This window comes from Eptatretus burgeri, chromosome 11 (assembly GCF_056783735.1).
Source record: "Eptatretus burgeri isolate ZD-2024b chromosome 11, Ebu_testis_v1, whole genome shotgun sequence".
Taxonomy (NCBI): domain Eukaryota; kingdom Metazoa; phylum Chordata; class Myxini; order Myxiniformes; family Myxinidae; genus Eptatretus; species Eptatretus burgeri.
This window is the reverse complement of record NC_140971.1, coordinates 26,761,235-27,042,329: the sequence shown is the minus strand read 5'-3', so window position 1 is coordinate 27,042,329 and position 281,095 is coordinate 26,761,235. Positions and strand designations below refer to the sequence as shown.

The 281,095-nt window shown below is 43.3% G+C and overlaps 5 protein-coding genes, 2 long non-coding RNA genes and 1 pseudogene across 11 annotated transcripts in view; 3 read left to right on the top strand and 5 right to left on the bottom strand.

Annotated features, from left to right (window-relative positions):
* The window catches only part of LOC147016720 (uncharacterized), a 15,182-nt gene extending 6,339 nt beyond the window's left edge, over positions 1-8,843 (top strand). Inside the window, exons 2-5 of the long non-coding RNA XR_015049655.1 lie at positions 2,352-2,419; positions 3,120-3,202; positions 7,202-7,327; positions 8,347-8,843. This is a non-coding gene — a long non-coding RNA (uncharacterized LOC147016720). The remainder of the gene's footprint in view (positions 1-2,351; positions 2,420-3,119; positions 3,203-7,201; positions 7,328-8,346) is intronic.
* Positions 8,844-9,700: 857 nt separating this feature from the next.
* On the bottom strand, positions 9,701-33,435 carry FZR1 (fizzy and cell division cycle 20 related 1). The gene is made up of 13 exons (XM_085847896.1): positions 33,274-33,435; positions 31,859-31,966; positions 31,472-31,597; positions 29,167-29,233; positions 28,436-28,563; positions 28,256-28,335; positions 24,828-25,011; positions 24,574-24,742; positions 23,836-24,020; positions 11,174-11,407; positions 10,794-10,898; positions 10,484-10,576; positions 9,701-10,394 (listed from the first exon to the last, which is right to left on the bottom strand). Exons 2-13 carry the CDS (start codon positions 31,931-31,933, stop codon positions 10,353-10,355), a joined length of 1,488 nt encoding a protein of 495 aa, XP_085704022.1. The 5' UTR covers positions 31,934-31,966; positions 33,274-33,435; the 3' UTR covers positions 9,701-10,352.
* Positions 33,436-37,511: 4,076 nt separating this feature from the next.
* On the bottom strand, positions 37,512-54,534 carry LOC147016718 (uncharacterized). Of its 2 annotated transcripts, none has more exons than XM_085847898.1 (8): positions 54,061-54,534; positions 40,897-41,054; positions 40,474-40,780; positions 40,284-40,334; positions 40,056-40,145; positions 39,762-39,945; positions 39,466-39,607; positions 37,512-39,382 (listed from the first exon to the last, which is right to left on the bottom strand). In XM_085847898.1, the coding sequence occupies exons 2-8, from the start codon at positions 41,047-41,049 to the stop codon at positions 39,077-39,079; spliced, it is 1,233 nt and encodes a 410-aa protein (XP_085704024.1). In that variant the 5' UTR covers positions 41,050-41,054; positions 54,061-54,534; the 3' UTR covers positions 37,512-39,076. The 2 variants fall into 2 exon arrangements, with proteins under 2 accessions (XP_085704024.1, XP_085704023.1); XM_085847897.1 differs by lacking the exon at positions 54,061-54,534 and adding an exon at positions 42,145-43,664.
* Positions 54,535-58,171: 3,637 nt separating this feature from the next.
* LOC147016716 (uncharacterized) lies at positions 58,172-151,627 on the top strand. Its single transcript, XM_085847950.1, has 13 exons — positions 58,172-61,139; positions 69,584-69,875; positions 70,143-70,259; positions 79,195-79,746; positions 102,430-103,172; positions 107,228-107,383; positions 118,330-118,621; positions 118,898-119,014; positions 132,942-133,073; positions 137,071-137,204; positions 142,870-142,951; positions 146,818-147,084; positions 150,720-151,627. Exons 1-13 carry the CDS (start codon positions 60,927-60,929, stop codon positions 151,277-151,279), a joined length of 3,657 nt encoding a protein of 1,218 aa, XP_085704076.1. The 5' UTR covers positions 58,172-60,926; the 3' UTR covers positions 151,280-151,627.
* Positions 86,568-92,175, bottom strand: LOC147016717 (uncharacterized). Its single transcript, XR_015049663.1, has 2 exons — positions 91,991-92,175; positions 86,568-89,446 (listed from the first exon to the last, which is right to left on the bottom strand). It is a non-coding gene; the product is annotated as an uncharacterized LOC147016717 (long non-coding RNA).
* Positions 151,628-153,823: 2,196 nt separating the features above from the next.
* LOC147016715 (uncharacterized) lies at positions 153,824-176,994 on the bottom strand. Its single transcript, XM_085847914.1, has 3 exons — positions 176,766-176,994; positions 172,883-173,082; positions 153,824-156,661 (listed from the first exon to the last, which is right to left on the bottom strand). Exons 1-3 carry the CDS (start codon positions 176,992-176,994, stop codon positions 156,401-156,403), a joined length of 690 nt encoding a protein of 229 aa, XP_085704040.1. The 3' UTR covers positions 153,824-156,400.
* A 21,087-nt stretch (positions 176,995-198,081) lies between these two features.
* On the top strand, positions 198,082-247,835 carry LOC147016714 (E3 ubiquitin-protein ligase RNF126-A-like; annotated as a pseudogene). Its single transcript, XR_015049654.1, has 10 exons — positions 198,082-198,393; positions 202,709-202,767; positions 216,042-216,090; positions 227,502-227,625; positions 230,752-230,872; positions 237,579-237,641; positions 238,459-238,528; positions 240,670-240,763; positions 240,847-240,962; positions 247,022-247,835. The product of XR_015049654.1 is annotated as an E3 ubiquitin-protein ligase RNF126-A-like (transcript).
* A 720-nt stretch (positions 247,836-248,555) lies between these two features.
* The window catches only part of LOC147016711 (integrin alpha-1-like), a 254,090-nt gene continuing 221,550 nt past the window's right edge, over positions 248,556-281,095 (bottom strand). For 2 of the 3 annotated variants that reach the window (XM_085847854.1, XM_085847853.1), the window contains 9 exons: positions 280,283-280,359; positions 280,087-280,176; positions 279,782-279,884; positions 279,573-279,686; positions 273,723-273,833; positions 273,505-273,618; positions 271,389-271,484; positions 262,206-262,319; positions 248,556-262,092 (listed from right to left, as the gene is read on the bottom strand). In XM_085847854.1, the coding sequence (XP_085703980.1) occupies positions 262,027-262,092; positions 262,206-262,319; positions 271,389-271,484; positions 273,505-273,618; positions 273,723-273,833; positions 279,573-279,686; positions 279,782-279,884; positions 280,087-280,176; positions 280,283-280,359 (885 nt within the window). In that variant the 3' untranslated portion in view covers positions 248,556-262,026. Of the gene's footprint in view, positions 262,093-262,205; positions 262,320-271,388; positions 271,485-273,504; positions 273,619-273,722; positions 273,834-279,572; positions 279,687-279,781; positions 279,885-280,086; positions 280,177-280,282; positions 280,360-281,095 lie in introns of those variants that run through there. The other variant, XR_015049650.1, reaches the window with a different exon arrangement.

Genomic DNA, 281,095 nt, shown 5'->3' with positions numbered 1-281,095 from the left:
GTATCCTTGCTCTTCGTGTCCTCACCGAACGCAGACGAGAGTTTCGGCAGGGGCTGCTTGCAGCCTTTGTTGATCTCTATAAAGTGTTCGATTCAGTGAATCGGGATGCCCTCTGGAGGATTCTTGGTCTTCGTGGGGTGCCACCAAAACTGATCGATCTGATGTATGAACTCTACTCTGGTACTGAGAGTGCTGTGAAGTGTGGTGGTACCATCTCTGACTTATTTCCAGTTGTTACTGGAGTTCGTCAGGGGTATGTACTGGCCCCCACCCTTTTCAGCACTTGTCTGGACTGGATTTTAGGGAGGATGTCGGAAAGATCAAGCTGCCGTGCATCGTTTGGGAATGTCAAGATCTCGGACCTTGATTTCGCAGATGATGCAGTCATCTTTGCGGCGACTTTAGATATCCTTTTGGGGGTCCTCGAGGTGCTGAATGAGGAGTTGGAGCCGCTGGAATTACGGGTTTCTTGGGTCAAAACAAAGATCCAGGCTTTCAATGACATCTTGGATGCTGCTGTCCTGTCTGTGTCTGTTTGTGGTGAGCATGTTGAGGTCGTGGAGAGATTCACTTACCTTGGCAGTGATATTCATGTCTCTGCTGGCTGTGAGTCAGAGGTCAATAGACGTCTGGGTCGGGCCCGGGGAGTCATGGATTCACTGGATCATGGGGTGTGGCGCTGCCGGTACCTGTGCGGGAGGACGAAAGTCCGAGTGTTCAGGTCCTTGGTGCTTCCAGTCTTGCTCTATGGATGCGAGACTTGGACTCTGACCAAGGATCTGAGACGGAGACTTAATCCCTTTGGTACCAGGTCTCTTCGGAGATTCCTTGGCTATCGCTGGTCAGATTTTGTGTCCAACGAGCGGTTGCTGAGAGAGACTCGGATGAGATTTGTTACCTGCATAGTCCGTGAGCGTCAGTTGCGGCTGTATGGACATGTGGCTCGTTTTCCTGACACTGATCCTACTCACCAGATTCTCTCAGCGAGGGAGTCTCGTGAGTGGAGGAGGCTAATGGACCGACCACGTGCCTCGTGGTTGCAGCAGGTTGACCAGAATCTCAAGGAGATGGGGATGGGCCTGGCATCTGCCTGGGGGATGGCCAGACGGAGGCCCCTGGAGTACCGGCGGAAAGTGGACGCAACGACGCGCTGTTCTGGCACATGCTGACCTGACCTACGCTATATATATACAAGGAAGAATAGCATTTCTTGACCACAACCTAAAATTAATATTCAGTTGATGAGAAAAAAATTAACTACTGTGGTTATACCAACAACTTGAATGTCAATGTAACATTTGTTACATTTCTGTTAATGAAGACAGAACACCCCATCAATAAATTGTGCTGGGTTAGATTATCTTCTTACTGTTGGATTCCAGTAGTGGAGGGGTCAGTCTTTTATTTCCCCTCATTTGCAAGATAAACTGGACACACTTAATGTGGACTATGTATGTAACACAATGGTTACCCATTACTGTGGAAAGGCTCATACTGGGTTGAGGTACAGTGGGGGGGGGGGGGGGGGGGAGGTGGTAAGTAGAGTTGTTGAAAGAATGTGGGGGATTGCAGAAGAGCTCGGGGAGAGGGCCGGATGAGAAGGAGAAAAGGCTCTGTGGTGATGGGTAGAGGTAAAGTGGGTGTGGGCAGAAGGCAATTGATTAATTATGGAAAAGAGAAGGCAGGGGAAGGAGGCAGCTTTGTGGGTGTGAGGAGGGGAAACTTTGAGAAGGGCGAGGGGGGTGATTGTGGAGAGAGAGGTGAGGGGGCGAGTTTTTGAGAAAGGTGAGAGGGAAGCTTGGAGGGGGGACAATGTGATGGTTGCTTTGAGAGGGAGGGGTGAATTGGCACTGAAGTTGGAAAACTAACATGCATTGCAAACTGGTTTTTTATTTTATTTTATTTATTTTAGTTCATAGATGCGATGGAAGACCCGAAAGGGATGTAATAGAGTCGAATTAAGAGAATGGAGAGAAGAAACGCTGAAATCAGTTGGATTTTTTTTTTTAGATGAGGGATGAAGGAAAGGTCGAATTGAGAGCAGTCTGTTGAAATAGAAAAAAAGTAGTGCATTATGATACAGTAATGAGTACCACATGTGTGAAAGAGGAAGATGAAGCATTACAAGAGATCGTTTTGTTGTTGTTATTGTTGTTATTTTTTTGATAAAGATTGCATAAGATTAGGTAAAGGAAAGGTTGAAGAAAAAGTCATGAGGTGAATGGTGAATTTAGATCGGCAAACGCAGGGGGTAGAAACTATTCCAACAGAAACACGTGGTTACGAGAAGATATTTGTGTGTAAATGGAGCGTCATGGCTGTTGATAAATGCTTCTCTTTATTTTTTGCAGATTGCCACGATCTCCCCCACCATGAGTTGCTGCGAACAAACGCTGAGTGCACTTCGCTACGCTGACAGGTTTTGTTTTTCTTCCATCAATATATGTGGCTCTGTTTGGTGGAGGGTGGGTTTCTGGGTTGCAGATTTATGCTGCATTAATTGTTGAAATGCTTGTTTAACACCAAAGGGCTTGCATGATTTATTATTACTTTGGTTTTTATCCCCCGCCGCGTGGCGGAAGGGGGATATTGTTGTCACCCGGGTCATCCGTCCGTCTGGCTGGGCGTCAACATTTATACCTGCGAGTGCGATAACTCATAAACTGTTCGCCATATCGATTTGAAATTTGGGTCACACATGTACCACCTGAAAAGGAAGAACCCTATTGATTTTGGGCGTGGCCGGATCCAAGATGGCCGACTGGAGCGGCCATCTTGAAAAAATTTTTTTGTAATAAATTATAAACCGCTTATCTGATTTCAATTATTTTTGGTTACTACGTTCCTCACCCCTGGGGAACTTTTTTGAGATGATGACCAAATGGTGTCTTGTTTCCAATTCACCTCCCTCATTATCTGGAATATGTATGACCTTTTTCATTCAATGGCGGGGGATTCCCCATCTTTGATGGTATATTTAAAATTGCTATTGGTACTATCTCATTCGTTAGAAGGCTGAGAAAACCTACCTGGTTCATCAGAGAAAGGAGTCACATTGAATATTGATCTCACCACAAACCATTCCATTTGCACCTTGTCTCTCCCAAAAAAATCCTCAGGGTGAAAGAATTGCCAATAGAAGCTGAAGCTGTGTTTGTTACTGCTGGGAATGATGTAACTGCACCAGCTGGAATAACCAACAGTGAGTCATTCCGAAAGGATAACACCACTGAAGAGTTTCTCTGTTCTCAAAATGTTGTATCTGCAGTCGCTGTCACGGAAGAGAACATTTTGGCACAAGTTAATGTCATTGTGTCTGGGCTTTCTTGCTGGGTAAAAGACCTACAGCAACTACTGCAGAAGTCTTAGACTGCCAATTTAGAACTGGTGGACCATCTCCATCTGTTTGAGAAAACTATTGATGATACAAAAATGCTCACTGATCTCTCAAACCAAACACACATATACATCAAAGGTTTGCAGGCAGAGGAAGAGATTAGAAAACAGAGTGGAGCACCGATGCAGTCTCAAGACTGAAATTTAAATGTTTATCTTTGTCTTTAAACCAAGTGCCTCATTGCTTTGTTAGAGTAGTAGTTCAAATTTTAAAATGGATGTTTTCTGCATTTTGAGGTTGTTTCTGTTCTGCCATCTGGTCATTTTTCAAATAAAGTTTTGCAATTGACCACCCATTGTGTGTGTGTGTGTGCGCGTGCGTGTATATATATATATATATATATATGTGTGTGTGTGTCGGGAATCGTACCTTTTTCTATTAGCTTTGCCTTTTTAGAAGCCATTATATATGCTTTTTGCAGGCTTGGTGATAATCAAAGTATACTCTTGGCTGGCTGCTTGAGAAAAGGGACAATTAGAACAGTGTATGCAGAAAATTATTATAATTGTCCTTGAGTAATTTAAAGGAGCATTGTGAGAGCAAGACCGGGAGTGAACCGTTACGTGCTCTTATCTCTACGTTGTTTCACCATTCCTGTAACACAATGAGCCAAATGCTCGCAGCTGGTTAAGCATTAGTCACATTTGCTCTACGGCAAGGATACGGCGGCCGTACCCCCCCCCCCTGAATTGACAGAAACGTGCGGCGGCCACAGAGTTTCTGAGGTGGCATCAGGGTGGCCCTAGGGCGTATGGCTATCTTTTACAGGCCGTAGGGGTCTCCGTGGAATTATAGCGCGGAGTTATAACTATTTTCATTTCGATGTTGGCCGTAGCAATTCAACAAGCCGTAGCCATGATGTAGATGTGTTCCACGTCGACCGTACGTAGGGCGTACAGTTGGCTTGCGTTATTCGTGCGGCTGCCGTAGGCTCTTATCAATGAAAAATGAATTTTGCCAACCCCCAAAAAATTATGGCGGCCGCACTATTTCCACGGTCGCCATAGGGTAGTCCTAAGGCGTCCCTGTGTTCACCATACGGTGGCCTTGCGGTCTGTGTGACTACCTGCGGGCAACGCAGGGTCGACGCACGGTTCCCCTACGCCCGCCGTGCATCCTACGTACAGCCTCCATGGCAGTCTGCGTCGACCGTGCGTCCACCGTGCGCTACCGCTAGAGATCGGAGTATAGGAGCGACACGGACCAGCATCTCCTGGAACATTGCAGGTTCCATACGCAGGAATGCCTTGAAGTCACCCCTGGATTCACGCATCAGCTCCTGCATCAGGTTGTCGTAGTGGCCCAGGGTGACACGCCACAACAGTCAGGGCTTTACCCACATCGTCCTCCTTTTTCACTGCCGCCGGGCCAGCCACTGCTCCTCCAGGAAAAGGACTGCAATCAGGTAATCTCGCTCTCACCCGCCTCAGCTGCATGCGCAGGTAGCCCAACCTCTGCCATTGAAGAACAACCAGCGCCATCTCTATATAACCTGGTCCACAATCTATATGACAGATATGAGATATGATTATACACATGAAAAAGAACTGGTATATATACCCACTCGTTACCGTCCGTCTGGCTGCACGTTCGCCTTCGCCCCCCCCCTGCAGTCGCCTTGCAGGAAGCTTGAGGCTACCTTGCGTCTGCCTTGAAAATTCTATGGCCGCCGCAGGGGCGCCCGAAGGTCACCATGCGACATCAAATCAAAGACCGTACGGCACCCCCACGTTTTCGGTCTCCACAATTTCTAAATACCCCGTGCGGCTACCCGAAAAATAAAAACATATGTGACTGCTACATTGTGTGACCGTGGAAATACTGCGGCTGCCCTATAATTGCTAGTGGCCGTAGATTTTTTAGACCCTACGGCCACCGAGCCAAATGTGACAAGCATTAAGGTCTTGAACAGGGAGTTTGAGGGCCGAGAGCATATGGCTGAGGCTACCTAATCGGACCCGAGAACAACATCAGGCGGGGTTCAGCAATGGCAATGGGAAACACATCTGGAAAACGAGAGGAGGGGAACGAACCCCCTAGGGATACACCTGCTTACCAAATGTTTAAGTTACATGGAATGGAAGCAGTGGAGCAAAATGATTGCTGGGTGAAATGGACGCTTAAGAATGACTGAAGCTTAAGTCACATTTGGCTCGGCGGCCGTAGCGTCTCCAAAATCTACGGCCACTAGCAATTATTGGGCAATCACACAGTCACACAATGTAGTCACACAATGTAGCAGTCACATATGTTTTTATTTTTCAGAGAGCCGCACGGGGTATTTAGAAATTGTCGAGACCGAAAATGTGGGGGTGCCGTACGGTCTTTGATTTGATGTCACACGGTGACCTTAGGGCGTCCCTGCGGCGGCCATAGAATTTTCAAGGCAGACGCAAGGTAGCCTCAAGCTTCCTGCAAGGCGACTGCAGGGGGGGGGGGGCCCGAAGGCGAACGTGCAGCCAGACGGACGGTAACGAGTGGGTATATATACCAGTTCTTTTTCATATGTATAATCATATCTCATATCTGTCATATAGATTGTGGACCAGGTTATATAGAGATGGCGCTGGTTGTTCTTCAATGGCAGAGGTTGGGCTATTTCAAGGTCAGATTTTCAAGGCAGACGCAAGGTAGCCTCAAGGTGCCCGCAAGGCGACCGCAGGGGGGGTGGGGGGGGCCCTAAGGCGAACGTGCGGCCATATATACACCAGTTCGTTTTCATATGTATATCATATCTCATATCTGTCATATAGATGTGGACCAGGTTATATACAGATGGCGCTGGTTGTTCCTATACTCCGTTGTCCCAATGGTGCTGTGCCAAACACCTATACTCCGATCTCTAGCGGTAGCGCACGGTGGACGCACGGTCGATGCAGACTGCCAGGGAGGCCGTACGGAGGACGCACGGCGGGCGTAGGGGAACAGTGCGTCGACCCTGCGTTGCCCGCAGGTAGTCACACAGACGGCAAGGCCACCGTACGGTGAACACAGAGACGCCTTAGGACTACCCTTCGGCGACCGTGGAAATAGTGCAGACGCCGTAATTTTTTGGGGGTTGGCAAAATTCATTTTTCATTGATAAGAGCCTACGGCAGCCGCACGAATAACGCAAGCCCACCGTACGCCCGACGTACATCACATCTACGTCTTGTCGAATTGCTACGGCCAACCTTGAAATGAAAAAAGTTACAACTCCACGCTTTAATTCCACGGCGACCCCTACGGCCTGTAAAAGATAGTCATACGGCGTAGGGCCACCCTGAGGCCACCTCAGAAACTCTGCGGCCGCCGCACGTTTCTGTCAATTCAGGGGGGGGTATGGGCGCCGTATCCTAGTCGTAGAGCAAATGTGACTCATGCATTACCATGGCCAAATAGTGGGTCGTTTGATCTGGTGGTGGTGCAGAATCTGCGGGAAGAGTTGAGGAGACACCATAGCATGGGAGAGGAAGTGAACGAAACTCGGTAACCTGCAAGTATGAGGGTTGTTTGGTGGGTCCATGGGATTTGAGACTAGGAAAAGATTGTTGGTATCGATGAGGGATGACACAAGCTGGTAGTGCACTGCCTGCGTGGTGTGCGATTGAACTGTGGAAGGCAGTTCCACAGATGGGAGAAAAATAATTTTTGTAACAAACTTGGATTTTGGAAATCGAACCGGGAGGCGGTTTATTGGAAGGGCGTGTGTATACCAGTGGAGCTGGGGTGGATTGGCTGGAAGGCTGAGGGAGTGAGATCAGAGTTTGTCTTTAACATCTCGCTGCAAATGCTGACATGAGCTTTGTCCTGATGTTTTGACAGTGGAGTTGGCTGGCAGTCCACTTGTCACGTCCCCTGAAGCATGGAATCCATATTCTGCCTCTGGCACCACTGCTGCCATGTATCGTCCCGTATTCCTCCATGTCAAACCCAAACCTGCAGGGACAGGTCTGTGTTCTACAAAGAGAAGTATCCCCAACCTTTGCCTCAAATTTTGAGATGTTACAGGTATCCAAAAAGCACTGCCTCCTTTTGTTAGGTCATCTCAACCGAGATGGCCTAATAAAGCCGGACCAAATGTCCGTACGTCCGTCTGTCAACAATTTTTCTTTCTGATCTTGATGAAACTTAGTATGTGGGTAGAGGTCGATGAGTGTTGTACAACGATATAACTTTTGTCCGGGTTCAAGGTCAGGGTCAAGGTCACGAGGTCACGAAAGTTATAAAAATCGCCATTTTCAAAACCTATCTAGTCTGCCATTCTACAAGATATTCAGCAACTGTTTATTGATTATGATAGTAAAAAATATTATCTTGTATCTAACCGGACAGATTTTCGAATTTCCGTCCCGTTTGGCTGCCACGTAACCTGGAAGATGGTCAAAAACACCTCCCAGTACAAAAAACTTTTTACTTCCGATCTTGATGAAATTTGGTATGTGGGTAGAGGTTGATGAGTGATACCCAACAACATATTTTTCCTGGATTCAAGGTCAGGGTCAAGGTCACGAAAGTTGTGAAAGTCGCCATTTTCAAAACCTATCTAGTCTGTCATTTTAGGAGATATTTGCCAACTGTTTATTGATTATGATAGTAAAAAATATTATCTTGTATCTAACTGGACAGATTTTTGAATTTCCGTCCCGTTTGGCCGCCACGTAACCTGGAAGATGGTCAAATACACCTCCCGGTACAAAGAAAACTTTTTACTTCCGATCTTGATGAAATTTGGTATGTGGGTAGAGGTCGATGAGTGATATCCAACGACATCTTTTTTCCCGGATTTGAGGTCAGGGTCAAGGTCACGAGGTCACGAAAGTTGTGAAAGTCGCCATTTTCAAAACCTATCTCTTCTGTCATTTTAAGAGATATCTGGCAACGGTTCATCGATTATGATAGTAAAAAACATTATAGAGATGCCCGTCACCCCCACACGGGGGTAATTTTTGTTTTCTCTTTCCCCCCAGTTGGAAGAGCTCACAAGCGGAGAAAGAGTTGAGGGAGAGACGTGGGGCCACTGGTTCCAGACAGTGGTGCACAACTGCCCGAAAGAGATGTTTCACCAGTTCCAGATTGAAATCCTGGCCCTCTCCCAGAGATATCAGCCCACAGATGAGGGGCAAAGGACAAGTCTATAGTGTCCGGCTCCAACCCCAGCTCCACCTGCCATGTACCCGCCCCAGCCTCCCAGTTCTCCTTCCAGGACACGTTCCAGCCCCAGAAAATAAAATTAAAAGGTCCACCATTTTGGTAAGCCCAAGACATCTTTGATTGTGTAATAATCATAATCGTAATGCTCTCCCTACAAGTTTTACGTTCATTGTAAAACAACCTAAGCAGCTGTTAAAGAATCATCAAATATCGAAAAGTTGGCGCCGATATATGTCATGGGCTTTGTGAAGGTGACGATATGTATAGGATTCAGGTGGCTGGGCCAATGCAATCGGAATTATCCGAGCTATATAACCACGATGTATATTATATATGCACATAATCGCAATATATATATATATATATATATATATATATATATATATATATATATATATATATATATATATATATATATATATATATATATATATATATATATATATATATACACACACACATCAATAGCAAAGCCTCTCTAGTTTCCATACAAATTGATCAAGATCACTAGCTGCGGATAGTTTCAAATTTACACATTTTCTTTCACCACATCACTCTCATACGATATTAAAAAAAAAAACATAGCTTGTCAGCAAGAAAGGCCGACTGACTATTAACTAACCTTAACTCCTGCATCAGCAAATTGAACAAGACAGGGCATTTGACAATGCAGATCAACAGCAAGGTATATAGACGACAATAGATCTGAGAATTTAGTCTATAAACTACATCTGCATGCAGACTCAGATTGCAACAGCCTCTGCCATCACTTTGGGAATGGGCAATGCTACCAGGACTGAGCATTTAATGTAAAGCCACACCAGGATACATATATTACCAGTACATCTGATCCTGAAGGATCAATATGAAAGTACATCCACATGCACTGACACACAGACCGATTACAATCCCCTCCCATTGGGAACAGGCAGGGTGAACAAGACTGAGCATTTAACAAAGGAAAGCCTTGGAGCATATAGAGTACAGTAGATCTGAGAATAACTAATCTATATTAAAGTAGATCTACATGGCCCAAGAGTAATAGCTTCTCGTATCTTGATTACAACTGGGCAAAACATGCCAAACAGATCGTTAGTGGTTGCCAAATGATTAATCACCACACACTTACAGATCTATTTAAAATAAAATAAAAACCAAGAGAAAAAGAAATTGTCCAATGATAGTTTTAATGGGAGTGTGTGAAAAATTCCAACCAAAATACAGAATATGTGCCGAACCACAAAGCACACAAAGGAAGTTAGGAATGACCTCAACCAGAATCTATCACTTTGCAAAAACGCCTGCAAGTGGGAACCAAAACTAGCATGATGTCAAAGGATCAGCAATCAATATAATTGCTCTACACCCATGCTGCAAGTACCATGTTGAGGAAGTGCAGCAGTTATGCCATGCTGGTAATCAAAAAGGTTAAACGCATTTGAAAAAACTCCGATAAAAAAAGGTGGTTGAAATGTGGATCAGATCTTAATTCAACAACTGATGGACAAGAAAAATGCTACTTTCTCACATACACAATCATATCCCTCGCATCTTATCTATACACAAAGTCTGGGTCTATTTGACGAATAGACTCCCAGATTTGACCGCGTAAAGACAAAATAAAATAAAATAATCACAAAGTAACTTCGCAAACAAAGGACTTAACATACGAATAAATCTTTACATTCGCAATACTTTACATTTACAGAGTCAGGCAAAATGGGAGCAACAAATGTGTGATGAGGACGGAAGTCTTAAAGAGGTTGATGGATGAATCAGATGAGGAGTCTGGAAACCATGTGCCATTAGAAACACGTGTAAGTCAACGTATCCGGGTGAAGAGGTTGAGGCAGGAATTGGATTCCTAGTCAAGAGAAAAATATTTGTATCAGTGCCAAGTTATACAGGCAAGTCAAGCAGCATATAAGTAGACCAACATATCAGGAAGCTCACTTTGGGAGATCGGGCCTTGCTGAAGACATTCCAAAACCTAAGGGTCTCATCGCCGGCTCCAGTTACTATAGCCTCACCATCGGGGGAAACAGCCTAGAGACAGGGATAATGGGGATGTTGGAGAATCAGTAAGCGAGATGGTCTGTGTATCTTAGTTGCTGTGGCTAATAAGCAAATGAGGCGACGAGACCAGTGGAATAATTGCCATACAAGCCAAAAACTTCAATGTACTGAAAAGGAAATACAGCCATGATAAAAAGAGAATAAGCAATGACTCAATTCCAAAGATGGGTATTGTGGAAGTGCTTACTAGGTAGAGAACACGGTAGGAATGGCCGGTGAGTTTGGCCACCTGCGTGAGTGAGGGGTACTTCCACAGCAGGATCTGGTTTTGCGAGTATCCATGTGTACTGACCTTTAAGGGAGAAAGGAATGAATTAAATGAGCGAAAGTTGATTAGTAATCGAAACTATGTGATGGAGGGTCGTTTTGTAACTTTTTTTTAAATTGAAATTACAAAAAAAAAACAACGAAAATAAAAACAGGCCTGTTAAATACAACTCGGAGTAAACTACAAGTTTGCCAAGACAAGTCAATAAATATAAAAAAACAAAATGACATAAAAGACCACATTCACCAATTGAAACATGTTAAAAAAGGCCCAAACTAAAGCCCCAGCAAGCTCCTCACCAGCTCTGAAGCATGTTTGGACCAGGCCAAGTTGCAGACCTGGGAGCCGGTGTCCACAGCCTGGAGAGGCTGCCCAGTAAGGGTATTCCAGAATCGGATGCAGCGATCGGCTGTACCACCGCCAGATGCCAACAGGCCGTGTTGATGTGGAGACCACGCGATGGCTTTTACTGCAGCCAAATGCTCGGTGTAACTTTGCACAGGTGAAGCACCAGCCCCACTCCACACGAACAACTACAGGAAGAGGATTGCCAGTAGAGAAAAACAAACAATACAAATTTAATTTGACGAATGGGAAAGTAGAGGCTTAATTTATGAGAAATAACTAACATTGGGAACTATGACAAATCCTATATACAAGGCGTTTTGCTGACGGATTTAAAAGGTATGTTGTAAGTCATAAACATTCTTCCCGATTCACTCGCTAATTTGCCCGACCTCATCTTATATCTGCTTGGAAGTCAGCTAACATCACCTTCGTCAACCATCCTTGCTGCTTTTATATGGTGTAAGCAAAAATAACTTCCCCTTCGCTGAGAAGCTCAATGTTGGATGCTTTGGTTGGAACCTCCACTTAAAATTAGTGAAATGAAACATTTTGAAAATTTCTAATTCTTTTGACTCAGATTTCAACATCACCATAATGCATATTATCAAGTTGTTTAAACTTTCTTTATACAAGATGATTTGTAATACTGGATACCACTGGGTGGCACTCTTTATCCTGCCCCTCCCCGGAGGGAGGGAGCGGGATATTGTAATCGTCCGGTTTGTTTGTCTGTTAGCAACTTTACGACAAAAAGGCTTTTGCAAACACTATCAAATTTAATCCACAGGTGGGAAATGAACCTTGGACGACCCCATTAACTTTTGGGTCCAATTGGATCAAAGGTCAAGGTCACGAAAATATCAAAATCGTTTTTCGCTCATAACTTCGTCAAAAATGATCTGATTTACTTCAAACTAAGCTTAGAGTGAACCTTATTCTATTTGTCACTTATGATCCTACCCATTCCTATAGTGAAAAATGCATATTTGTGAAGATCGGTAGGGTCCGAAGTTTTGGGGTTCATGGTCATCGGTCAAAATTACAAATTTTCCATTAAAACTAAAACATGGTTACGAAAATACAACTTTACGGGAAAACGGCTGGCTCAAACACTGTCAAATTGTATCCACATGTGGGTAATGAACCACGGACGACCCCATTAACTTTTGGGTCCAATTAGGTCAAAGGTCAAGGTCAGGTCACAAAAAGGTCAAAATCGTTTTTCGCTCATAACTTCGTCAAAAATGGTTTAATTGACTTTAAACTAAGACTAAAATATTCCTTATAATCAACATTCAGGTTAAGGATGTATCAAATTTAAATTTGATCCCCAAAATAACTTTATGCCTTAAATGGGCGGGATTTGTTGTGCCTGGCACCACTTGTTACATAGAAAGAAATGGGGTCAATATAATAGAATAAATAATCCAAATTAATAAAAAAGAAAAAATAACCCCCCCCCCCACACTTACACCCAACATCCCATCCCCCAGATATACTTCCATGATAAACAGAAATCAGACTTGGGATACCCTTGGGCAACATGCAAAATTTGGTTTGGTTTGAATCGGTAGTTTTTGAAGCATTTATTAATATATAAACAACGAGGACACTCAAGAGAGAGCATACCTCCGTCATGCAATGCCTGTTCTACGAGAACATATCAGGCCTAATACATTTTTGAAATATCATGATATATGGATACCACCAGGTGATCCTATCTCTCAATCGTTTTTGGCCCTACCTCTCAATGGTGAAGAATCACTTGAAAAATGATATAATTCTTGGAGCCAGATCTGGATTCGGATCTTCACCAAAATTGAATCGATTAGTCCTTGTCAAACACCCAACCTGTCAATCAAGTTTCATCCAAATCCATCCTCAACTTTTCAAATCCATGAGATATCATGCAATATCGTTTTTGGCCCCATCTCTCAACAGTGAATAATCAGTTAAAAAAATTTTTTATTGTATCCAATTCTGCATTAAGATCTTCACCAAAATTGAATCAGTTCTTCCTAGTGGCACTCCCAACCTGTCCACCAAGTTTCGTGTAAATCCATCTTCAACCTTTTGAGATATTGTGCTATATATCGTTTTTGGCCTCATCTCCCACCGGTGAAGAAGCACTTGAAAAATTCTCGAATTAAGATCCTAATTCAGATTTTCACCAAAATCGAATCAATTAGTCCTTTTCACACACTCAACCTGACCACAAAGTTTCATCCGAATCTGTCATCAACTTTTTGATATATCACGCAATATCGTTTTACTCGGATCTTCACCAAAGTTGAATCAGTTCTTCCTGGTTGCACTCCCAATCTGTCCACCAAGTTTCATGTGAATCCATACATAACCTTTTGAGATGTTGTGCTTTGTATCGTTTTTGGCCCCTATCTCTCAATGGTGAAGAATCGCTTTAAAAAAATTCTCAGATTCGGATCATCACCAAAATTTAGCGTTGCCGTCCTTGGCCGTCACCTCCACAAAAAAATAAAAGAATTCAAAACGATTAGTTGAAAACTGTGGCCATAAATCGTGTGACAGACAGACACTATAGACCAACATACTTGTCAAAAAAAAGTTTTTTTTTTTGCCAAATAACAAACATACAGGGTGAAAATGTAACCTCCTTCAACCTTCGTTGGCGGAGGTAAAAATACAACTTTAATTTTATCATGTAGACGAGCAAATACAATCCATCGCTTCGCCAACAGGAATATTAAAGGGGGAGGAAGAGGGAGGGGAGGGATAGGACGGAGAGAAGGAGAGAGGGAGCAAAGGGGGGGGGGAGGAGGGATTCCAGCCGATGTGACATCCGGTTTAACATCCATTTGAGCACAAACAGTGATGAATCACCCTGCCTGTGAAACATTGGGATGACAGTTTATAGCTGGGTCGAGATTTGAACTTAGGCTAGACAGCTTAAAGCAAGTGTGTGTACCTCTGGGCTATCCTGCCGTGATGTGGCAATTAATTGCTTTCTTTCAGCTGAAAACATTTTTTACTCATTGTAATCACCTAATTTATTTTGCCCTATTAACTTCTAAAATGTCCCGACAGAGAACAGCCATCGTATTACCATCGAAGCTTGAAGAGCGCTTACCAAGTGCCTTAACCACTCAAGCAAGCACTCCAACGAAACGGTTGAAGAAACTTTTAAAAAGGAAGCATTTTATTTTTAATAAGCGATAAAGGATATAATTAAATAAGGCTGTTAATCATTTTCAAAAGGGGTGTTTAAATTAACCAAAACAACCAATTTTCATTCATGCCTAACTTGAAGTTCCTTAGTATGCATGTAAAGTTTGGGGCTATGAGGTCTCATGGTTTTGTAGTTATGGAGGAGACTGAAGGATGGACTGACTTTCACACACTGACATTTACTAGTTTAGATAAATAAAGAAATACACTATGAGGGCACTCGGCAGAGCGCATACCTCCGCCACGCAATACCTGATCCATCCAATGCATTTTTGAAATATTATGCTATTGTTGTGAATTCACGCCCCGCCGGCGTGCGAACGACCGCTTTTAACCAATAGCGGCCGCTTCGTCCAACGAACGTGCAATTCAGTCGTGACCCTTTCGGAACAACGCCGGGAGCTAGTCACGGGTGGGGGTTTAACCTCACTACAACTCAGTCCGCATTCTACCCGCGCGAAATAGGGTCCGATCGCCGAATGGTCGATTTACCTAAGTACCCGCGCGGATAGCGTACCGAGGAGTTGTACCACGCCACAGGTCGACTCAGGACACAAACCGCTTAAGCGGCTCGTTCCGTGCTACAGGGATAACCGAGCAGAGTTATCGTCGACCTTGACGGTTCAGATTATTTACCGGGCGTTTTAAACCCATTACCAATCCCTTACGTGATGCAAGATGGAGATTCAATAAAAGGAAAAGACGAAGCAAAACGGGGAACAATCGGACAAGCACATTTATTCACAGAAGCACGGAAGGCACGTATATCACAGCAAAACAAAGGAACAAAAGCAATACACGTATACGTTGATGCAAAGAAAAACACAAGCAAAGAACCAACGCAGATCTACAACCGAATAAGGCAATTCACACGGCAACACTTAAAACAGTTCTACTTCTCAAGACTGGCGCCACCCACAGACATTTACACAAAACCCCAAAAGAAAGGGAAGTTGCGACTTCCCTGCGCGCGTCGTCCAGCCCTTGGCGACCGCAACTCCGAGTCCCTCCGGCGTGGTCCACTGGGCTCGTGCCTCGCGCCTGCACGTGTCGTCCGCCCGACAACTCAGACGGGGTTTTGGGGGAATGGGCCAGGTTTTCTCCGCAATCTCGGTGCGGACGGGGGGGAGGGGGGTGGAGTGGGGGGAAATGGCAGGCGCTCCGTCCCACTAGGGGTGTCTCGGGACTGCAGCGGCTCCGATCGACCCTCCGACCAGGAACAATCACCAGGGACCAGGTTCGACGACCCGTGGCAATTCGACGACCTGTGCCAATTTGACGACCTTCACCCGACCACGACCAGACCCGAACGAACGAACAGAACCTCAACCTCTTCCTCCGAACGAACGAACCATAAGCAGGGACTCTCCAACAACTCTCGACAATTCTCATTCAGGGACAAGGGAACAGGGACTCTTCACGCCCACGACTTTTGGAGGGTCGGGCTCCGCCCTTCGCTCCACCCCATGCCCCGCCCCATTCTTGGCTCCTCCTTCCTTCGAGACGCTTCCAGAAAATGCCTCGAAGGGGGGCGTTCCTCTCCCCCGGCCGCGTCACACCGCGCATCCGCCAATCGGGAAAGGACGCGCCACCCCCTCCCCCTTTATCACCAAGCGCGGGGAAAATGGCGGGAAAACCCCACAGGCGTTGTTGGTTTTCTTCTCCACGCGCCGTACGACGAGGGAACGAAGATTCGGGCGGGAGATATTTGCGCGGGAGATCTTGGCGGGAGATATTTAAGCGGGAGTTTTGGGCGGGAGATGCCCCTTCGCACCCTTGTTGCTGCTGCCACTCCGCTCCTTTCACCCGTCCCGCGGAGATCGTGACCACATGGTGCTCGTTGAATGGCGAGTGGTGAAGATGGTGGTAGCGTAGTTGTGGAAGGTGGCGTCGTGGTGTGAATGGCGTGATTGTTGGCGTGATCGTTGAGATGTTGGTTGTGGCGATGTTCGTTGTTGTTCTTGCACCAAAATAACGACAGCAAAAGAAAAACGACTATCTCAAAGAGTCGCAGCCCGAATGAATCACACATATTCCCTCTAAACAACAGGTTTGGGCTAACTACACATTAACTTACCGATATATCTCACCTGAGGACTGTTTATGGTGTATTGCGAATTTCCACAACCGTAACACTACCCCCTCACCTTTTACAGACTCGTCCTGAGTCGTCAAATTCTCGTGTACCATCATGTGTAGTTCTCCCCTAATACATTTTACCTTCGGATCCAGGAGTGCGACATTCAGTGTATTCGTGTCCCCAAAATAAATAACCTGAGGGCTGAGTAACTAACTAACAAACACACTCATCCAGACGACTTAAATAAAATGCCGGCGCAAGACTGAAATGCCGGTGGCGCACTCATATACAATACAATTTAACCTTATAAATTTACACTAACACCATGGCCCAGGATCTATGGATTCCGCAGGAAAAAGGTAAAAGTCAACCGGCACACGGGCCGCCACTGCAGGCCCGCGTTGTAGCTGCCAACAAGACAGTTCTTGCGGCTTCCCCGACGATCCTGGCACACGTGGTAATGAACAAAGGGGGGAGGGCAAATCAAAACAGAACGGGGGCTGGTGAACGTGGGCAGTAGGCATGGCATGGCAAAGGTGGACAGGCAAACAAAGCCGGCAGAACAAGGCCGCTGCAGGCAAACACAGCCGGCAGACCATCGACCGGCACAGGTCTTGAAGAAACAGCTGCAGACGATCCGGCCGGTACAGGCCTCGCAGCAAAACAGCCAGCCGATGAAGTTGGCCGGCCTCCCGCCGTGCAGTGCAGGTTGGTGGAGGGAGTGTGGTGGTGTTGGCCACTCAGAAGGCGGGCATGGACCTACCTACGGTCTCCCTCCCACCTATCGCCTTTGCCTGTCACTGTCCATACCCACTCCCTTAGTTTGTAAAACCCAATTTAGCCACAACGTATTTTTTTGTTTTTATTTTTATTTTATTTCCCCCACTATAAATCGTCCCTAACCCCCTTAATCGTCCTTGTTCGGCTAACCTATCCTGTCATCTAGTCGACTCCCCAACCCCAACATTCCCTTCCCGGAGGGGAATGAGGGAGGGCTAGCGTCCTGCGTCGAGGCCCAACTCAAGCCTCAGGATGGCCTCCCCAGACTTCAGCGATCTTAACCCAAAGTGGGTCCAGCGGCCCACTACGAGAGCGAAGGGATGGATGGTGCGGAGGGGTACACTTTCTAATCTACCCTAACCATTATCACTTAAACGACCCCGGGGCTTTCAACAAGCGCCTCTCGCTTAATCTACTGGTTCTATCAACTCAGATTCCCGTCGCCTGTGTTGGTGTTCTCACAATTTCGGGCCATGCCCCCCCAATTTTCCGCCCGTGCCCTCACACGGTTTCGTGGCTGGGACGCGTGGCTCCCTTGGCAGGAACTACCCTCTGCCGATTCTCCAGCTATGGCACCCCCGGGCACTACACTGCCTCCGAGCCTACCAGCTCCCTAAACACTGGGGAGTGCCCTCCCTGGCGACTCCCCTGAAACGCTCACGTGGCAGGCTGGCGCCCTGGGCGCCTTCCCTGGGTGCCCGTGCCCAATGCACCGCCCACGCGGCTAATGGCTCCCCGGGCCCCTGCATCATGTGGGCGCACCCGTGCCCACTACACTATCCTGGCCCCCCATGGGCCCTTGGCCTACCGCAGGCAGACTAGCCTGGTGCCCGGGGTACCCACTCAGTGATACTCACCGTTCGTAGCCACGCTCCCAGCCCGTCAACAGGGCTCCTGCACCCCTCCAAATGGGTATCGAGCCTACTTCCCCACCAACAGCAAAACGACCTCAATTTTGTCACTTTAACGAACCCACTAACTCACTTTACAGTGACCCCGGGGTCCCTTGGGTGGGAATCACTCCTCCCCCCAATCACTCATCGCACCATGGATTCCCCATTTACTCCATACACACAGACCCGCTGGCCTCACTCACTCAACATGTTTCCATTCGTTTCACTCCATCGCTGATCTCTGCCATCCTGCTCACTAAATCCCCAAACTACCTCGTGCTAACACGTCGTCCTTTACACTACAGCACGTTCCATTTAACACTACGTAGCAAAGCTACGTCCCCTCTACACATCCACAGTCTGTCACTGTCCTCCAAAATAATCCCATACTCCATTTTCCCATCCTAAATCTCAACTAAAATCCCTCCAACTAATCCATTCCACGGGCCCCATGAGGACTTACCCCTGCCCCATGAAGCCGGTCGAGCTATGCTAACCCTTCCCCCTAGCTAGTTGTATCCTGTGCCCGGGCAGGGGGGGGTCTTCCACCACTTGCCCAGGGAATCCTGTTTACCCGAAGCGAGGCTTGCTTTTTTTTTTCCTCACGCAGCACCAGCGCGGCAACTCGCAACGTGCGCACCAGCACGGCAATTCACAGCCGCGCACGTTGCCCGTGACGTCATGCAGCTGCTCGCGTCCCTCGTCCCTCTTGGATGGCACCATCCGGCAGGGATTCACCCTCCTGCCGGATTCCAACCATACACGCAGCCATGACGTCACCCTGCGCATTAAAAAAAAACAAAACAAGCCCCGCGTTTTGAGGGGTTCCCCACACGAACACATGCGCTCTGCCTGTCGGAGCTTCACACACACGCTCGCGTGGAGAACCCGTCCGGTCCAAATCCGTAATCCTGCCCAACCTTTGTCCGTCCGCGGGATCGGCAACATCCACCGCTGGCGTTTCCGGACCGGGTTTCACTCCTGCAAGAGCGCACGTGGCGCTCTCGTGCGCAGCACGGCACGAACCTCGCACTCGCCGCTAGGCAAACCCGGCGCGGTCCCCAATCCAACTACGGCCTCTACTCGGCCCGTCCCTCACATGTCGCTGTCGTCGTCTTCATTCGATCCACGCACACCTGAGTGTCATGACGCTCACACATCACGACATGACATTCACCCCGGGAGACGCAGCTGCATGTTCGCACATGCCCACAGTCATCTCGCTTACGTACCGCTCTCTTACACACACTGTCTCTCTCACACGGACCCTCTCACTCGCACCCAACCTTTCACTTGCACAGGGGGTCTCACTCACACCATGCGTGCTGGAAAGCACGCATCTCCGCATACTCGCAAACACATACACCTGCACAACCACACTGGGGATTCGTGTCCCCACAAGGGTTCCCGGGGCCTCTATACCCCCCAAGCTGCACGTGCACCTGTCCACAGCACTCGTCCCCTCGAACTCGCTTGACACGACCGAACCCACCTGGTCGTGATCAGCTTCAAGGGAGAATAGCGTCTCCCTCCGTTCCCGAAGGAGGCTATCCAGATGCTCGCACCGGGTCCCGAAACAGTCCGCCAGCTCCCCCCCCCCCATGGTCCTCCACTACCTCAATGTGTGTGTGCTCGTCCCCAACCCCGTCCTTATCGTGCAGTCTCTTCTCTATTTTTTCTGTTTCTCGCGTCTATACATTTTCTCTCCTTGTTCCTTTCTTCCTGGTTCCTTTTTCCTTCCCATTTGAGTCGTTCTTCCTCTCGGAGCTTTTTGAGCTGTTCGTTCCCTTTCCGGAGTTTTTCGATCTCCGTGGACTCAAATTTTGCTCTCCCCTCGAGCTGGTTAATTTCGAACTCGTATAGTTTTTGTTTTCTCTCCCACTGTTCCTCATGCTTTTCAGCCTCCAATCTCATCGTTTTTCACTTGGCTTAGTTCTTTTTCCTGTTTCGTTCGTTGTTCTTTCATTATCTCTGCGTATTTCAACCTTGCTTTCTTTTTTAATTGTTCTTGTCTTTCTTTTTTTAATTTCTTTCACCCCCTGTCCCTCATTCTCCAATCTCATCGTTTCTTTCAATTGGTTGATTTATTTTTCCTGTTTCAGTCGTTGCTCTCTCATTATCTCTGCGTACTTCAACCTTGCTTTCTTTTTTAATTGTTCTTGTCTTTCTTTTTTAATTTCTTTCACCCCCCTGTCCCTCATTCTCCAACCTCAGTTTCCTTCAATTGGTTCACCTCAAATTCATGTTCTTGTTGTTTTCTATTCCACAGTTCCTCTCGTTCTTCCTTCTCCAATCTCGTTGTCTCCTTCAATCGCCTGATTTCTCCTTCCTGCTTCATTCCTTGTTCTTTGTATTCCCTATTCCACTGTCTTCCTTTTTCCTCATTCTGCAATCTCGTTAGTTCCTTCAATTGGCTGACTTCCTTCTCCTGTTTCATTCATTCTTCCTTCATTACTCTTTCTTGCATCTCATTCTTTAATCTGACCTTTGCTTCCAGCTATTCGATTTGCACAGTGTAGTTCCTTAACGTTTCATTCTCTGCTGTCATTCTTTCTTCTCTCACCATCCTCAACTCGTTTTGTAATTCCATCTCTTTGTTTTGGTATTTCTGTAACTCAGAAACTTTTTTCCATTTTTCCTCTCTCTGTCTGTTCCTCCTTATTTATTTTATCCGTTTTCTCGCTCATCTCATCCCTTTCCTTTCTCAATTGTTCCTGATATTCCTGTCCTTTTTACCTTCTCCTCCAAGCTTTTCCTTTACGAATGCCTTCTTCTACCTCTCGCTCTTGTTGCTTTATTTTCAAATCGTGTTCCTTTTGTTTCTTTTCGAGCTCGGTTTTCCATTCTTCCTCCAATTGTTTCTGAAGCTCGACAATGTCCGCCTGCCTCGCCTGCCATGCCCACGTGGTTTGAAACGGCTGTTGGGAGCGCTCGCCTCGTGTCGCGCCATAAATAGCCGCTCGCTCCGTGCTGCGCTGAGGTGCGATCGCGCCGCCATTATGCGACTCAGTTTGCCGGTAAAGTCCGTGCTCAGAATATGGGGTTGAGCTTCCCCACGGATTGTAATTACAAGTACCATCCCAGGCCATGCATCCTATATTCAAACACATATCTAATACCCCCGGCACCCACTCGCCTTGAAATGCCATCTTATTTCACGTAAGCGGATTAAATTTAAATTGCTCGTAATTTGGAGGGAATGGGGGGGGGGTCGCTCCACTCACCCCTGAACCGATTCCCGTAAATTTAGCTTAGAGGCGGGGTGCATTCGAATCCCACTCCCGGACACCATTGTTGTGAATTCGCGCCCCGCCGGCGTGCGAACGACCGCTTTTAACCAATAGCGGCCGCTTCGCCCACCGAACGTGCAATTCAGTCGTGACCCTTTCGGAACAACGCCGGGAGCTAGTCACGGGTGGGGGTTTAACCTCACCACAACTCAGTCCGCATTTCACCCGCGCGAAATAGAGTCCGATCGCCGAATGGTCGATTTACCTAAGTACCCGCGCAGATAGCGTACCGAGGAGTTGTACCACGCCACAGGTCGACTCCGGACACGAACCGCTTAAGCGGCTCGTTCCGTGCTACAGGGATAACCGAGCGGAGTTATCGTCGACCTTGACGGTTCAGATTATTTACCGGGCGTTTTAAACCCACTACCAATCCCTTACGTGATGCAAGATAGAGATTCAATAAAAGGAAAAGATGAAGCAAAACGGGGAACAATCGGACAAGCACATTTATTCATGGAAGCACGGAAGGCACGTATATTACAGTAAAACAAAGGAACAAAAGCAATACACGTATACGTTTATGCAAAGAAAAACACAAGCAAAGAACTAACGCAGATTTACAACCGAATAAGGTAATTCACACGGCAACACTTAAAACAGTTCTACTTCTCAAGACTGGCGCCACCCACAAACATTTACACAAAACCCCAAAAGAAAAGGAAGTCGCGACTTCCCTGCGCGCGTCGTCCAGCCCTTGGCGACCACAACTCCGAGTCCCTCCGGCGTGGTCCACTGTGCTCGTGCCTCGCGCCTGCACGTGTCGTCCGCCCGAAAGCTCGGACGGGGTTTTGGGGGAATGGGCCGGGTTTTCGCCGCAATCTCGGTGCGGACGGAGGGTGGGGGGGGGGAATGGCAGGCGCTCCATCCCACGAGCAGGGTCTCATGACTGCACCGGCTCCGATCGACCATCCGACCAGGAACAATCACCAGGGACCAGGTTCGACGACCCGTGGCAATTCGACGACCTTCACCCGACCACGACCAGACCCGAACGAACGAACAGAACCTCAACCTCTTCCTCCGAACGAACGAACCATAAGCAGGGACTCTCCAACAACTCTCGACAATTCTCATTCAGGGACAAGGGAACAGGGACTCTTCACGCCCACACCTTTTGTAGGGTCAGACTCCGCCCTTCGCTCCGCCCCGTGCCCTGTTCTTGGCTCCTCCTTCCTTCGAGACGCTTCCAGAAAATGCCTCGAAGGGGGGGGGAGTTCCTCTCCCCTGGCCGCGTCACACCGCGCATCCGCCAATCGGGAGAAGACGCGCCACCCCTTCCCCCTTTCTCACCAAGCGCGGGGAAAAATGGCAGGAAAACCCCACAGGCTTTGTTGGTTTTCTTCTCCACGCGCCGTACGACGAGGGAAGGAAGATTCGGGCGGGAGATATTTGCGCGGGCGTTTTGGGCGGGAGATCTTGGTGGGAGATATTTAAGCGGGAGTTTTGGGCGGGAGATGCCCCTTCGGACCCTTGTTGCCGCTGCCACTCCGCTCCTTTCATCCGTCCCGCAGAGATTGTGACCGCACGGTGCTCGTTGAATGGCGAGAGGTGAAGATGGCGGTAGCGTAGTTGTGGAAGGTGGCATCGTGGAGTGAATGGCGTGATTGTTGCCGTTGTGTAGTGAATGGCGTGATCGTTGAGATGTTGATTGTGGCGATGTTCGTTGTTGTTCTTGCACCAAAATAACGACAGCAAAAGAAAAACGACTATCTCAGAGTCGCAGCCCGAATGAATCACACATATTCCCTCGAAACAACGGGTTTGGGCTAACTACACATGAACTTACCGATATATCTCACCTGAGGACTCTTTATGGTGTATTGCGAATTTCCACAACCGTAACACTATATATCGTTTTTGGCCCCATCTCTCAATGGTGAAGGATCACTTTAAGATTAAATAAATCTCATATCCAGATCCGGAGTCGGAACTTCACCAAAATCAAATCAATTCGTCGTCGTCACACACCCAACGTGTCCACCAAGTTTCGTCCGAATCCGTCCACAACTTTTTGAGATATCGTGCTATATATCGTTTTTGGCCCTATCTCTCAATGGTGAAGAATCACCTAAAAAATTGTTGTCGTCAGATCCGGATCCAGATCTTCAAAATCGAATCAATTCGTCCTTATCACACATCCAACCTGTCTGCAAAATTTCATCTAAGTCCATCCACAACTTTTTGAGATATCCTGCACACAGACAGACAGACAAACAAACAGGGGTGAAAACAATCTTTCACCTTCGGTGGTGGAGGTAATAAACAAAACATGCCAGTTCCAGGAACTGGGCAGGGAACAGTGACAAAACTGCTGGGTAATAGTAGCAAGGATCAAATTGAATATGACCATGTAATACCCTCACCTTATTGTCATTGCCTCCTGATGCCAAATGCTGGTGATCCGGTGACCACTTCAAGCCACACACCTCCTGCCGATGACCTTGCAGCCTTCGCTCAGGCAGCACTGATGGTGAGCGGAGATCCCGCTGAAGGATAAGACGATCACGTGAGCCTGAAGATAGTTGGTCTGCATTCCATGCAAGAGCCCCTATGAGAAAGTAAATGGAGATGAAAGGGACCGTCATAAATAATTTGATTCCTTTTCAATCTGAAAAGTGTGATGGTTTCACCCCTGTCTGTCTGTTGGCAGGCAGTATATCTCAAAAAGTTGTGGATGGATTCAGAAGAAATTTGGTGGACCGGTTGGGTGTGTGACGATGACAAATCTGTTAGTTTGGATACGAGAATTTTATTTATTTATTTTAAAGTGATTATTCGCCCTTGAGATGTGGGGCCAAAAATGATATATCGCACAATTACTCAAAAAGGTATGGGCGGATTCGGACGAAGCTTGTTGGAAAGGTTAGAGGCGTGATAAGGACGAATCAATTCGATTTTGGTGAAGATCCAGATCTAGATTCGGCCTACCAGTGGGATACAAAATGTCACGTGTGATGAAGGTTGCGGTCAAGTTTCATTGAAATCGTGTGTGCAGTTTCAGAAGAAAAAGCAAGTTATGTACTCTATCAAATGGAGTTTGAGTTCCCCCCTGGTGTCACATGGAAGGCAAGATACTTTTAAATGGCGTACAAGTAACATACCGACACGGGCAGTGTGTCCCTCCAAAGTGTTGACCTTCTTCCCAGCAACTGCATCCCAGATCTGCACAAGACCCTTGTGCGTTCCCACAGCAACATGACCACCGCGCTCTGACCAGCTCACAGATGTCACCGAATCACCGTCTACAGAGAGGTCGCACAGCCGTGTGACCTAGGTAGACAAGGAGTAGAGGTTAGGCAGTGCTGTTAATTAAGTTGTGCCCATTCAAGCAGTCCTACCTCAAAAGTTTGTTTACCTGGCTGGTGCAGGCACTCCACAAGTAGACACAGGTGCCGAGACCCACACTAAGGACATTAAGTGAGGACCAGTCAACCAAGTTGAGGTAGAAATCATCCTGAAGCTCTGGTGCATCCAGCACCTTGAATGGGATCTTAGAGATCTTTCGTGTCGGCTTGCGTGGGGAACGCAGAAGCTTCTGGCTACAGAATCACACAACAGTCATTCTAAGTTCAGGAAAAATGACATGGGTATATATCTACATCTTCTAAAATGTATCAGTTTGTCACTATCTGTCCTAACACTGTTCATCTGTGGGATTTCAACTGTCACCATACTAGCTGGCTGGATGTCAATTCTGCAACAACCAGCAACGGCATTGCAGCTTAGGCTTTCTACAATTCTGTGGAGCTGACCTAATCTGTAAACCTCCTAACATGGCTTGTCCTCCATTCTGTACTTGGTAATGGTCTAACTTTCCATCCAATCTCTCCTGTCACTTTGACCATGTTCTTCTCAAACATATCTGCCTCCTGTAAGCAAGCACCCTCTATGATTCAAAACATTCCCCCCCCCCTCCACACACACAAGCCAACTGGTAGGGACTACAGAGCATCTGATGTCGATTCCACCTTGGAAGACTTTCACAAAAGCCTACTTTCTCTGATGCACCGGTGTAAATCGCATCCTGTCTACGACTATGCTTTCCATCGTCTTGGCCCTGGTACACTGATTTCTGAGGGGAGCAGATTGTAGTTAAGTACCTTGTTTTCTCAATATGGAAAACCAACCCAACTGAGAGAAAATTAAACTCCATGAGGCGAGCAACAAGTGTGCATTCATCCAAAGGTATGCCAGAACACATCTCGATGCTGGACTCTCCAACCTGTCTGTCCTCAAAGCCATGGTGGTGCCTTGTCAACTAAGTCTCTGGTGTACGCTCCCTCTCCATCCCCATCCCCTCCCCACGCTCGCCTCAAATGGAATCTCTGCTTGAGATGAGGCAGAACATTTAACTCTGTGTTTGCATCCAAATCTCATACCCAACCCATCCCTACATCTGTGCCAATTTTACTCTACAGTACCCACTAAAAATAGGACAGCAGGTCCTGAAGCTCACCTGGATCAGGAGCAAGAGTCACTCAAACTCCTCACAGACCCCTCAGACCCTGATTTGTTTGAAGAAGTGTCACAGTCGTGTGTGTCGTTTCAGAGGAGAGCACAAATACCTATTTTGGGGGGAGGGGGTCAAACCCCACACAGACTCCGATTTTTTTTTAATGCCGCGACCAAACTTTGGTATATCATCGGTGATGGAGGTTGTGGTCGTTTTGGAATTGTGTTTGTCGTTTGAGTAGAAAGCAAATACTTGTTTTGGGGAGGCAACCCCCAGTATATCCCCTTAGGGCTAAATTATTTTTTAATGCCGTGAACAAACTTTGGTACATCACGGATGATGGAGGTTGTGGTGAAGTTTCATTTAAATTGTGCGTGTAGTTTTTCTTTTGTTTTTTTTTGTATACCTTGTCGAGGCTCGTGTGAGAGCTAACACACAACGCACAGCAAGGGGGGTATGAGACAAGAGGGGAGGGAGTGGGAAGGACAAAACAGTGGGGAACAGAGACATTAGGAGATCTGTGGAAGGGAGAGGGATGGGACGAGGAACATGGGGAATAGAAGATGGACATTACAGGGACTTTCAGGAAGGAAAGCAGGGAATTTGAAGGAGGTGGGCTTGGGTGGATTATCGGGGGTAGAAAAGATCGAGGATTTGGATGGGGGATGATAAGAGGTGGTGGTGAACAGCTGTTTTGAAAGCCTGGAGGGAAGAATGGGAAAGAATAGAGTGAGGGAGTTTATTCCAAAGGTGGGAAAAAGAGGAATGAAAGAGTGAAGGTGAGCAGTGATTCGTGATTTTGGTAGTTTTACCAGAAGGGGGTTGTTGGCGGACCTTGAGCGCCCTGTGGAAATGTGGTGGGGACAAATCACAGAGAGAGCAGGGGGGGGGCGAGGGTGGAGAGGAGACGGTAGAAGACAGAACGACCACCGACCAACCTGCGGTGAATGAGTGAGGGGTCCAAAGACTCAGCCTTATTGTGGGAGATGCCAATGATCTGAAATGCCTTGGTTTCTACAGCGTGAAGCCGAGAAAGGTGGGAGGCAGGAGCACCATTCCAGAGGGGAGAGCAGTACTCCATCAGGCTGCGGACAAAAGCTTTGTAAGTGGTCAGGAGCTCAGGTGGGCCGAGGAAGGACTTTGCACGACGGAGGATTCCCAGTCGGCGACTGGCTTTGGAGGCGAGGTTGGAAATGTGGCTTTCCCAGGAAAGGTCATGGCAGATAGTGAGACCCAGAAGCTTGAAAGAAAGGACTTCTTCCAGAGGATTGTTGAGAAAGTGGATGGGGGGGTTTTCTAAACGGTCCTTTCGCAGAGACATAGTGAGAGTGTGAGATTTGTCCGGATTGAAAGACATGTTCCACGTGTTGGACCAGTTTGTGATTTTATCCAGATGTGCAGTGAGCGAAGAAGCTGCTGCTTGCCGGTCTGAGGGATGACCGATGGTACAGCAGAGGGTGGAGTCACCAGCATAGTTTGGAGAAGAGAGCAAATACCTATTTTGAGGAGTCAAACCTGGACCCACTTTGATCCCCGGTCGACCCCAATAATTTTTTTTATGCCATGAACAAACACGAGTTATGCAACATACCAAATATAATTTTAGCTAAGTTTGGTCACAATCACATCAGCAGTTTCGGAGAAGTTGCAAGTGTTTACGTTTGGACTAATGGAATGATGGCGCCATCCCACAAGCTCCCTGGAACTACGTTCTCGGTGAGCTAAAAACAGACTTTGTGTCCTTCTCACTCGATAAGGGAGAGAAAGTTCTGTCCAGCCTCGACTCTGCTTTGGTGGCAAGCCCAGATGCAATCACTTTCCATGTTCTCAAATTGTCTTTTGCTTTGAGAAGGGTTAACACCCAAAATGTCAGCTTCTCCTTGTTTCCCACGGCAATTAGTACAACTCGATCAACACGGCAAAATCGAGGAATGAAAGAGTGAAGGTGAGCAGTGATTCTCCTATCTCTTCTCCAATCTGTGAAACTGCTTTCCAGAGGCCATTCCATCTCCTGAACTCTTCCCTCCAGGACTTCAATAAAGTGGTGCATCACCAACTTATGTCATTCCCCATCCATACGCACAATCTATATTTCCATGAACCCTTACAAACCCAACCTTCTTACTTTCAGGTTGCAGCATTTCTTTCCCTCTTCTCTTTTCGTATTCAACCATTCCCTTGCTTGTGTCCAACTTTTGCCACTTTGTCATGTGGCTCTTCCACGAGCCTCGATCTCATAACGAAAATAAAAAAAATAAAACAAAATATCAGATAATACTCAATCACCCACAAACTTCGACAAATGAAACAATAATAATAAAAGTAAAAACCTTTTGTTGCTGACTGGTGACAAGGAAAATGGAGAAACATCCTCATCATCTGGACTGCACCGCTTCGCCCGCACAGTGTACTTCATACATATAAAGAACATAGTTAGGAAAGCAGGAGAAATAGAGGAAAGCAGCTGAAAAGGCAACGCAAGCTCAGAGGAGGAAGGGGAATGGACGAACCTGGAAGAGATTTCGCCGAGCAGGAGAAGCTCCCTCTAACCGTCTCTCTTCTCCCTGAGGGTCAGAAACTTTTTCTATTCCAGCTCCCAGCAGTTCATTTCTGAGCAGCGCTGCATATGCCAAACTGTCTGCTCAAAAACACATGAAAACAAATATAAATAAAAACTTATAAAAATGCAAAAAGTTCACATTGCTCCATAAAATGCCACTTTCTCACCAAAATGTCCGTCGTGTCCATCCATAAAATTCTCACCAAAATGTTCTCCATAAAATGTCTCTGTCATGTCCATCTTGTTTAGCCTGTGTACCCCACCCCCTTTTCCTCCCCTCCACAGATCTCATGTCTCTGTTCCACACACTTTTTTCCCTTCTCCCCCCCCTCCTCCTCTTGTCTCCTGCTCCCATTGTTGTATGTTCTGTGTGTTAGCTCTCATATGAGCCTCAACAGTGTATACAAAAAAAAAAAAAAAAAAAAAAAAAAAAAGATCAGCCCATCAATAAAACAACTTTATAAACATCTGCACAATGTCTCAACTTTATGAGGATCATCGAAGACCTTGCACATTTATTGAAGAAAAATAAACGATAACAACACAATGGACAAATGATGAACAGTATACCGTGGGAACCAATATAAAATGCCACATGTTCCAAACATTGCTGTCAAAATGACGCCGCCAATTTATTTGTGACTTAAAGGCAATCAGTCCGATCAAGAAGCACGTCCTCACCTTTCCCGCTTTCTGCACCAGACTCCTTGGCTTTGCGATTTTGATTTGGAGATTTCCCATTCTCTTCCTATCATGGGTGGAAGATTGGAGGGGAAGGGGGAAGTGTGGACAAAATTATATGTTAAAAGTGATACGGAAGACTGTTCAATCCCATTCTTCCCATCAAGGCTTCAAGATGCCCCCCCCCCCATTTCTACTCATGACCTTTTCCACAGTCATTAACCTTCCCCAAGCCCATCCCACCACTCTTCCTTTCCAGGTTGTGGTGTTGCCTCTCCTCTTCATAACCTTTGCATTTGTTCCATTGCTATTTGATCCCCAGTTTTCCCTTCCTGTTCCTTCAGGCCCCTCCTGCATTTGAGGATGTATCCAGCTTGTTCACCCCACGTGTCCTTCCCCCCCTCCCCTTAGTGTCACATTCTCCCCCTCACCTACTCTTCCACCAATACGGGACTTTAGAAATGACATGTGAATGCTGATGAGGTCTTTTGCGTATGCGTTTTCAGTGACTCTCACTTCTGCTCGCCAAGATTTTTTAACCCGTCATTGCCAACATAAAATCTGTGATTCAATCTTTTAATGATAACTTTCAACATTTAGACAAAAGGAGTGGAAACTTAAAAATGTTTAACCAGAGCCACTGCATTCCTGAATGAAAATCAGGCTCACAGAAATACGACAAATATCCATGGATGCGAGGTGTTGAGTTCCTACAATTCGCTGTATGTACAAGTAAGCAGCGACGAACGACCGACCCGCACACACACACACACACACACACACACACACACACACCTCCATTTAGAAATAGATGGAAAAAAAAATCGAATATAACTTCTCTTCTGGGACTTTCCCCCCACCCTACCCCTTGGAATGTAACCAAAGGAAAGGTACATTTATAAAAGCCCTCACAGCCTCCCCCCCCTTCCCCTCAACATGGTAAATTTAATTTTAAACTCACCCTGTGCATTCACAATCCCGATATATGACCTACCCAATGGTATTCAGAAGCACTCAGACCAGATATGGTGTCTCCCCTCCAACTCTTTAGTTGTGCAGAGGCACACCCCAGCTTTCTCTGAGGTCCTATACCAAATATTTTCTGCTTCTTTTAGAAACTTTGTGAGCCACTTTAGGTACCAATCCTTACCGCACACGCACGGTAGCAGTTCACATGCCCCAAGTATCGCTATTTACAGGGATTGCTGCGCATGCACGCTAGGGTGTTTCATATTGCAACTTTTTTGCGCTAGTCAAGTTGGCTACCCGTCGTAGTTTTCCAATATGGATAAAAACCCCAGTCCCGATTTTTTGAATTTTCCTCCCAAAAATGGCCGCCGGCGGCCATTTTTTCCAAAATGGCGGCCTTTTTTCACGTTTTGACAGAGAAAGACTCCTTCACCTGCTAAAATACGTTAATGTTACTTGATATGTGTATGTTTGTAGATGATTATGATTGCTATGTCTGCTAGCAGTCGGGGACGAGACATTAGGCATCCAATATGGCGGAAAAATATGGCGTCCAAGATGGCCGATTTTTGGCCACTGGAAAGTTGTTCCCTCCAATGTGGGTTCTAATATGTCTAGTTATAGGTTTTTGGGTGTGCCGAATTCGTTTTTATGCTCTAAAATGCAGTATATCTGTCACAGAGACATCTGCGGGGGTCATGCTCTCGCGTTAAGAAGTAGTTCTTGCAAGTCTGAAGAAGAATTTTGAATATTCTCACCCTCATTGATATCAGAAAATAACATTTAAATATTCGAAGGTCAAACATGTATTTATTTAACATGTACAGTATATACACGAATTACTAGTATACGAATGCCATGATGAATGTTCTAATATGAATTCATGTATGCGTGCCGATCAGCCTCGATAATCAATAATATTGGCCATGGCATGGCATACATGGCTGTAGCGACATTTCAAATTAAAATTTCCAGAGTTCAAAAACATCAATGTTCACACTTCGCTTGTGGCCATTTTTGGGAGGAAAATTCTAAAAATCGGCGAGTGGGGTTTTTATCCATATTGGAAAGCTACGAAGGGTAGCCAACTTGACTAGCGCAAAAAAAGTTGCAATATGAAACACCCTCATGCACGCCGAGCATTCTGGGGTGGATTATGTCCTTTTGAAAGTCCCATAATGTCCATTTGTCGAGTCCCTCTATCTTGTTGTTGGTGTATTTCCCTGCTATCTACTGTGTTACGTATAGTATAGCTGTTCTGTGTTCCAATTTTTCCACAAGCCTCACCTTTGTACAAAAAAAAAATAGACAGGTATCAGAGGGAGGTGGGGATTACCGTGGATAAGTGGAAGCTGACTCCCCAGTTAGCTCCAGCCCGAGTTGGAATGAAACGATCCCCCAGCTTACTCGGGGACTTAAACGGGGACATCCCCGGGGTTGAAGGTCTCTGCGAGGCTGGAGGCTTGGAGGAGAGGAAGATAAAAGTAAAATAAATAAATATATAAATACAGTTCAAGCTTCCCTAAAATCCACAAAGCTTAAGTCACCAGACAAAAGGCTCTATACAGTGAAATAATTCATCATGTGCACAAAAAAGACGTCGGGGTTGTTCAGAGACATAGCCATATGTACATGGAGAGAGGGAGAGAGAGATGGATGGATAGATAGATAGATAGATAACTCAAAGATAAATGGCGATGAATGTGGAGCAGATTGAACATACCGAAGCAGGAGGACTTTCGCTCAGGTTCTGCAAGTTTATCTGTCGTAAGAGCCGGTGTTCGTACCCTTGATCCATGGTTCCCAAACAAGCAGGAACCACACCAAGGACCTACAAAGAAAAACAATAAATGAATGTTCTTTTATGGACTAGGTCGTGTATGTAATCTATCAATATATAAATGCAAGTTGCCCGATTGTGTGTGCCGGGTGTTGGCCTAATGGTTAGAGTGGTGGGCTTTGAATCCTTGGGTCCCGAGTTCAAATCACGCTCATCCGTTGAATTAATACCAGGTGGGGTTGACTCTGCCCATCATCCTTCCGAGGTCGACAAAATGAGTGCCAACTTGCTGGTATACCGTGTCAGGGTGGTGACCCGTCTAGGATTGTGTCCAATAGCCAAGGGGACTGCTTAGGCAGCACCAACGCTCTGCACAGAGTACGGTCCCAATCTCCTCCTCCGATTGAGTCTTGAACAGGTTAAACATCGCAACCACAGCATGACAGCATGTATCATGGTGGATGACACCTCATTTCAGAGCTGTTTGGTCCAGACAGTGCATGGGGAGGTTTAAAATTATTGATAGACCTATTCACACAATTTCGACTTGTATACACATTTTTGTTGTGCACACAGGTGGTGTATAGGCTCAGAATCGCTGGTTCGCACACCGACTGGAAACCAATATATATATATATATATATATATATATATATATATATATATATATATATATATATATATATATATATATATATATATATATATATATCCACAAACTATTCAGCCAATTAAGTCTACTTACGTCACCGAGAAACCTTTGTCGTCTTAACACTTAGTGACTGTTATGCTGTCAAATGACATTCATAGCAATCTCTCTAACTTTTCCACACTCCTTTGGCAACGAAATCCCTCATAAACAGAAGACTGGGACTCCTTTACGAATGGTGCCACTTTCTTTTCGTGCACACGTGGAGGGGTGCAGAAGAAGAACGCCTCGACTCGGTGACAATGCCTTGTGGTGAGGAGAAACACAAATTTTCACGGGCGGTGTATAGACTCAGAGTCGCTGTTTCGCGCACAACACACAATACGGAGAAAACGTCTCGTTAAACTGGAAATAAATAAAAAAAAACATCAATTTCAGGTTTTAAACCAATTAAAACTTGGATATCTGTCAAAATTTTGCTTTCTTGCAGTTACAGCACAATGGCAGACTCCCCAACTACTGCGAGACACTCGCTTCAGAATCATTACAAACGTCGGGATCGTGACGTCGGAATGACGTCAGACTTGGTTCCAATATCGACACCCCTCCCCTCTCCCCCCACAATCGAAGGATCGATCGTAAACACAAACACTCCACGACACGAGAACGGAAACGGCGTTCAAGACCTGATCGACGCGGCACGACCCACCTCCACGCGCCTGGCGAACAGAAAGCGACGTCAAAAAGCGCAGCGATGATGTTCTCTGTGATAAAACGGCAAGAGCGGAGATCCCGGAGCGCCTTCAACACTCGTCCGACGAGAAGATGGCGGACGGCAGAACCGGCTGGAAGCTGAATCGGAAATGCTCGGGGGCCTCGTGCAAGCCCATTGGCTGGCGAGACACGCACGTGATGTCGCTGCAGTTGCCATAGTTACAACACGAGGAGCCAAATTCAAAACGATTACGCGCTGTCGATGTATTACGTACGAGTGTGAGCTCGCTCGTGTGAGAACAATTTGATTCGATGAGGAAAACACAAGAGGCGAATGATGACGGGGAGGGAGACGGGTGCGTTGCAACTGTGGAAAATGTGGGGAGGGAAGACAAAGATTGGAGGAAGATGAGGTGAGAGGGAAATGAGAGGGGGGAGGGATTCCGCTGTATTTACGTCCCAAATTAATAGGTGGCCTCCAACTTTACTCGCTTTTCTTAAACATAAATAAATTATTACACACGTGTACATGTGTGAGACAAATTAGACCCCTCCCTTCATCCTCCAACCCTCCTCGAACCCCAGAAATGCTTCATTCAAAAAAAAAAAAATATATATATATATATTTATACATATGGAACTTTAGCACAGGAGGAAGTTGTTTGACCCATCAATGATCATGCTTGTGGTACACCAACCCCAGAAACATCACCCATCCGTGCTGTGTGCAATGCAACTGTCTGACTCAGCACTGAAAGGAGCCTCGGACTTAAGGTATGACAAAAAGCATGAACTACATGATTTCAATGACTATATCGAAATGGGATTGCGTTCAGATATGGTACATAAATGGGACTGGGTTCAGATACGTATATATATATATATATATATATATATATATATATATATATATATATATATATATATATATATATATATATATATATATATATATATATATATATATATATAGGACTGGGTTCAGATACGGTACATAAATGGGACTAAGTTTAGATACGGTATATATATATATATATATATATATATATATATATATATATATATATATATATATATATATATATATATATATATATATATATATATATATATATATATAAGAATGGGTTCAGATACGGTACATAAATGGGACTAGGTTCAGATACGGTATATAGGCTGTGGCCTTTGGGTCAGGTCAGTTATGGGAGCAGCATGGTGCTGCATCCACTTTCCTCCAGGAGCCTCCGTCTCGCCATCCCCCAAGTGGATGCCTGGCCCATCCCCATCTCCTTGGTCGGGCCATTGGCCTCCTCCACTCATGAGGCTCCCTCTCTGAGAGAATCTGGTGAGCAGGATCAGCGTCAGGAAAATGAGCCACATGTCCATACAGCCGCAGCTGACGCTCACAGACTATGCAGGTAACAAATCTCATTTGAGTCTCTCAGCAACCGCTCGTTGGACACAAAGTCTGATCGGAGATAGCCAAGGATTCTTTGAAGAGACCTGGTACAAAAATAATTCAGTCTCCATCTCAGATCCCGTCTTGTCTACAGTTTTCATGCTGAGAATTGGCACACAGCTTTTTATTTTGACTTGTAACGCCTATCCTATTCACACCAAGAGGCAAAATACTTCAACATTTACATAGAGAATTGAGGTCCCACCTGGAACCCCAAGGGCTACAATTTCTTTTATTTTTTTACAGCCCAAAGTCTTTCTGTGCACACCCGGAGTACAATGACAAGTTTTCAACCCATATGAAAAAAAAACACATGAAAAACATGTTTTTACTTATTTACCTGAGTCTATGTGTATGTGATTATTCATTCGCTCAACTATTTACTGAAGAAATGCACTTATGACTCATCACTGATAAAATTCGAGTTCATATGCCATTCATAAGGTATAGACAGAGATAAAACAGAGATAAAACATAAGGTTTAAAGCTCAGCTCTCCACCTAATGTCACAAACTGAACCTCAAATGAAAACCATTATAAGGATGTTTTGTATGTTCAAGGTTGAAGAACAATTAAAAAGAAACCTATTTATTGGGAGGGGGTGGGGGTGAGCAGGATATCTGGGGTCTGAGCAATCACTCTTTGCTGTCTCGGCTGTGTATGAATCTCGATCGAGCTATAGACTCACCTTGGTGTTCTGCAGGCAAGGTGAGGCATCAATGTGTGCCATACCTCTGATGGACATTAAACTGGAAGAACAGTTTGCTCGCAGCAGTGTTTAGTGGGTGTTAAAGATACTGGTGTCTGTTACGAAGATTAGGCGAGTTATCATTGGCATCATGAATAGATTCCATATTCCTGCCAAACTGCAGTTAACAAGTGTTTTTCTTGGACATTCTTTGACACCAGGTTAGACCACTTGCTATCTCAGAGTGTGGTTGACATCTGGGCAGAAACTCCTCCACTCAACATTTTCACAGGCCGTTCGCATATCACATGTGAACAGCTATCTTTGGCTACTATGACTGTATGACGAGGGGGCAACGATGACTGTATGACGTTACAATTTGATGATCTCTCAGAAATGTTATCTGAGAAATTGTGAGTGCTCCTGTTTAATAATGTGGTCACTTTCCACTGCCTCAGGGCTGTTTTACTCGGATCCTGGCCAGCTTCCAAATTCCAACTCTAACCAGCAGGGGGCACTGCATCAGCAGCACTGTTATGCCTTCCCCCAGATGGTGTTACCCACCACCATGTGCTGCATACCAAAGAAGAGAAGAAGAGCCGTTTTTAGAAATGTTGAATTTTTTTTTTAGGGATTGGGGGTACAAAAAACGACAACATCCAACAAAATAAATAAATCTATCCTTAATCAGCGATAATTTAGACTTCAAACTTATATTGCGAAGCTTTGGTGGATAGGTGAGAATGATTTCTTTGTGCTGACTGTTTTTTTTTTTTTGTACAATTCATGTCCACTCCATCTAGTGTGTCTACACTTGGATCTTAAATCTATTATTTGGGGGAAAAGATTCTTATCTATACTAATAAATGTCAGTGTGTGTGTGTGTGTGTGTGTGTGTGTGTGTGTGTGTGTGTGTGTGTGTGTGTGTGTGTGTGTGTGTGTCCTCCATGACACCGAGCAGAATGAAACTTTGCAGGCATACTAAGAAAACTACAAGGAAGTGCAAGAGTGAAAATTGGGGGTTTGGGTTAATTATAACACCCTTTTGAAGGTAATTAACGGCCTTATTTAACTATATCCTTCATCAGGCGTATCCTTGGCCACCTCGCTCACTGGGGACTTAAGGCATATCCTGGGTAAGGGGTCTGAAGCTGCCATGTTTTCTGACCTGCTCAACCATGACCTGACTTGGAACAGGCCGCAACGATTTCTTCATGATAAAGTTTTTTTTTCCACTTTCCTCTCTCGTATTATCGAATGCCTGTTCATCACAGCTACAAATCACTGGATACATTGCAATGCTTCTAAACGCCTTGAGATGCCAGCAGTCATGGCTTTATTTCATTTCTGCTGATGCCATAACCTTGATAATTTCTTAAAAGAAGTCGAATTACAAAATTTAAGCTCCAGAATTGAACTTAGCAGCAGTTCCGACTACTAAAAAGGTATATGTGTATAAAATTATGCACCCAGAACGGGAATCGAATCCAGGTCCTCTGGTGAACCGTACCAGTGCTCTGCCATCTGAGTGACCCATTGGCTGAGCAAGTAATTCTTCCACACAGAAATGCCAGTCTCCCCCCCCCCCCCCCGTTGCTTCCAGGACACTCACTGCCAACCACAGGAGCAGCGAGGGCCTGTCAATGAGGGGGTCTTTCCCCCGTGGGGGGGGGGGGAAACAATGTCCACTATTAATCACCACAGGGGGTGTAGGAATACAATTATAAATGAAAAGGAAACAAACATTCTAAGTACATCTGGAAAAATTACGTGGTGAGACCAGGAATCTCTCCTCACACTGCCTTATCTTGCCCTCTCCTCACGCTCCTTTCCCTTGATGTATCTGGATGGTGGTTATGTGCTGACGGACCCTCCCGTCACACTGCCTTCCCTTACCGCACCACTCCTCGCTCCCCTGTTTTTCCTCACTCCCACCCCTCCCCCTCCCCCTCCTTAATATTCCCATCAGCGAAGTGATGGGTTGTATTTGCTCATTATTTGAGAAAACAAGAACACTAAAATCATCATCAAAATTAAGGATCAGTTCACAAACGATATTTTAACAACAGTAAGGCTTTACAATAAACCAGTTGAGAGACTCTTTATAGGGATGAAAATCAACGACGATAAACTACAGGAAAAATAAAATATTCATTACAAATACATGGACACAATGTTGCGTGATATGCTTACAGCAAAGCACGAATCGTTGATCGGGTTTTCTTGAAATAAAATGAACAGATGTCAAATCTTACACAATAGTCCGTATAAACAGTAACAATATTTATTACCTATTTTAGATCATTTCGATGAATATTCAAAAGTGAATTCTACTCATCAAAGCGATCGCTAATCCCATTAAAAAGGTACATATTCCATCCAGGAGGAAATTTAAAAATAATAGAAGAAGAAGTTAACATCACAATTAAATCTCCAGATGATGTCGGCAAGAGAAAAATGCATCAAATTAAACGATTAATCTCCGCTATTCTACCTTTTGGCAGGAAAGGCAACGAGAATCTGAAGGATTAAACATTGATCGACTCTGAACGTGAAAAAACGCAGTCATCAGTACATCCAATGTTGATCCTGTTAATTTTTTTTTTTATCGCATCAGCATCTCAACGAGACAACAATGGAAAATGTATAAAGGTGTGCAGCAGAGCCAGTTTAACATCTTACTTAGAAAATTATAAGGACTGCTCCATCCGAACTGGGCATCACAGCAAGTTATTATCAAAGGCTTAGATTTGGCTTTACTGCAACTACCCCGTCTGCCCTCCCCCCAATCTGTACTACCCCACCCCACCAAAGTGAAAATGCCTAACAACAAACTGTAAGTAAGCAATTTGTTCAATGTTGCAACAAACTATAACTACATCTTCACCACAAACCTGGCAAGAGAAGTATCCTGTAAGGTTCAAGAAACATCATGGGTGGGGACTTCATTTCTTCTGTTGCAGACTTCTAGATTTTTAATGTGGAGATTGGAGGGAGGGAGGGAGGGGGGGGAATCATATCCTTAATGCTGGGCACTCAACTCTTACCATGACCTCAGCAGGTCAGTCATCCAGATGCCAAAATAACACAAACTTGCTTTTCTGGTGAACTTCAACTTCAGTACAAACTAGCGGATGCAACCGAGAGGGGAAATAAAAGCCAACAGCGGTGCGATTGAGTATGGCACAAATGGAGGGATGAAGTATCTGGATGAAAATGAGAGGTCATTTTGGGGAACTTAAAAAAAATCTTAAACACAAAATTGTTGGACTTTGAATCCAAATACGTGCATCCCGATGCTGCTACACTCCTTTATATAAACATTTGAACATACTTAAAAATATGGAGTGAACTATAACAAAGTTTGGAGAAGTACTATTTATAACTAATGACATACTTTGGATAGATTTTAAATTAAAAAAAAATGTATACAGGGGCAAAGAGGAAATCATAATACAGATAAATATGAAGGAGCTCGGACCATGGAGAGGGCAAAACCAATAAATTACCACACCAGGTTGGACACACAGGTCAAGGAGATATATGTCAGGGTAGGGTCTATCCTCAAGAAGGTTGAGAAGGCTCTGTGGTTGGGATGAGAAGGAGGACATAGTTCTCAAGTTGAGCAACAAGGTGTGGTAAATGGGATTGTCACAAGGTGGGATCAGAGGCTGTTGGGATAACAGAAGTGGGATTAGGAGATGTTGGAGCTGGGCTGGGTGAAGGGATTGTGATGGTGATGGTTTGGGTTGGTGCCATGGTCGGGGTAACGGTAGTCAAGTTCACAGATGCAACTGATGGTTGACCTGGTGAGTTTGACGTGGAAGTCGCAGAAGCTCGGTGCGTGCGGCGGTGGCGGTTGAGGTTTGATGATTGCGAGAAGCCTCGACCACACGTTTCACATACAAATGGCCGCTCACCTGTATGAGTGCGCGAGTGGTACAATAGGTGTCCGGCCTGCAGAAAAAAAAACACTGTGTTCAAAGATGTCTGCACATAATGGTATCATAAACAGCTAGATACGAATGGGTTCACCAAACCTGTGAAAATGCTTTGCCGCAGACAGAGCACACGTACGGGCGCTCTCCAGCATGAATACGCCGATGGATGCGGAGTTGACAATTGTGCCGGAAGCTCTGCCCACAGACTTCACAACCAAATGGACGTGCAGTCCCGTCACTCCTGTGCACAGAGCAATGCGGAGGCATCAGTCTAATGTCCATGAATATGCTTAGCTTAACTTTGTCTTCGATTTCTTACAACTCTTGAGACACGACTTCCAGTAAATGCCATTGTATGATTTAAGGCACAGGTAACGGGGAGACAATGGGAAAACCTGTAGTTCTGCCGTAGACGTCCTCCGAATGTGGCTTGCGCCATGGTGGCTGGCTGTACGACAAGTTGTGTGGCTTCTGCAACTTGGGCAACCACAGTAACACCTTGAACTTCACTCGTTTCCCAAGTGGTGGCTGTGGGTTCTGGGGTTGCAACTGCTGTGGTTGCCTGGCGATGTGTCAGCACTGCATTTATCAGGCAGAAGACATGTGGAAGAGACATCCGAAATTACATGGAGGTTTGTGAAACATTCGTTATTAGAGAATGCAAATAAATAATCCAGTTAGCAGTATACCATCACTCGTCTCCATCTTTACATGACAGTAGCTCTGATCGCCATCCGCTTGTTGAGCCTGGAAAGCCACAGCCACCTCATTTTGTGCAGCTGCGGGTGGAGGGGGTAGGGAGCCGGGCGTGTTTGTGTGGAAGAACCAGGGTGAGAGAAAAGTGTTCATGCCTAAGAGACATAAGCAGTACGAACAACTAGATCATTACACCAAGAGTACTGTTTTGCTGCACTTACTTTGTTCCTCAATCCATGCTTCAGTTGGCCCCTCCCTCTTCCCTGAATCATCTGCAGCACAAGGAAGCAGTGTCAGGCCAGTACATTATTTATAAGAGTAAAAAAGAACATTTTAAAACACAAGGAGGAAGATCAAAACGGTGACTAAGTTGAAAGTGATGAGTGGGTTTGAGCAGCAGTGACATCAAACCAGCATTGGAGTTTCCTGGACCAGTGCCAGCTGTCATGGAAGCATCCAGTGAACAGAGTCGCTCAGCCGAGAGCGATAGTTCTTGACTTAATCGACTCATTGTCAGCACCAGCACCTCCACCAATCCTCCCAGCCATGGGCGTGTGGGACTGCCTGGATTACTGATAAGACCGCTAGTCACCCCTCCATCACTTGCACAAAGGGTGACCTGTGCAGTCGGGGAGATGGCTCGCACAAGGCGTCGCAATACAGCATAGAAGGCAAAGGGAAGACGTTGGCGGGCGAGAGTCAAGAGTTCTGCCCGCACCTGGGGACGCCAGAAAACGAGGGAGCAAGGAAAGATGATTCACTGAGTGCTACTTATCTGCTGAGGCATGGGACAACTTCAAGAGTTAAAATCTTTGATGGGAGTATAGACAGCACCTGAGCATCCTCAGAACAGGCGAGCAATGCATCATAGTCATTGATGCCCAACTCTTGTGCCATGGCTTGAGCAAAATTTGCCTGGCCTCCTTGGGCTGCCATCCAGCCCACAAAATCTCCCCGAGGGTCGAGCACCACACAGGCTTCCGCCATCGCCACTGCATAAAGGGAAGGAATTCAGTGAATAGCTGCTATTAAATACACAAGAGTACAATTAAATCACAAGGGTATCGAGCAGAATAAAATCGGATTTTGAAAATGATGTATTTATGAGTGTAGACCAAATTTGACCTGGATGTTTATCAAATGTAGAGTAGTTGTGTGTATATTAGTAGTTTTTGAGGGAATTTGTCTGCATAGTGTTTGTAACCCAGAACAATATGCTCCCTGCTTTAATGCAACAGCTGAAAATGAAGATGGCAGCAAGTAGGATAACAAAAAGGTGGAACAAACAGCAAATGATGATTTCTGGTCAATGAAAACATCAAGCCTGTTGAAATTATACAGAAATTGCAGAATGGCTGCACAGGATGATGAGGCTTGCCAATGAAGGCACCTTCATTTGAAAGAACACCTTGGAGGCTAAAAATAATTGACTAACAAGGTTGTTAAGAATGATGTCCTGCACCAGATTAACAGAAATCCGAAATAATTCAACACCGAGAGCAAATTATAGCTTCCATTGCGATGAGACGGAAATGTGTTTCAAGGTTCTGGAGAACACTTGGAATCACTTTTGTAATATGAATGTGAGAGGAGTTCAAGGTTGACTTGGCTGTTGCAGCTGATTTTTTATATTGCAGAATGTGTCAATATTATTTCAATGTTGAAATTTTGACAAGCAATATTGTTTCCCATGAGCATGTGGGTGTCTCAGGGAGTGACATTGCTGCATGATAATGTTTACCATGACGTTACAAATGTGATCACCACAGCACTCGAGATGGGTTGGGAAGTGAGAATTGATCACCCACACAATCCAGACTTGTGACGTTTATGTTTTCATTGCTTTGGACCGCTTAAAGGACATCTTGGTGGTATTACATTTACGAATATATTATACAATGCAAACCGACTTATTTTTGTATCCATAGTCGAGGCTCATGGAAGAGCAAGTACAAATACAATGAACGGATCAGGACGCAACAAGACAAAAGGAACATTGTGTTGGTGGATTGGGAGGGGGGGATTAACAACGGTAGAGATCATGTTTTTGGATTGGGGATGATCTGAGATGAAGGTGAACACCTGTCATGAAGACCTGGATGGAAGAATGAGATTAAAGAGAATGTGGAAGTTGGTTCTGCAGGTGGGGGAAAAAAAAGAAAAAAAAGAGAAACAAATTAGTGGAGGTGAGCAGTGATCCTGGATTTCCATAGGTTCACCAGAAGGGGGTTGATGTTGGACCGTGAGCCCTGCAGAAACTTGGAGGGGAGGTGTGACAAAGCATGGAAAGAGCAGAGGGTGCAAGACCAGAAAGGAGGTGGTAATAAAAACTGAGAGATCACTGACCTGTCTGTTATAACAAAAGTGACAGGCCCATAGATTCAGCTCCATTGCAAGAATTCCAATAATCTTGAAGGCCTTTGATTCCATGACATCAAGCTGAGCAAGATGTGAGGGAGGGTTGCCAGCCCAGAAGGGAGAGCAGTACTAGATCAAGCTGTGGATGAAAGTGTTGTTGGTGAATGGAAGTTCAGCTATGACAAGGAAGGACTTTGTCGACGGTGGGCGGATGCCCAGTCGACGACCAGCTTTGAAATGTGGTTTTCCCAAGAAAGATCATGACTGATAGTGACACACAGGGGTTTGAATGACTGAACATCCTCAAGAGGATTGGTAAGAAAGTCGATGGGGGCGAGGAGGGGAGTTACCAGACGGTCCTTTCGGAGAGATAGTGCAAGTGTGAGATTTGTCTGGATTGAAAGACATTCCAAGTGTTTGACCAGCTTGTGATTCTGTCAAGGGCTGAGGAGAGGAAAGAGGCTGCAGCCTGCCTGCAAGATGGAGGAGGGATGTCACGGCAGAGGGTGGAGTCATCAGCAAATAGATAAAGAGGATTTTCTAGGGTCAGAGATATAATTTATGAGGATCAGGAATAGGACTAGGCCCAGAACTCTGCCTTGGGGAACTCCAGCCTTTACAGGGAGAGGAGATGAAAGGATTCCATTGAGTGGCACACGTTGGCTTTGAGAGTAGAGGAAGTCAGGAGGCCATGTGTGGAGTTGGCCTTGGATGCCATAGACAGAGTTTGGAGAGTAAGGCAGGATGCCAGACTGTATCAAAAGCACGAGATGTGTCCAGAGAGACGGCCCTGATCTCATGTCTGACATCGAGGGCCTCCATCCATTGTTGGATGGGTAAGAAGCAGCATGTCCATGGTGGAGCAACCTGGTCTGAAACCAAATTGGTGATCTGACATGAGGTTGTTGGAGAAAAGGAAGGATTTCGTATAAACTGTGATGATGGATTCCATGAGCTCGCTGATGATTGGAAGTAAGCTGACTGAGTTCTGTAGTTAAGGAGATAAGTTTTTGCAATTTTTTTTATGGAATGCAGTTGTTGTTTCGTATACAGTCTGTGGCTGCTGAATGCATCATTCTCTGAAAGCGTGGCTGTGCTGCTGATGCAGTGCTCCTGTGAACAGTAAGCTGGTACTTATTTTGCCGACCTCATTAGGATGACAGGCCGAGTCATCCCACCTGGTGTTATTTCAATAACACGACAGGGGCTCAAACGCAACACCCTAAGATCTTAAGCCAGCCACCTTAACCATTAAGCCAACACCCAGCTTATGCAATGCAGTGATGTTGGCTGATTTTCAAGCAGATGGAAGATGACTGAGAGCAAATGACAAGGTGAAAAGTGCAGAGAGAGGATGTGCAAGAGCAGCAGAGGGGGGTTTTAAGGACACATGAGCTGATGCCGTTCAGTCCAGTTGCACAAGATTCAAGGGTTGAAGAAACCTTCTCCACCGTCTCAGGTGCAAAATAATCCAGGAGCAGTTGTGTATGAGACAGGGAAGGACGGGTGAGTGTTTCACCTCACCGAGAACGAGTGTTTGGACACAAGATTTGGAAGCAACCACAAACGTTAAGCATTCAGCTTTCTCACAAGTCGGCTGTGGAGCCATTTGAAGAGAGTGAAGGGATGGAAGGGGAGCATACACCAGACAGACTTGACAAGGCACCACCAGGTTTTGGAAGAGAGAGACGAGTTTGAAAGTTCATTGTTGAGGTTGGATAGATGTTGTTTTCTGGCTCTCCTGAGAGTGGAAACACATTTGTTGCAGACTTTTTTGAAAGCACTGACATTGCCTTTGGTGAGATTTGCCTTTCAGGAAAGAGAAGGCCAGTTGTTTGAGAGCAACTGCCTCATCACAGGATTCAGTGTACTAAGGGTGAAAAGAAGAGTAGGATAATTGAAGACGAGATGAGATTCATGTGTGAGAGAGAGTGAGAGTGAGTTTCTGTGGAAGAATTCCCAGGCTGAGTTAACATCAAGGGCAGTAGATATGGGAGACCAGTCCTGAAGAGAGCCTGGTGTTGGCTCAGTGGTTAGGGTGGCGGCTTGGGATCCTAGGGTCCTGAGTTCAAGCCCCATCAGCTGCTGAATTAAAACACCAGGGGGGTTGACTCAGCCCGTCATCCTTCCGAGGTCGGCGAAATGAGTACCAGTACCAGTGTGTGTACTGGTAGAAGGGCACTGCATCAGCGACACATTCGCGCTTCAAGAAATGATAGCTACCCCGGCAGCTAAGCTGCCATACGACAACCACCACCAGTCCTGAAGAGAGCTGGCTGCTTACAGATCCTGCCAATCTGCTTGAAGGAAATGCCAGACTTGCCGGCATTGAGTCAGCTCTCTGAGAATAGGCAGAGATGTTGACTTTCATAAGCACGTGATCAATTGAACCAATTGGAACAGAGGAAGAGGAGGATACACATTTTTGGGAAAGTTGAAAATAAAAAACCCAGAGTAGCCAAAGAATGTACTTTGAAAGCAGAGTGAAAATTCAGCAGTTGAGATTATACAATGCAATCTCCTAAATTGAATATTTGCAATTCACAGATGAATTGAAATACTGCATTGCAAAGCTTATTCATTCCCACATTACAGACTTGAAATCCATTAAAATAGTTGACAAAATTCAGGTCACGATTCTTGAGTTGGTTGAAACAGCTCAAAAATGGCAGGTTATATATTTCTTAATAGCAAAAAATAATGAAATCGGGAGCGATTGTGGCAGCGGTCTGTCACCAATACATTGTCCAGGTTCAATTTTTTGTCTAATTTTAAAAAATGACAATTTTCCCATAGGTTTTGATTAATTTGAAGGAATGTTTACTTAATCATTTATTTTCTTTCCAAAGAGTGTTGTTTCTGTGTTTCAAGGTGGGACAGAGATAGACAACACAGACAGCATGAGTGGGTATATATATATATATATTGGCTATTTATGCCCACTGTGACTGGTGAGGCCACATTGTATTTGGCCCCAACAAGTGCCATCTGTCACATGAATACATTGTCTTACGTCCACCAATGACAACCAGGAAGCACCATTGATGTTATTCAGCAGTCGGGAATGTATTAAATGGAAATTATTAAATTATCCTGACCTGGATCAATGCCTTGATGACCTCGTCATGACAGCGTCATGCCTGCCAACCCTGAAGGGTATCGAGCCTTTCATGTAAAGCAAAGCCAAAAGCTGCAGATGAAAAGCGAAGCTACCAACCTGGTTTCACCCTTCTTGGGGTGCGTCAGGGCAACATATCACTGTTCCATCCACTTGGTGACTTTTGAAGCCCTTTAGACTTATATACTGGCTATTGATGCCCCACTGACTGTGACTAATGAGGCAAGATTGCATTTGGATTTTCATTAACCTCCACCGTCGAAGATCGGAGGTTACTGTTTTCACCCTTTTCTGTTTTTTTGTTTGTTTGTTTGTGAACAGTATAACGGAAAAACTCCTCGACAGATTTCGACGAAACTGGGGGGGGGGGGTTAGGTATGGTCCAAGGATCATGCCATTAGATTTTGGACTTTGTCCCCCCCCCCCCCCAAAAAAGAAATTGTTGGAGAAAATTTTTTTTGTTTTGTTTTTGCATTTCTACATGTTTTAAGTGATTTCCAATCCCCCCCCCAAAAATAAATTGTTAGAGAAAAAAAATTTTTTTTTTTTTTGCATTTCTACATGTTTTAAGTGATTTCCACCCCCCCCCCCCAAAAAATGGAGAAAAGAACTATAATTATGTCAGCACTGTTGACATCATATTTAATGAATAAGATATAAGGTTCACTTGAGTGACCCAGCAGTATTGGCGGCGGAGGTTTTGCACTTTCCCGAGTGCTCCCCCTCCAGTTAATGTATATCGATATGTGTGTACTGTATAAACAAGCAAAAGTACCCGCCCCATGATGGGAAAAGTTGAAAATTAATCAATCAATTTAAATGATTTCATGGACTTTAAAAAGGTTAATTGTGTTGCACTCTTGGTTTCACTCAGAGCCAAAGCTCTGAGCTACTTCTACCACCAACCACAAAATGGTAGTGCAACATCGGGTGGTGGAGGATCAATTTGTCTAAAAAGAGGGCAGAATATCGCTTGCAAAAGAAAATTTGGCATCAAGATTATTCATGGCTATTTTCCCCATCATTTCAAAAGTGAGTGTTGAGCTTTGCTTGGGAGTGCAGCTTTTTAAACTCAGGACGGGAAATAGCCGCCGTAAGTGGGAGACAGACAAACGCATGGACCGACAACACAAGATATACAAGATATACAAGATTCGCAAGATATACAAGATAAATCAAATTGCAGCTTTAGAATCGAGACAGGCCATTGTGTGCCCTGGTCAAATCAATGGGGGCACAGGACATAAAAACAACAGACCAGTTTCATGATTGGTCAAACACGCACTGAGATGCAAATACTGTACATTGAGATGCATCATAAAGAAAATATCATGGATATAAAACAGACAATAAGTTGCCAAGTTCATAAACTATGGATTTATTTGTTGCTCCTGTTTATTATTTTGACATTCTCTGAATCTAGTGGCACTTACAAGCAACTGGCCAGAATCGATGTGCTCCACTTAATAATTCCATACAAAAAGCGAGACTCGAACCCCCCACCATGATTCAACAAGGCGTTCAGAGCGTTCATACTGTGATACGAGTATATCATTTATAGTTCCATTATAAAACACCAGTGGCGAAGCATGGTCGGGGCTATCACACAGGAAATTTAGGCTATCAATCATCCAGGTAGTTCAGACGATCTATCATCCAGGTAGTTCAGACGATCTATCATCCAGGTAGTTCAGACGATCTATCATCCAGGTAGTTCAGACGATCTATCATCCAGGTAGTTCAGACGATCTATCATCCAGGTAGTTCAGACGATCTATCATCCAGGTAGTTCAGACGATCTATCATCCAGGTAGTTCAGACGATCTATCATCCAGGTAGTTCAGACGATCTATCATCCAGGTAGTTCAGACGATCTATCATCCAAGTAATTCAGACAATCTATCATCCAGGTAGTTCAAACGATCTATCATCCAGTTAAATCAGGCTATCAATCATCCAGGTAATTCAGGCTATCAATCATCCAGGTAATTTAGGCTATCAATCACCAAGGTAATTTAGGCTATCAATCATCCAGGTAATTCAGGCTATCAATCAATCATCCAGGTAATTTAGGCTATCAATCATCCAGGTAATTCAGGCTATCAATCATCCAGGTAATTCAGGCTATCAATCATCCAGGTAATTCAGGCTATCAATCATCCAGGTAATTTAGGCTATCAATCATCCAGCTAATTTAGGCTATTAATCATCCAGGTAATTTAGGCTATTAATCATCCAGGTAATTTAGGCTATCAATCGTCCAGGTAATTCAGACTATCAATCATCCAGGTAATTCAGACTATCAATCATCCAGGTAATTCAGGCTATCAATCATCCAGGTGATTTAGGCTATCAATCATCCAGGTAATTCAGGCTATCAATCATCCAGGTAATTCAGGCTATCAATCATCCAGGTAATTTAGGCTATCAATCATCCAGGTAATTTAGGCTATTAATCATCCAGGTAATTTAGGCTCTCTCAGGTAATTTAGGCTATCAATCATCCAGGTAATTCAGGCTATCAATTGTCCAGGTAATTTAGGCTATCAATCATCGAGGAAATTCAGGCTATCAATCATCCAGGTAATTTAGGCTATCAATCATCCAGGTAATTTAGACTATCAATCATCCAGGTAATTTAGGCTATCAATCATCCAGGTAATTTAGGCTGTCAATCATCCAGGTAATTCAGGCTATCAATCATCCAGGTAATTTAGGCTATCAATGATCCAGGTAATTTAGGCTGTCAATCATCCAGGTAATTCAGGCTATCAATCATCCAGGTAATTCAGGCTCAGCTATCAATCATCCAGGTAATTTAGGCTGTCAATCATCCAGGTAAATCAGGCTATCAATCATCCAGGTAATTCAGGCTATCAATCGTCCAGGTAATTCAGGCTATCAATCATCGAGGAAATTCAGGCTATCAATCATCGAGGAAATTCAGGCTATCAATCATCCAGGTAATTTAGGCTATCAATCATCCAGGTAATTGAGGCTATCAATCATCCAGGTAATTTAGGCTATCAATCGTCCAGGTAATTCAGGATATTAATCATCCAGGTAATTCAGGCTATCAATCATCCAGGTAATTTAGGCTATCAATCATCAGGTAATTCAGGTAATTCAGGCTATCAATCATCCAGGTAATTTAGGCTATCAATCATCCAGGTAATTCAGGCTATCAATTGTCCAGGTAATTTAGGCTATCAATCATCCAGGTAATTCAGGCTATCAATCATCCAGGTAATTTAGGCTATCAATCATCCAGGTAATTTAGGCTATCAATCATCCAGGTAATTTAGGCTATCAATCATCCAGGTAATTTAGGCTATCAATCATCCAGGTAATTCAGACTATCAATCATCCAGGTAATTCAGACTATCAATCATCCAGGTAATTCAGGCTATCAATCATCCAGGTAATTTAGGCTATCAATCATCCAGGTAATTCAGGCTATCAATCATCCAGGTAATTCAGGCTATCAATCATCCAGGTAATTTAGGCTATCAATCATCCAGGTAATTTAGGCTATCAATCATCCAGGTAAATCAGGCTATCAATTATCCAGGTAATTTAGGCTATCAATCATCCAGGTAATTCAGGCTATCAATCGTCCAGGTAATTCAGGCTATCAATCATCGAGGAAATTCAGGCTATCAATCATCCAGGTAATTTAGGCTATCAATCATCCAGGTAATTTAGACTATCAATCATCCAGGTAATTTAGGCTATCAATGATCCAGGTAATTTAGGCTGTCAATCATCCAGGTAATTCAGGCTATCAATCATCCATGTAATTTAGGCTATCAATCATCCAGGTAATTTAGGCTGTCAATCATCCAGGTAATTCAGGCTATCAATCATCCAGGTAATTCAGGCTATCAATCATCCAGGTAATTTAGGCTATCAATTGTCCAGGTAATTCAGGCTATCAATCGTCCAGGTAACTCAAGCTATCAATCATCGAGGAAATTCAGGCTATCAATCATCCAGGTAATTTAGGCTATCAATCATCCAGGTAATTTAGACTATCAATCATCCAGGTAATTTAGGCTATCAATGATCCAGGTAATTTAGGCTGTCAATCATCCAGGTAATTCAGGCTATCAATCATCCAGGTAATTCAGGCTCAGCTATCAATCATCCAGGTAATTTAGGCTGTCAATCATCCAGGTAATTCAGGCTATCAATCATCCAGGTAAATCAGGCTATCAATCATCCAGGTAATTCAGGCTATCAATCATCCAGGTAATTGAGGCTATCAATCATCCAGGTAATTCAGGATATTAATCATCCAGGTAATTCAGGCTATCAATCATCCAGGTAATTCATGATATTAATCATCCAGGTAATTCAGGCTGTCAATCATCCAGGTAATTTAGGCTGTCAATCATCCAGGTATTTCAGGCTATCAATCATCCAGGTAATTCAGACTATCAATCATCCAGGTAATTCAGGCTATCAATCGTCCAGGTAATTCAGGCTATCAATCATCGAGGAAATTCAGGCTATCAATCATCCAGGTAATTTAGGCTATCAATCATCCAGGTAATTTAGGCTATCAATCATCCAGGTAATTTAGGCTATCAATCATCCAGGTAATTTAGGCTATCAATCATCCAGGTAATTTAGGCTATTAATCATCCAGGTAATTTAGGCTCTCTCAGGTAATTCAGGCTATCAATCGTCCAGGTAATTTAGGCTATCAATCATCCAGGTAATTTAGGCTGTCAATCATCCAGGTAAATCAGGCTATCAATTATCCAGGTAATTTAGGCTATCAATCATCCAGGTAATTCAGGCTATCAATCATCCAGGTAATTTAGGCTATCAATCGTCCAGGTAATTTAGGCTATCAATCATCCAAGTAATTCAGGCTATCAATTGTCCAGGTAATTCAGGCTATCAATCGTCCAGGTAATTCAGGCTATCAATCATCGAGGAAATTCAGGCTATCAATCATCCAGGTAATTTAGGCTATCAATCATCCAGGTAATTTAGACTATCAATCATCCAGGTAATTTAGGCTATCAATGATCCAGGTAATTTGGGCTATCAATCATCCAGGTAATTTAGAATATCAATCATCCAGGTAATTCAGGCTCGGCTATCAATCATCCATGTAATTTAGGCTATCAATCATCCAGGTAATTTAGGCTGTCAATCATCCAGGTAAATCAGGCTATCAATCATCCAGGTAATTCAGGCTATCAATCATCCAGGTAATTTAGGCTATCAATCATCCAGGTAATTTAGGCTATCAATCGTCCAGGTAATTTAGGCTATCAATCATCCAGGTAATTCAGGCTATCAATTGTCCAGGTAATTTAGGCTATCAATCATCCAGGTAATTCAGGCTATCAATTGTCCAGGTAATTTAGGCTATCAATCATCCAGGTAATTCAGGCTATCAATCATCCAGGTAATTCAGGCTATCAATCATCCAGGTAATTTAGGCTATCAATCATCCAGGTAATTTAGACTATCAATCATCCAGGTAATTTAGGCTATCAATGATCCAGGTAATTTAGGCTATCAATCATCCAGGTAATTCAGGCTCGGCTATCAATCATCCAGGTAATTTAGACTATCAATCACCCAGGTAATTCAGGCTATGAATCGTCCAGGTAATTTAGGCTATCAATCATCCAGGTAATTTGGACTATCAATCACCCAGGTAATTCAGGCTATGAATCGTCCAGGTAATTTAGGCTATCAATCATCCAGGTAATTCAGGCTATCAATCATCCAGGTAATTCAGGCTATCAATCATCCAGGTAATTCAGGCTATCAATGATCCAGGTAATTTAGGCTATCAATCATCCAGGTAATTTAGACTATCAATCATCCAGGTAATTTAGGCTATCAATGATCCAGGTAATTTAGGCTATCAATCATCCAGGTAATTTAGAATACAATCATCCAGGTAATTCAGGCTCGGCTATCAATCATCCAGGTAATTTAGACTATCAATCACCCAGGTAATTCAGGCTATGAATCGTCCAGGTAATTTAGGCTATCAATCATCCAGGTAATTTGGACTATCAATCACCCAGGTAATTCAGGCTATGAATCGTCCAGGTAATTTAGGCTATCAATCATCCAGGTAATTCAGGCTATCAATCATCCAGGTAATTCAGGCTATCAATCATCCAGGTAATTCAGGCTATCAATCATCCAGGTAATTTAGGCTATCAATCATCCAGGTAATTCAGGCTATCAATCATCCAGGTAATTTAGGCTATCAATCATCCAGGTAATTCAGGCTATCAATCGTCCAGGTAATTCAGGCTATCAATCGTCCAGGTAATTCAGGCTATCAATCATCGAGGAAATTCAGGCTATCAATCATCCAGGTAATTCAGGCCATCAATCATCCAGGTAATTCAGGCTATCAATCATCCAGGTAATTTAGGCTATCAATTGTCCAGGTAATTCAGGCTATCAATCGTCCAGGTAATTCAGGCTATCAATCGTCCAGGTAATTCAGGCTATCAATCATCGAGGAAATTCAGGCTATCAATCATCGAGGAAATTCAGGCTATCAATCATCCAGGTAATTTAGGCTATCAATCATCCAGGTAATTTAGACTATCAATCATCCAGGTAATTTAGGCTATCAATCATCCAGGTAATTTAGGCTATCAATCATCCAGGTAATTTAGACTATCAATCATCCAGGTAATTTAGGCTATCAATCATCCAGGTAATTTAGGCTATCAATCATCCAGGTAATTTAGGCTATTAATCATCCAGGTAATTTAGGCTCTCTCAGGTAATTCAGGCTATCAATCGTCCAGGTAAATCAGGCTATCAATCATCCAGGTAATTTAGGCTATCAATCATCCAGGTAATTCAGGCTATCAATCATCCAGGTAATTTAGGCTATCAATCATCCAGGTAATTCAGGCTATCAATCGTCCAGGTAATTCAGGCTATCAATCATCGAGGAAATTCAGGCTATCAATCATCGAGGAAATTCAGGCTATCAATCATCCAGGTAATTTAGGCTATCAATCATCCAGGTAATTTAGACTATCAATCATCCAGGTAATTTAGGCTATCAATCATCCAGGTAATTTAGGCTATCAATCATCCAGGTAATTTAGGCTATCAATGATCCAGGTAATTTAGGCTGTCAATCATCCAGGTAATTCAGGCTATCAATCATCCAGGTAATTCAGGCTATCAATCATCCAGGTAATTTAGGCTATCAATCATCCAGGTAATTCAGGCTATCAATCATCCAGGTAATTTAGGCTATCAATCATCCAGGTAATTCAGGCTATCAATCATCCAGGTAATTCAGGCTATCAATCGTCCAGGTAATTCAGGCTATCAATCATCGAGGAAATTCAGGCTATCAATCATCGAGGAAATTCAGGCTATCAATCATCCAGGTAATTTAGGCTATCAATCATCCAGGTAATTTAGGCTATCAATCATCCAGGTAATTTAGGCTATCAATGATCCAGGTAATTTAGGCTATCAATCATCCAGGTAATTTAGAATACAATCATCCAGGTAATTCAGGCTCGGCTATCAATCATCCAGGTAATTTAGACTATCAATCACCCAGGTAATTCAGGCTATGAATCGTCCAGGTAATTTAAGCTATCAATCATCCAGGTAATTTAGACTATCAATCACCCAGGTAATTCAGGCTATGAATCGTCCAGGTAATTTAGGCTATCAATCATCCAGGTAATTTAGGCTATCATTTAGTCGTGGTCACCACACACCCAAAGTGGTTTTCACAAAGTTTAATTCTGGGGTTAATGCGTCGTGTCGAGAGACCAACTGAAACCGATGTACTCATCAACTGGACAATGCTGTGCTTATCAACCCACGTCGTGACGATCGCCGAAGCGATAAAACGAAAAAATTTATTACACAATAACGAAGCCGTAATCTGCCGAGAACCCGCTCTTCCCATGAAGATATAGACATCGTGAATAAAGACCCACTGATGAGCGAGAATGGAAGCCAATGTTTATTTTATTTCGTTTGATTGTAACCAGAGATACAGGAAGAAGAGCGCAGATTTTACGAAAATAAAAATGTGTGGAGAGAAAACGCGATCAAGAAAAGAGGAATGATGAAAACTGGACGTAAAATAGAATGAAGTTAGAATGAGGCGATGGATAAAAAGAATGACTATTTGGAACGAGCGAGATCGGCGCCGCATCGTTCGTCGTGCAGCTTCGGGGCTGCTCTTGCCGAATTGAAGCCTTGCCCGTCACAGCAGCCATCGGATGAGTTGCTCACTCAAGGAGAATATCCGAAACTCGATAGAATATATATATATACATATAATCTGGATTCATTTTGCAAAATTTCGAGACAAACAGGCTTTGAGGCCTACACCGACCGAGCCTGGGCCTACACCAGTTTAGCTAGGCCAAGCAATCCCTCGACTGCCGGCACAATCATGCTGCTGCATACCAGTCTCTCTCTAGCTCCGTGTGCTTACTGGATGTCGTGCCGTGCCAGCAGCACGATCTTTGCACGTTACAAACCTTGAACCAATCGAATAATTTTTCCTTCCCGCGCTGAGCGCCACTTGCTCGCTCTGCAGTTGCTCGTCCCGCGCACAGCCGGCGATCCGCGCAACCCGATTCGCTCGGTCTTCTTCCTCTTTTTCCTCTTTCTACCTTATTATTTCGCTTCTCATGACTTTCCTCTTTATTTTTTTACTCTTATTTTTATTCGTTCTTCGTCTTCCTTCAAATTTCTTTCGTTTTACTCATTCGTGTTTCTTTCTACTTATTCCTTCGATTTTAAATGTATCTTTCTTTTTTTATGTTCATTCGCTGTATCCGTTCGAGTAACTTGTGTGGTTATAATGGAAATATTTAATACTTGAACACAACGTTTATCTTGTTATTGTATCCCGCAGATAACGTTTGTTTCAGGAAGCCGTCCTTCGTCCTGGAATACTTACTTTGCTCATCGCATTGTAAACTTTAGTTGTAGCTACTTTACGAACTTTTTTTCCCCGCCCATTAATAAACAGGAAATGTTCTTATCTTTGCGACATCGTAATTTGAAGATGTCAACTACTGAATTTTTTTTTTAATTTCTGTTATTACCAAAAAATATGTACGATAATAACTCGTATGATGACCCTATGTAATTCTGTGCAACGGTTAAGTTAATTGTTCCGAGTGATGATGGTACTTCCGCTTCCGGTTCGGTGTACATTTTACCTGTTCCGGTAACCATCTGTATCGCTCGTTGCCATTGTGTGCGTATGCTCTTCTCGTGGTTATTATTCCACCTCGCTCGGGCCCGATCTATCACAGTTACCATTTAGTTATACTCTGTCTTATACTCTGTAAATGTGACATGGTTACTTGTAACTTTCTTTTTTGTGAAAAAATAGTCGATCTCAGGCCTGGTTGGACTCTTATGGGTAACAAAAGCGGAGTCCGGTTCGTGAGATTTAATCCAGGCAAGCTGAACAGTGAACACACAGTTTCGATTAACAGGCCATGAGACATTTAAACAAACGGTGAAGTTGGTTTGCTCGAAATACATAATACATACGGGGATTTAAGCACTGAACCCGCTTCAACATTTCGTGATGTCCTTCCTTCCATTCATCCATCCATCCATCAGTGTTGATAAAGAAGAAGAACCCACCGTGTTTAATTTTAAATGGTAATAAAGTGTAATTCAAGAGGGTTTTATAGGGTGCTAATGGGTTATAAAACCCAATTTTAATGGGTATTCTGAAAGGTAATTCTAATAGGTTCTAAAAGGTAATTCTATTGGGTTCTAAAAGGTAATTCTATTGGGTTCTAAAAGGTAATTTTATTGGGTTTTAAAAGGTAATTCTCATGGGTTCTAAAAGGTAATTCTATTGGGTTCTTTAAGGTAATTCTAATGGGTTCTTTAAGGTAATTCTAATGGGTTCTAAAAGGTAATTCTATTGGGTTCTAAAAGGTAATTCTATTGGGTTCTAAAAGGTAATTCTCATGGGTTCTAAAAGGTAATTCTCATGGGTTCTAAAAGGTAATTCTCATGGGTTCTAAAAGGTAATTCTATTGGGTTCTAAAAGGTAATTCTATTGAGTTATAAAAGGTAATTCTATTGAGTTATAAAAGGTAATTCTAATGGGTTCTAAAAGGTAATTCTAATGGGTTCTAAAAGGTAATTCTCATGGGTTCTAAAAGGTAATTCTCATGGGTTCTAAAAGGTAATTCTCATGGGTTCTAAAAGGTAATTCTATTGGGTTCTAAAAGGTAATTCTATTGAGTTATAAAAGGTAATTCTATTGAGTTATAAAAGGTAATTCTAATGGGTTCTAAAAGGTAATTCTAATGGGTTCTAAAAGGTAATTCTCATGGGTTCTAAAAGGTAATTCTCATGGGTTCTAAAAGGTAATTCTCATGGGTTCTAAAAGGTAATTCTATTGGGTTCTAAAAGGTAATTCTATTGAGTTATAAAAGGTAATTCTATTGAGTTATAAAAGGTAATTCTAATGGGTTCTAAAAGGTAATTCTAATGGGTTCTAAAAGGTAATTCTAATATTTTCTGAAAGGTAATTCTAATGGGTTCTAAAAGGTAATTCTCATGGGTTCTAAAAGGTAATTCTAATGGGTTCTGAAAGGTAATTCTAATGGGTTCTGAAAGGTAATTTTAATGGGTTCAAAAAGGTAACTCTAATGGGTTCTGAAAGGTAATTTTAATGGGTTCAAAAAGGTAACTCTAATGGGTTCTTAAGGTAATTCTAATGGGTTCTGAAAGGTAATTTTAATGGGTTCAAAAAGGTAATTTTATTGGGTTCTAATGGGTAATTCAAAAGGGTTCTAAAAGGTCATTCTAATGGGTTCAAAAAGGTCATTCTAATGGGTTCAAAAAGGTCATTCTCATGGGTTCAAAAAGGTAATCCTAAAGTGTTCTAAAGGTAATTCTCATGGGTTCTCAAGGTAATTTTATTGGGTTCTCAAGGGTCATTTTAAAGCGTTCTAAAGGGTAGTTCTAAACTAAAGGGTAATTCCAAAGTGTAATTTTAGATGGTTATAAAGGTTAAGTCTGAAGTGTTCTGAAGGGTAATTCTAATGGGTTTCATTCATTTCTAGGCTTTGCCTATTGCATATTAAAAATGCGAAACTGAACCGCTTCCTTCAGACACGGGTGCGTTTTCTTTTTAGCCACGTCTCGCTTGCGAGACATGGCTCGAAGAGACCTCGGCGTTGTTCTTCTTGTGAAGACAAAACCTTTAGAACTAGGCTCTTTTATATAGAGGATCCGGATCTCCTTAAATACTAAACACCTGTACACATCCTCGCATTGAGGATGCCTTTTGAGAGCGTCTATCATGAACTTTTAAATATATTCGGACATTTGCTTTAAAGTTTCGAAAAGTTCACGTTACTATTTAAAGATTATTTCGTAAATACACTATTTTCTCATCATGAACGACGATCGTCCAGGACGGGTCTCGCAATTGTCTCCGTCAAGGCGTCAAGGCACGTGACGAAATATCGGAAGTTGTTGGTTTTTTTTGTTTTTTTTTCTTTTCCTTTTCCTCCTTCTCCTTCTCCTTCTCCTTCTTCTTCTACTTCTTCTTCTTCTTCTTCTTCTTCTTCTTCTTCTTCTTCTTCTTCTTCTTCTTCTTCTTCTTCTTCTTCTTCTTCTTCTTCTTCTTCTTCTTCTTCTTTTTCTTTTCTTCTTCTTCTTCTTCTTCTTTTCCTTCTTCTTCTTCTTCTTTTCCTTCTTCTTCTTCTTTTCCTTCTTCTTCTTCTTCTTTTCCTTCTTCTTCTTCTTCTTTTCCTTCTTCTTCTTCTTCTTTTCCTTCTTCCTCTTCTTCTTCTTCTTCTTCTTCTTCTTCTTCTTCTTCTTCTTCTTCTTCTTTTCCTTCTTCTTCTTCTTCTTTTTTTTCTTCTTCTTCTTCTTTTCCTTCTTCTTCTTCTTCTTTTCCTTCTTCTTCTTCTTCTTCTTCTTCTTCTTCTTCTTTTCCTTCTTCTTCTTTTCCTTCTTCTTCTTTTCCTTCTTCTTCTTTTCCTTCTTCTTCTTTTCCTTCTTCTTCTTTTCCTTCTTCTTCTTTACCTTCTTCTTCTTTTCCTTCTTCTTCTTTTCCTTCTTCTTCTTTTCCTTCTTCTTCTTCTTTTCCTTCTTCTTCTTCTTCTTCTTATCCTTCTTCTTCTTCTTTTCCTTCTTCTTCTTCTTCTTGTTCTGGTGAAGACAAAACCTTTAGGGCATGGCTCATGGACATATTTGTCCTCGTTTTAAAGAACATGTGGACGAAACAGTGGTCACGGAAGTGTGACGTCATGTTTTCCAGCCAATCAGCGCTTCGCTGTGGCCTGGTCGGTCGGCTGAGGCACTTCCATCACAACGTAAATACTGCATTCTGCTATCAAATCAGGGTTTTTTTTAACTACCTCGTCTCGGTTTTGTGTTTGGTTCCAATGAATTAACATTTCCTGATTCGATCGTCTCAGTTTCCGGAGTTCGACGGCGAACCGTGTCATATTGGGTGAAGTACAGTAATGTGCAGCGACGGGTTCACCGAGCAATTTGCCATCAACGAATCGGAGTTCTTCTCGACGCGGCAAATCGTCAATGTCACGATACGTTCAAACAACTAACTCGGTTTGATGTTTCACAAGTATTACAAATAATTTTCCGGATGAATGAATGAAACATCTTTGGCAATATCGTCCCGGTGCTGGGGACGGTAGTGTGCCGATGGAATAGGTTGTTGTTACAGTACAAGACATGCTTTTTGAGAATTTGCATGTAGTCGTAGTGACCACATGTGTTTGATCATGACACCAGCCTTAAGGCCTGCTCTTGTTTTAAAGCCAACATGCGGTTATATGAAATATCCAAAAGGCAGTTACCGCAAAACATTGGATTGTATCAACTGAAAATTGTTTAAAAAAACAAAACAAAACCATCAATCATCTTGTTTACACACGCAGCCTGACTTGAGCTTGTTCTATTGTACAGTCTCTGCCTTAACGTGCCCTCTGAAGGTTGGTGCGGCTTCATAATGACGTCATCAGAGTTTAGTGATTTCTTCCTCGTCAATTAAACTTGGATCTGGATAATTCTTCATCAGTGATGATTTTACCATTGGGCAATCTTGAATCCTTCAATCGATTATATATTGTTGCGTATGTCTGCATTCATATCTACTTTAATTGATGGCAATCATTCTCAGATAGAATGGGTTCCATATATCCCAGCAAGGCTCTGCATTGTTGTGTTTACGTTTGTGCTGTAATATGGAATAGGCAAAGCCAAGAAGCGAACGTAGAATTCTTCTTGCATTCGCTTCTTAAATATATCAAATTAAACAGTCTTTTTACTATGAAAAAATAAATATTACCTTCACAACGACACTACACCGCCGAGAACAGGATCTCATCTAAAAAAAAAAAAATACTACAAGTGAACGTAGTATTCTTCTTACATTCGCTTCTGACTTTACCTACAACTTGTTCACAACTGTATACGCAATTTCCGGTTACTTCGGCCTGGATTCGGGATCAGCGATCAAATAACGTAAATCACGATTAAAAATTATTTTTTGATGATGCAGGAGATATCTTTATTAAAATCAGTGGAGGAAATATACACCATGTCTGATATTATTTGGGTATTTCATGTCTCCGACGATGCCTTTATCTTCCGGCATGCATCATTACCCATGACAAAAACTGGAAACAAAAAAAAAACCAGAAACAAAACAAAAACGGAAGCAAAAAGGGTCATAGGCAACGACACGGATTCACAATTGGCAGGGTATTGTGTTGTTTTTGTTGTTTCCTATTCTCTCATGTGCACGCGTTAAATAATATTCACATGATAGAAATATAACCCAATCGTGTTTATACACTGCACAGCGTTTAAAAACAACCGGAAGCAAAAGGTCATAGCTAACGACACGGATTCCAAATAGCCAGGGGTATTGTGTTGTTGTTGTTGTTTCGTATTCTCTCACGTGCACGCGTTAAGTATGAAGCTCACTGCGTTCGCTATCAACCATTTCTGATAGCTATTGGTTTGCGGGAACCAGCAGTGACCACTATTTTCGTTGTGTGTGTGTGTGTGTGTGTGTGTGTGTGTGTGTGTGTGTGTGTGTGTGTGTGTGTGTGTGTGTGTGTGTGTGTGTGTGTGTGTGTGTGTGTGTGTGTGTGTGTGTGTGTGTGTGTGTGTGTGTGTGTGTGTCTGTTTGTGACTCTCTCCAGAGCATAGCTCTGTGACGTTTGATGCGATCTTAATGAAACTTGGACACAAGCTAGATATCATGGTCTAGTTGTGGCTTTTTGTATGAGGGGCGTCCCACGCCCCTTGTGGGCGGAGCCACGCCCACTTGAACTTTTTATTTATTTTATTTTTTATCGATTTTTTTCTCGCAATTTCATTTCCTAGAAGCTGTGCGTAATGTCCATAAGTACAACATATATAAAAAAAAAATCCGATTTGATTTGGTCAATTTTGATGGAAGAGATAGGTTTTTACGGTAGGGCTTCTTCAATAATGCCTGTCCTCCCCCTCCCCCACGGGTCGAGGGAACCGCTCTAAGGGACTTGCCTCTGGATTGGATGAGGGGCGAACATCCCATCTGGCTGGGCGGGGCTGCCCCTGAGGTGGTCAGCCTCCTAATTGGATGAGGCGTCTCGGGGGGGGGGGGGGGTGTCGAGGTGTCTCAGAGGCCCGCCCCCCAAGAAGCTCTGTAGTAGCTTTCGGCACGCTGGCCTCCCATTGGCTGGGGCGCACATGCTATGCTCGCCCTTCGCTAATTGGCTGGAGGAAACATCCCATGCCCTTCCTCGGAGCAGAGCCTCGATCTGAGGCGATGGAGGCTCTGCCCACGCCTTCAGCCAAAAACACATGGGCAATGGCGACCGGGTTGAGTGAGGGACGGCGCCGTTGTTGTTGTTGTTGTAGTAGTAGATGTATAAAACCTGACTATAAAATAACTCACAGCACACACACAAAATTCCCATTAGACATAGGGGATGAATTTTAACTATAAACACATACTTATTGAAATAACTGAACTGTGGGGACTCCTGTCTGTTTGTGTGCACAAGGCTTCAAAATCCGTAACAACATATCGTTTTTGGCTCTATCTCTCAATGGTGAAGAATCATTTAAAAAATTCTGGTATCCGGCTCCAGATCTTCACCAACATCCAATCATTTTGTCCTTGTCACATGCACTCAACCTGTCCACCAAGTTTTGTCCAAATACTTCAATAACTTTTTGAGATATTGTGCTCTCAGACAAATGGATGAATACGTAACCTCCATCCACCTTTGGTGACGGAGATCAAAAAAATTTAAAAATGAACATATTCGTGTCATTGCCTTTTGAAAAGTGTACAAATGATGAAATAACAGTGGATTGCTTTTGAGGTTTAATGAGAGGATTGTCACAACCTTGGACTAAATTACTGCAATATGTCACTCATTTAGAGGTGATGGCGGAGTGCTGTACGCTGCTCGATCCTCGGGGAGATTTTGCAGGCTGGTTGGCAGCCCAAGGAGGCCAGGCGAGTTTTGCTCAAGCCATGGCACAAGAGCTGGGCATCAGTGACTACGACGCGCTGCTAGCCTGCTCTGAGGATCCTCAGGTGATGGATTTGAGTTTATTTGACTCTGGAATTCCAGTTAATACATGATGCAGCTCTTCACTGGAATATTGTTCGTTTACTTTGTTCTTGTACCCTGCTTCCAATTCATGAATTACTTTTGAGAAACAGGTGTTCAATAAAGAGGTTTAAACAAAGTGAGGAATCTCAAGGAAAGGGACAAATTAATTGGCAGTATTAATGGGTGAAGAATGTTATTACTAGTCATAGGAATCACAATGCAGTGCAGGTAGGAGAAGTTTCAAAATAATACATTCCCAAGTGGGTTTTGGCCAAAATTTCCACTTGACTCTTCAATGTCAGCAGTATGAAACAAACAATTACTGTCGTTATAAATTAACAAAATAATCAAAACAAAACATAACGGATGTACTATAAAGTACAAAAGTATCAAAACAGGAAGGTCCCATTCAGAAAGGTCCATTGGTGTCTCATTTTGGGGATGATGTGTTTGTTTACTCATGCAAATAAACTGCACTTTGAGTCAGTATTCTTGAGAACAGTTTGAGACAAAACAGGGTTGATTGAGATTGATAAGCACATAAAAGGGGTAAGGAAAGGGGAACAGTGAGTGTCCATTGAGGAATAGGACATGATAATTGGTGGATAATGAGGGTGAGATTGCAGTCTTATTAAATAGTTTTTTTTTTCCTCTGCATTTACATCGGGATAGGTCAGGGGAACTTCCAAGAGCTGATGGGTGAGCTATCTCTGGGGTGAGCAAGGGGTTTAGAAGCGATCCAAGTGAGAGTAGAGGAAGTGAAGAAACAGCAAGAAAAAAAAGGAATGATAAAGCTCCAGGGCTGGATAATTATGTGTCCAAGAGTCCAAGAGTTATCTGCTCTGTCTCGAGGAGATGAGGATGGGCCAGGCATCGGCCTGGGGGATGGCCAAACGGAGGCCCCTGGAGTACCGGCGGAAAGTGGATGCAGCGACGCGCTGCTCCGGCACATGCTGCCATACCTGACCTGACCGAAAGAGTATTGAGGGAGGTAACAGAATAGATAAGTGTGGTGTTAGTGGATATCTTTGACAGCTCATGGGAGTTAGTACAGATACCAGGGGATTGGAAAGATAGGGAACCATTTTCATAATTTCAGACGAATTAAAGGAAATCAATAATCATCATGGATTTACTGAAGGAAGATCATGTTTAACAAATTTATTGGAGTTATATGAAGTACTGCGCAGTAGTTTCTGATTTGGTGGATGAGGGAGGTGCAGTGGACACTATATCTAGACTTTAAAATTTACCCCCATGTGGGGGTGATGGTCATCTCTATAATGTTTTTTACTATCATAATCGATGAACCGTTGCCAGATATCTCCTAAAATGACAGACTAGATAGGTTTTGACAATGGCAACTTTCACAACTTCCGTGACCTTGACCCTGACCTCGGATCCGGGGAAAAATATGTCGTTGGGTATCACTCATCGACCTCTACCCACATACCAAATTTCATCAAGATCGGAAGTAAAAAGTTTTCTTTGTACCGGAAGGTGTTTTTGACCATCTTCCAGGTTACGTGGCGGCCAAACGGGACGGAAATTCAAAAATCTGTCCGGTTAGATACAAGATAATATTTTTTACTATCATAATCAATAAACAGTTGCCGAATATATTGTAGAATGGCAGACTAGATAGGTTTTGAAAATGGCGATTTTTATAACTTACGTGACCTCGTGACCTTGACCCTGACCTTGAACCCAGACAAAAGTTATATCGTTGTGCAACACTCATCGACCTCGACCCACATACTAAGTTTCCTCAAGATCGGAAAGAAAAATTGTTGACCGATGGCCAGACGTACGGATGGACGGACATTTGGTCCGGCTTTATTAGGTCATCTCGGTAGAGATTACCTAAAAAGGGATTTGATAAGGTACCACATAGGTTATTCACCAAGGTGAGTGCTTGTGGAGTGGCTGATCAGGTAGTTAATTGGATTGCAAATTGGCTTCGTGATAGGAAGCAATAAGTGGCTGTGAGTGTGAGGATGTCTGCCTGGGAGGATGTAAGTAGTGAGGTACCTCATGGATCAGCACTGGAACCATTATTATGCATAATTTACATAAATGATTTGGATAGTAGGGTTAAAAGTCTGCTTTTGAAATTTGCTGATGACATAAAGCTTGGAGGTAAGGTAGATGGTGAGGGGGGTGATCACATTTGGGAAAGTCTCGATACTTTAATAGATCGGGCAAAATATTGGCAGATGTAATTCAACATAAAGAAATGTAAAGGCCCTGTCACACCTTGACGATTTAGCCAGCATATGCCCAACGTATGAATAATTTGGCTAAAACACCGGCACACGTCGAATACGTTATGGGTAAGTTTGTATACGTTAAGAGCACGCTGGCATACGTCGTAGTACGCCGAGCTGTTAGACAAATTTTCCATGCTTGAAATTTCTCGACGTATGCCAGCGTATGACTCACACGTTCCGCATAACGCTGGCCATGAGTTGTAGGCACATTACGCGATCGTTGACACACGTCGACACACGTCACTTGTAAGTTACTCATAAGTCGAAACACGCCGAGGTAATGTTTAGCGTACCCGAAACTTATTTCTAACCTATGAGTAACGTGTTGTAGGCACGTTACGCGATCGTTGACACACGTCCACACACGTTACTTGTAAGTTACTCATAAGTCGAAACACGCCGAGGTAATGTTTAGCGTACCCGAAACTTATTTCTAACCTATGAGTAACGTGTTGTAGGCACGTTACGCGATCGTTGACACACGTCCACGCACGTTACTTGTAAGTTGCTCATAAGTCGAAAGACGTCAAGGTAATGGTTAGCGTCAGTGTTCCAGACTCCCTGGTTTGTTACCTTCGCATTCTGCGAAAGGTTATGTTTTGGTCGCTGTGTATTTATTTATTTGTGAATATGTGTGTTTGTTTGTTATTCGCATAACTCAGAAAGTATTAAACCGAATTGCATGAAATTTGGTGGGATGATTCGTGATTATCCAAGGACGATTTGATTAGATTTTGGGAGCGATTGGGTCAAAGGTCAAGGTCAAGGTCATGAAAAGGTCAAAAACAAACTTTTGAGCATAACTTCCTTCATAAGACAGCTATCGACATGCAATCAACGCCATGTTGTTCCATGACGAAATACCTTTTGGGTACGTGGTGTCAGATTTGACGTGACGTCATCAGAAGTGCGTCAAAATGACGTCACAAGATGACGTAAATTTTCAATTTTCAACCTCATCAGTTTTGATCATACTGTTTTGTAGGAATTACCTTAAGGACGTCACACACCAAATTTGACGTCGTTCGGACTGACCGTTATGACATCATTGACGTTTGACCATAACGTTTTTCAATTGTGGCTAAAATGTTCTGATATTTTATATTCAAACATCTATGTAATTTGTAAAGGAAATTGTCCCAAATCCAGGCATTATGATCAGTACCAAAATATCTGCTTATTTATGAACAGGTTTTGCAAATTAACTCTATGGTCAAGGTCAAGGTCACACTCAAGGTCAAAATATACTTGTAGGCATAACTTCAGATCTAATAGAGCTATTGAAATGAAACCAACGTTAAAATGTTCCGTGAAATAAGAGCTTTCAGGATGGTAGTCCGCGATTGGTAGTGACGTCATTGGAAGTGCGTCAAAATGACGTCACAAGATGACGTCATTTTTAAACCTTCGATTTTTTTCAGTGTTTATCATTCCATTTTGTTGGACTGTCCTCAATGATGTCTAACACCAAATTTGACGTCCATCGGACTGGTTGTGACGTCATGGGCGTTTTTAAATGACGTTTTTCAAATGTGCCTGGAAAAAGTAGTGGCGGCGAAGGTATGCGCTCTACCGAGTGCATACCTTCGCCTAGTTTTTTTGTTTTTGTTTTTTTCTTCTGTATGACGGTGATGTTGACACTTTGATTTCTAGTGCGGTTATAATATAATATAATTAATAGGCTGCCGCTCAACGATTTAAATCATAACCGCACTAGAATCAGTACAGGTACAGGGATATTGGATATTGGTGGGACTCATAGGTTGTTTGTATGTGGATGAGTGATTGTTTGTCGGGTTAGCGTAGCACAAGCATGATGTGATGCAGCCGGTATGCAGGATTTTCGATGGGGAGGGGGGGGGTGGGTGGGGGCATGCAGTTTCAAAAAGTTGGATCACTGAGATCATAATTGTGCCGCACCATCATGTCTGTTGTGGGATGGGATGCATGCCACATCGCTTTACTGTGGAAAGTGAAAGTGTCGAAAACGTTGCTGAATGGGTTATCATTTTGAGGTGTTTTCAGACATTGTGCCGGTATTACATCAACATGGGAACATATAAAATACGATTTCATTGATTGAAGTCATTGAATACCGATCGAAGTTCGAGTTTAAGTTCAAGTCACCAAGTGACTCGTGACGGTATACCACGTTAGAAATAAAAAGGGAACATAACATGAATACACAGATTTGCATCCATGTATGCTTCTTTTTATAATATGACAAGTTAAGTTCATCATTAAGGTCTATCCTCGAAGCTGTGTTTGTGGTCAATACTCATGGGGTGGAAGGGGGGGGGGGGCAGGGGAAGAAAAGCAGAAACAATGTATTGGTCATGAATTGGATGATCAAAAGCATGATTTTACAATTACATTCTCGAAGGTAAACATAGAACCTGTACAGCATAATGAGAGGATCTGATCAAATTAAAAAATACATCGAGGCAGGCAGTGACCATCTGCTTAGTCTTTCAGCCGTGTTTCAAGTTCCAGCCTCATTGTTTACTTTGTGGCAAACGAATCCATCACCCCTTCCTCATCAAAGTCAAAGTCATAGTGAATGTGCATTCGGGCCAACGCAAACAACCTGTCTTGGGTCATGCTTGCCTTTGGGTAGGTATGTAGCCAGTTTGATTAATTGCGTGATTCATTCTCGTGTTGTGTGCGATTCATTCCCCTGGTATCATCAGATATCATGCATGCCCGCAGCATAAAAATTCGAACCTGATTGGCTTTTACATTAGTGGCACATTAACACAAGAGTTCAGTGAAACACAATAACCAAGGAGACAGGGTCAAGTTATAACAAGGTTACATAGATTGTGCAGGTTATAAGTCAGACGTGATAACGGAAGGCCGACGTTTGCGTTTTGTTTTCTTTGTTGTTTTTTTTATTGGCGAATTCACCTGACTAAAAAGAATGATTCTTAAGACTTGGACCTTTATGATTATGAGTGGGGGTGGGGGATGGGGGTCTTCTGGTATGGGCCTGGGCCAAATGGCCTCTACTTGCACCAAAGTGCTGTTTATATCCTTGTATGTGCAGCATGATCAGTGGGCTTGCATATGTTCTAGGAGCGTGGCTATGCCAATGATGCAGTGCCCCTAGTAGGTTAATGAACCTTAGTTATTAATATTCACAAGATGACCTGCAATCTCACGGTTCTTATTGAAACGACTAAAGATTAATCATCTATTAATATCTTGTCAGCATCATATTTGAAATTTTAAACAGTGAGCAAAATTGAAATTTTAGAAAAATTCATTTTGGGTTTTAAAATGTAGATGAAGAGGTACTAAACAAAGGATTGCTTTTTGTGTTTCACCAATAATTAAAGATGTATAAGTGAAAAATAAAGTTAATTGGTCCTGCCCCTAAAAATACTTTGGTAGGTGGGATGCATTGGTTCTGACGTCATTGCAAGAAACAATTCAGCAGATGACACACATGATGACTCAATACCTTTGTCTGACTTAGAAAATAATTTGATACCGTGTTCTTCGACGAAGATTTATCAGATTCTGGAGACGATGACCATGTTGATGTCGATACTGGGACAATGTATGTACAAACCCAAAATAGAAATCAGATCGTGACTATCACGAAATACCTGGCATGCACAATGAACAGCAAGACACGGGATGAACACTCGGAAATGATGTCGGGTAAAAAATGTACATGTCTGTGATTTTTTTTTTTTAACGTTGTGTTGTGATTCCCGAAACATCACAACATGCTGAGATCGCATGATACATTACCTCATGCAGTTGGGGATGTACAAAACGATACAAAATCACCAAAATCTGCAATCAAAAAGGATTTTGCACGAAAAAAATTACCAAAGCAGTAATTTTCAACACCATTTCCAATTATTTATGCAAACAGTAGTTTCGTAAACCTTTTATGTTTATGGGCAACAGAACATACATTCAACTTGCCTTTTTTGATGCTGCATGTTTTTGTTTTTTTTCTTTCAAGTATCGTTTTAAAGTGAAGCTTGATAGCTTTTGGTAAAATTGTTTTGGAAAGCTTCAGCATTAATATTGTTACGGCCACGGGTACCGAGTGTATTATGAGGGGGTTTAATCCCCGGTTGTCCTCGGAAGAGCCGGACTTGGAGCCACCGCTCACAAGTAACTTTGTGGTACGGTGGGTTGCTTTAGAACCACAAATACCACTCGGTTAACCACGAGTTCCAGTGTCCACCGTCTAATTATGCCGTTTAACTAGAGGTCACGTGGTTTCCTGAACGGGGAGCACGCCCTTGGCAAAGCACCAATCTTATCTTGATTTGATCTTAATTAGGGTGGCCGAGCATTTCACCGCTGGTGCGTGCCGACTATTATTGGTCAATTCATGTGGTAATTACCTCCCAGTCTATCGAGGTTCAGACAATGCTGGCTCAATGGAAGGAAAGGACAAGCACGGACAGGTTGGAACGTCAACGAAGCAATTTATTAATAAGAAAATAAATAAATGAAAAACTTTTTATTTCCGTGTGGTAAAAATTAGGAAATTAAAATCAATCAAAATAATCGCAAGCAAATGAATAATTAATCAGGCACTGATAGAAAAAGAGACAAAGAGTAGATTCTTATCACTATGCCTTACTTAACAATTAAACATGGGACAAGGATACCCAGCAGATCATTCGGGGGGCAGGGGGTGGGGAAAGAGAAATCATCTCGCTCACCAAATAGAAGTCATATGTCAAATAAAAACGTCCTGAAATATGTGAGCATGCCTTGTCCGTTGCCAGTGCCCAGCCTTGCTGTGCACCCACTCGCAAACAGGCGAGACCGCCAATCGACGTCACCCCCAAGAATCAGGCACGCCACGAGCACGTCTCGTGCAGAAGGAGCATTAACGGTCTGAGCGTCACCCACCGCCAGGAGACATCAGGAGCCACAACCGACGGACAGCTGTTTGGAGCTGTGAGGCACTGTGAAGTGCTGTGAGGCGCTCTGAGGTGCTGTGAGCCGCTGTGATGTGCTGAGGCTGTTACCAACTCACTGGTGCCGACTGACTGGAAAAGCCATCTGGTTGGACTCCAACTGAGTGGTAAAGCCGTCTGACTGATACTCACTGACGCCAACTAACTCACAAGCTGACTCCTTGTCGACTGATTCACCAAGAACGGACCTTTCGTCCTCTTTTTATAGGTGGCCCGTCTGGGCGGGCGCAGACTCCAGCCAAATCCACCCCTCCCCATTTGCGAATCGTTGCCGTGACAATCTGCCTTTCCCGCGATCACTCCTGGCCCACACCGCCTTGCCTGTAGTGCTGGACGAACAGCAAAAAGCAGCCATTTGTCAGAATTACCGAGCGAAAACGTGAAGCACTCATAAAACGTCAACAACAATTATCACCTCAATGTTCAGCCCAATATGAAAAAGAGCCAGTTAGCATCTATGGAGCTGCTGAACAGGGTGTCAAACGTCGATGGAAAAAGCGGGTGTCGAGCCCCCGCCGTGTTAACGCTATCTCACGTGCATGAATGCATCTGTCGTAAAGAGAAAAAGGAACTTTCCATAAGAGAGGGAATCTATTCTTTACCATTCTCAATGCATCACATTTAAAATCCCACCAGACATGGGGATGGGTCTATACTGGGCATGCATTCAGGGAAATAACTATCTGAGGACCTGGATGTTTGTATGCATTCATCGGATCGGATTCTGAAATCCGTAACAATATGATACCATTGTCATACAAGGTATAATCAAAGAATGTAAATGCACATCAGAGTTTGTTGAATTGTAGTTCATTGTTCATTACGACTGTGCGTCGAAAATGAACCTTGGTTGGTTGCATTCTTTCACACTAAATATAATCTCTCAAAGTCTCTTCCAGACTGCATAAACCTTTAGTTCTGAGATTTGCTTGAAATGGGAATCGGTTGTAAAGTATACATTGGCAATGGAGTGAATCCAATGAATGGAGTGAATGCAAATATATTTTGCTCATTACTTTCAGGTAGCCATAAAACTCCATCGATGTCAGAAAATTTCATCAAAGTTATTGTTGGATAAAGAGAAAGATTTAAAAGGAGGAAGGGGGAAAAGGCATGAGCTGGGGAAGGAGAGTAGACCATTATCAGGACGTCAATACGTGTTCTCACAAATAAAAGTTGCTTATTTTTGCTCCGTCTTAGGTGCAGCAGGAGCTATTGTCTTTTGCGCGCCAGCACCTCCCCTTTGCCTTCTATGCTGTGTTGCGCCGCCTCGTACGGGGTTTATCTCCTGCATCCCCAAGCACTTTAAGTGTCAGAGAAGGGGGCGAAGCCAGGAGGCCTCTATCCCTGGCCCTTCTCGATGCAATAATGGCCACTCTGCGTGGTCTGAGTGATGAACTCCTGCTCTCAGCACAACGCTTCTCAGACCTTTCTCCAAGCTTCCTGGCCCCTGCTTCTTCATGTCCACCCATAGAAACCCCTTACTTGTCAGGTAAGCTGTGTTAACAATATTTTCCCCTCACCTTCATCAAATTTCAGAAATTCTTCATGTGGTGTTGGAGTCTGTTTTGTGGTAAACATTATGAGAAGATGAATAGATGTGACCTGGTTGACATTTAAATCTGGAATATAATGTGTAGGCTCCTCCTTTAGCCATAGATATTCCAGAAACAAAATATAGATTCACCTTTTCCTAATTAAGCAAAATTGGTTTCACGTCAATCATGTGCTCACTATTGACGTTATCTCTCAATGTCAGATTTGGATGCAGACAGCAGGCTTGAAGGTGAACAGGGAGAGGAAAACCTGCAGATGCCAGCAAATGAAGAATCCCATTGGGATGGAGATGCTGACACGGAGGGTGGACATAGTGCTGGTGTGTTTAATGGATGCAGCCTACCTCCTTGTTTCTTGTACAGTAAATCCTTAAATATCATGGGCTCCGACCAATTATGGGCAACCTATTGTGTTCCGATTTTGTTGTTGCAGTATTTGATTTCGAACTATCGTGTTGTTTTTTTTTAGTTGAGATGATTCATCATTTTCATCCCGTGCATGAACGATTACCTCCCATACCGAGCCTTGTGGTGTTTCTTGTGCACCGTTTTTAATGAGCCCAAATGTAAAGCGATAGACAAAGTTAGTTGTGCCAAAAGGCAGTGAAAGTTTATGGTGTTTGGCGACGATATCGAGTTGTTAGAACGGTTGGCTCGAGGAGAAAATGCGGCATCTGTGCAGTCGGCCATTACGAGTTCAATGATTGTAGGTACAACCTTCCCCATTGTACTCTTACTCATTCCTAAACCTTAATTTTCCTTCAAACCTCATTCCCAAACCTTCATTATCCAACTCCATATTCGAGCTTCATTCCCAAACCCTCAATTTCCGACACCCGGACTCGCATCCCCTTTCTAATGCTTCATTCTCAAACACACATTCATAACCATGGTTCAGGAAACAAACTGAGGTGCCGAAGTAGGTTTTTAGTATTGACAAGATGGGATTATTCTGGAAGAGGATGCCGCACCTCGCAGCTTCCTGTCCCAGCAGTGAAGATCGTGGTTCAAGGTAAGGTGGTTAAGGATTGTGTTCCTCCTCACCATTGTGGAAATGCTGCAGGCGACTTTGTCATAAAGCTAATGTTACTTTTCCAATCGCCTTCCCCACTCCCCTTCCCCACTCCCCTTCCCCTACTCCACACTCACCCATTCCACCCTCCCCCACTCACCGTTCCCCCGCTCACACATTCCCCGTTCCACCCCCCCTCTAATATCATCATCTCGAGCTAAGTGTAGTGGTTTCTATTTATGGCAGAGTCCAGTGTGCAACTATGTAATGTTTATCCTCACCCACCTTGCTGTTTTGTAATAAATTTAAAACGTAAAAGTCTTGTGTTTTTGTTTAATTTACATGTTTATTTCAATGTTAACATGCATTATATATACTAACGGCATGTGCTTACACATTGTGTCAGGATACGAGCTGTGCTGCCCCATTGTATAAGCATACGAGCTGTGCTTCCCCATTGTGTAAGCATACGAACTGTGCTTCCCCATCGTCTCGGGTCATACGAAAGCATACGAACTGTGCTTCCCCATTATCTTGGGTCGCTCACCTGCATTTAATTTTTTTCTCATTTATTTATATTTTCATCTGCAGATGCTTTCCGACAGTTCTGTGATTTCTCCTGGTTTATCGGCTTCAATGTACGTCGGCACACAAAATTACCATGCTTTTCCATTATCGCTGGTCGCTTACCTCCATTTTTTAAAATTCTTTTTTTTTTCATTTATAGATATCCTACGATTCTGAATTTTTTTTTCAATGTACCGGCTTCGATGTCCTTCGGCACAAAAAATTTCAGCTTTCTACGTCACCCGGAAGGTACTGATCTTTAATGTGAGTGAGTGGTTAGGAAGACTTTACATATTAGATACTAGCAAATACAACGGGGATGTGAAGGGGAAGGGGGTGGAGAAAGAGAGAGGAGGCAGAGAGGATAGAGGGAAGGGAGAAGAGGGACGGGAAGTGAGGAGTGAAGAAGGGGAAGCTTGGAAGGGGAGAAGAGCGAGGAAGGGGGTGGAGGTGGGAAGAGCAACGCCTCAAGAAAAGTTGCTACACACTGTGGGAGGGAGGGTTGCGAGAGAAAGGGAGAGAGGTGTGGGAGGAGAGTGCTGCATTTTATTCAGAGGGGAGAGCGAGGAGGAGACAGAGTGTGGAGTGGGGTTGGGTGGAGGTGGAGGAGGAGGAGGAAAATAAAAAGAGATAAGTGAGGCATTAGCAAAGAGAGTGATATGTTATGCTCAATGACCAAACACAAATAAAATTTTAAAAATCTCATGTCAGAATAGCTGCACACACAACGACACAACAGGGTTTGTAAAGTAATCTGCTGGCACATCTGCAAAAACTTTGATATCCCAGTTCCAGAAAATTTGTGGGAACACGAACCAAAAGCAATTACTGAAAACATTGAAGCGCTGCACACGTACGACCTAATGATCCCATCAAGCGTGAACATCAAAAATAAAGTGTTGTGACCAGATATCATACTTAAGTACAAAAAAACAGAAGAAGGTGTTGCCAAGTGAGGTGCTGATACCAGTGATTTTGGACTAAATGATGCAGAAATCAAGAAAATGACCAAATACCAAGACCTCAACTATGAAGTGAAATGATCCTGGAAGCTGAAGAATGCCAAAGTTGTACCAGTGAGAGTTGGAGCTCCAGGAATGCTGACAGAATCTCACAGAGATATTAAAAACCATCCTGGGACTATTATTACAAACGAACTACAGTTTTAAGCTGTCCGGGGCTCAGGGACGATCCTGAAGAGAGCTCTCGGCACAAAACTTTGAGAACAGAAAACTTCACAGCTTGGTCCATGAATCATGACTCTTTACCGAAATGAAGGTGGATACTTTGAGCCCACCTAGGGAGGGCTCCATTCCACTTTCTGAAACCCCGATGTGGAGATATCGACCAACACACACACACACACACACACACACACACACACACACACACACACACACACACACACACACACACACACACACACACACACACACACACACACACACACACACACACACACACACACACACACTTTAAGACCTGGGAGGGCTCCGCTCCACTTTCTGAAACCTGTATATGGAGATATCAATCAATGACCAATAACCAATAACACACACACCAGTGCCATTGTGGTAATACAGTTTATATGCATACACACACGTGCAAATGTGCACACATAAAGTAAATAAAAACGACACACACAAAGATTAACCTTGAAACAGCGTTCTTTGAAAGAAGATTTAAAGTGGGTAATTTGCGAAATTCAATTCAAAATTGTATCAATCCACAGCACACAAAATGTCGATCTATACGCTGTGCCTTCACAGCTAGAATAAACATGGCAAACACCTGGTTGGATGGACCTTATTGTTTTTTTTTTTTTAATATGTATCAATATCGAAGTGAGAGGTGGATTACAAATGGAGATCGCACAAATAAAAGGCAAATATATATATATATATATATATATATATATATATATATATATATATATATATATATATATATACATACATACATACATACATACATACATACATACATACACATATACATACATACATATATATATATATATATATATATATATATATATATATATATATATATATATACATATATATATATACATATATATATATAACCTTTTCTAACTACTGACTGATATTAAAGATCGGTACTGTCTGGGTGACGTTGAAAGCTGAAATTTTGTGTGCCAATGGACATCGAAGCTGGTACACATTTGCAATGGATATCCGTAAATGAAAATCTAAAACAAGGACAAATGTGTCCACGAGCAGCGTCCGAAAGATTTTGTCCGCTAAAAAAAAAATTAATATTAAAAAAAAATAAAAAACAACAACAACTTCTGATATTTTGTCACGTGCCTTGATTAAGCCAATAGCGAAACGCGTCATAATGTCTTTACGTATTTATGGTATATCGTGTATTTACGAAATTACAATACGATAAATGGAATAATCTTTAAATAGTAACGTGAACTTTTCGAAACTTTAAAGCAAATGTCCGAATATATTTCAAAGTTCATGATAGACACTCTCAAAAGGCACCGTCTATGTGAGGATGTGTACATGTGCTCAGTATTTAAGGAGATCTGGATCTTGTATATACAAGAGCCGAGTCCTCGAGATTAAGGTTTTGTCTTCACAAGAAGAAGAAGGAGAAGAAGAAGAAGAAGAAGAACAACAACAACAAGAAGAACAACAACAACAAGAACAACGCCGAGCTCTCTATGAGCAGCGTTCGCTATGCGAGACGCTGCTAAAAATGAAAATAAATGAATGAAAAAAAATCAAATGCAGTTGAGCGACCTGAGACAATGGGGAAGCATCGTCCGTATGCTTACACAATGTGTAAGCACACCCCGCTAGAATATATTTTATATTTTACATGTTTATTTCAATTGTAATGTGATTATTTCTGGCTGCCATTGAGTTTCTTCAATATTTTCTCTAACTGTCTATGGGTTTATGATTCGGGGGGAACCAAACCCCCCTCTTCCCATTGATCCTTGGTTTCCACCATCACTGTTTTAACCATTGCGGCACTTTCCAGGAACCTAACTCCTGAGATATTGGAGGGTTTACTGTGTTGCTCAATCATAAGTCTGTCTGCCCGTGCAGCAGAAGACGGGGTTTTGCAAGTGTGTGCGTGCATGCGTGTCTGGCTCAATTTTTCTTTCTATACATAGTCGAGGCTCGTGGAAGAGCAAGCACACTGAACGGATCAGGATGTTATTGACAAAAACATGCTGAAGTAGAAGGGCACTCGGTGGAGCTCATACCTCTGCCGCACAGTGCTTGATCCAATAGGACATATCAGGCCCAATAAATATATTGTTTTTAGCCCCATCTCTCAATGGTGAAGAATCATTTTAGAAATTAAACATATCTCTTATCCGGATCCAGATTCATATCTTCACCAAAATCGAATAAATTCGTCCTTGTCACACACACAACCTGCCCACCAAATTTCATCCGAATCCGTGCACAACTTTTTGAGATATCCTGCACACAAACAGACAGACACGGGTGAAAACCTAACCTAACCTTCCACCTTCGGTGGTGGAGGAAACAACATGCATGCATGGAGAAGGAAACTCCGAGGAAAAATTGGAAAATTAGGAGGCATTTGGGTGGGGTTAACAAGGGTAGAAAACATATTGGTTTGGGTTCGGGGACAATCTGAGATTATGGTGAACAGCTGTTTTGAAGACCTTGAGAGAAGAATGAGATTGAAGAGGATGTGGAAGTTAATTCCACAGGAGGGAAAAAAACGAGGAACAAATGAGCAGAGGTGAGCAGTGATTCTGCATTTAGATAGTTTCACCAGAAGGGGGTTGATGGTGTACCATGTAAGCACTGCAGAAACCTGGGCTGGGGAAGGGGTAGTGGAGAAGCACGGAAAGAGCAGAAGGTGCAAGTCCAGAAAGGAGGTGGTGGAAGACAGAGATCACCGACCTGTCTGATAAACCCATAGACTCATCTTCAGCGTGGGAGATTCCAATGATCGTGAAGGCCTTGGTTTCTACAGCGTCAAGCTGAGCAAGAACTCATCTTCAGCAAAGCGTCTATGAGGCTGGGGAGCTAGGCCAGAGAGGAGAGCAGTACTCAATCAAGCTGCGGATGAAGGCCTCGTAGGTGGATGGGAGTTCAGGTGTGCTGAAGAAGGACTTTGTGTGATGCAGGATGCCCAGCTGGCAACTGACTTTGGATGCCAACTTTGAAATGTGAGTTACGCAAGAAGGATCATGGCTGATAGTGAGACCCAGGAGTTTGAGTGACTGAACTTCCTCAAGATAATTGTTCAGAAAGTAGATGAGGTGTGGGGGAGAAGGCAGTTTGCCAGATGCTCTTTTTGGAGAGAGAGAGAAAGAGAGAGAAAGAGAGAGAGAGAGAGAGAGAAAGAGAAAGAGAGAGAAGGAGAGAGATAGAGAGAGAAGGAAAGAGAAAGAGAGAGAAAGAGAGAGAAAGAGAGAGAAAGAGAGAGAAAGAGAGAGAAAGAGAGAGAAAGAGAGAGAAAGATAGATAGATAGATAGATAGATAGATAGATATCTGGATTGAAAGACATTCTAAGTGTTTGACCAGCTTGGGGTTTTGTCAAGGTCTGAAGAGAGGGAAGAGGCTGCAACCCACCTGTCTGAACGATGAGGGATGTCACAGCAGAGGGTGGAGTCATCTGCAAATCGATAGAGGATTTTCCTGAGAGTCAGAGAGATCATTGATAAAGATCAGAAATATGACTGGGCCTGGAACACTGCCTTGGGGCACTCCAGCCTTGACAGGGAGAGGAGATGAAAGGATTCTTTTGAGAGCCACACATCAGTTACGAGAGTAAAGGAAGTCAAGTAAGCTATGTGTGGAGTTGGCCTTTGATGCCATAGGCAGACATTTTGGAGAGCAAGGCAGGATGCCATACTGTATCAAAAGCACACAATATGGTTTGAGAGGTGGCCCTGAACTCATGTCTTCACAGAGAGGGCCTCCTTCCATTGTTGGGTGAGGAGAAGCAGCATTTATTTTATTTATTTATTCGTCTTCAGCCTGTGGCTGCTTGGTTGCATCATTTTTTGTGGGCGCATGGCTGCACCACTGATGCAGTGTCCACTGTTACTAGCACGCTGGTACTCATTTCGCCGACCTCAGAAGGATGATGCGTTGAGTCAACCCACTTCGTGTTGATCTTTCAATGGTGAAGAATCACCTTAGAACTTCTTGAATCCAGATCCAGATCCTCAACAAAATCATCAATTCATCCTTGTCACACACCCAACCTGTCCTCCAAGTTTCATCCAAATCCATGTTCAACATTTTGACATATCATGCTTTATATCATTTTTATCCCAATTTGTTTTTAGCCAAGTGTCCTCCTATGGTGAAGAATCACTTGTTATATTAAAAATAAATTATCGGATCCAGATCCAGATCTTGATCACCAAAATCGAATCCATTCATCCTGGTCACACACCCAACCTGTCCACCAAGTTTCGTCCGAATCCATCCTTAACTTTTTGAGATATCGTGCCCATAAACAGACAAACGGGTGAAAACATAACCTCCATCCACCCTTGGTGGCGGAGGTGGTAATAGGGAAGCACTGTCGCTCAAATCTTCGACCCCTCACCCTCCTCTCCTTGTGAATATTATTTGATTGAAATAAGATTAAATTATTGGTAGTTTTGCTTGGTCCCAGTAACTCTATTATGATCAACTGGGAAGGCTTGCTGGAACAAACTGAACTGTTTGAAGAAATGGAAAGGCTTATTTTGCCAACTGTTTTATCAAGGCAAGGTACTCGTACTAAACAACCTGGTCACCTCTATCCTATGGCATAAAGTTCTTGTCTTGTAACCACTTACTGGTGTCTTGCTCAGTTTTGCACTGGCTTTGACCATAAAGACTTAATTTTCTGATGATCTGAGAGTGGCCATGGAATTGTGAATGTTTAAGTGCCATATAATGACTTTCTGTTTGCAAAATATTTGGCTTATTTTGACCTGGAGCTCTTTTGACCATACAATGACCTCTTTTGACTTGGAGGGCTGACAGAATAGTATAGAGATATGTGGTCGAACATGTGACTCCCAGCTCAAAACAATATAACAATTGTCCAGATAACCTGCAAGTGGCATATTCATGGTGTTGTCACAGTCCCATATCGACATTTTGAATTGTAGTCATCAAGAATATGATCTTTCCAAAGAAAAATTACATTTTCTAGAGAGTAGTTTAAGCGGTAAGGCAAAGGTCACTTGCTTTGTGTAGCATTAACAGATAGAACAAGAAAAAGAGCAATCGGAGATTGCAGACCCTCACCAGGACTTCTTTTGAGAACAAGATAAAGAGCAATCAGAGATTGCAGACCCTCACCAGGACTTCTTTTGAGAACAAGAAAAAGAGCAATCAAGAGATTGCAGACCCTCACCAGGACTTCTTTTGAGAACAAGAAAAAGAGAAACCAAGAGATTGCAGACCCTCACCAGGACTTCTTTTGAGAACAAGAAAAAGAGCAATCAGAGATTGCAGACCCTCACCAGGACTTCTTTTGAGAACAAGAAAAAGAGAAACCAAGAGATTGCAGACCCTCACCAGGACTTCTTTTGAGAACAAGAAAAAGAGCAATCAAGAGATTGCAGACCCTCACCAGGACTTCTTTTGAGAACAAGTAAAAGAGCAATCAAGAGATTGCAGACCCTCACCAGGACTTCTTTTGAGAACAAGAAAAAGAGAAACCAAGAGATTGCAGACCCTCACCAGGACTTCTTTTGAGAACAAGAAAAAGAGCAATCAGAGATTGCAGACCCTCACCAGGATTTCTTTTGAGTGGTGTATCTTTTTTTAATAGGTTTTAGGGTAAATCCAATACGGCTGCCAAACCATGTGACCTATGACATATGTGTGACCCTTTTGTTTCTCATGGACAGGCGGTCATACATGTAAATTTTCGCCTCGATCTGTTCAGCCATTTCAGAGATTTTTGAAATAAAAAAACAAACAATATGGCTGCCGAATCACGTGACCGATGACGCCATCAAAAAATTTGTGGACCGTTTTATCCATAGATGAACCTCAAAAAATTTCAAACTGATTGGATGGAGCGTTCTACATATGCAAATTATGACGTCATAACGAAGGCACCTGTGATGTCATAAAATATCCCACTCATTCCCCATGAGGAGTACTTGCTATGTGCCAAGTTTCAATTTTTTTTCCTTGGTATGGTTTGAGATGCAGAGGTCCAAAGTTTTTCCGTTTTCCAACATGGCTGCCACACTACACAATGATATCATAATTATCATTAAAACATTCAACATAAGTAGTTGCACCAATGGTGAAAATTGCCTCAATCCACCAAGCGGTTGCGGAGAAAAACAAAAGGTCTGTGCAAACAAACAAATGTACCCAAATGCAATAGCCTCTCCTTTGGTAAGAGTAAAAATATTACATCATTGGAAAGAGTAAAATAATCCACTGAATTTTGACACCAAATTTTCACCATTTCTTAATTATCAAGGAAATTACAGCATGCTTCTTCAAACAGTCTGAATCAGGTTACATTTTGTGTTTGTTCATTTTTTTTTTTAATCAAACAGATTTTACTGAATTTGGAGGTGGTAAGGTTTGAGATTATGTGGAGGTGAAAATGAACGGTCACACAGCATGATTGGTACTACTAAACTGTGCTGACTGCTTTTATTATGTTTGTTCTACAGAGAACCAGGAAGAGGTCAATCCGGAAGCCTCAACATCTGCTTTGTCAACCACCAACCCAGACACCATTCGGGCTTCATCGCCACTTCCTATGACACCTCTACCACCTCCACATGCATTTGTTGTCCCACTGTCACTGCCAAGCAAACGAAATAAACGGCAACCCAGGAACAAACACCAAGCACGAACACGAGGCACAAAGGCAGCACGCAGTCGAGGTGGTGGCCATGGTCAAAGAGGTGTGGCGGGAAGGGAAAGTGTTGCAAGAGGAGAGAGCCTAGAGGGAAATGAGGGTGGGAAGCAAAGAATGTGTGCTGTGTCGACTGCATGTGAACTGTGTGGTCGACGTTTTACGCTGTCCTCCAACTTGATCCGCCACCGACGCACACACACAGGAGAACGCCCCTACCGCTGTGATCGCTGTGGGAAGCGCTTCTCGCAGTCCTCAAACCTAACGCGCCACATCCGTACGCATGTACGCTGGCAGGGCCTCGTACAGCTTGCCCGTCCACCACTGCTTGGAGTGTCAGACCGGCTTCCTGTGTCTACATTGTGATTTTAGTGTCAGGTAACTAACTATCGCTTCTTTATGAAGAACTACATTTTGTGTTGCAGTTGCATTTGATGATTGATATTTTTTGAAAATGCTCTACCAATAACAAAAAGTATTTTGTGAACAGAAGGTATCTCACAACATACCTGTTCTGTACATCCGTCGTAACATGGGCACCGGTTAATGAAGTTTTTGTAAGATTATCAAGATTTGTATGGTGTTATTGTTGTCATGAAAAACATAATTGTGAGGTAATGAATGATTTTATTTTTAGCCTTGTTTTTTCATGATGTAAATGCACTCATTGGGCTTTGCATAAGTAAAAATAAACCTCTTTTAATAGATTTGTTTCATCTTTCATATAATGCTTTTCTTCTTCCTCTTCTTTTGTGGATGGGGGCAGAATTTAGTAATTATGGTAATTATTTTTTTCATAATATTGTTACGGCCACGGGTACCGAGTGTATTATGAGGGGGGGTTAATCCCCATTTCTCCTTGGAAGAGCCGGACCTGGGGCCACTGCTCGCAATTAACTTTGTGGTACGGTGGGTTGCTTTACAACCATGAATGCCAGCCAATCAGTTAACCACGAGTTCCAGTGTCCACCGTCTCATTTTACATTTAACTAGAGGTCACATGACTTCCTGAACGGGGAGTGCGCCCTTGGTGATGCACCAATCTTATCTTGATTAGATCTTAATGAAGACGGCCAAGCGTTTACCGCTGGTGCATGCTGACAATGACAGGTTAATTTGTTCTGGGAACTAGCTCCCAGTCTATCTAGGTTCGGACAATACTGGATCAATGGAAGGAAAGGACAAGCACGAACAGGTTGGAACGTCAACAAGGAATTTATTAATAAGGAAAAAACAAATAAACTAAATGAAAAAAAACAAATGAAAATAGGGAAATTCAAATCAGTCAAAATAATCAAACAGGCATTGATAGAAAAACAGACAAAGAGCAGATACTTGTCACTATGCCTTACTTAGCAATTAAACACGAGACAAGGGTATCCAGAAGATCAATCAGGGGGGAAAAGAAATCCGGTCTCGCCTTGCCAAGGCAGAAGTCGTCGTGTGTCCAATAAAATGTCCCAAAATGTGTGAGCGTGCCTTGGTCCACTGCCAGTGCCCTGTCTTGCCGTGCACCCACCCGCAAACAAGCTCAAACACCAATCGACGTAACGTCATCACCCCCAGGAACCAGGGACGCCAAGAATCTGGTACGCCAAGAGCAGGTTCCGAACAGAACCAGCAGGAACGGTCCGTCACCCATCAGGAGCTAGCAGGAGTCATAACCAATGGACAGCTGGAAGGCTGTCACCAGCTCACCAACTGTCACCAGCAGTCAGAGCTGTAAGGCTGTCACTAACTCAGCAACCAAACGTCTGTTGCCAGCTCACCAACCAACTGACAGGAAAGCAGTCCTGCAGTCCTTTTTAGAGGCGACCAGTGTGGATAGAGCCTCATGCAGACTTCAGTCAAATCCACCTTGCCGATTGGCGCATCGCTGCACATCACTTCCAATCATCAATGTCGCGATCATTCCTTCCTCGTTCTCCCTGACATGAACAAGAGCCAGCCAGCATCCATGGAGCTGCGAAACGGGGCGTCAATCGTCGATGGGAAAAGGTAGACGTCAACGTCAGTGAAAGAGGTGGGTGTCGAACGTCAATGGAAGAGAGATGGGTGTGGTAAATGATCCATAGCTGTATTTGACCGTCAGACTAACCGTTCAGGAAAAGCCCTTGGTTTGCTTAATCAAATGCCCTGTAAGTCCAAAGTGAAAATAAACCGTTTACCTCTAAGCCAACGTGTCCCGATGGAAAGGGAGTAGAACGAGCCTCCATTGGGTTAACGGCTACATCTCTCGCGTGCATGATCATGTCGTAAAGAGAAAAAGGCCATCCCATAAGAAAGGGAATCTGTTTTATACCCTTCTCCAACACATCAGTTAGAATCCCACCAGACAAGGGGATGCATTTATTTATGGAAATAACTGTCTGAGGACCTAAATGTTTGTATGCATTAGTCGTATCCGATTCTGAAATCCAAACACTTATGGTTCTGCGAAACCGGCACTTCCCCAAGGGAATAGCACACATGTAGCATTTGTTGTAGATTGTTCTTCCCTTATGTGTAGTGGGTTTTTGGGACAATATGCATTGCATGGGCTTTTGGTCGTGTTTTTATTCCTTCCCCATCTTTCATTCTTTCCATAATTTTGCTTTCCCTGTACACAACCATCCTTCATGCCTGCATGCACCCCAAGGACACATAGCAACAGGGGCGAGTCATTTGCATACACGTGCCATTTCCCATTCAAATCGCATGCCATTATCCAACAGACGGAAGGGAGACTTCACGAGACTCGAATCCCAATGTTGCAGCATTTCATACATCACCACAACGCCTTTATAAAAATCATCACACCATCGGACCACAACACAAGCTCGCTTACCTTTGCCATTAACAGCCACAACAAATGACCAATGACCTCCATCATGAATCACCACACAACAAACCCTGACACTACGCCACCACTGTCATTGCTAAACTACCGTCACCACCAACGTTCACCACTTCCCTTTGGACCAGCAGGAGATGGGGGAGCCTGACACCATAGTAGATACTCAGGTCTGGACACTCTGGCATCTACTTTTGGGTGCGAGCATGTGCGAGATTCCATTTGGCATCGTCTGGGTAGCCCTGAAGCTCCGCTCAATTACACCTTCATTGGGTGTCCAGTGTGTTTGTGGCCGGAGAGCACAACCGAATACCCTGGCGCAATGTTTATCTCGGAGTTCAAGCACGTGCGGGAGTTCATGGCGAGCGAGGCCATTTCCATTGCCAAATCCTCGCATGGACAGAGCTAGCCCCATAACAATCGTCCATACACCACTGAGGGCGCTGGAGAACACCCATCGCTACGCCTGATCCGCTCCTAAGCACTGCCCCCATTAGGGAATTATAAAGTTGACTTCGTCAACTTTTGGGAGAAATCTCCAGACCCACCAGTCAGGATGCTACCAAATTTGGTTTAGAACATTTGGACAGGGTTGTGATGTTAAATTAAGGTCAAGCCGATCACATGACCAGAAATGTGTTAAAATGGAGGACTTGCTAAATTTTTGGGAAAATCATGCAAATTCATTAAAAAAAAATCTTCCTCTCCAAACCCACAAGTCAAAATGATAACAAATTTGGGTTACAACATTAGTCCAGAGCCCATATCCAGTGGTACAGGTCCAGTGGTCCTATTTTTATAAGTTATGGTCGAGGCTCGTAAAAAAAAAAAAGCAAGGACACAGAACAGATAAGCACACAACATAAAGGGAACATCAGGAGAAAGGAGAAATGACAACTGCAGGGTGGAGGGAGAAGGTATACAGAAACAGACAAACAAGGGATGCAGGAAGAGATGAGGGTTAAGGGAGAACACAAGGGGTGGACACGATGAATACATGAGCAAAATTTGGGGAGGAGTGTGGGTGGTTTAACGGGTGTAGAAAAGATCATGGCTTTGGATCGGGGATGACCTGAGATGGTGGTGGACATCTGTCTTACAGACCAGAAGAAAAGAATGAGATCAAAGACAGTGTGGAAGGCGGTTCCACTGGCAGGAAAAATAGAGGAATAAATGAGTGGAGGTGAGCAGTGGTTCTGGATTTAGGCAGTTCCACTGGGAGGGTGATGCTCGTGGACTGTGTGTGTCCTGCACATACTTTGGGGGGGGGGCAGAGGGTGGGACAAAGCATGGAGAGGATGTAGGGTGCAAGACCAAAAATGAGGTGGAAGAAGACAGAGACCACCTATGTGTCGGTGATGGCGAAGTGATAGGCCCATAGACTCAGCTTCATCACGAGAGATTCCAATAATCTTGAAGGTTATGGTTTCCATTGCATCAAGCTGAGAAAGCTGTGAGGGAGGGAGCCAGCCCAGAGAGGAGAGCAGTATCCATCGAGCGGCGGATGAAGCCTTTATCGGTGGATAGAAGTTCAGGAGTACCAAGACTTTGTATGACAGCTAATGCCCAGTCGGCGACTAGCTTTTTATGCCAACTTTGAAATGTTGTTTGCCCAAGAATGATCATGCCTGACAGTGAGACCCAGGAGTTGGAATGACTGAACTTCAAGAGGATTTGTAAGACAGTAGGTGGGGGTGGGAGGTTGTCAGACGGTCCTTTTGGAAACAGATAGTGCTGGTATGAGATTTGTCAGGCTTGAAAGACATTCCGAATGTTTGACCAGCTTGTGATTTTGTTAATGAAGAAAGAAAGAAAGAAAGAAAGAGGAGGCTGCAGTCTGATGGAAGAGGGACATCATGACAGAGGGTGGAGTAATCATCACACAGAGGATTTTTCAGAATCAGAGATATAATTTATGAAGATCAGGAATAGGACTGGGCCCAGAACACTGCCTTGGGGCATACCAGCCTTGACAGGGAGAGAGGAGATGAAAGGATTCCACTGAGTGCCACACAATGACTACACGATAATAGGACGTCAGGAAGCAATGTGTGGAGTTGGCCTTGGATGCCATAAGCATAGTTTGGAGAGTAAGGCAGGATGCCAGACTGTATCAAAAGTACGAGATATGTCCAGCGAGACGGCCCTGAACCCATGTCTGACATTGAGGGCATCCATCAGTGATTATGTGCGAGTTGAAGTGGCATGTCCAAGGTGGAGTAACCTGGTCTGAAACCACATTGTTGATCTGAGATGAGGTTGTTGGAGAAAAGGAAGGATTTCATATCAACTGCAATGATGGATTCCATGAGCCTGATGATTGCAAGCAAGCTGAATTCTGTAGTTAAGGGGATCAGTTTTTGCACCTTTTTATGTCATGCAGTTGTTGTATTGTATGCCGTCTATGGATGCTGGTTGCATCACTTTCTGAAAGTGTGGCTGTGTTGCTGATGCAATGCCCCTTTTACCAGTAAGCTGGGACTCATTTTGCTGACCTCATAAGGATGACAGGTTGAGTCGTCCCACCTGGTGTTATTTCAACGGATCACCAGGGGCTTGAACTCAAGACCTTAAGATCTTAAGCCAGCCACCTTAACTGTTAAGCCAACACCCAGCTTATATAATGCAGTGATGTTGGCTGATTTACAAGCAGATGGAAGATGACCTAGAGCAAATGACAGGGTGAAAAAGGCAGAGAGAGGATGTGCAAGAGCAGCAGAGCAGGTGTTTAGAACATGTGAGCTGATGCCGTCTGATCCAGTTGCAGAGTAAGAGTCGAGGGTTGAAAGAACTTTCTCCACCTTCTCAGGTGCAAGAGTGCAGGAGCAGTTGGGTACAACATGGAAGAATGGGTACGAGTGTGGGGTTAAGGATAAGATTTGGAGGCAAACACAAAATTTGAGGCATTCAGCCTTCTCATGAGCAGTCAGCTGTGGTGCCATTTGAAGAGAGGGAAGGGATGGAAGGGGAACATACACCCGAGACAGACTTAACAAGGCACCACTGGGTTGTGGAGGAGGGAGACAATTTTCAAAGTTCATTCTTGAGGTTTGACATGATCTTTTCTAGCTCTCTTGAGACTAGACACACTTGTTGCGGACTTTTTGGAAAGTACTCACATTGCCTTCGGTTAGATTAGCCTTCCAGGAAGAGAAGGCTATTTGTTTCAGAGCAACTGCCTCGCCAGAGTATTCCATTGTACCATGGGTGGGAAGAAGGGTAGGATAATTGAAGACGAGATGGGATTCATCTGTGCAAGGGAGAGAGCAGGTTTCTGTGGAAGAATTCCCAGGCTGAGTTAACATCATGGGCAGTAGATATGGGAGACCAGTCCTGAAGAGAAATGGCTGCTTGCAGACCCTGCCAATCTGCTTGAGGGAAATGTCAGACTCGCCGGCATTGAGTCAGCTCTGAGAATAGGCAGAGATGTTGACTTTCACAAGCACGTGATCAATTGAACCAATTAGAGAAGAGGAAGAGCAGGAGACATTTTCGTGAAAGTTGAAAATAAAAACCAAGCCCACAGAGTAGCTAAAAAGGATGTACTTTGAAGATGGAGTAAAAATGCAGCAGTTGACATTATACGATGCAATCTCCAAAATTGAATACTTGGAATTCACAGATGAATTTAAGCACTGTCGGACCCGCAATTCGCGGATTTGCTATTCGCAGACCCCGCATATTCGCCATTGATAAAATGTGACCTGCTTCTACATTGCGGCCCTGTAGCTGGAGAGGCGACACACATTCACGATTTTTGTCGCCTTTTTGTGGTTTATTCATGGGTGCCGTCACGGTTTTTCATGGGGTTTTTGATTTTCCATTATGAATCACGAACTGCCAGGAACTTATCCCCCTTTTTCACGTTAAAACAATGCCTCACCATTCACGGAATTTTCCAGGAACGTACTGTATCCCCCACAAATAGCGGGGTCTGACGGTATTGTAAAGCTTATTCATAACCACAAATCTGAAAATAATTTACAAAATTCAGGTCACGATTCTGCTCAAATTGTTATTGTACAAATACTTGATCATTGTAATTGGTTATACGTCTGACACCTTGTGGTATCAGGGAAATTGTAGGCATGTTGTTGTATGTGCTTGTAAAGGAATGGCAGGTTAGCTCAGAGGTATAATTCTCATCTTTGTAACAGTATATCATTGACGCGTTTCCTAACGGAATAAGTCTGTGATCCCAGTCTGCGACGCAGGCTAAGGTTATGCAGGACGTTGGATTAAAATGTAGCATTCCTCTTCAGGATTGTTAAGCCAGTTGTGTGCTAGCACATGCTTGTGGAGATTAAAAAAACAAAACTGTGGCAGAAGCATGTGGAAAAAATATCACGATATAAAAGAGGAAGCCTTTTATTCTTGCGCTGGTTGAAAGAGCTCAAAAATGGAAGGTTATGTATTTCACCGTTTGGACATAAACACTGCACGGACACATCCGGGGAAGGGGGGAGAGAGTGAGAGTGAGAGAGAGTGAGAGTGGTGGGGGTAGGGGAGTCGGCAAAGAGAAAATGTTACGCTTCATGAGCAAAACACACACACACACACACACACACACACACACACACACACACACACACACACACACACACACACACACACACACACACACACACACACACACACACACACACACACACACACACACACACACACACACACACACACACACAGCTGATATCGGGAATTTTTCGGTAATCGGCTGATTGGAGTCAGTGTGATTAGAGCCTACAATATGTATTGTATAAAACCCAAAAACCTTGAGTAGCTTTTACCCTTTTGGGGGAATTTCAATGAACAAGTTATAAAAAAAAAAAACAATGTCACATTATTATCGATATTTCAAAATGTGCATAAACATTATTCTTGAAAACAGTTGCCAATCGTCGTGTGATGGGTGGAAAAAATTTTGCTCGGTAATTTAGAAAACATGTTCATGCAGCAAACAGCTCAGAAATCGGGTGTTATCAAATACATTTTGCTTTGAAACACACAAAAAAGAAACCATATAACCTTTCTAAAGCACACCCAAGTCATATAAAATAATCAATAGCTTTAGAAAGAGTCGCAGGTGAGGACAAATGAAAATGTGATCGCTGTTACAATGCTGATGTTAAAACTTAAAACCTCCAGCACCCATCATCATAAGATATGAGATTAAACTTTGCCACCACGGCACCCGGAACCAAACATGCAGGCGTACACACATACCCTCGGAGAGTCCCTTTACAGATCCAAATCTACCCATATTTACCTCTACCTTTTAGCAATTGCCAACTGTACTTCCCAATCGGGACACTAACTGTACCGCTATCGACCGGAGGGTGCTCGGCAAATGGCTTAAGGCAGTGGTTCTTAACCTTTTATGTGCTCGTACCCCTTGAGCTTTCATAATATTTCCCCGTACCCCCTGTCTAAAATGACTCACGGAAATAAATGAAATTATAATAATTGATATGAAATACAATGTAATGAATATAATTCTTTATACAATGCGTTGAATACATACAAATATACTGAATACAAAAATAGCCTTTCAAGTACAACCGTACTTACACAGTACACTGACAATCAGACATATTACTAATGGCTCTTTTGTTGTTATTTTTCATCAATGATCATGCTGAAACGAGGCTCTTTTTTTTTGAGATAGCCACACGCATGTCATCACTTGCATCCAAACGATTCCTGGCCTTGGTTTTGATGTGTGCGAGAGTTGAAAAACCAGTTTCACATAAGTAGGTAGTCGCAAATGGCACAAGGACCTCCAAAGCTCTCTCTGCTAACTGGAGGAATGTGTTGAGTTGTGCACACCAGAAGGTATCTAACTGCATTGAATCAAACTCCATTTTGATTTTATTACTGGCTTTCATCTCAACTAGATCTTCTTTCATTTCATCATTATCATCCATGGAATCTAGGTTGAAAACAAATGGGTCCTGCATCCATCCCTGTGAAACAGAAACCTCTCCATGCTGAAAGTATCCCTGGAAGGACTGACTCAGCACCTGCAAATGTTCTTTCATTTCAGTGACAATGAGTAATAAATTTTCTGCATTAGAAACTTCATCAAGCTTTGGAAAATTTGCATAGTTTCCAGACCCAATGGTATTTATCCAGATTGGAAGTTTATTAGTGAAGGTAGACATCTTTTCCCTGGCTGTGATCATGTTCATCCCTGTACCCTGGATGGAGGTGTTCAACTCGTTGAGGTGGCTGAATATATCTGCCAGGTATGTCAGGGACAAAATGAACTTCTCATTTTCAAAGTACTCTGCTATGCCACTGCCTCGCTGTCTAAGAAACTGCTGGATTTCTTTGTGCAGTTCGAAAACACGAGTAAGCACTCGGCCACGGGATAGCCACCTCACCTCTATTTGGTAAAGAAGGATATTGTGTTCAGCTCCAATTTCGTCACAAAAAACTTTGAAGAGACGGTGATTCAAGGCTTGTCCTCTGATAAAGTATACTGCACTCACAACAATTGACAACACATTTTTCAGTTGTTCTGGTAATGTCTTAGCTGCTAGAGCATGGCGATGCAGCACAGCCACACTTTCAGAAAGGGATGCAACCTCCTTTTTGGGTGACTGTGACGTGAGGCACCTCCTTTTTCACACGGGCAGCAAAGCCTGATTTGTTTCCAAGCATGGCAGGAGCTCCATCGGTGCAAAGTGAACCACACATGTTGAGTCATCCCGTGCTTCAAGAAGAAATCCTTGACGATATTGAACACATCAATTGCTTTTGTGGTTGTTGTCAATGGTTCACAAAACAAGAATTCTTCCACCACTTCTTTCTCCTTCACATACCGCACAAATACTAATAACTAACTACAAAAACTGACGTCTGTTGACTCATCTAACTGAAGACTCACTTTGATAGCACTGGCTTTGATATCGGCAATCACCTGCTGCAAGATGTCTTTACTCATGTCACGAATCCTGGAACAGATAATGTCATTTGACAAGGGTACTTGCCTTCGTTTCTTTTCTGCCTCAGTCCCCAGTACTGTTTTTGCCATTTCTAGTGCACAAGGTTTCACCAATTCTTCAGCAACTGTATGAGGCTTGTTTTTCTTGGCACACAAAAATGCAACTTGGTAAGATGCTTGCAACAATGGCTTCTCAATCGGTACAAATCCCTGCTTTGGTAAGGTACCACCACGATCAAGTCATCCCCTTTTGATCTTCAAGGTATTCAAGGACATGGCTCAGCACTGAAAATAAATGTACACAATTAGTAAACGAAATTTTGAATCAATAGCAAAAGTAGTGACAAAGTCGTACACAAAAAAAACAGTGAAATAATATATTCCAGAGATGCCAACTTTTGGAAATCAGAATTAGGGAGGATTTGCAACCGACACCAAATAATGTGCGCGAAGCGCACATCTCGAGCGCGGAGCGCTCGACCCTTGCGGCGGAGTCCAGGGCCCGCCTTAGGGCCCTGGAAGCTCTGGGGTTCTAGACGCTCTCTAGTGCCCTCTGAGCCCTATTTTGGAGCATTTAACATGTTAAGAATTCCCACTTTTTGAACAAAAAAAGGGGAAAATTGTGCACTTTTTAATGTTACATGTATGTTAATATTAGTAAGTTAGGGGACAATCAAAGATTAACAAAAAGCACAAAAGAAGCAATATTTTTCTTACCTTACTGGCTGGTACTACTGCTGCTTGCTTTTTCCATGGCAGCTTTGCTGAGTGACAGCTGTGTGGCTCTTTTAGCCCTTCTGATTATGTCTTTGCTGTATTCTCTCTGGTAGCAAGGGGTGCTATGAGCTAGTTTTTCAATTAAGAGAGCTTCCAGGGTTTTAACACTCAAATTGGGACGAAATTCAGTATGATTCTTCCGTACAAGACTGAGTGCCCGCTCACATGATGCGTTCGAATGAGGAATGACCAAGATTCCCTTCATCACTTTGCTCAAATTAGGATACTTCTTGGCACCAGTGCAGGGATCTGTGAGCTGTGAAATCCGATGCCACTGCTCATCCACTCTCACTGTCTCAGTAGCAATTGTAGCTATGGAGGCGTCTGCCTGGTAGTGAGCGAATTCACTCTCAAGACTGTCTATGTCACTATCACCGCCACTGAACAGACAGGGGAATTTCTTGATGAAAAACTCCACACAGTCAAACCCCACTTCTTGGTGTAGCTTAACATCCAGCACCTGAGCATGCTTGGCTAATTCATCATCCAGCGGCCAGGTTTTGAAGATGTAATTGCAGGCTTTCACATAATATGAGCGAACTGCACTGAAGAAACCTTGGATGTCTGACTCACTCAGAGTGAAGGTGGATTTCTTGAGACTCCTTTGTTCCCTTATATACAGTTTGGCATCGTTCCCAATCATGAGGTCCTCATCATTCTTCTGATGATTTCTGTCAGAGAAGGGTACATTTACCAGAGCAACCGATGACACCGATGGTTTCAAAAACCGTACGAAGATATCTTTCAGACGACCATTCAATTATCCGTGCAGGAGATGAATACAGGGTTCGTCTCTTTGGAGCAGAAGATTCCCCTTCTCAAAAAGCTTGTTAGCATATCAAAGGAAGAAACAATAGAGTTTTGTTTGTGGAGACAAGAACATCCTGTTGACACGTTTTTCTCTAGATTCCTGCACAGTGTTTGAGGAAGATGCGCTTTTAGTTGTAGAACTCGTAGTACACTTAGCCGCAGGGCGATCACACTTGTGTTTACTGCCAGCAGAAGAGGTCAGACTCGTAGTACCAGATCCAATTTTACGTTTGAGGAGAGAGCTTGAGGTAGGTGCAGCCAAGGAAGAAGACCTCTGATTAGAAGGTTTTGCTGAGCTTCTATCAAGTGATTTGGCAAAAGCAGAACTTAACTTGGGTCCTTCTTTGCCTGTAGATGGGACTATCACAGTCTTTCTCGACTCTGAAGGGATCTGCTTTGTAGATGAACGTGATGAAGGGCCGGTGATGCTACCTGCTCTCAGCATTGGTTTTGGTGCTGTCCCTGCTGTCTTCTTCGCAGCAGATACTGCAGTAGTAGTGGTGAATGCTGCTCCACTAGTGCTTGATCCTGCAGTGCCAGTACTGGCAGTAGATACAGTGCCGTCCTTCTTGCTCGTTGTTAGAGTCTTGGCTACAGTTGGTTGCATTTTTCTTCGTACTTCTTCTTTGAAGAAGAGGCGAAGTGGCTCCCACTGTTCAATCAGCCTGTCTAGGCACTGACCAAGGGACAGCCACCTTGTTGCGACATGCTTCAGAATCTTGTGTGTCGGGGCATCACAGAGTTCTTGCAGTGCTTTCACTCCTTTGACGCGTTTACTACTTTTGTCCAAGTAGTAGTAAATATTGATGAGAAAGTCATCTAATTCAATGGGGAAGGCCTGAGCCGCCTTCTTGGCCGTATTGTGCATCATATGGCAAGGGCATCCCATGATGTAGCACTCTGGATTTTGTTTGTGGATATAAGCAGCGACTCCTTTGTGCTTGCCCACCATGACAGAGGCATTATCAGCACAAAAGGAAACACAATTTCCCCATGGAATTTTCCTGTCACTGAACTCATGATCAAGCAGTTTGAAAATGTTTTCTCCAGTGGAATCTTGTTTGCACACAGGCAAACTTAGCAAACCTTGCTTCACAATCCCAGCACTGTTGTCATAGTACGAAATCAGGACAGGATATAGCTGGGCCTCACCACTGTCATTGCTACCGTCTGTAGCTAGGCTAAATGGAGCTAGTCTAGCAATATCGGCAATAGATGAAGCAGTAACATTTGACAACTCACCAATTATTGCTGAAGTTTTTGTTCTTGCACATCCATACTTTGAAGCAACTTTTGAATCTGGAAACATCTTTTGAAATAGAGGTCCAGCATGATCTGAGACTGATATGGGCAAGTTATGTTCCACAATAAATCCACTAAAGAGAAGTTCCGCTCGGGTAACATCCTCTTCCTCGCTTGTCCATTGTTTGGTGAAATAATTCAGAAGTGTACCGGTACTCGTGCTCGAAGATCTCTCCTTTGCAATGTCTGTGTGTCGTTTGCTTCCAACGTGCTTCCGAATATCATCGCGACCTTCGTGCTCAACTGATAGGACATGGATCCGAGGATTCTTCATCTCTACAATATGTGGAAAACAAAACAAATAAATGCACAGGAAATCACACAAAATACCACTTATAATTCAAACCATTTCACAACCCACAGTGATAAGACGGACCTCCTGGACAGCAGGAGGTATTAACAACACACTTCACATTTACAAATATTATATGTCTTCATATCTGCACCTTCACAATGAAAACCCTTCACAACACATCACAACCCCATCCTACAGCTTCATATTCCAACAAAACCATTCCACTACTACAATTTCATCACAGGACAACACCACAGTGCAGCAACATTATCACTTATCTTCCCATTGTAATACCTCCTTTGCTGCACAATAGCTTATCAGATCATTGCACCATCTTTATCACACTACAACACCACTTTCTTGCAATATATCAAACAAACACCACACTGCAACAGTACGAACCTGTTCCTCCGAAGCCCAAAACATAACTGAGCAATGTCCAACTGTCCAACTGAACGCGTATTATAGGAGTAAAATTGACAACGTATGAAACACGTTAAGTCTCAAACCGTAAGTATAAGCCAAGTAACACTGTCTTGTACAAATATAATTACATCATAGATTTGAGTTAAAAACGGTAAAGAATTAAAATTAAATGCTACCTCAAAAATATAAAAGATATAATATTTGATCATAATATTGTTATGGTTTCAACCCGTGCAGCGTGCGGGCGACTGCTTTTAGGTAATTGCGGCCGCGCGCCCACCGGACGGGCAATCCTAGTAGTTAGCTTTCGGATCAACGCCGAAATCCAGCCACAGGTGTGTTTTTAATCACACCGTAAATCAGCCAACTGTTCTGTCCACGCGCGACAGGGTCCGATCGCCGAATTGTCGATTTACCTAAGTATGCACGCAGACAGAAATTCCGGGGATTTACACCTCAATGGGACCCGTTTGGAAACGAGCCACTTAAGCAGCTCGTTCCGTTTGCGATTTGCCGAGCAGTGTATTATCGCAAGGCCCCGTTGGATCCGATTACTTTATCGTATATTAAAAGCCAGCTAATGTTCCGTACGAAAAAATGGCAGTCAATGACAGGGAAGGACGCAATGAACAGGTGAACATTTAAATAAACCAATGTCACCCGCAGGGTGACCCGTATCTTGCCAAAAGGTGACCACGTGTGACTTCTTTAAGGTTACACTGAGGTGAACAGAGCTGCTATTCACCAGGAGCGACTCCTTGAGGAATATCTGCCTACGAGAGATTCCGATGACAATCGTTCTACAGAGTAACCATGAAAAATATGCTTTTGCCTCATAACGTCGCCAAATGACGTCATAATGTCTCAAGCTTGACATATCTAGAAAGCACTCATCGAGGTGTTCAATTTGAGGTACTACACGATATGGTTCCTAAAACTTGAAAATTTGACCTTGGGGTAAATTATGTTTGACCTGAGGCGCTAACCATGAAGGTCAAGGCCAATCGCCACCAAAAATTAATCAGCTGAGCGCCAGACCATGAACTATATTCCCATGAAGTTTGAAGACGATCCGATCAAAATTACTCAAAAAATAAGGGTTTCGTCGACTCCACTGATTTGCGACAAAGTGACCTTGACCTTTGACCTTGACCTTCAAAATTTTATGCACTGAAAGGGACCTCCTATAGGCCTCTGATATGCAAAGTTACAAAAATTTCCAATGATAACTGTGCTCTGCAGAGTGATTTATACATTATTACAGACCAAACAAACAAAAAAAAAATATGAAGGTCAAGGCCAATCGCCACCAAAAATTAATCAGCTGAGCGCCAGACCATGAACTATATTCCAATGAAGTTTGAAGACGATCCGATCAAAATTACTCAAAAAATAAGGGTTTCGTCGACTCCCCTGATTTGCGCCAAAGTGACCTTGACCTTTGACCTTGACCTACAAAATTTTGTGCACTGAAAGGGACCTCTATAGGCCTCTGATATGCGAAGTTACAAAAATTTCCGATGATAACTGTGCTCTGCAGAATTTTTTATACGTGATTACAGACAAAAAAAAAATAACATACAAGCTGACTAACATATCTTGCAAAACTTCGTTTTGGCAAGATAACAAGGACATTTATTTGTCACACGTATGCAGTCAATGAAGCAATGCAGATATGCAAGCACGTATGCAATGAATGGGGGTAGGGACAAGACACGAGCAAACAAAGACCTACAGCCGTATCTATTGATTATGCACACAATCACTTCAACATAATTCTACTTCGCGGATACGGCGCCACAACTTTCATACAAAGAAAACCCCAGGAAAGGAAAGGGCAAGAACCGGGCCCGTAGGCCTTTAATGTTCCTCGGAGCCGGATGACTGCGAGGCTCTGAGATACCATGCAGGCTACCTTGTCACCCTGGAGACGACTCAATGGGTTCTCCTACGGCGACCCTCGGTGTGTCCACCCGCACCCGACCGGACTCCACCAGCTCCCGTTCTCAGTCAGACTCCGTTCTCTGTCAGCCTGCAGCTTTCCAAACTGCCAACTCGACCTGAACCTGACGTCCCCGTTTTTCTTCTCACTTGAGCGAACGCGTGGTTTTTTTTATCCCCCACCCTTCCCGGCACGTGGGGGGGGGCAACTTCTCTCTGGGGGACACACCCCAACCATCATTTTGGGGCGGGAGTTGAGTTCCAACCGTCATTTCGGGATGGGAGTTGAGTTCCAACCGTCATTTCGGGATGGGAGTTGAGTTCCAACCGTCATTTCGGGGCGGGAGTTGAGTCGAGTTGTTTGAAATAAAAGATAGAACAGAAAGATACTTTTATTTTGAAATAAAAGATAGAACTATTACAGCGCTTCTTCTCTCCATGCTCTGAATTCGCCTTCATTGCATCCAGCAAGAATTGTGTTAAATCGCATCTCTGACCTAAAACTTTTAAAAACCACAGTTTGCCATGGATGCTCGCTTTCCATCAACCATTCTTTTTTTCCAACTTCAGTGCCAACTCACCCTCCTCACCCCTCACTCTCACTCTCAAAGCAACCATCCCACTCTTCTCCCTCCAAGCCCCCCTCTCACCTCTCTCAAAAATCCCCCCCTCACCTTTCTCCCACCTTTCATCCCCCTCACTCTTCCTTCTCAAAGTTGTCCCCCCTCTCATCCACGAACCTGCCTCCCTCCACTGCCCTCTCACCTCCATCTCTTCACTCCACCTCCTCAAATCCTCAACTGCCTTCTTCCTTGTCTCTTGTCGCCCCTCTCCTCCAGCACCCCAGAGCCTTTTCTCCTACTCATTCGGCCCCCTCCCCTCGCTGTTCTGCAATACCCCACACTCCTTCAGCAACCCTCCTTACCTGCCCCCCTCATCTCTTGTCCTACCTTCCCCCTCTCCCTCCACCTCCTGCACCCAAAGCCTCCTCCCCTTCCTCTTCATTAAAAGTGTGGACCTCAAATATCCGGGGCCTTCGCTCAAACCTTTCAGATCCTTCCATGCAGGTTGCCACTGACAAACCAGACATTATCTGCCTAACAGAAACTTTCCTCTCCCAAGACGTGTCTGACTCCCAAGTATCTCTCCCTGGCTACTCCCTCTTACGGTATGACAGACCTGATCCTCGTCCTGGTGGAGGTGTTGCTCTCTTCATCAAAGACTCTATTCCTCACTCTCCATGCACTGCTCTCACTCCCCCACACCCCCAGGAATACCTCTGGCTTCGGCTTCCCCTCCACTCCCACCTCATGTTTATATGTGTACTGTACCGTCCACCGAACAGTGATGACTCCATCTACACCTCACTATCCGAAAACATGGACCATCTTCTATCTTCTCATCCAAACTCTCTCTTCCTCTTATGTGGTGACTTCAATTGTTCATCACGCCAGTTGGCTCGGTGTGGGTACCTCTCTCACCTGCCATGGCACCTCAGCAAAAGCTTTCTGCGACTCATTGGGACTGACTCAATCGGTCAACTTCCCGACCCGGATCTCAACCAATGGTACTCCATCTCTTCTGGATCTGATTTTGACAAATTTCTCTGACAATATCTGCTGCTCTTCCTTCGCTCCAATTGGTTCTTCTGACCACGTCCTTGTCAAAGTGGACATCTCTCTGGCTGTTATCAGAGAACCACCTCACCGCCGTCGAGTCTGGCATTTCACTCAAGCCGACTGGCAAGGTCTCCGAGCAGCCATCAAACTTACAGACTGGTCTCCTATCACTACTTTCTCAAACATCAACTCATCCTGGGAATTCTTTCAAAGAAACTTGCTCTCCCTCATGCACAGATTTATCCCCTCTCGTGTTCAGTTGTCTTACCCTTCCTCCCGCCCTTGGTTTACTGAAGCTTGTGGCGAGGCAGTTGTCCTGAAACAACTTGCCTTTGCCTCATGGAAAGCAAACCCAACTGAGGGCAATCTCAGTTCTTTCCACAAAGCTCGGAACAAGTGTGTATCTACCCTCAGGAGAGCCAGAAAACAACATCTTTCTCATCTCAAGTCTGAACTCTCAAACCTTTCTCCCTCCTCAAAATCCTGGTGGCGTTTAATCAAATCTGTTTCTGGTGTATGTTCCCCCTCCATCCCCTCCCTTACCTCAAATGGCCGCACTGCTGATTCCACACGTGATAAAGCTGAATGTCTAAACTCGATGTTTGCAGCTAAATCTTGTGTCCGAAACCCATCACTATCTCTACCCACTTTACCCAGTCGCACCCAACTGTCCCTGGACTCTGTATCCTTTTCTCCTGACAAGGTGGAGAGCTTGCTTTCAAACCTCGAGTCAGATTCTGCAACCGGTCCAGACGGCATCAGCCCACGTGTCCTCAAAGCCTGCTCTTCTGCTCTTGCTCACCCTCTCTCTGTTCTATTCACCCTCTCATTTGCCCAAGGTCATCTGCCATTTGCTTGGAAATCTGCTAACATCACTGCCCTGCATAAAAAAGGTGCAAAAACAGATCCCTGTAACTACAGACCAATCAGCCTTCTCCCAACCATCAGCAAGGTGATGGAATCCATCATCGCCTCAGATATGAAATCCTTCCTCTTCTCCAATGGATTGATTTCCAATCATCAATTTGGTTTCAGACCAGGTCACTCTACCCTGGATATGCTGCTTCTGCTCTCCCATCAATGGATGGAGGTCCTCAATGCCAGACAGGAAATCCGAGCCGTATCCCTGGACATATCACGTGCTTTTGACACAGTCTGGCACCCTGCCCTATTCACCAAACTCTCTTCCCATGGTATTCAAGGCCATCTCCACTCATGGCTCGCAGACTTCCTCTCCTGTCTCAGTCAACGTGTGGCCCTAAATGGAGTTCTTTCACCCCCTCTTCCTGTGCAGGCTGGAGTTCCTCAAGGTAGCGTTCTGGGCCCTGTTCTTTTTCTGGTTTTCATCAATGATCTCTCGGACTCTCTGGAAAATCCTCTATTTCTCTTTGCCGACGACTCCACCCTCTGCCGTACCATCTGTCATCCCTCAGACCGGCAAGCAGCAGCTTCTTCACTCACTGCAGATCTGGATAAAATCACAAACTGGTCCAACACGTGGAACATGTCTTTCAATCCAGACAAATCTCACACTCTCACTATGTCTCTTCGAAAGGACCGTTTACAAAACCCCCCCATCCACTTTCTCAACAATCCTCTGGAAGAAGTCTTTTCTTTCAAGCTTCTAGGTCTCACTATCTGCCATGACCTTTCCTGGGAAGGTCACATTTCCAACCTCGCCTCAAAAGCCAGTCGCCGACTGGGAATCCTCCGTCGTGCTAAGTCCTTCCTCGGCCCTCTTGAGCTCCTGACCACTTACAAAGCTTTTGTCCGTAGCCTGATGGAGTACTGCTCTCCCCTCTGGGCTGGTGCTCCTGCCTCCCACCTCTCTCGGCTTCACGCTGTCGAAACCAGGGCATTTAAGATCATCGGCATCTCCCGCAATGAAGCTGAGTCTTTGGGCCTCTCACTCAATCACCGCAGGTTGGTCGGTGGTCTTTCTGTCTTCTACTGACTCCTCTCCAGCCTTGCCCCCCCTGCTCTCTCTGCGATTTGTCCCCACCACATTTCCACAGGGCGCTCAAGGTCCGCCAACAACCCCCTTCTGGTAAAACTACCAAAATCACGAATCACTGCTCATCTTCACTCTTTCATTCCTCTTTTTTCCTGCCTTTGGAATAAACTTCCTCACTCTATTCTTTCCCATTCTTCCCTCCATGCTTTCAAAACAGCTGTTCACCACCACCTCTTATCTTCCCCCATCCAAATCCTCGATCTTTTCTACCCCCGATAATCCACCCAAGCCCACTTCCTTCATTTCTCCTGCTTTCCTTCCTGAAAGTCCCTGAAATGTCCATCTTCTCTTCGCCATGTTCCCCGTCCCATCCCCATCCCTTCCACAGTTCACCTCATGTGTCTGTTCCCCACTGTTTTGTCCCTTCCACTCCCGCCCCTCTTGTCTCATGCCTCCTTGATGTGAGTTGTGTTAGCTCTCATACGAGCCTCGACCAAGGTATACAAAAAAAGAAAAACAAAAAAAAAAAAACAGAATAACGCTACCTCAAAGATGCAGAGCCCTTTAGACATCGGTGGGGAAATCTATCTGGACACACACTTATCGACATAACTGATCTTCGGGGAACCTGAATGGTGTTCTGTGAATTTCCACAACCGTAACAATATTTTAAAATTATTCATGAATTGAAACATTTCTTATAAGTTATTTATTATTATTATTATTATTGGAATTTAAGTACTATACAGTATTGAATTTGACACCATATATCGTACCCCCAGCTTTGATGCTTCGTACCCCCGGTTAAGAACCACTGGCTTAAGCACTCAAGCAAGCACTCCCATGAAATGGTTGGTGTGTGTGTGTTCATTGGTATCTACATTTGCGGGTTTCAGAATGTAGAATTGAGTCCTCCCAGGGTGGGCTCAAAGTATCCACCTTTATTTCGGCAAGGGGTCACGATTCATGGATCGAGCTGCGAAGTTTTCTGCTTTGAAAATTTTGTGCCGAGGACTCTCTTCAGGATCGTCACTGAACCTCGGACAGCTTATAACTGTAGTTCGTTTGTAGTAATATTCCCAGGGATGGTTTTTAATATCTCTGTGAGGTTCTTTGTCATCATTCCTGTAGCTCCAATTATTACTGGTACAACTTTGGCATTCTTCAGCTTCCAGGATCTTTTTACTTCATTCTTGAGGTCTTAGCATTTGGTCATTTTCTTGATTTCTCCATTGTTTAGTCCAAAATCACTCGTATTAACACCTCAATTAGCAATGCCTTCTTCTCTCTTTTTTTTTGCGCTAATAAAGTATGATATCTGGACACAATGCTTTGTTTTCTATGTTCACGCTCGATGAGATCATTAGGTCGTACATCAGCGGTACTTCCATGGTTTCAGTCTATGCCTTTGGTTAACGTTCTCACTAATTTTGTAGAACTGGGATATCAAAGTTTTTGCAGATGTGCCTGTGGTTAACATTACAAACTCTGTTGTGTCGTTTGTGCAGCTATTCTGATGAGATTAAAAAAAAAATTGTATTCGGTCATTAAGCATAACATATCACTCTCTTCACTAACACCACCTTCACCCCTCACCTATCTTTTTTTCCTCTCCCCCCCCCCACCACCCCCACTGTCCCCTCCTCACTCCCCCCTCCAAATAAAATCCAGCACTCTCCTCCCACACCTCTGTCGCTCTCTCTCACACCCCTCCCTCCCGCAGTGTATAGCAACATTTCGTGAGGCATTGCTCCCCCCACTTCCTCGCTTTTCTCCCCTTCCTGGCTTCCCCTTCTTCTCCCACTCCTCACTTCCCCTCCCTCCTCTTCCCACCACTCCCTTCCGTTCTCTCTGCCTCCCCTCCCCCCTCTGTCTCCACTCCCCTCCCATTCACACTACCATCAGCAAAGTGAAAGCATCATTCACACTACCGTTGTATTTGCTAGTCGTTAATAAACTGTTGCAGCCTGTTCCAACTCGAGGCATTGAGCAGGTGAAACAAAATGGGGAATTAAGACCACCAGCGAGGTGACTGAAGATGCACCTTGATAAATGATATAATTAAATAAGGCCGTTGATTATCTTCAAAAGGGGTGTTTTAATTAACCCAAACACCATCTTGGAGTTAGTTCCTTTAGTATGCATGTAAAGTTTGGGGCCACCAGGTGTCATGGTTTTGGAGTGATGGAGAACAAACACAGACACATACATACACAAGTATAGATAATGAAGCCATAATCTGCAGAGAACCACTCTTCCCATAAATACAGAGACATGACAGAAGTAAATGGACACCATGATTTTAAAAGAATTTATTTATTGAACATTTGAAGTACATTTGATCCATTTTAAAACATACACTAACTGTATTGGCTGACTTGCCATTTGCAGATTTAAATGCTTTTACTCTTTTAGGCAGAGAACTAACGAGTTCTGAAATTTTCTCTTGTGGGATTTCTGCCCAGGCTTCACGCAAATGGGTTAGAAATTCTGCCCGTGATGTTGGTTTCCTGGACTTTTTACACACAGCGCAATCCGATATGGCCCAGAGGTGTTCAATGGGATTCATGTCAGGAGACCGACTTGGCCATGGAAGTCGCTTCATCCCATTTCTGTCCTGCCATTCTTTGGTCTTTTTTGCAGTGTGGCATGGAGCTCCATCTTCTATGAACAAAGTGTTGTTCTTCATCCTCAAGGATAGAAATGTGTATCGGAGAGTTGATGTTACCAACACACTCCACAAGCTCTGACCGATTGGTGCTCCAGATTGCTCCCCACACCAACACTGAAAAACCACCGTGTTTGACAGTCGGTTCAAAGAAAACTCTTGACTGGGAATTCTCCAGACCCATACGCGTCCACTTTCAGAAAATTGAGCAAATTGGGACTCATCTGAAAAAAATGACAGTTTGACAAAACTCCTAGGGTCTGTTGGCCATCTCGTCAGCCCACTTCTTTCTCCTTTGAATGTTGGCTAGTCTAAAAAGAGGTTTTCTCCTTGCTGCTCTCCCATAGTAGCCCAGTTGATGAAGGTACCACACGGTGGTTGTTGAGCTACTTGGACATCCTCTGCAACATCTGCTGCCTTGCAACGGGGAGTTTCCTCAATGGACCACTTGACAGCTTGAAGCCACCTTTCTGAGACCAGAACGGGAAGCTGTGGATTCCTTGCCTTCGCTGGTGAATTGCACAATCACCCGATTGACCGTAGAAAGTGGAATGCCAAGGTTCTGAGTTCTCTGATGCTGGCTGACTTCACCTTCGAAATGGCAAAAAATTCATCCTGCTTGAAAATCGGAAAGTTTGTGTGCTCCCTGGGTTCGAGGCAGAGTTAATTGTCATGCAAGACCCAGAAACTCGTTTCTGCAAAGAAAGTCAAATATTAGTACAAACCACTGAGTAAAACTGCGTCATACAGATGAAATGAATAAATTTAAGGTGTCTATTTACTTCTGTCGTGTCTCTGAATATAGATATCGTAAATGAAGACCCATTGCTCAGTGAGAACGGGTCAATGTTTATTGTATACAGTGGTAGTTCCAGGTCACTGGATATTGGATGTCGGATTGATTTTCTGGGACAATGTTGAAATGATTCACGCACTCGTTCAACGTCTGCTGCACTCATGCTTGGTCGACCGTTACTTTTCTGTTTGACAACTTCCATCCTCCTTCAACCTCTTGTTTACCACTCACTCCTAGCCTGGTGTTGGCTCAGTGGTTAGGGTGGCGGCTTGGGATCCTAGGGTCCTGAGTTCAAGCCCCGTCGGCCGCTGAATTAATACACCAGGGGTTGACTCAGCCCGTCATCCTTCCAAGGTCGGCGAAATGAGTACCAGTTCCAGTGTGTGTACTGGTAGAGGGGCACTGCATCAGCGACACAGTCGCGCTTCAGGAAATGATAGCTACCCCGGCAGCTAAGCTGCCATACGACCACCACCTACCACTCTCTTGATACGAGTCCGCGATGGCCGATTCCTTCCATACCTTGTACAGAAATTACACTGAACTTGCATGTCGGATCTCGTCTTGATGAACCATTCGACACACTTGAGCTTTCTCCTGTAGAGTCGCCATTTTCTTTTACATTAAACCACCAGACTTGTAAATAAAGAAAACTTTGTGAGTTTCTGTATTATTCAAAGCAAAGGGGTATCGTTTAAGAGAACAAAAACAGGCTTTGAGGCCGACACCGACCGAGCCTGGGCCTACACCGACCGAGCCTGGGCCCACACCGACCGAGCCTGGGCCTACACCGACCGAGCCTGGGCCTACACCGACCGAGCCTGGGCCCACACCGACCGAGCCTGGGCCTACACCGACTGAGCCTGGGCCTACACCGACCGAGCCTGGGCCCACACCGACCGAGCCTGGGCCTACACCGACCGAGCCTGGGCCTACACCGACCGAGCCTGGGCCCACACCGACCGAGCCTGGGCCTACACCGACCGAGCCTGGGCCCACACCGACCGAGCCTGGGCCTACACCGACCGAGCCTGGGCCCACACCGACCGAGCCTGGGCCTACACCGACCGAGCCTGGGCCCACACCGACCGAGCCTGGACCTACACCGACCGAGCCTGGGCCTACACCGACCGAGCCTGGGCCTACACCGACTGAGCCTGGGCCCACACCGACCGAGCCTGGGCCCACACCGACCGAGCCTGGGCCTACACCGACCGAGCCTGGGCCCACACCGACCGAGCCTGGGCCTACACCGACCGAGCCTGGGCCTACACCGACCGAGCCTGGACCTACACCGACTGAGCCTGGGCCCACACCGACCGAGCCTGGGCCCACACCGACCGAGCCTGGGCCCACACCGACCGAGCCTGGGCCCACACCGACCGAGCCTGGGCCTACACCGACCGAGCCTGGGCCCACACCAGTTTAGCTAGGCCAAGCAATCCCTCGACTACCGGCACAATCATGCTGCTGCATACCAGTCTCTCTCTCGCTCCGTGTGATTTCTGGATGTCGTGCCGTGCCAGCAGCACGATCTTTGCACGTTACAAACCTTGAACCAATTGAATAATTTTTCCTTCCCGCGCTGAGCGCCACTTGCTCGCTCTGCAGTTGCTCGTCCCGCGCACAGCCGGCGATCCGCGCAACCCGATTCGCTTGGTATTCTTCCTCTTCTTCCTCTTTCTACCTTATTATTTCGCTTCTTATGACTTTCCTCTTTATTTATTTATTTTACTCCTATTTTATTCGTTCTTCGTCTTCCTTCATATTTCTTTCGTATTACTCATTCGTGTTTCTGTTTCTACTCATTCCTTATTCCTTCGATTTTAAACGTACTGTATCTTTATTTTTTTTATGTTTATTCGCTGTATCCGTTCGAGAAACTTGTGTGGTTATAATGGAAATATTTAATACTTGAACACAACGTTTATCTTGCTATTGTATCCCGCAGATAACGTTTGTTTCAGGAAGCCGTCCTTCGTCCTGGAATACTTACTTTGCTCATCGCATTGTAAACTTTAGTTGTAGCTACTTTACGAACTTTTTTTTTTCCCGCCCATTAATAAACAGGAAATGTTGTTACGTTTGCGATAACGTCATTTAAATTTAATTTTTGTTGTTGTTGTTGTTGCGATTTTTGATTTCTTAGCTCACCTCGTTGCATTGCCATTTAGTTCTCCACCGTCTTACACTCTGTAAATGTGACAAATGGTTCATACTTTTAACTTTTTTTTTGCTGAAAAACAGTGGATGTCAGGCCCGGTCGGACTCTTACGGGTAAATAAGTCGGACTCCGGTTCGTGAGATTATAAAAAGTCAAGCTTCGGCCGACGCAGACGTCGAAATAATACGTGCATGGGGTTGGGTTAAAGAACATGTGGACGAAACAGTGGTCACGGAAGTGTGACGTCATGTTTTCCAGCCAATCAGCGCTTCGCTGCGGCCTGGTCGGTCGGCTGAGGCGCTTCCATCACAAAGTAAATACTGCATTCTGCTATCAAATCGGGGTTTTTTTAACTACCTCGTCTCGGTTTTGTCTTTGGTTCCAATGAATTAACATTTCCTGATCCGATCGTCTCAGTTTCCGGAGTTCGACGGCGAACCGTGTCATATTGGGTGAAGTACAGTAATGTGCAGCGACGGGTTCACCGAGCAATTTGCCATCAACGAATCGGAGTTCTTCTCGACGCGGCAAATCGTCAATGTCACGATACGTTCAAACAACTAACTCGGTTTGATGTTTCACAAGTATTACAAATAATTTTCCGGATGAATGAATGAAACATCTTTGGCAACATCGTCCCGGTGCTGGGGACGGTAGTGTGCCGATGGAATAGGTCGTTGTTACAGTACAAGACATGCTTTTTTGAGAATTTGCATGTAGTCGTAGTGACCACATGTGTTTGATCGTGACACCAGCCCTAAAACCGCTGTCACACCTTGACGTTTTAGCCAGCGTATGGCAACGTATCAAAATGTATGTAAAACGCTGGCGTACGCTGAACTATTGGTTTTTTTTTTAAATTGTTGGGCGTATAATAACGTGTTGGACGTATGCATAACGTATTAATATGGAATAGGCAAAGCCTAGAAGCAAACGTAGAATTCTTCTTACATTCGCTTCTGACTTTACATTAAACTTGTTCACAACTGTATACTTGCCAACTATACCGTGGTACATGTAAGCGCCGCACAGCCGATGGTTTTGACGCAATTTCCGGTTATTTCGTCCTGGATTCGGGATCAGCGATCAAATAATGTATGTAAATCATGATTAAAAAATATTTTTTGATGATGCGGTAGATATCTTTATTAAAATTAACTTTGGGCAAAAAATAATTGAATAAATAAATAAATAAACGATCACTTCTGGTCAAGAATAAAATAAATTAAAAGTTCTGGAAAGAGTTTCAAAATCACTCCCAGTTATGTTAAATACTAAATAAACACTTCCTGTCATGAAAAAAAAATCACTTTCAGAAGTATAAAATTTACTTTGGGAAAAAAAATAATTGAATAAATAAATAAACACTTCCGGTCATGATCTGGCATACCTCGGGAAATTTCAAGCATGGAAAATTTGTCTAACAGCTCGGCGAACTACGACGTCTGCCAGCGTTCTACGACGTATGCCAGCGTGCTCTTAACGTATACAAACTTACCCATAACGTATTCGACGTGTGCCGGCGTTTTAGCCCAATTTTGCACACGTCAGGCATACGTTGTCTAAATCGTCAAGGTGTGACAGGGCCTTAAGGCCTGCTCTTGTTTTAAAGCCAACATGCGGTTATATGAAATATCCAAAAGGCAGTTACCGCAAAACATTGGATTGTATCAACTGAAAATTGTTTAAAAAAACAAAACAAAACCATCAATCATCTTGTTTACACACGCAGCCTGACGTGAGCTTGTTCTATTGTACAGTCTCTGCCTTAACGTGCCCTCTGAAGGTTGGTGCGGCTTCATAATGACGTCATCAGAGTTTAGTGATTTCTTCCTCGTCAATTAAACTTGGATCTGGATAATTCTTCATCGGTGATGATTTTACCATTGGGCAATCTTGAATCCTTCAATCGATTTATATATTGTTGCGTATGTCTGCATTCATATCTACTTGAATTGATGGCAATCATTCTCAGATCAAATGGGTTCTCTATACCCCAGTGAGGATCTGCATTGTTGTGTTTACATTTGTGCTGTATTTACCATTTCTGATAGCTATTTACTCTAAAATCATGAATCGATGAGAACAACACTCGGTTGGGGCACAAAGCTTCACCAGGATGAAGAGGATGTTTTGTTATTGCACTGATTGGTCGGATCTGGATTCGGACCTGAACCAAAATGAAGTCGGCTTGTTCTTGTCACCCACCCAACTCGTCTACCAAGTTTCACATCATAACTTTTTAACTAACAGCAGAACTTTATTTTGCGATTTCATGCTATATATCGTTTTCTCTGAATGGTGAAGAATCATTTTTTTAAAATTCTGGTATCCGGATCCAGATCTTCACCAACATCCAATCATTTTGTCCTTGTCACACGCACTCAACCTGTCCACCAAGTTTTGTGCAAATCCTTCAATAACTTTTTGAGATATTGTGCTCTCCGACAAATGGATGAATACGTAACCTCCATCCACCTTTAGTGACGGATATCAAAAAAATTAAAATAAAAAACCAATGTCACCCGTAGGGCGACCTGTATCTTGCCAAAAGGTGACCACGTGTCACTTCTTTAAGGTCACACTGAGGTGAACAGAGCTGCTATCCACCAGGAGCCACTCCTTGAGGAATATCTGCCCACGAGAGATTCCGATGAGAATCGTTCTACAGAGTAACCATGAAAAATATGCTTTTGCCTCATAACGTCACCAAATGACGTCATAATGTCTCAAGCTTGACATTAGAAAGCACTCATTGAGGTGCTCAATTTGAAGTACGACACGATATGGTTCCTAAAACTTGAAAATTTTACCTTGGGGTCAAATATGTTTGACCTCAGGCGCTAACCATGAAGGTCAAGGCCAATCGCCACCAAAAATTAATCAGCTGAGCGCCAGACCATGACCTATATTCCCATGAAGTTTGAAGACGATCCAATCAAAATTACTCAAAAAATAAGGGTTTCGTCGACTCCCGTGATTTGCGACAAAGTGACCTTGACCTTCAAAATTTTGTGCACTGAAACGGACCTCTATAGGCCTCTGATATGCGAAGTTACAAAAATTTCCAATGATAACTGTGCTCTGCAGAATTTTTTATACGTGATTACAGACAAACAAACAAACAAACAAACAAACAAACAAACAAAAAAAGCTGACGAACATATCTTGCAAAAACGAAAGTGAACATATTCGTGTCATTGCCTTTTGAAAAGTGTACAAATTATCAAATAACAGTGGATTGCTTTTGAGGTTTAATGAGAGGATTGTCACAACCTTGGACTAAATTACTGCAATATGTCACTCATTTAGAGGTGATGGCGGAGTGCTGTACGCTGCTCGATCCTCGGGGAGATTTTGCAGGCTGGTTGGCAGCCCAAGGAGGCCAGGCGAGTTTTGCTCAAGCCATGGCACAAGAGCTGGGCATCAGTGACTACGACGCGCTGCTAGCCTGCTCTGAGGATCCTCAGGTGATGGATTTGAGTTTATTTGACTCTGGAATTCCAGTTAATACATGATACAGCTCTTCGCTGGAATATTGTTCGTTTACTTTGTTCTTGTACCCTGCTTCCAATTCATGAATTACTTTTGAGAAACAGGTGTTCAATAAAGAGGTTTAAACAAAGTGAGGAATCTCAAGGAAAGGGACAAATTAATTGGCGGTATTAATGGGTGAAGAATGTTATTACTAGTCATAGGAATCACAATGCAGTGCAGGTAGGAGAAGTTTCAAAATAATACATTCCCAAGTGGGTTTTGGCCAAAATTTCCACTTGACTCTTCAATGTCAGCAGTATGAAACAAACAATTACTGTCGTTATAAATTAACAAAATAATCAAAACAAAACATAACGGATGTACTATAAAGTACAAAAGTATCAAAACAGGAAGGTCCCATTCAGAAAGGTCCATTGGTGTCTCATTTTGGGGATGATGTGTTTGTTTACTCATGCAAATAAACTGCACTTTGAGTCAGTATTCTTGAGAACAGTTTGAGACAAACCAGGGTTGATTGAGATTGATAAGCACATAAAAGGGGTAAGGAAAGGGGAACAGTGAGTGTCTATTGAGGAATAGGACATGAGAATTGGTGGATAATGAGGGTGAGATTGCAGTCTTATTAAATATATATTTTTTTTCCTTTGCATTTACATCGGGATAGGTCAGGGGAACTTCCAAGAGCTGATGGGTGAGCTATCTCTGGGGTGAGCAAGGGGTTTAGAAGCAATCCAAGTAAGAGTAGAGGAATTGAAGAAACAGCGAGAACGAGAAGGGCACTCGGTAGAGCGCATACCACCGCCAGACTGATTACGTTACGTTTTGTATCCCACTGACAGGCCGGATTTGGATACGGACCTGAACTGAAATCTAATTGGTTTGTTCTTGTCACCTAACCAACTCATCGAACAAATTTTGTCTGGATCCGTCAATAACATTTTTGAGATATCCTGATATATATCGTTTTCACCCGATCACTCAATGGTGAAGAATCACTTTAACAATTCGAGGATCCGGAACCGGATTCGGATCTTCACCAAAATCGAATTGTTTCTTCCTTGTTACATACCCAAACTGTCCACCGAATCTCGTCCAAATCAATCCACAACTTTTTGAAATATCTTGTTCACAAACAAACCAACAGACAGACAGATGGGTGAAAACATAACCTCCATTCACCTTTGGTGGTGGAGGTAAAAAGTAAGGGATAATATAGCTCCAGGGCCAGATAATATGCATTCAAGAGTATTGTGGGAGCTAGCGGAGCAGATAAGTGTGGTGTTGGTGGATATCTTTAACAGTTCGTGGGAGTTAGTACAGATACCAGAAGATTGAAAAGATAGCGAGCCATTTTAATAATTTTAGACGAATTAAAGGTAATTAGCATGGATTTACAAAAGGAAGATCATGTTTATCAAATAGTTCTATGAAGTACAGTACTGTAGTTTCTGATTTGATGAATGAGGGAGGTGCCGTGGACACTATATAGCTAGACTTTAAGAAGGCATTTGATGAGGTACCACAGAGGAGGTTGTTTGCCAAGGTGAGGGCTTGTGGAGTGGCTGTTGTTGTTGTTGTTGTTGTTGTTGTTGTTGTTGTTGTGTTGCTCCGGTCAGTTCTGCTTGAACAAGGCTGTAGCACAGAGATAGCTGATTGATCTCCCGTGAGCGACCCAGAGATCCCTCACATCCATGATGATGTGCTCATGTCCACGTGGAGCCAGGACCGCGCAGTCGCCCATAATGTGTTTTGTTGTGTGTGTGTGGCATTGTCGTCAGTGGTGATGTCGAGTCTGTGTCGTGCAAGAGCTGTGGGTGGTGTCCATAGCAGAGGCGTGAAAAATGAACACGATCGGACCTGGAGAGGAATTGGTCTGTGCCATGGATGGGTGAGGGATTACTGCCCAGGATACTATTTGGGCCAATTTTGTTGATTGCATTTACGGTGATGTGAGTGTGGATGTTTTTTTCTAGTTTTCGTTGTTAATTGGGGGGATGTTTTGGAGTACGTCACTGTAGTCAGTAGTGTCTTTGTGGTGTTGCTTTAATGTGTCTAGGGGCTTGCAGGAGGTTGTACATGTAGTGGCAAGGGTGATGAGGGTTGGCACTTGCCACTGCAAGGAACTGTGCACCTCTCATGTCCATGTGGTATTTGATTTTTAGCATTTTAACCTCTGTGTGTAGGTGCTCGATAAGTGTTGTTAATGTGCAACCTGTGATGATGCGAAGGGCTTTGTTTTGTATGGTCTGTAGGGTGTTGATTGGGTTGCCAACTTGCTTCATGATAGGAAGCAAAGAGTGGCTGTGAGTGTGAGGATGTCTGCCTGGGAGGATGTAAGTAGTGAGGTTCCTCATGGATCAGCACTGGTACCATTATTATGCATAATTTACATAAATGATTTGGATAGTAGGGGTTAAAAGTCTGCTTTTGAAATCTGCTGATGACATAAAGCTTGGAGGTAAGGTAGATGGAGAGTGGGGTGATCACGTTTGGGAAAGTCTCGATACTTTAATAGATCGGGCAAAAGATTGGCAGATGTAATTCAACATCAAGAAACGTAAGATGCTGGGGACGGGTACGAATAATGAAAATAAGGATTACTTTATGCAAAGGGTTGGACAAAGATATGAGGAGCGGCTGAAGGAGACTGGACTTTATACATTAGGTATCTTGATTCATTTGAGTTAGAGGGGTACAGGTGTGGGGATATTGGCAGGACCTGTAGGTAGTTTATGTGTCAATGGGTGATGGTTTGTGTGGGGTTAGTGTAGTGCAGGCATGATGAGTTGCAGGCTCGTATGCAGGATTTTTCGATGGGGGGGGGGGGGTGTAGCTCTTCAAAAAGTTGGACCGCTGAGAGCATGATAACGCCGCATCATCATGCCCGTTGTGGGATGGGATGCATGCCACATCGCTTTACTGTGGAAAGTGAAATAGTCAAAAATACAGATCTCAATGGGTTATCATTTTGCGGTGTTTTCAGGCCATATGTCAGGATGGCATCAACATGGTAACATATAAAATACTATTTCATTGTTTGAAGTCGTCAAATACCGATCGAAGTTTAAGTTCAATTCACCAAGTGACTCATGACAGGAAATGCCATATCAGACTTACTTGCTTAGTTAGACTTAGACTTGGATTTAGTTCCTCCTGTCCCTCGTGGGGCATTGGACAAAAAATGTTGCCATCTTGTCCGGTCCATTGCAATTTCTCTCGTCCTCATCCATGTGGTGTTTCGTGGTTTCAGGTCTTCTTTAAAAGAGTTTTGCCAGGTCTTTTTTTGACGACCTTGTTTCCTTTTACTACCTAGTGGTATCCATTTGACGTCTACTCTGGCACCATAACCTAAGTTCTCTTTAACACTTCGTTGTTTGTGATATGGTCTCTCCATGTGATTCCAAGAATCTTGCGGAGGCAACGTTGGTGGAATACGTCCAGTTTATGTGACACCTTCACTCTTCTCTTCCACGTCTTACTGGCATAAATTGCAATGGGCACTACATTGGAGATGTGGAGTTTTAGCTTGGTGGCAATATTAATAGTGGTTGATTTCCATACTTTGCAGAGGCGTGGAAAAGCTGAGGATGACCTCTTTGTTGTTCTTGTTGTGTGATCATGGCCGTGGTCTTCGCACAGCTGATATGCAGACCTACTTTGGCACTGTATATCTCAAAGCTAGAGGTCATATATTGCAGCCCAGTAGAATCTTCAGCCAACAGTGCAACTTTATCTGCAAAGTAAAGGTCTTTTAAGTGATATTGCTGCCATGAGATGCCAAAGTTGGCACCTGTCATGGGTTTCCTCATTACAAAGTCAACAACCAAAATGAATAGGAAAGGGGAGTGTATACACCCTTGGTGTACTCCTGTAACAATATCAAAGAAGTCTGCAGTTCCAGAGCTGGTCTTGATGTAGCAGCTGGAGTTTTGGTACAGAGCTTTAGAGATATTGATATATTGCTGTGGGATTCCACGCTGTCTTGTAATGTTCCTTCATGACTGTCGGTGGATGCAATCAAAGACTTTCATGAAGTCTATGAAGTTGATAGCAAGTGACTTCTGATATTCCAGGCTCTGGTCAATGATGTTCCTCAGTGTGAAAATCTGCTCTATGCATGATCTACCACTTCAAAAACCAGACTGTTGTTCATGATGGATTTCCTCTACATCTTCCTTCAGTCTGTTAAGGAGCACTGTCCAAAATAAAAAAAAAACTTTACCAGGAGCGTTGTACTTCTCCAATTTCTGCAGTCACTAAGGTTTCCTTTTTTTGGTAACCTCACGATTACCCCTTGCCTCTACTCAGCTGGAACAACTTCTGCTTCCCATATCTTATTGAACATGCCTGTGAGCTCTGTGATCCATCCATTAGGACCATACTCTGTGCAGAGCGTTCGTGCCGCCGAAGCAGTCTCCTTGGCTATTGGGAACAATCCTGGACGGGTCGCCACTCCGACACAGTATACCAGCATGCTGGCACTCATTTTGCCGACCTCGGAAGGATGACAGGCAGAGTCAACCCCACCTGGTGTTAATTCAACAGCTGAGCGGGATTTGAACTCAGGACCCTAGGATCCCAAGCCCACTACCCTAACCATTAAGCCAACACCAGGCATAGCTCTGTGATGACGACATACTGTCCATGTTTCAGAAGCTCTGCTGGAATTTTGGCAAACCCAGGTGACTTGTTGTTACTCAATTTCATGATGGCTCTCTGAACCTCTGCATCGATGACTCCTTCCAAGTTGACGACCAGCTGCGTCAACACAATGTTGTCATCAAACTCGAAGGTGGAGGTGGGATTGGGTTGGTTGAGAATCTTTTGGAAATGTTCCATCCACCTCCCTTCCTGTTCTTTATCTTATATCAGTGTTTTGCCATCTTTGTCTTTAATTGGTGTGATAGTGTTTGGTCTTGTCCCAGTCAAGTCACGTACAATGTTATAAAGCATCTTAGAATCGTTTTGGCTTGCTGCTTCTTGTGCTTCCTTACTTTTGGATTCTATCCATTCCCTTCTATCTTTTCTACAACTTCTTTTCACAGCCTTGTCAGTTTGTCGATGGTGATCATTTTTCTCCTTTCTCGAGTTGATGTTCTTTTCTTGGTCTCTTAGATTTTTTTGCCCGTTTCCTCTCATCAATGAGTTGCCGTGTTGGGTCTTTAATCCACTGTTTTTGTTTTTAATGGATCCTCTCCTTCTCCCATCAGTGACTTCAGCACTCTCCTTTATGCCTCTTTTGAAGAGGTCCCATTGTTCTTCAATATCACCTCCTGTCTGCAGAACATGAAACCTGTTGGAGAGATCTAACTGAAAACCAGCTAATGTATCTCTGTTCTTCAATTTCCTGATTGCAAAAGGGCATTGACGTTTCATGGTTTTTACTTTCTTCAGTTTTAAGTGGATCTTACTTTCTATAAGATAGTGGTCTGACCCTATACTACATCCGCACCTCGATAAGCCTGGACATCTTAGACAGGTGACTGACAACTGTTACTGATGCACATATAGTCAATCTCATTCATGTTGTTTCCATCTGGGGATCGTCGTGTCTTTTTACGGATGTTTTTGGACTTAAAGAAAGTGTTTCCAATGATGAGTCCACTCATAGAGCAGAATTATGGCAGCTGCTCTCCATTTTCATTGAGCATGCTTGCAGATCCATCGGGCCCAATTATGCTGTTCATTTCTCATTGATTGCCATTGAGTTTGGCATTTAAATCACCAATCAACAGCTTTATGTCGAAGCTGGGTACTTCATCCAGTGTGTCCTGCAATTGTTGGTAAAAGTCATCTTTTTTTCTCCGAGACGTCTACCTCTGTTGGTGCATAAACTTGCACCACAGTAACTTTCACATGTCAAGTATGGAATCTAACAGTGATGATGCGATGATTTACTGGTTTCCATCCAACTAGAGCTTGTGTCGAGGGCCCATTGAGGATAAGTCCGACTCCATGTATGTGAAGTTCTTCATGTCCAGAGTAAAAAACTGTTGCACCCTTATCACTACTGATTCACCCTTGACCCGTCCACCGCATCTCACTGATGCCCAGGATGTTAAGTTCATAGGTCTTCATCTCACACAGCACTTGGGCCATCCTACACTGAAAGAGTCTTCGAACATTCAAAGTGTTTGAACGTTCAAAGTGCCGATTGTGGTGATTGTTTTGGCATTGAAGATTGGGGTTTTCAAAGGTCGGACCTCCTTTTGGCTTTCATCTGATACCGTCATGCATACATCTCCAGATGTGTCTTCTTCTCTTCGCTGAAATATAAATTTACCAGAAATTTCTTCTTGCTGTTTCTGTAAGTGGTTCAAGTTTTTTAATTGGGTGGGGTTGCTGGCCCCACACCCAGCCCTCCTTTTTAAACCAAGCTTGGGACTAGCTTTGAGGAAGATGATATCCACAATAATAGACCATGTTAGAAAAGGGAACATAACATGGATACACAGATTTGCATACATATACTTTTACTTTTATACAATGACAACTAAGTTCATCATTAAGGTTGATCCTCAAAGTAGTGTTTGTGGTCAATACTTGTGAGGGGGGGGGGGGGAGTAAAGCCGAGAAACAACGTATTGGACATGAATTGGATGATCGAGAGCATAATTTTTCATTTACATTCTCACAGGTAAACATAGGCCCTGATGAGCATAATGAGAGGGTCTGATCAAATTTAATAATACATCAAGGCCGGTACTTAGGCCTAAGTCACATTTGCCGCGGCGGCCGTGGGGTCTCCAAAATCTACGGCCACTCGCAATTATAGGGCGGCCGCAGTATTTCCACGGTCACACAATGTAGCAGTCACATATGTTTTTATTTTTCGGGGAGCCGCACTGTGTATTTATAAATTGTGGAGACTGAAAACGTGAGGTAGCCGTACGGTCTTTGATTTGATGTCGCACGGTGACCTTAGGGCGTTCCTGCGGCGGCCATAGAATTTTCAAGGCAGACGCAAGGTGCCCGCAAGGCGACCGCAAGGCGACCGCAGGGGGACCCTAAGGCGAACGTGCGGCCAGACGGACGGTAACGAATGTGTGATTTTTTATTATTATTATTTTTTTACCAGTTCTTTTGTTTCGGCTTGTCGAATTGCTACAGCGAAAGTGGAAATGAAAAAAGTTATAATTCCGCGTTATAATTCCACGGCGACCCTACGCCTGTAAAATATAGCCATACGGCGGAGGGCCACCCTGAGGCCACCTCAGAAACTCTGCGGCCGCCGCATGTTTCTGTCAATTCAGAGGGCGTACGGCCGCCGTATCCCCGCCGTAGAGCAAATGTGACTTAGGCCTTACCGCCCGCTTAGTCTTTCAGCAGCGTTCCAAGTTCCAACCTTCTCGGGTGCTTCCTAGCAAACTAATCCACCACAATTTCGTCATCAACGTCAGTCGTAGTGAATGTGCATTCGGGCCAACGCAGATAACCTGTCTTGGGTCATGCTTGCCCTTGGAGTTGGGTAGGTATGCAGCCAGTTTTATTCATTGCGTGATTCATTCCCATGTTGTGTGTGATTCATTCCCCGTGCGCTGTAGACAGTTGGTATCATCAGATATCATGCATGCCGCAGCATAAAAACTCGAATGGAATTGGTTTTTATATTAACGGCGCATTAACACAAGAGTTCAGTGAAACACAGTAACCAAGAAGGAGACAGGGTCAAGTTATAACAAGGTTAAATAGATTATGCAGATTACAAGTCAGACGTGATTATGGAAGGCCAACGCTTGCAGGTTTTTTTCTTTGTTGTTTCTTTCTTTGTAAATTCTCATGACGAAAACGAATGGTTTTAAAGATGTGGACCTTTGTAATTTTGGGAGGGTGGGGGTGGGGGTGGGTCGCTGGGTAAGGGCCTGGGCTGAATGGCTTCTAGCTGTGCCGAAGTTCTGCCTATATCCTTGTATGTGCAGCATGAAGCACTGGTTTGCATATTTTCTGGGAGCATGGCTATTCCGCCGATGCAGTGCCCCTTTTAGGTTATTAGTCCCCTTCCAGTTTCACCGAAGAGGACGAGAGGTTTGCTCTCCTTCCGTCCATCCCACCTGTGGTTTTTCAGACTTTTCCCTTTACCCTTTAACATATTCAACTGAAACTTGGTTCATGGCTTTATTACGATAAGTTACAGAAAAACTTCGAGTTTCAGGGCGTTTCGTCAATTTTTCACAGAGTTTATTCCCTTCATAGATTTAGAAAATTTAGAAAAATCGCATTATACATGGGTCGGTCTTCAGCTGCCTAACTCCACCCCACTGATTTACACCCATTGGCTGGCAGCTGGCCTGACTCCACCCCATTGCTTTACACCCATTGGCTGGCAGCTGGCCTGACTCCACCCCAATAAAATCATTTGCCGCCATTGTGTGAAGTTGTACAGATTTGCAGGCCTCAGGCCTTCGGCCTGGGTGTTAGTCCATGGCCCAGTGCAATTGGGATGATTCAAGGTATATAACCATGATGTATTATATAATATGCACGTAAGCCGTACACATGTTTTTGCCTCATGTATGTATATCGGGTTATTTTTAATGTGAAATAGGCAAAGCCGAGAAACGAATGAAACATGGTGGGCAGAGAGAGTTGTTGTTTCTTCTTCTTCTTCTTCTTCTTCTTCTTCTTCTTCTTCTTCTTCTTCTTCTTCTTCTTCTTCTTCTTCTTCTTCTTCTTCTTCTTCTTCTTCTTCTTCTTCTTCTTCTTCTTCTTCTTCTTCTTCTTCTTCTTCTTCTTCTTCTTCTTCTTCTTCTTCTTCTTCTTCTTCTTCTTCTTCTTCTTCTTCTTCTTCTTCTTCTTCTTCTTCTTCTTCTTCTTCTTCTTCTTCTTCTTCTTCTTCTTCTTCTTCTTCTTCTTCTTCTTCTTCTTCTTCTTCTTCTTCTTCTTCTTCTTCTTCTTCTTCTTCTTCTTCTTCTTCTTCTTCTTCTTCTTCTTCTTCTTCTTCTTCTTCTTCTTCTTCTTCTTCTTCTTCTTCTTCTTCTTCTTCTTCTTCTTCTTCTTCTTCTTCTTCTTCTTCTTCTTCTTCTTCTTCTTCTTCTTCTTCTTCTTCTTCTTCTTCTTCTTCTTCTTCTTCTTCTTCTTCTTCTTCTTCTTCTTCTTCTTCTTCTTCTTCTTCTTCTTCTTCTTCTTCTTCTTCTTCTTCTTCTTCTTCCCGGTATCAGCTTGAGCGTACAGTAAAGCAAACTAATTTTTATCTCTGGTTTGTTATCCCAGTTGTCTTTATTGGTTTCTAGTCTACAAAATATATCATTAAATTAAAATAACTTTTCCTTTTATTTTGCAGAATAGACCCAAACAGGGTTTGGTGTGTTATAGGGTTTCTTCTTCTTCATTGGGACGATTAGGGGACATGTATTGCAAAACATTTCTCGCTCTTCTTGAACCTCAGTTATTCGTATTCACAAGATGACATGTAATCTCACAGTTCTTATTGAAATTGACTGTAAAGATGAAACTTTCACTAATAGCTTGTCAGATCATATTTTTTGTAATTATAGACAATGAACGAAATTGAAAGTTTTGTAAAATAAATCTTTGGTTTTAAAGACGATGCACAGGGAGGCCTACTAAACAATGAATTGTGTTTTTTTGTGTTTTACTAATAATTAGAGATGTATAAGTGAAAAAATAAAGTTAATTAGTCCTGCCCCTAAAAATACTTTGGTAGGTGGGATGCATTGGTTCTGACGTCATTGTAAGAAACAATTCAGCAGATGACACACGAAGATGTATCAGATTCTGGAGAAGATGACCATGTTGATGTCGATACTGGGACAATGTATGTCCAAACCCAAAATAGAAATCAGGGATCGTGACTATCATGAAATACCTGGCATGCACAATGAACGGCAAGATGCGGGGAGGAACACTCGGCAATGATGTCGGGTAAAAGATTTACATGGCCGTGATTTTGTTTAACATTGTGTTGCAATTCACGTAACATCACAGCATGCTGAGGTCGCATGGTACATTACCTCATGCAGTTGGGGATGTACGTGAGTGCATGCCCCAAAGCAGTTTGCGCCGTTGTTCTGTCATCGTCGACCATTCAAAATGGCAGTCAAGGAGACCGGAAATTTGAAGACGCCATCACTAATTACAAATTATCACTGTGAGATGTTCCAGGTGCAATTTTCCATCAAGTCTTTTCAGGTAACCGAGCAACCACAATGGCTATTGAGAATGATCAAAACTCACAATGCAACATTAAAAATGTTGTTCATGCATATCCCTTAATGTGGGTTTTTATTTTTATTTTTTGCGGGGAGAGGGGTCCTGTTTTTTTCTTTTTTTCTTTCAAGTATCATTTTAAAGTGAAGCTTGATAGCTTTTGGTAAAATTGTTTTGGAAAGCTTCAGAATTAATATGATACCATTGTCATACAAGGTATAATCAAAGAATGTAAATGCACATCAGAGTTTTTTTAATCCCGTATTTTTGTCGTATTTTTGTATTTTTTTGTCATAATATTTTGTCCTATAATCCCGTATTTTTGAGCACTCCCGTATTTTTGTACACCCCCTCACCCTCACCATCTGTTCGTTGTCCATTGCGACTGTGCATCAGAAATTAACCTTGGTTGGTTGCATTTTTTCACACTCAATATAATCTCTCAAAGTTTCATCCAGACTGCATAAACCTTTAGTTCTGAGATTTGCTTGAAAAGGGGAATCGGTTGTAAAGTATACATTGGCCCAATGAATGGAGTGAATGCAAATATATTTTGCTCATTACTTTCAGGTAGCCATAAAACTCCATTGATGTCAGAAAATTTCATCAAAGTTATTGTTGGATTATGAGAAAGATTTAAAAGGAGGAAGGGGGAAAGGCATGAGCTGGGGAAGAAGAGTAGACCATTATCAGGACTGCAGTACGTGTTCTCACAAATAAAAGTTGCTTATTTTTGCTCCATCTGTCTTAGGTGCAGCAGGAGCTATTGTCTTTTGCACGCCAGCGCCTCCCCTTTGCCTTCTATGCTGTGTTGCGCCGCCTCGTACGGGGTTTATCTCCTGCATCCCCAAGCACTTTAAGTGTCAGAGACGGGGGTGAAGCCAGGAGGCCTCTATCCCTGGCCCTTCTCGATGCAATAATGGCTACTCTGCGTGGCCTGAGTGATGAACTCCTGCTATCAGCACAACGCTTCTCAGACCTTTCTCCAAGCTTCCTGCCCCCTGCTCCTTCATGTCCACCTATAGAAACCCCTTACTTGTCAGGTAAGCTGTGCTAACAATATTTTCCCCTCACCTTCATCAAATTTCAAAAATTTCAGAAATTCTTCATGTGGTGTTGGAGTCTGTTTTGTGGTAAACATTATGAGAAGATGAATAGACGTGACCTGGTTGACATTTAAATCTGGAATATAATGTGTAGGCTCCTCCTTTAGCCATAGATATTCCAGAAACAAAGTATAGATTCAACTTTTCCTAATTAAGCAAAATTGGTTCCACGTCAATCATGTGCTCACTATTGACGTTATCTCGCAATGTCAGATTTGGATGCAGACAGCAGGCTTGGAGGTGAACAGGGAGAGGAAAACCTGCAGATGCCAGCAAATGAAGAATCCCATTGGGATGGAGATGCTGACACGGAGGGTGGACATAGTGCTGGTGTGTTTAATGGGTGCAGCCTACCTCCTTGTTTCTTGTATTGCTCATTTATAAGCTCGTCTGCCCATGCAGTGGGAAAGGGTTCTTGTAATTGTCTGGGTGTGTTGGTACACCCTGGACATTCATGTGTATGTCATGGGTTCCTGTACATGGATCTTTAATCCAGGGCATAAGCATAACCATTTGAGCCTTTGTTATCAAATTTACAACAAACCTTTATTATGAGAATACAGCATGGCCAAGACTAATTAATAATTGGGTCAAAATTTCAAAGGACAAAGTCACAGTGAGTTGAAATAGGCCTTTTTTTAGCCCGTCTACCGCATATCAGCTCGCGAAGACTGGGTTTTTTAATCGCTGCTGTGTTTCTTTATTTATCATTTGAACTTCAGTGTGTCTGTCCAGGCCATAACTTTTTTTCTTTTTTTTTTAATTTGAGCCTTTGTCATCAGATTTTCAACAAACCTTTATTGTGAGAAGATAGAGAACACTCCGGTATTTTCCAGCATATAAACCGCGGCCATGTATTAACCGCACCCCTGTTTTTCACCCTCAAAAAAAAAGAAAACTTTGCGGGTGTATTAACCACACCCATGTTTTTCACCCTCAAAAGAAATAAATATCTTGATCATTTTATTTTCTGATCTAGATCTAAATACGTTTGTACATTAACTTTGAACGGAACAAAGTGACGGAGGCATCAACATGCTTAGTCCCATGTTCGCTTATTTTGTCTAACAGTCTTATTCTCATTTTCAAGAAGTTGAAAAGAGAGGAGAGGATACAGACAGCAGTGGTGTGTACTGGCCCCAACACTTTTCAGCGCTTGTATGAACTGGATTCTGGGGAGGATGTCAGAGAGATCAAGCTGCGGTGAATTGTTTGGGAATGTCAAGATCTCTGACCTTGATTTCACAGATGATGCAGTCATCTTTGTGTAGACTCTGGATATGCTTTTGGGGCCCCTCGAGGTGCTGAATGAGGAATCAGAGCCACTGGGATTACGGGTTTCCTGGGTAAAAACTTAGATCCAGGCTTTCAATGACTTATTGGATGCTGCTATCTTGTAAACCTCCGCCATCGAAAATGGATGGAGGTTACTGTTTTCACCCCTTTTTGTTTGTTTGTTTGTTTGTGAACAGTATTACGGAAAAACTCCTCGACGGATTTTGACGAAACTTGGTGGGGGGGTTAGGTCTGGTCCAAGGATCATGCCATTAGATTTTGGACTTGGTCCAAAATCTAATATGGCCGCTATGGTGGCCAATTTGAAAAAAATATTTGAATTTTTAACCTCCGCCATCTTTGAAGATGGATGGAGGTTACTGTTTTCACCCCTTTGTGTTTGTTTGTTTGTTTGTGAACAGTATTACGGAAAAAAACTCCTCGACGGATTTCGACGAAACTTGGTGGGGGGTGAGGTATGGTCCAAGGATCATGCCATTATATTGTTGCGGATTTGCGCCCGCCGGCGTGCTGACGGCCACGTAACTCGAATCGCGGCACGTCGCCCACCGGACGGACAATCCAGTCGTGACCCTCTCGGACTAACGCCGGGAACCAGTCACGGGTGGACCTTTCGGTCTCACCGCGATCGAGCCAATCAGCCCCCGCGTGGGATAGGGTTGCTCGCCAAATTCGACCTACCTAAGTACCCACGCGGAGGGTAGACCGGGCGATCGCACCTCGCCGCAGGTCGACTTCGGACACGGGCCACTTAAGCGACCCGTTCCGTACTATCAGAATAACCGAGCGGTGTTATCGTCGACCTCGACGGTTCGATTAATTATCGGGCGTACTCAGCCCACTACCAACCCTTTACGTGAAGCAAGATGAGGGTTCAATGGGAGAAATGACGAAGCGAAGCGGGAAACAGTTCAACAATAAAGCACATTTATTCGCGGCACACGGGAAGCACACAAATACAATTCCACCAAATGCACACAGAAAAAACACAATTCCATTTACACAAAAAGCAAATATAAAAGCGAAAACACAATGCAGAGCTAATACCGACTACCGAGCACACGGCAACACTTATACAATTCTACCTCACAGACGGCGCCGACAACACATACCCAAAACCAAGGAAAAGAAAACCCTCAAGAATGAGGCGGGCCTGGGGCCGAGACAGGGTCGCGCCTACCCGTCTGGTGATGAGACGCGGAGCGGCGATGGCGCCCCAACCCCGCGGGCCTCGCGGAGGGTGTCTGGTAGGGGGTGGGAAAGGGGCCCCCTTGGTCGCACTATCTCAGCGCGGGGGGAAACAGGAGGGGGTTGTTGATGCTCGGGGTATAGAGGATTGTTATTATCCCTGGTGTGCGTCTCCACCTCGGCCAGGTCGCGCTGTCGGCCTCCCTCGGGTGCAGCTCCCTGCACGACGCGAGCACCCCCTCGTCTGGTGTCGCCGCCTTTCCACAGCTCGTCCCCTCCGTTCCGCACACGACGAGCAGCTCCACCGCCCGCGAAGTCTTGACCCTCTGCTTCCGACTCTCCTACTCTCCGCCTCTCCGCCTCGGGACTCTCCGACTCTGGACTCTTCTTTGGACTCTCCCCTTCTTCACTCTCTTCTGACTGACGAACACGGTCCTTTTATCCCCCCGTAGCTTCGCCTTTGACCCCCTCCCTTTGACCTTTCACCTCGCTCCCCATTGGCCCGAGAAAAAGTGGGCATGAAGGCTTTTTGATCCACAAATTTGCATATATCGATCGTCCTGGAGGCGGGGCCAAATCGCCCCTCGCTCACCGATTGGACGGCAAAAAGTGGGCGTGTGTCGTTTTTGATCCGTTTTTGAAGCACAAAATCCGTGATTTTGTACACGCTGTTCGACGCGCGCCCTGCACGAGTCCAACACCGGTACCCACAGCGGGGCAAGAACGGTGGCGATGCTACGGTTGCGAGGTGTGACGTGAAGGTCGTGGCGGTTGTGGTGAAGCGGCGTTGTGGTTGGTGGTTGATGTTGTGGTTGTGGTGGTAATCATGGCGGTTGGTCCAAAATAAAGATAGTAAAAGAAAAACGGCTATCCTGAAGAGTCGCAGCACGCATAAATGACATGTATTCCCACTAGACAACGGGTTTGGACCTAACTACACATGTACTTACCGAGATACCTCACCTAAGGGACCTGAATGGTGGTTTGCGAATTTGGTAACCACAACACTACCCCCTTCCCTTTTTACAGACTCGTCCCGAGTCGTCAAATTTTCGTGTGCCATCATGTGTAGTTTTCCCCTAGTACATTTTACCTACGGATCCCTGAGTGCGACATTCATGGTATTCGTGTCCCCAAAATAAATAACCTGAGGGCTGCGTAACTATCTAAACAAACTCACTCACACGGACGACTTAAATAAAATTGCCGGCGCTAGACAGACATGCCGGGGGGCGCACTCATATTTACAGTACATCTTACCTTAACTTACAAATTTTACACTAAACCATGGCCCAGGATCATTGAACTCTGCAAAAGAAAGCAGTTAGCAGGGAGCCAGGCTGCCCACATGCAGTCTCTGGCTCAAACGATGCAGGTGACAGGGAACGTGGCTGGCTGCTCACACGCAGTCCAAGGCCTTCCCTTTTGAACTGAACGCAGTGAACCACAACGGTGCATGGGCTGCACAAACGCAGTCTCCGTGCCAGCTCAAGTGGCACACGCAATGAGCACAACGAATGGATGCATGAATACAAACACGGTGCACGGGCCGCCACTGCAGGCCCGTGTTGTAGCTGCCAACGGGGCAGTTCTCGCAGCTTGCAAACTGTTGCTTTTACGATCCTGGCGCACATGGAAATGAACAGGGGGGGGCAAAGCAAAAATTGAACGGGGCTGGTGAACGTGGGCAGTGGGCATGGCATGGCAAAGGTAGCAGGCAAACACAGCCCGCAGAAGAAGGCCGCTGCAGGCAAATACAGCCGGCAGATGAACTGGCCGGCACAGGCCTTGCAGCACAGCAGCTGCAGACGATCCGGCCGGCACAGGCCTTGCAGCACCACAACAGCTGCCGATGAAGTTGGCCGGCCTTTGCCGTCAGTGGAAGTTGGTGGAGGGAGTGCGGTGGTGCTGGCCACTTGGAAGGCGGGCTCGGACCTACCTACCTGTCTCCCTCCCACCTATCGCCTTTGCCTGTCACTGTACATACCCACTCCCTTAATTTGTCAAACCCCAATTTAGCCCCAACTTATTTTATTTTTATTTTATTTTTATTTTTACTCCCCCACTATAAATCGTCCCCTAACCCCCTTTATCGTCCTTGTTCGGCTAACCTATTCTGTCACCTAGCCTACTCCCAACCCCTACGTTCCCTTCCCGGAGGGGAATAAGGGAGAGCTAACGTCCTGTGTCGAGGCCCAATTCAAGCCTCAGAATTGCCTCCCCAGAGTTCGGCGATCTATAACCAAAGTGGGTCCAGCGGCCCACAACGACAGCGAGGGGATGGATGGTGCGGAGGGGTACATCTCCTAATCTACCTGGTCTACCTAATCTACCTAATCGGGCCTGGTGCCCGGGGTACCCACTCAGCGATACTCACCTTTCGCAGCCACGCTCCCAAGCCCGTCAACAGGGCTCCTGCACCCCTCCAAATGGGTCTCGAGCCTACTTTCCCACCAACAACAAAACAACCTCCATTTTTCAATTTGACTAACCCAGCTAACTCACTTTACTCTGACCCCGGGGTCCCTTGGGCGGGAGTCACTCCTCCCCCCAATCACTCATCGCACCATGCATTCCCCATTCGCTCCACACACACACAGACCCGCTGGCCTCACTCACTCACCAAGCACATGCTCCCACTTCACTCACCAACTCTTCAACACACTCACCGCTGAACTCTGCCATTCTTCTAACTACCTCCCCTAACTAACTCGTGCTCCCACGTCGTCCCTTAAACTATAGCACGTTCCATTTAACCTACGTAGCTAAGCTACGTCCCCTCTACACATTCATAAGTCTGTCCATGTCTCCAAATAAATCATTTTATTTCCCAACCTAAATCTGGCTACAATCCCTCTAACTAATCCATTCCACGGACTCCATGAGGACTTACCCCTGCCCCCATGGAGTCGGTCTAACTAAGCTAACCCTTCCCCCTAACTAGTTTTCATCCTGTGCCCAGGGTCAAGGGGGTCTTCCACCCCTTGCCCAGGAATCCTGTGCACCCGAAAGTGAGGCTTGTTTTTTTCTTATTTTTTTCATGCGCAGCACCTGCGCGGCAACTCAGAGCTCGCGCACTTTACACCTGCCCGTGACGTCATGCAGCTGCACGTGTTCCTCGTCTCTCCTTGGACGCTACCATCCGGCAGAGATACCCCTCCTGCCGGATTCCAACCACACGTGCAGCCATGACGTCACCGTGCGCAAAAAAAAAACACAAGCCCCACGTCTCGAGGGGTTCCCCACGCGAACACATGTGCTTTGCCCGTTGGGGTTTAACACACACGATCGCGTGGAGAACCCGTCCGGTCCAAATCCGTAGTCCTGCCTAAACTTTGTCCGTCCGCGGGATCGGCAAATCCACCACGTGCGTTTCCGGACCGGGACTTCACTCTCGCAAGCGAGCACGTGGCGGTCTCGTGCGTTGCACAGCACGAACCGCGTGCTCACTGCTGGGTGAACCCGGCACGGTCCACGAAATAGCTACAGCCGCTACTCGGCTTTCTCTCCTCTGTCGCCGTCTCCGTGTCCATTCCACACACGCATACCTGCGTGTTACGACGCACACAGTCCACTCAATCACATTCACACCGGGAGACGCGGCTGCGTGCTCCCGCATGCCAACCGACATCTCCCTCACATGTCGCTCTCTCACACACACGGTCTCCCTTGCATACGGCCGTTCACTCACGCGTGCCTCACTACTCACACACGCGGGGGCACTCAACCGCTGTGCCTCATCCACACACCGTGCCTCACTCATACACGCGGGGGAACTCAACCGCGGTGCCTCATCCACACACCGTGCCTCACTCACACACGCGAGGGCACTCACCCGCGGTGCCTCATTCACACACACGGCGACACTCACACACGGTGCCTCATCCACACACGGCGTGCTGGGAAGCACGCACTCCGGCACCATCGCCACCACACCACTCACACACGGGGTCGCTTCCACACACGGGGACGCACTCACACCTTGCACCACACACACAGGGACAACCACACTGGGGATTCGTGTCCCCACAAGGGTCTCCGGGGCCTCTATACCCCCCAAGCTCTCCGTGCTCCTGTCCACAGCACTCGTCCCCTCAACCTCGCAAAGCACGACCGAACTCACCTGGTCGTGACTCGCCTCGAGGGGGCAGACTCCCTCCCCTCGTTCCTGGAGGAGGTCATCCAGGTGCTCGCACTGGGTCTCCACCCAGTCCGCCAGCTCACCCCCATTATCCTCCACTACCTCTGTGTGTGTGTGTGTGTGCATCACTTACCCCGTCTTCCTCGTGTAGTCTTTCCTCTATTTTTTCTATCTCCCGTGTCTCTGCCAACTCTTCACCCTTTACCTCCCTTGTCTCAACTATTATTTCCTTTGTCACGGCCTTCATGCCCGCCTGCAGGCATCGGCCCATGTTCTGCGTCTCACCCCGGAGCTTTTTCGTTTCTTCCTTCATGTGCTTGTTCATGCCTTTCATTTCGTTTATAATTTCATTTGCGTTTGTATCCATCTTTTCGATTATTTGTTGTGCATTCGCATCCATCTTTTCGTTCATTGCCGCCAGCATGGCGCATAGCTGGGCCATGTCGGATGCACTTGAGTGAGCCGTTTCGGCAGGGGTTGGGGAAGGGTCTTGGTGGAGAGGGGGGGGGAAGGTGTCATACACCGCGGCCGCTGCCGCACCCACCTCGGGCCCTGGGTTCAGTTGGGCGAGTCCGTGTTCCTGCACAATCAACATTTCCTGCACGGGGATTCCATCCTGGACCATGGACTCTACATTATTACACATATACATTTCTAATACCCCCGGCTCCCGCTCGCCTTGAGACGCCATCTTGCTTCTCGTGAAGGGTTAATTTAACTCGCTCGTAATTTGGAGGGAATCGGGGGTCGCTTCTCTCACCCCTGGACCGATTCCCGTGAATTTAGCCGGAGACAGGAGAGCCCGTTTTCCTGTTCTCCGATACCAGTGCCGCGAGGAGGGCGATGAATTTGTATCCCACTCCTGACACCAGTGTTGCGGATTCGCGCCCACCGGCGTGCTGACGGCCACGTAACTCAAATCGCGGCACGTCGCCCACCGGACGGACAATCCAGTCGTGACCCTCTCGGACTAACGCCGGGAACCAGTCACGGGTGGACCTTTCGGTCTCACCGCGATCGAGCCAATCAGCCCCCGCGTGGGATAGGGTTGCTCGCCAAATTCGACCTACCTAAGTACCCACGCGGAGGGTAGACCGGGCGATCGCACCTCGCCGCAGGTCGACTTCGGACACGGGCCACTTAAGCGACCCGTTCCGTACTATCAGAATAACCGAGCGGTGTTATCGTCGACCTCGACGGTTCGATTAATTATCGGGCGTACTCAGCCCACTACCAACCCTTTACGTGAAGCAAGATGAGGGTTCAATGGGAGAAATGACGAAGCGAAGCGGGAAACAGTTCAACAATAAAGCACATTTATTCGCGGCACACGGGAAGCACACAAATACAATTCCACCAAATGCACACAGAAAAAACACAATTCCATTTACACAAAAAGCAAATATAAAAGCGAAAACACAATGCAGAGCTAATACCGACTACCGAGCACACGGCAACACTTATACAATTCTACCTCACAGACGGCGCCGACAACACATACCCAAAACCAAGGAAAAGAAAACCCTCAAGAATGAGGCGGGCCTGGGGCCGAGACCGGGTCGCGCCTACCCGTCTGGTGATGAGACGCGGAGCGGCGATGGCGCCCCAACCCCGCGGGCCTCGCGGAGGGTGTCTGGTAGGGGGTGGGAAAGGGGCCCCCTTGGTCGCACTATCTCAGCGCGGGGGGAAACAGGAGGGGGTTGTTGATGCTCGGGGTATAGAGGATTGTTATTATCCCTGGTGTGCGTCTCCACCTCGGCCAGGTCGCGCTGTCGGCCTCCCTCGGGTGCAGCTCCCTGCACGACGCGAGCACCCCCTCGTCTGGTGTCGCCGCCTTTCCACAGCTCGTCCCCTCCGTTCCGCACACGACGAGCAGCTCCACCGCCCGCGAAGTCTTGACCCTCTGCTTCCGACTCTCCTACTCTCCGCCTCTCCGCCTCGGGACTCTCCGACTCTGGACTCTTCTTTGGACTCTCCCCTTCTTCACTCTCTTCTGACTGACGAACACGGTCCTTTTATCCCCCCGTAGCTTCGCCTTTGACCCCCTCCCTTTGACCTTTCACCTCGCTCCCCATTGGCCCGAGAAAAAGTGGGCGTGAAGGCTTTTTGATCCACAAATTTGCATATATCGATCGTCCTGGAGGCGGGGCCAAATCGCCCCTCGCTCACCGATTGGACGGCAAAAAGTGGGCGTGTGTCGTTTTTGATCCGTTTTTGAAGCACAAAATCCGTGATTTTGTACACGCTGTTCGACGCGCGCCCTGCACGAGTCCAACACCGGTACCCACAGCGGGGCAAGAACGGTGGCGATGCTACGGTTGCGAGGTGTGACGTGAAGGTCGTGGCGGTTGTGGTGAAGCGGCGTTGTGGTTGGTGGTTGATGTTGTGGTTGTGGTGGTAATCATGGCGGTTGGTCCAAAATAAAGATAGTAAAAGAAAAACGGCTATCCTGAAGAGTCGCAGCACGCATAAATGACATGTATTCCCACTAGACAACGGGTTTGGACCTAACTACACATGTACTTACCGAGATACCTCACCTAAGGGACCTGAATGGTGGTTTGCGAATTTGGTAACCACAACAATATTTTGGACTTGGTCCCCCAACCCCCCCCCCAAAAAAAATTGTTTAGAGAATTATTATTTTTTTATTTTTATGTTTTTGCATTTCTACATGTTTTAAGTGATTTCAACCCCCCCCCCTAAAAAATTGTTACCCCCCACAAAAAAGTAAAAAATTTTTTTTTTTGCATTCCTACATCTTTTAAGTGATTTCCAACCCCCCCCCAAAAAAAAATTGTTAGAGAAAAAAATGGGTTTTTTTTTGCATTTCTACATGTTTTAAGTGATTTCCAACCCCCTCCCCCAAAAAATTGTTAGAGAAATAAAAAATTTTTGCAACTTTTTTTTCAACAAAATTTCGATTTCTATCTTTTGCATTTCTACATGTTTTAAGTGATTTCCAACCCCCCCCCCCCAAAAAAAAAATGGAGAAAAGAACTATAACTGTCAGCACTGTTGACATCATATTTAATGAATAAGATATAAGGTTCACTTGAGTGACCCTTATATAAGAATAAGATATAAGGCCAGAGCAGTATTGGCGGCGGAGGTTGTGCACTCTCCCGAGTGCTCCCCCTATAGTTTTTTTTTCCATTTCTACATGTTTTAAGTGATTTCCACCCCCCCCCCCCAAAAAAAAAATTGTTAGAAAAAAAAAATTTTTGCAACTTTTTTTCAACAAAATTTCGATTTCTTTTTTTTTTCTTACATTTCTACATGTTTTAAGTGATTTCCAACCCCCCCCCCAAAAAAAAATTGTTAGAGAAAAAAAACATTTTGCAAATTTTTTTTCAACAAAATTTCGATTTTTTTTTTGCATTTCTACATGTTATAAGTGATTTCCACCAAAAAACATGCCAAAATTATAATTGCGGCTGATTTTGGAACTTCAGGTGGATATACCCACGTAAAATCAATTTCTGTCTCAAGGAATCTAGTTATGACGAATGAATTGAGTATGTAAAAGTTAAAAGTAAAAGGGAAAGTTGCAAACTATAACTCTGTGAGCACTGTTGACATCAAATTGAATGAATAGGATATCAGGTTCACTTGAGTGACCTAGCAGTATTGGTGGCGGAGGTTTTGCACTCGACTGAGTGCTCCCCCTCTCGTCTGTACCTGTTTGTGGCAAGGATGTTGAGGTTACGGATAGATTCACTTACTGTGGCAGTGATATTCATGTCTCTTCTGGCTGTGAGCCAGAGGTCAATGGCCGTCTGGGTCGGGCCTGGGGAGACATGGATTCACTGGATGATGGGGTGTCACGCTGCCGGTACCTGTATAGGAGGACGAAAGTCCAAGTCTTCAGGTCCTTGGTGCTTCCTGTCTTGCTCTACGGATGTGAGACTTGGACTCTGACCAGGGATCTGAGATGGCGGCTTAATTCCTTTAGTACCAGGTCTCTTTGGAGCATCCTTGCCTATCGCTGGTCGTATTTTGTGTCCAACAAGCGGTTCCTGAGAGAGACTCAAATGAGATTTGTTACCTGCATAGTCTGTGAGCGTCAGCTGCGGCTGTTTGGACATGTGGCTCATTTTTCTGACTCTGATCCTGCTCACCAGATTCTCTCAATGAGGGAGCCTCCTGAGTGGAGGAGGCCAATGGGCCGACCACGTGCCTCGTGGTTGCAGCAGATTGATCAGCATCTCAAGGAGATGGGGACTGTCCAGGCATCTGTCTGGGGGATGGCCAGATGGAGGTCCGTGGAATACCGGTGGAAAGTGGACGCAGCGATGCGCTGCTCTTAGTGGGGCAGATAACAGCAATTTTTGAGAGGAATCGTGCAAATGATGCAACAAGCATTAAATTTGGCACATTTGTTCTCCAGGGGATTCTAATCAAATCTGCCTGATTGGCCATTTGAAAATCCAAATTTTGAAAAATTTGAAAAAAAAAAAACTTCAAAAAAAAAAGTCAAGATCACGAATCAATGTTGGATGCTGGCTGAGATTGGTGAATGTTTCAGAAACATCATCAAAGACGTTCCAAGTCTGTCATGCAGTTTTCTTCCCTTTACCGCGGAAGGCAGACACGACGTCACATCCAGTGAACGCATTGAAGTATGGGATCCCTCTAGCTTTCTCAAGCCCTATTTCAGAAACTACCTCATGGACTGGAATCCATCGTGCCTTGGCTCCTTGGCCAAAGGCAATCCACATGTTCTCAAGACTTAGTTCCTGTAAGGATGGCAGTACAGATATTGCTATGACGAGTACGTCCGTGTCATTAGCCTTAATGATAATGGACTTGCTACCATCCGTCGTTGCATCCCTGGCGTGTACAAATATTCGAGTGTCAGCTTCTTCATGACCACATGGAGACACAGCATCCAGTGACTTCCTTGTGTTGCTAATGGCATCTTCTCCTTTTGTGACAATGACTGTGCTTGTCGTCTGTGCTTCACATATCTTTTCCGCAAGGAAGTGAAACAGCTCAGTCTTGTTGCTGTCATCTCGAAGAAAGCTTCTCCAGTTACTTGGGGTCTTACTGGTTCCTGTCACTCTTCTTCTGATTCCTTGCCCACTTTTCGACCTTGCCTCAGACTTCAGACTTGACTTCTTGTACACATCAAACACTACGTCCACCCTCTCGTACCTGGCACCATAGGATTCCACCTTTGGGATGATGTCTTCTTTAGCATAGTCATCAAATATCTTTGAAGTGCGTGGAGGTAGGGCATTGATAAGTGCTGAGCCATCAATGATGACTGCATCTCCCCTTGGTTCTCTGTCTGGGATGTTCACTTGCACTTCAAAAATTTCAGCCAGCTGTGACTTCAAATTTTTTTGAAGTTTTTTTTTTTTTTTTTTTTTAATTTGGATTTTCAAATGGCCAATCGGGCAGATTTGATCAGAAAGCCCTGCAGAACAGAAATGCCAAATTTGATGCTTGTATCATAATTTGCACGATTTTGTACTATCTACTACACTATCTGGCACATGCTCCCATACCTTACCTGACCTGAGAGGATACCAAGTATTTATTTTTTTCTTATTTTTTTATGATTATAAAGAGGAATTTTTTTGTTCCTAGAAAAAGGAAGAAAAGGGATTCATACCGGTATCATACATATTTCTTGTGGATTTGTGGCCCTGAAAAGGGCCGTTTGGGTTTGATTAAGCTTTTCAGCTAAACCCGAGGAAATCCTCGTCAATGCTTTCCTCGTCGAAGATGGTACGTAACTCCTTATCTGCATCAGGGTTGAGCAAGTCCCCGTCACTGTGCACGTCACTGTTGCCGTCATTTGCAGCCTCCTTCCAAATGATGCCATCCTCTGTGCCATCCATGTTGTTGGAGATGCATTATTTCAGAAATGCTCGCTTGATGATGTATCTCCTCCCACACCTTGACGATCCAGAAGGTCGACCTTTCTCATCCTCCTGCTCTTGGTGTAAGTCTTCTATCCACTCATTATCCAGTTTGACCAGCAGCGACGTAGTCTGTCTTTGAACGGCTTGTTGATGGACACATCGAGGGGCTGCAAGAGCGATGTGATCCCACCTGGGATTATGACGAGATCGGTGTTGGTCCGACGGAGCAGCGCTTTGGTGTCGGCAGTCTTGTGACAAATGAACGCATCGAGGCCGAGCATGCTCCGTCGTCGGGAGAAACCGCCATCCAGTCTACTACTCCAGATCGTGCACACCTAGTCCTGGACTAGTCGCTCATCTATCCACCCCTTCTGCTGCGCACGAACAATGACGCGGGCTGGAAACTCGTCTGTGGGCATTGTCTTCTTCTTCAATATGCCAAACATGGGAAGCTTGCCACAGTCTGCAGTGCAGGCGAGCATGACTGTGAATCGGTCCTTCTCGTGACCAGCAGTGTTGATCGTCACATTGCGTGCAAGCTTATTTGAGGTGGGTGCTCCGTTATTGGACTTGTAGCGGTCCTTTCCCTCCAAAGACCACATAGCATCCATTCACTCATCAAACATAACTGGTGTGTTTTCCCTCTAATGGAGGCAGGACAAAAAGGGGTGGAGCTGAGAGTGAGTTATGAGAGGTTTGGTGCATGGCTTAACGTGAAGGACGCTCTCGCTATTGTTTTTATTGTTTGCTATATTTGTAGTGCTAATGAAGTTATTATACACTCGATCTGCAAGTGTCCTTGCCAAAATCTCTAGCTATTGTGAATAATTCTTCTTTTGATGTGAGACCAGGTGTTCTTCTTTTGCATTTAATGGTGTTTTTAGAGTCGCGAAGCTCTATATACACCTCTCACAGAAACTCCGGGTGTCTCCGGTTTTTTAACGAGATGACCTAATAAAACTAGTCTCGATGTCCGTACGTCCCCATTTTTTTCTTCCGATGTTCTTGATATTTGGTATGTGGATGAGGGATGCACGACGGTATGACTTTTGACACGATTGAAGGTCAAGGTCAAGGCCACTCCAAAGTTGCGAAATCGTCCATTTTCAAAATCTATCTCCTCCGCCGTTTGTAATCCGATCTTTGAAATTTCTTCGGATTCTGATAATATGGAGCAATATCTAAATTTGGTCAGGCCGGTTTTTTGAAATACGTCCTGGTTATCGAGTCACGTGTCTTCAAAGTTGGAAAAATCGTCGATGTGATACGGTCAAAACAGAGATGACCATCACCCCCAACCGGGGATAATTCTTATTTTTTAAATTTCCGCACACGGTTAACAGAATGCTGTACAAACTCTAAACCTGAACCGATTTTCAAAGTTTAAATGGCAAAATTTAGCTTTACAACAGTTCGGACTGCAAAAAAAGTGTTCATTTGGAATACAATTGAAATTCAGCATTGAACGTTTTTAAGACTGATTTTTTTTGTCTTCCTGTGTATTAACCGCACCCCCAACTCTTACCTTTTTGCCGATAAAAAAGTGTGGATTACACACTGGAAAATACGGTAATTAATAAATTTGACATTTTTTTAAACTTGTTTTTTAAGTTCATTTGAGTCCAAAGTGGATTTGGATGGGGCTTGCATTTTGAGATGCTTTGTAGTTTGCAGTTGTCTTGTTGTCTCAGTGCAAAATAAAGTTTTCAGAGAAATTCTCTTTAGGAGCTTGTTTTTCTTCCTCTTTTTCCTCTTTAAGCTTTGCTGGACCCAGAGAGGCTCCCAGAAATGGATGCTGTGGATTCTGGGCACTCAGACGTTCGGGCAGAGGCTGAGCAAGAAACCCAGTCATGGGCAGATGTCCAGGTGAAAACAGAAAGTCATTGGGAAGGTATGATATTTTTAATTTGATGAATTTGATTGAGGATTTTCCATCATGCTTATCAGAGAAATATGGTTAAAGGCTTTAGTAAAACTTTAATCATGAAATATTTTATTATTGGTATTACTAAACATTTAATCATATATATGTATATATATGTATATATATATATATATATATATATATATATATATATATATATATATATATATGTATATATATATATATGTATATAACATTTAATCATATATATATATATATATATATATATATATATATATATATATATATATATATATATATATATATATATATATATATATATATATATATGGAAACCGGCACGATGACGATCTGGACAATGTTGGAACATTTAATGAGTGCAATTACAGCACAGGGGGCAAAAATGACGGCACAGGGGGCACAAATGGCAGAAATGACGGCACAAATGGAAAATCAATTCATGACACAGAGGGCAGACATGACGGCACAGGGGGCAGAAATGACAGATCAATTGGGGGTAATGGGGCAACAGTTGGGTGCACGGATTGATTTAATGAGGGATGAATTGGGGGAAAAGATTGAGAAAATGAAAACTGAGATGCAGGAGTGTGTGGATGTTAAATTGGGAGAAATACAAAGTAAATTCAAGGATAGATTGGAGGAAACAAAGGTAGAAATTACATTGGAGGGGGAAAATATACAAAAAAAATTGGTAGATAAAATTGATGCAACGAACATTCGGGTTGATAAAGTGGATGAAAGCCTGGAACGTCATCGTGCCTGTGTGGATGCTCGTATGCAGCTGCAAATAGAAGAGTGGGGAGAGCTGAGGAAGCAAGGGATGAATTTGGCAGAGGAGGTAAAAGGATTGGAGGCTCGTTTGGACGAACAAGATAAAATTATGAGCCAAGATGAAGTCTTGGATAAAGGCCTGGTAGAGCCGTCTTTTGTAAGTAGAGTGTCCGGGTTGGTTGAGGAGCAGCTACAAACTCGCGACGGAGCCTTGGAGGAGGTTGTGCAGGCCCAGAAGATCCTGCGGGAAGAGGTGAATCGGTCCATTCAACGTTTGGAACAAGAAGCAAAATTGACCCATGAGACCCTCACCACAAAACATCTTTGGCCACAGTGGGCTCCGAAATTGGATACGCAGCTACAAGGGTGTTTGATCCCTCGGCTGGATTCGGACAAGGGAGAAACTGAGAAGCGGGCCACCGTAAAAGTGATCCCCCTGGTAAATTTTGACGGGTCAGGGAGCCTTGAAGCTTTTCTGACGCAATTTGAGTGTATTTCCCGACTGAATGGGTGGAATGAACGGGAACGTACAGGGAATTTGGTGGCAACGTTGCGGGGACCAGCCGCAGATGTGTTAAATGTGATCGCGGAGGGGATGTTGACCAGCTCCCACATTTGCGAGGCGTTGAGCCGTCGGTTTGGGTTTGCAGCGAACTGTGATCTGGTGCGGGCCCAGCTCCAGCACCGCAAATTAAAGCCGGGTGAGACAGTGCAGGAGCTGGCACAGGACGTTTACCAATCAGTCAGGATCGCGTATCGGGACCTTACAGTGGAGGCATGGGACAGACTGGCACTCGAGAAATTTTTAGCTGCTCTTCCTGACCCTGAGGTCCGAGCGCTAGTGGAGTTACAGGATCCACCCACCGTTCACCGAGCGGCCGAGTGCGCTTCCAGGCTGGCCTCGTGGAGTCGGCCGGGTCGGGTTCCAGAGAGGCCATCGGTGACGATCCGACAGGCGGAGATCCAGGATCAGGGAGGGGGGCTGGGAGAAATTGGCATTACCCAAATGTTTCAGGAAATTTGCCAGAAACTGTCAAGTTTGATAAGGGGTAATTCGGTAGTTGGTGTGCCAAAGCGGCAGGGTCCAGCCCAGCCAAAAGAGCAATTCGATTATGGCCGAGGGGGTCCGGAACCGGAAGAGACATTACACCGATACCCACGGGGGCCTTTTATGGGGAGTTGTTTCCGGTGCGGGCGAAGAGGACGCATGCAACGATATTGCCGGTACCCAGCGATGGAGAGACCCTCCCATAGACTTTCAAGCCCGGAGAGGATGAATCCTCCTGCTGAACCGCCAGGTCTATCCGAGATGCCCTTTCATAGGTCGGGTCTGGAGATCACTGTCGGGGGTCCGGGAAACTAGATCGGGCTGAGCATATAGGGCCATGCTCGGCTGCTGAGATTGTGGCAAAGTGCCCTCCCTTGGTGAAAATAGTGAATTGTGGGAAAATTGGCATGGGTTTGTAAGTTCTGCTGGGTTTTAGAGTGACAATCGGGACAGTGGGTAATTGGTAACAAAGCGGGCACAAGTGGCTGTCCAATGGCTGGTGCGTGAATCCGGTGAGAAGTGCTGTGTGAGTTGTTTCAAGTTAAGAAGTGAAATGTATGGTGCACACGTTGATTTTTTATTGGACATGGTGTGGTAACAGGGAAGGTTATGGTCGGTGAAGTGTTAGAGATGCAGGTGTCACATGTAAGGCCGATGAGGTGGGGGAGTCATGTGGGTTTTGTGGGTAGGGATGATGTGCTTGTCCACAGGGATTGCTGAAGCTCACGGTGAGCGGGAATTGCGACCCCCTTCAAGGAGATTCACCCCTGGTGGCTCACGGTGACAGTGTCTGGAGGCAACTGGGAGAGGGTCTGGTTGGGCGACCAAGGCGGGTAGGACCTTGGCGACCCAGGAAGGCCAGAGGAGCCAGTGAGACCCCTTCCAGTGTGTTGTACGGGGTTAGAGCTGATGGCTACCAGGGGGGTGGGAATCAAAGGGAGCCGGGGTGGAGAAACGTCCGGGTTGGACTAAAGCTTACCTGTGGGCATGGTTGCACCTGAGATGCCCCCATTATCTTGTGGTAACCCACCCCACGGCCACGACGGGATTCAGCCTGCATGATTAAAATGAGGACCATGACCTAGAAATGTGATGATGACCATGGTGTGAGTGTTGTGAAGATGTATGAGTCCCACTCGATCCCGCACAACTTGACATGTGCGGCAAGGGCATGATGTCCGCATAATTTTGGGGCAAGCAAATTTGAAAATTGGCTCCCCAGGTAAAGCTGGGTCTATTAGCATCCACTGGGGGAGGCGGTCAAGTATAAATATCCCGTGAATAGTGTCGTTAAGGCTTAGAGTAGGAATGTAAAGTATAAGTGTTGTGTTTTTTTTTTGTGGAACCTTTTGTTTCCCCTCCCCAGATCACTGGAAGAGTGTTGGGCAAGAGCAATGATCCAGAGGATGGAGTGCAACTTCGCTCAGTGCTCTCATGTGATAAAATAAAAAAAAATTAAAAAAAAAAAAATGAATGATTGTTTAGGCGAGGATAAGGCCATAAGGGGGTAGTACATTAAGCAGGATAGGTAAGTTAGCTGCGACTCGCTGCCCATTGCCCCTCCTACTTTATTTTGTTAGGTTAAATAGGTGTGTCAGTAAGTGTTAAGGCTGGTACGGTAGCGCCTGTGATATACCTTGCAGGAGCTGCGGTACCAGAGGAGGGGGCAGTGTTACGTTTGAGGGGGGGGTATGCATTCAAAGGGTAATTAGGATGTTTAATTAGGTATGCCATGCTGTTCGAGTGTACCAGGATCTCCATGTAATAAGTAGCAATTCAGTGGTGATAAGTTGTCTAGTAAATGTCCATTTCTTCAAGGGGGAAATGATAATTGTCACGTAATTAGATAGGGATACGGGATAGGGTAAGTGTGTCTGCGTAAACCCCTTTTAGTATTCTCTGGAGGCTTGCCGTGACGTCACAGGACAGTGCTGCGGATGGCTCCGCCCCGTGATCACGATTGGCGGAAGGCGACGGCGGAGGGCCAATAAACGGCTCGATTGGAAGTGACGAGGACGGGAGGATAAAAAGGTTCTGTTCGGGGTCGAAAAGGAAGAGGAAGAAGATCGGGACAGAAAGACCGTTTTTTGGGGTGGAGTTTGTTGTGCTGGGAGCGTGCTTGTTGTTGCGCTGATTCGGCCCTGGTTTCTTCGTGTCTTGTAGCCTTGCTGAGCCTCGTGCCTCACCTTGGTTGGCTCTGGGGTTCTGCTGGCTCGGAGTACGGGGTCGAACGGCGGGCGGACCTGCCTCCCTCTCCTGTTCGCGGTTTGGCGCCGGAGATGGTTCCCTGGCGGCTGTGAGCGGACTTGGGCCAAGACCAGGAGGTCGACAGCACCACTGTTTCTCCTGCCCCCCTGACGAGAGCAAGGCCAGCTCGTCCAACGCCAATCCAAGGACTGTTGCGTCCACACCACGGTCCAGCCTGACTACCAGGAATAGCTGCGTTTTGTGTGTGTGTGTGTGTGTGTGTGTGTGTGTGTGTGTGTGTGTGTGTGTGTGTGTGTGTGTGTGTGTGTGTGTGTGTACCTGGCACCTTAGAGGGTTTGAGATTTGTCTTTTCATTGGAATTGTCTGTGTTTTCCCCACGCCCGATCCCACACCATCCCGTCGAATCGCCCCGGATCCCTCTTCTTGCCGAGTCTTGTTATTTTTGGTTAGAGGAATAAACGTTATCAACTCAGTGAAAAGCGACTCGTGCCACCTTCCTCGTCCCGTTTGCGGTAGAGCGATTAGAACCGCCATCTTTGGGTTATAAATAAATAAACCGCCTCCATCGTTTCGGCTCATTCTACGTTGGCGGGACTGTTCAAGTCCCGTGGACGTCACAATATAATATATATGCATATGCTAAATGTCAGTGTGTGTCTCCTCATACTCCAAAACCATGAAACCTCGGGGCCCCAAACTTTGCATGCATACGAAGAGAACTCCAAGGGAGTGCATGAATGAAAATTGTGTGTTTGGGTAAATCTAAACAACCCTTTTTGAAGTAATTAATGGCCTATATCCACGAAAGGCTTATCCTTGGTCAGCCAAACTTCGCCTCATGGGGGGTTTTCGCCACCATATTGATTTGGCCAATTCAAACATGCCTTGTCATGGAAACATGATTTGTTCTCACAAACTAATTAAAGCACATAATCAAACTATGATTTCGGATTGGAGAATCGGATCTCGTGACTTAAATGTGTCGAAATTTGGAGTGCAATCTGAAAATTTTCATGAATTAGCGATGATTATAACTAAGTGTATTGATGTAAGCAAAGCATTAAAATTAACTTTGATTGATTACAAAATATTAATGCAAATATATGAATGGTTGCTGCAATGTATTGAGAGTCGGCAGTTGCTGCAAACAGAGGTAGTTGGACAGCACACACGGTCGTGGTACAAATGGATACAAATAACTCTTCGTGGGGTTGTACGTGCCTGCATGCTTGGTTATGTGTGTGCGGTGTGCGAGTTTAGCGGGCACGCGGTCCAAACTCGCACCTGGGCTCATGATGTGTGGCGCTATGGAGGAGGTTACGCAGCCATCTCGCGAACCGTGTATTTTTACATGCGGTGAGCAGACTTGCTGCGGCACTGAAGCCATGCGGGACGTGCCGTGCAGTGCGGGTGTGAGGAAATCTGTGCAAGTGAAAGGATGAGTATATTGCCGATGCACATGCACAGTGAGCATGGACAGTGAGGAGGTTGGAGGAATGCTTATTGGGGACTGTTAAGGACTGACGGTTTAGTTTTGAATTTAAAACGGCTTCCCCAGAGTGGAGCATTTACAAATCCGATTCAGAGTGAGTCGACCGGAGGAGTGTAAAGCTTGCTACATGTGTGGGCATGCATGCAGGCCTCTGCCAGGTAGATAGCAAGGGTTTTAATTTTTAAATGCTCCCTCTGGGTTTCATATAGAACATGGCAGTTAAAAAGAAAACATTCCTGTTTGGGAACGTTTTATCACCCCGGTGGTGGCATGATATGCTGCCTTCCATCCCCCTCCCCTCAGTCTACCTTCCATTTCTCCCACACTGCCTTCCCCTACCCTTGTGCTGTCTTCCTCCCCCCTCATGCTCTCTTCCCCCACCCCTAACGCTGTCTTGCCCTCCCCTGATGCTTCTTGCCCTCTCTCATGCTGCCTTCTCCTCCCCTCACGCTGCCTTCCTCTCCCTTCACGATGCATTCCCCTCTCTCACGCTGCCTTCCCCTCTCTCACGCTGCCTTCCCGAGAGGAGGCAGGGATGGGGGGAGAGAGGAGGTAGGGAGGTGGAGGGAGAGAGGAGAAAGGCAGGGGGGAGAGAGGAGGCAGGCAGGGGGGGAGAGAGGAGGCAGGCAGGGGGGGAGAGAGGAGGCAGGGAGGGGGGGAGAGGAGGCAGGGAGGGGGAGAGAGGAGGCAGGGAGGGGGAGAGAGGATGCAGGGAGGGGGAGGGAGGAGGCAGGGAAGTGGGGGAGGAGGCAGGGAGGGGGGAGAGGGGAGAGGGTGGAGGGAGGAGGCAGGGGAAGCTAGGAAGGGGGAAAGAGTGAGGAGGGGAGGAGGGTAGGGAGAGTGACGCATTATCAAATGCTGCTACACACTGTGGGAGGGAGGGGTGAGAGAGGGAGGGAGGGGTGAGAGAGAGAGAGAGGGGTGAGAGAGAGAGAGGGGTGAGAGAGAGAGAGGGGTGAGAGAGAGAGAGAGAGGGGTGAGAGAGAGAGAGGTGAGAGAGAGAGAGAGGGGCTAGAGAGAGGGGTGAGAGAGAGAGGTGAGAGAGAGGGGTGAGAGAGAGGGGTGAGAGAGAGAGAGGGGTGAGAGAGAGAGAGGGGTGAGAGAGAGAGGGGTGAGAGAGAGAGGGGTGAGAGAGAGAGGAGAGAGAGAGAGAGAGAGAGAGAGAGAGAGAGAGAGAGAGAGAGAGAGAGAGAGAGAGAGAGAGAGAGAGACAGAGAGAGAGAGAGAGAGAGAGAGAGACAGAGACAGAGACAGAGACAGAGACAGAGACAGAGACAGAGACAGAGACAGAGACAGAGACAGAGACAGAGACAGAGACAGAGACAGAGACAGAGACAGAGACAGAGACAGAGACAGAGACAGAGACAGAGACAGACAGAGAGAGACAGAGCCAGTGCTGGAAAGGGGGATAGGGGTTTGAGAGAGGGAGTAGGGTAGGGAGGGAGAGTGGTGAGAGATTCTGGGAGATGTGATGCCCAGTTTATCATCCATTCGAGAGACAATACACACATTTATGAATCACCCTGCCGATGAAACACCACGATAACAGTTTATAACTGGGTCGGGATTCGAATCTAGCCTACACAGAGTGAGCATGCATACCTCTCGGCTTTCCTGCTATGGTGTGGCGATTCATTATTTCATAACTGAATAGATTTTTTTCTCATTGTGGTCATATAATTTATTTTGCCTTCCTACCTCCAGGACAGAACCGTGGTATCGCCATTGAAACTGGAAGAACGCGTCAAGTGGCTTCACTAAGCACTCCACGAAACGGTTAAAGAAACTTTTAAAAGCGAAACGTTTAATTTTTATTTGTATTTATCTCTGCCGAAGTGACAGGTCATATAATGGAAGAACGTACAAAGAGGGGAAACATCCTGGGAAATAAAATTTCACATTTTCAGCGAGCCAGCCACCGCCACTGGCATTGCAGAACAACACGTGGCCAAAGCAGGCGAGTGACTCCTGAACATTGTTCAAGTCGATCAATTTATAGTATTCAGTGACAGTGCGAACATTGTAGAGCACTCGCCAAGTGGCTTAAGCACTCCGACAAAATGGTTGAGAAGAAACGGCTTGTTTGGCACACAATTGGCAATCACCAAACCGTCATATTAAACATACACCTCTCAGAGATGCCCAAAATGTCAAATATGTCCGAATTAGACAGATGAACACTTTTTTAGGAGTGGGAACTGCTTGCAAGTTCGATTCTATTTTGTAATTGTAATTAAGGGCTTAAATTTTGGCTTAAATTTTGTAATTTTGCTTAGTTTAAGAGATTCTCGCAGTGATTGCTTGTGCGGAAATTAAATAAATTAAAGAACGCTCATGTCTCCGGGCGTATACAAGCATTGCAATGTAACCAGTGATTCGTAGCTCTGATGAACAGGAATTCAGTAACATGAGTGATTAAAGTGAAAAAAAAACTTCATCATAAAGAAATCGTTGCGGCCTGTTCCAAGTCAGGGCATGGTTGAGCAGGCCAAAAATCATGGTTGCTTCAGACCCCAGCAAAGTTACCTTGGATATGTCTTAAGACCCCATCGAGAGCGATGACCAAGGATGCGCCTGATAAAGGATGTAATTAAATAAGGCTGTTAATTATCCTCAAAAGGGGTGTTTTAATTAACCCAAACACCCAATTTTCAGTCATGCATTTCTTTGGAGTTTTCTTTGTATGCATGCAAAGTTTCAGGCTGCTGGGATTCATGGTTTTGGAGTTATGGAGGAGAAACACACACACGTGAACACACACACACACACACACACACACACACACACACACACACACACACACACACACACACACAAACACACACGTATCTATCAATACCAATAAATGGCAGTGTGTGTGTGTGTGTGTGTGTGTGTGTGTGTGTGTGTGTGTGTGTGTGTGTGTGTGTGTGTGTGTGTGTGTGTGTGTGTGTGTGTGTGTGTGTTCGTGTGTGTTGTTGATGACCTGGAGTCGGGGGCAAGAAGACCACGAAGGGGTAGGCAACCTCGGGTTTCCATCAGACTCTCCGGAATCGCAGGCCGTCGCACACGAATAACTTCGTGATGTGACGGGTCGTTAATCAACCGTGAACGCCAATAACTCGACCACGTGACTTAGGGTTCTCCGTCAAATGAATACCGTTTACCTAATGGTCACGTGATCTAATTACCGGGGGATACGCCATCGGTACGCCTTGTTCATACCGGATCACCTCACCGGATCAGATGCAGCTGAGCGTAACTGCCCAAGGACTTACCGGCTAAAAAAACAGATTGTTGGGGGATAACGTCCTGACTAGGCTCGCATACGAACCATGCTGGACCAATGAAGGAAAAGACAAAAACGAGCTGGGAACATTTCTACACAAACCATTTATTTACACTCAAGTGAGGAAAGGTATGTGGCACAGTAAATTGGGTTTATTGTTTTGTGCAGCAGGGATAGCAAGGAATTTGTGGGGTGTGACAAAAGGCTAGCAATTTACAAAAGCAGACACAGAGCAGACTTATCCCATTATCACTTCTGCAATGTCAACTTATGCCACGACAGGCGTCATCACATATACACACACAAACCCTAGGAAGATTAGATAGCCAAAAAGAAAGAGAGCAGATGAGGACTAACAGTCTCGCAATACCTGGCACGGTCGGCCGACCAACGCAACCAAGTACGCTTCGGGGGAGGTTGGAGGGAGAAATACTGGTGTCTAAGGTGTGGGATTGGGAGGTGTGGTGTCGTGCAATATGGGGGGTGCGGTGTCGTGCAATATGGGGGGTGCGGTGTCGTGCCAGGGGAAACTGTGATTGCGAATCAGTCAGATGCTCTTTTGTGCGTCAAAAGGGGACAAGATAGAGGGGTGGAAAGAGAGAGAGGAGAGAAAATGTGTGAGGTAAGAGATCCCTAGCCTAGTCGTGCATAGGTCTGTGAGTGTGGCGTGTACCTCTGTGGGACACTCCGCTTGAGTGTTCCCACCTCAACAGTCAGCATGTTATCTCCTGCTTAGTCACTTTGCCGGGGCTCGTGGAAACGTGTGCTCCGCACTGGCCCCAGAAGAACGTCTGTCGCACACCAACCACGAGTGTAGATCCAGCGATGGGCAGACAACGAGGAGCAGTGAAGAAGCGGGCGAAGCAGAGAGGCGAAGGGGAGGGCGAGGCAGACAGGCAAAAAAGATGGCGGACGGCTCCACGATCCGCCTTTGATACGCCCCGGGCGAAGGGTTGGGTGACGACCCGAATCCCGCTTCTCTATTGCGCCACAGCGGTCCCAGCCACGCCCTGCCAGGCTCCTGGGGCTAGAAGAGATCTCATTCGCACAACTGGCGCGACACGGCCCGGAGCAACGTACCGCACTCCCCGACCGCTCTTCCCACGACCACCACTCCCCCTTCCCTCACTGCCCGTCCTACCATGTTCTGGCGACTGGACGAGGGTCGTATCAATCCCGCGTGCCCATTCGGGACACCCCCGGCGAGGTGCGGTTGATGCTGTGAACATCCGTGGCTTGTCCCCGCATCACATGGTCCGAGTACCTTGAGCCGTGCAGCACGCCTCTGTTACGTGGCGAATTGTATCTACACAGAGGAACAAGGTGGTGTGGGAATATTTTTCCCGTGTGAGGGAGGTGTTGTTGGTCGAGATGGTGAGCGAGGGGTGAGCAAGGTGAGATTTCATTGGAAATTGGCGTGCAGATTTGAATGAAATAATGGTGCACCATGCATGTGCTGTACAGTGTGTAGTGTTTATAGTGGAGGAAGTGTGTTGGTTCTAAGCCATGGGAGGCCGTGCGGGTGTTTGCTATTCACGTCGTGTGTGTTTGCTTGCTTGTTTGCTTGATTTGATTTGTACCATGACTAAAAGAAAAGAGTTGGAATGGAAATCGGAATATAAGATAGAGATAGAATTAGACCGAGCGAAAAGATCCACACAACGCACTTCGTCCCGTTAACCCACTAGATATGAGGGGAAGGTCTGACTGCTCGAAGTCTAATGAAAGAACTGCCTGGGGATCACTGTATGTTGGTTGCTATTGTCTTGGAGGCATGCAGTTTTGCAGAACAGCAACAATATATCTATATCTATAGACAGATATATATATATATATACACACACACACACACACACACACACACACACACACACATACACACACACACACACACACACACACACACACACACACACACACACACACACACACACACACGCAATTCCAATATTGTAGATGAAGGAAAGCATGGTTGAAAACTGGAATGGCAGTTGAGTACATTACCTCTGTCAGGCTGAACAGTTTACATTTTATATCTCACTCATGGGTCGGATCTTGATCCAGACCTGAACCAAAATATAAGCGGCTTGTTCTTGTCACCGAACTAACTCATCCACCTAGTTTTGTCATAACTCGTCTCCAACTTTTTGAAATATCATGCTTTATATCGGTTTTGGTCCCACCTCTCAATGGTGAAGAATCACTTTAAAAATTCTAGTTGCTGGATCAGGATCTTCATCAAAATCTAATCAGTTCGTCCTTGTCAAACACCCAACCTTCCTACCAAATTTCATCCGAAACTGACGACAACTTTTTGAGATATCCTGCACACAAACAGACAGCCAGAGGTGAAAACATAACTCCCTTCCACCTTCGTTAGCAAAGGTAATTAACAACTTCTCGTTCCCGGATCTGGATTCGGATCTTCAACAAAATCAAATTGATTGGCCTTCTCACACACCCAACCTGTCCACCAAGTTTCGTCCAAATCCATCCGCAGCTTGTTGAGATATCGTGCGATATAAGTATATCACGTTTGGCCCCATCCCTCAATGGTGCAGAAACACTAAAGAAATTATTGGATTCAGATCTTCACCAAAATTAAATCAATTCTTCCTTGTCACACACCCAACCTGTCCACCAAGTGTCGTCTGAATTCGTCCACAACTTTTTGAAATATCGTATTCACAGAAAAACAGACAGACAGGGGTGAAAAACATAACCTCCAACCACCTTCGCTGGTGGAGGCAACAATGAAAGATGCAAAAGCTTATTGTGACAGTTGTGAAACTTGATCATTAAATCATCAATGATAAGCTTGTCATAGTTAAGAGTAAAAGGGAAACGTACAAAAAGTGTCTGTTACTTATTAAGTAAGTAAATTTGAGGTTGCTTGTATGGCCTGCTGTTCTGATTGCTTGCTGTAAACTTGTGCCTTGTATTCATTGTTGCAGTGACTGATTGAAATAATTTATTCAGGATTCCAAAAAGTCAGCTCGACAAGACTACCATTGCCAAGAATTTTCGTTTCTGCCCTGGATATTTTATTTTATGAAGTTGATGCCCATGCGTCATCACGTATAACATGGCAAAGCACGTTGCGCATGCCTGTGATATGAGCCTTGGAAACTACACTGCCCAATAACATCCTGTGCACATGGCCCTGTTGGCTCATCCTTCTGTCCTGACACAAATTGCTTGACTGCAAACAAAGATAGTACAAAAGAGCCTTTGGTTGCCATTTGCGTCGAGTAATTTATCAACCTAATAATATTGGATTACCTCGTCGAGCTTTCTTACAAATACATATTCTTCTATTCATTGCCTGAGACATACTTTGGAAGCATCGATAATGCTTTCAACTGTTGCAAAACCTTTTTTGGTTTGTTTTTTGTTTACTTTCTACCCATGTAACTCTCAAAATGAAGATAACATTGGTGTTTGCTTTATTCACCAGTTGGTTAACAAACACAACAGTATCAGTCTTACCTAGGAATGGCAAATAAAAGTCTGCTTTCGAGAAACTTTAGTAGATCGCCCTATTGGCCAACATTTTTGATCAAACCAACATGGGATAGGGACAATACCCGGACACCACCCAGAGACGTATATTGTGTATCGCATTGGATGGAGAAAACGCTGATCAATGACTGCTGAAGGATTTTTTTTTTTTTTGTTTTAGCTCTGAAATTTTAAAAGTTTCTTCAAACATTAGAGAAGGTGTGTTTGGCAGCATAAAAAAAAATACCTCCATCAATTTCTGCACCATGCACACGGCGAGATAGCTCAGCCTCGGCATGTGAGAGATACAAATTGACATGCAAGGATTCTTTTTGCTCATCTCTAGGGCCGGCCGGCACCAGGGCCTGAATTAATTTACTGGTAGAAAGGCTTGAGAGGGCATTTAAAGTCTAATTTCACAAATTATTTTGTGTTTAATGCCGTCATTTTTTTTCATACAATGTGAAAATTTCCTTGCACCAGTTATTAACCTCCGCCATCTTCGAAGATGGATGGAGGTTACTGTTTTCACCCCTTTCTGTTTGTTTGTTTGTTTGTTTGTGAACAGTATTACGGAAAAACTCCTCGACGGATTTCGATGAAACTTGATGGGGGGGGTTAGGTATGGTCCAAGGATCATGCCATTAAATTTTGGGCTTGGTCCCCCCTGCCCTCCCCCCCAAAAAAAATTGTTAGAGAAAAAAGAAATATTTTTTTTGCATTTCTACATGTTTAAGTGATTTCCAACCCCCCCCCCAAAAAAATTGTTACCCCCCCAAAAAAATTGTTAGAGAAAAATTTTTTTTTTTGCATTTCTACATATTTTAAGTGATTTACAACCCCCCCCCCCAAAAATAGTTTGAGAAAATTTTTTTTTTGCATTTTTACATGTTTTAAGTGTTTTCCAACCCCCCCCCCAAAAAAAATTGTTACCCCCCCCCCAAAAAAAAGAAAAAAATATTTTTTTTGCATTTCTACATGTTTTAAGTGATTTCCAATCCCCCCAAAAAATTGTTAGAGAAAAAAAATTTTTGCAACTTTTTTTCAACAAAATTTCGATTTTTTTTTTTGCATTTTTACATGTTTTAAAGTGATTTCCAACCCCCCCTCCTCCCCCAAAATGTTGGAGAAAAGAACTATAACTGTCAGCACTGTTGACATCATATTTAATGAATAAGATATAAGGTTCACTTGAGTGACCCAGCAGTATTGGCGGCGGAGGTTTTGCACTCTCCCGAGTGCTCCCCCTCTAGTTATATCATTGAATAATGTCCGGTGAACATAATATAATATATGATCTTTGTACTGATGTTTAGAAGAAAAAAAGCAAAACCATATTAAAAATATATATTACAGTATTTTCATACACAGAGCATTTTGATTGAAATCATCCTGCAGACAAAGACGTCCTTTCTTTGTTGAACCTATTTTTATTTCACAGGTTTCAATGATATTCCAGAACCCAGCTTAATGGGTCTGGGGGGCTGGGAGCTCAAACTGGACCCTCAAGAAAGTAATGGTGGAGAGAGAGAACACAATGGCGAAGAAGAGATGGGGAAAGAGGAACCGAACGAGGAAGGCATGAACAGTGGCGAGATGCTTGTAGGAGTGTCAGGTGGAACTGAAGATTGCAGTTATAGGGAGTGGCCTGAATGGGGAGCACAAGATGCAAATGAGGAATTCTGGGGAGAATCTGACGTTTTATCAGGTATTCTGGGGACTTCACTCAGGGCGGTAACTGGTAATATGATTTAGTATCATGTCAAACTGTTTTTGTTATTTTTTCATGCATTTTGGCTGGCATTGTGGGTGGTGGTAGTTAGTTCATGACCTTGTAGTATGTTGTATTGGCAGAGGCCAGCCAGATGGCTCATTTGTTGGTGTGCCCACCATTGAGTTGCACAGTCTGGGTTTGATTGCTGACTTGGCCTGACTTAAGTAAAGGCTGCTGTTGTGTTACAGTAACATATCCTCTCTACTTTTTGTGGCAATGCTGCATTACCTCCACTCCTTTTGAAAAGTCAAGAATCCATCCCATGCAACCTAATTATTACTTTTAAGCCATTGCTTGAGGCCATACTTCAAAAATAAAAACATCAGGCAACACAAATTAACATTATTCTAGAAATAAAACAGACAATAACTAGAAGGGCACTCGGTAGAGTGCATACCTCCCTGATCCACGCCTGATCCACGTTAATGCCTGATCCACGAGAATGTATCGGGCCAAATACATTTTTGAAATATCATGCTATTCAGTACTGTGTCGTTTTTGGCCCTATCTTTCAATGGTGAAGAATAATTTTTGTATCCAGATCCACATTCGGATCTTCACCAAAATCGAATCAATTTGTCCTTGCGACTCACCCAACATGCCCACCAAGTTTCGTCCGAATCCGTCCACAACCTTTTGAGATATCGTGCTATATATCGGTTTAGCCCTATCTCTCAATGGTGAAGGATCACTTTAAAAGTTCTAGTATCCGGATCTGGATCCGGATCTTCACCAAAATCGAATCAGTTCGTCCTTGTCATATACCGAACCTGTCCACAAATAGACAGAAAGGAGTGAAAACATAACCTCCTTCACCTTCAGCGGCGGAGGTAAACATATTTTCTAACTGGCTTTCCTTCCCAATTTAATTAATTTTTGTATACATAATCGAGGCTCGTGGGAGAGCAAGCACACTGAACGGATCATGACATCATAGACAAAAACGAGAAGAAAAACACTTATGCATGGAGAAGGAAATTCCAAGGAGGAAAAACTGGAAAATTAGGAGCGATTTGGGGTGGTTAACGTGGGAAGAAAATATTATGGTTTTGGATTGCGAACAATCTGAGATGGTGGTTCACAGCTGTCATGAAGACCTGGAGGGAAGTATGAGATTGAAGAGGATGTGAAAGTTCTGGTGTTTTTTAAGTTACAAATAAAACTACAAATGGTGTTTCGGATTTCTTCATTAATGGATTAATTGTTAAATTTTTCGATTGATTGTTTCAAAAAGTTAGATTCAGATGAAACAGTGGTGGTTTTGGTGTGCTATTAGCCAATTGATGAAGAAATTAATAACTTTACAATTTTTTTAAAAAAATTAAACAATTATTGTGCGCCGCTCTCTCCCAAGTCCGTCTCCACATGCTGCATGGTGAGTAAGTATCATTTATACACATTCCCCTCAGAAATAGATTTGTACGCATAAACTAAGTAGTATTTGTACACATTCACCTCAGAAGTGCACCGCTCCATCCCAATTCCGTCTCCATGTGTCCATGTGCTGCACGGCGGCATCGCGCTGGAGGATATGTTATTTATTTATTTCACATGGGGGTGGTGAACTCTGAATGTAGCTCTGCTTGTTGTACACTTCTTCCCAATTCCATATCCAGGTGATGCATGACGTCATCGCCAGGCACCAAAGGGAGTACTCAGTTTTTACTCCATCCATTTTTTTGCTTGTTTGTTTGTTTGTTTGCTCGAGCGAATATCTCAGCTCTCCTTTGAGCTAAGAAGCTGAAATTTGGGGACAAAAGTGAAGATGTGCTTTGGCAAAAACGTTATTTATTTATTTTTTCATTAATCAATTAATTGGTTAATCACTTAGTTATTGTCGATTTATTATTTATTTATTTTATTTCTCAACCTGGCATATCTCAGGCACCTTTTGAGCTAGGAATTTTAATGATGAAATTAATCAATCAATTATTGTACACCGCTCCCTCCCAATTCCATCTTCATATGCTGCAAGGCGGCGTCGCCAGGCACCAAAGGCGCGTTGGCGATGTCGCACGCTGGTGGATTTGTTATTTTTTTGTTTGGCATGGGGGCGGTGTACTTTGAATGTACCTATACTTGTTGTGCACCGCTCCTTCCATTCCATATCCAGGTGATGCATGCCATCATCGCCGGGTGCCAAAGGAAGGGAGTACGCAGTTTTTACTCCGCTTGTTTTCTTTCTTGTTTGTTACTTGCAAAATCGAAGATTTTTCAAGTATATTGGTCAGTCTATTTTGTTATTCTGTCTGTCTGTTTATCGCCTACAGTTCACAATTCTAAACTGAGCGTCATGAAACTTTACCAAGGTGCTGAGGTCGTCTCAACTGAGAAGCCTATTAATTTTGAGGTCAAAGGTCAAAGGCCATCTTGAGGTCAAATTTCTAAAATCATTTTTCATCCGATTGACTTGAAATTTGAGCAAGATTTCCATATTGTGTCACTGGATTTAGAAACCAACGATTTGAGGTCAAAAGGTCAAACTTCTAAAAGCCTCAATTTTTATCTGAAAAATTATCATTTTTCATCCGATTGACTTAGGGATTAAACAGCAATTGCATAGCACATCACTAAATTGGGAAACCAACTATTTTTGAGATCAAAAGATCAAAGGTAAACTCAAGATCAAACTTCTAAAATCATCAACTTTCAACTGAAAAATCATCAATTTACATCCTATTCACTTGAAAATTGAACATGATTTGCATAGTCCATCACTGAATTGTGAAAGGAGCTAGTTTTGAGGTCAAAATGTCAAAGGTCAACTCAAGGTCAATATTCTAAATTCATCAATTTCAATCTGAAAAAGAATCCATTTTCATCCGATTGACCTGAGCTTTGATTAAGATTTAAGACTATCATTATTGATCTTTATGAAATAGACAATTTGATGTATCCATGGCAACCTTTGGAGAGGGGGGATGGATTTTGCAAGTATCGTGCTCTGTACGATGTCTTTTTCTTGTTTGTTTGTCCGTGCAATATCTCAGCCATTCTTTGAGCTAGGAAGCTGAAATTTGGGGACAAAAGTGAAGATCTGCTTTTGCATAAATGGTATTTAAATTTTTTTTTTATTAATCAATTAATCGATTAATTACTTAATTATTATTGATTTATTCGTTATTTATTTGGTTTCTCATCTGGCCAATATCTCAGGCACCTTTTGAGTGAGGAAGCTGATATTTGGACATGACATTGACCACGTGATTTGGTTACAAATGGTGTTTTTGATTTATTGATTAATCAATTAATTGATTAATTATTTAATTTTTCGATTAATTATTTTTCAAAAAGTTACAGATTGGGATGAAACTGTGGTGGTTTAGGTATGCTATTATCCAATTAATTAAGAAATTAATTATTTTACGATTTTAATTTATTCTATTTGTGCAATGAATTCATCAATTAGTGTACACTGCTCCCTCCCAATTACGTCTCCATGTGCTGCACAGCGGCATTAGGCGTCCCGGCAATGTCGCGCACTGGAGGCTTTGTTTTTTATTTATTTGGCATGGGAGCGGTGTACTTTGAATGTACCTCTACTTGCTTTTATTATGTTTGTTTTGCAGAGAACCAGGAAGACATCAATCCGGAGGCCTCAACATCTGCTTTGTCAACCACCAACCCAGAGACCATTCGGGCTCCATCGCCACTTCCTCTGCCACCTCTACCACCTCCTCATGCATTTCCTGTCCCACTGTCACTACCAAGCAAACAAAATAGACGTCAATCCGGGAACAAACACCAAGCACGAACACGAGGCACAAAGGCATCACGCAGTCGAGGTGGTGGCCATGGTCAAATAGGTCTGGAGAGAAGGGAAAGTGTTGCAAGAGGCGAGAGCATAGAGGGAAATGAGGGTGGGGAGCAAAGAATGTATACTGGGTCGTTTGCATGTGAACTTTGTGGTCGACGCTTTACGCAGTCCTCCAATTTGATCCGCCACCGACGCACACACACAGGAGAACGCCCCTACCGCTGTGATCGCTGTGGGAAGCGCTTCTCGCAGTCCTCAAACCTAACGCGCCACATTCGTACGCATGTACGCTGGCAAGGCCTCATACAACTTGCCTGTCCACCACTGCTTGGAGTGTCAGATCGGCTTCCTGTGTCTGCACTGCAATTTTAATGTCAGGTAACTAACTATTGCTTCTTTATGAAGAACCACATTTAGTGTTGTGACAGTTGCATTTGATGACTGATATCTATTGAAAATGTTACAGCTCTACCAATAAAAAAGTATTTTGTGAACAGAGGGTATCTCGCAACATACCTGTTCTGTACTTCCGTCGTAACAAGGGCACCGGTTAATGAAGTTTTAGTAATAGATCATCATGATTTGCATGGTGTTATTGTTATGATAAAAAAACATAATTCTGAGGTTATGAATGATGTTATTTTTAGCCATGTTGTTTTTTTTCATGATGCAAATGCACTCATTGGGCTTTGCATAAGTAAAAATAAACCTCATTTAATAGATTTGTTTCATCTTTCACTTGATGCTTTTCTTCTTCTTCTTCCTCTTTCTCTTCCTCTTCCTCTTCCTCTTCTCCTTTTTCCTATTTTCTGCATCTTCTTCATCTTTTTTGGGATGGCAGCATGTCGTAATGATGGTAATTAATTTTTTTTAATAATATCAGTACTGTTCTTATGGAATTTTTTTTTAACTACAGGCATGATCAGCCTCACAAGTGTAATCCTGACATTGACAAAATAACTGCTGTTGTTGAGTGTTAAAGTTTAGAAATGAGCAGTTCTCTTTAGGATGAGTGTGGATATCTTTCTAATGATGGGAAGAAAAGTAAAGAAAAGGCAGCAGAATTGAAAGCAAGCAAATTTTACGACATGAAAAGTAAAAATGCTTACAGGAGAATATTTAAGTGGAGAGCAATGTATGAAAGTAGAAAAGATGAAGAAAATATTGTCAGAAGCTATTTTTGTTCATAAATAAGTTTGACTTAAAATATGAGTTTATGAGGGACAAAAAAACCAGGCTGAAAAGACAGTAACGATAAATCATGAGGTAGATGTACAAAGAGTGGTGATGTGATTTTCTTTGTAATAAATGGTTACAGGATTTAAAAAAAAACAAGTTTTGACGTGCTTTTAAAAGTAATAAATATAATCGGAGAACTCGAAAGATATACAAAAATCAGAAGAGATGCTGATCTCAGGACAGAAGTTGCACTGGAGATGAATAAAAGGGAAAGCGATTAGATGTTAAGTTGGTTAATGAAGTGTAATTATGAGAATTTACACAAATTACTCGGACGGTTTGTACTGAAAGATGCAAGAATTAGGATAGAGGTTCCAGATGTAATGGAAATGAATCGAAGATTGCAAACGTTGAATGAGGAATGTTTTGAAAAGGTAGTGTTGATAAATAAAGGGGTAGATGAACCTTACAATGCCGATGAATGAATTTTCTTTCAAACAATTGGTTCGGTCTAACGCTCTAACCTCCAACGGACTTCTGTGTTTAACTATGATTGAAGATTATATGGAGTATTTCTCAAATATGAGAAATATATTATCATTCTTTATAAGGAGAGATGTGTATTACAGAGCTGGAGATCGAGAAGGATGCTAATTTGGTTACCGACAAAAGCTGAGAGGTTGGATCAGGTAATAAATTTTTTTGAAAGAAAAACTTTGATGCAAGATTACACATTAATTTTTAATGCTTTATATTTTGTGAATCAACATTAATATTTCTACAGAATCAAAATTAAAAGATGAGTCATTCTGAAGGAACACTGAAGATCAATTTTTAAAATGGCATCATACCCCCACAGCCTCTCAACAACTGACCATGCCCTGGTTACAGAGCTCTGCAGGGTTTTACTGATTGAATCACCAAGTGGTAATATTATATGTACCTGAAAATATGTCAAGATGCAGCACCTGGTTTATAATGAAAGTTTAATAATAATAATAATAATAATAATCAAATGGGGAAATGAGGACTAAACAATTCTTTCATATTTAATAAACAACAAGTACAACAATGCTTAATTAATATACTGGATACATTTATCAAGGGCAAATAGGGTTTCATCAAGGAGGTAAAGAAAATAAATTGCAAGGAAAACGAGAATTGGGACACTCAAACAGAATCGGTAACAATGAAGCAGGATATAGTAAGAGGCAACAATTAGTGAAGAGAATGCAGGGATCAATTGGTCGTGCCAGCCGGATGCACCTGGTGTTCTCAGCCTTACGTGGCAGCTGATGCAGTCTCCCAGAGTCAGTGCCAACACAACCTGGATCCTGGGCCATGACCTGCCTCCTGCACAGCAGAGCTACAAGACCTCAGGCTTTGATGCCCCCTGTGAAGGGCAAGGGCTATTTTCTTCAGCCTCTCCATTTCATTCTCTGCCTGATTTTTATTTTATCCTTTATCCCACTTTCTAATCCTGACCATCACTCTCCTTTCATAATTGTCTCTCCAGTCTTGGTCAATCTCATGCCTTCATCGATGTTGTTCAAACTCCTTGCGACTCAAATACTGTTTTTTACGGCTACATATTACAGCCTCGTGGTATATATATATATATATATATATATATATATATATATATATATATATATATATATATATATATATATATATATATATATATATATATATATATATATATATATATATATATATATATATATATACATACATAATGTTTAGCCCTATCTCTCAATGATGAAGAATCACTGAAAAAATTCTCGACACGGATGCATTTCTGGATCTTCACCAAAATCTAAACATTCGTCCTTGTCACACCCCCAACTTTCATCCGAATCCATCCACAACTTTTTAAGATATCCTGCACACAAACAGACAGGGGTGGAAACATAACCTCCTTCCACCAGAGGTGGAGGTAATGCATTTTGCACTCTCTTTCTCCTCCTTCTCCTCCTTCTCCTCCTCATTCTTCTCCTCCTTCTCCTTCTTCTTCCCCTTCTTCTCCTTCTTCTCCTTCTTCTCCTTCTTCTCCTTCTTCTTCTCCTTCTTCTTCTCCTTCTTCTCGTCCTTCTTCTCGTCCTTATTCTTGTCCTTCTTCCTCTTGGAAGCATGTTGAGTCATATGTGATTCATGCACATGTGCACGGTTTTTGGAGTGCATTAGTATGTGTCCAATATTTGAGTCTGGTCTCTTTTAGCTGCCTCCCATTAGCCTGAAAGTCAGCAAATATCACTCCCAGCTCCAAGAAATGTGCAAAAACAGATCCTATCAACTAGTCCCTCCAATTACAAGCAAAGTTATGGAATCACTCATTGATGCTCATGTCAAGCCTTTCCTCTTTTCACACAGCCAGATCTCTGATCATCAATTTGGATTCCATCCCAGTCACTCAATTAGGGATTTGCTGCTACTCGCTAAGCAATGGTTGGAAGCCCTCAATCTCAATCAAGAGGTCAGGATTGTCTCCTTGGACATATCTCAGATATTTGACAGTCTGTCATCATGCTTTGCTTACCAAGCTCCCTGCCTGTGGTATTCAAGGCCACCTTAATTCCTGGATTTCTGACATCCTACACTCATGCAGTCAACGTGTTATCAGTGAAACCCTTTCCTCCCCTCTCCACGTGAAGGATGGAGTTCTCCAAGGAATTGTGTTGAGCCCAGTCTTGTTCCTCATCTATATAAATGGCCTCATCGATGCTTTGGAAAACCCTCACTTCCTTCTTTGCAGCCTACTCATCATTGTGTTATATAGTACCTTACCCCACAGCTCAGCAGGCTGCAGCTGTCACTCTCTGTTGATCTCGAACTGGTTAAATGCTGGTCTGATAAATGTAACATGTCTGTCAATCCTGGAAAATTTCACTGTCTCACCCTGTCGCTCTGGAACGATCATCAAGCGAACCCACCTGTCTATTTCCCTGGCAAACCACTGGAAGAGGTTCAGTCTCTTGAACTTTTAGGCTTCAACAACAGCCCCAGCATCACATCTGTCTTTCCCTGATTCTGCGGAATCTAAAGCTCTTGACATTATTGGAATCTCCGAAGACGAGGTTGAAGAACAATGTCTGTTGCTTTCACATCACAGGCACGTCAGTGGTCTCTTATTTATTTATTTATTTATTTATTTATTTATTTATTTATTTATTTATTTACCACCTCTTTCCAACATTGCTACCACTGCTGTTTCACTTCTCCGATGCTCCCCAGCAATTCCAGGAAGCACGCATTCTTCCAATAACCCCTCATGGTTAAACTTTCAAAATCCAGGCCAACTGTACACCATCCAGGCCAAATCCAGGCCAACTGTTCCTCACTTCTCCCATATAAATTTCAACTTTCTCCTTCAACTTTTATTACGTTCAGTCCAATAGAAAGTAGACTTTTCTCAAAGCATTCACCATGTTGGATGATGTTACAGCATCGCAGTGGGCGGTACTTCAAGCCCCCGTCACGGGATTGTTGTTGTGGTTGTCTTCATTCATTCCAGTTGTCACAGAATTGTTTTTGTTCTATGGCCAATCCTTCCAATAGGCCTGGCTCTTGTTGCTCTTCTAACTGATTTAATCAAAAAATAGAAGGTTGTACTTCATAAACATATTGCATGTCTATCTGTGAGTGTCAATGAGGATATAAAATGAAGTGAAAGACATGAAAAAGGATTTTTTTAATAATACGTAGTTGTTGCTGCTGTCGTTATTTTTGTGCTCCTGACATGTACTTTTATATGCTGGTTGGTTGAAAAGAAATCTTTGAACGGTCTATAGGACTAAAGCTGTTGGATTGGTGCAGGTAGGGTCATCATAAAGTGTGCTGTCCCTCCGATGAACCCTGGATGAACGTTAAGATTCAGACCCTTCTGCTAACATTAACTTGTGGAAATTAAAGATCCCACGGTGTGCTTTGACAAATAACGAGGGAATTGGCATGGGCATTCTGGCCAAATTCCGAAAACACCTGCCCTAAACTGCAGGGGGCACTGCATCATCAATACAGCTGCACTCCTGAACAATGATGCTACTTGTCGCTTTATAATGCATATGAGAGAAATAAACACCCTCCACCTTCCTCTTCCTAGCGACTTGCAATTTGCTATATTTCCCTCGTACTCCTCTTGTTTGTTTATCCTCTTCTTGTATCCGTGATGTTCCCACTGCTACAATTTTAGTGCATTACCTTCTCCCCTAATGTCACCTCATTATTCCATAAGCCTAGACATCGTATAACTTTGTATATAAAAAAACAATTTCTTGAAACCTACGGCATTTTTACGGTGGCTGGAATTAACTGTTAATCAGTACCACATTTCTGAGTGCATGGAACTCGTGGTAGTCTGCGCAAGCCATGCAGGAAGACGAAAGGACTCACAGCTGTGTATGAGGCAGCAAAGTATGTGGCAAGCTCAGCAGCAAGTGTGTCTGTATCGGCACTGAGTAGTGAGGCTGCACGCAATGCCAGATGGAGGAGCCAGCACAAAGCGAAGTGAGATGCAGCCAGAAGCACTGAGCGGGCAGCACGTACGGGGGACGCCGATAACTTAGGACCATCAGCCTAGGGATGCAGTGGGTTGTTGACAAATATGAACAAAAATGTCTTAACGTTATCCATAATAATAATTGTGTGTGTGTGTGTGTGTGTGTGTGTGTGTGTGTGTGTGTGTGTGTGTGTGTGTGTGTGTGTGTGTGTGTGTGTGTGTGTGTGTGTCACCATTTTTCTCAGAGATGGCTGAACAGATCTTAATCAAACTTTCAGAGGTTCATCAGTGAGTGTCTAGGAGTGTTTAACCCCCCAAAAATTGGTGGGGGGAGGGATTTTTTTATCACTCTATCGTGCCTAAGTCTTTGTAGCTTTGTGAAAGGTAATATGAAATGATCCCTGCCCCCCATTATTTTGTGGGTGTCGGGAAGTGTTTTAGGCACACACATAAAAACAAACAAATTGATTTTTTTCAAAATGCCAACAAGGTTAGAACAACACCGGGCAATGCCAGGTACTCCTGCTACTCTATATATTATATTATTATTATTATTATTATCTACTATAAATGGATGAGGCTGTGTGTGTGTGTGATGTTTTTTGTGGAGCTCTACCGGAGCTTTCTGATGGGGAATGTGATGCACCAAAATGATCTTCATGACGTCCTGAGTTGATTAGGCTAATTAACTACAAATAACCCAGAAGTATTCCCACGTTTTAAACCCATGCCATGTTAAGGTGTATGGAGCAGGTTAATACGTCCTTCCACGGCATGGCATTCTCATTACAAAATAAATAACAAAAACAATGATAACATTGTAACAAAGCATATATTTGGTAATATTCATAATATTAACAATAATAATCATGAACATATTGTTGCGAATTCGCGCCCGCCGGCATGCGAACAGCCACGTAACTCGAATCGCGGCACGTCGCCCACCGGACGGACAATTCTGTCGTGACCCTCTCGGACTAACGCCGGGAGCTAGTCACGGGTGGGCCTTTCGGCCTCACCACGATCGTGCCAATCGGCCCCCCCGCGTGGGATAGGGTTGTTCGCCAAATTCGACCTACCTAAGTTCCCACGCGGAGGGTAGACCGGGCGACTCCGGACACGGGCCACTTAAGCGACCCGTTCCGTACTAGCGGGATAACCGAGCGGTGTTATCGTCGGCCTCGACGGTTCCGATTAATTATCGGGCGTATTAAGCCCACTACCAACCCTTTACGTGAAGCAAGATGGAGATTCAATTAAAGAAAAGACGAAGCGAAACGGGAAAACAGTTCAACATAATGCACATTTATTCCGTGGCACACGGAGAGCACACATATACAATTACAACAATTATGCACCTACAGCAAATGCTACAAAAGAAACACAACAATGCAGATCTACTACCGACTACGCGAGCACACGGCAACACTTACACAGTTTTACTTTACAGACGGCGCCGACAACACATTTACTCAAAAGCAAAAGAAAAGGGCCACCCTCAAAGACAAGGGGGCAGACGGGGCCTGTGGGCCAATATTTGCGCGGGACCTGAAAGAGCGGTCAGGTCCGCGAGACCGGGTGGATCCTACCCGTGTCTTGTGATGAGTCGCAAATGTGGCGGCGCGGCGGCGCCCCGACTCCGCGCTCCTTCGTGGGTTTCGTTGGCACTGCTTGGAGTAGGGTGGGAACGGGGCCCCCCCTTTTCGCACTATCTCAGCGCGGGGGGAAAAAGGGGGGAATTGTTGATGCTCTGGGGAAAGAGGATAGCTGGCTTGCTTGGGTCCCGCGCCGAGCGACTCCACTGCGAGCTCGTCGCCGACCGCCGTCTTCCTTGCCTCGGACCCGAGCTATTCGATCTCTTCTCCAATTCTCCTCAGCCGACTGCAGCAAACCACCTGTACGCCCTCGCCTCCCGACTCCCTTCCCGCTCCAAGCTCCAGGCTTCCCCTCTCTGCAGCTCCCCGACAGACTCCGAACCCCGACAGACTGCGAGCTCCATTCGGCTCTCCGACCTCTCCAGACTGACTCTTCCGAAACTGACTCCCCTGCCACACTCTGCCGCTGCCACACTCTGCTCTCCAAAACTGACTCTTCCCAAACTGACTGCCGCTGCCACACTCTGCTCTCCAAAACTGACTCTTCCAAAACTGACTCGACCGAGCCCGACTCGACCCTGCGCTCGGCACTTTATAGGCCGGCAGGAGAACCCATATGCAAATTTCTGGATCAGAACGAGCTCGGGGGTGGAGCCACGCTCGCCCATTGGATGGAGAAAAAGGGGCGTGAGTCTCCCCTGATCCTAGAATTTGCATATCGCGATTCTACACCGATGTGCCTGGAGGAGGGGCTAAACCGCCCGCGCTTGCTGATTGGACGGATCAGAAATGGGCGTGTATCATTCCTGATCCGAATTCTCCTCGGAAAGGCTGCACTTTGCACTCGCGGTTCGGCGCGCGTCCCGTACGAGGCCAGGACAGCCTGACGCTCGGCATTCACAAGTGGTGCGCGAATGGCCGCAGAAGGAGAGGTGAAGGTGGTGGAGGGTTTATTGTGGTGGTTTATGGCCATGGCGACGTTTGGAATGGCGGTGATGCGATGTTTGCGGGAGCGAGTTGTGAAGGTAAAGGTCGTGGCTGTTGGCGTTGTTGTTGTTGTGAAGCGGCGTTGTGGTTGGTGGTTGTTGTGTGATGGCGGTTGAGACGTGGTTGGTTCAAAATAAAGATAGAACAGAAAAAACGACTATCTCAAAGGGTCGCAGCCCGAATGAATCACATTTATTCCCTCTAAACAACGGGTTTGGGGCTAACTACACATGTACTTACAGAGATACTTCACCTACGGGACCTGAATGGTGGTTTGCGAATTTCCTCAACCGCAACAATATAATCCCTGCCCTGGCTTGGTGAAAGGCAAACTAATGGTCAAGCAGAAGAGCAGGCAGGTATGCAACAAGGCTTTGAAGACCAATTAAAATTTTGGCCAATTGACCAACAGGCCCACTAGTCTAATAAAGTACACTAGAAATTCTGGGGAAGCATTGCTTGGAATAACACTTATGTTACACTCACTGTAAAAAGAAAGGTAGATCAATTGCAGAGTTGCCAACTAGTCAACCACTTTTTCTATACTTGAACAGGCTTCCAATTTTATTGCCCAATAACAGCAAAAAATACCACTTTCACAAAATAATTCCTCATAAAAGTTTTTGATAGATTTTCATGTTGTGACAAGGTTTCTGTCAGCCTTCGGGCAGTTTCTCTCGATGATGTGTGAAAAATCATATCCGTAATCTCATTGCATTTGATTGGCGACTGATACTATTCAAAGTAGGCGGCAGCAAATGACAAATGCTCTCCAGTTTAAAGTATTATTGACCAGTGAAATGTAGGATGTTTGTCATTGTTGACTGACATGATGTAACTCAAAGCAAAACATTGTACCAATGAGAACCATGCCTGTGCTGTGAGTCGCATGCACAAGTCACATGCACGCACAGAAGTTGTTGGCCAAGGCGAACACAGTGATGACCAAAATCTTAGTGCTCGGTCCCAAGCATCCCAGTTACATGAGGTAAGTACCCCATGCATGTGAAGTGAAAAGCGGGGTTAAGCAATTGGTTCATGACCATCCATCCCTCTGTCTGTCTACAAATGTCAGTTTATGATCAAGGAACAAAGTATTTAAATTGATTGTTATATTTTGAAAGTGAATTGGAAAACAAACCTGCCGTTGATCAGTACTTTGTCTCTGAATTAGTCCCAATTGCAGATGCACACACACACACACACACACACACACACACACACACACACACACACACACACACACACACACACACACACACACACACACACACACACGGAGAGGGGAGAGACAGAGAGAGAGAGAGAGAGAGAGAGAGAGAGAGAGAGAGAGAGAGAGAGAGAGAGAGAGAGAGAGAGAGAGAGAGAGAGATAGAGAGAGAGAGAGAGAGAGAGAGAGAGAGAGAGAGAGAGGAGGAAGAAGAAGAAGAAGAAGAAGAAGATATACAGGGTGTCCCAAAAAATATACAACTTTTCATCTGCAAAGAGGATGGTCATAACATTTATTTTTTAAAAGATATATGGCTGGATAGAAAGCTGAAAGGTTGAAGTTCGTTGTACCAATGTCGAAATTGCCACCAAAATTTAAATTTTGGTATAGAATCGTCGTTTTCTTTTAGACCACATGTTCGATGTAGGCTCCACGTTGTCCAATCACTGCCTGCAAACGCGGTCATGTTCTCCATCACTTTGGGAAACGTTTCCTGAGGAATGTTCTGGATTTCTCGGTGGATGTTTTCCTTCAGCTGATCAAGAGTCTGAGGCCTAGGGTTTCCATAGATCCTGTCCTTGAGATACCCCCACAAGAAGAAGTCTGGAGGAGTAAGGTCAGGGGAATACAGTGGCCACTCAACCAATTTGCAAAGTCTAGTCGTTTGCGTTTCTGTTGATCAGTAAGCACCGTTTCCGTTTGAATTTTGTATGGAAAGGCATGAATGTCTTGGCGAAGGATCCTCTGAACGGTGCTCTTATGAATGTTTGTCTTGGCAGAAAGTCGTCTAATCGATTTTTTTGGACTCTGAACGACCGCCTGTCTCACCATTTCCACATTTTCTTCACTACGACCTGTCCTCTTCCGACCACTGTGACCCTTGCGAAGGTCACACATGGTTCCCACATTGGTAAACTTTGCTATGGTGCACTTTATTGTCCAAAGGTTTGGTGCATGGCGCAAGTGGATACCGAAATGTCTCGAGTAAAGACGTTGCACCTGTATGACACTTTTCGTCTGGTGCCAAAGTTCAACAATTTTCGTCCGTTGTTGTACGGTCAGTCTTGGCATTTTTCTGGCGCTTGCTTGGTATCAAAATAAACTTCAAGGTCTCTGCAACAAGAAATGAAGCATTAGTGACAAAATACTGCTTTTTTAGGATCAAACAAAGCATTTTAAAAGTTGTATATTTTTTTGGGACACCCTATAATTTCCTTTTTCTCTGCCTGCTTGGCAGTCAAATAAAATAGAAAATCATTCCAAACAGGAAACTTATTTTTTTTTCCATGGTCTAGGCTTGTGGAAGAGCGAGGTCACAGAACAGATCAGGACACAACATAGCAAAGGGAACAGCAGGAGAAAGGGGAAATGCCAACTGCAGGGTGGAGGGAGAAGGTAGATGGAGACAGACAAACAAGGGATGCAGGTAAAGATGAGGGTTAGTGGAGAATGCAATGGGTGGACAAGATGGGTACATTAGTCAAATTTTGGGAGGGGTGTGGGTGGTTTAGTTTGCAGCCTCATGTGCTTGCTCTCTTGAGAATAATGAGCTTGAAGAGAGTGTGGAAGGTGGTTCCACAGGTGGGAAAAGAAAGGAATAAATGTGTGGAGGTGAGCAGTAGTTCTGGATTTAGGCAGTTTCACGAGGAGGGGGTTGCTGGTGGACCACACACGTCCTACAGATACTTGGGGGGGGGGCAGAGCACGGAGAGGGCAAGGCGTGCAATACCAGAAATGAGGCGGAAAAAGACAGAGAGACCACTGACTTGTTTGCGATGGATACATGATCGGCCCATAGACTCAGCTTCCTCGAGAGAGATTCCAGTGATCACCATGAGAACATTTGCTGCAGACACACTCGCCTCACAGGTACGCAATCTCACCTCTAAGCTGTCCAGTCTGCGTTTGAATCTCGGCCCAGCTATAAACTATCATTCCGGTGTTTCACAGGCAGGGTAAATCATCAATGTGTGTGCTGTACCTTGGATGGAGGTTAAACCAGGTGTTCCATCTGCCAGCATTAGTTGGTGGACATTAAAGATCCCACGGTGTCCTTTGTGAAGAGTTGGCAAGCTGTCACCAGCACCATGTCCAAGTTCGAAATTCCTGTCCTGACTTCCAGTGTCGGAGTGGCGACCCATTCAGATTAGTAACCCGAGCCATAGTTGCTTCAGCAGCACCGACACCCTCTATATTGAGCATGGTTCATGATTTGATCTGATATTGCTTTGTATTTTGTGAAGGTGGCAGTTCGAGAAGCAGTTATCCAAACTATTTAATTTTAATATTTTTAAGTGATTGTTGGAGGTACCGCATGATGCACTATTTCGTGCAACTACCACCATGGTCACCTCAATCCATAAATTTACAATTCCATTTTTGACCCTTTTGAATCTGCACCAATACCTGATATTGTCTCCTGCCAGGAAAAAATATTTTATGGAAAGAATAGTAGGCATTCCCACATACCTGCTTCCCCATCCGGTATTCTAATTTGAAGAAGGAATTGGTTGAGGTCTGATTTCAGTTAGAGGTGGACGACCTTTGAAGGGACAAAATCTGATGGGTCTAATTTGCAGCTTAATGTGCTTGCTCTCTTGTTATGTTTTATGTGCGCTCAATCACCAGTGAACGATTTTTGTTTTGTAGTCTAATCTTTGCAGTGCTGCGCTTTTTTTGTTGATAAGTGGCACGGGTTGATAATCTCCTCCAACAGCGACAGTTCGTTTGTTACAAGGTTCATTCACGTGACTTACAAGTGATGGAGATGCAGTGATCATGTCTAATTTCATCTCGAGTATTACCCTTGTAGTGGTAATTGTGGAATGCATCGCTCCATATACAGGTGGCTTAAGCTTCCTCCTGAGTGCAAACCATGGGTTTTCATGTTTTGATCCTCACACAGCTTTTGTCTGTCTTCCCATCCACAATGCACCAGACATCAACTGTAATAAATGAATTAACTTCTGTGTAACAACATTGTGAATTGTTTTAAGGGCTGATGGAGGAGATTTTAAAAAATAAGGACATTAAAGCTTAGCCAGGATTTAAACCTGTACCTGCTGTATTTGGAGTCGATATGTACTTATTAAGTGTGCATGAGTGTGGGTGGGAATTAAGATAGGAGAGAGAATGGGGGGATAGGGGAGTATGTGAGGGGTTAGGTGAAGGTTGGGATGGGGGAGGAGAAAGAAGTATGTTTGAATGTGTAGAAGTTTCCTCATTGACTCCATTCAAACATCAGGCCAAGCCAGCTGGTTCTTATGCAAGTCTTTTAAGAATTGGCTGACCATCCATCCATTGGGACCATACTCTGTGCAGAGTGTTGGTGCTGCCTAAGCAGTCTCCTTGGCTATTGTGCACAATCCTGGACGGGTCGCCACTCCGACACAGGATATCAGCAAGCTGGCACTCATTTTGCCGACCTCGGAAGGATGACAGGCAGGGTCAACCCCACCTGGTATTAATTCAACAGCCAAATGGGATTTGAACTCAGGATTGTAGTATAGCTGCCGGACCCCACCCACATTTGTTGCTTGACTACACCCACCATGGCACCCATACAAAATAATATGGCTGCCGTCTTGCTTTTATGGCAGGCCTAAGATATCAGGCCTGTAGGCCTCTGCTGATAATTATACACCACCCTGGTTTGTTGCATCAGATTTCCACGACCCCCAAAAATCTAATTGTATGTCGAATAAAAATTACTATGAGGGTTTAATCAAGCCCATCAGCATGCACGGTACACTCCTCTTGAACAGCCCCAATATTGGGGTTTAACAGTTCATGACCGTGTGACGAATCATCTCATTCTGATATAACCATGACGGAGGCTGACATGAATGAGGTGTAGAGTTAATCTTTTAATATCGCATTAAATGTGTGTTTCTAAGCCCCGTTTACCCCTTCCCATGTTCTTCGCTTTTCCACGATGTTTCTGTCCTTGGATGGCGTTTTTATTTTTATTTTTTAGCAAGCAGCGAATTAGCGTGACCCACCCAGTCACAGGCAGTGTTACCACTACTTGGAAAATTTCCCAAGATAATGGAAAATTGAGGCCCATCTTGGGAACTTGCAAAAAAGCCCACTAAAATGGCCAAATTTTGGAAGATTTTGCTAAATTTCCACAATTTATTTTTAAAGTAAACGAGTGTTTTCTTGTTTTATTTTTTTACACTTATTTTGCCCTTGTTTTTGTGTGATAGTGCAATTCATTTCGACTTTTTGCTAAAGATGCACTATACCAGGGTCAGTGTAGTCCACTGGGACAATAGGCTATGCGTATAGTAGCTGGCTGTTGCGTCTATATTGTACAGGGTGACCTAAAAGTCACTTTACCCCTACTAAATTTCTCACACCTCCTCCCTTCCCTTCCCCTCCACCCCCCCACCCCCGCCATGGTATGCGGCAACACTGACTCAGGAGAATGATGGAGCGCATACAGATACGACTAATTAATTATTGTAACCACTGCACAATAAACCTGCATATTTAAAAGAGTTTCAGAACGAATGCTTTACTTTCAACTTTACTAAAGCAGCTTTCAGGGCACCCTGTAAAATGTACATAGTCTATGCCTCTTTGGTTGCTGGGGTATGTATATGGGAGCCACCTCAAATTTTTGCACATCTCGATTTCTTGATAATTTGAGGCAAATCATTAAGTCAAGAAGGGATGTGTAATGATCTACCTAAGCTTTGAAAATGTTGGAAATTTTCAGGTGTTCATCTTGTAATATTTTTTTATTGTTTTTTTTTTTTTTAGAGTGGTAACTGGTTGCGGGCATGAACGGAAGACCATCATACCATACATGCCAACCGGTGTCACAATGATGGCATGCCTGGTGGCATTTTCCAATCAGCACATCCCACGAGTGTGCTTTACGAACCTGGGAGAAGACTATAAGGAGCAATGCAGCGTGAGGTTGAGAGTTTCAGGTGCTTGGTCCATCGCTATTCTATCTCTGGGCTTCTCATTCTCTTTCCCTTGGACTCTGTTCGGTGGGCTTCCTCTCTGGGCAGCACAAGGCTTCAAGGTGCTGCGGATTCGGGTCACCTGATTGGTGCCTACCTGCTCACCTGTACATTTGCCTCTTTTGTGGTCTCTGCCTGTGCTGGGTTTGTGTTGTGCTTGTGATTCGAAATGCAGATCGTGGCACACATCGGGAATGAGGGCCACCTGTGTGAAGCCAGGATTCACCCTGTGTGTGTGAGCATCGCAAAGGGGACAGGTCTCATTCTCTCTCTCACTGTCTTATATACTCTCTCTCTCTCTCCTGTTCTGGTGTGCCCAGAATGAGTGATTAAGTTAACAATTTAAGTCTCGTCGTTGATAACATGAGTGCTATGGTTATTACTTGCAAAATCGAAGATTCACAAGAATATTGGTTGGTCTGATCTGTCTTTCTGTCTATCTCTGTCTCTATGTCTGTCTCTCTGCCTGTATGTCAGTCACCTACAGGTCGCAATTTTCCTCCGATCTTCACAAAACTTAACCACATGGTAGAGGTAGTCACGAGCTCGAAGCTTATTGTTTTTAAGGTCAAAGGTGAAGGTCACATCAATCATCAATTTTTATCTGATTCACTTGATTATATATACTAGTGCGTGCCCGTACGTGCGTGGCCGTACGTGCAAAAAAAAAACTTTCAAACAACCACACAGGCCTTTCCTTCGCTCCCGTAAACGACGACTCGATTGGGGCATTGTGTTTATCGATAAATGCGCATAAGAAATCGAGAAATTTTTAGAATACAGTAAGTCATCACTATCCTGAAGTCCGTACGTTGTAACCTGTAATGGGGAACGCGGCTGAGGATCTCTTCCCCAACGGCCACACCTACGCAGCAATGTGTCCTGTCATTGGTAACTAAATAGCGCCCTTTCCCCATCGGCCACGCCTACGCAGCAACGTGTCCTGTCATTGGCTTGGTAAATAAATGGCCATAACTTGGGAACCACTTGTCCGATTAATATCAAACCTTGAAAAGGTACATCCTCAGGTCCCCAGCAATATACCTGGCAAGTTTTAATTAGATCTGACCAGTGGTTGTCGAGAAACAGCAATCACAGACACACACACACACACACACACACACACACACACACACACACACACACACACACACACACACACACACACAAACACACACACAGATTGCTGGAATTATATATACTAGTACGTGCCCGTAAAAAAAAAAAAAGAATAAATAAATATTCCAACCGCAAGCAACAAACACCAACCACACAGGCCGTTTCTTCGCTCTCGTGTGCCCAGACGTGCGTGGTGCGGAAGTTCGCATATCACAGTTACGATGATTAGCAATTTAGGTTTTAATGGCCAATTATTCAATTCGCGCCAACATATTTTGCCTTTTCGCAATGTATCGCAAGGAATAAGAGAAGAGAAGAGAAGAGAAAAAAAAAATTACTTCCTGGTTCGGAGCATACCAGCTCACTCTGATGTTACCGAAATTTATGCACCGTCCAATATGAAAATGATCATAACTTGGGGCATTGTGTTTATCTATAAATGCGCATAAGAAATCGAGAAATTATTAGAATACACGAAGTCATCATTATCCGGAAGCCCGTACGTTGTAACCCGTAATGGGGAACGCGGCTGAGCTTCCCTTCCCCATCGGCCACGCCCACACAACAACATGTCCTGTCATTGGTTTGGTAAATAAATGGCCATAACTTGGGAACCACTTGTCCGATTAATATCAAACCTTGAAAAGGCACATACTCAGGTACCCAGCAATATATCTGGCAAGTTTCAATAAGATCGGATCAGTGGTTGTCGAGAAACAGCGGTCACACACACACACACACACACACACACACACACACACACACACACACACACACACACACACACACACACACACACACACACACACACACATTGCTGGAATTATATATATATATATATATATATATATATATATATATTTATTTATTTACACACACAAGTCTGAAGATGACGATGGTTCACGAGCGGTATTTGACGATGTAGATTGTTTCAGAAGTCAAGGATGAGACAATGTGATGTTTGACCAAGTTATAAGAATGATCAACATGATGTGGTATGAGTGACAGGTTATAAGCTGCAAAATGTTGAAAACCCGGTTTCCTTCAACGACTTAAAAAATTTGACCTTTGCATAACCTTTAAAGGTCACAAAACAATGTTGTGGACATTAAAATAAGGAAACAGGATACGTGCTATAGCTTAATGGAGTTAGTTCGTCGAAGAAGGTCGAAAACCCGGTACTATCCCCACAACTTTGAAAATTTGACCTTTGTGAACTTTAAAGGTCAAGGATTATGACCTTTGGTGCAAAACTTCCTCTGCAACATTCCAGGAACAATATAATGTCATGTAGGCTATATGGCATTTCGCACTCCTCGGATTGTCCATACTTTGATGAAATCAGCGTAAAACAAACTTGAAGAGGGCGCCACGGGCAAGGTGTTCGAGATAGAGCAAAATGGTTTCAAGACTTTAGGTGGGGAATGACCTCAAGATTATGCATAAAAAATATTGTCATCCTAGCTCTCAAAGTTTGGGCGGTTGTATGATTTTTAGGTCAAAATTCGCAATTGTCTAAGTTCGTGACCTTGTGATCTTGACCTTGTGACTTTGACCTTGGGACGAAACTGAAAAATCGAGCTCCGTGGGGCTATGCAGGTGCCATTGGGCTAAGCAAATACCGAAACCTCTGCCAGATTCGACAAACCCCTCGGGGAAGATGGATTTTTATGTCAAAATTCGCAATTTTCTAAGTTCGTGACCTTGTGACCTTGACCTTGGGACGAAAATGAAAAATCGAGCTCTGTGGGGCTATGCAGATGCCATTGGGCTAACCAAATACCGAAACCCCTGTCAGATTCGACAAACCCCCAAGGAGAAGATGCAAATTGAAATCGGCTACCCCCTAAAAACACGTTTTTTGGGCGTGGCTCCACCCATAATGGGCGCACCACACCCATTCTCAGGAAAACACAACTAGATCATGATATAAACCTCCCAACAAAATTTTATCAGGATCGGATCAAAACCCACGGAGCTATGCTCGGAACAGACAGACAGACAGACAGACAGACAGACAGAGAGCAATAACGAAAAATATTTTTTCGTGAACCAATATATAGGTATATGTATATATTTATATATATATATGTATATATATATGTATATATGTATATATATATATATATATATATATATATATATATATATACATATGTGTGTGTATATGTATATATATGTGTATATGTATATATATGTATATATGTATATATATATATATATATATATATATATATATATATATATATGTGTATATGTGGGGAGCCTGGTGTTGGCGCAGTGGTTAGGGCAGCGGCTTGGGATCCAAGAGGTCCTGAGTTCAAGCCCCGTTGAGCCACTGAATTAATACACCAGGGGGTTGACTCAGCCTGTCATCCTTCCGAGGTCGGCGAAATGAGTACCAGTGTACTGGGCCGGTGTATACCCCGGTTAAAAAATAGGTGTACCATATCCCTGTGTCGTAAGAGGCGACCAGGGTTGCGTCAGGAAGGGCATCCGGCGTAAGAAAACATATGCCAAATCACTATGCGGATCATACGGATGATCCGCTGTGGCGACCCCTAACGGGAGCAGCCGAAAGAAGAAGAAGATATATGTATATGTATATCTATGTATATGTGTATATATATATATATATGTATATGTATATATATATATATATATATATATATATATATGTATATGTATATATATATATGTATATATGTTTATGTATATATATGTATATGTATATATATATATGTATATATGTTTATGTATATATATATATATATATATATATATATATATATATATATATATATATATATATATATTGCTGCGGTTCTCGGAACCGCATGCATAGAACAGATAGGTGTCTGAAGACAGTTATTCCATTATTATACGTGGAGATAGTCCCCTTCCTTTTGTTTAGTGGGACAACAAGGGAGTCCGTTGTGATTATCTAATAGCTAGGGTTGCTTCAATCTTTTTTTCCTTCATTTCATCCCTACTCTTCTTCTTTTCTGATTATTCCTGAGGTAAATCAGCCACATGCGCCTTCGCTGTAAGGTGGGGCCTCGTAGAGGCCAGCGCGTGCGGCGCCGCAGTGGGGAAGCTGCAGCGCCGATTCATGTGGTGTGCTTATTGGTGCGGGATTATCGACTCGAGCTTCCGATGGTCTGGGGAGAATTGCCGATTGCATTAAAAAGGCATGCAAATAAATACCTCTGAAGAAGCTGCACGAATGGTGTTTTTCACAGCACGCGAAACACACCCAGCACGAAGCCCACGCTGCACAAAACGCATACGGAGGCCAACAAATACGACCACGCCATGTTTGGCAGGATACGAGTGTGCGAGTAGAAGCGGCTTGTTTCCTTTTTAACATCAATATCCGACACATATTGGTGTTCGCCCTGCGCACACGCTAGCGGAGTCGTGTGACCGCGAGCGCTGGCCACGTGCGTAATGGCGTAACCGCACGCACTGTATTGTATGTGCTCGAAAGCAGACACGTACACCACTCGTGAGACGTGCACGGATTTATCCATGATGATGTACCTTCGGTCCTCGTTGGCAGCAGTGGATTCTCCACTGATGGTGAATATCTTCTCGTCTCTATGGCCAGCGAAGCTGCGATCGAGCCTGGGAATGTAGTGTGGGCCACATTGGCGGGCGCGGACCGAGCACGTTGATCGACGCTGGGTGAACGCCTGAGCGGGCATGCGGGACCCTTGACCGGTTTCCCAGGGGTTTTTGCAGGATCATTCGCGTGCCAATTTCGGTGTGGGCGATTCATGTCATCTCGTGGGGTCGGAGCGCAATATTGCCGCTGTTTGAGATGGCTTTGCCGGAAACGAAGTGAGACGGTTTCCGGTCCAAGCTGGCGGGCCACGTGAGGGGTCGGGGCCAATCGGAGCGCCCGATTCACGTGATGACGTTACGATTCGGGGTGGCCCCTCCCCCCGAGCTGCAAATCCTATAAAGGTCGGGGAAGTTCCTCCGTCTCTTGCCTTTTTGCTTGCCTCTTGCTTTTTGAGTTTCTCCACCTCTATCTCGCTTCAAAGACACCGCCACGACCCGCCTCCTGCTCCTCGTCTCCGCCTCCTCGTCTCCGCCCACACGAAGACGACTCCACCCGCCTACCTGGTCCCGCCTACTACTCCACCCTCGCAATCTGGACTCCGCCCTTTCTCGACTCAAGCTCCTCCTTTATAGTGCGCAATTCCTGGTTCTAAACTCCCTCATCATCGGGTTTTTTGTGTCTGTGTGTGTCCTGGCGCCTGTCTGCCTATGTAAGACTGCAGAAGATCGTTATTGTTATTGTTATTATTTTCGTGTTAAGTCTGCTCTGTGTCCCCTTTTCTAAGTTGCCTGTTTATTGTCGCACCACATGCTTCTTTCTGTCCCTGCATTACACACAACAATGAAACTATTCACTGTGCCACATATCTTTCCTCGCCTGCTTGTAAATAAATTATTATTATTAGGAATGTTCCCTGCTCGTTTTTGTCTTTTCTTCCATTGATCCAGCATGGTCCGAATTCTACTTTAGCCGGGACTTTATTCCAAACTATCCGTTCCTTTTAGCCGGTACGTCCTTGGCAGTGTCGCTCGGCTGCATCTGATCCGGAAAAGTGATCCAATCCGGTAGAGTGATCCGGTTCGGACAAGGCATACCGAGGGCGTGTTCCCCGGTAATTAAATCACGTGATTAATTAGGTAACCCGATTAACCCATAGGCGGGAGGACCCTATGTCACGCGGTTGAGTTATTGGCGTCCACGGTCGGTTAGGCGACTGCCGCGTCATGGAATTATCCGTGTTCGATGGCCTTCAATTCCGGGGAGTCTGGTGGGAACCGACATAGCTTCCTCCACCGAGTGGTCTTCTCACCCGACCCTCCCCCCCCGGCCCGCAACAATATATATATATATATATATATATATATATATATATATATATATATATATATATATATATATATATATATATATATATATATATATATATATAACCAAAATCACAGGTGGATGGTGAAGTATCATCGAGGTGAAGCCTCGGTCAACCCATGTGAATGTGTCGATTAATTATGCACTTGGAATGTATGTCCATTAATTACGCATTGTTGGACCTTGACTTTGTCGATTAATTTCTTACTCTTGGAACATATATTTTAGCCCTTTCAAACCCTTTACACCTTTATACCCCTTCAGACCATAACTATTATTGAAACATGCCCTTTACACCCTTTTAGATCCTTTGACCTTGTTGGACCCTTTGACCCCGACAGTCTTAAACCTTTTAACAGCTCCTTTAGATCCCTTCGACCGCATAAGACCCTTTCGGTACTTTCAGTCCCTAACAACTATTGGAGAATACCCTTCAGACCAGTGAAGAACCTTTGGATCCCTGAGACCTCTTAGACCTTTAGACCTGTAGACCCCTTTAAACGCACACCATACAAACACTTATAGAGTTTCCTTGCAATACAGACTATACTTTTTCAGCAAGTAATGTACAAGCTCTACCTACCTGGAGGGTGAGTACTCTGCTAGTTTGAACAAAATTTACATATTGGGTCACTGAATTGGTTCACAAATCAAAGTCTGAAAGCATATTGTTTTTGAAGTCGAAAGGGCAAGGTTAGAGTGACTGATTTCACAAGTACCGATGTATGACCGCTTATTTTTATTATTCTTTGGTCACAGTCTGATTCACCATGTGAGCGTTTGTGTTCTTTTCCTTCCCTCCCCTTCTTTGCTGATAAATCCTCAGTTAGTGAGAACTTGTTTTGTGGTCATTGGGGAAAGGGAACTCAATAGCGTATCGGATAACTGGACTGATAAACCTGTTTGCGGGAAAGGCTGGAATAGCGCATTTAAGGCGCCAGCAGTAACAACGAATCGCCGACAAAGCTCCGCTTGGCTATCCCTGTCGGCAGATTCGTTATGGTCGTGCGGTCTTAACCGTCAACGCGTTCGCAAATTATGAGAGCTCGTGGTGATCTTTTGGGCCCTTTCTGCCTGGCGAGCGCATTGGCCGTTGAAGACCCCTGACCGCAACATCATAGAAGAGAAAACTAGCAGAAAAAAAGTCCGTGTTTTTATACCACCATTATACAGGAGCAGCCTGGTTTATGGTCTTCGAATGAGATGTGTGACATCTACAGATAAGGCCAGGGAGCATCGTTTGAAGCTTGTGCATCATTATTGTGCAGTGAGCAATCAATTTCCATTCTCTCTTTGAAGTGCATTCTTCACTGACCCACTGCTCCAAACAACTTTGTGAATAAAACTTTTCTACAACACAGGGTATGCAATCCATGCATTATAGTGAGCCACCGTATCTCACACGAAGGGTTTGAAATTGACGTAACAAGAAAGAGATGTTGGGGGTGGGGGGAGGGGTGGGCACACTGAAGGCGGACCTCATTGGAGACGGCACGCTTTGCATGCAGCAGGCAGAGTGCGATGCGCACATTCGTATAGATGGTTCCACAGATTGGCAGGGCCACGGGAAGCACCAGGTAGCACAGTTCATAGGCCATGCGACTTGAAGTGCTGGGAAAGTAGATGAAGCAGTCGGACTCCCCATGCTCACCCTCTTCATCATCTTCTTCCATTTTGACTGCAACAAATTGGTGGGAGTTGATTGTGCTGGATTTATAATTCCTCATCAAAGTACATGTATAGTCTCTATATTTTGGACATATGTTTAAGGTTTAGTGAAATTGATGGCTGTCATATTTTGCAATTAACGTTTGGAGCACAAGTATAACGACTACTTATTTAATGACTACTTAAATGGCCCAAATTATTCCCCCATTCTCATGGAGTTGATCAGAGGATGTTTTTGACCCAAGTCTGTATTGAACTGGCTGGCCACACCTGATGCTCGACTTAGTAGCCAGGGCAGCATTTGGGAATTTGTTCATGGTGCCGGCGATACCATGGGATCTTTTACGTCCACCAACTAATGCCAGCAGACAGGACACCCATGTAATGTCCATCTGAGGGATGGCACACATATTGATGAATTACCCTGTCTGTGAAACACCAGGATGACAGTTTATAGCTGGACCCGGATTCACTCACTTATTGTCACTTATCCGTCTGCTGTCGCCATTTATATGGTGAATTGCTCCTTCATTGAACAGCCACTTGCATAATATAATACCGGTATTATGATATCCCACTATTATATTTGTAATGATGAAATATCCACGTATACATTGATGAAATGATTAGTCTGTGTTATCAGTTTTTGTAACATCTAGCTTTTAGGTCGAGCTCATGCTGACCAGCCAACTTCACAACCAGGTTCTGAACTGGAATCGGCATTGTAATATCTGTGTATATGGTGATTAAATTATTACTTCATCGATTTCAATAACCTCTGTCTTAAGCTATACACAACACTGACAAATTATAGTTTTCCTACCATGTTATAAGCTGAAATCGGTGTGAATGAGTTTTAGAAACATGATCCGATGTGCCTGTTGATCTTTCATTTGGGGAATATGAAGTGATTTCTCCAATTATGCTTCAGTCACATCATTTTCATTACACTGTTACATATTATTGAAGGGATGATACAGAGGTGGTGCACTTACCCTTGAGCTGTCTCGTCTGAGTTTGATTCCCGACCTGGCTATAATTGGTCCTTCAAAGGCAGGTATTGTAAAATGTGCCATCCCTCAGATGCACATTCAACTGGGTGTCCACCCAGTCTTCTGGCATTAGTTGGTGGAAGTGAAATATCCCATGGTGTCTTTTGTGAAGAGTCGGTTCGTTATCCCTGGCACTGAACAATTTACAAATTATTGTCAAAACTGTGGGTATCAAGGGGATTTTGAATCCAATCTCCAAAGGTGAAATTAATTGGAATATATGGTACAAATTGGTGTTCAAAAGTGACATTTCTTGATGCGTTCCATTTTTTAATACTTCAGCTGCACCACAAACTCTCTGGATAAAGGGATAATGCAAATTATTCCTCTTTTGTGTTTGATTATTTATTTGCATCATTCGTTTATGGACCTTTGACAGTTGGAATGGAGCTTTCACCTTTGCAGGCCAAAAAAATCAGGACCCATTCACATGTTTAAACCCATTACCTTTAACTTACACTATCTGAAATTCAGTCGTGAGTCAAAGAACTAAGTTTACACTAACACTTTAACCAGCACAGTGTCATGCAAATATAGGTAAATTGAGTGGGCTTTCAGGTTGTATTTGCAAGGGGACAAGTTGCATATCAAAAGAGGTAGTGTAAACGCTGCACCGAGTGAGGCCTCATTTGAAATATTGTATTCAGTTTATGTTGCTACATTTAAGGAAAGACATAGCTGCCATATAGAGGGTTCAGTATACTAGATTGATTCCGGAGCTATCTAGACTAAGCTATCAGAATGGCTGAAGGAAACAAGACTTTATACATTAGAAAGGATGCGATTACAAGGGGATTTGGTTGAGATGTTTAAGATTATGAAGGGTTTCAACAAAATAAGTGCAAAAGAGTTTTCAGCAGAATGAACAGTGAAAAGACCAGTGGCCACAGCTTTAGAGTGAACAGGAGGAGAGCAGTAGTAAGGCAGGGTTTTACACCCAAAGAGTAGTAAGTGCATTGAATGGTCTTCCTGGAAAGGTAGTGGGAGCAGAAACAGTAGGTATGCTTAATTTTGAGTTAGGTAGGTACCTAGAAGCATTGTGGATAGAGGCGTCCATGGACATTGGCAGGACTGTTTGGCAGCTGAGGTATGGATGGGTGATTGTGTGCGTTTATCATGATGGTAGTGTCTTTGAGAAGGCATCATTAAACAAGTCAATGTGCTGTTGGTGTATGATCAGTGCTCACCCAACAATCCTCTTCACCTGTAAAAAAAAAACACCCTGATGGTGATTATACCTGTGCTTATCCCACTTTTCCCTCCTTCCCTCTGAGTGAAATTAAGAAGACGAGCTTATATATTGAAGTAACGTACAGTGTTGATACGGTGCAGATATGATGGGCCAAATGCACTTTTCGTCTGTCAAAGTTACTTGTATATGCTTCCAAATAAAACGGTGGTATTTCTCGAGCGGCGCAAATGTTATTGCAAAAAGGTGTAAGGAGGGTGTTTGTTCCAATTGAATGATATATAATAGTTGTAAGAGGGCTATTTAGAAAAGGTAAGTTAAATTCCATTCTCTCTGCCGTAACCCATCTCTTATCAACAGCAATCAAACTGAACCATAGATTATGTTTAAAAAAAAAAATACAACAGGTATAAAGTACAGTACTGTCTATCATGCTAATGATACAACGATACAGGTGGAAAGTACACCCAAGCTTGTGTTATTTTGATATCACGTTTTAAGTGTGATTTATTTATAGTAACGGTCTAGATAAATTATAAAAGTAGTTATGATGATAAAAATACAGCTTGATATCAACAACACACAAACAATAATAATAAGGTTATTATAATTATTATTAGATTTTTTTTCCATTTTGAATGGAAAGTCCTATTATTATTCTTTGGATTATCATTGCCATTATTAATGTTATCATTATTAGCTCACCTGGACTTTAGTCTGGTGAGCTTATGCGATCAAGCAATGTCCATAGGTAAGTCAGTCAGGGAGTCTGTAAACACTTCAGTCATTATCGCTTGAACCAAACACACAATTTTGATGAAACTTGGACACAAACCTCTTATCTGATGCCTAACGACTGTGTATTGACCGCATCAAAATCTGCACTCATTAACGGGTTGAAATCAGGCTTAAAACACTAAAAATTCCTATACCAACTGACAGATGGCATTGCATCATCAGCATAACCATGCCCTCAGCCAAAAATATGACCTGTAAATATGTATCACTGGAGGCAGCATTAAGAGGGCTTCCATTCAACCAATCACGTGACCAGATTCTGCACATGAATTTTGTTTTTTCATATTTTATGACATCATTGACTGTTGCTGCTGATCCAGGTGATCATCACGACCCATGGTCCTATTTTTATAATTATTATTCCAATGAATTTTGCGTCATTCATAAGTATGAAAAAGATTAATGCTGCAGTTACAAACTTGAAACATACATAGATAATGGTCTGAAGTTCTTCATTTTAATCACTCAGGAGGTTCTCCCACCCTTAACCCCCACGCTCCATTGGTACAGTTGGAATCCGCCCATGCGGTTCTAAAACCATGCATGTTTTGGATTCTATGAGTCCCGCGCGTACCTACATGCTGTGTTATACTCATCAGGCTAGGCATGAACATACAAGGGGCTGAGCACACAGCGCGGCGTATCCAGCTGTACCTGCCACTCGACTGTACACCAGAAGGGGTGCTGCGCTCAGGCATGCGCCCAGCCAGCAGAGCACGAGGCACGTGGCCGCCCGCGACGTTTGCTCGAGCGCACTCGGAGGTCCCGCAGCACCACTGACGGCGCGAGACAGCTTCACGTAGCGGAAGGAACTAACGAGGAGCACGCTGAGGATGCTACGGGAAGGTGGGGCGAAAGCGCAGTCAACAGCAAACGGACACATTTTGTGGCAGTGGTTTTATATACATGGGAAGAATACTTACATACTGTATGTATCATTTGACATAGCTCTCCAACCTTTTAAATTGTTTTATAAATAACGTTTTGAAAATCCGTTTGTGGAAATTGCTAATTATTATAAAGTTTATATGCATGCATGATGTTTATTCAGTTTATACAACATGCATGATGCCATGTGCTCAAGGAGATTTGGTACACCAAAGTACATTGAATATTGTTTCTCGATTTGAGGTTTAATATTTTCATTTCAGAATTATTAAAGACATGAAATGTGCATTGAGTACGTAACTATGCAAATGTATATGACACGTTCGAGAAGTTCGAGGAACATCACCATTTTAGCAATAATGTCAAACACACCAAGTGTGTGTTTGTTAATATTATTATATGGATTATTAGAAAAAAAAAAACATTCCCTTTCTAAACCTGTCGATTTATATATTGAAATATAAAAACACATTTCTTGGAGGATTGTGATCATGGTATATATAATTGGAGGAGTGTGTTTGTTTAGCTTCTGTGCGCTCCTGAACCACTTAATGGAATAACTTTAAAACTGCTCATTCAAGTCGCGGTACCGGAAAGTTTTAGGTGGAAAATAAAATTCATAGCCTGGCGGGTGGGGGGGGGGGTTCTAGGTGGGATGAAGAACCCAATTCTCCCTCTGTAAATGTGTATCGTTTAGTGAGTTTTGCCGGGCGTGAGGTGCATGTAAACCATAGGCATCATCGAGGGGATAAGGGGGGTGTTTAATGGAAGGATGTGTTATTTGCCGATTCATATAATGAATGATGTGAGAACTTATTTGAATGAAACTGGTGATGAAAATGCGAGGTCGGTTATTCATATCGATTTTGTTGTTTATATCTATTTTGTTTTTAATATCTATTTTGTTAGTAATATATATTTTGTTATTCATATATATTTTGTTATTCATATCTATTTTGTTGTTCATATCTATTTTGTTGTTCATATCTATTTTGTTATTCATATCTATTTTGTTTTTAATATCTATTTTGTTAGTAATATATATTTTGTTATTCATATATATTTTGTTATTCATATCTATTTTGTTGTTCATATCTGTTTTGTTGTTCATATCTATTTTGTTGTTCATATCTATTTTGTTATTCATATCTATTTTGTTGTTCATATCTGTTTTATTGTTCATATCTATTTTGTTGTTGATATTTATTTTGTTGTTCATATCTATTTTGTTATTCATATCTATTTTGTTTTTAATATCTATTTTGTTGGTAATATATATTTTGTTATTCATATATATTTTGTTATTCATATATATTTTGTTATTCATATCTATTTAGTTAGTAATATCTTCTTCGTCTTCTTCTTTTGGCTGCTCCCGTGAGGGGTCGCCACAGCGGATCATCCGTATGATCCGCATAGTGATTTGGCACATGTTTTTTATGCCGGATGCCCTTCCTGACGCAACCCTGGTCGCCTCTTACGACACAGGGATATGGTACACCTATTTTAACCGGGGTATACACCGGCCCAGTATACTGGTACTCATTTCGCCGACCTCGGAAGGATGACAGGCTGAGTCAACCCCCTGGTGTATTAATTCAGTGGCCCAACGGGGCTTGAACTCAGGACCTTTTGGATCCCAAGCCGCTGCCCTAACCACTGCGCCAACACCAGGCTCAATTTGTTAGTAATATCTATTTTGTTATTCATATATATTTTGTTATTCATATATATTTTGTTATTCATATCTATTTAGTTAGTAATATCTTCTTCGTCTTCTTCTTTTGGCTGCTCCCGTGAGGGGTCGCCACAGCGGATCATCCGTATGATCCGCATAGTGATTTGGCACATGTTTTTATGCCGGATGCCCTTCCTGACGCAACCCTGGTCGCCTCTTATGACACAGGGATATGGTACACCTATTTTAACCGGGGTATACACCGGCCCAGTATACTGGTACTCATTTCGCCGACCTCGGAAGGATGACAGGCTGAGTCAACCCCCTGGTGTATTAATTCAGTGGCCCAACGGGGCTTGAACTCAGGACCTTTTGGATCCCAAGCCGCTGCCCTAACCACTGCGCCAACACCAGGCTCAATTTGTTAGTAATATCTATTTTGTTATTCATATATATTTTGTTATTCATATCTATTTTGTTGATCATATCTGTTTTGTTATTCATATCTATTTTGTTGTTCATATCTGTTTTGTTATTCATATCTATTTTGTTGTTCATATCTATTTTGTTATTCATATCTATCTTGTTGTTCATATCTGTTTTGTTGTTCATATCTATTTTGTTGTTCATATCTATTTTGTTATTCATATCTATTTTGTTGTTCATATCTGTTTTGTTATTCATATCTATTTTGTTGTTCATATCTGTTTTGTTATTCATATCTATTTTGTTTTTAATATCTATTTTGTTAGTAATATATATTTTGTTATTCGTATCTATTTTGTTATTCATATCTATTTTGTTCGTAATATATATTTTGTTATTCATATCTATTTTGTTGTTCATATCTATTTTGTTGTTCATATCTATTTTGTTATTCATATATATTTTGTTATTCATATCTATTTTGTTGTTCATATCTGTTTTGTTTTTCATATCTATTTTGTTGTTCATATCTGTTTTGTTATTCATATCTATTTTGTTTTTAATATCTATTTTGTTAGTAATATATATTTTGTTATTCATATCTGTTTTGTTTTTAATATCTATTTTGTTCGTAATATATATTTTGTTATTCATATCTATTTTGTTGTTCATATCTATTTTGTTGTTCATATCTATTTTGTTATTCATATATTTTGTTTTTAATATCCATTTTGTTAGTAATATCTATTTTGTTATTCATATATATTTTGTTATTCATATCTATTTTGTTGTTCATATCTGTTTTGTTGTTCATATCTATTTTGTTGTTCATATCTGTTTTGTTATGCATATCTATTTTGTTTTTAATATCTATTTTGTTAGTAATATATATTTTGTTATTCATATATATTTTGTTATTCATATCTATTTTGTTATTCATATCTATTTTGTTCGTAATATATATTTTGTTATTCATATCTATTTTGTTGTTCATATCTATGTTGTTGTTCGGAGCCTGGTGTTGGCGCAGTGGTTAGGGCAGCGGCTTGGGATCCAAAAGGTCCTGAGTTCAAGCCCTGTTGGACCACTGAATTAATACACCAGGGGGTTTACTCAGCCTGCCATCCTTCCGAGGTCGGCGAAATGAGTACCAGTGTACTGGGCCGGTGTATACCCCGGTTAAAATAGGTATACCATATCCCTATGTCGTAAGAGGCGACCAGGGTTGCGTCAGGAAGGGCATCCGGCGTAAAACATGTGCCAAATCACTATGCGGATCATACGGATGATCCGCTGTGGCGACCCCTAACGGGAGCAGCCGAAAGAAGAAGAAGAAGATCTATTTTGTTGTTTATATATATTTTGTTGTTCATATCTATTTTGTTTTTAATATTTATTTTGTTAGTAATATATATTTTGTTATTCATATCTATTTTGTTTTTCATATCTATTTTGTTGTTCATATATATTTTGTTATTCATATCTATTTTGTTCGTAATATATATTTTGTTATTCATATCTATTTTGTTGTTCATATCTATTTTGTTGTTCATATATATTTTGTTATTCATATCTATTTTGTTGTTCATATATATTTTGTTGTTCATAACTATTTTGTTATTCATATCTATTTTGTTTTTAATATTTATTTTGTTAGTAATATGTATTTTGTTATTCATATCTATTTTGTTATTCATATCTATTTTGTTGTTCATATCTATTTTGTTGTTCATATATATTTTGTTGTTCATATATATTTTGTTGTTCATATCTATTTTGTTTTTAATATCTATTTTGTTAGTAATATATATTTTGTTATTCATACCTATTTAGTTATTCATATCTATTTTGTTCGTAATATATATTTTGTTCGTAATATATATTTTGTTGTTCATATCTATTTTGTTGTTCATATATATTTTGTTATTATCCCGCCCCCCTGAGGGAGGGAGCGGGATATTGTAATCGTCCGGTTTGTTACTTGGCGAAATCTTCGATTTTGTCAAGTATGTTGGTCTGTTCCATTTGTTGGTTTGTTTGTTTGTTTGTCCGGTCGTCTTCAGCCCAAACGGCTGGACCAGTCATTCTTAAATTTTTACACCTGATAGGCAATCCACCTGAGACGGTCCGCGTCCAAACACCGTCTTAATTGGACTAAACGTCACGACGTGATGTAACACAACGGGAAAACACATTTTTGGACATAACTCGGTGACCGCAAGTCGTAGCGACTTCCGGTTGATGCCAAATTAAACTTCATTCAAACATCTAAATGATTACTAAATGCATCTTATTACAAATTACGCATAGTTTTCGCAGGCGTATGACGTCAAAGTTTTGCCTATTAACGTCATTTTTTGGTCATCTTTATCATATCAGTAGAGATGACCTAATAATAACAGTCTCAAAGTCTGTCCACCCGTCCGTACGTGCGTACGTCTGTCCGTCCACAATCAAACCGAGTTGAGACAAATAACCAATAGTGGAATTAAATGGATCGAGGTCGATGAGACATGCACAACGATATAACTTTCAAGGTCGTCCAAGGTCGAGGTCAACGTCACGAGGCTGTCAAAGTTGCGAAAATCGTCGATTTCAAATCGTATCTCCTCCCTCATTTATCAATGGAGATCAAATGTTATTAGTGATTCAGATACTATGGATTATTATCTAGAACAACATGAGCCATTTTTTTGAAATTTGCTCTCGTTCCGATTTTATAGCCCTTCAAACTTTGCTCTGATTCCCCCGTATGGGTCGTTCATAAAGTACATACAAAAATAAAAGTATTAACTTAAGAACCGGAACTCTCTGAGACAAATATTACATTTGAAGCTTTTGTCAGATTTAACTAAAACAATGGAACACAAGTTTATATACAAACTTACTTTCATTTATGACATTAACATTGTCTTGAATGTCAATTTGTACTTTTATTTTCATAAATGACGTGCTGTGATATTAAAAGAAAAAGGTAAATTACACCGCTAGGGACTGCATTGTCATGACTTACAAACATCGGTTCATAAGGAACTGCTGGCTTTGCAAGCGATTAGCGATGTATGATGGGGTGGGTGGGTCGTCACTAGCCTGCATACAGAGGGGGGTGGGTGGTTTTGAAACCCGGAAGTAGAGCATACGTACTTTATGAACTGCCCCTATTCCAGTCTGGCACAGAGTTACTTTTGACCTCTGGCAGAGATGACCGGCATTCCCGCTCGGGCGTATTTTAAAAAAATATTTACGCTCGTGTGCAGCCAAAACTACTGAAGCAATCGTTCTCAAATTTTAACACGTGATAGCCAATCTTGCTGAAATAGTCTGGGAGCAAATCACGTCATAATCGCACTTAACGTCACGACGTTACGTCAAAAAAAGGTGAAGACAAGCTTTTGAACATAACTCAGTGACCGGAAGTCGTAGCGACTTCCTGTTGATGCCAAAACAAACTTCAATGTAATATCCAAATGTTTCAAAATGCATGTTAGTACAAATTATGCACAGTTTTCACAAGCGTATGACGTCAAAGTTTTTAGCTATTGGCGTGATTTAAAAAAAATTCTATTCGTTCTACAGGTCACAATTATTAACTGATTTGGATGAAATTTCAACAGCTGATAGGAATCCACAGTGCAAAAAGATTTGTGACTTTTGGTGATGTTCACCATCAGGATCTGGATTCTGCATCACTTTATATTATCGCCCATTATAAACCAATGGGGAATTTTGTGAATTACACATGGCTATTTCTCAAACAGTTTTGCACTTATTATATTGAAACTTAGACTGTCTATTTATGCATGTAATATTAACATGTGTACAAAGTTTGATCAAAATTGACCCAAGGTCAAGGTTCAGGGTCACCCAAAAAATGAAAAACACACATATAAAATACATATTTTTGTTTTAAAACATATTTCAAACCTGATAATGGGATCGTAAAGCTGGTTGAAAAGCAATGTTCCGAGGTATTTTCAAATATTATCTACGATCAGAATGAAGGCAACAAGCACCGATGATAAGTTGTTGAATGTCACATGGTGGCTTTAAATGAGTTGTGAAATTTTTCAATCTGCTGCCGTTACCACGACAACGCACGCCTGATAGTTGTTATTTGTGACGTCGCGCCATTTTATTAATGTACGAACAAATAAACACCACACATTCCATGACATTACAGCTTGGACCACCACACGGAAAGGTCAACTAATTCGCCAAGTGTCGGGCTAAGCACGATTTTTCATTTGTCTGTTTGTTTGTTTGTCTGTCTGTCTGTCTGTTAGCAACTTTATGGCAAAACGGCTTTAGCAAACACTATCAAATTTAATCCACAGGTGGGCAATGAACCTTGGACGACCCCATTAACTTGGGTCCAATTGGATCAAAGGTCAAGGTCACTAAAAGATCAAAATCTTTTTTCGCTCATAACTTCGTCAAAAATGATCTCATTTACTTCAAACTAAGATTAAAATATTCCTTATTCTATTCCTTATAATCAACATTCAGGTTAAGGATGTATCAAATTTAAATTTGATCCCCAAAATAACTTTATGCCTTCTGGTTTGTGTCCTGCTCTCCCCTCTGGGCTGGTGCTCCTGCCTCCCACCTTTCTCGGCTTCACGCTGTAGAAACCAAGGCATTTCGGATCATTGGCATCTCCCGCAATGAGGCTGAGTCTTTGGGCCTCTCACTCATTCACCGCAGGTTGGTCGGTGGTCTTTCTGTCTTCTACCATCTCCTCTCCAGCCTCGCCCCCCCCCTGCTCTATCTGCGATTTGTTCCCACCACATTTCCGCAGGGCGCTCAAGGTCCGCCATCAACCCCCTTCTGGTAAAACTACCAAAATCACGAATCGCTGCTCACCTTCACTCTTTCATTCCTCTTTTTTCCCGCCTTTGGAATAAACTCCCTCCCTCTACTCAATCCCATTCTTCCCTCCAGGCTTTCAAAACAGCATTTCACCACCACCTCTTATCATCCCCCATCCAAATCCTCGATCTTTTCTACCCCCGATAATCCACCCAAGCCCACCTCCTTCAAATTCCCTGCTTTCCTTCCTGAAAGTCCCTGTAATGTCCATCTTCGATTCCCCATGTTCCCCACCCCATCCCTCTCCCTTCCACAGATCTCCTAATGTCTCTGTTCCCCACTGTTTTGTCTTTCCCACTCCCTCCTTTCTTGTCTCATGTCCCCTATGATGTGCGTTGTGTGTTTGCTCTCACACGAGCCTCGACAAGGTATACAAAAAAAAATGGGCGGGATTTGTTGTGCCTGGCACCACTTGTTCATATTTATTTTGTTCGTAATATCTATTTTGTTATTCATATCTATTTTGTTGTTCATATGTATTTTGTTGTTCATATTTATTTTGTTGTTCCTATCTATTTTGTTGTTCATATATATTTTGTTTTTAATATCTATTTTGTTATTCACATCTATTTTGTTGTTCATATGTATTTTGTTGTTCATATTTATTTTGTTGTTCCTATCTATTTTGTTGTTCATATATATTTTGTTTTTAATATCTATTTTGTTATTCACATCTATTTTGTTGTTCATATGTATTTTGTTGTTCATATTTATTTTGTTGTTCATATCTATTTTGTTGTTCATATATATTTTGTTTTTAATATCTATTTTGTTATTCACATCTATTTTGTTGTTCATATGTATTTTGTTGTTCATATGTATTTTGTTATTCATATCTATTTTGTTGTTCATATGTATTTTGTTGTTCATAATTATTTTGTTGTTCATATATATTTTGTTTTTAATATCTATTTTGTTATTCACATCTATTTTGTTGTTCATATGTATTTTGTTGTTCATATTTATTTTGTTGTTCATATCTATTTTGTTCATATGTATTTTGTTGTTCATATTTATTTTGTTGTTCATATATATTTTGTTGTTCATATATATTTTGTTGTTCATATATATATTTTGTTTTTCATATGTATTTTGATATTCATATATATTTTGTTGTTCATATGTATTTTGTTGTTCATATTTATTTTGTTGTTCATATGTATTTTGTTGTTCATATGTATTTTGATATTCATATATATTTTGTTGTTCATATGTATTTTGTTGTTCATATTTATTTTGTTGTTCATATTTATTTTGTTGTTCATATCTATTTTGTTGTTCATATATATTTTGTTTTTAATATCTATTTTGTTAGTCATATTAATTTTGTTATTAATTTTGTTTTTTTTTATAGTGAGGGTTCAAAAGTCAATGGCGATGATGTCTCATTACTCAGGCTTTTGTGTTTTTTTCATTCTTTTGCTTTTCCTGGTTTCCTCTGGTTTTAAATGGTTTAGTGATCTTTTCACAAAGTATCGTATTGATCATTGTGTCCTGCTCATAAGGTTTACAATACGGCAGAGACAACACTGCCCATGAATGTTGTTCATGTTATAACTTGTGAAACTTCATGAAGATCATCGCTCACCACCACGTTGGGGTGTTAGTCCATGGTGGTACCTTGTGAAGACAACAACCACAACTACCAACTCACCGATTGACAGTCGTTTGCAATTAGAAATACAAAAAAAGGAAGAAAAAAAAAATCCCTTTCGCATGTTTTATTATTTCCTTTTCATGACTTGCAATGAGCTGACAAACTTAATTTTTTTGTATTTTAGTAACGTAAAAATAATAATAATAAAAGATCTGTATCCATAAAACAACTGCCAGGCAAAGCCAGGCACCTTGCAATACAGAACACATTTAACAATACAGAGCCTCGCCAAGTATTCATTTTGGTGATCCCTTTAGTTATCATGCGTAGCCTGTGTCTGTTGGTTGCATCATTTTCTGGAGGCACAGCTGTGCCTCTGATGCAGTGCCCTCTATTACCAGTACACTGGTACTCATTTCACCAACCTCGGAAGGATGACAGGCTGAGTCAACTCACCTGGTGTTAATTGAACTGTCGACAAGGGCTCAAACTCAAGACCCTAAGATCTTAAGCCAGCACCTTAACCGTTAAGCCAACAACAGGCTTACGGTAATCCCGTTCATACAACAGAATGCTATATGAAATAATTAAACTCAATAAATTGCGTGCATATTTATAAATAATATAAAACTTCTCAGAACGTTATTTTTCGCATGAGCAGCACAGTTATTGTGACGACGGTGACCAACTTTGCTTTAACAGGTGTGAGAATAAATAGTTCATTGTTTATTTTATATTGCCTCATATCATGCACCGAAATTGTCAGCACAATTTTATCAATGTCAATGTAATTTATCGATCGTTGCATGATATTAGGAGCCATCTGTTTATTACGTATGCAAATACGGCACAAGTACCATCCTTGCCTCCCATATTTAAATGCTTTCTGCATTTCCCTTCCTTTTACATTTATACCTTTTTCCCCCTGTTCCTACATTATAAATAGACGACACCTTATGGAACTTCCTTTGATCAAGGTAAATAACGTGCTAAGTTTTTGGTGAATGAAAATTACGTATGTGTAGCTAGCTATACACACTGATCCACAAGCCAAATCGAAGACAAGGTGGAAATACAAAAAGATTAGGAAAGGGACCACCTGAGTCAATGATGCATCAATATATAGCTCAGTCAAGGTATACATGCATCCTTCAATTAGGGAGGGAGATAGTCAAGCAAACAACAGCTTGATAACAGTGACGTGTTTTTTTCAATAGCTTGGAGAGGGAGGATTAGTTGAGGCACACATGAGAAAGGGGAATGGAGTACAAGGGAGATTGAAAGTGGCAAAGGCAAATATGGGTAAGCTATGGCTGCACATATGCGGCTGAGCACAATCACCCACAGTTAGGTATATTGTCACCAAATACGGAGACAAACATGTGCAATGAAATCCGCTTTTGAATATGCAAACTAAAGCTCTTGGTTAAGAGACTGAATTCTACACTACCTTTCTGTTATTTGCATGTGCAATACTCTGTCATGTAATCTCAGTTCTGCTGAAGCAGTTTTGAAGCAATGAAAACACCTTGTGGTTTGCCCTTGCCTCCTATCTGAGCAGCCATTGTAATCCAACCTACATTGGTGAGAACAATGCCATTGGAATGGCCTCTTACCCCCCCCCCCCCTCAGCCAATGATCCGCCTTTACAACTTAAACAACTTCATAATTGAGAGAACAGCTAACTCTGCTGACCTTACCGAGATGGAGGAAGTGTGGACAAACGTACCTGCAGGTTCCGGAGAGTATTGTGCAAAAGTTGAAAATCCTGCAGAAGGTTTCACCAAACACCCATTGATGTAGAAAGTCTGCAACAGTGTCAGGGAGATCCACCACACAGGTGGTCACCAGATTTGCTATAGCTACATTGAGCAGTAGAAGCTCTGAGGATGTTGGCTTCTTGTTGGGCTGCTGCTGTTGGCCAGATTTGGGTCTCAGACAGGCCATGACCAGAAGGGAATTTCCCGACAGGCCGAGGATGAAGATGGTGAATCTAATGACTGATTCAACTAGTTTTGCTACACGTCCTTCACTCATTGTGGATCTGTTCCTGAAAGAGGAAGGGTTGTAAGGTGCTTCCGATGAGGAAGACTGGAAGTAAGATCAGGTTTGGAATTGTTAGTTGTGAGAGTTGCAAGACTGAGCAATATTGAGGAATTCAGTTACAGTAAAATAATGTAGTCCTAATACCATGTAGAGCAATGAGAAAAGACGATAACTGAGAAGAGTGAGCAATGAGCGATTTGTTTTTAAGAGAACAGGTGGTGAGGTGTTGGGGCAGCTGGCATCGAGGGACATTGGTCCTCTTGAGAGCAGGTGTCATGTTGAGATGGAATGGGTAATGATGTGGATGCTGGGACTTTAGAGAAACAATAAATTTGGGGTTTGCAAACTCCTCTCCACTCCCCCCCCTCCCCACCATGCACTTGTATTCCAAAGGATTGCAAATCGTTCCAATGTCTCATGTCCATGAAGAATCCAGTCCACCCATTGATCTGCATTACCTTTTACACCCCTGATTTGTACAACTTGAAACCACCTGTTTTACTCTAAGGTTAAAAAAAAATGTGAATGCAATGCAAATCTCAGCAGGATGATGCAGGTGTGAGGCTGTAAAGGGACTTGTTAATCCAACAGTGGGATTCCAATTGTTTGTTGATTAATATTACATCTGACACGGAGTCCTTAATGAGACCAGGTGCATTGATTTGGAGGTAACTCGTGTTGTTACAAATCCACAATATTCTGTGCTATAACGAAACGCTTATTAATTATCTGTTTATTGGTCTGCTAACTCCGACTACAGTTTGTAGCTGACCTCTAGCAAAGGTGGCATGCATACTCAGGGGAGCCGAGAGGGGATTAGGGGAGTGGAATCATCACGATTCCCTCGTGGGATGTTCATGACAAAGGTTCAAGCTGTCACTGAAAGTCACGAGGAGGTAATGCGTAGCTGCAGAAACAGTCTCCGAGTAAAAGGGAGATTAAACAACAGTAGAATATAGTAAAGGCATGATGGAGCGTCGAAAGATGAAATTCTTGTAATTGCAGCACTTCACAAACCCACAGAAAAGGTCATTATCCCCATGCTTTTTGAAAAAATAAAAACCGGGAGGGGGTTATTGTAATATACTCCGTCCATCTGTCCGTCCGTCTGTCCGTCCATCACGATATCACCTCCGAAACGGTTTTGCAGAAACTCATCAAACTTATGATCACCACATGGCAATAATGTGCAAGGATGTTATTATTTTTGGCTCTGCCCACATTTTTGTCATTCATCCATCCATTGGTACCATACTCTGTGCAGAGTGTTGGTGCTGCCTTAGCAGTCTCCTTGGCTGTTGGGCACAATCCTGGACAGGTCACCTCTCCGACATAGCATACCAGCAAGCTGGCACTCATTTTGCCGACCTCAGAAGGATGACAGGCAGAGTCAACCCCACCTGGTATTAATTCGACAGCCAAGGGGGATTTGAACTCAGGATCTGAGGATCCCAATCCCACCACCCTAACGATTAAGCCAACACCAGGCACATAATAATAATAATAATAATAATAATAATAATAATAATAATATTGGTTTCCTAATAAAGAATTTCGACACAAGAGGAGTCCCTTTGGTCTATCAAAGTTTGTGCTATTATTACCAACTTATGGTTGTTTGTCCATACTCTATCCTTTAAGTGCTGAGCATTAAGGAGAGGAGATGGTAGAAGACAGAAAGACCACGAACCTGCCTGTAGTGAGAGAGTAAGAAATCCAAAGACACAGCCTCATCGGGGGAGATGCCAATGATCCTAAATGCCTTGGTTTCCACAGCATGAAGCCGAGAAAGGTGAGAAGCGGGAGCACCAGCCCAGAGGGGAGAGCAGTACTCCATCAGGCTATGGATGAAAGCTTTGTATGTGGTCAGGAGCTCATGTGTGCCAAGGAAGAACTTTGCACGACGGAAGATTCGTAAACAGTGACTGGCTTTGGAGGTCAGGTTGGAGATGCGGCTTTCTCAGGAAAGATCATGGCAGATAGTGAGGCCCAAAATTTTGAATGAAAGGACTTCTTCAAGGGGATTGTTGAGAAAGTAGATGGGGGGGTCCTTTTGGAGAGCAATAGAGGTTTTCCAGAAGGTTCTTTCGGAAAGACATAGAGTGTCGCTTCCTAACCATTGATCCTGAAACCCACGAGCTGCCGATAACTCGGCGGAATGATGGGTTGTTAGGCAACCACAAATGCTGTCTGAGGCAATTAATTTAGGTGGGGTCCTCGTGTTCAATTCCCCTGTTACTTTCCCAGAAAATTGATCCCCCCAGATCGGGAACGGTGCTCTCGGCGTCCCACTCCTTTAAATCAAGAACGGTTGAGTGGGACGTCGGCTCGTGTCTCACCTTAGCGATACAGCAGGGCAAAACTCCCATCTACTATTTACAAACAGCCATGTATGTACAAGCAATGCAGTGTCACAAAAGAAAGTCTTACCTTTAGCACACAAGCCCCTGAGACAGTAAACTTATCATGAATACTACAGACATAGGCGCGTCAGTCACTCTGGAAAATTAGACAAGTAAGAGGGATGGTCTGAGAGAAGAAGAAGGGTCTGGTTGGCGACCCCTCACTCACCCAACGTAAGCCCATGGGCTTATGTCAGTCCCAACGTGAAAAGGGAACATGGAGAGAAAGAAGAGAGGGTGATGATGTGATGTGCCGTGTGTGGAGAGACTTTAGTGAATGCTTCGTAGTGTGATAGAGGAAATCGTGAATGCAAATCGGCAACCCAGCTCTGAACGAGTAAAGGAGAAAATAGTTGTATACTATGTGCGTTCCAAGTGAATGAATAGGCATAGGGAAAGTAACAGAAAGATAATGTGAATCAATGTGTGTCCCGTGGCATGTCCAGGGAACGAACTCCGTGGCTTATCTGCAGCACCAACTCGATTGCTCCCAGCAGATCTTGTCATCGTAGAAGCTTAGGTTAGCACTGCTCGCAGACTCCATCTGGCTCTCAGGGTTCCTTGGACGCACACAGCCCTGAGTCCTGGGATTCCCGGACATATAAAGCCTTTCGGCAGAGGCGTGGCCTAAGAGTGACCAGCATCCCACTGCAGCTTGTTGTTCCTGAGTCTGCTTTGCTTACCCATTGGTGCACTCCTGTTGTTATGCTGCACTCATTGGTTGAGCACCGCACAGGAGAGTGGCACCCAAGCACTATGATGGGTCCGCTTAGTAACGTGACTTTTGTAGGTATAATGTTAGTTTTGTAAAATGTGCTCCTTGTGTATACGGATGTGCTGTAAGGAGGTGTGGAGAGAGAAGGAGGGAGAGATTAGAAGAGATATAAGAAGAGAAGGGACCTAGAAAAAGAAGAGTTACAAAGAGAATTTGAACCTGCTACACAAACACAATGCATTTCCCTGACCACTGATACGAGGGGAGAGGTAATCTACCGAAACAAAATACTACGGATAATCAGATGTATCTAAACTCCAGGGTTCCTTTATGTGTTGGATGTAACTCCCTGGGGTCTCTCAAAACTGCAAAAGTATTCATCCCCTACCAATAATGCCACATTTAGATGAATTATGAAGCAAACATTTTTCCAAATGAACTTTTTTATTCCTAACTGAAGAGATCAAACTCAACAATGTTATAGTTGAAGGAGGTTACAAGTCAGGAATACTTGTAAAAACATATACAAATCAAAATTCACTGGTTGTAAAAGTATCCATCCCCTTCGGTCATTACTTGGTGGAAGCACCTTTTACAGCAATAACTATTATGAGTCTTTGTGGGTAGATCTGTACCAGATTTGCACAGTGAGATGGTGAACTATTTACCCATTCTTCATGTGAAAATTGCTCTCGTTCTGACAAATTTGATGGGGATCGTCGATGGATTGTATTCTTCAAGTCTCGCCATTAATGTTCAATTCGGTTCAAGTCAGGACTTTGACTGGACGAATCAAAAACATTTATTTTCATTTTATTCAGCCAGTTCAGTGTGGCTTTAGCTTTGTGCTTCAGATCATTGTTCTGCTGAAATGTGAATCTCCTACCCAGTTTCAGATTCATAGCTGACTAAAGCAGGTTTTCATCGAGGATTCTCCTGTACGTTGTACTGTCCACAGTCCCTTCTATCCTGACAAGCTTGTCAGTCCCTGTTGATGAAAAGCAGTCCCATAACATGATGCTGCCACCACCATGCTTGACAGTAGGGATGGGGTTGACTGGTTTATGTGCAGTGTTCGACTTGCACCAGACGTAACGCTTTTAATTTAGACCAAAAAGGTCAATTTTTATCTCGTGTGACCACAAAACGTTTCTCCACATTCCTGCGGTATCATTAAGATGCTTTTTCCCAAACTCTATTCAAACTTTTAGATGTGTCTTTTCAGTAATGGCTTCTTTCTTGCCACCTGTCCATAAAGGCCAACTTTGTGAAGGTAACGCGATATTGTTGATTGATGAACAATGACCCCCATCTCGGACCTAGACCTTGCAGATCTTTCAAAGTCATTGTTGAATTTATAGTGACATCCCAAACCAGTTTCCTGCTTGCCCAGCTGCTGAGTTTGGATGGGTGACCTGATTTTGGTAGACTCTGGGTGGTATGATACATCTTCCATGATGGGCATCCTGATCTGGGTTGAGTCTGGGTGGTATGATACGTCTTCCACTTCTTAATGATGGATTTCACCGTACTCAATGGGATAATGAGGGATTTTAAAATCTTCTTATAATCCTCTCCTGAACAGGGCTTCTCCACCATTCTATGTTTGACTTCTGTGGAAAGCTCATTAATCTTCATGTTTGCCTTGTTGGTTGACCAAGTCAGTTTCACCTTAAAACTACTTAGATAAGTGTGGGAAATTAATTTTTTTTTTAACTTAAACCACTGATTACATACAGGTGAAACCTATTGTTCTTATTTTGTAACCTTTCAAATAAATAATTTGCTCCTGAAATGATTTATGGTTAATTAGGCAAAGGTTTTGAATATTTATGCAACTGAGAATCATCTGATTTTCTCTATTAATCTGACTTATTCACATTATAATCTGCATTTTTTTCATCACTTTGGAGTAGTTTGTGAAGACGATATATATCAAGGTTGATTTGAAAACATCATGAAACTAGAAGGGCATTCGGTAGAGCGCATGCCTCTACCACGTAATGCCTGATCCTCCAGAACATATCTGGCCCAATACATTTTTGAAATATCATGCTATTCAGTACTATATCGTTTTTGGCCTGATCTCTCAATGATGAATGATTATCAGTTAAAAAATTCTAGTAGTCCGATCCTGATCTGGATCTTCACCAAAATCTAACCAGTTCGTCATTGTCAAACACCGAACCTGTAGACAAAATTTCATCCAGATCCGTCAACAACTTTTTGAGATATCCTACACACAAACAAACAAACAAACGACAGAGGGGTGAAAACATAACCTCCTTCACCTTCGGTGGCGGTGGTAACTATCATTCTACATATATCGTTTTTGGCCCTATCTCTCAATTGTGAAGAATCACTGAAAAATTTACCAGATCTGGATCCGGATTCAGATCTTCACCAAAATTGAATCAATCCTTCCTTGTCACACACCCAATACAACCTGTCCACAACATTTCATCCGAATCCGTCCACAACTTTTTGAGATATCCTACACACAAACAAACAGACAAGCCGGTAGGCGGCCATGGGTCACCGAGCATCCGATGACCTTTGACCCCTGATCTGAGTTAATCTAGTACTAAGTACTTTGGAAATTGCAATCGAATCGGTTAACCCGTGTAGTTGCAAGGGGGCTTTGAATGGTCATTTTTCCCAAACGATGCACTCATTGACCTTTGACCCCTGACTTAGCCGAGATAGGTCAATATGTCCTGAAGCAAAGGTGTAGTACCCATTGAGTACTATGTACCTATGAACTTTCATTCATATCGGTTAACCCGTGTAGTTGCAAGGGGGATTTGAATGGTAATTTTGCCCGAAAAATGCACTCATTGACCTTTGACCCCTGACCTACTCGAGATAGGTCATTATGCAAACGAGCAAAGTTGTAGTACTCATTACGGTCTATAAGCATGTAAAGATTCATTCGATTTGCTTCAACCGTCTTGGAGCTAGTGTACTTTGAATTTTCAGCGGGAATGCTCAATGGCCCTCGGACACCCAAGTTGAGAGGGTTACCATTTGGAAACTATAATATATAGAAAAAATGGATGTCATATAGCGGATAGAGAATCACCTTAAGATTTTGCATACCAAATCTCATCGAGTTCCATCTACTGATAACTACTCGGTATCAATTTGAATGAAAAGTACCGAAAATGCGGTTTGATATCGGATATTTCCCCAAAGTTCGAGGGGGTGCTGTGGGTGAACAAAGATGTAAATCGAAAATCCGGCTTGATCGTTTGTGCACAATGTATTCCAGACGATTAGTGTGAATTTTCATGACCATCTGCACATAACCCTAGGAGGAGTAGCATTTGGCACGAAGGCACCTCCAGCTCTCGCATATTATCGATTTTTGCCCTTTGACCCCTGACCTAAGCAATATCGGTCAATATGTCCTGAGTCAATGTTGTAGTACTCATTGCGTGCTATGAACTTGCAAAGTTTCATTTTGATCGATGCACTCACCTCGTCGCTAGGGGGCCTTCAATTTTCACCAATTTTCGGGCATACCCCATTTGCCGGGGGCGCTGCGGATAAACTATTCGATATATCACAAAAACCGGAATATATTTGGTAGAGCATCACCTGTAGATGATGCATGCCAAATTTCATAAGCCTACGTGGGATAATGGCTTTCGGAATTGATTTCGCGTGAACGGTACCGAATTTGAAGGTTTTTCGGCTGTTGCTAGGGAACCAAAGCGTCCCTAGCAACCATCACAATTTCCAAAGCACTAGGTCATAAGATGTACCTACCACCCGAGTTTGGTCAAAATCAGCCCACGTTTACTACCAATTATGCTGATGACAAACGAACAAGCATCCAAACAAACAGATAGAATTACTGACAATAAGGGTCACCTATTTCGGCGACCCAACAGAAAGGGGTGAAAACATAATCTCCTTCACCTTCGGTAGGCAAAGGTAATAAGCTCAGGTGCGAACAAAATGTGAAACATGCTGGAGAGGAGTGGGGGTGAATACTTTTGCAGGCCACTGTAAGTTTTAAGTATGCCTGTACAATGTACATAGAGGGATTTTCTTCTTGCATATGGCAGCTTAGCTGCCAAGTAGCTATCATTTTGTTGTGGCATGACTATACTGCTGATGCTGTGCCCCTATACCAGTATACTGGTATTCATTTCACTAACCTTGGAAGGATGATAGGCTGAATCAACCCCACCTGATGTTAATTCAGCAGCCAACAGGGCTTGAACTCAGGACCCGAAGATCCAAAGCCAGCCAGCCACCCTAACCACTAAACCAACACCAGGCTGTAGAGGGATTTAAAAAAGGTGTAACCATAAATACTCTGATAACAGCAACCTTTATTGCAGGAGGGGGGGGGGGGGAATCAAACTTTTGCTTTTTGGCATCTTGCAGTCTTTTTGAAACATCAATCACCCATTCTTGCCATCTACACTTTTAATATACAGTACATTGGACTTTGGGACGCACGACGAGCCACAGTGCTTTGAAGTTTTCGGTTCAACTCCATTTTAGAAAACGCTGTCCCTCCAGTTCGGAGTTGAACACGCATGGTCAGGATACCAAAGACAGAAAGCCAGTTGGGTTCATGTAAAAGCCGAATTTTGGCACAAAAAGTACATGAAAGTTTTTTTAATTTTGCTATAATTTGTTGGCAATTTGTTTTTGTAGATTTATATAAGATCGATTGTACATAGCAAGATTTGCTGAAAAAAATACATGGCTTGCAAAGAGGTAGGTATAGCAGCAGGTATTTATGTGAAAATGTTAATAGCAATATCATTTATCTTTAATTGTTGCACATAGTCAAAAAGGAGATCTGGTGCAGTGAGTGCTTTTGGATTCAAAATGAAAAACAACTTTATGGGAAAGTACCTGATGATCTGGAGGGAACCTGAATCAGAAAGTCCCCCTCGTTCCATAGAAATTGTCACCCAAATGGAATGGGTGTCGTGTGACGAATACTCCAAACACCTGCTGAGGCACAAAGCTACTGTTTGAGTTGCAAGAATCACTTCGTAGAACAGTAGCGTTGAACCTGCATCATCTTACTCAGTCCTGCTTTGTGAGCTGAAATCAAGCCAAGTAGGATCGGAACCTCGTCCTATTGTATGGTCGTGAACGTGAAGTCAAAGTGTAATTATACTGCATCGCAAATCCAAATTTTCGAGAAGTATCATCTCAACAAGTATTTAACATGTGGCATTAAAATTTTGCCAATTCATTTTTAGCTCACCTGGACTTGGGTCAGGTGAGCTTACTTGATCAAGCAGTTTCCGTAGGTGAGTGAGTCAGTCAGTCCGTGAACACTTCAGTCATTATCGCTTGAACCAAACACGCGATTTTGATGAAACTTGGCCACGAGCTTCATATCTGATGCCGAACGGAGGTGTATTGACCGCATCAAAATCTGCGCTCATTAAGGTCTGCAGGGGGGTTTTTTGACCCCTCAAAAGAGATATTTGCTATCTCCTCCGAAACTACACACACGATTTCGATGAAACTTGACCACAACATTCATCACCCATGATGGACCAAAGTGTATCGACCACAACAAAATCTGCACTAATTAAAGGGGTCTCTGGGAGGCAGGGAGTTTGACCCCCTAAAATAGGTATTTGCTCTCTTTTCCAAAACCACACACAAGACTTTGATGAAACTTGAACACAACATCGTCATCTGTGATGGACCAAAGTGTATTGACCGCATCAAAATCTGCGCTCGTTTTGGGGGTTTACGGGGGGGGGGGGATTTGACCTCTAAAAATGGTAGTCTGATTAAAAATCTATCTTCTAGGGAATTGACTGGATGGAATGGGTTCTTCGGTATTTGAATAGCAAAATGAATTATCTAAAACTTGTCGTTGTCCGATTTTTCATTTTCGTCCCAAGGTCAAGGTCACAAGGTCAAAAACTTAGAAAATTGCGAATTATGACATAAAAATCATACGACCGCCCAAACTTTGAGAGCGAGGATGACAATATTTTTTTATGCATCATCTTGAGATCATTCCCCACCTAAAGTCTTGAAACCATTTTGCTATATCTCGAACACCTTGCCCGTGGTGCCCCCTTCAAGTTTGTTTTTACGCTGATTTCATCAAACTATGGAAAATCCGAGGAGTGCAAAATGCCATATAGCCTATGTGACGTTATATTGTTCCTGGAATGTTCCAGAGGAAGTTTTGTACCAAAGGTCATAATCCTTGACCTTTGACCTTTAAAGGTCACAAAGGTCAAATTTTCAAAGTTGTGGGAATCGAACCGGGTTTTCGACCTTCTTCGATGAACTAACTCCATTAAGCGATGTCACGTGTCCTGTTTCCTTATTTTAATGTCCACAACATTGTTTTGTGACCTTTAAAGGTTATGCAAAGGTCAAATTTTTAAAGTTGTTGAACGAAACCGGGTTTTCGACATTTTGCAGCTAATACCCTGTCACCCGTACCACATCATGTTGATCATTTTTATAACTTGGTCAAACATAATCACGTTGTCTCATCCTTGACTTCTGAAACAATCTACATCGTCAAATACAGCTCGTGAAGCATCGTCGTCTTCAGACTTGTTCTTGCCCCGAACTACTCTTGGGAAGGCAATGGCAGCCACCCAAGGTGACCCACACTCCATGGAGAGTACCTGAAGATACATTCATTTGAACGAACAATTTGGAATAACGTTTTTTTTTTGTTTTGTTTTTTTCATATTTCAACAATATTTATTTATTGATGTATAGGTGAACATTTAATTGATTTAACTGCTGATCCACTCTCAGAATTACCCCAACATTTATCCATTTATACAATACATTAACCTTTGTGAGCCTCACAAACCACACTTTCATGAATACCTCCATTGTTTGTCTTGTGTAGAGACAGTTGTCCACCTTGGAATAATTATTTACATATCAATTCGCATCATTATTAATTAGTGCTTTATTTTTTTTTGAAGAAGCAACCAAAAGTCAATGTTTTAACGTCATGTTTTTAAATGTTTAATATCGCAGAATTTACTTTACCCAAACTATCAGTAAACGATATTCCAGGAGGAGGGTGCTCCTTGCCTCCCACGTGCTCCCAATGTGCGACGGTTCTTTAAAATCGGATGTAATTGATTTATTACGTATTACGAAAGATGGCGGTTATGTTGGAAGCCTTGAAATTTTGTGCAACCCTTTATAAACCATGCTTGAGAATGCCGTTTACAATTTGCTTCTATCATGCGTGCCTGCAGAGTTATTAATGCTTCGCCGTAACCAGAGCGTTCGTTTGATACTTGTACACGTGAACACGGCCATGGCGGTGTCGTTCGTCGCAGAGGCTTTAACGGCTTTCAGCTTTTGCGCCGTCGTTGTTTGGGGGCACACACTTCGTATTGAACGGTTCTTTGAGTTCAGCTTGAGGAAATCATGGAGCGTGATGAAGAGCGGGGTTGCGCGATATAGGGACGAGGCGGAGGTCCGACCGAGCCCGCTTGCTGTGCTTCTTCCCTTTCCATGTTCCGGATATAGACGATCCGCCCTCATCCTGGTTCCAGATCTCGGATTCTGGGATTTCTGATTCCGTTTGTCCCCCGTTCGCGGTCATGGCGGAGGCCCTGGCACTGCAGCAACGATATTATTGCCATCGATGTACCCGAGAAGTACTACCAGAGCTCCCGGTGCGTTCCCGTCCGTCATCACGTGTGTACGTGTGTGTGTGTGTACGTGTACGTGTGTGTGTACGTGTACGTGTACGTGTGCGTGTGTGTGTGTACGTGTGTGTGTGTGTGTGTACGCGTGTTTGTACGCGTGTGTGTGTGTGTGTGTGTGTGTGTGTGTGTGTGTGTGTGTATGTGTGTGTACGCGTGTTTGTACGCGTACGCGTGTGTGTGTGTGTGTGTGTACGCGTGTGTGTGTATGTGTGTGTACGCGTGTGTGTGTATGTGTTTGTACGCGTGTGTGTGTGCGTGTGTGTGTATGTGTGTGTACGCGAGTGTGTGTATGTGTTTGTACGCGTGTGTGTGTGCGTGTGTGTGTGCGTGTGTGTGCGTGTGTGTGTGTACGCGTGTTTGTGTGTGTATGTGTTTGTACGCGTGTGTGTGTGTGTGTGTGTACGTGTGTGCGCGTGTGTGTGTGTACGTGTGTGTGTGCGCGTGTGTGTGTATGCGTGTGTACGTGTGTGTGTGTACGCATGTGTATGTGTGTGTGTGTACGCATGTGTATGTGTGTACGCGTGTTTGTGTATGTGTGTACGCGTGTTTGTGTATGTGTGTACGCATGTTTGTGTATGTGTGTACGCGTGTTTGTGTGTGTTTGTGTGTGTTCGTGTGTACGTGTGTGTGTGCGTGTGTGTGTGTACATGTGTGTATGTGTGTACGTATACGTGTGTGTGTGTGTGTGTGTGTGTGTGTGTGTGTGTTTGTGTGTGTGTGTACGCGAGCGTGTGTGTGTGTACGCGTGTTTGTGTGTGTATGTGTGTACGCGTGTTTGTGTATGTGTGTGTATGTGTGTGTGTGTGTGTGTGTGTGTACGCGTGTTTGTGTATGTGTGTACGCGTGTTTGTGTATGTGTGTACGCGTGTTTGTGTATGTGTGTACGTGTGTTTGTGTATGTGTGTACGCGTGTTTGTGTATGTGTGTACGCGTGTACGTGTGTACGTGTGTGTGTGTGCGTGTGTGTGTGTATGTGTGTACGTATACGTGTGTGTGTGTGTATGTGTGTACGTGCGTGTGTGTGTACGCGTGTGTATGTGTGTACGTATACGTGTGTATGCGTGTGTGTGCATGCGTGTGTGCGTGCGTGCGTGTGTGCGTGTGTTTGTTTACGTGTTTTTGTTTTAATAAAAACTGTTCCAGACGATATGAACGGACATTACTTGCTCTTTAAACGTCCTTGGGGACGAGGGTTACTGTTAGTGGGGCATGACATCAAATTGTCACAGGCAGGTACATGGTACACGGTACACGGTACACGGTACACACACACACTCACAGGGAAGGCTTGAGGCTTGGCAAGAAATCGTGTGATTTGTTAATTAATTTTTTTGTGGCGTGTACAGTGTTTAATCATCACCACGACGACTACGAGTAGAGTTGGAAGCCTGTTTTATTGTAATCTTCTTCATTACTTGACAAGACCGGTGGTGTTGTCCTTCAGGTGTACACCTTGAGTCTGGGAGGTCAGCAGTTCAAACCCCGGCCGAGTCAAACCACACTTTAAAAATAGGATCACTGGACCTGAGGCTTATCTGGGCCTTGACCGAATGTTGTAACTCAAATTTGATCAACTTCTGACTGGTGGGTCTGGAGAGGAAGTTTTTTTTTTGTTTGTTTTTTTTTGAAGGCATTTACACATTTTCCCAACTTTTTTTTTACTGTTTGCCATTTTAACACGCTTCCGGTCGTGTGGTCGGCATGACGTTCACGATTTAACATCTGGACCGTGGTTTGGTGTTGTCACCCAAATTTGGTGGCATTCTGATGGGTGGATCAGGGGAAGAAGATTTTGGAAGGAATTTGTGTGATTTGACCTACTTAAAGTCATGTGACCTGAACAAGCTTTGTAATTCCTGTTACCAGTCATGAGAAGAACGTTGCTGCAAAATTTCATCCGGATCGGCCCAGCGGTTTGGCCAGTGAAGTCAAAAAAGGAGACGGATGGACGGACGGACGGACAGACAGACTGTGCGTGATGACAATACCTTACCTGGAATTGCATTCCAGATAACGAAAAGTATAGGTAATTACCCCTTCGTGCTCACCTGGTAGCGGCTGGATAAGAAAACCAGGTAACCACTAGTTGGTGTAGATGAACCACAGAATATGTAACGGAGAGGAAAGTGTAAATACCTTTGAATTAATTGTTTTGGTTTTGAAAAAATGTCGTGAACAGACTTTGGTACATCATGGGTGATGAAGGTTGTGGTCAAGTTTTATCGGAGTTGTGTGTGTCGTTTCTGAGAAGAAAGCAGATACCTATTTTGGATGGCAACCCCTTCGGGCCCGATTTTATTTTATTTTATTTATTATTATTATTATTATTTTTAATGCCGTAAACAAACTTTGACACAATCCAGGTGATGATGGTTGTGGTGACGTTTCTTCGAATTTGTATGAGTAGATTCAGAGAAGAAGTTTGAAATGTTTGTGGCCGGACAGACAGACATAGACAGACACAGACAGACAGACGGACGACGTGTCATCCCATAAACTCTCCAGAACTATGCTCTAGGGAGCTAAAAACGATACATGCTGCTTCCTTGCTTGATGCTTAGCATTTAGAAAGGACAGAGCATGACCAATCAACCACAGGTTGGTAATCATAGCACAGGCTTTGTGGGCCTGATGGTCTCCTGCTGCATTGAAGTTCCTTGTAAGGGGACTCATCATATTATTATTATTATTATTATTATTATTATTATTATTATTATTATTATTCTTGTGAGCCCGTTCTACACACAGCAAGATACAGCGTTGTGTGTGTATGCGTGTCTGTCCTGGCCGTAACTTTGCTTGCCATTTGAGCTTTGGTTATCACATTTTCAACAAAGCTTTTGTAAGATTATGGATAAGACAAATGAAGAATTTGGTAAAAAGGTCAGCGTCATGTAAAATCGTCAATTTTCATCCATTCGACCTGAGATTTTAATGACGTGTTATTATTCTTTCAGTTTAATAGCGACTGTTTAAAAATGTAATTGTACGTTGGACAGAATTGACTGAAACGTTTGTGGTTCTAATAATTTTTACGTCTGGAAGGTGTTGCCCGTGAAAGTCATGATGGCCTATTATATACATCAATACAGAGTTCGTGCAAGGTGTGAACTCCCTTGGGGGTGATGGGAAGTTAAATCGCTGCAACCTCCATCGTGTGACCCTTAGTCCCCGTCAAGTTTGGTTATGATTGGATAAGTAACGACCGAATGTGTCATGGTCCAAAAAAATAGTCACCAAATTGCGTATTTTAGTATTATTTGAGCTTTTGTTGTCAAATTTTCAACAAAGCTTTATGACAATATGGAGATGCCAAATTAAGATTTTAGTAAAAACCATGAGATATTTTGCATCAATCGATGAATGTGGCAGACTGGTGACTGGTTCAACGTCCATCTGGAGGACGGTGCACTTTTTGATGCAATTCCCGCTGCCCGCGAAGCACCAATCTGACTTTGTAGTCGGGTCGGGTATTGAACACAGATTAGGTGGCACAAGAGTAAGTGCACCCCTGTACCATTGGCCCATCATCGTCAGTAACAGTGGTAATAATTAATGTCAGTGTGCTGCTCAGGGGTGCAAGCAGGATTTTCCTTGATGGGGGAGGAAGTTGTGGGGGGTGGGGTGGGGGGAGGGGCTGCGGCTCAGTTACCTACTAAATGAGTAAGTAGCAGAGGTCCACAAAATACTGTATTAAAGTACTTTACAAAATTAAGGTGACGGGGTGACAGTGCAAGACTGTCGTCGCAGTCTTTACTGAGATGCCCCTCCTGCGATGCACTGCCAGTAGTGCTAATCCAGTCAGAGGATTTGCTCCCATACTTGCAAGGAGGGTGCTCGAGCCCCCCCTTCCTTCCCCCGGTTGCACCACTGGTGTTGCTAAAGCAATAGCAGACAAGGACACTTGGACACAAACTGTCCATTTGATCCACCACTGGCAATGAACTGGTACAATTTTGATATATCAGGGTTCGAAAGCCAAAACTTCCTCATTTTGATATAAATGATGCATGATTTCCTGCTAGGTCTGTGTATAAATCATTAAAAGTTTAAGACCCATGAGTCATGAGACCTGCATGCTGTTAGGGTCATGGGTTTTGATTGTGTATTGTAAGTTCTCTCCTGTTTGGTGGTGTTATGGTGGGTGACAACCATAATTGGAGTGTGGTTTTGTGGTGATTAATTCTATTATTATTATTATTGTTATAATTTCACTGGCCCACTTTGGGTTTGTTATCGAGTGGTTAAAAAGCAGATTAACAAAGGAAAACTGTTGTTGCAGGAATACACCTGCCCGACGTGCCAGAGTGGGTTTATAGAGCAGCTTCCTGCAACACAAAGGTAACTCGTCGACCAACATTGTAATCGCATTCAAGTGATTTTATTATTATTGTATGTAGAGTCATTGTAAAAGTTGAGCATTTAAAATATTTTTTTAATTTTATAATTTTTATTTTGGGTGACCTTTTTTTTGTAATTGTTTAACGGGGAATTCCATGGGGGGTTCCATCTGGCTGATTTGCAGAAGTTAAAAGAGTGTTGTTTCGTTACTTGAATCATTTTGGTAATTTGATTGTTGCAACCTGGTCATCATTTTGATTCTCAGTGAATGGTGTGAAATGTGTCTGTGAAAGTGCAATGGTCTCCATTTAAATGTTAAACTAGAATTGCACAACTGAGCCTGCTTGGGAAAGATCCGATCATGGTCGTTGAGAATATTTATTTGTGTTCTCTCTTCCCAAGAGATGAATTTATTTCCATCATATTCCCAAGAGGTTAATAGTCATTAGGAATGTTAATCTCTTGGGGATATTAAACTAAAGTGGTTTACAGGCATTTACGTATTTTGTTAAAGCTTTAACGACTTCATTCAAATTCAATACATTTTCTTTCTTGTGTACAAAGTCTACGCTCATGGAGTTGCGAGTTGAAAGAGACTAGAAGGCAATGCACCTTGACCAGTGGGGTAGTAGGACAACAAGGATAGGTGTGAACAGGAAGAGGTGAGGGAAGGAAGCATAGCAACCTGCATGTATATGGGCAAATGTAAAGGAAAGGAGGGTTATTGAGTTTAGAAAGTAGCATGGTATTGTGTACACTGTGGTCCTAAATGAGGAGAAAGCTTAGAAATTGAACCCAGTTTTAATAAGATAAACAATCTTAATGTTATATAATGCCCAAGTGTCTGTGCTTTCAGAAAATGTATACTTTGCTATGGATCCTATGGATATAGTTGTTTACAAAGCATGTTTTTTTATCCAAACACAGGCTATTTTTTACATTTTTATAGCTCATTTTTTAGAAATGGATTACATGTATGATTGTATATGTTGTTGAAAATGCATTTTTTGTTTGATATATATATATATATATATATATATATATATATATATATATATATATATATATATATATATTGTTGTGGTTGACCAAATTCGCAAACCACCATTCAGGTCCCTTAGGTGAGATATCTCGGTAAGTATATGTGTAGTTAGGCCCAAACCCGTTGTCCAGAGGGAATAAATGTCATTCATGAGGGCTGCGACTCTTCAGGATAGCCGTTTTTCTTTTACTATCTTTATTTTGGACCAGCCGCCATTATTACCACCACCAACCACGTCTCAACAGCCATCACACAACAACCGCTAACCACAACGCGGCCATCACAACAACCACCAACCACAACGCCGCTTCACCACAACCGCCACGACCTTTACCGTCACAACTCGCCACCATCGCATCACCGTCATCTCGCGCCACTCGTGGGCACCGATGCTGGACTCGTGCGGAGCGCGCACCGAGCAGCGTGTTCAAAAACATCACGGACTTTCCGCAGAAAAACGACTCACGCCCACTTTTGTTCCGTCCAATCGGTGAGCGAGGGGCGATTTGGCCCCGCCTCCAGGGCGTTGGAGGGCGGTCGCTATAGGCAAATTCATGGATCAAAAAGCATTCACGCCCACTTTTCCTCGGGCCAATGGGGAGCCAGCAAGAGAGGTGAAGGGTCGGAGGCAGAGGGTCAAGGGTAAAAGAGCGAAGCCACGGGGCTTATAAAAACGACTGCGTTCGTCAGTCGAGGGAGTTCAGTTGGAAGTTGAGTAGCAGTTCAGTTGGAAGTTGAGTAAGAGTTCAGTTGGAGGGTTGAGTGTGCGGAATTCAAGAGAGTCGTCGGTGGAGCTGGAAAGAAGTGGTACTAGTCGGAGTGAAGAGGACGGAGCTGTGGAGAGGTGACGGCGGCGAAGGCGGACGAGGGGGTGCTCGCGTCGGTGCCGGGAGCGGCACAGGGAGAGGCCAGCAACGCGACCGAGGTGGAGGAGGAGACGCTCGCCGCGGGACCCGAGACAGGGTTATATCCTCCTTTCCCCGAGCATCAGCAACCCCCTCCTGTTTCCCCCCACGCTGAGATAGTGCGACAAAGGGGGCCCCTTTCCCACCCCCCTACCAGACACTGTCCGCGAGGCCCGCGGAGTTGAGGCACCACCGCCGCTCCGCGTCTCATCATCAGACGGGTAGGCCCGACACGGTCTCGGCCCCAGGCCCGCCTACCCCCCTCATCCTGGAGGGTGGTTCTCTTTTCTTTTGCTTTGGGAATGTGTGTTGTCGGCGCCGTCTGTGAAGTAAAATTGTATAAGTGTTGCCGTGTGCCCGGTAGTCGGATAGATCTGCATTGTTGCATTTGCTTTTTGTGTAATATTGTATTGTCTTCTTCTTTTACATGTGCTTTTGGTGGAATTGTATATGTGTGCTTTCCGTTCATCGCGAAATAAATGTGCTTATTGTTGAACTGTTTTCCCGCTTCGCTTCGTCATTTCTTTCATTGAATCCCCATCTTGCTTCACGTAAAGGGTTGGTCATGGGCTAAGACGCCCGATAATTAATCGAACCGTCGAGGCCGACTAATAACACCGCTCGGTTATCCCGATAGTACGGAACGGGTCGCTTAAGTGGCCCGTGTCCGAAGTCGACCCGCGGCGAGGTGCGATCGCCCGGTCTACCCTCCGTGTGGGTACTCAGGTAGGTCGAATTTGGCGAGCAACCCTATCCCACGCGGGGGCCGATTGGCACGATCGCGGTGAGACCGAAAGGTCCACCCGTGACTGGTTCCCGGCGTTAGTCCGAGAGGGTCACGACTGGATTGTCCGTCCGGTGGGCGACGTGCTGCGATTCGAGTTACGTGGCCGTCAGCACGCCGGCGGGCGCGAATCCGCAACAATATATATATATATATATATATATATATATATATATATATATATATATATATATATATATATATATATATATATATATATATATATATATATCATTATAGAACAATTCCTTGAAACAGTACATTTCTTATGACCTTCTGCATATCTTGGCACCTTCAAATGTGTAAAATCTCAGATTTTGCAAAATTTCCCCCAGTCAAAGTGAAGCTTACAAAATCTTATTCCAGAAATTTGAAATGCATCTGATAGAACATCTTAAATAGCAATTTACTTCTGCATAAAGTGATGCTTTAAAATGGCAAGTTTCAACATGGATCATTACTACATACCAGTTTTTAGGTTCACTTCCACGATTGGGTCAAAAATGTTCGGAAGTACGTAACAAATTGCATTTACCAAGCTGCTACAAAATTACTGGTAGCTATAAGCTTGATTTTATAACCATAGAATAAGTTTACCAAGATGGCCCTATGGTATAAAAATCAATACCAAAGGCCAGTTTGTGTTCAGTGTACAGAAAATCAAAGGTCGTTTGGAAGTACGTAACGTTATAAAGAAATCTGCCCTTTTAATCCTAAGATGTTGGTTTGGTTCATCACAGCATGTATTTCTATGGTTAAGTTTATGTGCATATATATTTATGACCTGAATGAACACTGATCAATTTGTTAATTTCATCTGATCTTGACCTCTTTGCTCAAGGTCAAATATCAGGTAAACCAAATATTCTCCATATATCTGGTTTCCAATTAGTGTATAATACATATCTAAGCCATCAGACCAACTTTAGAATGATATGAGTGGTTCCTTGATGCAGATAATTGATACTCTTTGGGTCTATTTGACCTTGAACCTGTCAGAGCAATAGAAAGAGGAAGAATTAAGCTCTGCCCAAATAGATCCTGAATCCCCATGATGTTGGATAACAACTGATATGCAAAACTTAATCATACAATGACTTTCATTTTTTTGGTCCGCCATGTCCTAAATGTGTACATAATACCTTGCTACAAGCCCATGTGTAGTGATGCAGGATGACCTGAAGTGGTGCTGCACTTGGAGCTTGAAGCCCTGGAGGGTAAATTGTGATTTAACAGACTGAAGGAGCTTCCATGTCCATCCATCCATTGGGACCATACTCTGTGCAGAGCGTTGGTGCTGCCTAAGCAGTCTCCTTGGCTATTGGGCACAATCCTGGACGGGTCGCCACTCCGACACAGGATACCAGCAAGCTGGCACTCATTTTGCCGACCTTGGAAGGATGACAGGCAGAGTCAACCCCACCTAGTATTAATTCAACAGCCCAGTGGGATCTGAACTCATGATCGTAGGATTCCAAGCCCACCATCCTAACCATGAAGCCAACACCAGGCATAGCTTCCATGTGAAGTCTAAAAAAGAGGAACAAAGCGGTGGAAGTGAGCTTGAATTGGAAGTTAAGGGGTTTTTTGGGGGGGGGGGAGGTATGCGGGAGTTGACCCGAGGGACTGAGGAGAGATTGATGGATGACCGGGAGCAGAGGGAACCTGACGTCAGGGGAAGTGGTTAAAGAAAATCAGAGAGGCCACAAACTTGTCTGTGTTGAGAGAGGCTATGTTTTGCTTCTTTGTGGAAAATTCCAATGATGTTGAGACCTTTATAATCCAAAGCATGTCGGAAAAACAGGTGGGAAGTAGCGCCACCAGCCCACAGGGTAGAGCACGCAAACACGTACGTGCTCACCAATTCAGTGACCTAATATGCAAATTCTTAACATTTCAGCACCTACGTACTTCATTGACCTATAGGTAAATGTTCTCACAATTTGCATGAATGATGTGCCGGTACAATACATTACACGTGTGCCATTGAACTGGGACCATTCAAGTATTACGTACACAAGTCCAACCCATTTCTCCCCCAGGACTAGCCCACTGTGTTCAACATATACATGGGGATAAATCTTGACTTTAAACTGCCATTACCTTGTCATGTAGGTTGTACTTGAATGTCCACACCTGGATCCACCAGTAACATAGTAATAATGTCAAAAGATTTAATCTCATAACAAATTTAAAACTTTATTCGCTGCAAAGCTGAATGACCAAAAAAAAAATCTGAACAGTCACAAATTTCATGAGTTTATTGATGCATTTCTGTCTCAACAAAACTAATTTATCTGCAAGTATCTCCCTCTCTCCAGTCCCTCTCTCCAGTCTAATAACATAACATACATGTGTTCAGTACATTCTGCCAAATACTAATTAACTTTAGTAGGTTTAGTATTGATGTAAATCTTCAGGCAGAAACCCCCAAAAGTCACTATCATCAGACTCATCAGATAATTGTGAAAGAGATTCATCCCCTGATCTACCTGAAGATAAGTCCAACACAACAGTATTCTCATCATCTGTGGAGATGGCTTCAACCATGTCATTGTCCGTTTCTCGGTCTGATCCCGACTCAGATACGTCACCGTCACGTCTATCCAGAATAATACGACGTCTCCGTTTACATCGTCTCGGAGACCGTGTTGAAAGATTGTCATCTAATTTCTTTTTTAGCGCTTTTTGCTCAAATACCTTTTCACTCTTCGTTTCAACACCAAACTCATCGCTGAAATTAAATTTGTTGAACGTCGATAATAAAATGGTTTTGCTGGCATTGTATGAAGCAGCCATTTTCGCCCAACGTTCGAGTTGAATGAAACGTGCCTGCTGAATGTCGTGTAAGTAAAACGGTCGCTGATTTGCTGAACGTATTAATGACGGCTTTTCTGATTGGCGTATAAACGCGGGAAGAGCGCTATCGACGAATCTCTTGGACATTTTCTGCGACAAAATGATTCTGACAGCCGTTACTAGAACGAATTACTGGACCAAATTACCAGAACAAATTACAAGTATTCACCCAGGAAGTTAATACAAAGAGTATTTTCTGGCTAAAGAGCAGAGCTTAAGAATTCAGGCAAGAACGACAAGATAAACTTTTTTTTTCACAGCTTAATTTTACGGGGCCGATAAAAAGACCCCCTGAAAATCGACCACCGGGTCGATCACAGGGGCGAGGCCGATCGGCCCCGTCAAAATGCAAGCCATGGGATTGTATAGAGTTGCTTGGTCCGTGGATGTGTAGGAAATATCTCAATGTAAATTATGTAGGGCAACTGTGAGCTTAAGTGTTGTCACCACACGAGGGGTGGTGCTGTGTTTATTAGGTAGGGTCTAAGACTAATTTGTCCCAGTATGTGATTACTCCCTGTGACCTTTTCCTACGTTTTTGCATTTATATAACCGGCGATTAAAAAAGAACGACATTTGAACAATAACAACAATAACAACAACAATAGAAACCGAGCCACCAAGCCCCGCCTCCAAGGGTGACGGGAGGGGGTGAAGTCATGCCCCCGAGGCTGATGATTGATGGGTGAGACATCAAAAGCGAGGCAGGCGTGCCGAGCAGGAAGAGGCCCTGCTTTCCTTCCCGTGTTTCGTGTGATCAAGCCATGCCCTGGAGGTGGACGGTTGATCGGTGGACGTCAGAAGGTTTGGCAGTGATGTAGAGTGAGGAGATGGTGGTTGGAAGAGAAGGGTATTACGGTTGTTTCTCCTCGACAGGACAGAGAAGGCTGCACGATTCTCATGTTTGTGCTATGTAAATGTGCAGCGTGCTGAGCAAGAAGCAAGCCATTGACTGTTCGGCTGAGCCGTGAAGTGTTAACTTTTCTGAGAAGGGAAGGAGAGCGTGCCTCGTGGCCTGATCACAGGGTCTCAGAAATCGTCTCGTGGGCGATCATTGTGAACAGATCGGGTGCGAGAGAGGAACGGTCAGGATATTCGCTCGTGAAAAGGAGCTATACCGCGGTTCGTGAGCCCTGACGTCGCGTACCATCTCCGAATTGCCTTCTGTGTGTTTCCCGCCACGAGAGACGACGTGGTTCGATCGTCAATTCCTAAAAGATCACTTCTGGACCCAAAGCTAAGTGCCGGGAGAAAGGGACCGTTTTTCTTTTATTTATTATTTTCCCCTTGTCCGTTTTTGTGTCTGAGTGCGGAGGCACCTCACATAGGAAATTGGATTTAGTTTACGTCACGTTATGCTTTTATTTCCCTCCCCGAAGAATTCAGAGGTATTGCATTTGGGTTTGTTTGTTATCTTGCCAAAACGAAGTTTTTGCAAGATATGTTAGTCAGCTTGTATGTTTTTTTGTTTTTTTGTTTGTTTGTTTGTCTGTAATCATGTATAAAAAATTCTGCAGAGCACAGTTATCATTGTAAATTTTTGTAACTTCGCATATCAGAGGCCTATAGAGGTCCCTTTCAGCGCACAAAATTTTGAAGGTCAAGGTCAAGGGTCAAGGTCACTTTGTCGCAAATCAGGGGAGTCGACGAAACCCTTATTTTTTTGAGTAATTTTGATCGGATCGTCTTCAAACTTCATGGGAATATAGTTCATGGTCTGGCGCTCAGCTGATTAATTTTTGGTGGCGATTGGCCTTGACCTTCATGGTTAGCGCCTGAGGTCAAACATATTTGACCCCAAAGTCAAATTTTCAAGTTTTAGGAACCATATCGTGTAGTACCTCAAATTGAACACCTCGATGAGTGCTTTCTAGATATGTCAAGCTTGAGACATTATGACGTCATTTGGTGACGTTATGAGGCAAACACATTTTTCATGCTCCTGGTGGATAGCATCTCTGTTCATCTCAGTGTGACCTTAAAGAAGTCACACGTGGTCACCTTTTGGCAAGATACGGGTCACCCTGCGGGTGACATTGGTTTTATTTGTCTGTCTGTCTGTCTGTCTGTCTGTCTGTCTGTCTGTCTGCACAGAACTTTCGTGTTTTTCTCTGCAACCGCTTGTCGGATTGAGACAAAATTTTCACTATAGGTGTGGAATGTTTTAATGATAATTATGATGTCATACGTCACGTGGTGTGGCAGCCATATTGGAAATGGAAAAAACTTTGGACCTTTGTATCTGTGAAACTGCACCAAGGAAAAAATTGAAGTTTGGCACATGGCGAGTACTCCTCATGGGGAATGAGTGTGGTTTTTCTATGACGTCATAGATGCCTTCGTTATGACGACATAATTGCATGTGCACAACGCTACATCCGATCAGTATAAAAATTTATGAGTGTCATCTAGGGATAAAATGGTCCACAAAATTTTTTTTGATGCCCCCATCGGTCATGTGATTCGGCAGCCATATTGTTTTTTGGGGGTTTTTTCTAAACCTTCAAAAACCTTCTCTGAAATGGCTGAAAAGATTGAGGCGAAACTTTACACGTATGACCGCCTATCCATGAGGAACAAAATGGTCACACATATGACGTCATTGGTCACACGGTTTGGCGGCCATATTGGATTTACCCGAAAACCTATAAAAATACACCACTTAAAATAATTCCTGGCGAGGGCTTGCAATCTCTGATTGCTCTTTTTCTTGCTATTACTTGTATTGTTATCATTGTCATTATTTGATTTTCATTAAAAAAAAAACATTTAAATATTTTGATTTTGTAGAATATTTGATTTGATTATATATACATAATATTTTATTATTATTATGTATCATATATGAATATATTTGATTATACATATTATTTTGATTATATTTAATATTTGATTTTCAGAAGAGGTTGTAGCTGCTGATGTAATGCTCATCTGTTTGAATGACTGAACCAGTGGTTGATTGTGGAAATAGATAGCTGGATTTGTTTGATGATCCCTCCAGAGAGAAGTTTTTGATGATATGCTTGGGTCGTGCCTGCTGTTGGCAGAATGGTTAGGGTGGTGGGCTTTGGATCCCAGGATTCTGAGTTCAAATCCCACTCGGCTGTTGAATTAATACCAGGTGGAGTTTGACTGCCTGTCATCTTTCTGAGGTCGGCAAAATGAGTGCCAGCTTGCTGGTATCCTGTGTCGGAGTGGTGACCCGTCCAGGATTGTGTCCAATAGCCAAGGAGACTGCTTTGGCAGCACCAACGCTCTGCACAGAGTCTGGTCCCAATGGAATGGAATGGATTGCTTGGATTTGACAATGTTCAAAAAACTTGATCAATAATATTGTGATTTTTTTTTTTTTTTTTTTTTTTTTTTTTTTTGTATACCTTGGTCGTGTCTCGTATGAGAGCTAACACACAACTCACAGCAAGGAGGCATGAGACAAGAGGGGCGGGAGTGGAAGGGACAAAACAGTGGGGAACAGACACATTAGGTGAACTGTGGAAGGGAGTGGGATGGGGATGGGACGGGGAACATGGCGAGGGGAAGATGGACATTAAAGGGACTTTCAGGAAGGAAAGCAGGAGAATTGAAGGAAGTGGGCTTGGGTGGATTATCGGGGGTAGAAAAGATCGAGGATTTGGATGGGGGAAGATAAGAGGTGGTGGTGAACAGCTGTTTTGAAAGCCTGAAGGGAAGAATGGGAAAGAATAGAGTGAGGAAGTTTATTCCAAAGGCGGGAAAAAAGAGGAATGAAAGAGTGAAGATGAGCAGTGATTCGTGATTTTGGTAGTTTTACCAGAAGGGGGTTGTTGGCGGACCTTGAGCGCCCTGTGGAAATGTGGTTGGGACAAATCGCAGAGAGAGCAGGGGGGGCAAGGCTGGAGAGGAGTCGGTAGAAGACAGAAAGACCACCGACCAACCTGCGGTGATTGAGTAAGAGGCCCAAAGACTCAGCTTCATTGCGGGAGATGCCAATGATCTTAAAAGCCCTGGTTTCGACAGCGTGAAGTCGAGAAAGGTGGGAGGCAGGAGCACCAGCCCAGAGGGGAGAGCAGTACTCCATCAGGCTACGGACAAAAGCTTTGTAAGTGGTCAGGAGCTCAAGAGGGCCGAGGAAGGACTTTGCACGACGGAGGATTCCCAGTCGGCGACTGGCTTTTGAGGCAAGGTTGGAAATGTGACTTTCCCAGGAAAGGTCATGGCAGATAGTGAGACCCAGAAGCTTGAAAGAAAAGACTTCTTCCAGAGGATTGTTGAGAAAGTGGATGGGGGGGTTTTGTAAACGGTCCTTTCGAAGAGACATAGTGAGAGTGTGAGATTTGTCTGGATTGAAAGACATGTTCCACGTGTTGGACCAGTTTGTGATTTTATCCAGATCTGCAGTGAGCGAAGAAGCTGCTGCTTGCCGGTCTGAGGGATGACAGATGGTACGGCAGAGGGTTGAGTCATCGGCAAAGAGAAATAGAGGATTTTCCAGAGAGTCCGAGAGATGGCCCTGTGGGTGGATAACTCCGAATCCAGTGTGTCGATAAAAAGACCACAAATGCCATTGACAACACTCGACTCTAGCCGGATCTTCGCACCCAGGTTCGGTTTTCTGTACCTGCGAGATGAAGGAAGCAGATGGGGAACCATGCTGGTGATTACGTGGCGGCTACTCAATTGGCCGAACGAACCAATGTCACGTGCCGCTCTATATGGGCTACCACTACAATTGTGTACTTGGACTAATAATCCTGGGAATGCTATCCCAGATGAAACTCAGAACAGGACAAGTCGAGACACTAATCAACACTTTCATAAATTTATTACACACAATCATTTGAGTGGAAATGATGGGATGAATGGCAGTTTGGAGGGTGGGGGGGGAAGGTGGGGAATTCAAATGGGAGGGTGGTGGGCAGAGGTGCACACGCGCGTGCGCGCACGCAGGCATACAGAGGCGGACACAAGGTAATTCCCCAAATACGAAAAGGTGAAACAAAAGAGCAGAGACAATCATATAGTTTTGACTTTCATATGCAGGCAAGTGGAAGTTTATTCACCGCTTTAGAGCTAGATTGAGAGAGATAGAAGCTCAAGACAGAATGAAAGGAAGTTGAAAATATAGTGCTTTCTTCGGAGAATGTGAGTTGTCCACTTAAACTGATAAGTAGTATGCCGTACTGAAGCTGAGATGAGATGCTGAATATGCCCAGAAGCTGAGCCTCCAAGACTTTTCGGAATGAAGCCATGAAAAAAGGAGTTCTGACCTAAATGAAGAGTTTTACTTCATCATGCAGCATTGCAAAGGCCTTGTATGCTGTGAGAATCTGAATTATTATCAAAAATAATTATCGGTCATATGGAGGTTTGAATAGTGGCCGGTAAAACGGCCGCTCGGGTTGAAAGGGTTAACGCCAATTGTAAAACTGGATAGGAAATTTTGGTGAGACAAGGTAAATATGTGACATGGCTGTGTTGAAAGTAATGTTCCAAAATGTGGATCAAAGTTTGATCATCCCCAAATCAGCAGACAGTGATGATGCAGTATCCTGCATCTTGCTCTTTTGGATGTTGAAGACTGTAGAGGACAAGATAGGATCAGCTGAATGGTGACACAGTGAACATTGTAGATAGACACAAGGAAGCTTCGAGCATCTTCATCCACAGCTTGATGAAGTACTGATCTCCCTTCTGGGCTGATTACCCTGCTTCACACCTTGCTCAGCTTGACAGCATGGAAACTGAGGCCTTCAATATCATTGGAATCTCCCGCGATTAAGCTGAGACGACTGGCCGATCACTTTCTCATTGCAGACAGGTCGGTGGTCTCTCTGTCTTCTACTGCATCCTTTTCTGGTCTTGTTGCACCCTCTGCTCTTTCATTGCTTTGTCTCCCCCCTCCCAGGTTCCTGCAGGGTGCCCACGGTCTACCAGCAGCCCCCTTCTCGTGAAACTCTCAAAATCCAGGATTGATGCTCACCCTCAATCATTTGTTTCTCTTGTGTTTTTTTCCTGCATGTGGAACCAACTTGCACATTCTCTTCAATTTCATTCTTCCCACCAAGTCTTCAAGCAGTTGTTTACCACCACCTCAGTAACCCCCATCCATAATCATGATCTTTTATACCACCCCCTCCCCCCACCCCTTTTCCAACTCGGCCCTCCAGCCTAACGTCTTACCGATTGATGGCTCGTGCGTTGGTAGCTTGGTAACTTGGTACATTGCCCTGCATGTTTATATTTTGGTGGGTGACAAGTATGAAACCTAAATAGTCATTGGCACTTTGAAATTGGAGTTTTTTTATTTATTTAAAAACAGTATTTGAGTGATTGTGGAGTACTGTGTGCGTATGAGTATTTAGCATCGAGGAAGAAGATTTCATAGTACATTTTGCAGGAATAACAAGTTACTTGTGAAGTGATTGACAAATTGCAGTGTATTTGGGGGTCACAAGAATACGAGCTAAGTGCTCCAATCGTAACACCAAGTTGGCTGACCAAAAGTTATAAAACGGGAAGTGCTTTAATTTGCTGCAGTCGTGGGTTTCATGATCGCCCTGAAGAGGGAGAAGGCTGACCATTCTTTTTGTGTGGATCATTCTCGGTACATATTATTTCGAAAGCGTGGGAATATTGTGATTGTCTCCGCCGTCCGTCCGTCCGTACGTCGGTCTGTCTTACCCTGTAACTCCTACTACACCGTTTGAAATAGGAACTTGAAACTTTGGGACATTGTAGATATATGTATGGGGAAGTGCACAACACTTTCGGATTTTTGATATTACCCCTTGGGGCTGGGCCAGAGGGGTTGGGGTCATGGGGGCTGATTAAAAATAATATATATATATATATATATATATATATATATATATATATATATATATTGTCTTTTAGAATTTTAAATCAAACATATTCATGAGTTATACATTTAACAACATATTTTTTTAAGTGTATTTACCATTGTACATGGTAAATTATTTTTATGAAGAACTTACTTATGTGGCCCCATGAATGACAAACGGTCACAGGTTTTACTGTTATGTATTTATATAATTGATTATGAATAATTATAATTAATATTATACACAGTTCATTCCTATGATTAAATTGATGCACAGTTCTATATTGCTGGACAGTGTTAAAGTAATGTTTCATGAAATGTTGACATGCTTGCAATGACTTCTGATTTAGTAAACATAGTAAGTCTTTGGTCATAAAGCACATCAAATAGAAAAGAATAGTCAATGCATTTTGCAAGATAAAATTTCACCTCGCGTTAATGGGACAAAGCAGTGCGTGCGGGAATATGCGATGGTGTGCCATCGACAACGTAGTTCTAGTTATTATTATTAATATCTTCTTCTTCCTTTTCAAGCATTTATACGATGTCTATAAGTTTCATAGTAACCGTTATGTCCTGCTCACAAGTTGTGCTAGTCCATTTGACCTTTGCACACTGCCCCCATTTTGGCTTGTGGCCGACGGTAATGCCCTGTCCACATCTTCCATGCATGCGATGTGCGTACCTTGAAGTGAAGGTGGAATGATCTGGTCTCGCTTGTACCTTCCCCCTTACAATGTAGATCCGTTTATTTGTGTCGGCGGCTCCATGAGAAGTTTATCTCGAGTTGTTGGAGATGTGTTATTTGCTGAGATCTATGACAGGTGGGCCTCATGGTTGTTTGTTTTTATTTCTCTCTTGCAGCGAATTCATCAGGCAAACGAGAAGTGGGGGTGCGAATCTCCTTGATGAGGTTAGCTTTTGTTGGATATTCACCACCTATAGTTTAACTTGTTTACATATCAATGGTAATTATTCTCTTTGATTGTTGGTGGAATGCTTGCGCTGTGATTAGTAAAGTTTATGTGCTTGCATTTGTGCAAGCTTGTATAAATAAATGTCGGAGTTGTTTTTATCAAAAGAACCATTTTGTCACTTCTTTTTTTTTCTCAAAAATCCTCATTTTGATTGCTCTTTGCTCGAATGATGAAGACTAATTTCTCTAATTAAATTCCTGTTTGAATATCGATCCACGAGTAGATCAATGTGTCCAGTGTTTCTGCTGGCAGTTGCACAATTTGCCAACTGCTAAACTACAACCCATTTGGCGAATAACAAATAAATTTGGTCGTGAAGTTTAATCGAGACCAAATTGTCATCTCGAGCAGAAGTGCTAGTTTGCTGTGTCTAATCACCACATTCAATTGATGGAAGACGCTTTAATGCATTTATATAACCACATTATACCCCTTACAAGTACCCCCAAACCTCCAAACCCCCACCTACTCGATGCTTGTAGAATGGTATTCCCATGCCTTATAAATCGGCATCTCTCGTTGCCATTCCTCTGACCAATTTATATTATCATGCCTAATTTTTCGCTAATCTGAATTCTCGTGTCTAGCTGCTATCTTGGTGGCTTATCATTTATACGTATGAGCTGTATAAGCAGATTGTTCATTGGCCTGGTCTGCAACCTGCCTTCCATTGGAACCACTCGGTTGATTTCCACTACACTATTTATCCTGTAAAATATTTTATTTTTGCAATCATGTATTAAGTGATAAAATTGCTGAGGATAATTTCGCATTGACAACAATTTATGGATGTGGGAGTGATGAAGATCGCAGTTGAAGGACCCCAGCAAATATATATATATATATATATATATATATATATATATATATATATATATAAATATATAAATATATATATATATATATATATATATATATATATAAATATATATATATATATATATATATATATATATATATATATATATATATATATATATATGGACTTCATTGCAGCATGTGAGGTATTACAAGAGCAAGGAGGCTAATAAAGCATTGTAATTTCCGTATGAATTGTACTCGCAGGACAAACAAGTCGGTAGTCATTGATTGCCTCTGCCACCAAAGGTGGACGGGGGTTATGCTTTCACCCCAATCTATTTGTTTTGACGAAAATTGAAAATTTTCATCATATGTCGGTCTGTCTTGCTTGTTTGTATGTTTGTGAGTGCGATAAGTTGCGAACGCTTTCAGTTATCTTCATCAAACTTTACCAGATGATTCTGAAGGACAAAAGGGAGGCTGTCTATTTCTTGACTTTATATGTCCAAGGTCAAGGTGACAGTGACATCATTTGCATGATTTTCGTCATACCTGTCAGGCTACCACCTGATGCCTTCTTGTTTGTTTGGCTGTCTGAGCGGGATATCTCAAAAAGTTACGGATGGACTTGGTCGAAATTTGGTGGACAGGTTGGATGTGTGACAAGGATGAATTGATTCGATTTTGGTGAAGACCGGATCCGAATCTGGATATTGTAATTATTTGTGATTATTCACTGTTGAGAGATGGGAGCAAAGAACGATATATTGTTGCGGAGCTGGGTATCGGCTGCGAGCACAACCGCTAGGTGGGGCGGTAGGGTCGACTCTACCGAACACCCGGAATCTAGATCGTACCTTTAGGAAAACTCCGAGGGTACGGGTCCCTTACCGGACCGTGAATCGTCAAAAATTCCACCACGTGGTACAGAGTTATTTGCCAATCTTCAAAATAGCTTGAGATCCACGTGGCGAGCTACCGAGTATTCACACCCTCGACGGCACTCGGACGAGTTGAGCCGTTAGCGTGCCCGACCCATGCGCAACCTGAGCGGATGGTTTCCGAAGTCCCGTCGGTCCAAATGTACATTTACAGTGGCAACAGCTTTTATAATTCACCAACACGCGTCACGCTAGCCAATGGAAGAAACACAGAAACAAGCTGATACATTTAACAAATGTATTTGTTTATAATGAGGGAAAGGGGGGAGCACGCAAGAAGCAGAGTTATCCGACTATAGAGATGCAAGTATGTACAGCAAAGAGCACTTAACAATTCCTACTTACAGACGGGCCCACCGACACACACGCACACACGCACACACGCACACACGCACACACACACACACACACACACACACACACACACACACACACACACCCAGAAGGACATGGACCTGTCCACCTCGTGTGGTTCGGCTGACACGGGCGAACCAGGCCAGCGTCGAGATGCGATGATAGAATCCAGAGCTCCCTTCAGCGCTCGTCCCGGCATCCAAAACTCTCCTCTGTATCCCAAACTGTCCAGAAGGCAGGGGGTTTCTTTTCCACTTCTTCAAGTCTTTGAGTTGAACATCAGAGTGAGGGCTGATAACTCCACACTTGTTCAACCTGCCCGTCAGATTGACAACAACCTTGCCTGCTCGATGCTCATCAACTATCTCAAAAAACTCTCTTCAGTTCACCGACAGAGAGACGGCGCGCAACCGACTTGCGATTCTTGTCGAGGAAGGATCTCTCCTCGTCCGATCGCGCTGCAGCCTTATTCACCCCTGTCCAGGGGGGGCAGGTGCCGCCTCCTCCCTCCCCGCTTTCCCTCACTGGACGGTTTTGGCACGCAAAATGCGCTCGTCGCTCTGTCATTGGCCAAAACGGGCACCAAGGCCGTTGATTGGACCGGGGGGGGGGGCGTGATCGCCGGCGCTGCGGCCCACCCACCAAACAGGCAGAGGAACATTATCCTGCGTGGGCTCCGCCCACGTACGTGCTGACATGCACGTAGGCAATGGCGTCGGCCAGAGCGAGGTGAAGGTGAGGGTGATGCTGGCGTTGTTGTAGTTGATGTTAGTGGTGTAAAAATAAAACAAAACCCTGACTATCAAAATAACTTTGCAGCACATGTACATTCAATTTCCCATTAAACAAGGGATGGGGAGCTATCTATCCACATTTACTTATCGAAATAACTGAGCTATAGGACCTGTATGTTGAGTGCTCATGGCTTCCAGATTCGCAACAATATGTATAACACGATATCTCAAAACGCTGTGGACGGATTCAGACTAAGCTCGGTGGAGAGTTGGGTGTGTGACAAAGAACAAGCTGACTACATTTTGGTTCAGGTCTGGATGCACATCCGCCTATCAGTGGGATTACAAAACGTAAACTGTTCAGACTGGCGGAGGCTACCAAGTGCCGTTATAGTTTATTTATTTCAATTTTAATTTCCCATCTTTGACGTCGTATCAATATATGCTAACGGAGGCATCCTGCTTCCTGTCCAGAGTACCGTTTCTTGTTTTTATTTATCCTTTTGAAGAGCATTCAATTTATTTGTATGGTTTGTAATGGTTGGAAATTTCACTTTTGAAGGTGAGTTGAATATGCTGACAATGCAACCATTTGTTAAGGCAATGAAATGAGGACAAATGTTATGGGGATCAAGGTGTGGTTCAAAGGTTCAGACCAACCCTCAGCTCCCAGACCTCCTCCTCCCACCACCCCTCCTCCACCCACTTACCCCAGCACCCTTTATTGAACTGGCATTTTAAAAAGTATCCAGTGTATAAATATAATTATTTTCCAGGTTCATTTAAGCCGGTATCTCACTGGGCTGTGACAGCTCGCGACAAAATGTGAACGGGATTCTCCAAAATGTCTGGAAACGTTCGCGGTGGTTCTCAATTTCCTCGCGTGAGTCGCAGGATGTCGCTTGAATTTTGAACATGTTCAAAAAATTCTTTGCGACAAATTTTCTCTCAAAATATTCAGTCGTCGCGGTTGTCTCGAACCAGTCTCGAACCCTTCTCAATTTAGTTTCCGTGAGTCAGAAGGTGCGACAAATGTGAGACAACTTTGTGAGGGATTGGCGACCTATGAAACTAAATTGTGACTGATTGGAAAAAAATGATAATCTGTCCTGGGACCCCTGAGAGTGCGATAAAACTGCAATTCAATAGAGAATATTTTTGGAAGAAATTAATCAGAAATTTGCACAATGTATTGTCTACTCAATTTAATATATACATAGAAATCCACATGCTATCCATGCAATGTAATGTAGATAGATTCACAATAGTTCAATCCAGATATGACTAAAAAAAAAACAACAACTCGTAGTCCGAATTGTAAAACCAGCATTGTCTGTCCTCTTTCTCTCCTGTTCTGAGTTATGGCCTTCAATGCAAACTTTTCACTTTCCCATCATTCCTTTCACCTTCCCATCATTCCTAAATCACATCACACATATTTTTACATAAATTAGGTCACACACAAAATATGGTCACACCCACAATATTTTTACATAAATTAGGTCACACACAAAATATGGTCACACCCACAAGCCCCTATCAAGGCAGATGAATAATTGGGTCACACACAAAGTTTGTGGGTGCAACATTGACAAGTAACAGAAAACTTTCAACAATCAGGCTTGGTCATCATTCTCCTGTAATCCCACCATCCTGTTCTGCCAGGGCACAGCTCCCACACCATTGTAGTACTCAGTCAGGTACTCTCTTACTCGTTTCCCACCTGCTGTTCCTGTGTTGCCTGATTGCCTCTGGGTTGCATGAAGACGGTTCTCCTGGTCTTGCTGTCTCCATTCCCCTGGTTGCGTCTGATGACAATATGATTGCTGGAAGGGAGAGGCCTCATATATATATATATATATATATATATATATATATATATATATATATATATATATATATATATATATATATATATATATGTATTGTCACGCACAGCTGTTGTGCGACTGTTGCATGACATTTGCGCGATGGTCGCACGACGGTCGTGTGACCATCGCGCGACAGTTGCATGTGCCAAAAAAAATCTCAGTTTTGTCACTTGAACGTCACATGAATGTCGTGCGACATGTATGTGAACTCCAGGCGAAGTTCATCCCAAATTTCGCCGGGAGTTCGTGGGCGATGTTCGTGAGACATTCGCAAATGTGTTTTAGTATAAATTCAGTGCGATTCCAAGTGAAAATTATCGCTGTTTTATCGCAATTTTTTGTGTCTCCAACTAGTCGTGAGCTGTCGCAGCCCAGTGAGATACAGGCTTTATTGTGGTGCTGCTGAATTCTCTGATATTTGCATTACCATTTTCTCTCTCTACGTGTCTCTACGTCTCTCTACGTGTCTCTCTATCTCTCTCTATATATCTGTCTATATCTATATATATATATATATATATATATATCTCTCTCTCTCTCTCTCTCTCTCTATCTATCTATCTATCTATCTATCTATCTATCTATCTATCTCTCTCTCTCTCTCTCTCTCTCTCCTTTCTCTCTCTCTCTCTCTCTCTCTCTCTCTCTCTCTCTCTCTCTCTCTCTCTCTCTCTCTCTCTCTCTTGTTATGATTTGTGGTGTTTTTATAATAATATAAACAATTCTCGGTGACAGTACATCATAGACAAACGAACCAGGAATGGAGACTCGTGCTGTCAGGGTGTGTTTCAACACGTTACAACATGGCACTTTTGAAATGACGTGATCCACCATGGATTGCTCGGTGTGCATGTGCAGAAGCCTCAAGTAGCGAAGTTAATCGGGACAGTCCGAACATATTTCATGCCTCCCAAATAAGAATAGTATAATGAAATTGCTAAAAAAAAAAAAAAACTTTTAAAGAAGCCAAAGTACTTCGAAGTGTATCAGCAAGAAAAGAGTGTGCCTCTGCACAATGAACCTGTTGGAGAATTTTATAATCAACTCGTCCAAGAAGTTGATATGTTTCAGTCTGTATTGCAAAAACTCCCGATGACATTGACTTTAAAGACCAGAAATTCATAGATGGTGCATTCTAACCAAACCTTGGTGTTTCTTAACACCGATGGGAAGGTCATCTGGGGGACTTGTGTTAATGCACAGTATAAGTTTAAAATTATATTTACCATTTATCATGTTTGGGAGGAGGGGGTGGGGTGAGCTGGGGATTGTGGTGGCAGTGGGAGTTGTGATTGCCATTGTCAGTTTGATTCCATCACCTCAAGAGAAATTGGACTAGATTTTTGCATCTATTGGTGAATGGAGACGTGTGCGTGCGTGTTACCCACGGCCACCGCGAGCTAATTGTTCTAACAGGAAATAGTACGAACCCGACTCCATTCATCCATGGATATTTCTCAAATTTCCTCTCGTCTCGTGATTCTGATTTGCATTCGGGAACAGAACGATTATGATTAACCATTTTCAAATTGCTTCTCTTTCGTCTTAATGTTAAAAATTACATTTAAAAGACTTTGATTCCCAGATTTTGCACTTGCAACACCAGGTTAAAAGTGCCCATCGAGCATAACCGAGTCGCTGTAAACACACACGGCGCAAAAGGCCTCGTTTTAGCATTCATACGTCATTTCGAAAGGCCCGTATTCTGCAGTGCATGACCCACTTAATTCATGTTACATCAGCCTGGATGTTTCACACACCATTAAGCACTTGCATGCACATCATTGAATACATCAGGTGGGTGAGGTAGAAATATTTCCTTTCTTGGTGGTTTTATGCACCCAATCAGAATGCAGAAACTTGTGCGCCAATACATCCCCTCTTGTAAAACGAACCTCCACTCCCCCTCCCCCTTATACAATCATGGATCTGCCTCTGCTTTAATTTCATGGAAACGCTGAAAAATAATGTTTGTTAGGCATATACTGGGACCTGCAAATTCAGAGCATTCCTTGCTGATGCATGCTAATTGTGAATCTGATACCAAGTGACAGCAGGTTTCAACTTATTCATTTGTTTTAAGATGCAACACCATACTCGTCGGTGTAATCGTTAGAGCATTTGCTCCGAATCTGCGAAGTTGACGGTTGAAACCCCAGCCGAGTCGTGCCAAAGATTTTTTTTTTGTAAATGCTGCTTCTTTGCTCGACGTTCAGCATTTAAAAGGATAAGAGCATTGACGAACCCCTGAGGTTGGCATCCATGGGGAGGAGGAAATTCCTCCTTCGGAAATGCCCTGTTGAGTACGGTGAGGAAGGTTGTGGTATCGATGATGCCCAGAGTGCATGGGAAGTGATGGCATTTCCCCCAAGCTAAGTGGCTCTGTTTGTCTCATCTAACAGGTGTGTGCTCCATTACGAGCCCAAGTTCTTATTAAAATAAAATAAAAACTTAAAAATTTTTTTTTGTTGGAATTGATTTTTAAATAAATTATCTTATGGCATTAGGGTTGGTGAATTTGTTTGATTTAGAACCAAAGGAAAATTCCCATGACTGGAGCAGAGAAGTCCAGTACAAGGCCTAGAAAGAGCATCAGAATGTTAAACTATATTGGCATATGGTGAAAGAGCAAGAGACTGAAGCTCAGAAGAATTGGCATCTCAGAAGTTATGGGTTCAAGTCCAGTATTGAAGCTTTGCATTCAAAGGTTCAGTAAGTCTCGTTGGTTTCAGGAGAGCTGTCATGTCACTATTGAATTGCTGGTAAAAGCCCAGCTGGTTCAATGATGACCTTCAAGGTTGGGATGAAGCCTGGTGTTGGCTCGGTGGTAAGGGTGGTGGCTTGGGATCCTAGGGTGTTGAGTTAAAGCCCCGTCGGCCGCTGAACCCCCACCAGGGGGTTGACTCAGCCTGTCATCCTTCCGAGGTCAGCGAAATGATTACCAGTTCCAGTGTGTGTACTGGTAGAGAGGCACTGCATCAGCGACACAGTCGCGCTTCAAGAAATGATAGCTACCCCAGCAGCTAAGCTGCCATACGACCACCACCAAGGTTGGGATAATCTGCCTTTCCACCTGGTCTGATCTGTACTTGTTGCTCGTCCGCTCATTATCGTGAACACTTATTCCCTTCCCTTGTTCCAGGAAGTCGTTCTGAATGACTCGGTCCTTCCCTTCTCCTGCACTTGCAACTTAAAAGTTAAAATGGCAGCCACGCAAGAAACCACCTGTGACTAAACTAACGGTATACACTGACCTGTTGCCTAAGAGAAGACAGAACACTCACCGGATGAGCAAATAAATTGAGGAGGAAACGATCAATGTAGTTGTGAAATCACCGAAGGTTACCCTGGATGCAAAGGTGATCATAAACTAGCTTCATCGTCGTATATTCAACCCGAGCCATTTTATACATTATCAACTAGAATGGGCACTCAGTAGAGCGCATACCTTCGCCAACGCTACATTTTGCCCCCCCCCCTCAGTAACCATTGATTGTGAGGGTATTTAATCCCATACCACATCTGCCATCTCATATGTGTTATGATGGCTTAAAAATATTAAATTTTCCTGTGTCATATCGTATATCACAAGATTGGGCATTGAATTCACAACATTTTGGCATTGGTTGCATGCAAATTGGATAAAAATCGACCCCACTATGGCAAAATGACGATTTTGACCTTTTCATGACCTCGACCTTGACGTTTGTACTCTTAATTTTGTAATTGGTATGAGAGTGTGGGGAACAGACCAGTCAACATTTTGGTGTTGGTTTCATGCAAATCGGATAGGAATTGACCGTGTTATGACTAAAACCGCACATTTTGCAATGTCGTGACCCCCCCTGACCTTTGACTCCCAACCGCTAATAAGGGTTATTACGTCATTGTGTCATGTCACATATCACAAGATGGGGCATTGAATTCTGAACATTTTGGCATTAGTTGCATGCAAATTGGATACAAATTGACCGCGCTCTGGTAAAAAGACGATTTTGACCTTTTCATGACCTTGACCTTTGACCCGATCACTCCCAAAATCTAATCAAATGGTCCTCGGATAATAACCAATCATCCCACCAAATTTGCTGCGATTCAGTTCAACACTTTTGGAGTTGTGTGAATAACAAACAAACAAACAAACACACATATTCATAAATAAATACACAGCGATCAAAACATAACCTTCGCAACAAAGTTTGCAAAGGTAATGAAGCATATGTTGTTGTATTTATCAAACTTTTAAAAATTTGCTACCTGAATGTCTGAAACTTTGAAAATGACCTTCCTCGCATGTTCGTGTTCGTACACGGCATGAACATTTCATTGTTCTGCACCAGTGCAGCTTCTGTTTTTCCGAATACATTTTTATCGTCACAGTAAACATTGCATGTGATGCGTCACATTATAATTCACGAATGAGTCATGGCATGTGAAATATGCGATTGAAACTTTGAAATATTAACAGGTGCAAACTTGGAAAAACGTCTATTGAGTACCAATCAGTGGGATATGGTCAACGAGTGAGTTGAGCAGGTCCTTGTGAAGGACACTTTCAGTTATACTTTAGAAGAAGCAAAAGATGTGATGGTGAATTGCATGCTCTGTATCTTTCACCAGACAGTCACAATGCTTTTTCAAATCTCTGTCATTTAATTAAAGGAAAATGAATTGGTGTTATCCCTTCCTGCACCGATGTGTTCAGCACATTCATAGTCCTCCCCCCCAAAAAAACTTTTCAGATGATTATATGCTTACCAGTTCTGTTCTCATAATAATAAATTTTTTTAAAATTATCATTTTATATCCAAGTGTGTACAACAGTTCACTGTTGCAGACAAATCGTTATAAGACAATAACACCTGTAAGTATAAGTGTTTAACTTTCCAAATCCCTTTCTTTGCATACAATTGGGAATCTGACTTGATCGGTGTATTAGGTTCTGAGTGTAATAAGTGATTAGCCCAATGGTGTGAGCATTTAGCCTTGGAGGTCTGTGCCTCAAGCCAAAGCCGAGTCATACCAAAGACTTTAAAAATGGCACTTGCTGCTTCCTTGTTTTGAAAATGGTACTTGCTGATTCAGCATTTAACGGATAGAGCACCGACAAATAATGCTGGGAAGGCAAAAACCACCCAGTATAACCCTTGCCAAGAAACTGCTTCAGCAGTGCCAGCACTCTGTAAAGAGTATGGTACCCCAAGCAAAAATGCTACAGTTAGAGCTATAGTATATGAGAGTAGTACTCTCATATACTTTAGTTGGTAACAGGTCCAACTACAGTAGTCTGCAGAGACTTACTACAGGAAAGGAATGGAATGGTATTTTTGCCTGGTGTTGGCTTTATGGTTAGGGTGGTGGGCTTGGGATCCTATGATCCTGAGTTAAAACCCCACTCGGTGGGGTTTTATATACCACATTGAATTAATATCAGGTGGGGTTGATTCTGCCTGTCATCCTTCCGAGGTCGGCAAAATGGGTGCCAGCTTGCTGGTGTCCTGTGTCAGAGTGGCGAACCGTCAAGGATTGTGCCCAATAGCCAATGAGACTGCTTAGGCAGCAGCAACGCTCTGCACCGAGTATGGTCCTGATGGATGGATGGATGAAGGTTTAAAACAAATAGGTGATTCAAGCAGCAGTTTCTTAACTTTTCTCTGTCACAACACGTGTTGTTTGTTTAAAAAAAAGAAAAAAAAAAAGAAGTTCTGGTTGATGAAATATCTTTCTCAGACGTACAGTTTTCATGATAAAGCTATTTTTCCTGAATTTGCTTGCCATGAGTATAGTTGCTCCGAGGCACAATCGTATATAAATCAAGAAGTTTGATTCAAAGCGATATAATAACTATAATGGCACTCAGAAGATCACACACCTCTACCAGGCTGAACAGTTTGTTTTGTATCTCACTCATAGGCCGGATCTGAATCCAGACCTGAACCAAAATCGAATCGGCTTGTTCTTTTCATCTACCCAACTCCTCCATTTAGTTTAGTCATAACTAATCCATAACTTTTTGAGATGCCATGCAAAATATCTTTTCTTGGCCCCGTCTCTCAATGGTGAAGAATCACTTAAAAATGATTGTCTCCGGATCAAAATCTTCACCAAAATCGAATTCCGGCCTTGTCACACACCCAACCTTTCCACCAAATTTTGTACAGGTCTGTCCACAACTTTTTGAGATATCCTGTTCAGGGACAAACAAACAAAGACAAACAGACGGGTGAAAACATAACTTCTGTCCACCTTCAGTGCCGAAGGTAATTTGAGAAGTTGATTTGTTTGACTTTTATGCACTCCAGAATTGCTCAACAGAATGAGTTGAAAAGTGGTGGTTTGTACCCTGGGATGCACAGGAAAGCTTTCGGTGGTAAAACAATTAATCGTTCAGGGTTGGGGAAGGACCCCGATCCTCTCTCTGTATAAATGTTTTCGTATAATGCCGCCCCCGGTGGGAGGTGGTATTTACAGGTCATGCGTCAATTCTGGAGGACACTCATACATAAGGACGAGTTATTTGCTTGTAGTTTTGGTTTTAAAAAGTGACAGGATTCACAATGGACGTACCCTGAATTATTTCATATTTTGTATTTTGCTAAGGCATGTTTTGAATGATCATCGATTATGTTATTTTTTTCCCTGTCAGGTCTTGCAGACCGTTTTTCCTCATGGTCTACGTAGTGGACACAGAGCTTCAACGCCCGTTGCTACATTTCCATCTACTTCTGAGGAGCTGCGTCACTCGTGGAGTTGGGAACAGGATGGAGAAGGTTCTGTCAATGAGCTAACATTGTTCAGGGTGTTTCAAAAGTAACAGTGCACCGAACCAGCTATATGTTTCATGTGTTTATTAATCTTAGAATTAAACTGTGTGCTTGTTTACTTGAAGGTACCATTGACTCGCTCAAGGGAAATACCCACGAGCTTAACTTCTTTTCTTTGAAAGACTTGTCTTTTTGCACAATATTGAGTTTCTACTGCACGTTCTTTTGAAACACTCTGTACTTGCTATCTTAAATTGCATTGTTTCATAATTCATGTGTGATATAGTAGAACTATTATAACGATTGCATTCCTTTTAAATGTTAAAATGAATATGTTATTTTTGTTTTAAATGCCTTGTCTAACCCTTGAGGGGCCATCCGTTTATTTTATCATGTGTCCTTTGGATTAAGGGAACGGTGTAGGTACTTTGCGTGAAATCGATGAAACAAAATAATTTTAAGAAAATGGGAAGACAGAAGTAGATAAAGGGTAGAATTGATAAAGATGCTGGTCCACTTCAACTACTGCCTCAGTAACCTCCCCCCTTTTCCCCCCTCAATAATAAAATATCATGATGCTTTGATTCCACTTTTTTTGACATCTTTTCACGTTTTGATGTAAGATATCCATTTGACTCACATCTTGTTCACGACTTGCAAGTTGCCCGTGCCTGCACGGGATTCAAAACATGGTAGGTATGTCCGAGGAAAAAATGCAAATGTCATCTTCTGTCATTGAGCCGGCAAGCTGGGAGCAACAATATATATATATATATATAGATATACACATATATATATATATATATATACATATATATATATATATATATATATATATATATATATATATATATATATATATATATATATATATATATATATATATATATATATACCTTGTCGAGGCTCGTGTGAGAGCTAACACACAACACACATCATGGGGGACATGAGACAAGAGGGGCAGGAGTGGGAGGGACAAAACAGTGGGGAACAGACACATTAGGAGATGTGGAAGGGAGAGGGATGGGACGGGGAACATGGGGAATAGAAGATGGACGTTACAGGGACTTTCAGGAAGGAAAGCAGGGAATTTGAAGGAGGTGGGTTTGGGTGGATTATCGGGGGTAGAAAAGATCGAGGATTTGGATGGGGGTGGTGGTGGTGGTGATAAGAGGTGGTGGTGAACTGCTGTTTTGAAGGCCTGGAGGGAAGAATGGGAAAGAATAGAGTGAGGAAAAACGCAGGAAATGCAGGAAAAAAGAGGAATGAAAGAGTGAAGATGAGCAGTGATTCGTGATTTTGGTAGTTTTACCAGAAGGGGGTTGTTGGCAGACCTTGAGCGCTCTGGAAATGTGGTGGGGACAAATCGCAGAGAGTGCTGGGGGGTGAGGCTGGAGAGGAGACTGTAGAAGACAGAAAGACCACCGACCAACCTGCGGTGAATGAGTGAGAGGCCCAAATACTCAGCCTCATTGCGGGAGATGCCAAAGGTGGGAGGCAGGAACACCAGCCCAGAGGGGAGAGCAGTACTCCATCAGGCTGTGGACAAAAGCTTTGTAAGTGGTCAGGAGCTCAGGTGGGCCGAGGAAGGACTTTGCACGACGGAGGATTCCCATTCGGCGACTGGCTTTGAAGGCGAGGTTTGAAATGTGGCTTTCCCAGGAAAGGTTATGGCAGATACTGAGACCCAGAAGCTTGAAAGAAAGGACTTCTTCCAGAGGATTGTTAAGAAAGTGGATGGGGGGATTTTCTAACGGTCCTTTCAAAGAGACATAGTGAGAGTGTGAGATTTCTCTGGATTGAAAGACATGTTCCACGTGTTGGACCAGTTTGTGATTTTATCCAGATCTGCAGGGAGCGAAGAAGCTGCTGCTTTCCGGTCTGAGGGATGACAGATGGTACGGCAGAGGGTGGAGTCATCAGCAAACAGCAAAATTATTGCCCCCATAATGGTCTTGTACTTCATGAAAAAGTACATTCAGGTGATGAGCCCACGCATTTTCTTGCCAGGTGTTTACCAAGTCAATATCAAATGCATTGTGACCCTTTATTTATTAATTTTGGTTCGCAGGCACCAGCAGTGACCACTATTTTTGTTGTGTCTGTGTGTCTGTCTGTTTGTGACTCTCTCCAGAGCATAGCTCCATGATGTTTGATGCGATCTTGATGAAACTTGGACACAAGCTAGATATCATGGTCTAGTTGTGTCTTTTTGTATGAGGGGCGTCCCACGCCCCTTGTGGGCGGAGCCACGCCCACTTGAACTTTTTATTTTTTTTATTTTTTTTCTCTTTTTTTTCTCACAATTTCATTTCCTAGAAACTGTGCATAATGTCCATAAGTACAACATATAAAAAAATCAGATTTGATTTGGTCAATTTTGACGGAAGAGAGGTTTTTATGGAAGGGCTTCCTCAAAAGCTTCCACGAACTCAATTGTACCTATCATGGCATTGTTCAATAATGTCCCCGAACCATCGTCACCTCCTGGCTCGTTGTTTATTAAATGTCAGAAGTTGAAAAAAAATTTTTTCACATATTTTGGTGACTAACTCAATTGGCTTTTGTGATGGTTGACAAGTGGGCAACATTCCAACTCACCGACTCAACCAGACTCAAAAGGGTATCAAATGTATGGACATCATCAAAATAAGTACAGAATTATGTCACATAACAAAGCTCATTAATTTATTTATTTGGAATTTTGGTAACCCTCTGAACCACCATTGTTTGCTGAAGCTAAATACTTGAGTGACTGTGATCTATACAAGGCAAGGCATGGTAAAGGTGCATTAGTAAGGTTTTATTTTTATTTTTTCTTCCTTCCCCTTCTTAAATTTGTATCAGCATTGCATTCCTTCATGTTTGTTGATCAAACTAACATCTAGTTTTGCATGAGAGATGAAAATTATGAAATTTTGACGTGATAAATTAGCGATTGCTGCATCCTGGCCCTAATCACTTTGTCATGGTATATTGTTCCATTGTAAAAGTAACCTTTTTAGCATATTTGGTGCATTGTTGCATCTTGTCCACAAACAATTATCTTTTGTTGCTTTCTCAACCAAAAATATGGAGTTCTGTTTGTTGAACTACCATTTTGAAGGAAAATGAGCGCTTTACTCCCAACAGATGGTATTGCTGAGATTCAAGGTTCCGAGGTGAGGAGTTCAACAGACAGTGACAACAGCGTGGCATCCGAGACGTGGAATTCGACATCCCCCTCTGTCGATTTTGAAGCTGATCTAGATAGGTCAGTTGGGATTCAAGTGTGCCCATGAGTTGTGCCATTTGATTGTTGATGCTGTCTTTATCATAATGACCCTCTTTCAACATGTCCAGTGGAGGCCGTAACAAAGAATTTGTTATAACGGCAATTGCAGTGACCAGTTTTGTCATAATGACTAATTAGCACTTCGTTAAGGAAATTAATTATGTGTATATATATTGTTAAGGATTCGGCGGTGGTGGGATTCGCACCCTGCTCTTGACAGCCAAATGTTGAAGATTCGGCGTCACTTAACAGCACCGCCGTCTCTGGGGTTATAACGCCGGCTGGTTCGGCACAGGTCTCGGGTTACGCGCCTCAGATCACGATACCAAAATACACCTGTGCCTTGCCAGCTGGGGTAATAGACCCCGTTACAGACTGGGCTTTTCAGAGACCGAGCGGAGTCTGCCAGTCCGTAACCATTTTGGTTTTAAATACAAATAGAGTGAATTGTTCCTCAGCACGGCACGAATAAACTCAATGCGGGCAACTTTCAGATGAATCGGCGAGATTTATTGGGGACACATCTGGGAATACGACACAAGCAAAACATTCACGGCAATGTTATAATCTATCTATAACCCGCTCTTAACTAGGGAGCTACGGATTATGGGTTTCGAAGGGAACCCTAGCAAGATAAACCTGAGACAACATGCAGACAAGACACAGAGTACTTGGTGATGCCTCATGGACGAGAGGAAAAGTGTCAAAGGCACAAATGCAGCTCGTGACAAGCCGATGTCAATGGATTCGAGCACCCAGCTCGAGCATGCAGCGTGGCAAAATGGCGCTCGTACTCCTTCTCCCGGCACCGCTTGCGCACCAGCGTCAGCTCGTTCAGCCCCCGTAAGGTCTACGGCACAAGAGCGAAAGATCCACAGTGTGCTCCAGCTGGCTTTTCACAAGGTCCAGCATACAAATCCAGGCCTGGCCTGCTCACCAGATTAGGCCAAATCGGAGTGTTGGGTTCCGCAGGCGGATCGACCGGATGGAAAGACGTGTTGAGCCATGCCGTGAGTAGGGACAGTCAGAGGCTCCGTCACTGGACTCCGGATGAACCTGTCGATCACCTCCTCATAAAAGTCGATCACCGACTCCCCTCATGCAATTCCTCCTGCCTTCCTGGGGCTCGCTCTTCTCACGAAAGCCGATCCCAGACTCCCACTAGCCGTTTCTCATCCAGCAGAAGGCAGACTGACCTCATCCAGTTCCTCTTGCCTTTTGGGGCGGCCTTTTCACGAAAGCTGATCGCAAAAACCCTCATGCAGTTACTCTTACTGCCGATCGCCCGTCTCGAGGCTCAGGCAGTTTCACCCTTGCCTTCCCGGCGCTCGCTCTGGACACTCCCCCCGGGGACCCGTGATTGGTCCATCGCTCGAGATTGCTGCTTCCCTCCACCAATCGGCTGCCAACACGTCTCGCCGACTGACACTCTCAGAGCGCTGGGTGGGGAATGGTTCGGTGGGGGGAAGGAAGAAGAAGAAAACCGCCTCTCGGCACACCACCACTGTATGAACAATGGACAGCCTGCTACATCTCCCGACACGCATGTAATGTCTAATTACCAAACAACCTGGCTAAACATGCATTTAAGGTGGGATCTCGGCTAATGCTATATTTAATAACACACTAAGGGCCATTTCCGCAACTATGTATATATATATGTATATATGTATGTATATATATGTATGTATATATATGTATGTATGTATATATATATATATATATATATATATATATATATATATATATATATATATATATCTCTCTATTATAATACCAAGCTTGCACACTAAAAACTCGGCTCGCCGTCACACGATCCCCATGAAATTGCTGTGGCACTTAGCGGACATGCCGACAATGTTTGGGAAGTCTTGGCGTTCCAGAGTACCACTTGCATTTTGTACAATGAGTATTTTGTCATTCCCCGTGTACGGTCTGTCGTCTGCTACCAGCTATGTTTTACTGCTATCCCGCGCATGTGCATGGGTATCCCTAATATATATATATATATATATATATATATATATATATATATATATATATATATATATATATATATATATATATATATATATATACATATATATACAGTCATGCGCCACTTAACGATGGGGTTACGTTCTGAGAAACGCGTCGTTGTGCGAATATCTTTTTTTTTTCGTTTTCGAACATCTTACTGACACAAAACTACACACCTAAGGCTATATGGTATAGCCTATTGCTCCTCGGATACAAACCTGTACAGGATGTTACTGTACTGAATACTGTCGGCAATTGTAACACACATCCAAGAGAGACGGAAGACACATTTTGTTTTACCTTTGTGCTGTTCATGACGGCCATCGGTGTTGTTAGCAGCAGCTTACAATCTCCTCTCGCATCGATTATAGAAAGATGAATAAATAGCGTTTGGATTTTATAAATACGTAATCATTGCATCGATGTTATAATTTATAAATGAAGAAACGAGCTCCTGTCAATTGTGATATATATTTTCGGAACAGTGCGATTGTTTTAACAACATGAAAAGCTTCACCAAAAAGAAATATTTGTTTTAATTTCGACTGTAACAACGATTTATTCGCGGAATTCTTTAATTCAAAGGTAATTTACTTGCGAGACGGTAAACGTGCAAACATTGGTTCAGTTTGAAAGCCGATTTCCTTGAATCCCGATTGAGCACGACCCTGCTTTTTTCGCGATGACATTTTATGGACATCAACGATCGCATTATAACAGGGCCACACTGTCGTTTATTATCATTATGAAGTATTATGTACTGTACAGTGTACATAATCGTATGTGCTATTTTTATACGACTGGCAGCGCTACGTCGGCTACATCACTCGGCGATAGGAATTTTTCAGCGACATTTTTTTTTCATTTTTTTTTTTCTTTCAGAGCTGGCAGATCCGTCGTACATGCGATCCATCGTTGCCCGGAATGTCGTTAAGCGGCGCATGACTGTATATGTGTATATGTATATATGTATATATATATATATATATATATATATATATATATATATATATATATATATATATATATATATATATACATTTGCGGACCACGTGTATTCACTGTTTATAAAATGCAATGTGCTTTGACATTTGCGGCCCTGTGCTTTCCATCGTCATGGTTTTTTCACGAGCGCAAAAAAAACATATCTTCAACCAGCCATGCTATAAGCGAGCTGCGCGGCATGTCCCGCCATTCGCGCTTTGAAGGCGCTCTGCCGTTTCTACCAACTGCTGTGTAAAACATTATCCCCCATGAGTCACGCAATTAAAATGCTTCACGACATCTATTACTGGCCGCTGAAGATGTCACACCCTCCCCTGCCCCCCATGAGTTATACAATTAAATGCTTCACCGCATCTACCACCTGTTGCGTAAAACGTCCCCCACAAGTGATGGACAGACTATTCACCCCTCCCGCTTGTACCCACAATTCCAACATTACTATTTATGTGCAGCATGTTCTGGGTCTCGATCATTCTTCTCGTTCCGCTGCCTTGACTGGTGTTTTGCCTCTCGCTCATCTCATTCTGCTCATTGGTCAAACATGGCTCCCAAGCATAAGTCCAGTGATGGAAATGCGTCGACTGCCTTGAGGCAGAAGCCTTTAAGTGGACTTCTCGTTCATGCAAAGATGATGCGCATCTGGCTGGCGTGGGTGGCACGAGCACGAGTGACCCGGGTACAAGCGGCCCCAGTCCATTCCAAGCAAGCAGGGGATGGTTTGACCACTTCAAGAAGCACTATGGTCTCCGCATCGTCAGACTGACAGGCGAGTGTGTCTCTGCAGACCACGAGGCAGCCAAAATGTTCCCTGCTCAAACTCGTGCAGCTCATCGAGTAGAAGGGGTACCTGCCAGAGCAGGTGTTCAACATTGATGAGACTGGCCTGTTTTGTAAAAAGATGCCAACGTGAACTTTTATCTCTAAGGCCTAAGTCACATTTGCTCTACGGCGGCCGTACGCCCTCTGAATTGACAGAAACATGCGGCGGCCGTAGAGTTTCTGCGGTGGCCTCAGGGTGGCCCTATGCCGTTTAGCTATCTTTTACAGGCCGTAGGGGTCGCCGTGGAATTATAACGCGGAGTTATAACTTTTTTCATTTATACGTTGGCCGTAGCAATTCGACATGCCGTAGTTGTGTTCCACGTGGACCGTACGTAGGGCGTACGGTGGACTTGCGTTATTGGTGCGGCTGCCGTAGTCTCTTATCAATGAAAAATGAATTTTGCCCTAAAAACCGAATGCATTTTAAAAAACCGAACACAACGAAGCGTTAATGTTTGTTCACGTCCGTCTCCCCCACCTTATCGACCCACATCTTCGCGCTTTGTTCATCCAGTTCGTCGGTGGAAGTCCTCGTGAAAGCATCTCTTTTGTGTTGATCGATACTTTACCTCGTGTTTTCACCTTGATTTGTGCTGTTTTTATTTTATTTTATTACTCATCTTGTGTTTTAATTAATAACAAAAAAGCAATCCGATCACGTGGTGTGACGGACTGTTTGGCAAGGATTTAATTTCACAGAAAAACCGGTTGTAGTTTGGAATATCCATGATTACCTCAGCCCGATGCGTTTGATGAAAGTGATTGTGGTTCTGGGGGCATCATGTTTGATGAGCTGCCCTGGGGGCAGCGCTCGCAGAGTGCGCGAGCGATCGGAACCCAGGCCGGAGCTCGAGCCTGTGTGAACCTTTGGATGTTATGTGGTGATTGTATCAGTTTACATACAATACACCGCCACCCAAGGTCATTTACTCATCTTATTTTACCTTAAACATGGGGAATTTCAGTTGAAAGTGTCTTCAAAGTGGGTTTTCTTGGGGTCCAGGAACAGATTAATTCACTCCATTATTTCTTATTGGGAAAATAGTTTGGGAATCGAACTTTTTGCAATCCGAACAGCCTCCTGGAACAAATTCAATTCGGATTCTGGGGGCACCACGTACTGGTATGTTCCGAACTGTTATTTTTATTTCAGTAAAAAAAGAACTGGTATATATATCCACTCGTTACCGTCCGTCTGGCCGCACGCTCACCTGAGGGCCCCCCTACGGTTGCCTTGCAGGTACCTTGAGGCTACCTTGTGTGTGCCTTAAAAATTCTATGGCTGCCGCAGGGACGCCCTAAGGTCACCGTGCGACATCAAATCAAAGACTGTACGGCACCCCCACGTTTTTGGTCTCCACAATTTCTAAATACGCCGTGCGGCTCCCCAAAACATAAAAATATATGTGATTGCTACATTGTGTGACCGTGGAAATACTGCGGCCGCCGTATAATTGCTAGTGGCCGTAGATTTTGGAGACCCCACGGCCGCCGTGGCAAATGTGACTTAGGCCGAAGCACGAGGGTACAGCATCGGGATTCAAGGCCACAAAGGACCGGGTATCTCTTCTCCTCTGTGCAAAAGCAAAAGGCGACTGTATGCCGAAGCCCATGATGCTGTACCATTCCCTGAACCCATGTGCTCTCAAGGCCAAGCACACGCTGCCCGTGTTTTGGAGGGCCAATAGGAAGGTGTGGGTGACAGCAGCAATTTTCATGGACTGGTGCCTAAATGTTTCGTCCCTCACGTGGAAAGGTACCAGGCGGAAAAAAAAAGAAAAACAAAAAAAACCTTGCTGTCAATGTTCTCCTGCTTGTCGACAACGCTCCTGGCCACCCCGGGGACCTGAAGGTGGCTCACTTTTTTATTATACCCACCTTTTATTATACCCATTTTATTATACTCACAAAACCTATTATACCCACCCCACCTTTCGCCACATTTTGGATGCGATACACTCTGACCAAAGCTCATCCTCGGGGCAGTGTTTAATTGAGCATCATTGGGATGAGATGGAATGAGCTATTCAGAGTCGAGTTCCACTACTAGCCAACTTGACACAACTGTGGGAAGCATTGGAGTCAACATGGGCCAACATCCCTGTGTAACGATTTTGACATCTTGTCGAGTCCGTGCCCTGACGGCAAAAGGGGGTGCAACTCAATATTAGAAAGGTGTTCGTCATGTTTTGTACACTGAGTGTATTTGTGCCTTTCAAGGATTTGCGAAGTACGTTTAAAGAGGAATGGTCTCCATTTTCACAGATTAGTTTTTACCCAAATGCTGAAAACAAGTTGTTTGATATCGTAACTCGAAGCCAGAAGGATTAAGATCCGTGGTGCCAATACGAAGAGCAGTTGCAGTGTTCTCCCTTTGTTTATTTTTATTTTTTTCCAAAAAAAACAAAAACCTGTGCCATCGGGGACCCTCGCCCACCGTTGGGATTTTAATATGTGATACTGGTTGGAAACTATGTAGAAAAAGCATTATCGAGTTTTGCTGATGCAGCATCATTTGGTCCATGATTGGGGAAAATGTTGTTTTAAAAAAATTATTATTGTTTTTTTTATTCATACTGATTATGTCATTGGAATTGTTGCATTTGCTCTCTGATACCTTGTGTCATGTTTTATTTTTTTTTCACATATTGTACTTTTATTGTGATGGAAGTGTTCACTCATTTAACGTGTTGATTTTGATGTGAATACACACTTGATTGCTTTGTGGAAAGATTGTAGTTCTTTGTCGTATGTTTTTTTTTTTTTTTTGTGCTACCTTGCATTAGTTTGTTTAGAAGGGTTTCTAACATTTATTTGCTTATCTTGTCTTCTTCGTCAGTGTCGTTAATGAACTCCTCGGGTTGATGGGTGGTCACGACGTTTTTCAACATTTTGTGCCCTGGTAAGAGGAATTACTAGTGTTCTCACAAAGTTTTTATTTATTTATTTTTGGCATGTTAGATGAGAATTTAATATGAGGATTAATCTGTACAAGTGTCTGGTGTGCATTATAAGGATAGTTAGATTTCAAATCGGCCTTACGCTTGCAGTTTCCGAGAAGAGAGCAAATCTATATCTATTTTGGGTTAAAAACCCTCTCGTTAGACGACCCCTTTAATGAGCGCAGAAACAACACGTGTGATGAAGGTTGTGGTCGTTTCATCAAAATTGTGTTAGTAGTTTCTGAGAAGAGAGCAAATGCCTATTTTGGTGGGGTTCCCCAATGTATGCCAACCCACGTGGTGGTTTATTTGTGCTCTGTCCTCTAAATGCTGAACGCCAAGCGAGTCGGTTGCGCAATACCGATTTTGCTATGACTTTTCGGCTCTGAATCGAACCACTGACCTCCCATAGTCAAAGCAAACATTCGAACCAGGATGCCACAGAGTCGGGTTATCCAACTTGAGGCAGCAGTTGCCGTTTTGAATCCAACTTGAGGGTGCAATATTGATGATTTGTATTTTCAGTGTCTGGAAACTGAACTTATCCCAGGCAACTGAACAAGGTTCTGTCATTTTGTTTGTAAAAACCCGACTGGCTCACTAACCTTCATGGAGGAGGCAATTTGCCTGTCCTTCCTCATCTGATCTACATGTGGTGCCAGTCCACAGTTTGTGGTTGACTCTTGAATGTACTCTGAAATGTCAGGAGTTTTGTGGTTGAGTAATTCCCTCTTATCCCTCCCCATCCCCCTTTCCCCCCACCCCCGATTTCCACAGGGAGTTTCTGCACTCAGACCCGAGGAACTATGTCTGGTCATCGAATGGAATTGATAGGATTATCACACAGGTCAGATCAACCAACACAATGCCTACCCATTTTCCCTTTATAACGAAGTATTTGTTTGAATTCCAACTTTGCTTTGGATGTTTGACATATTTTGTTCATGTGAGTTGTTTGAGCAACATTAGAAACGAGTTTGCACAGAGAAAGCAATTCCCTCCATCAACTCGTGTGTGTGTGTGTGTGTGTGTGTGTGTGTGTGTGTGTGTGTGTGTGTGTGTGTGTGTGTGTGTGTGTGTGTGTGTGTGTGTGTGTGTGTGTGTGTGTGTGTGTGTGTGTGTGTGTGTGTGTGTGTGTGTGTGATGGCGTCCTTGTGATGGCCGTTCATATTTGTGACTGCATGGTTAGTGGTGCCGTCGTTTTACCGCTTTCCTCTGCAGTCTTTTGCACACTCTGCTATTCTGGCAGTTTGAGGCCGGAGTCTGCTTCAGTGGCTGCCCGTAAACCTCCGGTGAAGGGTAATTGGGTCTTGTGAGCCGCATCCCACCAGGCTGTGCTGCATGTCACCTGTGGTTTAAGCTCGCCGACACTCCAGCCAGTCTTCCACCAGCTGTTTTTCTGTGTTATTGGTGTTCTTTGTCTTCATTCACTGCAACACTACTTATAATAACAATAACTCTACATTTCTTCCGTCTGAATTGCATGCTCTTTTGAATATCTGTCACATGCCCGACGCCATCATATTACATACACTTCCACTATTTGGAACCGTGAAGTCTTTCCCCACCCTCCCCCCCCCTTTTTTTCCTTCCTTTCATCCTGCTTTCTGTAAAATCTCACCCTTTTATTGCTGCTTTTTAATGACTCCACCCTCTGCCTTGACATTTCTCATCCTTCAGATTGGCAGGCATCAGCCTCTTTCCTCTCTTCAGACTTTCATAGACTCACAAGCTGGTCAAACACTTGGAATATGTCCTTCAATCCAGACAAATGCACAGTCACTATCTCTCTCCGAAAGAACCGTCTGGCAAACCCTCCCATCTACTTACTTAACAATCCTCTTGAATAAGTTCAGTCACTCAAACTCTGAGATCTCACTATCAGGTATGACCTTTCTTTAGCAAACCACATTTCAAAAGTTGGGCTCCAAAGCCAGTCGCCAACTGGGAATTCTCCGTCGTACAAAGTTCTTCCTTGGCACACCTGAACTCCGATCCACAAGGTGTTCATCCGAACCTTGATGGAGTACTTCTCTCCCTTCTCGGCTGACTCCCCTGCCTTACACCTTGCTCAGCGCTTGATGCCAAGGAAACCAAGGTCTTTAAGATTATTGGACTCTCCCGCGATGAAGATGAGTCTGGGTCTATCACTTTCTCATCGCAGCAAGTGCGGTGATCTGTCTTCTACCACCTCCTTTCTGGTCTTGGATCCTCTGCTCTTTCCGTGCTTTGTCCTCCCGAGGTTTCTGCAGGGCATACGTTCCACAAGCAACCCTCTTCTGGTGAAACTTCCAAAATCCAGAATGACTGCTCACCTCCACTCATTTGTCACTTTTTGTTCCTGCTTGTGGAACCAATTTCTACATTCTCTTCAATCTCATTCTTCCCTCCAAGTCCTAAAAGCAGCTGCTCACCACCATCTCAGATCATCTCCCATCCAAAACGATGATCTTTTCTATTCCCATTAAACTTCTCCAAGCCCACTACTTTAAAAATTTAGTTTTTGTCCTTCCTAAGTTTCCTTCTGTATCCATATTGTCCTCGCCTGTGTCCACCCCGAGCCCTCATTATAACCCCTCACCCCTTATTTGTCCAAGTCTCCCTCTGTTTTGGCCCTCAACCCTGCTGTTGGTGTGCTTCCCACATCTTTCTCCTGTTCCTTTTGTTCTGGTTACGTCCTGATAAATATAATTTCTTTGTGGTTGGGGAAAGGAAATGAAAACTGTGCTGTCACTTGTTTTGCATGATTTAACGTTGACTGAGAACCACAAAACTCATGATGCTGCTTCTACCAAATTGCTGTTTACACCTGTAATTGGTTGACTTGTATCATTCGGCCATTACCACTTGTGTGGTCAATTGGCCGTTATTGCTGACCATTCCAAGGAAAATGCACTTTCAGAGACACTTAATGGGTTTGTTATTTTTTTTTATATTTATGTTTTTTAGGCCATGTATATTTAAGAACCAATTGTTCTTGCTTTTCAGATGTTGGGGCAAATGGAAAACACTGGACCTCCGCCGGCAAATGATTCTAGGATTGCAGAATTGCCTCCAATCTGCATCACAAAGGAGCACGTTGGTGGGTTTCGCTTTTGTCCACAGCCTCTGTAGAGATGCACCGTTGGAGTAGTTGCAATTTTCATTTTCTACTTTCTCCCACAGACTCACACCTGGAATGCTCTATTTGCAAAGAGGACTTTGTTTGCAATGAGGTGGTGAAGCAACTTCCATGCCTCCATTTGTACCACAGCAGTTGCATCGTGACCTGGCTGAAGTTGGTCAGTCATCAAGATAGGAATATTCCTCATTAGTCATTGTCTATAATTTTGGCTTGGTAGTTTGCTTGCTGTTGAGCTATCATTTCTTCTCCCCCCCCCACCCCCCTCGAGGCAAATTCCCATGGGAGCAGAATAATGAACCGGCTGTCATTTAATTGTTGTGCACACTCGAGTGTAGAATTTCCAAGTGTCCTATACCCTCTGATACCTCGTTCGCACCTTGATGCGGTGCCATGTTAAGCGGTGTAACCTTTCGATGAGTGCTGAGCAGACTTTCGTTTCTGTCTGCACCTCTGACACAACCAGCACAAACTGGTGATTGTCTCCACCTATTGTGGGGGAGGGGGTGGGGGGTTAAGAAGGGGGAAGCGAAGCGTCATTTTTCATTTTTATTACACCCACAAGAATTGCATCCATAATATCTAGATGGCCATAGGAATGAACATCATTAATTATATCATGAGGTTGGGTGTGTGATAAGATTCGATTTTGGTGAAGATCCGGATATGATAATTTTCTTTTTTTCTTTTTTAAAAGCGATTCTTCACCATTGAGAAATGCAGCCAAAAACAAAGTATCACATGATATTTCAAAAAGTTATGGACGAGTTATGACAAAACTTGTCTAAGTTGGTTAGGTGACGACAAGAACAAGCCGATTCGATTTTGGTTCAGGTCCGGATCCAGATCCGGTCTATCAGTGGGATACAAAATGTAAACCGTTCAGCCTGGCGGGAGGTATGCGCTCTTCTGAGTGCCGTTCAAGTTTCTCATGCAGTTATGAGTAAAAACAAATTAAACTAGAACTGCCACTTTATAACTGCTGGCAGTGATGACCGGGTACCTCTCTCTCTCTCTCTATCGAGTGCAGCCTGTGGCTGCTGGTTGCATCATTGGTTTGGACGCGGCTATGCCGCTGATGCAGTGTCCCCCTTACCAGTGCACTGGTACTCATTTTGCCGACCTCGGAAGGATGACAGGCTGAGTCACCCTCCTGGTGTATTAATTCAGCGGCCCAACGGGGCTTGAACTCAGGACCCTAGGATCCCAAGCCACCACCCTAACCACTAAGCCAACACCAGGCTACCAAGGCGTCCGGCTTTGATGCCACATGGGACTGAAGAGTTACAGACCGAGTAACACGAAGTGTTCAATCTATTTATTACGTACATATGCAGTTGGCCCTTTTTCTTGGGGACATTGTCGGTATCAATTGAATTGTTTAAAATACCTGAACACCAAGTAATATAATAAATATGCGGAAAAATTACGTAAGCAGTTAGCCTTTTTTCCTGAATACATAGTCGGTATAAATTTCATTGCTGTTCAAATAACTTTAACCAAAGTAATAAATGTGGACATCATCGGTGCAGAGAGTAAAGCAGGAATCCCCTGAGTTTAATGAACCCCCACACATTTCTCTACGAGCAGGATTCGCAAATTATGCACTGAGGAACAGGCTACGTTCCATCCATTTATTATGTACACATTTGCCCATTTTCCTGGGGCCATCATCGGTATCAATAGAATTTCTACTCCTGTACGCTCAAACGCATGCAGGCGCAGCCAAGTAAGCCTCGTGCAAAAACAAAAAAATTCTAAAAGTTCTCAGATTCAAAATATAAAATAATTCTGGCTGCCAGACCTTGTGGCCATTGGGGTTGAAATTTAAAAAGTACATTCACACGAAGCTGATGCAGCGGTTCCAGAGTAAACATTATTTAATATTTTACTTCAATCCAATATGGCTGCCAAACCATGTGACCTATCAATTATTCATTGATAAATTTATATCCCCTAGCCTTGGAAAATATGTCTGTGAAGTTTCCCCTTGATCTGACCAGTCATTCTGAAGAAGATGTTTGAAGGTTTTAGGGTAAATTCAATATGGCCACCAAACCATGTGACCTATCAATTAGAAATTAACAAACTTGTACAAGCATATCTTGGGGGAACGTGTGCGTAAACTTTTTCCTCGATCTGTTCAGCCGTTCTGAAGAAGAAGATTAAAAAAAAAAAATTAAAAACAATATCGTTGCTGAACCACGTGACTTATGACGTCAAAACAAAATTTTCTTTGGTGAGTTGCGTAGATGACACTCAATAATTTTCAAATTTTTCTGATGCAGCGTTCTACGTGTCAAATTTTCACCGGGATACCACTTCACCGATGATGTCACGAAAAATCACGTATTCCCTATGGGGAGTTCTTGCCATGTGCTAAGTTTCAATTTTTTCCATTGTGCGGTTTCGGAGATAGAGGTCCAAAGTGTTTGCATTTTTCAAAGATGGTGCCTGTACCACGTGACGTATGATGTCATAATTATCAATGAGGATGCATACTACGGTGAAAAATTTGCGTCGATCGGATTTACGCTTGCTGAGAAAATGAATTTTAAAGCAAAACAACTAAAAATTGTTGGCGAAAGAAAAATAATAATAAACAGAGCAAAACCACTCGGTTACCCAGCACTGTTGGCTTGGTACTCCAACAAGAAGAGCCATCAGGGATTGCAGACCCGAACCAGGACTTATTTTGTGTGGTGTTTATGCAATGGTGTGTTACGTGATTAATAAGCGACATAATTACAACTGACACTTTATAACTGCTGGCAGTGATGAGCAGGTACCAAGACGTCCCGCTTTGATGCAATCCCACTTTAATTGGACACCTGACCCTGACCCATGAGGTTTTTTTTATTATTACTCAATTTAATTCAGAATAGAAGCCTGGCGTTGGCTTAGCGGTTAGGGTGCTGAATTGACACCAGGGGATTGACTCGGTTTATCATCCTGTTTGAAAGTTGATGTTTTTTTCTCGTCTTCTCTTTGTGTTTTTCCTTGCGATGACATTCCAAAAACGCAAAATACGTTTGCGCTAATTGAATAATTGGCCATTAAAACTCAATTGCGAATAATCGTAACTGCGATATGCGAACTTCCGGACTTCATTATAGTGACGACGTACTGTATTCTTTCTCGATTTTTTTTTTTCTAAATTTATCGACTTACTGTATTCTTTCTTTCTCGATTTCTGTAGTTTCTCGATTTTCTTTAACACAATGCCCCAATCCAGTCGTCGTTTACAAGAGCGAAGGAATGGCCTGTGTGATTGTTTGAAAGTTATTTTTTTAATTTTTTGCACGTATGGGCACATGAGAGCAAAGGAACGGCCTCTGTGTTTTTCTGGCATGCGGTTTGAAAGTTTTTTTTGGGGGGGGTTTTTTTGCATGTACGGCCACACACGTACGTACGGGCATGCACTAGTTCCTTAAACTTGTACACTCATGGCTTGGGGAACATTTGTGTGAAGTTTCCCCTCGATCTGTCCAGCCATTCTGGAGAACATTTTTATAGGTTTCAGGGTAAATTCAAGATGGCTGCCAAACCATGTGACCTATGACATCCTATGTGTGAACATTTTGTTCCTCATGGAAAGGCAGTCATCCATGTAAGGTTTCACCTCTCTGTTTAGCCACTTCAGAGAAGATTTTGAAGGTTTAAAAAAAAACCCAAAAAAAACAATATGGCTGCCGAATCATGTGACCAATGACGTCAAAAAATTTTTCTGTGGACCATTTTATCCCAAGATAACCCTCAAAAATTTTCATATTGATCAGATGTAAAGTTCTACATATGCAATTATGACATCATAATGAAGGCACCGATGACATCATTTAAAAAATCACTTATTTCCCATGAGCAGTACTTGCTATGTGCAAAGTTTCAATTTTTTTTCCTTGGTGCGGTTTCAGATACAAAGGTCCAAAGTTTATTCCGCTTTTTCCAACATGGCTGCTACACCACATGATCTATGATGTCATAATTATCATTACAAGCCGGTCGGCGACATGGCTGCTCGCTCCAGATGGAAAGCTGGCCGACGCGACGAGCCGATATTCATGTACATGCTATCAATCAATTTAGCACAATAAATATGATTATCACAGCTCTCTTAGTTTGCGCCCAGAAATCCGCCTTGTGAAATTTCAGGCATGTTTCCAAAGAGACTCTAACAAATGGCAGCCCTGGTAATTCCATTTATCTATTCGCTAAAGATTTTATTTTTATATATGATGCTGTAAGACATTCTCCTTGGGCACAAAAAAAAAACAGGTCCCACGGAGGTCCAGTTTCGGAGGTATTGATTTTTTTTGTACAGTCCACAATAAGTGTACGATAAAGTATTTTAGCTGTTGCTAAGCAACGGAGGTGTGCATAGCAACCATTCATTTTTGTGTACATGCTAGCCACATTGTACACATTTCACCTAAGTTTCATCAAAATCAGACTCTTTCTCTTGGAGATATTCGCAATTCACCATTTCTGAAATGTTCGACATGTACTCGCCAAAACCTATCTCCTACAAATATTTTTTTCTTAGTGCTGCAAATTGGCATGAAGGGGGCTCGATAGATTGCGCACAGAACTCTAAGCTTCGATTTTTCGATATTTTTTTCGATTTTTTTTGACCACTTTAAAGGGCCGTTGCTAGGGCCCGGGGTCCCATATTTGAAAGCACACGATTCCCAGAAATATTGGTCCTACCTACCAAATTTCATTGGAATCGGTTGAGTGGTTTAGCCCCAAGGCTTGACCAAAGTTTCACGGACAGACAGATGGACATGTCCAGAATAAGGGTGCTCTAAGAGCAGCCAAAAACATTCGACACGAGTCATCGCTCCATTGGTGAAAATTTTGTCTCAATCCGACTAAGCGGTTGCGGAGAAAAACACAAGTTCTGTGTGGACAAACAAGCAAATGAAATTGCTCGTTGAGCAAGGAATTGCCAGAATAACTTTGTCATATCTCCATGATCTCTGAAAAAACAAAAATCTGGAAATCAATTTGGTTGTTAAAAGTCGATAGTGCTACTGTTTAATGAGTTATAGCACTTAGTTTGGTCATGATCATAACTTGGAAGTCAATTGGACTTGAAATTATGTTTTTATCGCAATTTGAAAGTTTTGACCCGACCCCCCCTGACATTCGACCTCCGACCGCTAAGAAAGGTGTTGGTGTGACACCCCATTGAGACATGGTTGGATGCAGTATTGGAAGATGCACATTTTGGATTTGGTTTGAAGTCGATAAGACCATTTTAACGGACGTTATTGCGAAAATAAGAATTTTGGTTTTTCGGTGACCTTGACCTTTGACCTAGGTTCACCAAAAACGACAAGTGTCTAAGTTGGACTATGGCCGACGTCTGTACCCAGTTTGGTCATGATCGCTGAAACGTTGTGGCTGCTACAGGGTAAACACACACACACAAACAGACAGACAGACACAGAATGACACACACAACCGACCAACATAATTGCCGAAATCCGAAGGATTCCGGAAATTAACAAACAAACGGATCCAAATGCAATACCCTCTCCTTCGGCGAGGGTAATAATCTGATGGGATCGTCATTTACCCCTCCAGAAGTTAGCTTAAATAACCTGTACACATCTTAAACTTGAAGTTGAAGTGATACGAATAAGTATGATACCTGTTGGTTTTAGGTCTCTCTAACCATCAATGCGAGCTGTCTGAGTTGTGGAGGACGAGTACTCCGTGGTGGGGGTGGAGGTTATGAAGGGTGGCGGGGCCGATCTGAAAACATGATGAGATATGGTACTCCAGAGCAAGAGTGGACAATCATGTTGCACGGCTTGCTGGCACATGTTTAATACATTTCTTAACCCTTGCCGGAGGTGTGGTTTAGGGGAATGATGCCCTCGGTTATGTGCAAAGGCAGTTCGTGAGAATGGTTCTAAACCTGGTACGAATGAATTATTAATCACCTTTGTTTTATTGTTTGAATAAAATGGGTATTAGCCTCCAAAATGAAAAGTTTTGCTTGTTTGTCTCTTTCATGATGCAGAATTATTGGACATCATCGATCTCGAATGGTTATTTGTCTGAGAAAAAAAAAATTCTTATCAGTTGCAGAATGCTTTCATCTGATTGCTATCAATCCACATTCTGTTGCACGGTACCACCTGTATTGTTTCAAATATAATTACCGACTGCAGAAATTGAAACCATACTTTGTCTTTGTATTTTGCCTAGCACGACACTTGCCCGGTGTGTAGAACGAGCCTGGATGGAGAGAGTACCGATCGGCAAGAGACCCAGCAGTCAAGGAATCCTTCATTGGACTGATAATCCCAGCAGCAGCCAGTGGTTGTGAGGCCTGGGGTTTCATGATGTCATCAAGCCTTACCTGTAGGTTACAGATGCCACGACAGGTGAACTGACTCCGCTCATCAAAGCCAGACTTGTTCACAAGCTGCTTTGATGATTGCCTTAGGTTGAAGCAAAGACTATGCAATCATCCCCACACGTTTGTACATTGTAATTAGAAATGTCACCGTTGGTTTCTCGGTCATAATTTGCGTGAAGATCTCTATCGGAAGCCGATCCGTCTCCACGGGCCTTTGCCATGGTGATTATCTGACACGTGGCCATCTTCAGATCGTCATTGCTCCAATACAGTGCACGTGGGTGCATTGCGCTTTGAGCCCCCCCCCCTCCCACAATCTACTCTGCCCATAATGGAACCATTGGACTAATTGAATGGTAGATTTTAAACGTTATTACAAGATTCGGATCTCATCCCGTTCTCCCAGAAAGTGCTCAAGTTTCCCACAACGGTCTTTGTTCTCCCAAGATGCCCCTTTTAAGACATCTTCTCGAAGTTGAGTTTGCAGCAGCTCTTGTAATTTATGTAATAAAAAATTATATTATTCCATCCAAAGTGGAAATGTTTTTCATTGGTAATTGTAAAGTATCATAATTGGTTTTCCAGTAATGACTTTTTGTAAAATTCTTGATCTACCGACGTAACCATTTTGACGTACCTCCAATAAAAGCATAGAGCAAATCTGGGTGTTATTGAGATTATTTATTTTGTCTTCGATCAATTGTCCACAACTAAGTGTGAATCGGTGATTCAAGTATAAGGTAGGTAATGTAGCAAAACAAACGATATCTGATACCGGTGTTTGGATGTGATGGTGTTGTTCACATTGTTTGTATCGAAATAATAAATCGCATGTACTTTTGAATCGCTCCTTCATACAATTTGTACCAAATCACTTGGGCTGAAGGGTCTTTTGCAAACTTGATTGCTTTTTAAACATTCTTGATGGTCAATTTTATTTTTGCCAGGTTTGCTCAAGTCTGACAAAACATTTTGGATGGATGTTCACACACGACCCCTCATGAACGGGTCGCGTTTGATGGATGTGATCGAGAGCTGTCCTTTGGTTGTTTCATATGCAGCCTGTGGCTCCCGGTTGCATCATTTTATGTTCGCGTGGCTGTGCCGCTGATGCAGTTTCCCTATTACCAGTAAGCTGTTACTCAATTTGCTGACTTTGGAATGATGGCAGGCTGTCAACCCACCTGATGTCATTTCAATGTAACAACAGGGGCTCAAACATGAGACCCTAGGATCTTAAGCCAGCCACTTAACCGTTAATCCAACACCAGGCTTTGTCCTTTGGTACAGGTGGATGCATGGGAATCTTTAGCCGACCTGGTCGTTTTTGCAGTGCTGCACAGTGGAATAAAAAAAAAAAAAAAATTAAAAACCAGGGGATTCCAAAAGTCAAATTTATTGTACATAACAAATTTACACGTATACAATTGCCAGCATTATTGTTTGTACATTTGTATGTTTGAGAAAAAGCTGTACCCTTCCCTTTCCCCAATGTTACAGTATCAGTGCAGTTGTATTGTAGTCTCTGCAATATGTGACTAAACCTAGAACAAATTGCAAGTTTTGCAATAAAGATTTTTTGGTACCTATACATATTATGAGACATACTAAAAGTATAGGTGAATATATTTAGTGGAACAATATTTGGCAGCCATTTTAAAAATGGCTGTCATCAAAAATTTCAATATTTTTTTTTATATTCTTATATTTACTTTTGTAGGTCATTAAAAGGCCATATATGATTAATTTTGCACTGCAGCCTATGAACTTAGGTTATTATCTTATGGTTAGAATAATAAAATTTCATATTTGATATTCCCTTCATCGGCATAAATCCAATATGGCAGCCAATTTTTGCCATTTTTCATGATTTTGCTCATTTTGCAATCAAATCATTTATAATGTTGCTTTTATCTCTACTTCTCGGGTTTCATGGAAGGTGAATATATCTAGATCAAAATTAACCCATTTCAGAACTTCCTTACAGTACAGTTGGCCCATTCAAGGGTGGCCGAAGTCCGGAAGTACCCGCGAGCGATATCATTTTACATATATCGCGGAAGTACCCGCGATATATGTAAAGCCAGATTATATATATATATATATATATATATATATATATATATATATATATATATATATATATATACATATATATATACTGTACATGTTATATCAAACATTTTATCACACCTGTTGTATATTTTAAACTATACAGTGCAGTGTCAAGTTCAACCTAGAAAAACAAATGCAAAAAGCTTCCCAATAAGACTTTTTTGTTCATATACTTGTTGTGAAAACATACTTCAAGAAGTATAGGTAAATATATTTAATGGAACACTGATTGCTATCCACTTAAGTATGAGTGCCGTTTGATCAGGTTTATGACTAAAAACTGCTATACTATGATAAGTAAAGTCAAAATAAAATAATGCCACACGCTGTGGTAATGCTTACTACACATAAACACCTTTTCTGATTTAGATGTTTCTATTGATGTTCTGGGAAAAGGGTGGAAGTGCAACCGAACATGTGGTGTCGGTATAGGAAGATGGTTAACCTTTGACAGTCTCGCAATAATCTATTCTTCCTCCTCAGAGTCGGTGTCCGTGGCTGAGTGCGTAATATTGGTGCATACACCTCTACATTCGCCACATGCCCAAGAACAGTCCAGTCCATTTTGCGGCATGTACGTCGCATTGTGTTGCAGCCTGACTTGCAGTTGCACCTCATTATTTCGAGGAGATCTTGGGGAGCAGGCATCATGTCGGTGAGGATAGGCATCATTTGCCCATTGTTGACTTTCCAGCCCCACTGTTCAGCAGGTTAATGACTTGTATCATCGGTCCATTCTTGTACTTGGTGATAAACCCGCAGACTGTGATATTTGATGGACCCTGATGTAGGTGGCAAGGATTGAGGCTGTACCATCTCTTTTCGAGAAATGGTTTTGTCATAGAATTTGCGGAGTCTCAGATCATTGAGAGGTTCTCCTTGGCGTCCTTTGTACAGTGAGACCATTACGTGTTCTCCTGCTACTACAATTTCTTCTTTTTTGGCATCTTTTTTATGAAGACAGATGCTTGTTTTGCAAAGTATGAGCCTTTCTTGATTTCTAGTAATGGCACCTTTTTTCCAATGCCGAACACTCAAGACGTGCTGCAACCAGCGATGGCATGTACAAAAGGTAGATAGTCACATACAACATCACCTAGCAACGATCTTGTTTCTCTGATATTCCAGCATCGTTGAACTTTTTGTGAGTGTCTCTTCTGCTCTGGCCGAAAGAAGATATTGTGTGACGTGTTGATTGCATGATGACACAAAAGTACCAACAGATCTGTGTCATCGCCAATTAGTACCGTGTCCATTCTTGCAGATGATGCGATAGCTGTTTTGACAATGAGGTCGATGTCCCCTCTTGCATGGAATACATCACACCCTTCTTCTTGGAGCCTCTGAGACAGCATGTTAATGAATCGCTGCTTGTTCTTCTTGTTACAGAGGAACTCTTCTTTTGTAGTCTGGAGTGCCATTGTGCTTGAGAAGTGTACTTCTGCTCCTACACATCCACCATTCCTCTTTAAATGTGTGCAATCTTTGGGGCTTGGTCCATCCAAATATCCATCAAATACTATTATGGCCTTGCCATATTTGTGTTTGACGTAACTTGTGTACTGCTTGCAGATACTGTCCCACGTAGCTGCTTTTGACCATGGTATCCGGTCAAGCAAAGCACCTCCATCTAGAACATATTGCACATCAGTTGTCGGACCAGATGCAGCTGCAATCTCTGATGTCCACAATGCATCTGCAAGGGTAGCTTTGTTGGCTAGCCTCATGAAACCATTTGATTCAAATAGAGCAGGTGGATACGTGCATAGTTCGAAACTGAAGATCTTTGACAAGTCGTCACACCTGGAACCAGCAGCGACCAAACGCTGGAACAGAAGCTGGCCGTCGACGAGAACTTCATCTCGTTTCTTGGCAGTTGGTTTGACATCCATTGTGATGGCCTGGTCCTTTTTTTTTGAGGGAATGACTTGCCACTGCGTGTCCTTCCATAGATTTTATGATTGTCTGGCCTACCATCTTAGCATCACATGCATCGACAGCTGATCCAGCGAGAACACCAGTTGCAATGTTACGCAGTGGGGATTCCGAGCTAAATGGGTTTCTTTGAGACAGATACTGCAAAATAGCTCGACAGTCATGCCTATCTCTTTTCATCCTTGCTGATGTAGCATCCTTATGCTGTTCACTTGTTGTATACTGAATGTTGGTGAACTCTTGCATAGCAATGTTCACCACTGCACATATGGGAGTCGAGAGTACCCATATAACGTGCTGGGCCTCAGTCAAACCTCTTCCTCTTGTCAGGCCTCCAGTTGTCTTTATGCTGCGCATCAGACATTGCTCGATGATCAAATAAGTTGAAAAACCAGCCCAAGACCTCTCTGAACATCGGATAACATGTAGTCCTTCTAAGAAATGTCTGTAGACTTTGGGATGTTGTTCAGACAATCTACTCATCTTTTGTAGATACAGGTGTATTGATTTCAGGTACAGGTTGTGTCCTGATGCTGCAAAATATGGCAGCATGTCATATAGGCTTTGCAGGTGTAGGGCCCAATTCCCTGTTCTCTCCCCTGTGAAGAAGCCTCGTAGCAGCTTAATCATATCAAGATACTGGAGCCAAAGCTTTGATGTCCTCAGAGATTGAAGATTTTCCTTTTTGCTAGCAATGGTATCCTCAAACCTGATCAGTACTTCGTCTGTTTCAACTTCAGAAGCTGGTATGGATCCTGTGAGCAAATGTTTCATCAGCTCGGTTAACATGGGCATCTCATCTTGCTCTGACTGCTCCTCCCTGCTGATTCTCGCTGAATTGCTGTCACAGGGTTGGTCACCAACTGACATGGTGTCTCTGGATGTAGATGGCTCCTGTGTTGATTCATCTGTGGGGATGTCAAGGCTGAGTGCTTGAGCTATCAGAAGTGCATTGAGACCAGCGTCTACCAGGAGATGCCCCCTTACAGCTCGAGATACTGCTTTGCCAGAGAGTATATGTCCTACTGCATTGTCAGCATAGATGACCTGAAGAACTTCACGCAGCCTGGACCCTCCCATTAAATGACCAATACAACCCAAGAAGCTCATTTCAATGTGGAAACCTCCAAGACGATCTACCACCGAGTTTAGTGGACTTGTTTCGGGCTCGCTTTCCACAATCATGTTCGCTTTCCACCACAGAGGCTGGTCAAATGTTATTATTGGGGTGGAGTTATACCTAGCTGCATGCAAACAGACAAACTTGAGGGTTGAATATATGCAAGACAAATCATTTGGATCCATGTCTATCATGGGCAGGAACATGATGGATGATTCTCCAGGGTGTTCACCTTTGTACACCATCTACATCAATCCGGACCACAAAGGTGTTGCAGTCTTCAGCATCAGTGATGCTTCCCACAGTAGATCAAGCTTTGCATAGGGTTTCTCCAAGTCTGGATTTGTAAGGTGTTCGTAGTGCATCGATTCCATATTTATGTTGTAGGTAAAGTGCTCTATGTTGATACCACCAACAGCTTTGATGTCTTCGTTGGTTACATTGATCCTTCTGACTGGTTTGGTGGTGGTCGTTTTTGTTGTAATTCCTACAATAATGCCCATGCCATGGAATGTGTTTTAACCGTCAATGGTTCTGATGTGATCAACATTATCTGCTGCATACTGAAGGAAATGCTCCGGAGTGCAGTTTTGTATATCTGTTCCCTGCATCATTGCTGCGCTCCTTTCAAACTTCTTTACTTCGGAATAGGAAAGGCAAAATCCATGTCGATGGAGCGTATCAATCAAAAATTTGGACTGGAAATGATGATGCAACTGGACACTTAGACCAACCTGGAGGGGTACTAAAAGCACACGTGGACGCGTGGCTTGCATTATAGCCTGTCCGATTGATGCCAGCTTGGGTTCATTGTGCTGTCCAACGAATAATGTGCTGAGAAAAGTTTGTAAAGACTTCGGAAGGTAATCCATCCCCTCCTCGGCAGATTGATATTTCGCTATAAGTAGGATAGGTATCATTGGACTGCTTCACATCCTTGATATCCTGTTTAATTAGCTTTGCTGCGGTCTCAATGATGTGGATTGTTTCATCCAACACACGGTGTTTCTGTTGGTAATGGAAGTCCTGTAGGATCCGTGCAGCAGTGCTTACAAATGTGACTACATTGGGTTTTCCATTTATCTCTGTGAAGACAATCTTATCACCAAAGTGTTGCTTTATCTTACTTTTCATGTATTTGGAGCTGTACGGGTCGCATTCGCATTCTTCTGGTTCTGTGTATTCTTTCATTTTCTCAACCAGGTCGTTGACAGTTATCTGTTCATCATCGTTTTGCTCCAAATAGTCAGCTACTTTCAGAAAAGCTTCATTTCTGATCAAATCCTTGGGTCGACCGCTCATTCGAGTGTATTTCGATGCTCGTGGACCATCCTCTGGCACAAAGATTTGAGGAACGTGTTTTCCCGTTCTAAAGTTGACACTGCACAGTTGGTGATAGACTGCATCTGCTGCTGGTAAGTCTATTGCATACAGCACACGGGCACGAACCGTATCCACCCAGTCATTAGTGAAGCTGTCACATGCTGTCAGAACTTTGGCCGAAAAACCCATCGACCTGACTGGAATGAGCTTCCATTCTTGTTTGCGACCATCATATGGATCCGAACAACCGCAAAATAAACAGTCAGTCTTGTAGTCGAAGGGTGTCTCAGTTGATGTAAGGGCAGATTTTGGATCATCTTTACGAGGTAGATTGCCAGCTTGTTTTCTTTTGTGTGCACTGATCACATGGGGGTTTATATATTCTCTTCTGCATTTGATGTGGACAATGTCTCCAGGATTTACTGTAATGTCACTTTGACGACTTTCGCTTGCTCTGAGAATACTTTCACACCCTTTTGCTCCCAATGTCACAATGGGCTTTTCATCTGTCACTGACTCCTTGCAAAATACACATGTGCTCACCATCCTGCAATACAAGTAAGCATAGCATAATATTATGCATATTGTGCAAGTAGATCTTAAGATTTAGTATTTTAACAGCTCTTAATTATAACAACAGTAAAATGCTGAAAATACAAAATAGTACCTTAAGTATTCTTAACTATGTCACGCTTTGCTCCACGTGGTTGGATCAGACTTCAGCACTCCATGAATTCAGTATGTCTTCTTGCACTCATTGTTATTGAGTAAATAATAAGTGAAGTAAAAAAAATGTGAGATGGTTGTTGGTTTACATAAATTTTATCAAGTAAACAATGGTTCCATGAGGTTCCTTATGTCTGAAAACATACAGAAGGACACCTCATTTATGTTGTTGCGACAAATATTTACAAAATTATAACAACAATTGATCTGCGTGGTGTCCATTTTGGATTTTCACACGCTTGTTACGATATCAAAATTCACTAAGCCTCCTCAAACTCGTTTGTGGCTAATTTGGTGTTTTACTCCAATTTTTCACATATCTTCACAGCAGTCGTCCAAAAAGCTGGTTTTCACTCGCGAGTACTGCCGTACTTAATGGGCCAACTGTACAGAAAGGAAGGTCTGAAATGGATTAATATTGATCTAAATATATTCTCCTTCCATGAATACCTAGAAATAGAGATAAAAAGCAAGATTATATATGATTTGGTTGCAAAATTATGAGGAAAATCATGAAAATTGGAAAAAAATTGGCAGCCATATTGGATTTATGCTCATGAAGGGAAGATCAAATATGAAATTTTATTATGCTAACTATAAGATAATAACCCAAGTTCATAGGCTGCAGTACAAATTTAATCATATATGGCCATTTAATGACCTAAAAGAGCAATTTTTGACGGTGGCCATTTTAAAAATGGTTGCCACATATTGTTCCACCAAATTTATTCACCTATACTTTTAGTATGTCTTTCACAACATGTATATGTACCAAAAAAACTTTATTGCGAAGCTGTTGCAATTTGTTCTAGGTTGACCCCCTATATCACTCAGATTGCCTGGACCATTGGGGAGGTGGGGGGGGGGGGGTTTACCTTTATGGAGTATTTGCATATACTATATACAATGGTGTGTTGAAAAGTAGTGCCTCATATTCTTTTTCTCAAACAGGCAAAGATATTCAAATGAAACAATGATGGAGACTAACATCAATCTTTATTCTACTGTGGTGCATATTTATTTCTCAACATAACCACCCCTGTGGTTCACACATTTCTGCCAACGTCCAAGTAGTTTCCTGATGCCAATACGATAGAACTGTGTCCTGCTGACTTTTAATCAGTACTTCACAGCAGCCTTGACATAATGGAAGAAAAGCGTTTTCCATGAAGGTGTTCTTTAAGTTTGGGGAAGTCTGGGCTGGTGTTCCTTTGTCATGGTACTCCATTGACAATGTCTTGCTCTCCAGGATCGTAATGGTGCACCCAACTCTTATCTCGGTCAACTCGTCTCCAACGCTTCACTGCACACATCGTGCTGCCCCCTGCCATCTTGACTAACGTAGCACTGAGACATCTAGTGTCAGGATCAGGAAACTTTGCACCCAGTGGTGGGAAGAACTAATGGGTGGACTGTGCTTTGTTTCATTCAAATATATTTACCAGTTTTGAAAAAAAAAAGAATAGGAGGCATTACTTTTCAACCAGTCCTTGTATATTGATAATCAGGATTTGAAGTTTACACACACCTTTTGGTTTACACACACCTTCCCCACACAAATGGGGAAGTCAATGTAACTTTTATTATTATTTTTTCAATGTATCCTGACCACGATGTGTATGCAATTACCTCATCAGAGACGTAACACCTTGATGCCAGAAGCAGCTTGAAAACAGATCTATAGAGTTCTCTATTTCAATACACCATTCATATACTCTGGTGTTATAGAGATGGAAATGACATGGTTACACATCTGGACTGTAGGAAGGATAATTTGGTATTTCCTCCACTCAAATGAGTGCTTTAGGAGCTCGATGCTCACTCTTGAAATTTTGATGAGAATGAATGTTTAGTTCCACATTTCCGATACTGATAATTACAGAAGCACAATTTTGTGTTAAATGCCAAAAATTAACTTCAACACCCATAATGGTTATGGGAGTATCACAACGCACAGTTGCATGCCCACACGTTCATCATCCAACACCGATTCGAGTCTACATTCGAACATATCTCTGCATGAGATGGGTATTACCAAACTGCAGATCTCAATTTTGACATACACTCCATTGCCAAAAGTATGTGGACACCTGCTCGTCCAACATCTCATTCCAAAATCATGGGTACTAATATGGAGTTGGTCCCCCCCTTTGCTGCTATAACAGCCTCCATTCTTCTGGGAAGGCTTTCCATGAGATGTTGGAACATTACTGCGGGAATTTGCTTCCATTCAGCCACAAGGGCATGAGTGAGGTCGGGCAGTGATGTTGGGCGATTAGGTCTGGCTCACGGTCGGCATTCCAATTCATCCCAAAGGTGTTCGATGGGGTTGAAATCAGGGCTCTGTGCAGGCCAGTCAAGTTCTTTCACACCGATCTCGACAAATCATTTCTGTATGGACCTCGCTTTGTACACGGAGGCATTGTCATGCTGAAACAGGAAAGGGCCTTCCCCAAACTGTTGCCACAAAGTTGGAAGCACAGAATCGTCTGGAATGTCATTGTATGCTGTACCATTAACATTTCCCTTTACTGGAACTAAGAGGCCGAGCCTCAACCATGAAAAACAGCCCCAGACCAATATTCTTCCTCCAACAAACTTTACAGTTGGCACTATGCATTTGGGCAGGTAGTGTTTTCCTGGCATTCGTCAAACCCAGATTCGTCCGTCGGATTGCTCGATGGTGAAGCATGATTCATCACTCCAGAGAACACTTTCACTGCTCCAGAGTCCAATGGCGGTGAACTTTACACCACTCCAGATGATGGTTGGCATTGCGCATGGTGATCTTAGGCTTATGTGTGGCTACTCGGCTGTGGAAACCCATTTCATGAAGCTCTTGACAAACGGTGATTGTGCTGACGTTGCTTCCAGGCAGTTTGAAACTCTGTAGTGAGTGTTGCAACTGATGATGGACAATTTATCCATGCTACGCGCTTCAGCATTCGGCGGTCCCGTTCTGTGAGCTTGTGTGTCTTACCACTTCACGGCTGAGCTGTTGTTGCTCCGACACGTTTCCACTTCACAATCACAGCACTTAGTTGACCGGGGCAGCTCTAGTAGGGCAGAAATTTGACGAACTTGGAAAGGTGGCATCCTATGACAGTGCCACGTTGAAAATCACAGAGCTCTTCAGTATGGGCCATTCTACTGCCAATGTTTGCCTGTAGAGATTGCCTGGCTGTGTTCTTGATTTTATACACCTGTCAGAAATGGTTGTGGCTGAAATAGCCGAATCCACTAATTAGAACGGGTGTCAACATACTTTTGGCTACGTAGTGTATGTATATTTTCACCAGCAATTTCATTTTGTAATGTTCCATTGCTGGCACTGAGACTGTTCAGTTACTAAGTTTCTTGTGGAGTGCTCACCAAGTGGCTTTAGCACTCAAGAAGCACTCCATTCAAACCTCTTGATAAAGGCGCTGTCACACCTTGACGATTTAGCCAGCAATGGCAACATATAAAAATGTATGTAAAATGTTGGCATACGCTGAAATTTTGATGTTTTTTTTTTTAAGTTTTGGTCGTATTCATAACGTGTTGGTCGTATGCATAACATATTAGTAACGGGCACAGACCGTTTCGTTGTCTTATAGATAACTTATACCAACGAATGCTTAGCCTGTTGTCGGCGTTCACAACCTATGCCCAACGATAGTTTAACTTAGGCATAGCGCGCTGCACGTATCGCCGACGATCACGTGGCGTAGCCTGTTAAAAAGCTGCCGCACACCAATTTAAATCATAACCACCTGAAAATTGAAAGTGTCAACCACGCAGTCACACCTTGATGATTTAGCCAGCGTATGCCGACCTATGAAAAATTTGCCGAACCAAGTTGGCACACGTCGAATACGGTATGGGTAAGTTGTGTATACGTTAAGAGCACGCTGAAAAACGATGAAGTATGCTGTCATATTTTGTGGTACGTCTCGTACCTCGTGAAATTTCAAGCATGCTGAAAATTTTACGACTTACTCGCCGTATGGCTCACACGTTCCGCGACGCTGGGAATAAGTTGTAGGCACGATATGCGATCGTTGACACACGTCGACACAAGTTCCTTGTAAGTTACTCATAAGTCAAAACGCGCGAGGTAATGTTTAGCAGACCCGAAACTTATTCTCTCCGTCAAGGCACATTTTCTTTTTTTCTCCTTGGCTCCGTGAAGGCACGTGACGAAATATCTGAAGTTGTTGTTTTTTTAAATAATTTGTTTTTTAGTCCATCACGAATTTTAAAATATATTCGGACATTTGCTTTTAAGTTTCGACGTCGACGTGACAATATCTTCAAACAGAAAATATTCACAGAGGAGGAACTAAGAATAAGATATGAGCAAACTTAAGAGGCAATCGGATCTGACGTAACGGCACGTGACAAAATATCGAAGTTATTGTTTTTTTTTTTTGTTTTTTTTTTTAAACGCTGCCAATATGCCATTATACGGTAGCTGTAAAATAGAAACACGTTCAGAAAGTTCTGTGGTCATCCGGAAGACGTCAATCAAATACGTCTACATATGTCAATATGCGTTGGAGGTACGTTACACATAGGTTCAAAGCACGTTACTCATAGGTTAGAAATAAGTTTTGGGTACGCTAAACATTACCTCGACGTGTTTCCACTTATGAGCAACTTAAAAGTAACGTGCCTCGGTGTGTCAACGATCGCATAACGTGCCTCGACGTGTGTCAACGATCGTGTAACGTGCCTACAACACGTTACTCATCTACTATATAAATGGCAGTCCTTCTGTCTGTGTCTGTCTGTTTGTTTGTAACCAATAAGCTCCTAGACCAGTGAACCGATCTTGATGAAACTTTACACACATATAGACCTAGCATTCAGCTCCAGGATGCGCTAAGTGGCTTTCCATAAAAATGAAAAAATAATAATAATAATAATATATATATATATATAAAAAAAAAATTCCCATTAAAAAAAAAAGCCTTTCGAATAGTGCGCCGGCGTATTAATCGTAACAAAAGGATTTATGGTTAAAAACGCTAGGGTTTTTTGAAATACAAAATGTTTGTATTCGTTGACTTTTTAAACATACACATTCTCCTCCTGTTATTTGAATTCTTGAACTGCACGCGCACGGCAACAGCTAACTGCTAATAGATCTGCTCATGAAAGAGCCAGGCAAGCGGAGAGAGAGAGAGCGTCGCCTAACTGCAAATAGAGCGTCACACCGACGGGCGAGAGAAGCACAAAACTCACGTTCCAGCTTTCTGGGTCCGGGTTTTGGCAGGGCATCAAGGACAGTTTCCACTGCTGCAAGAAACATTGAGTGGTTCAAGGCCGCCTTCAACTATGACCTCTCTGAGGATTATGGCAGCATGAGGAATGAGGAAAGCCTTCCTTCCATAAATCTGAGGAATAAAAGAAGCCTTCCTAATTTTCTCCATACAACTAATGCCTCAGTCTAACTGGCATGAGGAAAATAGGGCAAATTTCCCGAGTATTACCGGGTACTTCAGCTAGTAGGTTATAAATAAGTTTCGGGTACGCTAATCATTACCTCGACGTCTTTCGACTTATGAGTAACTTCCAAGTAACGTGTGTCGATGTGTGTCAACGATCACATAACGTGCCTACAACTTATGGCCAGCATAGCGGAACGTGTGAGTCATACGCTGGCAGAAGTCGTAAAATTTCAAGCATGCTAAAATTTGAGGACAACCGCAAAGTACAACGATGAAAGCCAGCGCACTACGATGTATGGCAGTGTTTTTCAGCGTGCTCTTAACGTATACAAAAAACTTACCCATAACGTATTCGACATGTGCCAGCGTTTTAGACAAATTTTTCAGAAGTCGGCATACGCTGGCTAAATCGTCAAGGTGTGACAGCGCCTAAAGGAATGGCTGCCTTGACAGCCATTCCTTAAGGCGTTGCTATCTGGGATTTTTGATGCTATCTGGGATATCTGGGATCTGGTCGCTGCTATCTGGGAACGCTAGCTATCTGCTTGGTAACTGAACATACCCCAAATCAATGCCATCTTGGAAATAGCCAGAATGCTTTGTGCAACCATGATGCCTTTACCAGCCCATTTTTCAGTGGTCCATCAGTTTTTTTTGTCTATAAACAAGTACAGGTTCATCTTGAACGACCTTTGTACAAAATACAAAACTTCAGTGTCTTGTCGCGGCCTGCCCATTAATCCTCGCCCCCTCCAATACTCCGGACTTTGAGCAAAATGTTCCATTCACGTTCACAATTTTGCAGATACCTTTCACCCTTCTTATTTTTCATTCTAGCTGTTGATATTATTCATTCTAGCTGTCTAGCTGTAAAGAACATATCTTTCATTTTAGCTGTTGATATTTTCATCATTTCTGCTTTGGCACTTCCTGTTCTTTCTGTTTGCCCATCCTAAAGGGTTGAATGACTCTCATCCAAATCCAAACCACCAGTTTCCTACTTTTACTTTCCATATTCAGTGTTTATGTCTGCTGTTTGCTTAATGGTTCAGGTGGTGGGCTTGAGATCCTAGGGTCTTGAGTTCAAATCCCGCTCAGCTGTTGAATTAATTCCAGGTGGGGTTAACTCTGCTTATCATCCTTCCGAGGTCAGCAAAATGAGTGCCAGCTTGCTGGTACACTGTGTCGGAGTGACGACCTGTCCAGGATTGTACCCAACAGCCAAGGAGACTGCTTCGGCAGCACCAACACTCTGCACAGAGTATGGTCCCAATGGATGGATGGATTCAGTGTTTGAGAAGGCGACTAACTTCAATGTTGTTTGATGGTGCTCAGCTAGCCACATTCATGCTGTTGTTCAGGTTAAATCAAATCTATCTCACCAACAGCTTTCAGCAGCCATTTATGCCCCCGTACAGTATGAATATTTCTCTTTATCGGAATCACACTCATCACTTTTAGCATCTATGAACATTTGAAGGATGAATTACTAATAATTCTTCTGTCGTGAAAAAAAAAATCTGTACAATTTACTGTATGCAGGTTATGGAGGAAAAATAAAATCTTGGTGTTCCAAGATGTATCAGGATGTGGTGGAGGGTGAGAATTCCACATTTTGGTCTGGAGACCATACATAACACATTGGGCTGACCTGATACTCCACAGGTACGCGCGTTCATGGTTGAGCCGTCTCGCCTGGGTTTGAATCTCAACCCAGCAAAAAACTGTCACCCTGGAGTTTCAAAACCAGGGTGATGTCAACATATGTGCCTTCCATCGGAAAGTAAGGCAGGCAGACCGTCTGCCAGCACTGGTCGGTGGACACCAAAGATCCCACGGTGCGTTTCACACAGAGTAGGCACATTATCGCTGTCACAAATTAAAAAATTCCTGCCACCTTCACTCAAAATTGCAGGCCTGGCCAGCCGGTTTGTGAAAGACCGAGCCAAACACTTCGGGGACATTAAAAGAAGCAGAGACCGCCTCACATATTTACAGCTTAGGCACAATGTGTTGTTCTAATTTCCCAATGGCTGAAAATATTCGTTGATTTCTTTCTTGAATTAGTACAATTCGGCCTGAAAATGTTACCATCACATTTCCTGCAGTGTACAATTAATATTTACAGTATTTGCCTGTGACCAAATCCAGAGTGAAGTAGATGGAGTCGAGCATGGCATTTTCTGCATTTGCCCCTTTATGAGGGTCGCACCACCTCCGCTTTCTGAAACTGGTACTTCTCCGGTCTTTTCAAAAATCCCAGCTGCAAAGAGCAATGGCAGAGTGTATTAATGGGGGTACAAGGATAACAAACATTTCTAAAGTGTGATTTGGGGGTTAAAGGGAGAGGGGGATTACACAAGCAATATTGCTTACCTTCCAAAGTCCCAGAATAATTAATCCGAGCAACAATAAACCTCCCAGAACGCTGACGAGTATAACCCAGAAAGGGAGGATGTATTTCCCTCTCTTGATGATCTCAACTGTTACCTGCAACACAGAAATATTTTCTTACCAGGGCTCCCCACTATGGGCTGGGGCTCATGCATCACACAAAGTGTAAAGACATGAAGAATGCTGAAGTTATGGCTATGAATTGCAAGAAGCACAAAGGCTGCTCCTCCCTCTCCCACGCGTTCAAAATGCCAGCGACTGGCCATCTTCGTTTCATTCACTTTACATACCTTAAACTCTCAGTAACCACCTTCGTCAGCCTGAGCTGGTCGCACAGCAGCACTCCGCATCAAGATCCCAAGTCCAAGCTTTGTACTCACCTTAGTCCGTGAGCTGGACCCCCAAATTTCAGAGATCGGTATCAAACGAGGGGCAAAGCGGCATGTCATTTTTTTGGTAGGTCGTAATGTTTATTTCGGAAAATCGCTTGCTGGCCCTTCATGCAGGTTCGTTTTTTAGCGATATCCGCTAGGGGGCGCTAGTAGGGTGTAAAAATAACAATTCCTTTTTTTGCGGTATTTTATGTCTATTCATATCCTGCATCCAATGCTCGACTGAGGTGATTTCCTATTATAAAGTCGATAAATCCTTAAATTTAGAGTGGAAATTAACTGCAAATGAATTGAATTTCAAACGTTTAAATGCGATTTTTCTCTTATTTCACTGCACGCAGCTAATATCCGTTTTGTCAAGTTTGTTTTACACCAAAATATATACATCTTTCTAATATTCTTGCTAGTTTGTAAGTAGAAATATTGTCGGAAATTGGAATCTGGCGAGAGTGAGTTGATATTGATATATATATATATATAAAAGGATATCTCTCCTGCAAATGACGTTGCGGTACCAAGTGCTTCGATCAATGACGGCATGGCCCTGGTCCATAAGATGAGTCGTGACAACCGAACATTTGCAGAAGTTTCCGAGGAGCTGTTCCAAACTGTCTTGCAGACCTACCCAGGCAGCAAACGTAGAGACGTAGTCTTCGATGTCTATCGGGATTTCTCCATCAAGAATGCAGAACGAGTAAAGCGTGGTTCATCTCAAGGAGTCCTGTTTTCGGTTATCATCCCAACACATACAATAAAGAATTAGAGGCGTTTGTTGGCATGTTCTGCTAGCAAGGAAAACCTTACCCACTTCTTCGCTCAGGACTGGCAGAATAAACAGAATAAACTTGGTGGGAAGGAGCTGTTCATGACATAAGGTAGCAAGTGCTTCAGGATTACAGAGGATGGAGTCACATTGGATGTTCAGCAACTTGCTTCAAACCAGGAAGAAGCTGATACGCGGCTATTGGGGCATGCAGCTCATCCTGGAAAATCCAAGTTCAAGTCAGTCGTCATAGTGTAAGAGGACACTGATGTCTTTATCTTGTGTCTGGCATTCTGCAGGAGGATACCGTGCAGGCTTTACATGCGCGTCGCTGCAAAGGGCAGGAACAGGATACTTAGCATTGACAAAATGGAAGAAATGATGGGGGATGAAGTTTGTCTGGCCTTGCCTGGTCTACATGCATATACTGGATGCGATACGGTCAGTGCCTTTTCTGGTGTAGGCAAAATCAAAGACTTCAAGCTGATGTGCAAGGAAAAGGTGTTCCGCGATACTTTCGCAGCTCCAGGTGAAACCTGGTCCCTCACAATTGACATGTTGTCGGCACTGGAGTCATTCACCTCTCGCCTATATGCAGCCAGGACTCCCGAGACGGGCGTGGATGCCCTGAGGTTCAGCATGTGGCAAGCGAAGAAGGGGGGAGTCGATTCTGGACAACTACCTCCATGCAAGGACTGCCTGGAACAACATGCACATCGAGCAAACTATCAGTGTGCAGTCTGGTGACGGAGCTTGGAGACCAATCCTGATGTGCCAGCTCCTGAGCCTGGGTATGGCTGGGTTGTTGTAGACGACGGCAATCTGGATGTTCTGTGGATGAGTGGTCCACCTGCACCACAAGTAGTACTAGAGTTCATGTCATGCAAATGCCGCCGTGTTTGTGAACTCCCAACCTGCGAATGTATGGTCAATGGCTTGAAGTGCACAGACGAGTGTAGGCTGAAAGACTGTACCAATATGACAGACGACATAGAGGACAACCTTACCGATGGCTATACTTCAGAGGAAGAATCTGACAGTGGGGAAGAATAAGTGCAAAGTTCAGAATCAGACAGCTGTTATCATTGCCGCCCACTATGTTGTATGTAATTAGCAATGAAACGTAGTGGTGAACATTGTATTTTCGGGGTACTTGTGGCTAATTACTTATGGCCACAAGTCTACAGTGTCAAAAAAGAGAAAGATCAAGTCTGGTTTAGTCTGTCGTGCGTTCCGAATCATATATTTGGGGCCTGTTACATCCCCCCGTCGGATTCCCCATACTTTCAACTCAACGTTTTTTGCTACCATACATGAAAAATGCATTAACGAAGAAAAGGTATTTATTATGGGCGACCTTAATGCACGAATACCAAACCTCGAACGTTTTAACTCGCAAAACGGTTATTACACAAGAAACCCAGACACGAGATCAAACCAACACGGTCAAATTATTTTCGATTTGTGCAAAGAGCTGAACGTTCAGCCTATAAACCACTTTAATAATAACAATCTTCACTGTGACGGCGGGATGACATTTTGACAACGTAAGATATGGATCTCGCAATTAGACTGGACCAATTAGAGTTACAACTACAATGAACAGCGATCCGTCTTCCGTTACAAAATTTTACCACAAAGTTCTGAAACAGATTTACGACTATTGATTCTTAACAAAAGTAAAATTTTCCATCTTGACTTATAGCATACCGCTCCATGAACACTACTAAATTCAGTTTATATTAATGGACCACTACTATATATCTAAGATGTGTATACTTTCATGCTTTACCCTCTGTATGTGATGGTGGTCAATAAATAATAATAATATTGGACAGCGGCAGTATGCTTTAACATATTGTGATGTAGGCGTGACATTTTCTATGCTGACTGCAATCAACGGCACTTTTATTTGGCACAGACTTGCCTCTTCCCATTTCAGTTTGCAAATCGAGAAAATGCCGACGAGTATGGGCTCCAGTCGAACTTCTGCAAAGTCGGTCTCGTAGATTTTAAAGATATTGGAGAAAAACGCGTTTGAAGATTGAGAAAGTAGTTCATTATCATTAAATAAATTACATATATAACGTAATTACACCATATTATTGTCATCAAAACACAAATTGATCTTGACAGTTAGATAATATATACATAGCCTGGTGTTGGCGCAGGTGTTAATATACACATAGCCTGGTGTTGGCGCAGTGGTAAGGGCAGTGGCTTGGGACCCAAGAGGTCCTGAGTTCAAGCCCCGTTGGGACACTGAATTAATATATGTATGTATATATATATATATATATATATATATATATATATATATATATATATATATATATGTATTTATATAATGTGTATATATATAAATATATATATATATATATATATATATATATATATATCTATATATATATATATAAATATATATAAACCAAGTCGAAAACACCAGGGGGTTGACTCAGCCTGCCATCCTTCCGAGGTCGGCGAAATGAGCACCAGTTGTACTGGGCCCGGTGTATGCCCCGGTTAGAATAGGTGTACCATATCCCTGTGTGTCGTAAGAGGCGACCAGGGTTGCGTCAGGAAGGGCATCCGGCGTAAAAACCTATGCCAAATCATTATGCGGACAACAAAACGAATTTCCATACCGGATCGGTCGAGGCCCGGGTTACCAACGACCGCCACCGGTACCGGTGGTCAGCAGGGTACCAGTGGAAATTGTGCTACTGCTGGGCGAAGGAGGAGAAGGAGACGGGGAAGGCGAGTCCGGAGGCAGTGGGAGAGGGGGAAGGGTAGAAGTGTGGAGGTGAGAGTTGGAACTCTGAATGTTGGGACGATGACTGGCAAAGGGCGAGAGTTGGCTGATATGATGGAGAGAAGAAAGGTGGACATACTGTGTGTACAAGAGACCAAGTGGATGGGGAGTAAGGCGAGGAGCATTGGAGGTGGTTTCAAACTGTTCTACCATGGTGTGGATGGGAGGAGAAATGGTGTCGGGATAATCCTGAAGGAAGATCATGTCAAGAGGGTATTGGAGGTGAGGAGGGTGTCTGACCGAGTGATGAGTGTGAAGTTGGAAATTGAAGGGGTGATGATGAATGTCATCAGTGCATATGCCCCACATATGGGGTGTGAGATGGAATATAAAGAAGATTTCTGGAGTGAGTTAGATGAAGTGGTGGAGAGTGTATCCAAGGATGAAAGAGTGGTGATTGGAGCAGATTTCAATGGACATGTTGGGGAAGGGAATAAAGAGGATGAGGAGGTGATGGGGAGGTACGGTCTCAACAAGAGAAATGTGGAAGGGCAAATGGTGGTAGAGTTTGCAAAAAGAATGGAAATGGCAGTGGTAAACACGTATTTCAAGAAGAAGGAGGAACACAGGGTGACATACAAGAGTGGAGGAAAGTGCACACAGGTGGATTACATCTTAAGTAGGAGATGCAACCTGAAAGAGATTAGTGACTGTAAGGTTGTGGCAGGGGAGAGTGTAGCTCGACAGCATCGATTGGTGGTCTGTAGGATGACTTTCGAGGTGAGGTTGAGGAAGAGAGTGAGGGCTGAACCAAGGACCAGATGGTGGAAGCTGAAGGAGGAAGACTGTTGCGTGAAATTTAGGGAGGAGGTGAGACAGGCGCTGGATGGTGGTAAAGATGGGTGGGATGATTGGGCAACGGCAGCAGAAGTTGTGAGGGAGATGCTCGGAAGGTACTTGGTGTGACATCTGGACAGAGGAAGGAAGATAAGGAGACTTGGTGGTGGAATGAGGAAGTACAGGAAAGTATAAGGAAGAAGGGGTTGGCTAAAAAGAAGTGGGATAGTCAGAGAGATGAAGAAAGTCGGCAGGAGTATAAGGAGTGGCGTCGAAAAGCAAAAAGAGAGGTGGCAAAGGCCAAGGAAAAGGCATATGACGAGCTGTATGAGAAGCTGGATACAAAAGAAGGGGAAAAGGATTTACACCGATTGGCAAGACAGAGGGACCGAGCTGGGAAGGATGTGCTGCAGGTTCGGGTGATAAAGGACGCAAATGGGAATGTGCTGACGAGTGAGGAGAGTGTGTTGAGAAGGTGGATGGAGTACTTTGAGGAGCTGATGAATGAAGAAAATGAGAGAGAGAGAAGGTTGGAAGAGGTGGAGATAGTGAATCTGGAAGTGGGGTGGATCAGTAAGGATGAAGTGAGGACTGCTATGAAGAAGATGAAAAGTGGAAAGGCGGTTGGCCCAGATGGTATACCAGTGGAGGCATGGAAGTGCTTAGGAGAGATGGCAGTGGGGTTGTTAACCAGATTGTTTAATAAAGTCTTGGAAAGTGAGAGGATGCCGGAGGAGTGGAGATTAAGTGTACTGATTCCGATTTTCAAGAATAAGGGTGATGTGCAGAGCTGTGGAAATTACAGAGGGATAAAGTTGTTAAGCCACACCATGAAGTTGTGGGAAAGAGTAGTGGAAGCTCGGTTGAGAGGAGAGGTGACGATCTGTGAGCAGCAATATGGGTTTATGCCAGGAAAGAGCACCACTGATGCGATGTTTGCTTTAAGAATGTTGATGGAGAAGTATAGGGAAGGCCAGAAAGAGTTACATTGTGTGTTTGTGGATTTAGAGAAAGCTTATGATAGGGTGCCAAGAGAGGAGTTGTGGTATTGTATGAGGAAGTCGGGAGTGGTGGAGAAGTATGTGAGGATCGTGCAGGATATGTATGAGGACAGTGTGACAGCGGTGAGGTGTGCGGTAGGAATGACGGACCGGTTTAAGGTTAAAGTGAGATTGCACCAAGGATCGACTCTGAGCCCTTTCCTGTTTGCAATGGTGATGGACAGGTTGACGGACGAGATCAGACTGGAGTCTCCATGGACCAGGATGTTCGCGGATGACATCATGATCTGTAGGGAGAGTAGGGAGCAGGCTGAATCGAGCCTTGAGAGGTGGAGGTACGCACTGGAGAGAAGGGGAATGTTAGTCAGTCGGAGTAAGACGGAGTACATGTGCGTAAATGAGAGGGAGGGTGGTGGTATGGTGCAGTTGCAAGGAGTTGAGGTGGGGAAGGTGGATTGGTTTAAATACTTGGGATCAACTGTCCAAAGTAACGGAGAGTGTGGGAGAGAAGTGAAAAAGAGAGTGCAGGCAGGATGGAGTGGGTGGAGAAGAGTTGCAGGAGTGATTTGTGACAGAAGGGTAGCTGCAAGAGTGAAGGGGAAAGTATACAAGACGGTAGTGAGACCAGCTATGTTGTATGGTTTGGAGGCGGTGGCGCTAACAAAAAGACAGGAAGCAGAGCTGGAGGTGGCAGAGTGAAAGATGCTGCGATTCTCGTTGGGAGTGACGAGGATGGACAGGATAAGAAATGAGTGTATTAGAGGGACAGCGCAGGTAGGACGGTTTGGAGACAAAGTGAGAGAGGCGAGATTGAGATGGTTTGGACATGTGCACAGGAGGGAAACGGAGTATATCGGGAGAAGGATGTTGAAGATGGAGCCGCCAGGCAGGAGGAGAAGAGGAAGGCCAAAGAAGAGGTTCATGGATGCGGTGAGGGCGGACATGCGGGTGGTTGGAGTGTCAATGGAAGATGTGGAGGATAGAGCAAAATGGAGACAGTTGGTCCGCTGTGGCGACCCCTAGTGGGAGCAAGCCGAAAGAGGAAGAAGAAGAAGAAGAAGTTAGATAATATATACATTTTACTTCGCAAACCTGCAAAGAAAAAAAAAATCGGTTAGTTTGACCCTCAAAGAGCGCCCCCTAGCGGATAACGCCTAAAAACGAACATGGATGATGGGCCAGCAAACATTTTCATGAAATATAGGTTATTTTTTTACCAAAAAAGTAAGGTCTCCCTTTGCCCCAAATTTGATACTGAATTTTTGTCAAGCTCACGGACTACCTCTAGTCTTTCGCACCTGCCTGCAACTTCTATTTTGCCCTCTTCAACCCCACTCTCCTTCCCTTGAAGTTTTTTGTTTTTTTTATTTTTTACACATGGTCAGGGTTCGTGAAAGAGCTGGAGCAGAATTGAAAGTGGGAAACACGAAGAGCAGAGTCAAAATGAGAGTGAGATCAAGGAGAGGGGGAGAAGGACACATGGATTGAACAAACTGCACACAAGATGAATGAAACACAGCAAGAAGAGGAAAGTGGGGATGAAACAGAAAAGGAACAAACCAGCCGATGAAGAAATGAAAAGGGGTGAAGGAGAGAGTGGAAAAAAAAAATCCCAATAACCTGTAAAAAGGGAGTGTTTGGGAATGGGGTCATTAAGGGCATCAACCTGACTGCGATGTGAAAGTACCAGGCCAAACACTCCGCTTCGTCGAAGGAGATCCCATTGATTTTGAGGGTCTTGCTTTCCAATAATGGCAAAGTGTGAGGCATGGGCACCAACCAAAAGGGGAAAGCGGTACTCCATCAAACTGCAAATTAAAAAGTCTTCATATGCTATCAAAAGTTCAGATTGGCCAAGGAAAGACCTTGCATGATGACACACAGTCCTCTATTGTGCAAGGTTGTTGCCATTTGTTCCTTCCATGTTCGCCACCATTTTATATCACACTCTCACTCAAAACCTATCACAAATCCTTTGCTTGCGAATATTGTACATCTGTTCGCCGAGGTGTTCTCAAAATGTCATGATCCCCCAGGTGGGATCCCGAGGGCTCTCAAGAGGGAAGTGTGGATCTGTAATGAGTTTAGAAGATGCAACAAAACTTTTTGAAATGGTCAATTTTTGTTCTAGAATCCAGACTAACATTTCAAAGAGATTTTCTTGCATCTTCAAAACCCCTCTGCTGTCTGGTCATGCAAGCTATAGGGGAGAGTACGTATTAGACAGTGGAGAATACAATGCACAACTCGTACTTGATACTTAATATTGCATGTTTTTTTTACAGCAGTGCAGCACAGATATACTGTCATCCTGGTGTTTCGCAGGTAGCGTGATTCAACATTGTGTGTGCCATCCCTCGAATGGATCGTGTCCCCTCTGCCGGCATTAGTTGGTGGACGTTGAAGATCCAACGGTGTCCTTCACGAAGAGTACGTGAGCTATCGTCAGTTGGGTCAGGTATGGGAGCATGCACTGGAGCAACGCGTCACTGCGTCCATTTTCCGCCGGTACTCCAGGGGCTTCCATATGGCCATCCCCCAGGCGGATGCCTGGCCCATCCCCATCTCCTTGAGATGCTGATCAACATGCTACAACCATGAGGCACGTGGTCGGCCCATTGGCCTCCTCCACTCATGAGGCTCCCTCGCTGAGAGAATCTGGTGAGTAGGATCAGCACCAGGAAAACGAGACACATGTCCATCCAGCTGCAGCTGATGCTCACTGACGATGCAGGTAACAAATCTCATTTAAGTCTCTCTCAGCAACCACTCATTGGACGCAAAGTCCGACCAGCGATAGCCAAGGATTCTCCGAAGAGACTTGGTACCAAAGGTATTAAGCCTCCGTCTCAGATCCTTGGTCAGAGTCTAAGTCTCGCATCCATAGAGCAAGACTAGAAGCGCCAAGGACCTGAAAACTCAGACTTTCGTCCTCCCGCACAGGTACCGGCAGCACCACACCCCATTATCCAGTGAATCCGCAACTCCCCAGGCCCGACCCAGACGTCTATTGACCTCTGGCTCACAGCCAGCAGAGACATGAATTGTCGGCACCATGAACAAATTCCCAATTCCTGCTCTCAGCTGCAGGGGGAACTCCATCAGCCACACTCCCAGCAATGTTGCAACAGGCAGTCATTGGCTGCCCATTAAATGAATGAACAATCCTAAAAAAAATGAATACCACTGTCCTGTGTCCTGGAAAAAAAAAATACTCAATTTCACTCCAACCCAAAATCCAGTGCATAAAACTCCCAACTGATATCATGAAGTTCCAGAAGCAATTCAGAAAAAAAAACATTGAAGAGTAATGTGGGGCAAGGTGCCCTGGTAGGAAAGGCAAAGCCAGGATCTTGCCCCATCTTTCTTACCAAGGCCATCTTGTGCACCAAATTGTACCTTCACACAAAGGATACTTACGTTGGCTTTCAGGGTGTCTTCCGACACAATGAGTAAGGATGTGTTTAAGACTGCAGCAACAACAGTCGATGCCAGTCTGACCTGGTGTACGCTTGCCTGTAAAATAAAACGTTTGATTGCAGTGTATGCTCACGGGTGACAAGGATGTGCATGCATGCTAATAAACAGCCTTAAGAGAACACCGTCTGTCAAACTTTGATGACAGTTCTGAACGATCTGATACCATGACAGTATGTATCGATTCTGTTTCAAACATTTGCAAGGTTTATCCAACAAGTTCTGCCACCCTGTTTGTTACTTTACAAGAAAGAGGTCCAGGTGATTGCAAAACTGTATCTCTACTGTCTCATTATTTATGAATACACCTCTTCATTGTTGTGTTTCCCACAATATATTTTGTTTAAGTCAATAAAGTGAGAGGCTAGCAGGATGTTCTGGAGGTACACACAGTAGCCTATTCAGCTGTCTAGCCAGGGTTCGAATCCTGACTGAGCTATAAACTGTCATCCTGGTGTTTCACAGGCAGGGTGATTCAACAACGTGCGTGCCGTCCCTCGGATGGACGTTAAACTTGGTGTCTGCTCGTGTTAGTTGGTGGATGTTAAAAATTCCATGGTGTCCTTTGTGAAAAGTAGGTGAGATATCACTGGCACCCTGAAAAAAATTCTAAATTCCTGCTTCAACTACTGCTGGGAAGGCAATGACGAGCTAACATTGGGGTGCATCATCCCCTACCCCTCTTTCCTGATGTGTGAAAGTCTCCCTCCATTTTGTCCTTCAACCCCGCTGTTGCTGTTCCCCCACCTCGCTCTCTCTGTGCTGTTCCTTGTATTCTGTTTCGTCATGATCCGTTCTATGTTGTGGCTCTTCAATGAGCCTTGACTTTGCATACAAACAAACAAGAAAAAAAACAAAACATCCAGCATAACCCTTGCCAAGAAACTGCTTCGGCAGCACCGATGCTCTGTTGTAGAGTATGGTACATCAGAATCAGTAGAAATAAATAAATATAATATGAGACAGTACATTAAAGGATACGCGTCTGTGGGAGAAAGCTTCAGGTAAAGAAGACATCCCAAACTCTTATGAAATCCATGGTGATGTTGAAGAATAATGTACAGGGAATAGACCAGGATTTTTTTGCAATTCTTCCAAACACTTACCGATACTTGAAAACTATTCACTGATGGGGTATCATCCTTTCTGGAAGGGACAACGGGATGATCATTCCGACCTGATGGACCACATTCTGGTCGGCCTTCCTCCAGATGACGTGAGGATTATTTTTCACTGTCATTATTCTCGATAACTCCTGCTTTAAGATCGGTGCAACCCGGCTATGGTATCCCACACTGTGACGTTCCCTTCTGACCCTTTTTGGCGACACACGAAGCTCACGACCCACGTTGAACTCCTCGCACAGATTGTCCGCCATTGCTCTCCCGTTTAACCTCACAGTCCAGATGAATGTCCATGTATCAAGCTTGTTGAGTATGCGCTTCCACCCATTGTTGCCCTTCAATGATAATGATGACATCTTTCCTTCTTTTTCCCAGGCCATCACTTTCGAGACAGTTCCTCATGACGCGTCAGCAATTTCTGCAGCCTTTGTCAACGAAGCGACTGCCAAATGCACACCAACAATTACACCCCATCACTGAAGTCTTCTCTTGTGGCTATGCTGGCTCTTATTCTGAATACCAGACCCGAGTTGCATCCAATTTATATATACATGGCGAGAGGATTACCAGGAAGAGATTTGAATGTTTCACACACCGGTCACGTACGTGTGGTGGCCCCATACTTTGTATATATATATATATATATATATATATATATATATATATATATATATATATATATATATATATATATATATATATATATTGTACAGCCTGCGTACCCTGGTGTTTCCATTCTATTGTCCACTATCTGTATGTCTAATGTTTTACCATGTTGCAAATGGAAATTAATTAGCACTTATTACCATTAATGAAGCAAGAGTGCTTAATGTCATTGGCCCAGGCTAGATAGATATCTTAGAGGCAAGTGTGCATACCTCTTGGCCATCATGCGAGCCGAGCTAGCAGGATAACAGCACATTTCAAACTCTTACCATGTGGAAGGTTCCCTTCCAGAGACGCATAAAAACAGTAACTTGAACTCGTTCCGTTTTTGCAAGCCCATGGACCCAGCACCGAATGCTCATGCACGTCACCGTCTGGCAGTTCTTCGTACATCGGGGAAGAATAACATCGGAGGGTGTAAGAGCAAACAATCAAATTGAAAATGCTTTCATGTACTTGTGCAAGATCAAGTTGTCAATGTAATTACCATTTCCCGAACTGTTCGAAGGTTTTCCATGAGGAAACGAGGACCGCGTCCACCAAAGGTGATTGAAAATTCCTCTCCTGTGTGTCCATTTTTGCAATGCATTTTAGATCTCTGTGTAATACAAAAATGTGCTTCAAGTATCGGTAAAGAATAAGGGCTGGAATGTTTAAAAATCCGTCAAGGGTCATCAGTGATGAATTGCCAAGAGGGCCGAGTGAAAGAAACTTATAAACGCTTAAACAGCCTTTTCATTCAATGTCCAAGTCTCGTGGAAAAACTCGTACATACATCCACGTAGGACAAAGGCATTACGAGACATTGCTATACTTTTCTAATGGTTGTTACCCCGCGCACGTGAAGCAAAAAGCGGGGTTAAGCATTTGTTCACTTTGCCTGTCTGTCTGTCTGTCTGTCTACAAACGTCAGTTTATGATCGAGGATCAACTCAATTTTAATTGAATATTATATTTTCAACACAAATCGGAAAACGAACCTGTAGTTTAGCAGTACTTTGGCTCTGAATTTGTCCTGATTGATCATGTGCAGAGAGGAGTGAGATTAAATATATATATATATATATATATATATATATATATATATATATATATATATATATATATATATATATATATATATATATATATATATATATATATATATATATATATATATATATATATATTCTTCTTCTTCTTCTTCTTTTGGCTGCTCCCGTTAGGGGTCGCCACAGCGGATCATCCGTATGATCCGCATAGTGATTTGGCACATGTTTTACGCCGGATGCCCTTCCTGACGCAACCCTGGTCGCCTCTTACGACACAGGGATATGGTACACCTATTTTAACCGGGGTATACACCGGCCCAGTACACTGGTACTCATTTCGCCGACCTCGGAAGGATGGCAGGCTGAGTAAACCCCCTGGTGTATTAATTCAGTGGTCCAACGGGGCTTGAACTCAGGACCTTTTGGATCCCAAGCCGCTGCCCGAACCACTGCGCCAACACCAGATATATATATATATATATATATATATATATATATATATATATATATATATATATATATATATATATATATATATATATATATATATATATATATATATATATACAGTGGGGAGAACAAGTATTTGATAAACTGCCGATTTTGCAGGTTTTCCCACTTACAAATCACGTAGAGGTCTGTAATTTTTATCAGAGGTACACTTCAACTGTGAAAGACGGAATCTAAAACAAAAATCCTGAAAATCACATTGCATGATTTTAAAATAATTAATTTGCATTTTTATTGCATGAAATAAGTATTTGATCACCTCCCAACCAGTAAGAATTCCGGCTCTCACAAACCTGTTAGTTTTGTCTTTAAGAAGCCCTCTCATTCTCCACTCATTACCTGTATTAACTGCACCTGTTGGAACCCGTTATCTGCATAAAAGACAGCTGTCCACACTCAATCAATCAGACTCCAACCTCTCCACAATGGGCAAGACCAGAGAGCTGTCTAAGGACATCAGGGACAAAATTGTAGACTTGCACAAGGCTGGGATGGGCGACAGGACAATAGGCAAGCAGCTTGGTGAAAAGGCAACAACTGTTGGCGCAATTATTAGAAAATGGAAGAAGTTCAAGATAACAGTCAATCTCCCTTGGTCTGGGGCTCCATGCAAGATCTCACCTCGTGGAGCCTCAATTATCATGAGAAAGGTGAGGGATCAGCTCAGAACTACACGGCAGGACCTGGTCAATGACCTGAAGAGAGCTGGGACCACAGTATCAAAGAAAACCATAAGTAACACACGACGCCATCATGGATTAAAATCCTGCAGCGCACACAAGGTCCCTCTGCTCAAGCCAGCGCATGTCCAGGCCCGTCTGAAGTTTGCCAATGACCATCTGGATGATCCAGAGGAGGATGGGAGAAGGTCATGTGGTCTGATGAAACCAAAATAGAGCTTTTTGGTTTAAACTCCACTCGCTGTGTTTGGAGGAAGAAGAAGGATGAGTACAACCCCAAAAACACCATCCCAACCGTGAAGCATGGAGGTGGAAACATCATTCTTTGGGGATGCTTTTCTGCAAAGGGGACAGGACGACTGCACCGTATTGAGGGGAGGATGGATGGGGCCATGTATCATGAGTTCTTGGCCAACAACCTCCTTCGCTCAACAAGAGCATTGAACATGGGTTTTGGCTGGGTCTTCCAGAATGACAACGACCCAAAACACACAGCCAGGGAAACTAAGGAGTGGCTCCGTAAGAGGCATCTCAAGGTCCTGGAGTGGCCAAGTCAGTCTCCAGTCCTGGATCCAAGAGAAAATCTTTGGAGGGAGCTGAAAGTCTGTGTTGCCCAGCGACAGCCCCGAAACCTGAACGATCTGGAGAAGATCTGTCTGGAGGAGTGGGCCAAAATCCCTGCTGCAGTCTGTGCAAACCTGGATAAGAACTACAGGAAACGTCTGATCTCTGTAATTGCAAACAAAGGTTTCTGTACCAAATATTAAGTTCTGTTTATCTGATGTATCAAATACTTATTTCATGCAATAAAATGCAAATTAATTATTTTAAAATCATACAATGTGATTTTCAGGATTTTTGTTTTAGATTCCGTCTTTCACAGTTGAAGTGTACCTATGATAAAAATTACAGACCTCTATGTGCTTTGTAAGTGGGAAAACCTGCAAAATCGGCAGTGTATCAAATACTTGTTCTCCCCACTGTATATATACTAGTAAAGGTGCCCGTCTTCAACGGGCATCACTGGCAACATATGGAAAAAGACAGATAGCATGAATGTATTTTAAACAATATATTATATCATTTTTATCCATTGATTAATTATCATTCAGGTTTTCCCCTTCCACTGTCCCACAGTAGCTCCACTTCGATGACATTACCACGTAGTTTAGTGACTACACAACGTGTACCATTCGTGAGTTCCGGAGGATCCATAGAGCGCATTAAAATTACAGGGCACCCTACTTTAAAATGATCCAAAAGGCGGATCAGTTTCGTCTACATATTCATATCTTGTAGATTTTAGCTGGCCGGATCAGTTTCGTCTCCATATTCATATCTTGTAGAATTTAGCTGATTCTGAAACTGTTAACAGCATGTCGATCGGATGGTTCTGTGATTTTCTACGGTAGTAAACAGAAGTACGACTTAAGCCTGTACACCACTATGTGGAGAACCGAGGACCTAATATTTCACAACAAACTAAAAACTCACAAAATTTGAACATATTTTAAATAAACAATTTATTATAATATCAATTAAATATCATTTTTATCCATCGATAATATGAATCGTTCTGTACAGCTATAGTTGTTCTCCTGGGATCTGCGCATCCATCCACAATCTACGTTCTAATGAAGTGCAGTAGGAATAATAAAAATTCGGATGAACATGAACTGTTTAACTAGCATAATCATCAAAACAAATTTTGAGGGGCCTCTTAAGGAAGACAATAATATCATTACTATATATGTCAAAGCTTGTTTCATTTCATGCAGTAACAAAAATCTGATGGTGGAACAAAAAAAGGGGCGTGCCGAAATATATATATATATATATATATAAATATATATATATATATATATATATATATATATATATATATATATATATATATATATATATATATATATATATATATATATATATTGGACCACTGGACCTCTAGTTTATCTGGGCCCGAGCCTAATGTTGAAACTCAAATTTGGTAGAATTCTGACTAGTGAGTCTGGGGAGGAAGATTTTTGGAGGAATTTCCACGATTTTCCAAAATTTTTACAAAGTTCGCAATTTTGACACATTTCTGGTCAGGTGATCGGCATGACCACCACAATTTAACATCAGGACCCTGTCCTAATGTTGCAACCCAAATTTGGTAGCATTCTGACGGGTGGATCTGGAGGAGATTTTTTTCGGAATTAATGTGATTTTCACAAAAGTTGACCAAGTCGGCCATTTTGTACCACTTCCGGTCACATGATCCACACGACTTCCACAATATAATTAACATCCCTACGCTACCATAATGTTGCAACGTAAATTGGTTCTGGCATTCTGACAGGTGGGTCAAGAGAACACGATTTTTGAAGGAATTTGCGTGACCGCCACACACTTCCAGTAACATGATCAGCATTGCCTTGGCAATTTAACATTAGGACCGTGTCCTAATGTCATGACCCAAATTTGGTAGGATTCTGACGTGGGTCGACAGAAGATTTTTGAAGGAATTTATGCGATTTTCACAAAAATTGACAAAGTCGGCCATTTTGACACACTTCCGGTCACGTGACTGAAATGACCGGAAATTTAATATCCCTACCCTGGCCTTGTGGAACCCAAATTTTGGAGCATTCAAACTGGTGGATCAGGAGAAGATTTTGGAAGGAATTTGTGGGACCACCATTTTGACCGACTTAAGGTCATGTGACCGGAAGGAGCTTTGCAATTCCGATTACCAGTGAGGAGAGAAATGTTGTTGCAAAATTTCAGCCGGATCAGCCCGGCGGTTTGGCTGGAGAAGTCGAAAATGGTGATGGACAGACGGTGTACAAAGACAATACCTGATCTGGAATTCTAATTCCAGATAAGCTAAAAATAGGACCACTGGACCTGTAGCTTATCTGTTCACTGGCCTAATGCTGTAACCCAAATTTGGAAGTATTCTGACTCATGGGTCTGGAGAAGATTTTTTGAAGGAATTTACTAAGGCCGCCATTTTGACCTACTGTACTTAAAGTCATGTGACCAGAACGGGCTTTGCAATTCCCGTTACCAGTCAGGAGCAAAATGTTCCTGCCAAATTTCACTCAGATCGGCCAGGCGGTTTGGCCAGAGAAGTCAAAATAGGAGACGGACAGACGGTGTACAAAGACAATACCTGATCTGGAATTCTAATTCCAGATAAGCTAAAAATTTAGTCTCTATCTGTCTTTCTGGCAGTCAAACAAAATGGAAAGTTACCGTTTTTAAGGATGTCATAAAGAACAGGCACGAATAACTAATGTAGCACATTAAATAAGGTGGTGTGAAAGACGCTGCATCAATGGCGGTAAACTTCTGAATTTTCTTTTTCTCGACAACCTTTAAAATCTTTATTTTATTTCAATTGAATTATGAACTTGGCACTTTCAAAACACTTCAGTTTATCAGTACTTGGACAAAAATATAACATTTTACATCATCACGACCAATCAAATTTTCCGCTCACCGACCACACACACGTCCTCGTTTCTCAAGACTGTGTGGGGTAAGGTGTTCTTTACACTTTGTAGAGTTATCCCTACACTTTAAAAAAAAAAAAAAAAAAAAAAAAATCGGCTCTCTGTCCATCCATCTATCAGTCCATCACGCTATCTCCCCCTAAACGGCTGTTCAGAAATTCACTAAACTTGATAGTTGTGATCACCACGTGGCACGAAGGTGCAAGAGCAGTGCCATTTTTGTCCCCGCCCCTGGGGCAGGGTCAAAACGTGAAATAATAAAATTAATGCAATTATGGGCATATTTTAAAACATTTTTAAATGAAACTTTGTATATGCAATCAGCTTTGGGGGATGCATGAAATATGTAAACATTTTTGAATTTGACCTCTGGTTCATGCCCCACGGGTCGGGACTTGCGGTCACAGGGGTCAAAACGGAATTTTTTAAAACTCAAAATTTGATATTGGATCATTCCTGGTGGAACTTGACATCTTTTTTTTTGACATCTTTCAACTTTGCTTTTGATGGGAAGCGTGGGGATTTACAATGGTGCACCATCGACAATGTTTTGCATTGATTTGCAAATTAAAATTTTTGCACTTTTTATTTGGAGAATTGTCGGAGTACTACGTACCGGTGCAGTGTGTGTTCGTACAATATGGAATATTGGGTTATTCCATGCACTGTAGACTGGAACTGAAATGTTCAACTGCAGTTTTCCCAAGTCGTATTTACCAATATTGTGAATCTGTTCAGACGGGTGACACACGACTCATGTAACGTAATGGTCATAAAACATTTCAATGTAAACGATCCCAAAATATTCAATTCAAACAGACCTACTTGCACAGTGAAATTGAATTGAGGGCCGATGTCATCAAGAGAGTTGATTGTTTTTGGAATGCTTTTGTTTTCTTCAATCTCAATGTAGTCAACATTTGTCTGTCTGAAAAACAGAGTTGATCAGCTTTGCTCTGTGCATTCATTTCCATTGTCCATGCTGCTAGGGGTCGCAAATGCAATGTGCCAATCGTTGCGGAAAATGAATGAAACAAACAGATTTGATAGAGTGAATTTTACTGACTTTACTTGACAATCCAAGAACAGTTAGAGATTAAACCAAAAACAGAAGAACAGATACATCCTACCGTAGCATGACCAGGTTGGCTTCGTATCGTATGGGCACGAACAGGTGGAATTCATTGTCAGGCACAGCCTTGGGATCTTCCTCGCTGTCACTGAAAGGAAGACGGTGATGATTGTATTACAATTTGGACCGACAGGGTTCGTGAAATGCCACAGAGGCCTGAGGAAGAGGCCAATGACACAAGCAAAATGGCACACCTGGTAACTTCCATATCGACTTCAATGTAGTCCAACAGCACTGTGTCACTGAATTCAAACTCTATAGTCCATGTCACCTGGAAAGTATGATAACAATTAAACAACTACTATGGACCATCACCACAGCTGTGCAGTTTTCATTGGAAATTGGATCCAATAAACTGACCACTTCGTGACTATTCCACTGAAAGGCAACCGAACGACGAGGCCACCACCGAAACGTTATATATTGAAGAATTCATTAGATGCTTAAAAATGTTGATGACTTTGTGCAAAATTAAGTTTGTTCTTCCAACCCCAGTGGTTCTCAATAATTTTATAATCACACTTCCCCCTTCGTTGTGTATATATATATATATATATATATATATATATATATATATATATATATATATATATATATATATATATATATATATATATATATATATATATATATATATATATATATATATATATATATATTGTTGCTAATAGGTTTATTGAGGAGATATAGTGCAATAGACTGGACACTCAGCTTAATGTCCATCTGAAGGACAGTGCACATTGTGATGCGACACCATATCTGTGAAGCACTGATCTGACTGTTTATAGTCGGGTTGGGAATCGAACCCAGGCTTGCCAGCTAAAACAAAAATGGTGACAGTGAAGCCAAGTACTAAAGATTGTCTGCACACATATTACCCACGGAATGTCAATCACCTTAACAAGCAATCAAGAGGGAGTGTGATCTCTTGGCACGTGTCACTTCAGTGATGAACTACCAAGAGGGCATTTTGGAAACATGATGTAATGTACATGTATGGTATTCGG

Coding starts and splice junctions, on each gene's coding strand:
- FZR1 (XM_085847896.1), bottom strand. CDS start 31,933: ATGGATCAAGGGTACGAACACCGGCTCTTACGACAGATAAACTTGCAG. Junction 28,336..28,435: donor CTCGGCGAAATCTCTTCCAG/GTTCGTCCATTC, acceptor ATATGTATGAAG/TACACTGTGCGGGCGAAGCG. Junction 10,577..10,793: donor CCTACCGTGTTCTCTACCTA/GTAAGCACTTCC, acceptor CCCTGTCTCTAG/GCTGTTTCCCCCGATGGTGA.
- LOC147016716 (XM_085847950.1), top strand. CDS start 60,927: ATGAGAGGATTGTCACAACCTTGGACTAAATTACTGCAATATGTCACT. Junction 119,015..132,941: donor GGAGGGTGGACATAGTGCTG/GTGTGTTTAATG, acceptor TTCCTCTTTAAG/CTTTGCTGGACCCAGAGAGG. Junction 133,074..137,070: donor AACAGAAAGTCATTGGGAAG/GTATGATATTTT, acceptor CGTGTCTTGTAG/CCTTGCTGAGCCTCGTGCCT.
- LOC147016718 (XM_085847897.1), bottom strand. Junction 40,146..40,283: donor AGCATGGATTGAGGAACAAA/GTAAGTGCAGCA, acceptor CTCCACCCGCAG/CTGCACAAAATGAGGTGGCT. Junction 39,608..39,761: donor CGTCTACGGCAGAACTACAG/GTTTTCCCATTG, acceptor CTCTGTGCACAG/GAGTGACGGGACTGCACGTC.
- LOC147016715 (XM_085847914.1), bottom strand. CDS start 176,994: ATGTGTCCGTTTGCTGTTGACTGCGCTTTCGCCCCACCTTCCCGTAGC. Junction 173,083..176,765: donor GGTGTACAGTCGAGTGGCAG/GTACAGCTGGAT, acceptor AATTTGTTGCAG/TCAAAATGGAAGAAGATGAT. Junction 156,662..172,882: donor AGCGTGCCGTCTCCAATGAG/GTCCGCCTTCAG, acceptor CTGCATCCCTAG/GCTGATGGTCCTAAGTTATC.